The sequence below is a fragment of the Ostrea edulis genome, chromosome 4 (genome assembly GCF_947568905.1).
Source record: "Ostrea edulis chromosome 4, xbOstEdul1.1, whole genome shotgun sequence".
In the NCBI taxonomy this organism is placed as follows: Eukaryota; Metazoa; Mollusca; class Bivalvia; order Ostreida; family Ostreidae; genus Ostrea; species Ostrea edulis.
The window spans coordinates 6,588,319-6,824,531 of record NC_079167.1 but is presented as its reverse complement, the minus strand read 5'-3'; the positions used below and the strand labels follow the sequence as shown (position 1 = coordinate 6,824,531).

Below are 236,213 nucleotides of genomic sequence, written 5' to 3'. Positions count from 1 at the left end.
CGCAAAATGAGCTGTAGTGTCAGTTAGCGCTCCATGAAATATACTAGTATTTCGGTGTGAAGAGGTTTGAGTTATCTTTCAAATACTGAAAGGTATTCCTTATATTTGCGTTTTAGTCAATTTAATCACATGATAATAAACCTGTATTGTACTTTTAGTTCAAATGTGTTTATATGCGCAGTGATTATCTATTATATTGACCTTCAGGCTCAATTAGTAAGATTGTTCAGGGAAAGACGGAGATCAAAACATCCCACAAAGTTTTCACATAGGAGAAACCAGATGACCGCTATATATCAATTTTGTATATCTATCAGCCATCATCAAGCGGGCATCACAAGATTATCGAATGTACATCACAAGATATTAACATACATCACAAGATTATCGAATGTACATCACAAGATATCGAACATACATCACAAGATATTGAACATCCATCACAAGATATCGAACATACATCACAAGATATTGAACATACATCACAAGATATTGAACATACAACACAAGATATTGAACATCCATCACAAGATATTGAACATACATCACAAGATATCGAACATACATCACAAGATATTGAACATACATCACAAGATATCGAACATCCATCACAAGATATCGAACATACATCACAAGATATTGAACATACATCACAAGATATTGAACATACATCATAAGATATTGAATATATATCACAAGATATTGAACATACATCACAAGATATTGAACATACATCACAAGATATCGAACATCCATCACAAGATATCGAACATACATCACAAGATATTGAACATACATCACAAGATATTGAACATCCATCACAAGATATCGAACATACATCACAAGATATTGAACATACATCACAAGATATCAAACATACATCACAAGATATTGAATGTAAATCACAAGATATCGAACATACATCACAAGATATTGAATGTACATCACAAGATATCAAACATACATCACAAGATATTGAACATACATCACAAGATATTGAATATACATCACAAGATATTGAACATCCATCACAAGATATCAAACATACATCACAAGATATTGAACATACATCACAAGATTATCGAATATACATCACAAGATATTGAACATACATCACAAGATATTAAACATCCATCACAAGATATCAAACATACATCACAAGATATTGAACAACCATCACAAGATATCAAACATACATCACAAGATATTGAATGTACATCACAAAATATTGAACATACATCACAAGATATTGAATGTACATCACAAGATATCAAACATACATCACAAAATATTGCACATACATCACAAGATATTGAATATACATCACAAGATATTGAATATACATCACAAGATAATCGAAAATAGCAACGTTTTACACACCATGGCAGTGCGGAAACTAATAATTTGATCTGAATTTTAAAAAACCCTGTTAAAATCAGTCAATACAAGATAATTTTGACGTGAGCATCATAGCGGCCGTTAAAATTTGAAGGGGATACTCCACAGCTTCCTTTTAAACCATAAATGAAAATATACAAGTAAAAGCAATATTTGTCTTTTCCATTCGAATTTCATTGCCTATGCGTAATTGAGTAGCTCAGCGGGTTAGCACGTCGACTGCTGAACTGTACATCGCGGGTTTGAATCTGGCAGAGGTTTAAAAAAATTTCCAGATTACTTTTTACTAAAAGTGCATTTTTTTCACGATATAAAGTAAATTTGAAAGTTTTCAATTTCAAAATATTGTTGCACATATCCTCCATTTTTCATTCACATCAAATTTCTCTGGTGCAGCATTCCTCCTTAACGCACAGAAAATGTAATATGACATTTTTTGATTAAGAAACAATTTTATATACTCACTTGATAAGAAAGAATTGCTGTTTTCAACAATTTTAAATGTATGGAATTTGATTCAAACGTGGAAATACACTAATGCAATATGAAAATTTTATTTGCATTATGATAAACACGTTATTTGATTTTTTTTTTTTATCAAAATGAAACTTATAAATGCAGGTGTTTTATAAATTCAAGTGTGATTAATATATCTGCTCAATGAATGAAAAAGAAAGAAAGTAAAGTTTTAAACACAAAAAAATCAAAGTAACGAAAGTACTGAATTGTGTTGACAAACGGCACAATGTCACAAAGTAAATATATCAATGCTGTATACTGTATACATCTATTCTGTGTAATGCCTATGCTGCTAGGGGAGAATTGATGCCTTGAAGGTGAAAAAAGAAAACAAGAAGCAGATCAAAATTCAAGTTTGAAAATCCACATACATGTACTGTCAATAAAGCAGCATTACGATCTGGATTATAGCATTTAACTTCATTGTCACGTGTATGATGATCAAATTTCAAATCCATAGCAAATGTAGCAACTGAACTGCCCTGGCATGTAAAAATTGCACCAAGTCCTATTGATAGATTTGTAAAACTGATTTGAGGCAGAATGAAGATTCTGAAAACAGGTTTTGCTTTTGCGACTGAATTTTACATTACTTATCGAGGCTCTTCGGTGGAATTTTTAAAATTCCCATTTGTTTCCACACGTGGTAATCTAAAAGAATAACTACATGTAGTCAAAACAAATATTGCTAAAAATATTTCAAGAAAATGTATCATCTCTTTAAAATATTGCACTCTTGCAAACTACAGAATTGTCAACTCCTGAACTATTCATCTTTTAATTGCAAATCATAGGTTGTGTCAACTCTTGCACCAATTGTTCATCTCTTGAAAGTCATAGAATAATATATCAAGTCTTGAATTATTCAACTCCTGCAAATCAAGTTAATTCATGTTTCATCCCTTGAATTGTTCAGCTCTTGCAAATCATATTAATATTTCATCTCTTGAATTGTTTAACTCTTGCGAACGATGTGATATTTCATCCCTTTAATTCTGTGATGTTTTAAATCTACATTTCCCTAATAACCAGTACATATGTGCACCTCTTCATTTTCGTAAAAAATTATCCTGAGTGTGCATTTATGATGCTTACTTATCAGAAATACATAATATGTATAATATTGTACCGTCACTCTTTCACCTTCACATTTTCCCCATTACACTACAATTTCACAGCAGATACCTGTATACACACCACAAACAGAACACTTTTTTAAAACAATACTACTAAAATAGCGTAAAAAAGTGAATTCCACAGGACATTCAAATGTCAATCAAATAATAAAATTTCTTAAAAACTCTTCTTCCTAAAGGGCCAGTATTTTTTCCCAGTAAAGTTTTAAAGAATATTCTTTTTAAAGATTTGTTCTTACTTTCAAATTAAAAGCAACCTGAGCACAACATCGCTCTGAACAATGCAAGCAGTAGTAGGTAAAAAAAACTTTTAAATATGCAACTGAAATGGCTTAGATCAGTTGATATGAAAACTATACTGATGTGACCCATTTCAGATTGGTCATTTCAACATTTCACAGGTCATCAAATGGCCTCGATAGATACCCCGTCTACTAGTTTTTATTACTAAAAACTTACTAATGGGATAATTGAAAGGAAAGTTAAATATCTTCGATAAATGACGATACCTTTGAAAAGCTTCTCGAACTATTAGCGATTCATGATGTGGACTGTGGTTGTAAACTCTTCAACATGATGTGAAAGTATAGCGTTGTACCATGCAGTGTAGCTATGGTCCAAACTATCTCAGCAAATTTATCGTTCCATGCAAGGTGAAGATAACGAACAGTGATCAATCTCATAACTCCTACAAGCAATACAAAATAGATAGTCGGGCAAAGACGGACCCCTGGACACACCAGAGGTGGGATCAAGTGCCTAGGAGGAGTAAGCATCCCCTGTTGACCGGTCACACCCGCCGTGAGCCCCATATCCTGATCAGGTAAACGGAGTTATCCGCAGTCAAATCAGTGTGCCAAGAACGGCTTAACAATCGGTATGAAACACGTCAGACAGCATTTGACCCAATGCGAGGTTGTATTGACGAACTAGATCGTTATAACGACCATAGAATTTGCGAAATGCTGACTTCAATCTTCAATCCATAATTCGTCCCTTATACATGGTAGCTACTGAACTTCTAAATTGCTTGATTTAGAAATACTAATGTTGCACTTTTTCACCACAACGCACTTTATATTTAACTGATTATGATATTTTCTTGACAGAAGTTTCTTCCCAGAATCCTTTTTGGATCAATAATAAACTACAGTGTAATACACTTGTCGTTGAATACCTTCATTGCGTACTTAATGTAAATCATTTTCATTTTTGTACAGAATAATCTGTAGCTCTCTGAAAAATCATTGGGACATAGGTACGTCAGCAAACGAAATCATTTGAAACAGTGGGTTTTGGGGTCGTATGGGGCTTTAATGAATGTTTGAAGGTAAGGTTGGACACAAGTATAGTCGGAAAATATGTAAGATTTTTTTTATATTAGATTTTGCAAGAATACAACAATGTAAGGCCTAAACCATGCGCATTCTTTTTATGCGCCGTAAATCGAAGATTTTTTTTTTTACAAGGGGTGGATCTGTAGCTCTCTGACCTGTCTCAATATTTCCCCCAGAGAGCTACAGATCTGCATCTAAAAACAATGCTGATAAATTAAGTTTTGATTCGACCAGACTAAGGAAAGCCGTTTATCATTAGAATAATTATTATGAAACCCAACTGGGGGTGACTTATTATTTGAAATATTTAACTGAATATATTTGTGGGGATATTAGTTCACATCTAGACGTTTTTGTGTATGTATGGAAGTGAACCGGGATTCGAATTGACTGGGTACCTAACATGGCTACGTCAACGAACGAAACAATTAAAAACTGAGTTTTCGAGTCGTATGGGGCTTTAATGTATTTGGACACAAGTGTTGTTGGAAAATATGTTAGGATTTTTAGAGGGCGATGCAAAATTAATTTTTTTAAATTATAGCGATATAAGGCCTCAACAGTGCGCATTTTTTTGTACGCTGTAAATCGAAGGTTATTTAAGGGGTGGATCTGTAGCTCTCTGATCTGTCCCAATATTATTTTTTAGTGAACTACAGTTCTGCAGCTATTTCACTTACAGCTGTTGACATCTCAATATGAGTGAAAAATTCTGGACGGGACGTTAAACAACAATTAATCAATAGTTTTTAAAAAATCGTTTATTTAGAGTTTTTATACATGTTATTAATTAGGAATTATTCTACCGAAACAACAGAGAGTTCTCGTAATTTCTCATTTTCCCGTAGATCCGGGTTAGAATAGGTCCTCAGTACCCCTTGCTTGTCGTAAAAGGCGATTGAATGGGGCGGTCTTCGGATGAGACCACAAAAACCGAGGCCCCATGTCACAACAGGTGTGGCACGGTAAAGATTCCTCTCTGCTCAAAGGCCTTAAGCACTGACCATAGGTATAAATTTTGCAGCCCATCACCGGTAATGGTTACGTCTGCATATGAGTGAAAAATTCTCGAGTGGGACGTTATACAAGATACAACAAACCAACGAAGGAAGTCGTGCATAGATAAGATAGATCATTTAGTAAGATAAGAAGCCCAGATTGGGACGTTCGTTGACATGATGTGGCTAGTAGTTTTGGTTCTGATTGCGGCATTTTTGCCGACGAATGCTCGGATTTTGAGTGAGGACCAGGCTGAAGTCCTTCACACCACCCATAAGCGCAAGTAGTTTCCAGTATTTTGAAAATTGTGACAGTGACAATAGAGTTATATAGAACGTCTTTCAACAGTTAGAATTTCAAGTTGTACACTTAGTTGTTCCGTAACAGCAATGCTACTTTGTAGGTTCCAGTGTTTGCTATGACGACCTCGGTTGCTACAGTACCGGAAGTCCCTTCTGGAGTATCCACAGACCTATTAATTTCCTTCCTCAAAGGCCGGAGAAAATCAATACTAGATTCTTCCTGTACACCAGATCTAATAAGAATCACTACTCTCAGCTCATTGCCAACAGCTTCAACAGCATAAGAAATTCTCATTTTGACGGAGCCAAAAAGACTAAAATTGTGTCTCACGGGTTTTTGGAGAATGGCTTTGTAAATTGGATGGTGGTAAGTTTGCAATCAAAATACTTGCTTCTAAATCTGGTTATACTTTCGAAAAGTGCAAGCTCCTTTACTTTTCACAGAAAATGAAAGACGAGTTCCTGAAGGCAGACGATTTTAACGTTATTCTGGTTGACTGGGGCGGTGGTTCTTCATTCCCTTACACACAAGCAACAGCAAACACACGCCTTGTAGGGGCCGAAATAGCCAAGCTCATCTCCGTCTTACAGGTAATCGGTCAAAATTAAATATAATATGTAAAGTTTAATTTATATCAGATATATTCTACAAACTATTTTTAATTGATCGAATAAATGCAAAAAGATTACATTTATATTACATATCTCATGTTATTCAGAAAATTTCTAATGGTGACCCATCAAAAATGCATATAATTGGACACAGTCTGGGAGCTCACATCGCTGGATATGCAGGACAACAGACACCAAACCTCGGGAGAATTACAGGTGCGGTGTAGAACTTCTTAGGGAGATGGTGGCTTGTTATTGTTTGCTTGTTTGTTTGTTTTTCCAATGAATATGAAACCGTAAAACGCATTGTTTTCTTGGTTACAATTTTTTTGATATGATCAGGAAGACTTTTAGATTTTTTTCCCCAGGTCTTGACCCTGCCGGGCCTTATTTTGAGAATACTGACAAGGACGTTCGTTTAGATCCCACTGACGCCATCTTTGTAGATGCTCTCCATACAGACGCGGAGAGTTTGGTTCCAAATATTGGTAAATACAAAGCAGTCTTGTCAGATTAGAAAATCTTATGTTCCTTGTATCTCATCTTCATTCTTCATGGGTTTTTTTCATCTTCAGGTTTCGGAATGAGTCAGGCTGTTGGTCACGTGGACTTTTATCCGAATGGGGGCAGAGACCAACCCGGATGTAATGTTGATCCTCTGACTCACATACAAGTACAAGGAGGGCTATATGAGGGTAAGCCTCACATCTATTCAACCATTCGACAGGATAATTTCCAATAAGTTTTATCCCGTGGAGATCCAGGTTAAAATAGGTCCTTAGTATCCCTTGCTTGTCGTAAGAGGCGACTAAATGGGGCGGTCCTTCGGATGAGACCGCAAAAACCGAGGTCCCGTGTCACAGCAGCTGTGGCACGATAAAGATCTCTCTCTGCTCATAGGCCTTAAGCGATGAGCATAGGCCTAACTTTTGCAGCCCTTCACCAGCAATGATGACGTCCCCATATTCTCGAAAGGGACGTTAATCAATATACAATCAATCAATCAATCCAATATGGGTTTTTTCCCCTTTTTTATCAAGTTATATATTACAAACAGTATATTTGTATGTTCACAAAGTATTATGATATACTTAAAATAAAAAGGGACGGATGTTCAACCACGAACGTTTGACTACATAGATCATCATACATAGATTCAAAATATTGCACTTAATAGACGCTAGTAGATTACATTTAACAATGTCCAGTAATTATACAACTAAATGGATTACTTCTAATTCAGGAACTGCACAGTTCATTGCTTGTAACCATCTCAGATCTTACGAGTATTTTACGGAGTCCATCAACAGTGTCTGTCCATTTGAGGGCTACAGTTGTGATTCTTATGATCATTTTAAGGTATGACGTTTAAAACTTTAGCAGCAAGTGAAATAGAGCTATACTCTAGACGTTGTTATATTTAAAAAATATATATATGAACAGGATGGAACTTGCCACATGGACTGTTCTGTGCTCTAGACGTTGTTATATTAAAATATATATATATATGAACAGGATGGAACTTGCCACATGGACTGTTCTGTGCTCGGTAGCTGTGGTAAGATGGGTTTCCATGCTGACGAGTTGAAATCAATGAAAAACGCACACGGTAAAAAGTTCTTCATGGAAACAACATCACGGTCTCCCTACTGTGGTAAGTGTTATACCGCTGTGTTAAGTGTTATACCGCTGTGTTAAGTGTTATACCGCTGTGGTAAGTGTTATACCGCTGTGTTAAGTGTTATACCGCTGTGGTAAGCGTTATACCGCTGTGGTAAGTGTTATACCGCTGTGTTAAGTGTTATACCGCTGTGGTAAGCGTTATACCGCTGTGTTAAGTGTTATACCGCTGTGTTAAGTGTTATACCGCTGTGGTAAGCGTTATACCGCTGTGGTAAGTGTTATATCGCTGTGTTAAGTGTTATACCGCTGTGTTAAGTGTTATATCGCTGTGTTAAGTGTTATACCGCTGTGTTAAGTGTTATACCGCTGTGGTAAGTGTTATACCGCTGTGTTAAGTGTTATACCGCTGTGGTAAGTGTTATACCGCTGTTATACCGCTGTGGTAAGTGTTATACCGCTGTGGTAAGTGTTATACCGCTGTGGTAAGTGTTATACCGCTGTGGTAAGTGTTATACCGCTGTGGTAAGTGTTATACCGCTGTGGTAAGTGTTATACCGCTGTGTTAAGTGTTATACCGCTGTGGTAAGTGTTATACCGCTGTGTTAAGTGTTATACCGCTGTGTTAAGTGTTATACCGCTGTGGTAAGTGTTATACCGCTGTGTTAAGTGTTATACCGCTCTGGTAAGTGTTATATCGCTGTGGTAAGTGTTATACCGCTGTGTTAAGTGTTATACCGCTGTGTTAAGTGTTATACCGCTGTGGTAAGCGTTATACCGCTGTGTTAAGTGTTATACCGCTGTGTTAAGTGTTATACCGCTGTGTTAAGTGTTATACCGCTGTGTTAAGTGTTATATCGCTGTGGTAAGTGTTATACCGCTGTGGTAAGCGTTATACCGCTGTGGTAAGTGTTATATCGCTGTGGTAAGTGTTATACCGCTGTTATTAACAATGTTCTATACCATTAGTTTTTATACCTGGTGCAAAATGTGATGCTAGTATTAAACTTCAGTTTAGCATTGATGGAACACAGCGATTTTTCAGGTTTCGTTATGTTTAGTCTGCAAAAAACTTCTTCACTACAATCTAATACATGTATACAGAATACCATTACATTATCCGGTTTACCTTGGGTAATCCATCGGGATCTCATCAGTGGCGTGGAGAACTTAAAGCCAACATCCATGGCACTAACGGACAACTGGGCCAAAGACTTGTTACCGACGAGTATGTGCAAATTACAAGTATGATTAAAGCAGTTTATACAAAACATCCATCCAAGAATCCCAGCGATGCTCTATATTGATATCATGAGTGGTTTTCCTTTTCAAAATTTTTTCGATTTTCTCTTTTATCATCCATAATACATGGAATGGAACATTAGTTTTATGTTTTCATTTATTGAAGCTATGTCTATTTTGATCCGGGCCAAAGCTATTCTTACGTCATCGCAGTTCCCCACAACATTGGAACTATAAAAGACGTCACACTTCAGTGGGTTCACCGTGGAGTAAGCGTGAACCCGTTTCAGTGGAATCCATTCAACCTTAGGCATCCAAAACTATACTTCCAAAGGGTGGAGGTGATCTCAGGAGACACTAATCAAAAGTGAGTGCTTTGTTTTTAAAAACAATATTTCTATAGACATATAAGCAAACGTCTATATGATATTCTTAATATAAGAAATACAACGAAATATATAATGTTCAGAGCTCACAACCTCGTTTACATTTGAAGAATATATATGTACAAACAAATCAAATTTTAGGGTTAAATTATCTTTTTGACTTTTTTTTAACTTGCATTTTTAGAGCCGCATTCTGTAGCGTCTCTGGAACAGAAAGCCAAGTTCAAAGAACTCTTAACACCAAATGCTAAATGTATTTTAACCACAGTGTGATTTATCGCTTATCATTGAATAAAAATGTACAAGGTTTCTTTTTTCATACACCCACATCTTATCAAACTAAGGGTACGATCGGATCATCCGTTACTATTGTCACCACCCATTGGCAGATTTTGCCAGCTCCAAATCACAGGTACTTGTGGACAGGACTTCCGGTACCCCCCTTCTTGTATTTTTAAATGTTCAATTCCTTGTGTATTTCGGACGTATTTTTGATAAAATATGTAACTTCAGAGTTTATCTATTTCAATGGAATACACAAATCTCGCATAGAAACCGTTTTTAAAAATGTCATATCACCGAACATTATGATCGGTGATATGACATTTTTAAAAACGGTTTGTTCTGTCCACAAGCACCTGTGCCCAAAATATCGGATCATTTGCATTTTCAAATTAACAAGCTTTCAAACAACTAAAAGAACAGCATCAAAAACGTTCACGCTTGAAATGAATTGTCTGTCGACAGATGAACGGAAAGTGTTAAATCGCTACAGTCTTGTTAGCCTCATTTTGACAATTTTCTTTGGACAACATAGGAAACTTGAAATTTATAAAACGCATCGGTAAGTATTATTCCACGGAACAACCTATAGGAAAATTCATAAAAGGCATCGGTAAGTATTGTTCAACACAACGTACAGGTTTCCGCCATCACCGTGTCTACATTCTTTTACACGTTGTCGTGTGTTTGACGCACTTGAATTGTAAGCTGAGATTTCTTTAAAATTCAGTTTAATAAGGACCAAAATTCCTGCACTTGTCGTCACAGTTTTGTTATGCAACCGGAAGGCACTTGTAGTGTCATTAAATTGTTTGAGGAATCAAGCGGTTCAAAGGTGTATGGCATATTAGTATTAATCAAAAGGTATTATCGAGAAAAATATGAAACCAGAAGTGAAGTTTTTAGTACGACAAGATTTAACGTCTCCTCTCTCTCATATAAGCCAAGCATGATGCAGTTTATTTCACAGTGCGTTGCAAGTTTTGAAAATGTCGGCTTTCAGGGTTAGCAGTTTATCTACTGATAGTATTGACATGAATAAATAAGGAATGAATTCTTGGGTGTAACTCCCTTTTTATGCCTTCAAATATAAAGATACTAACATTGCAACATTTAATGGCAAATTCATAATAACAAAACAACATGGAATACTTAATATATTGTAAATGACATAGAGATGATAACAAACGATTCTTGACATAATTATAACACGTTTCTATTAAATGATAATTTGTCACAATCTGTTCTTAACACGTTTATCATTGAAAACGTAAAATATTATCGCTACTTGTCTGGTTAGAAATATTCGGCTTTTATCAATAGATACATGCTACAAACATAAATTTTCGATGCATGGGTAGATATACACCAAGTTTAATACATGTTAGATTTCACAAAAAGTCGATCTTCTTTTTAATAAGTCAGGGTTTTACTATTTATGCTATAAAACTTTCACTCCATCATCGTAGTCACAAGCAAACGAATGGGAACTTATTTCAACATTTTGAACTACAACGGAAATACTGTAACATTCTCAAAAGTTTTGAAATTTGGAGTACATTTTTATTTTAATCATATATGAGTATTCAGTCATTATTAAGTACATAGAAAACTAGCTTGCAGCATGTATTTTTATGCATAGCTGAAAATTCTGCAGTTGGTTAATCTGTACACATAATATACATGTACACTGTATGTATAATGTCGATGCCAAATGGTGCATTAATATCCGTTTTAACAACGGGCTCTGTGATTGGTCAAAATGACACAATATAAAAGACGTCACTGACGAACACAATACAGGAGACGGAAGCATAAGCATAACTACATTGTCTATCTGAAAGCCAAAGGCGACGTACATAACAAAACACCTTACATTCACACCCCAAAGCATTGAAGTGTGCCGATTGTGTGAAAGCCCGCCTCTTTTTCTTGTTCACCTGTATCATACCAAACAGATATTCGTCGTCAAAATTTGAATTTAGTGAACAAAAGCTTGCATCTTTTGCAGTATACGCAGTATGTAAAATGCTAAGGTTATTAAAAAAAAAAAATGAAAATGCGCGCCAAACGCTGTTGCAGCCGCTATTTCCTAAGCCACGCCCTGGCAATAAACACGCCCTATTGTATGCGCTCCCTGTTCCACAGGTTCATTTCCTACAAAGACAAAGAACACAAATAGAAGCAAACATAAAGGCAGAAAAAAAGTCTCATCTGTGATTCAGATATCACGTGAAATCATGCCACAATTATTACACACTTTCTGTCCTGAGAACATGAAAAAACCGACATGTGTGTAAAACGGTGTAATAAATGAGGCATGTTCAGTGGCATCTAGAAAATGTGGAATTTCCGGTTCCGATTGTCGATTTGACAGTTTCTTTTAACAATCAGCGTTAATCCAAGGTTCCATACGACAGCACTGGTCCAATTGAGACAAAGCCATCCTCAGATTCGCTACCTTTAGGAAATAAGGTTTATGTTATTAAAGACACTCCCGGAGCTATTTCTTCTCACCAATGCATATACTTCTATTGTAAATACTTCAGTGTGTTTTACATTTCTGCTGGAAACAAGATGTGGAAAAAAAACTATATTGCCGTCAAGAAATTACGGTATTCATAAATCAGTACTGATTTTAGATATGTTAACTATTTGACGAAATGCGCGACTGTTTAGTTTATCAAGAAAGCATAATTTTACGATCAATGTATTTTGAAAGAACGTATTTCAAATAACGATGGTATTACAAATAGTGGCGTGGGATTTTGTACATTAATGCATTTTCCAGTGAAAGTAAATCATTAAACACTATAGGAGTAAGGAAGGCTCACCTGTGTCGCCTGCGCGAAAAGCCAAGATTGGCAAGTCGTCCTTATGTGTTATGTACCCTTCGTCCGATCGCCATTCAAAGTCGTTGCTATCACAATTACACGGCAAAGACTTATTTGCACACGTTCCGGTTTCACCGCATGCACAATTTCCGGTACCTGGTCTTCCTCCGGCAAAGTATGAAGCTGGTGTTACGTAATTATTGAAATCGCTACTTCGATTTGTCCAAAAGGTTGTCCATGAATCCATTTGATGAGGATTATGAATAACAGCGCCCATGCATTCCCATTTCAGATATTGTTTACAGTTCTTGGATGCATCAATAATGGCAATCACATGATCAGTAGATATATTGTAATTCACAATAGCAACGTAACTTCCGGCTCCTTCATATCCAAATACTCTGGTCCGCTCTTCTCGGTCATGTTCTAGCCAAAGTGAGAATTTACAAATAAACGAGCCTTTACCACAAAGTATATTTTCTTCATCATTAATTATCAATATAATACCGGTACATGTTAGAGCATTTTTTGTTAAGCTCACTTTTCACCCCTTACTTATTATTGTGACGCCTACTCCGCCCTCTAATTCCATGTCGCAGTGCAGCCACACTGGTTCTAGTTCAGGTTTTAGGGACCACTTGTCTTTTCGTTCAGGTTTAAGTTGAACCATACCACTGTCTACCATTCCCCAGTCACGTAGCTGGCTGCATGTGGCGGCTGAAAATATGGACATGGCGTATTTTCATAACATTGTTCAAACGCTAACAATATCCGCGTGAATTAGATGTTATTTTTCATTTGTCACGGTCTTCCATCAAGACAATTACATCCGTTTATTACTACGCTTATTTACTATCTCTACCGGCATTCAAGGCTTCTTAAAGCAGAGACTATACGGTTGAATACATTTCTGAGGAGAAATTTTACTCAGAAATACCCTCTGTCGTGTGAACAAAATGAATGTAGTAATGGATTGATTGAATATTGTTAAAACGTCCCTCTCGAGAATATTTCACTCATATGGAGACGTCACCACTGCCGGTGAAGGGCTGCAAAATTTCGGTCTATGCTCGGCGCTTATGACCTTTGAGCAGGGAGGAATATTTATCGTGTCACACCGGTTTTTGCGGTCTCGTTCGAAGGACAGCCCCATTTAGTCGCCTTCTACGACAAGCAAGGGGTACTGAGGACCTATTCTAACCCGGATCCCCACGGGATATGTAGTAATGGAATATATGATACATGTTCAATGATTACCAAAAGGCCTGCACGGGAATGTGTTACAGTCCTCCGTGCCGTTGTTTGTTCCTTCGCATGGTGCCGTGAGATCTCCGTAGGAAGTCGTGTTACATTCTCGTGTTCGCCATCTTATTCCTGTTCCACAGGTGGTACTGCACAATGACCAGCCTGACCACGTCATCCAATCTCCAGGAACTGTGAAAAACCTTAATCTTTAAAATCTCCAGGAACTGTGAAAAACCTTAATCGTTATGGTATTCGATCTTAATATGCAAAGTACATATACTAAGTACCCCGGTAGATGTAAAATGTATTCGGATAAAAAATTATCTTTCATCACAAAAGAAACTCATATATCCATGAAACGTTAGGGAGAAAGGGGAGAAAAGCATATGAAAGGGTGATTGGAAATGCAGTGAAAGCACACAATATAAAACAGATAACACTTAATCCTAAATGAAGACTTAAATATGTCCTAAATGAAAACAAAACAAAACATGAAATTATACACAAGTCTTTATCCTCAAAATTTATTTTTCGCGATTTTTGAAATGAAGATTATTTTCGTTTCTTTGAACATCTTTAGTGCAAGATCGTAATATTTTGATTAAATTTAAATTTACTTGGGCAAGGATCCGTTCCACACTCTCTTTGTTGCTCGTCCACGCCTTCACAATCCGCACCTCCGTATCGTGGTCCATCGCATGTTCTGTTTCTATACTGAAGCCCTCCACCGCATGTAACGGAACAATCTCCCCATACGGACCATGTCACCCACACACCGTCCTCTGTTAAAAAAAAAATCAACAAATTTTACTGCTACAGCAAGGACAAAATTTCCGTTGTATTTTATCATTGACCATTACAACGAACATTGCTAAAGTTACATGTATATAGTATTTTCAACGAAAGAGAACAGTACAATACAATATCGTATCACTTCTTATTTGTAATAATGATAATGATAAAAATTAGTTTAAAAACTAGATTACATGGTCCTGAAAACATGTATGCAGACATAGCAGTATAGATACAATATAAATCAGTATATGAAGATATGTTACATACATACGTTATCTACATACATAAAACTGAAAACAAACAAAACAAATCTTTATGTTTTTAACTTTTAGGGTGAAAAAAATCCAAGATAAGCGAATATATATCACCCTTCACCATTCTAATAAGCCATTTTAAATACAACAAACCAGTGAATATATCATTCAACATTCCACCCTTTACAAATGTCTCTAAATATGTACACAAATACATGCAAGATATGTTTCCATCGTGCATCAGTTTCAAATGAAATACTCAGTATTTATTGAGATTCGATAAATCATGCTCAAGAATCCTTCACCTCAAGAACAAAATATCTCCTTCACCAATATCATGTGATACCTTGACGACCAATTATATGCTTTCTCACAGAGCTTGCTGCAGAACAAGGATTGGTATTACAACTTTGAATTGAATATTGTCCACCGACACAACCACTTCCGCCAAGACAAACCCTACTGCGCAGTCGCATACCTCCGCCACAGGGAACACTACACGCAAACCATGGATTCCATTCGCTCCAACCAGAAGTGTTTTCTATGGAAAAACTCTTTAAAATGGATTTTAACGGGATATTGGAAAAGCCAAGATACATATTTTATTACCAAAAACAAATAACCAACAACTTCAAAACATTATAGCTGGGAAAGCGTCACTCCTTTTTTAAAAAGTGGATACTGAACATGAAAGGTAAATATAACGAACAATGATCAATCTCACAACTCCTATAAGGAATACAAAATAAAGAGTTGGGTAAACACGGACCTCTGGACATACCAGAGGTGGGATCAGGTGCCTAGGAGGAGTAAGCATCCCCTCTCAACCGGTCACACCCGCCGTGAGCCCTATGTCTTGACCTGGTAAACGGAGTAATCCGTAGTCAAAATCAGTGTGCCAAGAACGGCCTAACAATCGGTATGAGACATATCAGACAGCATTTGACCCACTGATGGGGTGGCAAACTAGATCGTTATAACGACTACAGGTGATAATGGAATATTGCTACATAAATATGGGAAATTGACGACGGAGAAGCTGAAATCATCCCGTTTGTCGTAAAGTAGAGTTGTTAGTTTGCCGTTGATATTAATTTTCAATAAAATGTCTAAGTACGAAGCAGACGTGGAGGACTCTGTGGTGTCTTTTATCTTGGAGTTCACAGGGATATTGAATGAAAATTATTATTGTAAATAGATAAAACATCGTCGAGTTGAAGGCCACAGCAAGAGATTTTTTCTTCCCATGTAGAAGCTTTTGACTAAACTCTGCTTTATAAGAATATAAAAACATGACATCTAACAGAACATCCAAACCGTTTTCTAATGGAGCCCAATTTCTCTCAAAAAAGAGGTAAACGAAAGGTAAATAAATCGTGTTCACATGAAATGGTTGGTTATTACAGATATACAGTTAATGGAATATCTCACCTGGACAGTTTTGCGTGTTGCATTCCTGGGTCTCTTTCCAAGCTCCAGAACAGTTTTTACCTCCATGAAAAGGACCATCACATGTACGACTTCGCTGTTGAGACCCACCCCCACAGGTGACGTTACAATTTCCCCAAACTGACCATGCCTTAAACACGCCGTCCACTGTAACATTGTCAGCATTAAAGTAAAGCAGTTATCATCCAGTATAAGGCACATGTGGTTACCAGAAAATACAACTCATGATGATTAAAAGGACAGGTCTTATGGTTTCATAATCATTGTTAGAACTATAGTATCTTAAAAATCTTTAAAAACAAATGTATGATATTTACAAAAGTTTAAACTTGCTCTGATTGAATATATGTGATAAAATTTAAATTATTTCAAGTTAATTTCTAATAATTAAGATTTTCCTTGGAGTGCACAAAGCAGGGAACACACAGTGATTTGCGGTCCTGTAAACTCGCGTCACTTGACACGAATTTATAGGGATATGACGGGTTGTGAAAATCTATTTCTAACACACTCAGACATTTAGATGTAAAACAATTATATCAATGGCCTTGTCATCTGCAAAAGAAAAATATTTTCCCCTTCTTCGTTTCTGACCAGGGCATGGGTGTGTATTGCAATCTTGAATTTCTTCACTCGGTCCTGTGCAGTTCGCCCCACCATAAAATGGGCCGTGACAGTCTCTGAAGCGAGCCTGTTTCCCTCCACCACAAGACAAACTACACAATGCCCAGTCAGTCCAACTTTTCCAAACCCCATCAACTGAAATAATGAAATAAAATAATCAATCAATTTTTACTAAAAATGTTATCATTGCACGCATATCTACGAATAAGAATGATCACCTCCCGCGAAAAATTTCTCAATGAAAAAAAATCAATGTCATTTTTCGACATACCCGGGCATGGATTAGTATTGCATTCCTGGTAGTCGTCTTCTGGTCCTGTACAGTTTGCTCCTCCGTGATACGGTCCATCACATTCCCTTTCTCTCCGTTGTATTCCTCCGCCACAAGTGACATTGCACGATTCCCATTCACCCCATGACATCCACTTCCCGTCAACTGGAAAAAGAGTTTTGTGCAAGTCAAAGTTATAATGTATTTATGCCTTAATGCAACTCAATATATGAATAGAATTCATTTGAAAATGGCTACTTGGACAAGGATGCGTGTTACAGGTCGTCGATTCTTCGAAAGCTCCCGAGCAGTCTTCTCCACCGTAGAAGGGTCCAATGCAAGATCTGTTTTTCCACTGGATCCCTCCTCCACACGTTACACTACAGTCATACCACTGTGACCAGTTGCCGAACACTCCATCCACTAGAAAAACAACGTATTCAAACATCTGTCCACCAGAATAACATCATTGTTTAATGATAATGCGAATCTTCGATGGTAACTCCAGTTTGAATAAAGATGATAATAATACTATTTCATGGTAAAGACAGAAGACGCTGTAATGGCTCTCTCACCGGGACAGTGATGTGTATTGCAGTCTCTGGTTTGGGTATCATTACCGGAACAATTCAGTCCACCGTGAAAAGGACCGTCACAGGTACGATATCGAGACTGATTTCCCCCACCACAAATCTCGCTACAGTTATCCCACACTGACCAGAGATTCCAAACGCCATCGACTAAAATTATAGTTTTGAATCAATATCAAATGATAATCACACACGTCATCAAACACAAAGATAATTCAACACTAGGGACATACTAGGGCAGGGAAACTCGTTGCAACTGCTTGAATCTTGTTCATCACCCTCGCATGGTTTACCACCAAAGAAAGGTCCATCGCAGGTTCGGTTACGAAGGCGTGTTCCGCCTCCACATGTGGTATTACATGTGCCCCAAGCACCCCATGAAAGCCAGAGGCCATCCACTACAACAATCACGTAGTCGTTAATGATTCCAAATAAAACCTAAATTTGTGACGTTATATGTACACCAACACTCAACATGGTGCTTGCGCTACGATCTGGTACATATAGATATAAATATATACATTTAAAGCATCTACTTGTAGTCTAAGACACAGACAAAACAACAGTCATATGTAGTGTAGTAACATTCTACAGCGTGGCAGCATTAACTAAGCGACGCTGATGAACGATACCAACTTGTCGGAATTCCAGAAATTCAACCATGTCCAAATTGATCTGAAACAAATCGTGCTATGATGTTATGAAATGAATATATGACAGATGAGTACCATGGCGCGTGGGTATTTGTCATATTAACGTACCTGGACATGGAAATGTATTACATTCTTGTGTGTCACTCCCAGAAGCATTACAGGGAGCACCTCCGTGGAAAGGTCCTAAACATGTGCGCACACGTGACTGATTTCCGCCTCCACAACTTACGTCACATTCTTGCCAAGAGCCCCAAGGCTTCCATACTCCATCAACTGTAATAAGATTTTGACTAAGTACTGTTTGTGATATATTCACCCAGAAAGCCTTCAAGTCAACTATTAGAAAGGCGCATCATACCTGGGCAATTATGTTCATTACATGTCCTGTTCTCTTGGAAGTTTCCATTACAATTACGACCGCCATAGAAAGGTCCAGCACAAGATCTCGTTCTACTTTGTTCTCCTGAGCCACAAGATAGTGAACATTCTGTCCAATCAGACCACTCCATGAAAACACCGTCCACTGATTGTAAATATAGGCATTTATGAGTACTTGGATGAAATTATGAATATACAGTGTACTTGTATCGATGTGATGCCAAACATTGGTTTTGTAGTCATTTTATTGGGATATTTGGGTACCTGGACAGTTTTGTGTGTTACATTCTTGAGTTTCAGTGAGGTTTCCCATACAATCATCCCCACCGTGATACGGGCCATCACAGGAGCGGTTTCTAGTTTGTCCCCCCGTTCCACAAGACTTACTGCATTCTGTCCAGTTCGACCATGATGTGAAAACGCCGTCAACTGCAAATGAAAAATGAAATAACTCAGTTGCCTCTTTCCTGTCTATGTTCTGTAAATATACAATAGGAATGAGTAAGTTCGTTTTATTTTCAACATGTGTATGATGGTAATATAGTCAGATACATTACAACCATACATTATTTTATTTCATGGAAAGATGCCTTGATTCACATGAAATCCCAAATACTTGTATCTTCTACAGCTTGGAAAGTAAATATACATTTTCTTCTATCATCAAAGATGTGCATGGTTTTTTTTTTCAAGAAAAAGTTACTTTAAATTACAAGAAACTTTGAAGGTATCATGATACGAAGTTGTTCAGAATTCATTTAAATGAAAACTTCATAAACGGATATATCTGGTTCAACATAAAAAATCTTATAGCAATTATAACTGAGTCAAGTCTGATTGAATAGGATTATAACAGAGTTCCAAGCGCATGTACTTATACGAGTTTAAGATTGTCTTACTCGGACATGAAAAGTTGTTGCAATTCTTGTATTGTAAGGATTTCCCAGTACAATTTTTCCCACCAAACTTGTTGTCTGTGCAGTAGCGGTATCTCTGGGACTGCCCTGTCCCACATGACACTGTACATGTGCCCCAAGAGGACCATAAACTCCATTCGCCGTCAACTACAAATATTTTTTTAGAAATTGATTAGTGTCTTGAATTTCAATAACTTTCATGAAATTCATCATATACTAGTACTGGTGTCTTGAGAGCAAATTCAATAGCTTCAATGAAATTCATTAATTACTAATACTCTGGGCGTTTACCTGGGCATGGCATGCTGCCGCAAATCATAGTTTCATCACGCGGACCTTCACAGGCCTTGCCACCGAAGAAAGGACCAACACAACTTCGACTCCTGTTTCTCCAAGAACCACCACATGAAACGGGACAATTTGTCCACGTTGTCCACTCAGTAAATAGTCCATCCACTGAGAATTTACACGGTACATGTTAACACACAATCTATCACTAAGTTAAGAAGAATGACCAAGAAACTGTGATAAGATACTAGTACCTGGACATTCTTTAGGAAAGCATTCTTGACTTTCTTCGTCTTCTCCTGTGCAGTTCTTTCCGCCATTGTATGGTCCGTTACATGTACGGTTCCTATACTGTGTACCCAATCCGCAAGATACGTCACAATGCGACCATTCTTGCCAAGATTTCCATATACCATCCACTATAGAAAACACTTGCTACAACTACTGAGTCAAAGCCTCTACATTCCAATGTAGCACTTACGAGGATCCTTCTTCCATTGTACAAACTTATAATCAGTTATAGGAAGGAAGAAAGGGTAAAGCTCGTGTGCTACAGAGGGAAATACGGCAACAGAAGCAAGTGACTACAACAGTGACAAATAGACAAAGTTACTGTTCCCCAATTCAAGGCAAATTGAGATGAAAGAATAACCCAAATGCTGCATTATTATATGTATGTATATCTCAATGAAGCAATTATCAAAATACGTACCATAATGTTATTCAAACGTATTTACCATATAAAATAAGCCAGGTGCAAAAGTCTATACAAACTAGCATCTCTCAGAAAAATCTTTTGTAAACCAATTTGGAAAAAAAAATCGATAATGACCATTACCTTGAAATTAAAACGCTCTATGATTTATAAGTCTCAAATCAAAGTATAGATTTTACTCTTAATGCGAGGTTTAAACCGAAAACCATTCTGTCTTTGCTATATTGATCTTTGACCAATGTGACATCAATCTTACGCTTGCTCAATATATTTCACGGGTAAAATTTCTTTATTGGAGGAGGAGCTGTTGACTGGAAACCAAAGTGTGACAGAGAGACAGGCGAAAATACCAAATCAAATACCACTAACTTTTGCAATGTAGGGGAACAATAAAATACAATTCATACGCAGTGTGGCTTTATAGCGTGTAACGATAAGCCTTAAACAATGTCATTACTATTTACTATGGCCTTTATATGTCCTAATTTTATCGCAGTTTTGACATGAAAGTTTAAAATGAAATACAATTGTAGTCTAGCTATCCATGAAAGCTAACATCACAGCGAACAAAAGCAAACAATACTGACGTTTAGACATATTAACATACCAGGACAGTTGGACGGATTACATGACTTAGTTTCATTGGATGAACCAGCGCAGTTTGCGCCGCCATGTCTTGGTTCTTCACATATTCGTGTACGAACCATTGAACCTCGTCCACAAGATTGAGAACAGTCTGACCAATTCGACCAACTCTGCCAAAATCCGTCAACTTCAAAGCAAGAAAAGCAAAATTATTCAATATTAATTCTGTCGTGACGGTAAATACGTTACGAAATGTGGCTGAAATATATCCCTACCAGGACAAGGTAGTGTGTTGCAATCTCTAACTTGGTTCCAGTCACCAGTGCAGCTCTCTCCTCCGAAGTATGGACCCTCGCACGATCGATTTCTGTACTGCGTACCATTCCCACAAGTCAATGTGCAGTCCGACCAGTTGGACCAAGTATTAAACACGCCATCCACTGAAAGAAGGATTCACGACTTTTAATAAAACTTTGGATTGAAGTCTGGCGTACTCAGTGCAGTAATATTTCTTTTCAATCTGTATCTTACCTGGACAAGGGAAAGTGTTGCAATTTTGTACTTCTAAAGAGTCTCCAGTACAATTGTTGCCACCGAACAAGGGTTGTTCACAACGGCGTCTGCGCCAAATTGATCCACCTCCGCAAGAGACGTTACAGAATGTCCAATTCGACCATTCGTGCCAGAAACCATCGACTGTGAAACATCACACAGCAAATACACGACACAGCACAGCACACAAAGCACAGAGGAAAACATACAAAGTTTATGAATCATTTCAGAAATCCCCGTCCCCAAATATCATTTCGTGAAAAAATATTTTAATTTCATACACATGAAATGTTCCATTTCCCCCTTACAATTTGAATTTAAATGGTTTTTCTTCCAATATAGTTTTGTGATTATCTGAAATCGTCCATAAGATTTCAACAAGGTCAGTATAAGGAAAGAAGGCCACTGCACTGCACTGCAATTCGAAACACACAGTGTACAGCTTACCTAATAAGAATCAAACATGAAAGTCAAACGTTGTGCTGTTACCTGCACAAGAGTGTGTGTTGCATGTTTTTGTTTGATTCCAATCTCCCTGGCAGTTGGTTCCATTGTAGAAAGGGCCGACACAATTCCGTGTTCTGGTTTGTTCACCTCCGCCACACGAACGTGTACATTCTGTCCAATTACTCCAAGCCTCCCAAATGCCATCAACTGATAAGCAAGTACATCATTACAATGCAACCGCAAATCATGTTTTATACAACCGTTCTTTCAAACTTTCATAAATTTTATGAATTTTATAAATTTTATTTTCATAAATCATAAGTTTTATGATGCAAAACCAAACTTCTCACTTGGACAGTTAAAGGTATTGCATGATTGGCGTTCTTCTTTGGGGCCTTTACATGGATCACCATTAAAGTATGGACCTTCACACCCTCTTCGTCTAGCTTTTTCTCCTCCTCCACATGTTACATTGCACTGATCCCATTCAGACCAGGTTTTCCAAACACCATTGACTGAAAATACATTACCGTTTGTACATCAAAATCAAAAATAAGAAATGGGGGATCGAAATTCGAATCACAGAGGAAATAGTGTTATACCTGGACATGAAGCGGTGACGCATATTCTTTCTTCAATTTCTTCACCCGTGCAATTCATGCCACCGTATAAAGGACCCACACACGTTCTGTTTCGCCATTGTGTCCCATTTGCACATGTAACGGAGCAGATCGACCAATCCGCCCAGGCAGTCCACACACCATCCACTATAAACATTATTGTCGTGTTTTATTACAATATGTACTCCTACATTACTGATTATTGTTAACACATACATGTTGAATTCTTACCCGGACATGGATCTTCATTGCACGATCTTGATTCTTCGGAGGGCCCTGTGCATCCTGTTCCACCATGCAGTGGCGTATTACATTCTCGCGTGCGATTCTGTATTCCACCTCCACAACTTACTGAACAAGTATCCCACTCACTCCACATTTTCCACGAACCATCCACTAAATAACCATACCGGTATTACATGCACAATTAACTCTACACGATTCTACTACATTCCTTTTAAGTTGCTAATATATGAATTATTTTTGCTTGGTAATATTTACCTGGACAAGAGAATGCGTTACAGGCCTCCAATTCATCATCTGGTCCTTGACATTCCTTCCCATTGTAAAATGGACCCTCACAGGAACGCGAACGATTTCTCGTTCCGTAACCACACGTGACCGTACATTTGGTCCATTGCGCCCATTCTTTCCAAATCCCATCCACTAAATATTATCGGTATATGTTAAAACGAATTTATGTTTTGAATCAAAAGGCTTATATATATATATATATATATATATATATATATATATATATATATACTTAACATATAACTCACAAGATGTTCACGCACCTGGACACTCTTTTGGAAAGCAAGAAGTTGTGTCTATTGAGTCACCGGTACAGTTTTTCCCATCGTGGTATGGTCCAATGCAAGATCGTGTTCGATATTTGGTTCCATTTGCACAGGATACGGAGCAATCTGACCAAGTCGACCACTTCTCCCACACGCCATCCACTGTCACATTGAATTTTACATGCAGCTTATGAGTAAATGTTATGGGTGGCAGACAGATTAGCACATGTATAAGGTTCACACACCGTGGGTGGATCAATAGATATGAAGAACATGCTTTTCCGTGTTTGGACAAAGCAATAGCGAGGTTTTGATAGATAAAAGGTAGTGGTTGGGAATTTGCAGGAAAGACTAAAGCTGGAAATGGGGCATGAACATTAATTTTACCAGAACATGTGACGTTATTACAAATCTCGGCTTGATAAGCACTGCCTAAGCAGGACCCACGAGACGTATCACACCGTCTTTGGCGGGAAATTGTACCGCCATCACATGAAACGGAACAAGTGGACCATGCTTCCCATGTAAGCCAAACGCCATTCCCTACAGAAGTCAGGTCACGTAAGTCAATCTCTTACAAAACAGTAACGAATAACTAAGGACATTTCCGTTTTTATAAAATGCAGTATTCATAATGAAACGAAGAATTGAAGCACTCTGAAATTCTAATTACGATGTCATTACATCTTCGAAGCAGTTTGTGTGGATATGCGCTAATCACACAGGCAATGTGAAATTCGAAACAAATTGTGATAGACTATGGACAAACGTTTGATGTATAGTGTTCACTTTCTTTCTTTCATAGTGAAAGCGCAAATGTGAAAGAATGCCTGTGAAATCTGGGGGCGCAGAACTATGTCTGTAAGCGTGTTTAGCAAGATCAAGGATTTCAAAGTAAGTGTGTTCATTAATAGTTTATCAAAGATTACATATATTTGTGTAAAAGTGCTCGTTAGAATTTTTGTTTTAAAAATGTGAAAAGATGAAAAATATTGTTTTGTGAATTTGCCGCTGATTAAGATACACTGTACTTGTTTTTACAGAAGGGAAAGAAATTAAGATTGACAATGTGATTCACACATACCTGGGCACATCTTCATCGTGCAGGGTTTGTACTCTATGTCGTCACCGGGACAATGACGACCTCCAAAATTTGGGGGAGGATGGTTACACACACGTGTACGTGTACGAGTTCCGTTTTCACATGTAACAGAGCAGTCTCCCCAAGAGGACCACAAACTCCAAGCTCCACGTACTGACAAAAAAGGTGTTTTACTGAAGACAAAAATGTTTCAAAGGAGTTTTTGAACTTGTGTCATATGCCGATTATCAATTTACCCATGCACTGAACTCCAGCGATGACAGAGCACTGGTTGGTTTTCACTCGCTGACATTGATGGAGAAAAGATTCATTTCCAAAACACTTCAGTGTCACAACGTCCAAATCATCGGCCTTGTCGTATGTGCCATTAGTCAACGCTAAAAATAAGATCAAAACACTTCAGTGTCACAACGTCCAAATCATCGGCCTTGTCGTATGTGCCATTAGTCAACTTCAGTGTCACAACGTCCAAATCATCGGCCTTGTCGTATGTGCCATTAGTCAACGCTAAAAATAAGTAGATCGTGCATTTCTTTATTAGCTCGTAAGTATCAAAGATGTAAATTGTTGACCAACCTTTAACTTTCTTTTACTTCTCCTGAACTACTAAATCAATCATTCGTAGGAATAACAAGCTGAAGTTTATTCATATAAAGGGCATTGTCCCTTTCTAAAGTGAGGCAATGGAAAAATACGAAAGGATCATTTACATTCTCCAAAGCGATTGGCCCAGATATAGATAAGAAGCTTAGAATTTTGTGTCAGAGTTTTGTTACATATACCTCTTGTTACTATTTGAGTTCTTTGTGTTTTACATAGTTTTATTCTAACGCAATTTGTTCATCTTCAAACTAAAGGTTTAAACTTAACGATGAGTACTTTTCTCACCAGTGTGGGCTCCGAGAAAACCTCTTTGTTTGCACGCCGTGTCTGCTGCCAACTGATTCCAGTTTTCTCCACATGTTTGTAGCCATTTCTTGAAAAAACTGTCGAACATTTCTACACGACCCTCTCCAAACTTCACACCGTTCCTCAGACGTACCATTCCTTATGAACAGCAAAGAATGAAATATAGTCAAAGTGGTGCAGTCTTCAATTCAATGAAAGGTGAAGATAACGAACAGTGATCAATCTCATAACTCCTATAAAGGTGAAAATAACGAACAGTGATCAATCTCATAACTCCTACAAAGGTGAAGATAACGAACAGTGATCAATCTCATAACTCCTATAAAGGTGAAGATAACGAACAGTAATCAATCTCATAACTCCTATAAGCAATACAAAATAGATAGTTGGACAAACACGGATATGAATATTTACTATATTGGCGTCTATCTTTCAAACATTAAAATCGCTCACTTTACTATATCTCTCTAAGTCATCAAATGATTCTAGAATATAAGTTTATTCTGACGTTACCATTGCAAGGAATTCCATCACACGCCATTGTTTCGTTCACAGGCCCGAGACAATATCTATCAACGCCAGGTTTACCACCATTTCCACACGTGCGTGTGCGCGAACGAGAGCCTCTACCACAAGTACTAAGGGTGGAACACTCTCCCCATGCAGCCCAGTCATCCCACACTGTAAGATTTTATTCATTCTATTTTTAGGAATTTTTTTTCATGAAATGAATCTGAATCCTGATAATATGTCATTAACATAATGATCATTATTAAAGATTGATAATGTGTTCATAAAATCAAATGAAAGTGATATCACGGCACCAGGATAGCGAATATGCACAACCTTTGAAATACTAATGCTTTCATTTTGGTGCACAGAATTAAAAGTCAGACATTTACCGATATAACAAAAGTATCTGGTTAGCTTTCTCACAAGACTCCTATGAGCAAAGTGCTAAATTCAGATAGCTAAATGTGATCAGTAATGGAATAAGAAAAAATGCAAGGGGGGGGGGGGGGCATAGATACAAATAACTTCGTAAACCACGTTCTTACTTGGACACTTCCTGAATTGACATGCTTTGTATTCAGTCTCCCGTCCGTAACACTGAGATGAGGGAAGATCTTCCCCACTGTCCAGGTTTTTACATTTCCTCTGACGGATATGGTAACCATTTCCACAAGAAGTAGAGCACGGTGACCACTCAGCCCATAGCGCCCAGCCCAGACTGTCCTCTAAAATACAAAGGAACTCGAGCTGAAGAACAGTAAACTGGTAAGACGAATGCAGTCTCAGTAATGAAGCGCTTGAATCCATAATTAATCAAAAACTATACTCATATTCATATTTGGATAGATATAGAGTTCTAGACCTTTACTCTTCAATAGTAAATCCGAAACCAAGCGATGTAATTGCCCGTGGAATGTTCAGGGTATGTTGTAGAATGTTCAGGGTATGTTGTAGAATGTTCAGGATATGTTGTAGAATGTTCAGGGTATGTTGTAGAATGTTCAGGATATGTTGTAGAATGTTCAGGGCAACTAAAACGTTTGTGAATAGTTTTGTTGCTCTGTGTAGATATTATTAATAATTTGATATTTGTTGATGTTTTTTTTTTACTGGAAAGAACTGTGTAGGGAGAATATCTACGAGATTTGCAAGCATCCCTTCCCTTGAATATTCAAACCACGAATGCATTGTAAATATTGGTTTAATCAATCAGAAATACGTTTTGGACAACCAAAACAACATATCATCTTAGGTTATGGATAAAGAAATCAACCGCAACAGTCTCCTTTCAATAATTCCTGCGATACCCCAAAATAAATCTGAATAGTGAAATAACTGGATAGCAGACTTCGAATTCAGTTCCCAATACTATCAGAGGGCAAGTCAGTCAAAGTACTAAAAATTACATATTTCATCTTTTTTGTGAGAATAGCTTCAGTCTCAGAATTGATATCACCCTTTTTAAAATGTCTTAGATTTAGGAAATGTGTCTGAAAAGCACGAGCATCGACAGCTGATAGCAAAAAAGCTCACTACGAAACTCTTCAATGAGAAGTGTATAAACGTTTCTTTTTCGGATATATGTCACTAGTCGAGAACGGGATTCCCAAAGGTCATTCGTGAATGTTAACATCCACAACTGCTTTGTCAGTAATAAATATTTAGTGTTTTTATTGTTTTATTGTATTTTATTTTTTCGATAAAAGCACTATGACGCGCAAAGCAGTTTTCATCTTGACATAGACGGCTACTTAGGGAAAAATTGGATCACAAAATACAAATACAAAGGATAAATACACGTAAATAGTTTGCTTGTGATATGGAGACCAATGAAGACATCGACTATTTTTTGCACAATCGGCCAAATTAACCCACAATTCATTTATTTGTACACCCCTTAATGCAAATAAACCAAATATAAATGTTGGGTTTCAATATCTGACACAAAGTGTTCTCCAACATTTCATAGGGAACCAATGTGCTCAGTTCTAATTTACAATCTATCCAATGATATTTCTTCACATATTTTGTCACCAAAATGTGTTTTTCTACCTTTAATATCGCAAATATCTCCCCTCCAGCCATCCTGACACAAGCAGAAGAAGGTTCTATTTCCTGTCACGGAGGATATAGTGTCCAAGCAACGCCCACTGTTCTTACAAGGGTGGTTTCCACAAGGTCCGACAGCATCCTGGAATACATGTGCATTAAAGTGATATGACCGGCAATGTTCATTTCTTCTATTTATAATAAATAACCACAAGATCAGTACGTGTACACTCTCATGACAATATATACCAATACGTAAAATTCTTACTCCAATTTGTTATGTAAAAGACTTATATTTGATTGACACCTGTGACCTAGAGACTATTCTAGAAATTATATTTGTCAGTTCGATATAAAGATGACCTAACTCTTGTTTTGTTGTAACCCTGTTTATTTGAGTTGTAGAAACGAAAGCTCTGGAAAACTTCATTTTTGCATAAATACACTGTAAATTCTGTGGTATAAGGCACACGTAAGCAGTCGCTTGGATTCATTAAGCATTTTATAAGACTACAAAATTTACATCTTTGGATTGATTAGATTTAGCAGCCGATTTGTGACAGTTTATATTATTGTGTAGAAATTCAGCTCCACATTAAATCAGCATCGGACATTGTAAGTTAGTAAAAAAAAAAAAAATTATTGATATAATTTTTATTTCAATAATTGTAAATGAATTGTTAAATCTTTGAAATATATTTGTTATTATCTCTGCTGAGTTTATTTAGGGCCTATTCTGACCCATAGCAAATTAATTAATGAGCATACATTTCTTAAAAGCATATGAAAAAATAAAAGGCCTCAATCGTTGGTGTCCATAAACACAAACTTTGGACGAACTTGTTCCACACAAACTAGGGTTGTTTTTTTTCCCCAGCAAACTTTGAATTTGCTTGTTTGTTTTACGTCCCTATGAGAAATTTTAACTCATATTGATTTTTAACGAGGGTTTGAACTATAAATGGTTTACTATTTGTTTCAATGCAGACCAGAACTATTAGATAGAATTAATTAAACCACCCCCGATCTGCTTTGGTCGGTTTATAATGAAACAATACTGCAACGGTTATGTGCTTAATGTTGAAGATTTTGAAACATCAACATTCGTGAGTTTGAAGTGACTCACTCTTATATTATGTTTAATTGTTTATTCTACCACGGTTATTGCAAATATCAAAGAAATACCGCGGTCATTATTCTGCGATATACCTTCATGCGTAATAACTGATTATGAGAAAATTGATACACATCTCACTTGTGTTTCTTATTTTGCTAATACAACTTTAACGTCGATATTTTATAATCATAAAAATTAATCAATATAGGCATTCATAAAAATTAATCAATATATGTACAATGTATTCCGAGATCAATACACATATAAACAAACATGGCAAAGACAAGTTAACCCTCTTCCACGTATATGTATAGTTTTCTTGGACTGCCTATATAATCCGTCAACATCAAACTAAATACTTGAAATCTTTTTTTCAAAATAGATCTAGTATACCATCTCACCTTTTTCGTCAGCAAAATAATTGCCATGATGTCACGAAGTTACCTAATTCGTAGCTGTTTAGGTAAACGATCGGCTGTATATTTCTGAACAGTAATAGAATAGAAATAAAGTTCTTGTTTTCGTGGATGATATAGGATAGCTTCCTCGATCTCGAAATGCTGTTTGAAATACAAAAGCCTCGGCTTTTATATTTGAAAACAACATTTCTCGACCTTGGAGGTTATCCTGCAACATACACGAAAACGCGATCTTTATTTCTTAAACATATACAATTTGATATATTTGTCCTTAAAAAAAAATTAAAACCATATGCAACTGCATTAGTGTCATCTATTTTTGCCTTATTAAAAAAAAAACCAGGATGGGATCCTTTTAAAATTTGGACTAAGACAATACAGTGTTGAAAATTCATACAAATAAAATACTTGACTATTGTTTGTTTATATCCAACTGTAGGAGAAGTACATATGCTTAGTACTTACAGCATGAATAATCATCGAAACCCCTTGCCGTATTAAGTACTCCAACCAGACTGGCATCAAGCAGATACTATGAAAACTGTTCACATCAATTCTTAACAAAAGAGTAATGAAATGGAATATCAACGAAAATATTTAAACGGATTCACAATTTGGATTCCAAACAGGGCGCTCAACTACAGATGCAATATTTGCACTACAAAGCTTAATAGCGCAAAAGTTGAATAACAAACAAAGCATATGCTGCTGTTTGATTTTTAAAAAAGCGTTTGACCGGATTAAAAGACAAAAACTATGGTTTAAGCTATTGAAGATGGGAATCAGTGGAAAACTTTTCCGAACCATTGATCACTTTATATAGATTTACGCGCCTGTGTAAAGAGTGCTGGCAATATATCCGAGGAATTTCCCGTAAACACAGGGTTACTACAGGGGGAAGTACTATCACCTATAGTATCTAATATGTATATCAACGACTTGGAAAACCATCTCGTAATCTATTGAATTACAGGAGCTAAGTCTATTCGTTTTAATGTTTGCAGACGACACCGTAATATTCGCTAACTCACCCGAGGAGTTACAGAATACTCTTAACGCTTTACATGGATACGTATCTTCATGGAATTTGTCGGTTAACACTACTTAACCAAAATTCTAATATTCAGGAAAGGAGGATCTATCAATTATTCTTGGACCTATAACAACGAAATTTTAGAACAAGTTGACTCCTTCAACTATTTGGGATTGTGTTTGAATTATAACGGAAAATTTAACGTAACACAGAAGAAACTAGCAGACCAAAGGCGAAAATCTTTATTTGGTTTAATTAAATCGTAATATCCAAAAATTTGAATTCAACGCAGAGACCAAGTGCCAACTAATTGATATATATGTTGGAAGTGTTATTTCTTATGGAAGTGAAATCTGGGGTTTACATAAAGAACCCGAAATTGAACGATTACATTTGTTATTTTGTAAAAATACTCCAAGTGTTAAGCGCAGTGTGTGTAATTATATGGTTTATAGGGAACTAGGCCGATACCCGCTTATCATTCAAAGAAAAATCAAAATAATGAAATATTGGTGTAAATTACTAAATACTGGAAACTGCATTTTATGATAATCCTATGAATACCTACGATATGATGCAGAAAATGGATCAGGTTCTAGCATAAATTGGGCACGTGATATAAAACTTGAACTATTAGATTGGGTTTGGGAGAATATTGGATGAGCCAGGATATTATGAACACTGTCCAATTTATGCACACACACATATATATATATATATATATATATATATATATATATACACACAAAAATAGAAGTCTAGACATGTATTTACAAGACTGTGATGCATTCATAGAAAACTGTTCAAAATGTTGTTTTTTTATATAAACACTTTGTACATTATGACTTCTGTAGAATCCAACCATACTTAACAAAACAATTTTAAAAAAAATATATCTCTCTCATTAGACTTTCCTTGCACTGTTTAAATATTGAAACTGGAAGATACCAGAGTGAGAGCAGGCAGCATAGATTATGTGATGTTTGTGACACCCAACAAATTGAAGATGAATTTCATTTTATCCTTCAATGTCATAAATACTCCTTTCTAAGAGAAAAACACCTTAAAAATACTACTACAAATCGCCAAGTTCATATAAATTACTTCAGTTGTTGGGTTCATAACACACTCCTACCCTTACTGCTCTAGAAAAATATCTTCATTATGCTCTTGCCTCACGTAATGTTGAATTGTCGCCTTAATATATATATGCGTGTACATGATGCCTTTTGTATTATTGTTCAATATTGCTTGATATTACTTTCTAGGTACATTGAACTATGCTTAATATCATATATACACATATCTACAAGAAACTGGACGTGTGGAACTGTGGAACACTTGATCAGGGGTTTCATCTCCCTTTTTAGACTTCTTACGTGATAACTATGTATTTATTTTATTGTTACATTTAATACTGATGGACTGTACTGTCCAAAGTTGTATTACAATATGAAACATTGAACCATTTTATTTCACTAGAGAGCTTATAGTCCCAACCCCGGATAGTACAATATTTGGGGAAAAAAATGAACACAGACATATCTCAATCAATTCGTATTTCGAGATCACGAATTCTATTTCGTAAAGACAAACTGAAAACAAATAATCTCTAGAACATATCATATATACATGTTGCATGGCAACCGTAATACTTTGTTTTCCAAGAACTAGCAAAAAATTATTTAATATTCAGACATGAAATTTTCAACTTACCGAACTGATTGTTATGGCGTCTTTGAGGTAATACATAACCCCAGTCGTACTGGAATCATTAGCCAGGTCATCTGGAAAATCATCGTGTGTGGCATCATTTAGTTGACACTGACGAGTCTTTGACGCAAAGTTAAAAGACTGGCATCGAGGCGTTCTATGGCACTCCATCGCGCATTGAGTAGCGAAGAACTTTGTCGAGAAATTAGATATTTGGTGATTGCGAAATTCATGTCCAACGTATGAAAGATTTGAATTCACATTAAAAGCAAAAATTCTAGTGTCTCTTTGAATCTCTGTGATTTGACCACAAACATACGTGAAAAGTAGCAAAAATAAAGATATCCCTGCTTGTGCACTGTTCATGTTCAGGTGTTTTGTCCGGTCGCCTCGACAGTTAGTTCTCTGTTATACTAGAAGAAAAAGAGAAAAAAACCTTTCTATCTCTCTGATGACGTTTCATCTTTAATTATTTATTTAATTAGTAGCAAAGGAAGACATTAATGGTAGACTATAAACATCACCTGTGTTAATTAAATTTGACTCCATGGTTCCCAATCAGTACGATGACTACCTGAGCTGGTTTCGCATCTTCGCCAAGTTCATGTATTTTTAATGGGGTACCTTAATTCGGAGAAAAGGGAAGGATATATGCTGCAGAAAATGTTGTAGATTTTTTTCCTGTCTGCTTTAATTGAAATTCGATAATCAGTTTTATCGGAAAGCGATTGTTTTCGACTTTCTTGATCTACATGTACACGAAAAAAAAGAAGAAGAAATACGGTTCATTTCTAATAAAAACAAAAATGAAAATGTGAACATTGCACGACATGCTGCTTCGTCTTCTTGGTTCTCATTAACACTTAAATTCAAACATCCAACAATCATATTAAAGAATTTGACATTGCTTCTTCACGTTAAATTACTTCAGCTTATGGCATAATCAAGTGATTTTCCGTCCCTAAAACAAAATCCTATATTGTTTGATTATAAATACATTATTTACTTGATTATAAGTTAAAAGTTAGAGACACTGAACATAACCCCTGTACTAGTATCTGAAACACACAGGTAAAAATTGCTAGTCTCAGAAACCCACAGGTAAAATTCGCTATAGTATCTGAAGCCCACGGATAAAAATCGCTACAGTATAGATCTTAAAACCCACAGGTAAAAATCGCTACAGTCTCTGAAGCCCACCGGTTAAAAAAAATCGCTAGTCTCTGAAGCCCACAGGTAAAAATTACTAGATTTTCTGTAGTGATTTTTACCTGTGGGCTTCAGAGATTGTAGCGATTTTTACCCATGGGTTTCAGAGACTATGGCGATTTTTACCCATAGGCTTGATGGATTCGATCGATTTGTAGCTTTGGAATAGGGACTGTAAGCTCGCAAACGAGATGACGCGAGATTTAAGTATTTCCGGTGACAAACAAACCTTTACGGTTTGCATGAAATCATACAAGTTGGAAATATCCTGCAGTTTTTATCGTTGTTTTGGACGATGGAAAGAATTGGACGTCATGGGGAAAGTTTTGCAGGTCAGTATAAATGCATTCTAATACCGGTAGTAAACTTGATTTCCATTAGATAAATATAAATATCTTGGTTTTGTTTGTTACCACATCTAGGGCCTTCATACCGATCATCAGTCTTTAGTTACATATACGCTCAAGTAAATATAAATAGATTTATATGTATTTATTTACAATCCACAAATCAAAATGTATACAGTTATACGTCACATGCAGTCACGCTTGAAATTGTGTAAATGAAATGTTTATAGGGGGAGGGAGCATGATTTTACGATCTATAGAGAGAATTTTTACAAAAAACATTCCTAGACACAGCAGCTGTAGCACTACTAAATAGTACTCTTTCCATGACATATACAACAAAACTTCATCACTGATTTCTTATCAGCGTCGTGCGTGCATGACCTTGATTAGCTGCAATAATATATCCCTCTCCTTTAAAAAAAAAAAAGGGGGGGGGGTCAGATTAATAAACTCGGAGAGGGCTACATTACTGCAGCTAAACCTTGATAAATGTAATATTTACACAATTTTCAAAAAGAAGTGATAGTATTTAATATTATAAAACAATAAATTATTGTTTTTAGAAAGTGGATTCATTGAGATTCGGTTGGTACTTGTGGAAAAAGGGGGGAGGGTGTTATAATTTGATAACATTCATGTAATATGTTATGTTTTAAGGTTCGTACAACTGTATTCACTGTTTACTGGGAATATTATTATTAAACAAACTTTCTCCATCTGCATTGAATTTTTCTATCCTCTCTCCTAAACCAGTTTCAAATTGTATAAACACAGTTTTATGTATAGAAAAATATTAGTTTAAACTAAATTCAAGAATGTGGCATTGATTTAAGACTTACAATAATTTCCTTGAGATAAAGAGAAACGTATTGCATGAAAATGATTTCTATTTCATTTTTTTTTATTTAGGTTAGATGCCATTGAAACCAGTCTCTTGAAATATTCCCGGACACCTTGATACCCACGCCATGACATACAGTTCCTGTAAGTGTTGACTTACCGTCAAAGCAGTGACTTGTGTAACACCTAATGGTGCAATCACTTATTTTTCAACTTTGAATATTATACAGGATCAACATGTGCTCCACAGCAGAATTCCCGCAAAACCCACGACTGGAATTAAGCACTGTTTTTTTTTTTTAAATTTGATATAAATTTCTTCATTTATTATTTTTTGCAAATCCTTTATGAATAAAATAAAACGTGTGTGTCAAATAGTTTAGTATAAATAAAAATGCACTACTGATTGTTATTGTTTTATTAAATATATTTTATCATACATGTTGATTTTAAATCCATCCAGGAATGAAAATATTGAAAGCATAATTCTGTTAATGGTATGTGTCCATTCAGAGTCCTTTATGATCCCAGATAATTCTGCAGTCAGCTGTTCTCCAAATAATCAAGTTGTAGCAATAAAATTCTATCACTTTGCAATGTTCTTTGTCCACTAAGAGTCCTTCATGATCCGGAGAATTTGCTGCAGTCGGCTGTAGTCCAAACAATCGAAACACAATGCATATTGCACAAAAGCTAGTCCTGTATCAGGTGATAGTAAGGATGGCTAGACTTGAGGGAGAAAATACTCTTCCTGAATTCTAAATGTAAGAAAAAGTTTATATATAATGTACAATGAAGACTATAAAAAGAGAATCCACAATAAAGAGGCGTCAATTATTCTCGTACAGAAGATACACATTCTACAAATTCTCTACCACTGAAATTACTCTCTCCGGCATTTGCCTCCTTATATCTTTAGACAAGAAGTGCCCCCCCCCCCCCTTCCCCTGTAATTTCTTGCTAAATATTTACAAACATAATCAAGCCATAGATAATCAAGTTATCTTAATATTACTATTTTCTCCAAATTGCTTAAATAATAATAATAAAAACCAGTGAAGTAAAGGGCAATAATATAACCATAACCCCCCCCCCCCCCCCCTCAATTTTAGCCACATCATAAAATTATCTACTTGAGTTACATTGTACATTTGTATGTCTAATTATTAACGATAATAGGCCTAGTTGTTTGAATTAAAAGAGAAGAAGTCAGTTGAATTAAAAGTACAAATGAATTGCGTAATTATCGAATAATCATTCATGAAGGTGGAAATGAACGTATACTTGCAGTTACCTGGTTGTTCTCCATCGACACTTGAACCACTGCATTGACAATATACGTCAACTTGTTAAACAGGAACATAACAAATGGTTGTGGTACACAGTGTTCTCTGATTTACGCATAAGCGTTGGTTTTTCGGACGTGTAGTTGGCCCAATTCTATACTCGTATATACTGAATCGGATTTGTTTGTCACCGGAAACGCTTCACCGGAAGTGACGAGAAACGAGACTTACAGCCCCTATTAAGTGAGTGAAGCGATTCGTACCGGACTGAAGCGATTTACACCTCTAGGATTGATGGAATAAAGAAAAGTTCGCGATTTATATATTTTTCTTCGGGCATCCTAGCTCCCATTGGTTTTTCCCCCTGTGTTTTATTCTCGTTGTCTTCGACAGGTACAGAAAATTGTACAGTGTTTTCTACTCTACTGTAACCTAAATATTAAGAACTTCATCTATCACACACATCATGCTGACATTGTATAGACTGTACAATGTCAGCATGATGTGTGTGATCACTAGTAGTACGTACCTGACCAAACCAAAAATTATTGAGTACCTTGATTAATTTAATGATATATGATACCAAGTATGATACATGTAGAGGCAAAAAAATTATATATTTCACGTGTACGCTCTGCTTACATTGTTTGAATGCATCTTGTTTATCAATAAAAAGTACACGATACATTTAGATCTAGCGTAATTGAAATATACCTGCACATTATTCATGCAGAAATGTACCTATTTACATAACACACAAACAATGCACGGTGCAGTATAACACGCTCCTAACGATTTCACGCACGCTCCTAACGATTTCACGCTTATTGTGAGGTGAGGAAAATTTTTATTGGATATGATAAGGAATGGTTATAACAAACTGTTTCTCGCTAACCCTGAAGTGGATTCGCACGTGACCCAAGTATAATACATTATCCATAGTTATTTGAATTTGCAAATATATGCCTTGTCAAATATACTAGTACTACTAGAGTTTTTCCATGCAAGGTGAAGATAACGAACAGTGATCAATCTCATAACTCCTACAAGCAATACAAAATAGATAGCTGGGCAAACACGGACCCCTGGACACACCAGAGGTGGGATCAGGTGCCTAGGAGGAGTAAGCATCCCCTGTTGACCGGTCACACCCGCCGTGAGCCCCATATCCTGATCAGGTAAACGGAGTTATCCGCAGTCAAAATCAGTGTGCCAAGAACGGCTTAACAATCGGTATGAAACACGTCAGACAGCATTTGACCCAATGCGAGGTTGCATTGACGAACTAGATCGTTATAAAGACCATAGAATTTGCGAAATGCTGACTTCAATCGAGACTGTTGAAATCCCTGTACCATCAACTTGTTTGTCAGTAGCTTACCTCGATTTAAAAACTGACTATACCCAGAACAAGCTCTTGCATATCGAATCAGTTGAGATATATAAACACCATATGCAGGTGATAATGGAATATTGCTACATAAATGTGGGGAAGTTGACGATGGAGAAGCTGAAATCATCCCGTTTGTCATACAGTTGAGTTGTCAGTTTGCCGTTAATGTCATACTTCTTTATTTATTTACAAATGGAGAAGCGAAATGAAAGAAATCTCAGCGGTAACCCCCTATCACAAAATACAATGATAATGAAGTTTACAATATTATGCATGGAGTTTAAGTCCTCGTGTATTTTCCTTGTCTGTGAACGTTTTTACAGCACATCGATGCATGGGAAAAAACACCCAATCCTGAGTGTAATGACATGATACTTGATACCTTTTTTTTTTATTGCAGACCCATCATCGTGCTATACAGGTTGTATGCCTGAACTTCTGATGGCTATAAGTCTGTTGAGAGGACTCCATAACAGTAAATGAAAAATGCTTTCTAACGGATTTTAAAAATAGATGTATGAAAAATGGTAAGGATAATGAACAATGAACATCTTATAAAGAAATTGAGAACAGGGCGAACACGGATATAATCTGGTCCCCGCCCCCGCCACTTATTGATCGTTCCTATAATGGTCAATGAGCGCCGGAGGCGGGGACCAGACTAACAGGATATACAGAGAGAGAGAGAGAGAGAGAGAGAGAGAGAGAGAGAGAGAGAGAGAGATTTGATGAAGTGAAAAGCATGTAAATATAAGTTTGTAATATGCAATATAAAGTACTCCTAGTTTCATTCCTGTTTATCCACGTCGTCATTCTTCTCTTTTTTTCGGATATAAAACAGACAGTCGAAAATTAATCAAATGCCGATTTTCAAAATGGAAGGAGATCAATATATGATTGTATATATCAGTACTTTGATGCAATAAAAATACATGTATGTTCAAATCATATTATCATTAGGAGCACCAACAGTGTTGCTCAATAACGCGTATAATGTATAATTAGGAGCACCAACAGTGTTGCTCAATACCGCGTTCAGTATCAGATAAGGAATATGTGTGTTCGGATCTGATATACTAAGCAGTACAACTGACACAATGAGGTCACAGATAGCACTAGTGTTGACTTTCGCAGGTAAGCCACTTCCAACATTTATATGTGTTGAAGACATTCTGTTAGAAACAAAATTAGCTTTTGAACTGAAATTAATTTGAATCACACGTACAATATAACATCAACTTTGAGCTCAGAGCCTAAATTGATATGGACCTTTTCTCTCGGAACCATTACCCCCGCGGGCTCATCCAAACTTGTTCTCTCGGGACCATTACCCCCGCGGTCTCATCCAAACTTGTTCTCTCGGGACCATTACCCCCGCAGTCTTATCCAAACTTGTTCTCTCGGGACCATTACCCCCGCGGGCTCATCCAAACTTGTTCTCTCGGGACCATTACCCCCGCGGGCTCATCCAAACTTGTTCTCTCGGGACCATTACCCCCGCGGGCTCATCCAAACTTGTTCTCTCGGGACCATTACCCCCGCGGTCTCATCCAAACTTGTTCTCTCGGGACCATTACCCCCGCGGTCTCATCCAAACTTGTTCTCTCGGGACCATTACCCCCGCAGTCTTATCCAAACTTGTTCTCTCGGGACCATTACCCCCGCGGGCTCATCCAAACTTGTTCTCTCGGGACCATTACCCCCGCGGGCTCATCCAAACTTGTTCTCTCGGGACCATTACCCCCGCGGGCTCATCCAAACTTGTTCTCTCGGGACCATTACCCCCGCGGTCTCATCCAAACTTGTTCTCTCGGGACCATTACCCCCGCGGGCTCATCCAAACTTGTTCTCTCGGGACCATTACCCCCGCGGTCTCATCCAAACTTGTTCTCTCGGGACCATTACCCCCGCGGGCTTGTCCAAACTTGTTCTCTCGGGACCATTACCCCCGCAGTCCTATCCAAACTTGTTATCTCGGGGACCATTACCCACGCGGGCTCATCCAAACTTGTTCTCTCGGGATCATTACCCCCGCGGGCTCATCCAAACTTGTTCTCTTGGGACCATTACCCCCGCGGGCTCATCCAAACTTGTTCTCTCGGGACCATTACCCCCGCGGGCTCATCCAAACTTGTTCTCTCGGGACCATTACCCCCGCAGTCCTATCCAAACTTGTTCTCTCGGGGACCATTACCCACGCGGGCTTGTCCAAACTTGTTCTCTCGGGACCATTACCCCCGCGGGCTCATCCAAACTTGTTCCCTCGGGACCATTACCCACGCGGGCTTATCCAAACTTATCCTGTCGGGACCATTACCCACGCGGGCTTGTCCACACTTGTCCTGTCGGGACCATTACCCTCGCAGGCTCATCCAAACTTGTGTATATCCAAAACACAGCATGTTTGAAGAACACATATACACAAACTTTTACAATTCCTGCAATACATAGTTACGGCTCTGACTATAATTATAAATATCTGTGACTTTGATCAGTTGTAAATTATCTTGATTATGGAGGGTGAAGATACATAAAAATTACCTTGGTTCAGAATCAAGTCACAGCATCCGTTTTTAAGAAACGTCTGAACCAAGTATGAACTTCTATTATGACTTCCCATGTGGAGGACTCTGGTGTCTTTTATTTCGAGTTCACTGGGGTATATCGAATCGACATATGAAGGAAAATTATTATTGTTAATAGAAAATACATCGTCGATATATCTAAATGTCGAGTTGAAGACCACGGCAAGATATTATTTCTTTTCGTGTAAATTCTGTCTCATAAGAGAACACAAATAAGTCATCTAACAAAGCAGCACAATCCGTCCCCATGGGAATTCCAACAGACTGTTAGAATACCTGATCACCGAAGACTATGAAGATTTGTCAATGAGGAACTCCAGCACATTTTTAATTTCAACTTCAGAGTACTTGTGCGTGGAATCAGGTTGGTGTTTAACAAAGTGATTTTGGGATGACTGATCACTAGATATGGATATTCCTTTTTTCATTTTTGTTGAAGCAACTGCCTATGATGTCAAAAGGGTTAGGTTTTAATTTATCGTGAGGAATGGTCGTGTAAAGTATTGAATAGTCATACGTTTTGATGTTGTTGATTTGAGAAAAGTTTTGTGATTTCAAGTTTACCAAAATTTTTGTAGAAGGTTTTAGAATCCACATTTGATTTCCACCACTTCTTGCATATGTTGTGGTACAATGCGTTTGAAGTTTCTCCCTCACAGCTGTGAATAGTTTTGTGAGAAGCAAAGATAGGAACTTGGTAGAACATTTACTGGATCCAGCAATGTAAGGGTTTTTTGTGAAGTTTAGGAAACCAGTGTAGATTCGGTAACTCATATTCATCCATCCCATTGACTGGGACATTAAATGTGTATAAAACTGAAGCATGCATTTGAAGAATTTCATTTTTGAAAGGGTAGATGGAGTATAAATACGATTACCAAATGTGAAATCAACCTTTGTGACAAGTATGTGCTTCTAATGGCTCTCTATTGAATACGTTAGAAGCACATACTGGGTCTCTATTGAATACAGGGGCCTCCGTGGCCGAGGGGTTAGAGCATCGCGTTCAAAATCACACGACCTCTCACCTCTGGTCGGTACGGGTTCGAATCCCGCTCGAGCTGGTAAGTGAGAAAGTTTCCCTTTTACTTGCGGAAGGTCGGTGGTCTCTTCCTAGGTACATTGTATCTGGGTTCTCTCTTCCACCAATAAAAACTGGGCACCACCAGATAACTTAAAAATTGTTGAGTGTGGCGGAAAACAGCAATCAATCAATCAATCTATTGAATACGACAAGGACAAAAACATTACCAGTAACCTTAGCTATTGTCAAGGACACAACCTGTGATTACTTTAATGTCTCTCCGTCGCAAAATTAGGGCTTGAACAAATATCGGGACCAACATATAGATGGACAGCGTGATTCGTGTATAGTTTCTCAATATTGTTTGCAAGGGGTATGCTTAAAAGTGTTTTTCTTTTATAGCTACTATACAGGCAACAACAGTAAATCCACTAGCCAACAAAACTGTTTGTTATGACTACGTCGGTTGTTTCAACAACCTCCCTCCATTTGATAACGCTGCCTTTGACTTGCCGCAGTTTCCAGATGACATAGGGACGAAGTTCTTGTTGTTTACACGTAGAAATCCACACCTTCCAGATACTCTGGAATATGTCTCCCAAACATCGGTCGTCAATTCTCATTATCAAAGTGATCTGCCAACAAAGCTCATTATCCATGGATTTTCCAATAATGTTCAAACGGAATGGTTACACACAATGAAAGACGCTTTCTTGAAGCAGGTAGGCGCAGATGATGGATCATCTGATCCCATAAGATATTCAAATAATTCCATGAGTGAATCCTATGAATGAATCTCTAAGAATTAAGACATTTCATTTGATTTAAACAATATTCATCAAGAAAATAAATGAATGAGATTGGGCAGTGCCATATTACATTATGGCATAAGTTGAATTAATTTTCATGAAGACAGAAAAGCAATGAATCCACGGAGCGTCAAATTGACATAAACTCAAATTACTGAAGATTCAATTACATAATTATATCTTCAATTCATTAATTATATCTTCCATTTTCAATTCTGAATCATTGAGCGCATTGATTGAATTGTTGATAGCATTAATTATTCTACTGAATAGATGGGCGCTATAACTGAATTGTTGTTCTCTTATATTGAATTGATTATATCAACAGTTGAATTGATGCGCGCTACAATTCAATTGAAGAGAACAATAATTTTGCGCGCATCAATTCAATTACTGTGCGCAATAAATGAATTATTGCTCTATTCAATTGAATTGAAGTGCACATTAATTCAATTCATGTGCGCAATAATTGAATTATTGTTATCTTTATTTGAATTATCATTAATTCAATTGATGTACCGCCGCGGTGGTCTAGAGGTAGAGCGTTCGCCCCGCATGCTGAAGGTCGGGATTTGAATCCCAGCCATGACAGACCTAAGTCGTTAAAACAGCTAGTGACAGTTCCATCGCCAAACGCTCGGCATCAGGTGTGAATGTCATGGGTCCTCGGAGATGACCTTAAAAACAGATGTCCAGTGTCACAGTAGGTGTGACAAACGAAAGAACCCTCACTGCTCAATGGCCGTAAGCGCCGAGCATAGACCTAAATTTGAATCCCTTCATTGGTCTTGGTGAGGTCTCCATATGAGTGAAAAATTCTTGAGAGGGACGTTTAATAGGATATAATTAATCAATCAATACGCGCAATAATCCTTTATAGAGATATCAACTATATGATTAGAGATATCTTCAATTCAACATATCCACAATTGAATTAATGACCTCTTTAATTGAATTGTTGCTTTCATTGAAAGAACTGATGCCAGTATTAATTCCTCATACAAAAGCGTTGTAAATGATTTAAAGGGAAAGGCAACCCTAACCACATAGTTGCTTTTATAAATTAAGTATTACTTACATATATCGTAATTGACAGTCTTTAACAACAAAAATCCTTGCTTAACAATTAAATCAATATTAATCTATCATGTATTTGAAATTACCCGCCGCTTAATTTATGACGTCACACCGTCTAATCCGGTTTATTTCATCAGCAGCACTGTAAACATGACAAGTCACGAACAGTTAAGTTTGGAGCCGTATAGATTTGAGCCCATTCTTTCGCAAGAAGAAATTGAGAAAAGAAGACGTTCAGTCGAGTAGCAGACAAGGCAGACGGTAAACGTTCTTCATACAAATGCCTTGAACCTCAACTTGTCATTACGCAAATGATGGATCACAGTTTACGTAGTCTTTTCTTTTCAAATGACTTGGTTGAGTCGGGAATTTCAATTAAAACAAAAAACCAATCTTTTTTCACATCTCCCCTTCGCATTAGTGTAATTAACTGCTTGCCAGGAAGGCATCAACCTATTTATTCGCAAGATGCAAGGTGAAGATAACGAACAGTGATCAATCTCATAACTCCCACAAGCAATACAAAATAGATAGTTGGGCAAACACGGACCCCTGGACACCACATGCACATCTTTGATGATCTCACAGGTGCATGGGCTCAGGACCCCCCCCCCCCCTCTCCGAATAAGCTACATGAGTTGATTTAATTAATGCAAGACGTTGTTGACATGCATTAGAAATATTTCCAAGAAAAAAAAAATTAAATCAACTCATGTAACTTATTCGGAGGGGGGAGGGGGGGGGGGGGGGTCCTGAACCCAAGCACCTGTGGATGATCTTAGAATCTCATCAAAACCGGAACAGACGGTGTGACGTCAAAATTATTTATTTTTGTGGTCTTAAATACAAAAAAGTTACACATCATGGGAGCCTCTGTAGATCACGGGAATTTCAATTTTTGACGTTTTCAAATTAGTACTGAAGCTTAAATCTAGGCCATATATCAACAGAATTGTATGACAAATCTTTGTCATATGATTAACCCTATTATTTATCATGTAAAAATCTTTTGGGTTGCCTTTTCCTTTAAGATATCTTTAATTGAATGATAGAGATCATCAAATCATTTATACCGAGCCCCAAATCAAATTTTGCGAGCAATAATTCCACCACGTTGATGTGCACATCTATTGAATTACGCCAGTTTTGAGATAAGAGATCTTCTGTGTGGGAGGTGCATTTATATGTAGTGGAACCTTTAATGCTTAAGTGGGATAGAGTGGACCTACAGTCAGTGACGATCAAATATATTCAAAGCGACTTCTATCTAAATATGTAAATGCAGGAAATACAAAATACTATCATATTTACAAGTAACATCCTACATATGATGCGTACGAGCAACGAAATAATGCGATATGATAAGAATTCCATGAATCTAATTAGTCCCTGAATACGTATCAGTTACCTAGTTTGCGTATTGATCAGTCAAACTGCGTATGAGAAACTTGCTGAGCACATTCATTTATGCAGTGATGGGTATTTATTCCACTCCCGCATGTAAACAAATTGTTTCGCGCCTTACTGTGTACTAAGAGTTCTCTAAAGGGAAATAACTCGGCTATATCTCGAAACTTGCGTATTGAATTAATGAGAGCAATAATTGAATTGATGCAGATGCGCGCATCAAATCAATTATTACTCATCAATGGAATTAATGCGCGCACCAAATCAGTTATTGATCTCATAAATTGAATTAATGCACGCATCGATCAATTATTGCTCTCGTCAATTGAATTGATGAGCGTATTTACCCAATTATTACGTGTATCAATTCAGGTGATGAGAGCAATTACTGTTTTGAAGCGCGCATTAACTCAATTATTGCGCACAATAATGGAATTGATACTATCTTCAAACAATTAAAGATGTCTTCAATTATTTGAGTTGATGTTAATTTGGCGCTCCATATGAATCTCGTTCGAACACACTACACGTTATTTTTCATTACGATGCCTATATTGAGTCTGTTCAATCTGTAGAAGAAGCACGTAATCTTGCTGTAATTCGTATTGAACGGTGTATAATTAATATGCAAAGTACATGCGAGTTTATCTTGAAGGGGGATTACAATGTCATCATTGTGGCTTGGGGGAAGGGGGCTGTCGGGCCCGATTATAACCAGGCCGTCTCCAACACAAGACTGGTGGGAACTCAAACGCGGCTCATCATTCAGAAACTGGTTCAGGCGGGAGGTAGTCTAACAGATGTCCACATCATAGGTCACAGCCTAGGTGCCCACACTGCAGGCTTGGCAGGCAGACAACTACATGGCAAAGTCGCCAGAGTCACTGGTAAATGATGGAAGTGTTTACAACATTCCAAAAAGTGTTCCTTCTTGTTTACGAAAAACATTGAAGAAGTTAATAATGTTTACGTATAACAATACGATTTTCAGGCCTTGATCCAGCTAGGCCAAGGTTTGAAAATCATCCACCTGAGGTCAGAATAGACCCAACTGATGCTCTGTTTGTCGACGTCATTCACACAAACGGAGAACCTATAAACCAGGGAGGGGCGGGGCTAATGCAAGTGTCAGGTCACGTAGATTTTTACGTGAATGGAGGACAGTCACAACCAGGATGTCCAAACGTGGTGTCGGGAACCTTTGAACAGCTGTTTGATCGCAATCTGTCTGGTATTTGTGAGATTTGATATCGGTTTTCTGATCATCTTGTCATTTTGCACACGACAACTACCTTTTCATTAGTCTATTATTTTTGTCGTGTTGTAGGAGCTGTAATAGCAGCATCTTGTAGCCATGGAAGAGCTCACGAGTATTTCACGGAATCCATTCAGACGAACTGTCCATTTACAACATACCCATGTGACAGCTACGTAAGATCTTGTTTTCATTTTATTCCGATGTGCCACTTGAAATTTGCTCAGTATACATGTGGAAAAGAAATGTAAGAAAGGAACCTACGAATTGTTCTCTACAATATAGGAAAAGTTCAGTGCAGGGGGGTGTAAAACATGCGGCACACGTGGATGCTCTCAGCTTGGTCTAAACGCAGATAAAAATACAGGGCGCGGGAAAATGTTCCTCAACACGCAAATCAAAACCACCAAACCATTCTGTGGTAGGTTTCAATTTTCAAGGATAATGTTCTAAAAATGAATTGATTACACATAAAAGTAAAAGTTTATACCAAATGCGTTCATAGACTCAGCCCTAGCACTAACTATATAGCATCCACCACAGCACTACACTACAGCCTTTTTTGTTAAGGAGAGATAACATTTCTTTTAAATTCATTTTAGGCTACCATTACGTTGTCACAACTGTATTTGGATTAGAGGATTCTATCGGTCAATTGTTTCTAACAATTCATGACTCTGTTGGACAAGCACAGCAAATTGCCATTACTGAGTAAAGAATCCAAATTCATAGACACGAAGTTACTTCTTTTCAATTTCATTGTTATTGTATAAAGAAATATGTCTCATTTCTGATAATTTAAATTATGCAGTTGGACTTTATCAATGATATTCATTTTTTCTAAATGTAAGAAATATAAAATGATAGACATCCTTGTTGTACCCTTGCAGTTCAGAAGTACACTTGAGAGCTGGAATGAATCATACCCAGATTGTAGTTTTGGCCACCAGATTTCCAGACATTGCATCTATAGATCTTCTGTATAAAAAGAAGAACGGCTTTTTGTTCGGTTGGGGGGGAGGAAAGAACCAACTGACATTGACGTCAGTGTCCATAGAGGAAATTCGCACTGGGAATAAGTAAGTCAACGTTTGAAGTTTGAGACTTATGGTGATATGTACTTGAAACATATTGATATCTCTTCTTAATGTTCTGTGCAACGAAAAATTGATTTGTATCCATCAAAATAATATGATATTTTTGAAATAGATACAATTTCTATATGAGAGGAACCAGCCTTCCAGACGGGGTAACTGTCAGTACCACTCAAAGATCCGCCACTTCCAATGTTAACTAAGAATTCTCTTAATAAAGATTCACAGAAAACATTTGGCTTTACATTCGCCGTTCAATTTATCAATTCACAGTTTACCTTGACCGCCTTGATCAATCATGTAAGCGATATTTTATCGTGGCATCAATCTGCCTTGAATCAGATCCTGGTGTAGCGATCTACGTGAGCGGATCCTGGCATGGACATTTCATCGCTACTTTAGTAGTGGTTGTTGCCATCCATGAGACGTCCTTCATGAAAATGTTCTAAAATCCACAATACGTGTACTTCTTGCGTGATCCCAATGCAAGCTTATCTTTTTAACACAGTCTGGAAATCTTTGCTGTTGTTATTTTCTGTAACAAACAGTTATTCAATCTTGATGCAATGAAAGATAAAACTATGCATGTGTAAAAATATTCGGCTAATATTTGGATTCCAAATTTTCATATGGCACTATTTTAATGCAAAATATGACTAACAGAAGTCAGAATGTTTTTATGCTGGTATCAATATTTTCCTGAATACAGATTCTCCTGGGTACAATATCTCCCGAGACTGCACTCCCATAATTCCCTACCATGATATCTTTTACTGATTTCCGATGGAAGTACAGCCACTCGACGTTTTAAATATATATAATGATAAAAAATTGTATTCCTATAAACAAAATATTCACAAGGTATACCACGCGGCCATCTTGGTTTTCCTTTTCTGCAAGCTGCATCGCTTGCAATTTTCAACGAAAAGTTCTATATGATATGATAATTAGACCCCTACCGTTTAGAAGCAACTCTGTCAAGGTCCTACCTCTCTCATCGCCATAGTGAATTGGAAATACAGTCCATTTATCGGCTATAATCATCCGTCAAACATCGTCTACTGCTTCTCGAATGCGAAAAGTTTCGTGGGGATCCGTGTTAGAATAGGTCCTCAGTACCCCTTGCTTGTCGTAAGAGGCGACTAAATGGGGCGGTCCTTCGGATGAGACCGTAAAACCTGAGGCCCCGTGTCACAGCAGGTGTGACACGATGAAGACCCCTCCCTGCTCAAAGGCCGTAAGCTCCGAGGACAGGCCTAAATTTTGAAGCCCTTCACCGGCAATGGTGACGTCTCCATATGAGTGAAAAATTCCCGAGAGGGACGTTAAACAGTATACGATCAATCTATCAAATGCGAAAGGTCAGTGAAATAGGAGTTCAGGTATTTCCGAAGGACACAGAGTATTTGTTCAGATCATTGGAATTTATTTTTAAGCTGTGAAACAAATTGAAGCAAAATTCACGAACTTGAAAAAAAGAATTCATGCATATTTGTTCATTTTTCTTGATATTTTTAGAGTACTTACAATCAGAAGAGAAAGGAAAGATGCTGTTCTTTCCTCGAAACAAAATCAGTGACGACTTTATTCAAGTCAATAAAAAAGTCGCTATTTTATCAATTTTGATTTTCAATTCCTCTTATTATATAGAAAATACATTTATATTTTAGCTCACCTGAGCTGAAAGCTCAAGTAAGCTTTTCTGATCACCGGTTGTCCGTTATCCGTCCGACCGTCTGTCTGTAACTTTCACATTTTCGACTTTTTCTCCAGAACCACTGGGACAATTTCAACCAAACTTGGCAAAAAGCATCCTTGGGTGAAGGGAACTTAATTTTTTTTTCAAATGAAGGACCACGCCCTTCTCCAAGGGCAGATAATAGCAAAATAGTGAAAATACGTTAACAACTTTAAAAAATCTTCTTCTCCAGAACTAATGGGACAATTTCAACCAGACTTGGTACAAACATCCTTGGGTAAATGGCATTCAAGTTTGTTGAAATGAAGGGCCACGCCCCTTTCTAAGGGGAGATAATAGCAAAATATAGAAAATACGATAACAGCAATTGCAAATCTTCTCCAGAACCACTGGGCCAATTTCAACCAAACTTGGTACAAAACATCCTTGGGTAAGGGGGATTGAAGTTTGTTTAAATGAAGGTTCACGGCCTTTTCAACGGGGAGATAATAGCAAAATAGTGAAAATACACTAACAACTTTTTAAAATCTTCTCCTCCAGAACCACTAGGCCAGAAAAGCTGAAATTTACATGTTTGGTAAAACTATGACCCCTGGGGGTAGGTTGAGGCCACAATAGGGGATCAAAATGTTTCAGTGAAAATACATTGATGACATTTAAAAGTGATTCTTCTCCAGAACCACAGTGACAATTTCACCAAAACTTAAAACAAAGCATCCTTGGGTGAGGGGGATTCAAGTTTTTTTTTCAAATGAAGGGCCACGCCCCTTTCCAAGGGGAGATAATAACGAATTAGTGAAAATACATTGACGACATTTATAAGTCTTCTTCTCCAGAACCATGCCAATTTCAACCAAACTTGGCACAAATTTTCCTTGGGTGAAGGGGATTCAAGTTTGTTCAAATGAAGGGTCATGTCCGCTACAGAGGGAAGATAATCACAGAAATGCAAAAATAGGGTGGGGTCATTTAACCACTGGGCCAGAAGAACTGAAATTTACATGAAAGCTTCCTGACATAGTGCAGATTCAGGTTTGGTCAAACTATGACCCCTGGGGTAGGTTGGGGCCACATTAGGGGATCAAAGTTTTACATGCAAATATATAATGTAAAATCTTTGAAAACTTTCTTCTCAAGAGCCATTAGGCCAGAGACTTTTGCATTTACATGAAGGGTTCCTAACATAGTGCAGATTCTAGTTTGTAAAAACCATGGCCTCCGGAAATAGGTTGGGGCCACAATAGGGATCAAAGTTTTAGATGCGAATATCTAAGAAAAATCTTGAAATATGGGCCAAGGTAACTCAGGTGAGCGATGTAGCCCTTGGGCCTCTTGTTTAAATTGAATTATCTTTATTTGCATATTGATTTGGACGTTTGGGAGTACGAGAGTATGCTTAAATACGCCCTTGGGTCAGTCATTCAGGTATTTTCTACTGGAAAAAAATATTTTGACCGAAGATACATTGTCCTATTAACCTGTCACGGTCGCCGTGTTTAGAGCGTTCGCTTCTTGACCTAGAAGTTGTGGGTTTCATGACCGCTAGCACTTTCATGGCATCAAATCGAAAATGTTAAAATAAGTAGTGAGTGCTTCTTCGCCAAAAGTTCGGTATTTATAAGAGAGAGTTGTGGGTCTTTTGGATGACACCTTAAAATGCGAGGTCCCGTGTCACAGTAGGCGTTGGCAAGAACAGTGACTGCTATGACCCCGTGGTACATACAGCTGGTCGAGTAAAAGCCCTTGAAGGAACGTAATACATAAAATCAAAATAATTCTTTAACATTTACCAAAAACGTATGAGATATAGTCACATAGCATGTCTGGACAGGAGGCTTATTGGTTATGTATTGTCTCGTGAAATAGTTCCATGACCCCTGCAATAGTCACTGAAACTATATTTGGTCTAATATGCATGACGCGACTGGTCTGTGATTTTATCGAAAGGTAACCTCGTCTTTCTGAAAGTGATTTAGTGCGTTCCTTATCTCTGCTAGCGGCGTCAAACATGGCTATGTCATGGATAATTTTCCTTGCTGGGCTGTGTTTAGAGATTTGTGGTAGGTACCAAATATAACAAGGTAACTCTCAACACAACTTACCAATCTTTCCAAAAAACTAATTATTAAAAGAATTCTATGATTTTATGAATTCGTACTATCGGTGTATTCTTTATTAAGACTGGCACTCTCTAATTTTGCGCAAGATTGCCTATTTTTACTTACAGGTGGAGAAGATTCCGCTGTCACCACTCTTACCCCTGGGACTCCGACTCCTCCCACACCCGGAAACACAACCACCCCCAAGCCAAACCCATACGCCAATAAGACTATATGTTACGCATACGTCGGCTGCTTCGATAATTTTCCACCCTTCGATAATGCTAATCTTGATTTACCTCGGTCTCCAGAAGAAATTGGGACCGAATTTGTATTATATACCAGAAGGAACTGGAATAGCTCACACCATCTAAATTATACATCGCTAACTTCCATAAGAAATTCCTTCTACAAGAGCACCGCTAAAACGAAATTTATCATTCATGGATTTACCAACACGATCAAGTCCACATGGTTGCACAAAATGAAAGACGCTTTTCTGAAGAGGGTGGGCATTTTTCTCTTATTGTAACGAGGATTTTATTCGGCCCTGTGAGCTGCTGTATCTTAGTAGTGCTTACGCATTTCTAATCCGGTAAAAAGACAATTTGGCGTCAAATACAACACCCACCGTTGTAATGAAAAAGTATCCGCGATTTGGAACTTTTCCTCCCTGTTACATATTCTTGTATTTTTCTTGTATTTTCTTGCATTTGTATTGTATTGTTCTTGTATTGTAAAATATTCTACAAAAATATTTTCTGCGGAGGATAAGGAAATTTTTTTTATTGAATATCCATTACAACCTCCAGTACTTTTGAGATGTTGTATTTGCAAATTCATAATTATTTCTCTGACAGGGTGATTTTAATGTTGTCATTGTGGCATGGGGCAATGGCGCCACAGCACCTAACTACAACCAGGCTGTTTCTAATACCCGAATGGTTGGGACTCAGCTTCGTCTTATTATTGACATGTTAGTCAGAGCGGGGGGTAAAGTCAGCGACATGCATCTGATCGGTCACAGCCTTGGTGCTCACACTGCAGGTTACACAGGTCGACTTCTGCATGGCAGATTAAACAGAATCACAGGTAAGTGACCCAAGTCAAGTTGTTCTTTTTGACCACTACAGGCACTTTTACATGGTAGAAAAAAATCATTTTAATCCTATGAATAATCACTAGAGCTCACGTTTCAAGATTTCATACAAAAGGCATGGATCCAGCAGAGCCCGACTTCGAACATCTCTCCGCGGGAATTCGTTTGGATCCCGCCGATGCAGTCTTTGTTGACGTCATTCATACAAACGGTGCTCCATTTAGTAGTCTTGGTTATGGTCTCATGCAAGCTTCTGGTCACGTGGATTTCTATGTCAATGGAGGAGAAAAACAACCTGGATGTCCTAATCAAATAAGCGGGCTATTAGGAAGTCTTTTTACTTTTAATACCACAGGTACACAATTTCTTTTGAAATTTTTAACATTCTTAGAGTTTAGCAGACTCGCTGCAGTTTTGTATATCTCGATAATTGAAAGAAATTAACGTTCTGAATAACAATCATTTTAGTTTAACTAAGGATTTCAGTGTGGGATGTTCCTATCGAAAATGTACCAAATGAGGAAGTGCATGGTTTCTCTTTGGTTTTTCTTTAGCCATGGGAGAGGCGGTCGCTTGTAGCCACGGAAGAGCTCACGTGTATTTCACGGAGTCTATTCTAACGGATTGTCCATTTACAGCATATCCGTGTGATAACTTCGTAAGTTACTGCCGCTCTCCAAGATTTTTAAGGTTATTTTTCTTAGTTAGAATTTAACATTATGGCAACATATTTTAAGATAAAATCCGTTTGATATTCAGGAAAATTTTACTCGCGGGGAATGTATGACCTGTGGCACGAGAGGTTGCTCTCAAATGGGTTACTATGCCGACCAGTACTCAGCTAGAGGAAAAATGTACCTCAGCACTGTAGTGAGAGAGAGGGAACCGTTCTGTGGTAAGTTACAGGATCTCAATGGTATATAATTTAAACATGTTTGTTACTTTTAGTCTTAATGACACAATATCTAGATCTTTTTTAAAATCTGTTTGTATGGTTATTTTTTGTGCCATGTCGTCTTTTCGTTATTTTGATGTGAAAAGACGACAGAATGACAAGTTGCGTCTTTTCAAAACTAAATAGCGAAAAAACTACAAAATAAAAAGACGGCAAATTTTATAGACGAAAAGACAACAAATAAAAACCGCAAATTAGCAATTAAATTTCGTCCTCTTTTTGTCCTGCTGATATTGTGACATCATTATCCACCTTTTGGCCTAAAAATCAAAGTACACTTGACATAGTTGGAGGATTTCCTCGTCCTAACAACCACAAACGGTGTTTGTATTGTGCTGTTGGCACTGGATCCCATCAGGGGGATTCAACTACGGTTTTCGCACAATGATACAATTTCTAGTTTAGATGTTTAAAAGCACTGTTATTTAGTCTTGCAAAGTAAAATGATGGTCTAGTTGTCACCCAGTCGCCTAGAAAAAATGCGTGTATTTTCGCTCCAAATTAACTAAAAGACATCAATGACACTTTCTATCAAGATATCAATACTACGGTATTCTATTAATAATGGGGGGGGGGGGGGGGGGGCTTTCGAAATACGACCCATGTTTTGACACTCTTTCTTTCCGATATGACGGTCTTATTAGCATACCGCATGCTATTTCCCCGCCAGTTCTTGGGTCTGTGCTTATCTACTTGCCTCTCCGCAGAATGAAATAAATCTGATCGGTCCTTATTCCTATGTAAACAAAATATAAACTAAATGTTAAAACTTACCAAAGTCAATGTATTATTTCTGACCACGTGTGAATTATACAAATGTGACTGACAGGAGGCGTCTGAGAATTAACTTCAATCGACCTAGCCTCATTGGTTAATATCCGAGCGGAAGTATATGTTGCATATCAGTCGTTCTTTAGACATCCACGGACATGTTTTCTCCAGCAGGTTTTTTTTAACGGTCTTTCGGCCGTTCTCCGTATTTAGGAAAGGAAGTTTTAATTGACTTTATATAGCCTAGGTTGCTGAAAATTGGTGGTTCCTTTAGGACCTAGGTGGCCGATATTTTTTATCCCTTGTGGTTTCATAGTCTATTCTAGGTGGCTGAACTTTGGTGGTCCTTTTTAGGTCTAGGTGACCGATATTTTTTATACCTTGGTGGTATCGCATTTACGGCCGTTTGCCCTGGAAACGAAAAATGGATTGTCTTCAGTAAGGCGGCAAGGTATATGAGCATTTCCCAAGTGGGCCTAGCTTAAACCACCTCAAACACACTCAGATGAAGACAATATATACCAGCAATGATTTTCGGGTTTATTCACAGCAATTGGAACATTAAGTCATTATGGGCGACTGAGGTTCATACCAGGGTAAATATTCCAATGCTCTTTCTTACTCCCATGTATAACACTCCAACCAATCACATCCAACATCCATCGTTTGAAAACTGACACATACGCAGTATCCTTACAAGACCGACATGTTGCTACCACACTAACCCTCATGAAAGGCAGGGTTACTTGGGTATAGTTCAAATGTCACAATACGTCATATAAGAGCTGAAACTCTCTTCGTTCGATTGCAACTCGGGTAACCTGAGTTCGTACTTGGATATGAACCGAAGTCGCCCTACATAGTTCTTGGGGTAGTATTGACTTGATGGAGTTATTCTGCTTTCTCCGTTTGACGTCACATGTTTGTGTGCACATTTCTAAATTAGTACTTGGGATGGGTTCTTTTGTCTTTCAGCCCGAGGGACACTTATGTCCTAGGTAGTGATTTATTACGTGGGTTGTGGGGATTCTTCCTTTGGGTGTGATTGGTTGTATTGCAATGTTTATAAGATTATGATTGATGATCATAATTTTGCAGAATTGTGGAGTTTAATACAGTCGATATGTCTTAAATCAATGTCATAAAAGTTCCGACCTGGGACTTAAATTGTGGTTTCAATCCTATGAATGTAAATATTAGGAAACAGTCGGCATATACTGTAGAAGTACTTTTTCCGCGCGGTATTAATTTACGCTATGTACGCGGTCACAAATTTTCCGTGGAAATTTATCCCAGCATACTTACTGGGTAAAGTAAATGAAAGACATTAAGTGGCAATCTAAGAAATCCGCCCAATTTTCTACCCGCGGAATAAACAGAAATTGTGATTCCGTGGAAAAAAGTACTTCTTCAACAAAAATGGAAAACGGAAATATTCATATCCAGTGATAAGTCATCCAAAAATTATTTTGTTAAACACCATTCGGATTCCACGCACCAGTATTCTGAAGTTGAAATTAAAAATGTGCTGGAGTTCCTCATTGACAACATCTTCGTAGTCTTTGGTGATTAGGTCTTCCAACAGTCTGTTGGAATTCCCATAGGCACGAATTGTGCGCCTTTGTTAGCTGACCTGTTTTTGTTCTTTTGAAGCAGAAATTATTCAAATACTTCTACGAGAAGAAAAATTTCTTGCCGTGGCCTTCAATACGACATATAGATATATCGACGACGTTTGATCTATTAACAATGATAATTTTCATTCACATGTCGATTCGATAAATCCCCGTGAACTCGAGATAAAAGACACCACAGAGTCCTCCACATCTGCTTCATACTTAGATATTTTATTGAAAATACATATGTAGATATTAACGGCAAACCAACAACTCAACTTTATGATAAACGGTATGATTTCAGCTTCTCCTGGGCACCTGTTCCCACCTCTCCAGTGGTCTGTGTTTGCCCAACTCTCTTTTTTTTTGTATTGCTGATAGGAGTTATGAGATTGATCACTGTTCGTTATCTTCACATTTCATTCAGGTCATGTTAAGCTTTGGATATAAAAGACTCCACAGGTGGAAATCTGAATGTAGGACGATGCCAATAATTGCATCCCTAGTAAACAGTAGCTTATGATACCAGGATCTTCACAAATTATCATTATGCCGTATCAACGACTGACCTGTTTCTCGTGAACCAAAACATAAAAATCGTATAAATGCCGCGTGGGTGAGTGGGAAAACCCGCGATCATCATCATCCTCTTGATGCATGTTGTCTATAACCAAGCATGTATGTGTAAAGATTGACTAATATGTCACATGTACTTCCGCTCGGATATTAACAAATGAGGTTATTACCGTATCCTCAGTAATTAATAGTCTCTAGCATTCAGATCATGGTAAGTTTGAGGCATAAAAAACTCACGTGACCTGACACTTGCATTAGCCCCGCCCCTCCCTGGTTTATAGGTTCTCCGTTTGTGTGAATGACGTCGACAAACAGAGCATCAGTTGGGTCTATTCTGACCTCAGGTGGATGATTTTCAAACCTTGGCCTAGCTGGATCAAGGCCTGAAAATCGTATTGTTATACGTAAACATTATTAACTTCTTCAATGTTTTTCGTAAACAAGAAGGAACACTTTTTGAAATGTTGTAAACACTTCCATCATTTACCAGTGACTCTGGCGACTTTGCCATGTAGTTGTCTGCCTGCCAAGCCTGCAGTGTGGGCACCTAGGCTGTGACCTATGATGTGGACATCTGTTAGACTACCTCCCGCCTGAACCAGTTTCTGAATGATGAGCCGTGTTTGAGTTCCCACCAGTCTTGTGTTGGAAACGGCCTGGTTATAATCGGGCCCGACAGCCCCCTTCCCCCAAGCCACAATGATGACATTGTAATCCCCCTTCAAGATAAACTCGCATGTACTTTGCATATTAATTATACACCGTTCAATACGAATTACAGCAAGATTACGTGCTTCTTCTACAGATTGAACAGACTCGATAGAGCTGTGGCGTAGCTTCCATTGAGTTAACCGAGGCAGCTGCCTAGGTAAAAAAAACCCCACCTTTTACGTTGTTAAAATGTCGATAGCAGACCCCCTGCCTCGGTAATATTCGAACCCAAGCTACGCCTATGTAGAGGCATCGTAATGAAAAATAACTTGCAGCGTGTTCGAACGAGATTCATATGGAGCGCCAAATTAACATCAACTCAAATAATTGAAGACATCTTTAATTGTTTGAAGATAGTATCAATTCCATTATTGTGCGCAATAATTGAGTTAATGCGAGCTTCAAAACAGTAATTGCTCTCATCAACTGAATTGATACACGTAATAATTGGGTAAATACGCTCATCAATTCAATTGGACGAGAGCAATAATTGATCTATGCGTGCATTAATTCAATTGATGAGATCAATAACTGATTTGGTGCGCGCATTAATTCCATTGATGAGTAATATTTGATTTGTTGCGCGCATCTGCATCAATTCAATTATTGCTCTCATTAATTCAATACGCAAGTTTCGAGATATAGCCGAGTTATTTCCCTTTAGAGAACTCTTAGTACACAGTAAGGCGCGAAACAATTTGTTTACATGCGGGAGTGGAATAAATACCCATCACTGCATAAATGAATGTGCTCAGCAAGTTTCTCATACGCAGTTTGACTGATCAATACGCAAACTAGGTAACTGATACGTATTCAGGGACTAATTAGATTCATGGAATTCTTATCATATCGCATTATTTCGTTGCTCGTACGTATCATATGTAGGATGTTACTTGTAAATATGATAGTATTTTGTATTTCCTCCATTTACATATTTAGATAGAAGTCGCTTTGAATATATTTTATCGTCTTGATCACTGACTATAGGTCCACTCTATCCCACTAAGCATTAAAGGTTCCACTACATGTAAATGCACCTCCCACACAGAAGATCTCTTATCTCAAAACTGGCGTAATTCAATAGATGTGCACATCAACGTGGTGGAATTATTGCTCGCAAAATTTGATTTGGGGCTCGGTATAAATGATTTGATGATCCCTATCATTCAATTGAAGATATCTTAAAGGGAAAGGCAACCCAAAAGATTTTTACATTATAAATGATAGGATTAATCATATGACAAAGATTTGTCATACAATTATGTTGATATATGGCCTAGATAAGCTTCAGTACTAATTTGAAAACATCAAAAATTGAAATACCAAGCCTCTATCTTTGCTTCTCACGAAAATAGCAACAGCTGTGAAGGAGAAACTTCTAACGTACTGTGCCACTACATATGTTAGAAGTGGTGTAAATTAAATGTGGATTCTAAAAAATTCTAAAGAACTTTTAGTAAACTTGAAATCGCAAAACTTTTCTCAAATCAACAACATCAAAACGTATGACTTTTCAACATTTTACACGACCATTCCTCACAATAAATTAAAGACTAGACCTTTTGACATGCAGATCTTTATATCTTAGAAAAGACGGCTTCGCCTATGTTGCTGGAGGCTCGAAAAAATCGTCGCATCAAACGTGATGGTGTCTCCACAGACATTGATAACCTTATTTCGATGGCAATTTTATCATTTCTAGGTATAGATCACCCATGACTTATGCAAACATTTAACACCCTACTCTGAGGCCTTTTGCGTCCCTTGTGTTATTTCAGGTCATGGTTGCAACTGGAAGTTTCAAGGCTGTTTGGGATGTACATAGCATTTCCAGATCAAGTGTTTGCAAAATAATACCTGACTCGGTACCATCTTGATGTGGCCAAAACACATTATTATGTCCGTTGAGTCAAATGACTTGCCGAAAAAATAAAGATAAGGAAATTTAGCTCAATAGCCAATACGATAGCCTGTATTGATGGTACACACATAAGAATCGAGTCCCCAAATACTGATGAACGTCTTTATACATGTAATAATTTAAAAAATCATTTAATAAATGTCCAAGGGGTGTGTGATGCGAATTTAAAATTTCTAAACTTGGTCATCAGCATAATTTGGCGAAATGTACGGTGCTGTAATTTGGTCGAATTCAGCACTGGATTGTTCAAGAAAGGAGCGATAGCAGAAGTGTGGCTATTTGATTACAGTGGTTCTCCGCCTACATCAGATTCAGAAGAGGGTCAATAACACAACACATATCCACACTGGAAATACCATAGAATCTTACTATCACGCTTTCGTTGTCTGGATACTTATGGAGGAGGAACTCTTTCGTACTCCCTAGAGCTTGTGATATAACCAATGTCTGTGTTGTCCTACACAATATATGCATTACCAAAACTATACCCCTTCAGGATCCTCGAGTGTGCACCAGGGAAATATAACTGACGACGCCATTATCAGAGGTCGTCTTGTCGCAGGGTATTATTTTTTTTTTTTTTTTGTACGAGTAAAGTAATATACATCGCCAATGTGAAAAGATAATTTATTGTTTATTTGCATTTTATGTCATTTTTATCTAATCAAACATTTTATGTTTTGGTATATGATTGTCTTCATTAATCTGTCTCTCTCTAAATGTAACAAAACAAAAATAGGGACTTTTTGAAATTTATCTAATAACCAATCAAAACATAACCCCATGCTTTACCAAGAATATCTGTGTCGCTGTTTTTCAATGGTGAGTCTCTGTTACTTCAACTGCAACCGCTTCATAACTGAAAGTCTTTTTTATCATTTATCTAAATGCATATCATACACTTTATACATCGCAATGCATAAGGAAAATTCATTTCACACGTCAGAAAAATTCGTGCCATACATCCGAATATATACATAATTATAAACAATATTCCTAATATAGGTAACGATCAAATTCTGAATTAAAAGTACATTTTTAAGGTTGTGTAGGAGATGTTGCTCCTTCTGTTTTGTATTTATATATAGAAAAACTTACAAATGACGTAAGATTATTCAAAAAAGTTGCTTTTTCATTATAAAACCCCAGTATAATAGTTTTCCTTGTAATATTAAATTTCAGGAAGATGCTAATTTTATCCCAGACATGCTTGATAGTCACACAAAAGAGGGTTTGTGTCTGTATCTACAGTATGAGTTTCACATAATGGAGACTTATTTTTGTTCATATACTATTGTTTAAAATACCATTAAGTTGTTTATAGTTAAATTCTGATATATTTTTTAAAATACTTTTCTTTAATTTTTGTGATATACATGTATATATTTCCCAATTAAAATAACTGATACTGAAACATATTTTTTTCCATCTGTTTTCATACAATGGTTTTAGAAATTTCATATTGATAAAACTGCATAGAAAAACTTTTGATATTTTTAGCTCGTTTTACAACATTATTCTTAAACAAAAATTGAACATCAGGTTCCCTTTTACTTTTTCGTATTTTGAATAATTTGGTCAAATTTTTGTCAATAAGATTTAATAGCTTTTATAAGTATAATATATTCACAGTGAATATTATTCTTCTTTTTCAATTTGTTTGTAAAGCACATTGTATCATGCATTTTCCCATATTCATAAAAAATATCTTTAATATATAGAATTCCATTCTGTATCCATTTTTCAAAACATAGTGGTTTCAATCATATTGAGTGTGTTTGTTGTTCTACATGAAGTGACTAAAGAACTCGTCTCTCTTTAAGTTTTTGTATCAAGTTGCTTTTTGCATCTATTATAAGCTGAAATTATATAATCCCATAGAAATTGGGAGGTTTTAACAATTTGAAATTTTGTGCTCTAAGTAATATCGCAAGGGGTAAATGAAAGCGGCGGAAACTTGTCTTTTTATATAAGTGAGGTTAGTATGAATAATATTCACTCCACTTTTCATACTGTATACATCTTTTTTTGTTTATACTCTGTAATTGAATATATATTATGCTGATGAGCCGTAAGGCTTAAAGCCATTAAACAATACAATACAATGAATATTAATTACTCGATAGTCATTTAGTTGAAAAGTCGACGTACACCACGTGACTAAACAAACTCGCAATCATTCATACATACTATCATACACTCTCGTATTCGATTGGCTATGTCGGTCAATAGTATTTAGAAATAGAGCTCGCTGCAACACACTTATGGATGGACCGGCAGAAACCGTGATCTTCCGTACGCTCCGTAATCACGCCGGCAACAACCGGTATTTTTTCCGGAGAGGTACAGTTAGTTAGGTGCTTATCCGTTGACCGGTATTACAACGTCACAGAACCCGCCGGATTACTCCGGGTGACTAGAATTTTGCATCCGGCGTTTACCGGCTCCTGATCCGTGAATGTGTGAAAGGGGAACAAAAAGAAAAAAAACAAAACCAGACATCCACATAAAAGTGGTTATATTGCCAGACTAGTTAAAAATAGTTTTATTCATAATTATCATTGTCAATGGGTTGTTTACTTGAGCCTGTCCATTCTTTGAACAAAAGATGTAATGCTTTTTAAGTAGGATATAAGCCCCAAACTGTCCATACTGTGAGAGTCCTACAGGGCTCGATCAGTTCTTTCTCTCACAGAATTGACAGGTTTTTGGTTTTTATCCTTTACATAGAATTTAGTGTTTGCGGAAATCTGTGTGAAAGGTCTGTAATATCTGAAAATGTTGAAGTTATTTACAACTATTTGGTTTGTATTTCAATGATATTGGGTATATGATCGATAAGAAAAAATGGCGATAATTGATGTTCACCCTCGACAGACCCTCCCCAACAACAACCAACTGAACAGAAGAAAATAGTTGGCGATAAGAATGGTGGTACTCGACCGATATAAAGATATACTCATTTGTTAACAATATCTCAGAAAATCATATGAAAAATGTTAATCACTTTGATTTTCTTTTGTTCACATTAGGTTTTCACTATGTGATAAAATATGACCTGGGGACAACCGACAGTTATGGCACTCTGTTTTTCAACCTAAAAGGAGCGTTTGGAAACACACATCCGATTGCTGTGAATGAGTAAGAGTTAAAATCACCAAAAAATCTAACAACACCAAAATAAAGTCCAGTGTCTTAAAATGAAAGTGAAATTTGTATGACCCATATATCCCATTTCCTTCAATTTTGCAGAAAAGACACTCATCTAAAAACAAGTGGAGTGGTCACAAAAGTTGTAGCTGTTCCCACCGAGGTTGGAGAGGTCACGTCAGTAGATGTTCTATACAGGAAAAAGAAAGGCTTCTTATGGGGTTTTGGAGGGGGACAAGATAACATTGAGGTCATCTCGGTGTCCGTCACGTCAGGAGAATTAGGGGACAGGTAATGGAATGTGAATTGTGTGTCTATCGTATCGCATGCTGGCCAGTGACATGTGACCCTTTCCTGGTTCTCGCGGTGCTGTCAGTCATGGTATCTAAGAAAGTGCTGTAGGTACATTGTTATTTCGCCTTACCATGTTACACTGTCTACATCGAAAACTGAAGTCAACTTGAATGTTAAAATATGTTCGCGTATAAGTTCGAACTCAGAGTATATACTTTGTATTTTTCCTTCAATTTTTTTTTACCTCCATATATCTTACCTCTGACCTGTAAATTTCTTCTTTCTTTTTTTTTTTTTTTTTGACTGTTTGTTTAACTGTTCTTCATGTGAAGTGAATTACTTTAACTGCACTGCGAACAATACCACGTGGAATGGTATTAAACAAACTTGCAGTTATTGGCACTACCGGCAGTCTACGGAGATAGAGTTTAAAATCAACAAAGGAGTAAGTCAATTTCGTTAAAACGAGGGTTTTTTCCAATAATTATGAAAAACTGCATTCTTGAAACAAAATAAATTTTTAATTTTCTTGAAACTCTTTTTCATTAAAAAGAAATTGTCAATATTGAACAAACCACTCTTCGGCCGACATTATTACTAATATTACATAGAACGAATTTAAGGTGAAAATTGTATATGTGTGTGTGTGTGTGTGTGTGTGTGTGTGTGTGTGTGTGTGTGTGTGTGTGTGTCAATTACCTTTCCACAAACAAATTTCATGGTTTTGACATATATTTAGTCATCACTTTTTAATCATATGGAAAGTCTTTCAAATTATGAATTCATAATGCCTTCTTGTTAACTGCTATTTGGGATGTGCATGTCTTTACCTGTGTTTGTCAGTGTACATGTATATCTTTTCACAAATTTGCCGCGAACTCTGCAAGTTTTATAGAAACATATCTTTCCAGGTCAAAAGTTTGTGATCCTCTAAGTGAAAACTGTGGTGGATCATGAACTTGGGAACAGAAGTTTTACGTAAACATTCGATGGGCATTGATATTTCACTGTAAATGTTATTCTCTGTTCAAATGGTCATAATTCTGTTTACGAACAATCTAAGGAGGTATTTAAAAGTTACTCTGTTGTTTCATCGTGCAAGGACATTAATATTTTCATATATATTTAGAGTTGTGCTTATGGAGGACACACAAAGAATACAGATTTGAATATTTGATATCAGAAAATTATCATTTGATATAAGGATATTGATATGCGACACTAGAAATAGAGGATATTCAATGCTTTGTAGTTGGATATGGATTTATTTCACGAGTAAGACGGGATTTTTTTTCCTCCTCATATTTTCACGAGTGCGAAGTAAGACAGGATTTTTTTTTTTTTATATTTGCACGAGTGAAACTATAAAATAAAACTGTCTTACTCGTAAAATATATTCCATATCCAACTACAAAGTATTGAATTTTCTGTTTATTATATTTTATTTTTTGGTTCTAGAGCATTTTTATTTAAAATGTTAGATATATAGTAATACATGTACACAACATGACAGCACAGCCAGTTGTTATTGTAATATGTTATTTTCACAGTGTTAAAATATAATTTTTATTCAATGGAAAAATTATAGTATTTCACTGTTGAAAATGTAATAAAATCTTTTATCAAACTCGTTTAAGTTACGTAGTAATGGTTAGCTATATATTTAATCCAGTAATTTCATACTTTGGATACAACAGTTCCAAACTGAGGCTCAGCATTTAAAAGTAAGAATCACGGGTCTTTCGGAGATGACCGTGAAAACGGATGCCCCGTGTCGCAGCAGGCGTTGGCACGATAAAGAACTCTCACTGCAACGCCCCTGCGCACTAAGCATAAGTCTAAATGGTACTTCTCCTACAGCTGGTGACGTCTCAATATGAGTAAAATATTCTCGACGGGACGTAAAAATATCAACCAATCAATCAATGAACCAAACTGAGAAGAACACATTTGATGAAGTGCATTCTTTCCCCCCAGGTCTACTCGTATTTACATTGTGGAATGGCATTGGGAATGAAAGATAAATACCACATACATAAAATCTACAAATTTTGCAGGAAAAACATCTTTTCATTTTTGTTTTGCTCCTTGAAATTGGGAGGATCAAGGGGAGTGTGGGTCCAGGTGTCAGAGGTCTGTGTCCTTTGCATCATCGACATGCAGCACTTGTACTGTAACCTTATTAAAAGTTTCCGTGTGTGTTGCTCAGATGACTGTTAAGGCCCATGGGTCTCTATTTATATGAATGTTTTATCTTTTAGTCGTTCACTCTACATATTTTATTACACTTTACACATTAGAAAAATAAGGAAATAAAAATAAGTCTGCCTTGAACAATTTATATTCGAAATTCTTACGTGCAAAAATCTAGGACAGTATATTTTCGGAATTCGCACGTGCAAACAAGTAGGACAGAATGCTAATCAAATCTCGCACAAGTCTTGGTTATCATTGATTTCCCTTTCTTTAGATACAAGCTCTTAATTGAAATTTTGAATTTCTCTCCATTTACAGTTCCTCCTTTTGTTTACGTAAATCGGTGGATGATGGAGTCCGGGTGACAATTCCAAGACAACAAGGCACTGTGTGCTAACTGTACAGACTACATCCATCAAGTGTGTGTATGTGCAGCTACAGAAAATAAACCCGAAAGTTCACACGTGTTCAGTTCTTGTGGTAAATAAACTAGTAAATGACTTCATTGTATTAAACTCCCAATATTGTGTCTTCCTTTGTATAAAAGGTATTTCAACTAACATGAACGACAACTGTTAATGTGTCGTCTGCAAACAAATCTGACTTATTAGATGTCTGCTATTTGATGGAAACTTGTTGGATTTTACATTCTAAATATTTCTGTTATCGAAGTGATTTATGAGTGAACCTTTAGCTAGCGCTGTGATGACGGTAGATTTTGAAGTACTTGTTTATTAATAGTATAGACTATATTGAAGGACCTAGCTCTTTTAAACTTGTTGTGCTGCGTAATCTGTTTCCAATTATTCCTTATTACTATATACACTTTACGAGAAGCACACACCCTTGGTTATCATCAGATAACGAAGTGAAAGAGGAAGTCAAAACGTGTGGCTCCTGGAGAATCCGGTCTTTCCGAGGATTGCAAAAATGTGACTCCAAAAACCTGGCTATCACTGTGTCGTGGTTTTGATGAAATGGTGAGTAACACGGAAGTTAGTCAAGCTATCACTTTTCAATGTTGATCGTCGTTAATCTCTTATTTACATTCGGTGGTTAGTTGTAGTTGCAACATTTTGCAAATATCCGATACGCTTAATATCAGCTAATGTTATCTTAAAGCACTGGATCAAGTGAAAATCAAAGAGATTGGCAGGAGACATGAATATAATGTGTATTGATTGATTTAAGACGAGTTACTGCAGTCATGCCACTGTATATATTCAACGTGAATAGATGTATTGTTTGGTTTGTTGGTTCATGATATTAACTTAGTATCAACATTACGCGGGGCGTGTGTATATTGTACACTCAGGTTTAGAGCGACATTTACAGTTAGGGATCGACAGTTGTAAAGGGGTTGAAACTAGAGAACAGGAAGTCATCGCTTTAATAAACCACAACAATAATGCGAGGCATCGCCGCTGCATTTTTAAAAAATCTTTATTTCCTTAAAAATCAGTATTAGGGGTACGACTAACTATGCACTGTTTATTTCTAATCAAATAGGGCTGAAGGCTGTACGTTCACGGTAGCCATTTATTGTTTGGGCACCAGAATGTTATGATATTTGGACAAAATATGATGTTCTTTGGTCAGTGTACGAAATGAAAAAAAATTGCTGTAAATCGACTCAACCCAACACACCATATTATATTAGCTACTTCCTATGAATAGTAGTTATTAGGGACTTGGAGGAAGACTGTCAGAGCGAGCGTCAGATGGACATGTTGCATCCACTAATTACAATATAATATCTCTATTGAGAATGTGTGGACTAGGCGTCTCTCCTCGTTGATGACTAGAGACAACGAGCCAGCAAATTCTCAATAGAGAATAGCAAAACTATACGCGGTCCTCCTTGTTAAATGACAAAATCAGTTGTGATTTGTCTGATCGGCACCGCTGCCGTATGCTACTCGGATAATCTAAATTTCCTAGAAAAGGGATCAGGATAGAACTGACTTTGAACAACACTTGACAATATCATCTGCGCCGAATTTAGTCAATTGAATGAAGAGTTTAGAAATGCATGTCAAATTGTGATGGAGTCTAGAAATGCATGCCATTGACATGCATTAGACTCGGTCACCATTTTGAAACTGTAAGAATGGTATATTCCATTGAATTGACTAAATTCGCCGCAGATGTGAAGATAAGATCAAATTATGGTGTTACTCGTGGATGATCATCACCAGGAACTCCGAAGTCCTTTCTATCTATGCACAGTTGTTATCTCGTGATACCTTTTAACATTGGTAAACGGAAAAAAGTCACGATCTGGGTAGGAAAAGAAGTCATAATATTTATAAAGAGTGCCTATGACCACACCTAGGAAAAAAAGTCACAATTTGTTTTGTTCAAAAATTTTGATTGTTTTTGCCTATACCAAGGAAAAAAGTCACAATATTTATAAAGAGTGACTTTGACCATACATAGGGAAAAAAAGTCACAATTTGGTAGGGGAAAAAAGTCACAATATTTATAAAGAGTGGTTTTTTTGGTCACATCTTTTTTACTACCATACTTGACATTATATAAGCAACTTGGTGGGTCACTCATTCATATATTTGTGTTTGTGTCTGTTTATTCATATATAATTTTGTTGTTCAACAACTCTTATTGTTTTTTGGTGGTTCATTTCCATCATTTTCCCAATCTATATATCTACATAACCTTTGTGTTGGAACATGTAGTTTTCTTTCAAAATATATATACTGTGACTTTCTCCCCCTTTGTATATGTGACCCTTTTATATCAAAATATATACTATGAATTTTTCCCTATACATATAATATAATATATATTGTGACTTTTTTCCCTACATCTATGTGATTTTTATACAAAATATATCTTGTGACTTTTTTCCCTACATCTATGTGATTTTTATACAAAATGTATATTGTGACTTTTTTCCTGTGACTTTTTTTTCCTGTGACATATTTTCCTGTGACTTTTTATCCGTGACTTTTTTTCCTGTGACTTTTTTTCCTACATTCTTAACATTAAACGGGGACCAAGAACAGCGATCAGACCCATTGAACAGGGTACTAAGGTAATACGCAAATGAATACGAAATTATGTTGTTCGATGTGCTTGTCGGTAGTGACTATATATATATATATATATATATATATATATATATATATATATATATCATATTTTCTCCTTTTGTAAAATGATAAATGAAACCTCCGTGAACGGTGTACCGGGGGAAACTGTGGGACCGACCAATGAAACCAGTAAAAGCTTGTTTACCCTTGCGCCTTTTCCTAAAATGACAAGGACGTGAAGGGGCAGTCAAATATATTTACTCAGTGACATGCTGGTGTAGACATATGTTTCTAATTTATTGTGCGCTTTATTCCAGTTTTCCTATTTAGGTCAAAATTCTCCTTTAGAAATGAACGCAATTACACTACCTCTTCATAGGAAGAGAAGGATGTGGAGTTCTAGTGTGTTTCTTTCTAATTTACTGTTAGTGTTTTAAAACTTAATTTCATTAGTCAAACATCACCCTAGCTGTTGATACAATGTAGGTGTATTCTGAACCCTGCCTTTCTACTACTTGTATATAACCAATGAATTTATGGGAATATAATACTACAAGTAGTATATCTCAATGCATTGTACACCCCCCCCCCCCCATATTTTACACTTGCAAGCTGTCTTGGTTACTGGGAATACTAATAAGACCAACAGTCTGGTACAATAATTTATTACTCAGGGCCGTAAATTACATGGAGGCGGAGGAGGCAGCTGCCTCCTCCAACTTTTGAGCCAAAAAAAATTAAAATTTAAAGTTCATTAGAATTTATGTTGTTTCCAATAACTAAGAACATGATACCTCCCTTAAAAAGCATTCCAAATCTTTCTTTTAGAATGAGTTAGTCAAGTAACATCTTAGAAGGCCCTAGAATCAAGGATTTTGCACGAAACGTGTTCAGTGTGCACAAAATGTGCTCAGCGTCTGGGGGCTTGGGCGGCCCCCAGACCCCCGCCTAATTTCCTGCCTCCTCCAAATTGAAGGTTAATTTACGGCCCTGTTACTAGACTGTTAACAGGCATTGTCCCTTGGTGCCCCCTGTTATCAAGTCAACAATTCATGCTTTCATTAACTTTTTTTAAATTCATATAGCACAATTAATTTCATTTTAAATAATTATTCTAACCTGCCTGCTTTAGACATGAAACATTCAGAACAATTGCATCTTGCATCCTTAATTGGTGAATAAACGTATTATTATATACCTATAAAATATCCTCTGACTTTAGATGAATTTCAGTTGATTTGTGGTATTTTTATTATTTATTTTTTACTTTATTCTGTGATAGCATTTTTCAATAAAATCAAGTTTATCTATGTTCCTTGTTGATAAAAACTGTTAATTTCCTGCTTTAAAAATATTTTATTGAAAATGCATAGATTTGATATGAACTGACAAATTTACCTATAAGAAATCTACATTCATTAAGATTTAAGACATCCATGTATTCAGTCAAGTTTACTATCATCAAACCTTTAGAACATACATGTACATTATGATGTCATTGAGTAAATATATTTGATTCACATTGCCGCCCAGGTTAGATAAATTATGGATGTGATCCTTACTAAATAATGGGGTTTGTTGTGGCCTGAGTAACAGATTGATCGGCATTCAGTAAATTAATTCATATCTTAGTACACTTGACTTAAAAATCATTATTCAAAATCCACGGTGATCGGTGATCAACAACTTGATTCGAAAAGACAAATACTTCAATATCAAACCACTGATACTGTAGACGAATTCCCTTTCTTTCATGACGTGTATCTTTCGCCTAATGTGAAATAGATTCTTTAGTAGTGAAGTTAGACGTTTCTCGTGATTCGTTATACATGTATATCTGGTGAACACGTGTAAATAGTTCTGAAACATGCAATTGTTTTGAAAATAGCACCAGGGTAATGTGTTTTATTATCGATCCGTTGTGGTATATCCCTCTTTTGGTCAATATGAATTATTTTAGTATATTTGAAAAAATCTAATTTAACGGATGAACGAGGTGTATAATAAGCTCTACGTTTAAAATGAATGTTAAATATTTACCATATGTTATAGGACTTGCAACAATGAGTTGACTGAGATATCAAAACAAAATACATATCTCATTGATTTGATGTGTTATTTCTGATTTGATTTGATATCACCGGACCAAGTGACTATTTCACAGCGATCACACAACACAATACTAAAACTAAATAGATGAATGTTTAAATTTTCAAAAGCAAGTGTTAATGTGTCAAAATATTTTAAAATAATAGTTAAATGGATTAATAATATAACAAGTCTTTTTGATTTGGTTCAACAGGGTGTCGAGTCATGAAAGGTATATATGCTTTTCTCAGCTCGATAGACTATTGACTGAATATCGGGAAATATGCCCACTCAGTCTCTGCGCGGTAAAGATTATGAGGTCCGCACCCGCGCGCAGACTTAACCGATGTTCAGCCATTCTATATCTTGTGGTGATATTTAGAGAATGGAAACAAGGTGTAATTTATATGATCGGTGAAGCTGATTCTGCAGAAAATACCTCGTGCTTCCAATTTTTATAAACCCCTAATATATGCATACACTAAAATTTCACTCCTTATCAATTTTTCTAAGAGACGAATTTAATAGAAAGGTGTGTTCCTGGGTTATACCATTACTTGGCGCACAATTACGTTTTTTATAATCCACGAATCTGGACAAGTTATGTCATAATCCAATGACTTATTTTGCTGTAAAATTCATTCCTTAGGATTTAATTTATAAATATTCAAGAAAGTACAAGTTATTTAGCCAATTAAATTGCGGTTATCGAAGTTATTTTTCTCTGAACATGTATTCCCGTTCTCTCCGTAATTTCTGCTTCCCTTGTTCATAAGCCTTTTGATTTTACAAAATGCTATCTTCCTTTGAATATTACATAATACATTTTCCGTTCCGTTTTCCGTTCCCCGATTTAGCAATACCCCAAATATTTAGAGTTATCTCTAGGCTTACTGCATATCAATAATAATGTCTAATAACATTGTATTCGTATAATATGGTACTACCGTATATCATTTTTCCATAAATGAAAGTACTCGCACCTAAACAGTTAGAGATAAATTCAGATGATACACGTCTTCCTGCTTTCAATTTTTTCAAACACCAGCTTCTTCAAACAATGTTTTATTCTAACTGATGAACCACATACAATATCATGCAGTCAACCCGAAAGATCACGACAACGGGGAAGTGAATTTCACTTATAAGTGGCAACTTTCACAAGGGTGTGAGTAATCTCGGTTGAGATTCGGCTCGGCTGAATATTTGGACTGACGCCTTGACCGGCGTCAGTCCAAATATTCAGCCGAGTCGAATCTCAACCGAGATTAGGGTCTGAGATGACCGCCCATATGTTATCACTACTATGATTAAAGAGTTCGGTTATACAATGTTTTTGTTCTTTCTGTTTCGTTAAATTTCATTTCGTTTTGGTAAGTATCGTTTCGCATTTTACAGGTACCCTTCAAAAAAACAGATCTAGTATACCTTACCATCTCACTTACTTCGTCAGCAAAAAACATGTAGGTCTAGTCGGTTTCGAAAACTGCCGTGGCGTCACAGTAACCTAACACTTCGGTGCATACGCCAAGGTAAAAAAAATGGGTAAGCGATCGACTGTATATTTCTCTGCTGTAGTGCATGTAGTAGAATAAAAATAAAAGTTCTTGGGGGGGGGGGGGGGTGATGCAGGGTAACCTCCTCTGTCTCGAAGCCTCGGCTACTGCCTCAACAACATTTATGGACCTCACCAGTTATCCTGCAACATGTACACGATTGATGGATTGATTAAATATAGTTTAACGTCCCTCTCGAGAATATTTTACTCATATGGAGACGTCACCACTGCCGGTGAAGGGCTGCAAAATTTCGGCTTATGCTCGGCGCTTATGGTCATTGAGCAGGGAGGGATCTTTATCGTGCCACACCTGCTGTGACACGGGACCTCGGTTTTTGCGGTCTCATCCGAAGGACCACCCCGTTCAATCGTAACTACTCGGCTATTTCCGTAACCGGTTACGGAAAATGACGAGCGCGTGATCCGATTGCACCCCGTTTAGTCGCCTCATACGACAAGCAAGGGGTACTGAGGACCTATTCTAACCCGGATCCCCACGGGATACATGTACACGAAAACGCGATCTTTATTTCTTAGAAATAACGTTATTCTAACATATGAGGATGTGCTTATCTATAATTTACAATGAAACAGCAGAGTTTGAATACTAACAAAATAGTGGTAAATGTAAATTTCGAAGAAAACCCGAATGAGTTCGAGCCCCACTCCTGCTATGGCCGCGTCAAACCTAAGACGTTAAAATAGGTAGGCCTTGTGATTGCTCCTTTGCCAAACGCTCGGCATTTAGAAGTGAGAATCACGGGTTTTTGGGGTATGACCATAAAAACGAAGGTCCCGTGTCGCTGCAGGCGTTGGCACAATATAGAACTCTCACTGCTACGTACGGCCCTGAACGCTAAGCGTAGGTCTAAATTTGTGGTACTTCCCTTACAGCCTTTTTTTTTAAAATTAGCGTTGTCCCTTGTACAAATAGAAATTAAGTGCATCATAATATACTTTTGAATGTAAGTTGTACAATGGATATATAATCACTCAAACCAACCATTCATACTCCACTCATACATTTCAAAAATAGCTGAAGTTATACCAAAAAAAAAAAAATATTGAGGTTGTTATAATAGTATCAAAAATACAAATTTATATACAAAACATGCAGTAAAAATATATTATTCAATGGGTTCAAATATATTGTTCCACAAATTCCATTGTTTTTAAAAAAAATAATTGATTGGAATTGTAAATAAATGTACACCTCTCAATACTGTATTTTGTTTTCAAGTGGTTCAGAAGACCTAAAATATTAGTGTTTTACCTTGTAATGAGCTATTGAAAATATACTGTTTAGCATACAAAATAATAAAGTTAATATTTATGTTGTCTTTGGTAAGTGATAATTCTCCCAAAATGATATTTTTAAAATCAAAACCAATCCTTTTTTAAGTAGTCCTGTAAATATGCAAACTTAAAGCTTTCCAAAGAGCCAATACTTCCCTTACAGCTGGTGACGTCTCAATATGAGTGAAATATTCTCGACGGGACGTAAAATAATCAATCAATGAAGAAAAAAAAAAAAAAAAAAAAAAGACACCCCGATTTCTGTCTCCCCAAAACCAACAATACCGTCTTTTTGCCCGATCCCGATTTTAGACTAGACCCCATTCAGGCCTACTTTCCGGTGTAGTGAGCGAATGTGTCACACAAGGAAGTTATGGTTATCTTGTTTAAATTGTTACGATTTTCTTCATGAAGGAAGATACGATTGTTGCAACGCACCAAGAATGAATCCGTGGTAAGAAAAAAATATAAATATCTTTGATGTTTTGTTTGTCAAATGCTAATTGTATGTTTTAAATGTGACTGTAACATATATACAGTATATATGTATAAAATGTAATGGGTTGATGGGTAGGCCTACATTTTTCCTATAGGGGGCCGATGTAAACTTACGAGACTGTTGGACCAGTTAATTATATTTGAAATACACACTGTCATTTAGCAGTTGTTTCATCACAACTATGATGAGGGTCCTCAATTTACGCTCTGTATTCAACTAAAAGGGCACATACAGGGGCTTGTGCAGAAAAATCAATCAAGACACCCGCCTCTATGAAAAATATCTTCCTAGGGGATGTCTTGATTTTTCTACACAAGTCTGTGTTCAAGGGCAGGGCCAAGTTTCCTGACTCCTCTTAAATCGTGGGGAGAGAATTATACCATACTCCGAATCTCTTATATCGAGGGGAAAGAATTACCGTTCAGGATTCCAGACCCTCTTATTTTTAAGGAGAAGGGATTTAATCTGCCATCCAGACACCTCTAATGTTATGGAACCCAACCCATGTTATTTTGAGAAGAGGGAATTATAATATATACAGTTCAGGATTCCAGACTGGGTGTCTCATTTTGAGGGTAGAATTAATCATAATTAAAAAACAGCAACATCCAGATCAACCTCTGATAAAGGATCTATAGAGCTATCTTAAAACTGTTAGAATCTAAGTGTAGGGACTTCAAACAACAGAGCTTTAGTGTACTTACATATATATATATATATAAACTTATCTTATCTATGTGTGTGTGTGTGTGTATAATGTACATATACCCATTAGGGATGATCGACCCCTGAACCCTCACAATGATTTTTAAAAAGACATGGACTGAAAAATGATAAAATAAAAAACCTTTTCTCATTATAATCGCCAGTTTGAGACCAATATTACCCACATCATTAATCATGATGCCCTATATCTTATGTTACATGGTTGAGTAACTTAATTATTTTATATTTTGATGAAGCTTTTTAGGGACTGTCTTGGGTTTTGCTGTTTCGGTGTAAACGTTATTTTGTATGCTCTTTGTGGTTGTCTGTTAAGTTTTCACATTTAAATTTTTAAAAAATATTAGTGTAACAGAAAGGGAGAAAATGCAACAGACCAAACCAGAATTCGAACCCAGGCCCCCAGAATCTCTATTTACAAATAGAGCAATCTGGCACTGCCAATCAAACCCATCTGACAACTACAATCCTCCTTCCTTAAATGTCTTCACACTTTGAAGACATCAATCCAGGATCTTTATCTGTAGCTGGCATGCATTTTCGCCTGTCAGTTCCAGAGGCTGGTCTAGGGCACCAAATGTAACTGGAAGGGAGAAAATGCAACAGACAAGATTGGGATTCAAACATTGGCCCCCAGAATCTGTGGTCAGGTGCTTTACCAACTAAGCTATCTGGCACCAGCAATCAAACCCACATGACTGCCACATTAGAAAAACTCTTGTGGAATAGGGAATTTCCACCTCAGGAACAAGATTTGCTGTATGGGTCTTGGATTAAACTGTGAACTTTGTCCCCTCAGTGTTATTTCCCAATCCGATACACATTATGAAAAATTCTATTAATCTCCTTAAAATGTTAAAGATTTTGGCTTGAAAACTGTCTTCTGCTTTTGCTATCAAAAGAGAAATTTCTGGAGGCTGTGGGTGTGCCTCAAAGGTAGCCCCCAAAATATTACCTGTTAGACTTTATGGATTTGCCTTTGCTCATGATAAATGTTTACATACATCAGTGGTTAACACATTGATAATCTGGACACCAACAATGCTGCTGACAATGCAGGGAATTTTCTCCCTTACTGTTATATGTGTAACATGAAAAGAGAAAATGCAATGGACCAGACTGGGATTTGAGCCCAGGCCCTCTGAATCTCCAATCAGGTGCTCTACCAACTGATTGAACCAGCGATTGAACCCATCTGACCGCCACAGATGTAATACATAGATAAGAAAACACTCTGCGCAGAATTAGATTGATGCCTTGACTTTGACAATGCATGAAATTTCCACATCCAAAGACAAAACACTTGAAAAACACCTAGTGCAGGAATCCACAGTACTCTTCATCAGACCATGGCCAAATTCTGTTGTTTCTGTCTTGTAATAGTCTGAAAGTTTTGACGAAAGTGTATGTTGCAAATACAAAGACAAACTTACAGACCCAAAACAATATGCTTCCCCATCTTAAAAGTCTTAGAATCAGTACTTGATCAATGTTGATATAGGCAATTCCCCGTTAGTAACTATTTCAGTGCTAATCCAGCCATGTCATATATTTTCTGCAAGTTGGAAGCTAGCTAGTGTATGAGTAAGGATTTCAAATGGATTAAACATGAGAGGAATTAAGTGAGGAAGAATTTCCAAGTACAAAGGCATTGCTTACATTGCACAAAAAAGTATGTTGGGTGCCAAAATAGATTCAATAACACATCCGTTTAGTATTCTTTCTCCTGCTGAAAATCATTGTTTATACTAACACAATATCATGTCCCCACCACCACCCCATTAAGCATAAACTGTGATGAAGCTTTAGGTTTTCCTGCTGCTATAGCAGGAACTGTACATGCTCTACCAACTGGGATGTCTGTCAACATGCAATAAAACAAAAACATTGCAAGATTAGCATTAGCTGTAGACATCAGGCCAAAATAAAAGATATGTGTGTTTCTGGTTTCATGACTCTATCTACAATTTTTGCTGCGAACCCTAAATATTTTATTGATGATATTGATTGATTATAAATTAAATAAAAATACGGAATTTTCTAAACAGAATGTTTTTCATTTCGCGTTCCAGTTTCTCTGATTAACATTTTGAATACTATTGATCTTCATTATGTTTTAAAAGTATTTGTAATATAGACAGACCTGTATTTTTTAAAAGGTGTATCATAAACTAAGATTTCAAATAAAACGTTTTAATAAAAATACAATAAAATGTTTTACCTACCTACCGTACCTAATTTTTGGGGCGGTGAAATAGCAAACACAAATATATTTCATTTTGGCCTCATATTGCATCTGACCTTAATTGAATTATCATGGCTAGCTAGCTTCTAACTGCCCTGCGTCACTGTGTGCCAAGACTGCTTCTTGGTCAAGTGAAAGAAAAACTTTTATCCAGATCTTCCATTCTCTTTAAATAAGACAGACATAAATTCTATCATGCAATATTTTACCGCTATTCTACAAAATGCAGGAAAAATCTTCAAGATTAAGAAGTGTGTGAATGGATCTGTAACCGCTGAGCATTTCAATATCAATTCTACTTCCTAATGAAATGTAGATTCAAATTCATTCAAAACGGGGCACTTCGTACCATAGTTTTTACATTTCCACCCTTGATATCATTACCAATTGAACTGATAGCCATTTCCTCATGAATGTGAACATTGTGCATATATATCATGAATCTTGATAAATATAGTACAATTATTTTAACAACTGGGAGTATTCAGACAGAAATGAAAGTAAAATGTAATTATTAAACAATAATTTTCATTTCTGAAAATCCATGAGGGTATGAATAACAACACTTTACACTAGCATACTCTTCATGAATGCAGGTATAAAGTGTTGGCCTGGGTTCATCCCCACATGTATTTTACAAAAATGAAATCCATTTCTTAAATATATGCATGTAGGAAATATGTTTAATATCTTTTTCATCATGTCCTTTTGACAATAATGAAAATTGATATAACTCACCAAATACGTGTGGGGTTGCTGTCCAGAGCTCTCTGCTCCCGGCCCGCCAATATCAGAATCTCCTTTGCACCAAAGAGTTCCAATTCCTCTTCCTGCGGGTACAACTAATAACCAAAACGAACTTATATACAGCGATGAACCGCAACGGCCAATAATGTCAAATAGAAGGAACTTAATAAATAATATCATCATTTGTCAAATCAGTAAATCAATTCATGTATCCTCAAGTAGAGTAGAAATCATGGACATATGCATATCTTGGGCCTTTCCAACCATATGTATTGATACACCACAAAACAGTTCCCAAATTTAACAAAAAGTTACAATTTGTAAATTTTAGTTACAAGGGGATTCTTATTGTAGTAAATTGGGGTTAAATTTTTGTCCTTCATTTTGAATCACATGAAGGAGTTCATTGTACTGAAGTTTATATTTCTTTCATTTTCTCCACATTTTAAATTGTCAATAATATTCTACCTATGTCAAATTACAGTGTTCATACATGTGTATTGCGAGACAGGAAATATTTATTTAACTGAACAATAGCCTCCAGGATAGGTAAAATTTTACTTCCTGCTATTTGAAATGCAGATTAAAAGAGATCATGTATCTTATCATCTGAGAAAAGGGATCATTTAGGCACAAACCTAAATAACTAGAAAGTGGTGAAGATTTCATTCTATAAGGTTTTTATGCCCCAGACATGAAACAGTCAGGGCATATAGTGTTTTAACTCCTTTCTGTCTGTCAAAGTTTTTGGACTTTTTTTGCTGTGCTTTTCTTTATATTGATGACCTACAAATCAAGTTAAAATTTCATGTTGATTGTTATGATTGACCTATTTTCACCATTGTTATTGCCCTTAGACTTCAAAAGTTTCTAATTCACTGTTTTCCTGACTTTTTTTTGCTGAGCTTGTACCTCATTTTTATGTTTCATTTTATTGATGACTTACCATGCTTACAGTAATTAAATGCTTTATGATATGACTACGTGATTGTGTATGTGTGTATTATTTAAATGTTTGTTTTAACTCACCCAGAGGCTCGTGAGTTTATAGGCTTTTTTAATATCTTAGCAGATGGTATAAAATTTTACCGTAGTTTTTAACTTCCTCCCGAGAACAATAAACAAAGAAGTGGGGACAATTTCTACAATCATCTGGCCCAAAAAATGAATAATTTCAGTATAGGGGTCTCAAATGGGCACACCTTTTCCTATGCAATAATCTGGATGAAATTTAACAGTTATCAAGCTCTTTTGGGAAAAAAGCGGGAAAAGTCTTATTCATGACATAATGATGCTATCAAATAAGCAATAACTTTGATTTAAGTTGACATAGTATGCTTGGCATATGTTTAACTTACTTAAAACACAGATCAAGCTTAATTCAAAACACATTTAAAACAGAGAATTTGTTGGGCCCTTTTATGTACACAATCGTATATATGTACCTTGTTCTTTCAACAAAACTTGATATAAAACATAGGGTATTATTAAACAACAATAGCAAAAGTAAGGTGATATCATTTGAACAAGACCTGAAATAGCAGAACCTGTGTGGTGTTTCCTTATGTAGTGAATTTCAATTAACATTCAAACTGTGATCTCGTGGGTCAGAGCAAGGTGAATTCAACAGGGACCCTGAGTTTCATACTGGAAATTAGGATTTTAAATACTTCACAGTCTTTATTTGATATTCAGTTACCATTTAATGTAGTACATGTAAAAGTACTCAGCTTTATATAATGTATTTGAATTTTTGAAGACGTGCCAGCATTGTCTTAACAGTTATTCTTCCTTGTTGGTGTTTACCATGTACATTATGATTACACTGTACATATGTGAAAATAGATTACCAGTTTGTACATAATACACTGTATAACTTTGTGACAAAATTTAGAAGTTAGGCTATTTAATATTAGAAACTACAAGCACAATTGATTTACAAAATACCCCCTGATCTTGTTGAATTAATCATATCTTCTCTAAATCAACAGGATGTAAGTAAAGGGTCAAGAACTGGAAGTATCTCAAAGTCAAGAGCAACATTTCAGGAAGATAAAAAGCTAGGAAGATCACAACCAGGAAACGCTTTCAGTAGCAACCATGCTACAACATCCAACAGTACAAGTGAAAGAGACAATCCATCGGCGGGTAGCACAAGCAAAAGAAACAGTAAACTAAACATTCCAGCTGCATTTTTGGCAGACAAACAAGAACCAGCCATGAATAGACCATCAGTTCCAAAGAAAACTGTGACAAATCATGTAGAGGACACCAAACCTAGTTTTACTCCTAAACCGGCATTAAAACCTAAAATTCCAACGGACAAAGAGAGCAGTGTAGCTACAATTCTGAGGAGTATTAAAAATGCTGAAAACAACAAATTGTCAGAAAATGGTGATGTTTCAAACTCTGAAAATGCTGATAAAAGTGAAACAGCACAGCCGAAACGTTTGAACCCATTTTTAGCAAGAGATTTGGAAAATAAAAGTGATTTGGCACACAAGCCAGCCACTCCTGTTAAATCACCAAAACCCATTTCAGAAAAACCAGTTCCACCATGGAAAGTCGGAAAGTCTGCAGAATCTGAAAAACCTACTCCACCATGGAAGGCTCCAAAACCAGAATCAGACTCTGAAAAACCAGTGCCTCCTTGGAAGACTAAAACTCAAAACCAGAAGGATGAACAAAATGATAAAAAAATTGAGAATGTACCACCATGGAAAGTAAGACTGGAGAGTAAAAAGTCATCTGAGGAATCCAGTGGTGTGTCGGAGGAAAAACCTTTGCCTTTATGGAAGCAGAAGAATCTCCAAAATAAGCCAGAGCCATTGAGCAAACCAGAAGCAAATAAGATTGAACCTCATGCTCCCTCAAGGAAAGTAAAACCTGAACCAGTTCCAAAAGACGAGGACAAACCCCCTCCTGTGAGCAGACTTAAAAGTAGTCCTTTCTTGGCAAATCAGTCAGAATTATCTAAAGTAATAGGAGGATTGAAGAGAGCAAGCAGTAGTAGTGACGAACCGCCACCTGTGTTGAGGAACTTAAAACACAAAAAGTCGGTTGTTCGGAAATCTTTAACAAGGCACTTTGACCAGAAAAAGTTTTATGCTGTAGACATAAAAACTGTAGAGGTGAACGAAAAAGCACCTCCCAAACCAGCAAAATTGTTTGGTGCCATAAATATAGAAAGTATAGTAGAAAAATACAAAGCCAGCCTTACAACACAATCAGGTAAGACAGCATGTGATTATTGAAATTTTAAGAGAGGGGGAGAGAAAGAGTGAGAGCAATGATATAAGATCAACATTTGGGAAAGGGAGGGAATATATGCCTGCTGTAAATGATGTGAAATGTGTCATTACCTTTAGATCCAGCAGGGCATCTTCTGGGAACATGCATAGTCACAAAGTAATTGGGACATGTGTTCCACCTCAGGTGTTAGCTATCCCATTTCCATATATTTTGCCCGAGATTGCTAATTTTATAAACTTTGCTGAATAGTTCCTTACTGGGGAAACTGAAAGAGACTATAAGGTTCCTTTCCATCTACTGAACTGTGTGTTTGTCCATCCACATGTCTTTTTAAAACTTCTTTCCACACTATTTATGTCTGCTATGTAAATTTCTGTCTCCTGTCCATCATTTCTAAATAAACAATAGGAAATATCTTTATGCTCATATAGATACTGGTGGCATGACAACTATGCCTATGTTTTTACCTTGACCTTGCAACATGTTTTGACCTTGACCATGCATGTAATTTTGACCTCACATTTCTTTATGTTGCATTTAGCTGAATTCTGACAAACTCTTGGGGATGTCTTCATTAAACTTGTAAACAGATATATCTTGTGGGAACATGACAATTATGCACACATTTTTTAACCATGACCTTTCATATAACCTTGACCACACGTTCCTGGATACCACCATCAAACTGTCATGAACTAATGATCTAATAAATGAGCAACTGTAAATCAGGTTTGACTTTCATCATAGTAGACTCGCCCCTATTAGGAGTTAAGTCCCTTTGCAAACTTTAAAATTTCAATGCTTATTACTGTTTGGTTAGCTCATTTATCAATGCCAGAGTTAGAATTATTTCTATTCATTGGTGACCAGTGAATGGTCACTTGGACTACCAACTTAAATTTTTAATGGTCAAATGAGAATTTTTACTATTCTTTTTGACTAGTGGATATAAAAATAACTAGCCCAAATTCCATGATTGAATACTTATAATAAAACACTTTCATTTGTTACGGAAAAGGATCCAATTGGGGATTATGCAGTTTAAGACAATTTTTTATTAGGAATACTCCTACAATTCATTCTCAGAAACATTTTATGAATTTATTAACATTGTGTTACTTCATAATACAAATATAAAAAAGTGAATCAAAGAAAATATTTTGCACACGATTAAAACCTGGAAGCACATGAATAATTTACTACCTCAATCATTGAAGAATTTTGATACGTATTCAAAACTAGCCCCAAGGGCGCTTTACAAACCACTGGCTCAAATCCATATTTACAGTTGTACTAGCCCAAGACCATTGAGCTCTGTCTTTGGGTTTGAATTTTGTTGCGGTTTTTCTCATAAATCCTGACTGTGTATTACACTAAAGCTTATACTCTTTATGACACTACGTCACAAGATGGCAATTTAAATGTTTTGTGAAATTATTTATATCAATCGATTCATTTGTCTATCACCGTAGCTCAGTGGTTAAAGCATTTAGGCTGGTGAACCGCAGATCTTGAGTTCAAATCCGACAGAGGCTTTTGTTCATATGTGTTGAAATAATTTTTTTGAAAATCATGTTTTTATCCAAATTTGCATACTCTCTGCCTATTTGGCCTATATACTTATTATATATCATCATATCTTTTAAGATTAAATGAATTTGTACTGATTTGAGAAACTATTTCAGGGTGTAGTGAGCCACCTTAAGCCATTTAATCCACACCAGTAAAGCTTCAGTCTCTTTTTGGTTTTTATTATGCTTTGCTTATTTCTTACGTTTAGGTTTTCAATAAATTTATTGGCAAAGAAAGGATATTAGTTATTGAGTGAATATCTGGTATGGATTTATAAAAAAAAATCTCAAATTCAAGTTTGCGTTTTCTTTTATTTGAGCTTGCAGAATTTGAGGAAAATTTAAGTTTATTTTGAGAAATCCAGGCCTGGAAATATACCTGCCTGAGTTTGTTACATTGTAAGTCCGACTGACCTTGTGAGGTCCGCTTCTGTGCAATGACTGAAGCTAGGTGCATGGGCATATTTCCTGATATTTAGTCAATAACTTTTATTACATATTTTTAAAATTCTATGCATTTTTGATTCTTGAAGTTCACTTTCCTTTACATTTTTGTTAGCAGAAGAAATGTTTACCTTGATCGCTATTTGTAAAAAGCAGTGTTCGAAATTGGTTTAAAACTTGGTATAGACCACAGGTCTATGCCAAAACAAAGATGACAGAGACCTCATCAAATTGGCATAGACCGCAACATTGAAAAAGATAACACAAATGCAAAACATTGTTATTTTCTTCTAATGTACTTAAAAAACATATTTGCTTTCCATTTCCATAACAATGTACTCCTTTCCTCATGACGTTTATCAGACGTCAACTTTTTGGGATTATAAACTCTATTGCTTTAAACCTAGAAAAATGGCATAGACAATTTGGTCTATCTCAATTACAATTGGTATAGACTGGTGTCATTTGACACAGACTGGGTCTATGGTTCATTTTGAACACTGAAACAGATGTGACATCACAATTGAGTTAACATAGTCCCTGGGCATTTACAGGGCAGGTTTTTATGGGTCAGTAAAAGCCCAGAATCTATAAGAAAAAATATATGAATATGTTAGGACATATTTTTGACCGCAGATGATAATTTTCATTTTGGATAATTCACGTTTATCATATGTAGCAGTAAATTGTGACTAAAGCAGCCAGCTTCAACTATTACATCAGTTTTTGTTTTGTCATGTTTCACTCAGTTGTTTCAAAAGTGGATTTAAGTATTAACATGTTCATTTAGAAAGCACTTTAACATAATGATGAGATGGAGCTCAGTTTATCATGATACATGCACATTATTTATTCACGACTTGAATTTTATTTGGTTCAGGACTTCCCTGTTCTGGAGAAATATGAATATTATTTGATTTTCTATCTTTATTTAGTGTGTCCGAGTAATGATTCATAATCATGGTAGTTAATGTAACTCTTATTAAATCTAATCGTCAGGTGTATGACTGCTAATATTTGTGCAAAACATCTGTCAAAACAGAGCATGCAGTGCTGCAGTAGTAGAGAATAATGACTCTAGAGAAGTCAAAAAGCAGAATTGTTGTGGCATAAATTCAATATTTACATTGTCATGAATATGTTTACTTCATACATGACTACGTATAACTTGCATAACTAGATGGAATAAGATAGACAGGGGAAGATCATTAGTCCAATGGCATCATGTAAAATAAAGAACAACCCTATGTTTCATTCTTTCACAAAATATACACAGTAAACTCACTTACATAAAGTTATCTCAGGTCATACAGGTGTTATGTTGATATGAGATTATTTATAATGATAGGGACTTTACTAGCTAAATCATTGATTTCGTGTTGTAGAGGATAAAGCTGAGTCTTTACCAGACACAGACGTGATTGAGGAGCTTGAGCAAGATGAACTTTATGAGGAACTTCCTGAGGAGCCTGTATCAAGGAGGCCCAAATCTGCAGGACAGGGAAGTTCCAGGGCCTCGAAGACAGTCTCTCTGATGTATGTGTACTAACAGGGTGTTATTTCGAAATTCCTAAAACTTAAATTAATCAATACCCGTGAATAAAGCTGATGTCTACAGATTTCAGCTTAATGGGTAGTTACTTATTTTAACCACCTCTGACCTGAACAAAAAATACTCAAAGCATATTGGCGGAACTGTCATGGCTTTTTATTTGAAACAACATTCACCGTTAACATGCCACTCGCATGTTCATACCCTATGCGCCGATCTTGCCACCTGTAAGCTTTTGGCAGCATAGCATTCACAAATATTCAACAAACCATATCAGAGCTGGGGGACCTGGAGACAACAGTATCACTCAGCAAATGGTTTTCTGTCAAAATTGCGCCAACACGTTAGAAAGATTGACAAAGGCAAGTCTATAGATTTCTTCACCAGTCTCTAACAGCCATGACGATTTCTGCAATTGAAAGAAAACTCAAAGCAGAAAATGAGTTCATCAAATTATACAATAGAATTGGACCTTCAAACCAACCATAATATTTGAGGGAGGGATGGGAGGGAAATTCGTCTTCACTTGCCTGAGGACGAAAATGAAAAGGCCGAGAGCGCATGCTCGCATTAGGACTCTTTATGGACTAAGTATGGTGTCAAGAAAAGGACAGCAAAATTCCGGAAAAATTTAATTGCACTTCAAAATATTCAAGCATATCAAATTCATCATTCTCAATATTAAACTGAATTTATCTTAAAGGGATAAATTTGATTATTTCTGTATCTATACAGACAGGATAAATTATTTCTATCTATACGGACAAACTTCTGTTTCTGTAATAATATAGACAGGGTGTTATATTTCTGTATATTTGCAGGGTGGTTTTTTTCTGTATCAGTTAAAAGACAGGGATCTATTTCTGTATCTATATAGGCAGGGTGCTATAATTATATTTATACAGACATGGTGTTTTCCCCTGTATTACCACAAATTTGGAATCGGGGTGTATACAATGTTCTAGCTCACCGGAGCTTAAAGCTCAAGTTTCTTTCGTCTGTCCATCTTTCTTTCAACTTTTCACATTTTCATCTTCTTCTCCAAAACCATTAAATAGACCAATTTCAATCAAACTTGGTACAAATCATTCTTGGGTGAAGGGGATTCAAGTTTCTTCAAATGAAGATCCATGACCATTTGGTAGGGGGGATAATCAAGGAAAGGCAAAAATAGGGTGGGGTAATTTAAAAATCTTCTCAAGAACAACTGGGCCAGAAAAGTTCAAATTAACATGAAAGCATCCTGATACAGTGCAGATTCAAGTTTGTTCTAACCATTGCCTCCGAGGGTAGGTTGAGGGCCACAATATAGGATTAAAGTTTACATGCGGATATAAAGGGAAAATCTTCTCATGAACCACTAGGCCAGAAAAGTTGAAATTTACATGTATGCTTCCTTAGATAGAGTAGACTGAAGTTTGTTCAAATCATGGTCCCTGGGGTAGGTATGGGCCGCAATTGGAGATCAAAGTTTTGCATGTGGATATATAGGAAAAAATCTTCTGTAGAACCACTGGGCCAGTAAAATTGAAAGTTACATGAAAGGTTCCTGACATGACAAGACCTTTCAGTTTGTACCATGATCTGTGATCTTGATCTTTTCCAGAGCAGCAAGGTCAATTTAGTCATATTGGTGTTGAGGCATCCATATTTTGTGTGAATTCAAGTTCAGTTATGTTGTGACCCTTTGGGGCTAGGTCAGGGCCACAATAGTGGGTCAAAATTTTCATGAGAATAAAGATTAAGAAAAAAATCTTTAAAAAATCCCAACAGCTGGAAAAGAGCAGGGCTCTGGTGATAAGGTGAACGATGTGGCCCATGGGCCTCTTGTCTTAAAATATGGTCAGAAATCAAAACTTAAAATTTGGACAAAAGCTAATGAACTCTACATATAAAGATGAATATGACAGAGAAGTTGAAACTGTAAATAGATAAATCAAGATGTTTAGAAAAATCAAAATAAATACATGTGTGTTAAGGTACTTTGGAAATGCTAAATAATTGAAAATTAAATATTTTTTCTTGACAGACCAGATATGGCTTCTGATGAGGAGGAAGAAGAGTATGATGACACTGCCAATATGTTAGATCTCCCTCAGCTTCCTCCTCCCCCTCAGGTGAACCTCATGTCTCTTCCTCCTCCCCCTCAAGTGGGCCTCACATCTCTTCCTCCACCACCAGACATTCCATCCAGGGGAAGGCCACCACCTCCACAAATACCATCGATATCGGATGCTCACAGTAAACTTCTTCTTCCAACAGATTTGAAATGTATTTTCATTTTTTCGCTTGGGTATACTTTTAAATATATTTCTTGACGGTAGTGTCAGAGGACATGAATTCCAGAAGAAGAAGGGCAGTTTGAGTGTATTTGTAGTATAAATAGTATTGTCGCAAACCATACCTAATGTCCTATTGTCTCTGTTCAGACTATGTCATACTAGCCGTGGTTGTATGATTAAAAAAAAACCTGACTTTATGAATATTTATGTTCCCGATGTTCATTTATCAACCAATCAGGGAGCTCCCATAATTTGTAAACAAATGCTATACATTTATCTTGTGGGTGCAGCCATTAGAATATCGAAATCTATTATTGTGACTGTGATTGGTTAATAAATGGTTGTGTCATTTCATAAATATTAATGAAAATTTAGGGTTTTGCTGATCATACAGCCACGGTTTGAGATAGGGTAGGTACCCACAGACACGGTAAGCGCCATGGTTAGCGATGATGTCTCTATGATATATAATAAGTTGTGTAATCACAGTTTCCTTGGCTTTCCAAATTGAAGTTAGCAGAGAACATACCATCATTGTATGCATGTATGCATTACATGGATTGATTTTCCTTCAATTTGCAGATGACATTGAACAGGAGGAATACCAGGATGCAGAGGCAGGGGATATTGTAAGTTGTGTTGTGCTAAATTCTTTGTTTAAGGTCTGAAATTCTAGTTGGTTAGAGTTTTTCCAATCTACATATAGTTGAAATAAAATGTTATATATATGCTGCCTCTTTACAGACATCTTTGTGTTTGGTGAAGTAGTATGATTGATTGATTGTATCTTGCTTAACGTCTCACTCGAGAATTTTTTTACTCATATGGAGACGTCACCAAGACCGGTGAAGGGTTTCAAATTTAGGCCTATGCTCGGCGCTTACGGCCATTGATCAGGGAGGGGTCTTTATCGTGCCACACCTGCTGTGACACGGGACCTCGGTTTTTGCGGTCTCATCCAAAGGACCACCCCCATTTAGTCGCCTCTTACGACAAGCAAGGTGATACTGAGGATCTATTCTAACTCGGATCCTCACGGATCAAATGATCAAATATTGATTAATCTTGGGTCTACCTTCATGAATATGGTACAAAATGTGAGCATGTGCACTGTTTGTCAGTAAGTGCCTGCAACAGACTCTGAGTGAAAATGAAAATGTTTGCCCAGGCTGTACATGCAAATCGTCATTGTATATAGATCATACTTTATATTACACATTCAAGGAAAGATTGAATAGTTCTGAAGTAATATTTTGATATTTTTTTTATGAATGTGTATAAACTATTGATTTTGTCAAATACAGGGGTTTCTTGGTAGATTTTATCTGAATGAAAACAGATAGTTCCTGGTGATTTCAAAACCTTTAAAAAGTATTCATGATGGTCATTTCTTTAAAGATGAATTAAAGTGTTCCTCATGGTTTGAGTATAGAAACAGGAAGTTTATGTTAAAAGATGCCCTATAGAAATAATTCTGTCCATCAATCCAGTCATCAGCACTTTACCCTATAGAAATAATTCTGTCCATCAATCCAGCCATCAGCACTTTCTATGGGTCATGATAATTTAAGTTTCCTTGGAAAGTTTTCAAAGATTTTAAATATAGTACTTGGAGACCCCTTCCAAATCTTAGATTTATCAGCCTTGTCATTATGGGACTTTGAATTTTTAGTCCCCTACTGGCAGAGCCGAAGGGGACGACTAGTTTGCACTTTGTTTGTTAAAATCTAGTTTTTCAGACTTTTTTCATCCTGCTTTGAATTAGTAAGCTGAAATGTGGTATGTGCTTTACTTATGTTTAAAAATCAAGGTTAAGTTCAGTCACAGTTGAGTGATTTTTACGAGATTTATGGGACTCTACTGTAGCCTATAGGTGCCAGGGTTCATTTAACTGGCGGCCACCACTTATTATCTGGTGGCCACCACTTAATTTATCTGGCAGCCCGACACTTAATTTAGCTGCCAATTTCAAAAACAATTTACTTCCTACTGCTGAGTGATTTGTTTTGAAAGATTTAGAGTAGTATATAGACACATAGCATCATTTTTCAAAGTGTAGGGACAGACGGAGGAGAAATTGTTTTCTAAGATTGTTGACAAGCAAAAAAAGAACCTAAAAAAAAATTCTTTTGCCCAAACTTCATCCTCCTAAATTGGAGGGGTGGGGCTCTGTTTGTTCTTCAATTCATCAGTTCATTCATTATCACATTTTTGCCATTCATTACTACCACCAAAAGAGTGGGATGGGGGCCAATCAGCCAATATATCTTATTTTGCATGTGAAAATAAACTTAGTTTGCATTTAAAAATAATGGAAAATGAACGTTGCTTAAAAAAGTGGAGGGGCAGCCCCCTGGTTCTACGTGCCTGATATGTTGGTACATATGTATATTATTAAGTACACATTAAGATTTTCTCGTACGTAAATCTGTCGATATTTGATATCATGGACATTTATATAACTTTGTAAATTAACAGCAAAATCGACAAACAATAATGATCGTAATTGTATAACACATACATATTACTAATTATTGGGGAGGGAGATTACAGGGGTTGCATTCCTTTCATTTTAGAAGAGAGAGAGGGAGAGGGAGGTGAATAACTGGAACCCAGCTGCCACATAAATTAAGTGGTGGCCGCCAGTATATGGTGGCAACCACATATTTAATCAAGTGTTTTACAATAGATGATAATTTAAATATTTTCTGAACATATATTAAAAAAGACTCTGCCTGCTCATCCAAAAATGTTCGATTGTAGATTTTTCAACATTTCATTCAACCACATAGGAAATGTAGACACCATGTGGCAATTTAAATGCAGGTAGAAAGTTCAAAACATTGACAATGCTAAGAAGAAAGGAAAATGCAGATCCTTATATGCTTCATTGTTCAGAATACTGGAGATGAGGTTGTTCCTAACCAACCAATAGAGCTTTAGGCTGAGGATATAAATGAAGAGTTGTTTAATGTGACAATAAAGACATCTTCATTTGCAGATGGTTGTTGACATGTTTTGAATATCATTAAAATTAAAGAAAATGCATAAAGCATTACTATTGAAATTTCAAGATTGGACATGGTCCTTGCTAGTTGTAAGAAATTGTGTGGTTCCGGTTTCCTAGTCTAGTTTCTGGGAATTCCCTCAGACCAGAAAGTCACTTATACATTCTCGAGAGCAAGAGACTAGGAAAGCAAGATTACTGTTTTCCCAACCAACTCTATTTTTCAATATTCGAAAACTCGGGATTGGGATCTTATTATCATAATTAAATTATCAGCCATTGGTTAATTATCCCATAAATGTTGATGACAGATCATGATACTAGGAAATCTTAGACTTCAAAAAGTTCAGATGGGATAATGTAGTTTTGAGTGACATTTACACAATATATATTTCTCTATCTATCATCCATGTTTTTCATTTCATCAATCATCAAAAATCCACTGGAGTTACAGACCCTTTTAATACTTAATTGACCACAAAAAAAGTCGGATCTACCTACCCTGTTTCTCAAAAGCATTAATAGGAAACAAAAAAAATTTGGGGGCCCCAATATGTATAGCCGTATCAAATTCTATTTTCCAATTTTATTGTTATTATTTATTTTTATTATCCATAAACTGTTGGCATCAAGATTATTCACGCAGAATATTGCATCAGAATTTTAAGCAAACAACTCAACTTAGGACCAGCAGGAGACATGTACTGCTATGCAATACCTGCAGAATGCTTGTTTTAATCAATATTTATTAGTTACATGTAATAGCACTTTCTATGACATGCAATAACTTGACATTACTTTGAGAGAAGATTTTCATAGAATTTAAAGGTAATGCTCATATTAGGAAGAGGAAGACCCTTTTGATTTTCAGACTTATCGGTTTTGTCGTTACGGAGTTACTGGATCTAGAATTTTTTCTGTTTTAAAAATTTTCATTGACTTGTCAGTATTCTAGTTCAACAAATCTTTTTTTTTGTAGTTCATTTATTCTGTGCAAAGAATCAACTCCATATATGTTTTAGTAGTAAATGATAGCATTTTTTTTTTAATATGGCTCTTTTTAAAAATAATTGATAGTGAAAGATTTTTTAATGTATACATGCAGTCTCAACTTCATAAAATGACAAAAATTGGAATATGTTTCAAAACTTTTTCATGAAATTTGTTTAGATGATGTATAGCATTTGATGACTTTCAAGGTTATTCATGTTGAGGTCAAGGTTATATTATGCACATGAGAATTTTCAAGTTTATTCAACCAAACCCCATGAGGTCACAGGTAGTTGCTGTATGAGCAAGGTCGACCATTGTGATCCTTGAGTTTGTTAATCTATTTGTGATATATGGTTCACTTTCATGATAACCCACTGATAAGTTTTATGTCAACAGCATCAATAAAATCTGCATCAATTTGTAATACAGGAAGAAGAGGAATTGGAACAGGATGATGTGTATGAGCCTCTAGATGATATTCAGGAGTAAGTCCCAACACCTTATTACATGCATTAGCTTTCTCATAAACAGCTTCTCCTGATTAGCAATAACCTACAACAATTCAATTGGGAATTTGGAATATGAAGCAATTTATGGTATACATGTATAATGTTTTCATGCAAGACCCACTGTGAATTACATGTATTTTTAACATGAGGTGAATAGTAACATGGACATTTACTGTACCAGTACTTAGTATTACGGTTATTTATGGTACCCATACTTAAGTAGTGCCGTCAAATGTTCTGCCACAGTAGATGATAAACTATTAGGCACACAATTATGAATTAACGCTACCAGTTGGCAGTGGTACTGTATAATTTTGATAGTACAGTAGTTAAAGTGTGTGTTATTGTGTAATATTTACATTCCAGCATGATTTTGCTATGAAAAACATTGTCAAACATAGGATATTTATATAATCATGTTACATTTTGAGTATACAATGCCAAAATGGTAGTCAATAGGGTTTAGACAAATAAAGTCGACCAAAGTGGAGTGCTCTATTTGTCAAAACCCAGACTAGTATTTTGGCGTGTTATACAAAAAATGTAACATTATTATGATTATCATACTGACAATCGGTATTTTTTTCCTTCAAAATATTAGGATTTGTTATATTTACATTTCATTGGAACAAAGGCAAGGGCTCAGAATGTGCTTCTGGTGTTGATTGATGTGTATATCTTACACACAATATCGATTAGTTTTTATTTTATTTTATTGGAGTATAATTACCAAAAATGGATGATATCTAATCTTTTTTATGTTATGGTAATCAAATATTGAACAAGCTTTCTTTTTAACAGTTATATCAGTTAATGGTAAACTTTAAAATATATATACTTTATCGATAAGAAGTAAAGCAGTTCCATGGTCTAATGGATAGTGCTTTTACTTGGCAAGCATGTGGTCTAGGGTTGAAGCTCGCATATCAGCAAAGTTTTCTGAATTAGATGAGTTGTTTTATATTACTCATTATGAAAAATTTGAACTAGGCAAAATAGTAAAAACACACAAAAGAAATAATAATGTATGTATATAGATAACTGTGCATGATGCAGAAATTGTAGGGTACATATCAAATATATTGTAAGAAACTAACGGGAAGCAATTATCCAATATATTATATATTTTTTTAAATTCACATGTAAAGTACGTAAAAGAAATAGAAGCATTAAATGTTTATTTCTTTTATATCTATCATATAGGTAACAGGTGTGCAGAAAAATTTTCATAACATTTTTTATTCCATTGTCTTTACACTGCTGCATCTTATCGGCACAACAGTTGTCAAAATATGGACATTTAATGCTTAATTTAATGTTTTTATATCAGTAAACCTATATTCTATCATCCAGGGAGATGGACAAGAAAGAAGAAGAAGAAAAGAGAAGACTTCAAGAGGAGAAGAGGACTGAGAAAGAAAGAAAAGAAAAAGAAGAAAGAGAGAAAAAGGAAGAACAGGTATACACATAATCATCAGGATCCTAACATATACTACAGTTTTACTATAATATTACAGCAAAGTCTCAACTCACAAGATTGTTGCTTTCAGTCTAATTCTCTAGAATGTGAAATTTCATCAATAGCAAGTCTTAAACTAAAAGATATTTCAAAAGGAACTAGAGTCCATAATGAATTTGGGAATCTGTGTGTTTGCATTAACTTTAATGCTGTTGTGTTGTTTGCAAAGCAGAGCAACCCTCAGAAACCACAGTACATGTTTTCATCATCTATCTGTCCATTTATCACCCTATGACTTTTTATCTGCTATACTTTGACATTCAGCTTGTGTATGCTTCATGTTTTGTGATCTGATCAAAATCAACAAAGTTTTCAGACATTATTATCTTGTTACTTAAATTTGACCTTTGATCCTTATAACTTTTGACTTTTGAACCATGAGAAATTGCTCTCAGCTTATCAGAACTTATTTGGGTCTCTAATAAATGGAGCAAATAAAGTGAAATTTTTTACTGTATGTAATGGTCCCCATTACCATTAGCACTAGTTTTTGATTGTGCTTCTCCGTGAGATTTCTGGAGTTCATACTGAGAGTATCAAACGAAAACATAGAGGTATTTCATATATCTAGCTTCAAAATGATTTTTCAGTTTTTTACTGTGAAATCTTAAATATAAATGACCTTTGTCTAGTGCTTGAACTGCGATGATAAAAGTTGTGGGTTTTTTTTTATGCAAGTAGATGCATTCTTTCATGAAAAGGCGCATTATGCAAGCTTCACATGTCAGTGAGAATTGGATAGATGTACCCAGGTAGCACAACAACGTTATTAAAACGTTGTAAAAACATTGTGAAAATGTTATGAAAACATTTTCTAAAACGTTATTATAACGTGATTTGTATGGTTTTTTAAACGTTGGCATAACATATTTTGAAAACATTGTACTGCAATGTTTTGTAAACATTCCTAAGAAACGTTTTCATAACATTTAGAAGAAACATTTTGAGAACATTTCTAAGAAACCATTTGAGAACATTTAGAAGAAACGTTTTAAGAACATTTATAGAAACCATTTGAAAACATTTAGAAGAAACGTTTTAAGAACATTTATAGAAACCATTTGAGAGCATTTAAAATTCAATTTTACAAGATAATTCAATTTTACAAGATACATTCTTCCAACAATTTTGATAAATGTTTTCAAACCCTTTCACCAATGTTTTTATATACTGTGAATATGTTTAAAAACCTGAACCGTAATAAAATAAAATAAACAAAAGTCTTCTTTGCAAATAAAATTTGTATTTTTGGAAAAATCAGTCCATATAATATTAATTATTCCGAATCTGATGGAAATTCATCTATTTGTATCGACTTCTTTCCACCTTTTTTCTGAAAAAGAAAGATTTGAACATGAAACATAAATTTACAAAATTATTACTCATTTATGCGGACAACTGCATGTACTATGTGTATTCACACAGCTGATGAAGACAAGAAACAAGTGATATGCTACAGAGTTGTATAAACAGACCAGCATAAGGTTTAACAATGTTTTACTGTATTTTTCTGATGACAAACTTCATATATACCTTAGCATAATTTAGTTCCTCAATTAAGGAAGGTATGGGGCGAATCTGAGGACGTCTAAAACTTCTCGTTTGATTGTCGCAAACGAAACAGTTTTCTTTGATGCTTTGCGTGCAGCAGCTATAAAAATGTGAAATGGAATTCATTGTAAAAATTATATATTAAATCAATGCATGTGTTTAAAACAGTTGAATTACAACATCAATCAAAATGACATGTACTACATATACTGAAATGAAATCATGAGGACAAAAGTGATGTACTTATATGTTTTAGTTTATTATCATTTTTTATTTAATATACCAAATTTGTATTGTTTAAACTTACAAAGAATGATTTTGTACAGGGGTGTTCCAATAAAGGCTATTTTCCCTTTCTGTCCAGTGCCACTAAACTGGCTCATGCAGTTGTTAGTCATTACAGATCTCATCACATCTCTGCTAATCTTTCCTTCCACCCTGCAGAGAGGCCATGGCATTTATCTAAAACGAATGTCATGTTTTAATTATAGTACAATATGAATGTATAGTACATGTATATGGATTTTACGGATGAAAAGACGAATTATTAAATTAATCATACTTAAATCAATACCCTTTATAGATATACACATAAGCAATTTAATTCCTTATACCAGTTTCTTCTTTGCACTCTCATCTAAGGAGAAATTAATATTAACTACAAAATTATACTCACTTTAACCGACTGTTCACCAGCTCGCAGACTCTGTGTAACAAGAATGGCTTGGGTTTTCCAAAACTTTGACCTACACAGCATATCAAATCGCGAGAAAATTGCATAACTATAGGATCGGCTGTATGAGTCTTGGCCATAGTATCCCGCTGTGTCATTCCATTATAACTCTCCGTAAACACATTGAAAGGGGGAATTTAATTCCCAGAGCAGAGCATGCATGCCCACAAGCAAATGAAATGAATTCCATTGTTTAAAATATTGTTAAGTTAAAAATAGACCTTTACTCTTTTTTGTATCAAAGATGTTTTAAAACTGATGTACGTAAGATGACTTTCGGTAATTTAGAAGCATGAAATCATTGTCCTTAACTTACAAAATGATTATCATAATTCAATATACTGCAGTTGAATCTTGTTAAACATTTTTTTTTTTTAAAGTGTTATATCAATTAAATAAATCAAATTAAGTTGAAGTACGAATAGTTTTTTAAAGTTATATGTATTTCTGTAACGTTTTAAATATGTTTTATCAACATTGTAAGGCAACGTTATATTTGTGTTGGCTGGCAACATTTTAATATTATGTAATTTTTAAAAAAAAATCATTTTCAAAAGAATATATTTAAAACACTACTTTGATTTGGGTAACTTTTTGAAAAACATAGTATATTAAGTATGTTTTTAAAATCATTATTAAAACGTTTTGAAAACGTATTTTCAAATGTTTAAAAGAAAGATGATCCTAACATTTTCAATAATGTTTTTATAATGTTTTTAAAACGACGACAAAATGATTTTAAAACATTGGTCAAAAACGTTTGCTTATAGCGTTTTTACAACTGAAAAAAAAATGTTATTATAACATTATAAAAATGTTTTGTTAGTAATGTTTTCCGATAACATCCTTACAACAGGAATACAATGTTATGAAAACGTTTTGTGCTACCTGGGTAGCCATGTTGTTTACCTTTGATGCTCTTCTGGTCAAGTCAGAGTCAGGCATGTGTAAAGCCTAATCGAAACTTTTGTAAATTATTTAGGGCTGAATAAAATATTTAAATTATGTAAATACTTGCTATTTATAGCAATTAATGTAGTCTAATAACTCAGCATTGGTCATCAATATTGACTCTGATTTTCTTTTTATATTCTTTCTCTTTAATCCAGCCAATCTCAAGTTGACTGGAATATTTCATTGCTTTACTGTCTGAAATTCAAAGAGATAAACAGTGATTTTAAGAAACATACATGTAGTATTGATATAACATATTATACAATGTATTATATAAAATATTTCATCAGTATGGTTTTTTCAGGGGTATTTGTGTTTTAAGAACACATCTTATTTTATACTGCTGCTGAATATTAGTTTTTAGCTTAGATATACAGAACAGGAAAATTATTATAGATTTTGTTGCCCTTGGGGGCTAGTGATGCCTTTCACTAATACTCAGGTGACTAATAAGGCCTGTGGGCCTCTCATTGACAGTTTACCTGTTCAGTCACTCTGAACAGCTTCTATTAAATCCATGCATATATATCTAAGCTGTCCACTAATACACATTGAAGATCTCAAACATTTTGTATGGAGAATTTTTAATACAATTCAATTTATTTAGTGTAATATTGTTTGAATGAATTAAGTCAATGTTGCAGTGTTTTTGCATTGGGTACTGATCAATCTAGAAATTGAACTGTTAATAACATCCTTGTCCAGCTTTAACAAGCAATCACTTGATCATATCCTGTGTTTTTGAAATTTGTGCAGTACATAATTATGTATTACAATACACTCAATTGAGATATCATATGCCTCCAAACTTTACAGCATTGCATATTTCTTTTTATCACAGCAAATATGAAACACATATCAAGAAATACGCATAGAATTATTATAGAGTTCATTCAGAAATTTTCAAGAGTTTCTTTTTGAGTTTTCAAGGTATCATCGATCACTATAAAAATCTCTTCTAAGGTATGTTTTCATCAAATTCAGACACCCACCATTTGCTGCTGAAAAATCCATCTGCGAATGTTTGCACAATGAAATTTAACTTCCTATACAGTATAGTTAATGTAATAACTATTGTTGACAAGTGTTTATTGGATGTTCTGATTTAAACATAACAAATATTGAAATTGGGTACACTGTATTATAGAAAAGATTAAAGGAGGAAAAGAAAAGACAGGAAGAGGAAAAGAAACGACAAGAGAAAGAAATGAAAGCCCTAAAGAAAAAGTTCCGTGTAAGTGTAAACTTTTGTGTGTGCAACAGAGAAGAAGCCTTCCAGAGATAAATACTGTGGAATCATTCATGTGCGAGGGTCCAATGTTCGTGGGTAGCCAAATATTTACTAGTTCGTGCAGATGGAATTTCAAGGTTTAATGTCATTTTACAGCGAATTACAAAATACCGGTTGAGTTTTCAATTGCCTGCTGGATTGATCAACAGACTTTACAATTTGGTCAGCAAAGTATCACATTTGGTCTGAATTTAGGTCACAAAGTTACTCAGGTATGACAAAGAATTGACAACTTTTTTTTCTCAGTGTGAGTGACAACCCCATAAATAAGATAATTTAACACTTCAGTTTTACTGATTATTTCAGGAAAAAGAATTTCTCTAATTGTATAAGTTAATAATTTCTTTGTTAAAATATCTCTCCATCTTATTTTTTTCATGGTTATAAGCTGAATAGGTGTTGTAAAATTCCCAAAGGTGGATGTGCACTAACCAACCCTAAAAACTATAAATAGAATAGAAAGACTGAACTTGAATGGTTAGCTATAATAACAAGAATTCTATTGGTCAGAAACAGTAACAATAGAAGAGTTTTCTGGAAGTTTTCTTAGTGTGATATGAATGGAATGACCTCAAATATAGATTGACAAACAGACGAATGGTACATGTACATGTGGACACTTTGTGAGATGTCTAATGAATTTTTTTTAAAAGTGAGATTGATAAGAGTTTAGTAAAGTTCAATTTAATCAATAAAAAAAATTGTATTTGAGAGAGAGAGAGAGAGAATGCACCCTTTTCTTTACTTAAAGTAATCAAAAGTAATTTTGAAAGAATAATATAATCAAATTTGATTTTAAATTTATTGATTTAAAAACACTTGAAATAATATTTCAAATTAGAGAGAGAGAGAGAGAGAGAGAGAGAGAGAGAGAGAGAGAGAGCACTTTTAATTAAACATGTTAAAGTAATTAAATGAATACCTGAGAGAGAAATATATTAAATTTGATTTAATTGATGTTCACTTTGAAAAATAAAATCCTAGGGAAATAGCTGCAAAAGACTCTGAAATCAACTCAGATTTACCTGTAAAAGCAATCTACGCTTGAGTAACTTTGTGACCTAAATTCAGACCAAATGTGATTTTTGGCTGACCAAATTGTAAAGTCTATTGATCAATCCAGCAGGCAATTGAAAACTCAACCTCTTTTGTAATTCGCTGTAAAAATATAAATCATATTACTATAGAAGCTATTGCAAAGAATCACTGGTTCGTGGGGACGTGAATTCGTGGGTAAAATGTATCCACAAAATCTACGAACATTGAGCCCCCACGAACAATGATGATTCCACAGTATTTTGAAAAATATAACAGGAAAAAAATTCCGTTATTATATGTACAGCATAGTGAGATAGATAATAAAAAGCTATGCAGAATTAATATTGATAAACAAAGTAAATGTAAATGGCTCTCCAAGGAATGAAAACAAATAAAGCATCTTTTGCAAAATTTGATTTTAGATTCAGCCATCAGACCTTGAACATCCACAAGGTGAGGGTGACATCAAGGAAGACGACAAAGGAGGCAAAAACAGTCTGGAGGTCAGAAAGGGCACAAGAGTTCAGTTAATCCGTCTAACTGACAATCCAAAAGGAAAATGGCTTGTGAAATTGTCAGCCACAGAACAAGGTACATATGTAATTTAAAACCCACAGATTCCAAAAATATTTTCATGTGCTAGGAATACCGTGATGTATAACTTGATATGTAATGTTCTATTTATCTTGCTGCTTGCTATAATCAGCCATGGGAGTTCTTGTGTAAGTATTGTGGTAGTAGTTGGTTAGCTACCAGTATACGATGCTTTCATGCTACTTTTTATAATACCTTGCAAAAAAGTTTAGGGGGTTCTCCCATCCATTCATCTATCTGTCCGCATCTGTCCCATTATTTTTGTCTAACCATAACTTTGTAATATTATAAATTCATATTTGACAGAAAGATTGCAAGTCCAAATGGTAGGTCATGATCCTGACCCCAGCTTATTTGGCCTAGGACTATATATCAGAATCAGAATCTAATCCATAACTATGTAAAGTAGGATTGCAGAAATTTATATGCAGCATTCAAATACATTGTATGCTATATTTGGAATTAAGTGTCCTTCTTTGGATGACCTGGCCCCCACAGAGAGAATAAATCCCATTAGGTTAGTCAGGTTCTGAAGCTGACTTCATTTGTTTAAGAATACAATTGTACAATGTTAGAAGCAGGAAATATGCATGTAATCATGTTCTTCATATTTTAAAATAAATTCAGAGTATTGCTTCAGTTGGATCAATTGAAGTTGTTTATTAAGTTAAATACATAAAAGGCTCATACAAATTTGGTACTGATTATGCTTGCTCTAAATCCCTATCATCCTCACATGCTGCTTTTATTTGTTTGAATGCAATGTAATGATAACACACCAAGATCAGATCCAGAAAAGGACTGTCCCCTCTCTCCAGTGTCCAGAAAAGGACTGTCCCCTCTCTCCAGTGTCTAGAAAAGGACTGTCCCCTCTCCCCAGTGTCCAGAAAAGGACTGTCCCCTCTCCCCAGTGTATCTTTTTTAAATTTCAGTTGTAAAATGCTAATTGTTAGTCCCCTAGAGTTAGGCCCCCTTCAGAAAACATCTGGATATGTACAGCATGTATTGTACACTTATAGTGGTGAGTAGTTGTAACATCTCAGGATGGTGTTTGTGTCAAGACAAAGTGTATTGCTTTAAGCCCTTTCCTTGATTTTGGTTCAAAGTAAATGTGGTGAAGTTGATTAATTTTTCTGTTGTCTCACATTATTATAATTATACCTCTAAATAAGGCTCGTTGTTATATCTACCATGGTCCATTCTTGTATTTCTGTGTCTCTGTCCTTTCCTTCCATCACAAATCTTTACCAAGTTTCTCAGACACTACATGTTCAGACCACAGTTTTACTTGTTACTTGGCAGTGAGTGGATGTGGGATACTATTGAAAAACACTTTTTCATATTTCTTAATTGTGTGAGGTCCCATTTTGCAAAATGCATGTTATTTTATGTAAAATGCACATTGTGACAATTTTCTCAGCAACTTCAAATTACAGACATTATGGTAAGCAATTTTTTTTTTTTTTTTGCTTCTTTGCTAAACCATTGTTTATTTACTTCCTGTTTTGCCAAGTAAAAGTATGTCCCTTAAACGTGTGTCAGTCATAATGATAAAGTGTTTATCACGTTTTTGTTAGCTTCTCGGCTTTTTGATATTTTATACCAAACCATCACTGGATAAACTATACCAAGTGGCACACTTCTTATTCCAAGTACTTCTACCTCCTACACACAAGTACATTTATATAAAGGACACTTGAGATCCACAACAAATGGATGTTCTGGTTGATATGTTTATATTTAGTACATGAATAATGCCAAGTATTGGCCAAAGAGCAATATTTCAGAAATTAAGAACAAGGTACGATTGTATACATAAAAAGGCCCAAAAAGTTTCTCTCTGTAAAATGTGTCTGGAATTAACCTTTAATCAACATTTTAAGAAAGTAAAATATATGCCAGGTATACTATGTCAACAAAATCAGAATGATATTCCTAATTGGATAGCATTAAGATATCATGAATAAGACATTTCTCGCCTTTTTTTCAAAATAAGCCTGAAAACTGTCAAATGGCATACAGATTATTGCTCAGGAAAAGATGTGTGCATTTGTCGAGCAAAATGAAAATTATATATATTGTGTATTATTTTAAGATGAAAAACATACTTGAATATGAATTTGCTCAACGCATGCGCTATATGTTTACTGAAAGGAAAACCACCTGAATTTGAGGATATTTTCATTGAAAATGGCATTTTTGCAATTTTATGCCAACTTCTAGCTCTCGTCATATAACACAAATCATTTTGCTAATCAAACTGAGCGGATTTTGGGTTTGCTAATCTATTTCTTATTTGAATGCCAGGGTTTGAGCTCCAAGTGAAATCATCGATATTTTGGGCCAATTTATGGAAATTTATGTTATATGGTAAATCAAGTGTAACTAATTTGGTGTCTTTTTTGGACATTCATTGCACCAGTACTTGGTGTTGTCATGCACTATGATGTCATGATAATGACGTCAATCTGTGATAGTCATTGCACTTCAAATAATCCACTGAAGCTGTTTTTGTCTGGCATCATGCATTGGTCGTAAATTTTTGAACATTTTCAGCTTCTCTGGAATGGCTGAACCAATTTCAACCAAATTTGGTATTCAATATCTATGGGTCGGGGGGAACAAAAAGGATGAATTTCATGGACTCTATCTGTCTGGGGCCTGAAGGTGTGGCCAAAACCATAAAAATTAATGTAATCTTCAAGAATCTTCTTTACTTGGTAATTTTGCCATCATGATTTTATGTCGTTATGTTGTTTCATAACCTACACTGTAAATTCACTTGTTGTGTTTTGGATTTCTTTTATATACATGTATTTTAATATCATAAATCAATGATATTCATTTGGTGGAAATGTACACAAATTTTATGCCTGTTGTATTAGTAATTTAGAAAAATTGTCTCCTTTGTCCTAAGAGTTGTTTTTGTATATTTTCTTAAGAGAACAGATAACATTTTAATTTTTAAGTTTTACTCTTGTCCGTTACAGGAGTAGAGAATCTCTCTTTCAATGATTGATCAGCTGACTCGGTTTCACTATCTGTCATAAACCTGAAATGTATTGCATTGTTATCATTTCATAATACTGATTGAAGAAACAAATAAATTTTACACATTAAATGATAAAATTCCTCTTTAAGTCTTGCCTTACAATTTCAAAATCGGTGTTGTTATTTTTGAAGGAACAATGTTAAAGAGTACCCCTTAGGGGGCCCCACTTAAATACGGACCGTTTTAAATGCTGGGATTATTTCACGTTTCTGGTAGCGCATTGATTATTAATAAATAATTGAACCGTAACCCTACTATTTCCAATCTGAGAATCGATCAAACACTGAAACAGCGTTATACAAATCTTGTATATATAAAATAAAATATACAAATACTGTACTTACTTGTTGAGCAGCCTCTTCGCTAGTCCTGCGTGTGTTTCGCCAAGTTCCTCTTTCTTTCTTAACCAACGGTCATATTGGTCCCCCAGGTAAACCCTACTTCGTGTGTGAATTATACTTTGCTCTCTTTTCGCCCTTTTCCTAGCAGAGTCCGTTAAAATTCGGGGTCTTCCCAACGCACGTTTTCTCTCGATAGACGCCATTCTGATATGTTTACATTCGATGCAAGTTGTTTCGGCCTTTTTACAGTTCGGCCCTAGGTTTTTTCGGCCTCAAGTTTTTTCGGCCTTTTGTCGTTTCGGCCTCAGATACCAAGTCGTTTCGGCCCAAGTTTCGTAAGCTACAAAATACCGACAATGTGATGTTGTTTTTGTTAATATAGATGTGTATTGAATTTATGAGACTTTAATGAAGAGGAAATTTTGTATGATGAGGAAATAATTGTAGGCGTAGTGTTAGAAAAGATTATGAAATATATGCAAAATTGTTCGAACTTTCTTTTCCATTATGTTTGGCAAATTGTGATACCATGATCATTGAGAATAGTTTTTGAAATCATCAAGGCAAACTTTTAACCCCGAAATATAATGATTTCTCAACAAATTTGTGCTGTAAAATTTCAATTTAGCATTTGACATGTGATTTCGACGCAAAACCTATAGATATTAAAAATCACTTTGAAATCATGTGAAGACACTACAAACAATTGTGCATTTTTTTGTTAGTATATCTATAAAAAATTAGCTACAAGTAATACTACACTAACTTTATTCGAAAAGGTATTTTTTTAATGAAATATATTTAGTGAAAAAATAAACAATTATGACTCATGACCAGGTATTGTACACTGTAAACTGATATGTTGTTATTTGCGTAGTTAGTGTATGTTAGGTTCAGTTAGCAATTTACGGGTGAATACAATAATGTTGATAATAAAATCTACAGTAGAGACCACGAGTATTCCCCAACACACGGTGTAAAATGTCCGTGAACACGGTGTATGTGTATTTCGAATACACAAGAAGACTGCCTTGTCTAAAAAATTAGTCCCTGATACCCACTGTGAGATCAGTCGGCCTATCTTGTTTAGAAAAAATGTACTAAACGATTAAAAAAGTTAAGCGATGATTTCTTTCTTTCCCGGAGAAATAAATGGCAAAATCTTTTCTTGAATTACTTAATTATTACTTGAATTACTTTATTTGGAGAACTTTATTTTTTCCAAAAACTCTTAAAATTTAAGTAATTTTATTCATTTTACCTTATAAAAAATGATAGAAAACATTTTTCATCGACTTTCCCCGTGTACAATTATTTTTTTAACTGTCAGTAAACGATGCATTCAGCTACAAAGCTTTATCCCATCTTTCACCTGATGAACATAATTTTTTTTTTTCTATCAGAAATTCATATTATGAATTATTTTTTACTATAAATGTAACGTGTTCAACTTTGTATCCAAATAAAGAAGTCGATCAACAGAAACGCGAGTGATTAATTCCATACTGAAGTGTTGTAAAAACTTGATTGTAATACACGAGGTCCGCGTGCTTTAATGCTTGAAATTCGGTCACGGCCTCCCGGGAAGCTGAGTTCACACTTTTACGTATGTCCAGTTCTTCGGTTTTGTAAATTAGCTGTGCGTAGGATACCCAACAACATTAGCTGTAGAATTTTGTAATACTATTTGTAAGGGTTTAACATATTTAATGATAACCGATGTGAGATCTCTCTCTCTCTCTCTCTCTCTCGCCGACCAAACCTATTAAGTGAGGACGTCCTCACAATGTGTAGAAGATAATACACACATTAACTATTCCAAAGGCAAAAAAGTACTATGTTAGGTATAGCTATGGGGATACCTGTAAAAGTTTATCTAATGCTATCTCTCTCTCGCCCGCGCGCTCTCGCTCGGGATGTTTTAGATTCAGTTGTGCCTTCCTTATTTTAATGCATCCAAATTTAAAAAAAAAATTCAATATAGAAATTAGAAAAATGTTAATGATCGATAGCGTATATGAAACCATCATCGCAAACCACGGATTATTGTTTCATTCTATTTCACAAACGTTTGTGAAATAGAATGAAATAATAGCCCGTGGTTTGCGACGATGAGAGAGAGAGAGAGAGAGAAAGAGAGGAGAGTTCCCTCCCACTATTTTTGACGATATTAAAGATATATTGGGTCCCCCACCTATGTTGATAGTAGCAGTGATGGAATGTGAGAACAATGTACAATATAACATTTATGCTTGAAAGTTATTAATTCAATCCATGCAGTGACCCATGCACCCACTTCACAAATCATCAGGTTGGGGATGCAGTTTTAGTTACCCCCCACCCACCCATGTACACGATTTAGGGTTTTGAAGTTCGGACAAAAGCACAATTTTTTGTTGTTATTGTTTACTTTTGAATTTTGGATAAGTCAACATGCAACATGCCCCCTCTCATACTTTGAAAAAGATAAGTAATGTTAGCAGGAGGCTCTGAAAAGTTCAATCTGCAGTTTGACGATGTTTTGTCATTCAATAAAAAATTGTTTATCAGGACTGCTTGATTTAATTAAACAATATTTTATGTAGTTATATAATGTAAACAAGATAAAATATATAGAAAGAAGAGATTCAAAAACATATATACATATACTAATGAAAATAATCATGAAACAATAGAAGAAAAAATAGTTGGGAGTAGAAAAATAACCGGGAAAAAAAACAGGAAAAAAAATCCCACAAGCCTGTATGGATAGTACAATGATCTATGTATAACTTGTATATTCCATGCAAATTCAAAAGGTTTTTCGCTGGATAGAACAAGTGGTGGTCGCGGATATTTGATGTTTGACTTCTAACAAACTATGTGAAATATATTGGGTCGGCGCGGTAGCTATAGATATTGAAATATGATCCCCCATTTTCAGTAAATGTGTGCAATTCACAAATTTATTTGCTGAAAATTTTGAAAAAGAATTCCAAAAACTGTCTCTCTGTACATTTTCATATAGCGAGTTACACGTAATTGCAGAAAGGAGAATATGATTATCAATATGTCATGCGTTTTATTTTTACAATAAGTCCATCTAATCTATATAATATTCACGTTAAAACATAAGCCCCCAAATAAATTAACATTTGAAGTGAACGTTAGATTTTTGAAAGGTGATATTGCGTTAGTTTCTCTGTCAATCCGTATTTCTGAAAACGAAAATATGTTAATTGCCAGAATATTGAAAACATCAACGGAAACAAAGTCTTGGGGTATATTTCATGTTGATAAAAAACTTGCAGATGAGAATATGATCTTTGTCATTAAAATAGTTGTGCCTTAAAAATAACTGCATCATATGGTACCGGTTTATAATTTAATCAGCATCATGCTGTGTAATGTACTCTGTAAATGACATATCATTTTCTTTGATGGTGTGGACTTCCTTGTTTACACCAAAGACATATATAACAGTTTTCGAAACAAAGAAATATCAATTTTTATATATTAAGATGAGAAAAAAGACTTAATTTATTGGTACTACAAAGGTATTCAAAAGTTAGGCCGAAACGACTAGGGCCGAAACGACATTAGGCCGAAACTACTAACGGCCGAAAAAACTTGGGGCCGAACTGAAAAAAGGCCGAAACGACCAGAAATCGTTTACATTCTATGCGCATGCGTCTGAATACCAAGGCGGAGTCTGTCGGTATTTCTTTGTTTTTATTGTATAGGCCATCAAAAAGTATTAATTTTAGTCATAAAACGAGAATTTCTAACTTTATGAATATACTATTTTCGCAAAGTTTATACTTTCAACTATGCAACAAAATTATAAAAAGTTGTGGTAAAATTGTCATTATATGATTTTTGCGCAAAATGAGCTGTAGTGTCTCTTTAAATAATCTACATGTATGCAGTATATACCATGAAACATGATTTACTTTACTTTTCTCTATGCTGAAGAGTGGTACGTGCATTTCTATTTAGTCAAAACAGAGAGGGTGTATGATATTGAACGGAAGCTCTCGCTATATTTTGATTCATCTTATTTGTTCTGTTGACAGTTGGATATGTAGATTCCAGCAATGTAGAAGTGGATAACACCCTCATTAAATCGGTGAGTTGCCGCATTTCAAATAACATGGTGTAATGTGATTAGAATTAGATAAGGTGCAATGTGATTAGAAACATGAGAAACTGAATTTTTAACACATTCTGTATTATAACTATAAAGTTTATCAATTTCTGTTGCTAACTGAAATCCAGACGTAACTCCAAATTCAATTCATGATGTTGCTTAAAAAGTAAAAATTAATTGAGTTGAAGTTGAAGATGAGATTAAAAATATAAAACGATCAGAGGATATTCGCACAAATATACCTGTATTTGAATAGGGCATTAATTTGCACAAAAAAGGTGGGATTTTGTATTTTAAAATTCAAAGAACATTTGCAACAAAGCTAATGTTAAACGTGATATTAAATACTCATTCATAAGCTTGATTCAAATATGATGAATTAATTACTGAATTATACAAGTTCGACCTTGATCCCTGTAACTTTTTGTACGCTCACATGAGCTGAAAGCTAAGTGAGCTATTCTGATCACTTTTTGTCCAGTGTCAATCCATCCATCCGTCTATCCATAAACTTTTTCGACTTCTTCTCCAGAACCACAGGGCTAATTTCAACCAAACTTGCCACAAAGCATGCATGGGTAAAGAGGATTCAAGTTTGTTTGAATGCCATGCCCTTTTTGAAGTGAATTAGTATAAATTTTTTGGCATCTAATCTTTTAAAACTTCTCAAGAACCACAGGGCCAATTTCAATCAAACTTTGCAAAAATTATCCTTTAGTGAAGGGGATTCAAGTTTGTTCAGATAAAGGGCCATGCACCCTCCAAAGGGGAGATAATCAAGAAAAGGCGAAAATAGGGTGGGGTCATTTAAAAAAAGGTTGAAATTTATATGCATGATTTCTGACATAGTGTAAATTAAAGTTTGTTGAAATCATGGCCCCCAGGGGTAGGAAGGAGCCACAATAGAGGATCAAAATTTTCCATGATGATAGGATAAAACTTTAAAAATCTTCTTCTGAAGAACAACAGGGCCATGATTACTAGAATTAATATGGAAGCATTCCCAGGTAGTGCAAATTCAAATGTGTTCAAGTTGTGGTCCCTGGGGGTACGTTGAGACCACAGTAGGGGATCAAAGTTTTACATGAGAATATATAGGAAAAATCTTTTCGATAACAACAGGGCCATGAATACTCATATTTATATGCAAGCATCCCCAGGTAGTGCAGATATGTTTAAAAAAATCAAAACCATCAGGGGTAGGATGGGGCCACAATATGGGATCAAAGTTTTATATGGGAATATATAAGGAAACATCTTTGAAAATTTCATACCATGATTTTTTATCTTGTTACATTGTATCATGGTTATATTGTAACCCTATGGGGTTAGGTTGGGGCCACAACATGGGGTCAAAATTTCTCTTGGGAATAAAGATTGAAAAAAATCTTTTAAAATCACAATATCTGAACAACAGCAGGACCAAGGGGACTTGTGAGCGATGTGGCCCATGGGCCTCTTGTTTCAAGATTTATTTGATTCAAAACTCTCTACTGACTGATGAGCTATATCACTAACTATACAAATTTAAATCTAAAAGACATGAATATCGCTATCCTGCTCAAAATTCCCTAGATTACATTCACTTCTCATGTCAGGAAACAGACATCGCAAACAGTACACCTAAAGGAAGAGGTTTATATTCATATATTCATACTGTCAGGAAATAGACATCGCAAACAGTACACCTAAAGGAAGAGGTTTATAGTCATATATTCATACTGCAATGTTATGTGTGGTTTCTATGTGTACTAGCCCAAGGTAAGCAATATTGGTGCAAACACCTTTCATGTAAATGTCCACTCTTTAGCTCACCTGTTCTGAAAGCTCAAATGAGCTTTTCTGATCACTTTTTGTTTGTTGTCTGTCCATCTGTCTGTAAAGACATTTCTGTGTCATGTGAATCAGTTATGTTGTGAGGCTAGGTTGGGGCCACAATATGGGGTCAAAATTTTTCACAGGAATAAAGATTGATAAAAAATGTTTTTAAAATCACTATAGCTAAGGCCTTTTTTTTTTATTGAGTTGGTTTACGGATCCGCCGCACTGATTTTTTGGAATGTTGGGAAAAAAATAAAAAGGTTTTTCACTCCTTTTTATATCTCTGACGCTGTAATTTTTCCTTTTCACAAAAAAAGAAAAGAAAATAGATTCCGCTGGACTGGATATTTGGACAGACGCCTCCGTCGAAATCTCGGGACAGTCCATAATAGTCATGTGTGGAATATCAGTCAACTTCAGCCAGTGCTAACAATTATTCTGCACCTTAGTAACAATGCTTTTTGCTTCCAATAAGTTAATTATCTGTTTATGAAACTAACTTCTAATTAGCATTAGTTATGCATTGCATACCATTTAGATATGTAAATCCCAAAATAAAAACAAACACTTGTTTTCAGATGGCATCCATGACGTATGTTGGATTGCACTAATCACCTAAACAAGTATAACCCTACCTGACCTTACCATGCATACATTTTGCTGAGGATACACTTTTAAATTCTTATTAATGAATTTTAAAGAAATATTCTTCATAATTGATATGTGTAATTCTTCATATATTGAAGGAGGTTGAAAACATATTTAACATTATTAAATTCATTCATTGTTTAAAAATTTTTTGACTACCAACAATAAATTGATCTGACCTAGATCTATATAAAATTTAGAATTTTGGAATAAATGTTTATAGCTAGGTTCATGAATTTTATTCATAACTTTACATGACTTCATAAATAAGACTTTAAAACTTAAAAGTAAATTTTTAGACAAAATATATGCTTGGTAAAGTTAGTCAGGATTTTAGTACTTCAGGTGATTAGTGCGTCCCTATATATATATACGTCATGGATGCCATCTTTTGAATGGAAAAACGATGTGGTTCTTTTATTTTGGGATTTACATAACTAAACGGTAAACAATGGACATTTGATAATGATAGAAAGTTAATTTAATAAACAAATAACATTTTTGAAGGAAACAGCACTGTTGCCAAGGTGCACAATAGTCGCTATATACCACCATCTTAAGTTGACAGTGAAGAGAATATTAAAGTTGATAATAAAACATTGACCTCAAATCAAGTTAATTTTTATTACTTAACATTTTGTCATTTGAACTTTTTTTTCTTTTTTTTTTTACCTCCTCCGAATGGATTTGAAAATTTTGAAATCCGTAAACCAATTTAAAAAAAAAATTGGCCTAAATAACAGCAGGACTAAGGTGATGCAGGTGAGCAATGTGGCCCATGGGCCTCTTGTTCTTTATGGAATTGTTCTCCTCTCTTGGCACAAATGCCATCCTGTTTCATGCAAATGTCCTGAACAATCATTTACATATTGATCCAAATGAAATAAGATTTACAAGGATGCACCTGGAACTACAGAAGTTGTGAATGCTACTGAATATTTTGTTCAAGTGAAGTATGTTATTGTGTGTACAAGCATATAAAGTCAATATAGTGCAGGAGATTGAATGGTTACATTGTTCATTTTCAAACATTTGATTTCAGGAAGTCTTTGATCATAGTGTTGGACCTGAAATAAAATTTGTAAAAAATAAGTTATATGTTAGAGTGAGTATAAGGGAAATTTATTTAGAAAAAATATTACAAATCTGTATTATGTAAACAGTAATATTTGTACTGAAATTTTACATTTATTGTATTAGCAACTAGCAGAGCAGAGCGTTTCTACTCAAGATTATACCCCCTCCCTCCTAAATTCTTGAAATATTCTCAATACAAAATGTAACCTGTAAGAAATATTAATATACAATTATGGACTGGTTAGCAGGAAGACATCACAAATTATCAGGTCTGAGTAGGGTTATCACCCGAGGGCACCTGTGCGCCCAAGGGTGATAACCCTACTAAGACCTGATAATTTGTGATGTCTCCCTGCTAAACAGTCCATAATAGTTTTATTATCCTGAAGAATCTGAACGTTAAAAAAACTATCACACATTTATTGACTTGTACCATGTATCTTTCCTATTTAAAACGTCAACAAATTTGTAATAACTGTCTCTGCAGGATATTCTGATAACTTTTCAATAGTTTTCGAGGGGTGAAATCAATGTTACCCTCAACTACATACATTATTTTGTTTTACACTCAATGTCATATATATATTTATTAGATATGTATATGTTAACGAAAGAAAAATGTTGAGGTTTGAGAAAGTTAAACGAGAGAAAGCTTTCAATTGTGACGTCACAGTAGAATGACGCAAAAATATAACATCAAACGTAAATATTTCGTAACATATTTCAAGACAAAAACGTAAACATCAAGTGAAATGCAAAATTACATTAGAATGGAAATATTTTTAATCTCGATTGTTATTTGTGACCGTTTATGTTGACGCTGAAATTTTTGATTGAACGATCCCGCATATTTTCAATTATTTTTTAATAGAGCTTTTTCGCTTGTGCCATTAGAAGCTATCTTCTACAGGGAGACAACACAGTTGTCACCCTGCGCGTGAGGGAGACATCATGAATTGTCTCCCGTCACGTGACCAGCCCTCGACCAATGAAATTGACTGTATTATTCTGAAGGATAATAATTCTGTGTACATGTATATGACAATATTATAAAGATTACAAATTCTATATCCAACAACAAAACATTGAATTTTCTATTTATTACATTTTCTTCAGTTTTTCCTATACCCTTTTTTCTCTTTATTGATGCTCAAAACAATATCATGCAGTTGTTATCTCCACACTGTAAAGATCTCACTTTTGTTATTTTTACAGTGTGAAAATAACAACTGTGAAAATATCAATTTTTATTGAAGTGAATAAATTACAATATTTCACTGTTGAAAATGTAATAAACAGAATTATCTATGTTGTAAAAGTTACTAATGGCCTGTGCTCGACATACATAACCTGGAGACACGGTGCAAGTTATAATACATAATAATTAACATGTTGCCAAATAAAACATTGGCTGGCTGTTGAAAACTCCAACATTCATTCCTGCATGTATGCTAATTTTCCTTCAATTACTTTTTAACTCTGGCTTTGTGTCAGTAACAGTTGTTGGCAGCCAAAATTAATTCTATTTACCAGGAAAATTTTGTCCCTGTTTTATTTTTGCCCATATGCCCTCATTCTGAATGTGTAAATTACAAAATGGATAAATTTTAAATTTTAATCATTACTCAACAGTAGACTGTTTTGTTGGAATTTAAGACGGGACAGAATTGTTTTTTCAATGCATCTGAGCAAAAATAAGATAAAGCAATAAATTTCCAGGTATACATTACAAACGAAAAATAACTTTAAGCATTACAAATCAAACAAAACTTGTACAGTAACAGAAACATTTACCAGTTGCATGCGTAGCATTACGTGAGTGTTACGTCGGAAGTCTTAATATACATCCCATGTAAATATAATATGTCAACCTATTTTATCTGCATGTTCTCCGTGAATTGTAGAAGGTAAGACACATTGCATGCATTTTCTGTTTCGCTTCTTGTTGGGTAACCTCTGATTTAGTGTGCTTTTTGAATTAACCGATAAAGCAGTGCAAGTCTTCATATGACTGATAAATATATCATTGTGTATTTGTTTATCAGTCTCTACTTTTCAATATGTATCTCTCATAACAACACAGTGTTTGCAGTAATGTAGCTTTCCCTGAATTTAAACATTCTGACATTTTTTGGGGAGGGCAACAGTTCTATAAAATTTATAAATGTTTATTCGGTATATATATATACATACAGATATACATACATAAATACCAAGGATAACCCATGAAAGCTTGAAAGCTTATTTCCAATGGGGTCCTTTGATGCACAGATGTTGGTGCTAGGGGGTGGGAGGAAAGCAGAGTTCTCAGAGGAAACATGTCTGAGCGGGCAACCGCCATACCCTCCTCACATACAACCAATGCTGATCACGAGGATCTAACTCGGGTCGCAGCGGTGAGAAACGAGCACTACCTCTGCGCTACCTGGACACCCGTCTGAAAGGTCTTTTCTTTAGTATAGCTGTAGGTGTGATTCACTACTGCTGCATATTTGTTGTTACATACATAAAATTCTAGAATGTCAGAATGTTAAAGATTCGGGGGGGGGGGGGGGGGGGGGGGGGGGTGCTATATTATTGCTGCATAGCAACATAGTGCCATTTTACAGACACACTCTTTCTATGGATCTCAAAGGCCAATTATAGTCAGCTGTTAATCTTTCAATACGTGCACATAATTATGCTTTTTAAACAGCACAATATATCAATCTTTTGGGGAGATGGTGTTTATAGCCCCTAGTAGTAACATGGTAGAAATGATATGAATTATGTACATGTATCATAATTATAACTGGAATATTTAGCACATATGAGTTAAAGATTTGTGAGCTTTTCTGGTTGAAGTTAGTCTACTATCTGTCTTTCTGCATGTTGTCTGTAAACTTTTAACATTTTTCAATTTCTCAAGATCCATGGGACCATATTATTAAACCAATTTTGGGACTAATTATCCTTGGGAAATATTATTCAGATTGTTGATAAAAAAGAAAAAAAGGGGGGGGGATGTTCAATTCTAATGAGAAATAATTGAGAAATAGTGAAAATTTGGTTGGATCATTAAAATTACTGAATCAGAAATGATTGGTGTTGCATATGTATTTTCAAAAACCGTACATAGGATGTTTAGCATATATATAGAACAAAGCTGTAGAAGTCATCTTCTCAAGTACGGCAAAAAAATTTCAAAATGTCATAACAAGCATTCTTATGTTATATGGATTCCGGTATACCCAAATAATTACCCCTGGTGCCGTCATAGCTGCCTCTCCTCATTAGAGTTTCAGTTTTCCTCTTGGAAATTTTTAAAACTTTTTCCAAAATTTGTCCATTAATTTGCAAACATTTCAGATTTGTAGATTTGAAGCATGTTTGAATATCGGGCCTTGGCTTAGGAGGTCCTGATAGGTTGTTAAATATATTTATGAGATTCATACATTTATCACTACGACTCGATCAGGTTGTCAGCCCAAGGTCCTCTTGTTGATATATACTTGCCTGTAACCATTTTTGATTACTAGATGAATATATTCATATGGAGAATGTATATCTATATTTAAACTATGCATTGAATAGTTGGAGTGTATGAATTGTTATCAATTATTGTACATGTATAATATGATATAGTCTTTCAATTCCCTAATTATGATATCAAATGGGATTTACTAACAAAATAGAGCATTCTTGGAAGCATGCATTTATGTATGCTGGTGTTGCAGGGTGATGTTACATGGTGCTCTGGCTCTGTTCCAGGTAGTATATATAAGTGCCAACACCTGCTAACAGGGAAACACATTAATTAGTAATATATAATTAATCTAAGTTGAAGGTTCATGATTCATATTGTATAATATTTATTATGTAATTGAGATTGATTAAAATGTTTTGATCGAAGTGATCTCATGTGACTCTGCTGCACAAGTTAATGCAAGCTAGCAGAGAGAGAGAGAGAGAGAGAAACTTAATTCTATGTTTCACTTTCAGGTAATGGCAGGTGATTATATGAACAATCTACCTGCTCCTCCCCCTGAGTAAGTATCATTTTGTTCACATCAGGTACTGTAGAATCATTTAAATTCGAGGGGGCCAATTTTTGTGGATTGTTGAATTTTTACGGGTTCATGGGAACGTAATTTCGTGGATTTATATATTTGTAAGAAAGATAACTGTGGAATGTCTTTATTCGTTGAGGATGTAAATTCGTGGGTGAGGGGTATACCCACGAATTCCACGAAAATTGAGCCACCACGAATTCTAATGATTCCACAGTACTCTTTAGGAGTTTAGGGGAGAATTTTAAATCTCACATATGAAATTATATAATTTTTGTAATGTCATAACTATATAATGACATTGTAATAGAAATTTTTATAAGCCTGTCATAGATGGGCTGTATTATGGAGTGGTGCTGTGCATCTGCATGCTGGCAGTACCTTGTGGGTGAGATAAAAACAGTACTTATAAGGCTAGGATCATCAAACTTGGTACACATGTTCCCAATGATTAGAAGCCTATTGTTTTTAAAGGTCAAACGTACATAGGTATATTTGTAGACACAAAACAATATAGAAGCAGTATTAATAAGGCTAAACATAGTAGTTAGGGCGTTTGCTCCACAACCAAGAGGCCCAGGTTCGATTCCTGTGCCATGTCAATCTTAAGATATTGAAAATGGGTATAGTGACCATTCCTTCACCAGGTGCCAGGCGAAAGAAGTGAAAATCCATGGGTCTTTCAGATATGACCTTAAAAACAAAGGTCACGTGTGACAGTAAGCATTGGCACGATAAGGAACTGTCACTGCTATGGCCCTGAGTGCCATGATTAGGTCAAAATTTGTGGTACTTTATCTAAATTAAGCTGTTGGAGTCTCGATCTACATGACTGAAAAATTTTCCAAATGGGTCAAAGAACAATATACAAAGAAAGGAAGACTAAAGGATACATTTCTAACCATAGAAAGGTTGTATGTTGGTATAGTTCAGTGCATGCAGGCCTCTGCAAAAATTTGAAACTCATGACCACTGGATTAGTGAAAATACAAAAAAAAATTCAAATTCCTTCTCAAAACTCTGAACATCTAGCACACAAACTGAGTGCATAGTTAAAACGAGCATTAGAGGCCTCTACCAAACTTGTGAAATTCACAACTCCTGCATTTAGTAGGGGCTGTATGACTCATAACTGAAAATGCATTATACTCTTTACTACCAATATGTACCTCATACTTTCAACAAAGGTTGCATGTAACCAAACAATGGATCATGATCCTGAACCAAGATCAAGGTCACTATTTAAAAGCAAAGTTGTTTTGTTCCAAATCCTTTTCTGATTACTATTTGATAACACATTTTCTATGTGATACATATACTATAAAAAGAATTATTTGCCTGGGCTACAGTTTAGTAATGAAGAGGTATTAATGTTTCATATTAGACTCAACAATTGCTTTTGACCAAAATCAGAATTAAACGGGCTTTTTAGTCCACTTGAGCTGTAAGTTCAAATGAGCTTTTCTGATCACCTTTTGTCCAGCATTCGTCCATCTGTCTGTCTACCTATATAAACTTTACACATTTTTTACTTCTTTTCAAGAACCACAGCTAGAGCCAATTTCAATCAAACTTGCCATCTTCTGATAACTCTTTGTTTTCATGGACCATGGGGTTAGAGTGGGGCAAAAATTGGGGACCAAATTTAACATAATACATGAATATATGGGAAAGAAATCCTTAAAATCTTCACCAAAACAAGGCCATGTTAGTCATATTGATATTGAAGCATTCCCATGTTGTGCAGATTCAAGCTCAGTTAAGTCATGACCCCAAGGGGCTAGGTTGAGGTCACAATATGGGGTAAAAAAACTGTTGTGGGATTAAAGAAGGTAAAGATCTCTTTAAAATAGCAGGGCCCAGGTGACTTAGGTAGCATTGTGCCCCATGGGCCTCTTGTTTACTATAAAGACATCCAGTTCTTAGGAGTATAAAAGATACACTTTCATCATCTACATGCACACAATACTTCTGATACATGTTCTATTGTTTGATACTCGGGTGACTGTTAAGCTCATGGGTCTCATTTTGGAATTTTTTTGTAAACATTGTTGAGCTCACATAATTATCTTTAATATATGGGGTTTTTTTTCGATACAGTATATGTAATTTCAAATGCAAACTAATCTTTTTATGACACAGACTTCTACTGGATGATGGTGAGGAATATGCTGATGCAGATATTGGCCCTCCAGAAGCTGATGGTATATTACATGCCTTCTTTATTTTAATTTGTTGAGATTATCATTTTATTGCTTTTTCTCTTGGTAATTAAACAGTGAATTTTATTCAATTGTTTTGAAAAGCCTTTTGAAATTTGACAGGTCTATTGTACAATAATTGTAATATTTTTATAGAGCTGTATGAGGCAGTGTAGAGAGAGTCTGCTGGTTCCAACTTCAATAAATTCTCTACTTAAAAAATTGCTGACTTCTTTAGAAGAAACAGAGAGACATGCACACCATGGGAAAGGCGATATTACCCATTGAAGACTATTTTTGTCCAACCAAGTGATTATTCCACTGGTTTGGGAATAATTTGGACACTGGTCATGATAAGAGGCTTGCCTCTTTACCTTATTACATTCCACTTATCTTGTACCATTCACATTGTGTATCTACTGTCTTTGCATTGATGTATAACAACTACTCATTACATCTCCATATTGCCAGTACCACATATTTCCCAGGTTTAGCGCATCTTTAAACCTTTTTGGTTTTTCTTATTTATTTTTCGTAAAGTATGCATAATAATCTAAGTTTTGATGTGTTAAAGCTGTCAGGTTCAAATCTCTATTCGAATGGAATTTAGAAATGTCTCCGAATGGGGACTTAACAGTTACTAGTTTCTGTCTGGCAGTTCTTACAATACATGTAATGCAATTTGCACAAATCTAGTCATGCACCTTTTTTCTCTGTTTTTATAATAATTAAACAGTAAGCACATACATATATTTAATATAATAATAATCTGCATAATCATTCCTACGATTTATTCCACGTTATGTCTATATACATGCCACATGGAATGGAAAGTGATGGAAAATTGGAAGTCACCAAAAGTATTGCCATTCCTACTTGCTATTTTGTAGCTATTACCAAGATTCATGACCAGTCCTAGAAAAATTCTGTGGTATTTTGTCCTGCATAGTTCCCATACAAAGGCTTTTGTTTCTTGGTTGTATAAGTGAACCCAAAACATGCTCAACACAGCAACTGCTTTTGTCACCGCTGTGTCACTGTGATGTGTTTGTAGCTCAAATTTGTTACAACCTTTTATTTCCTTTTTATGTACATTTACATTTGTTACTTTTAATATTTGTACAAGAAACAACTGCTTAATAAGTACTGCATTGCAAAGTAATGTCATAAAACTTTCCCTCAATTCCATTTTCTTACCAGTTGAAATAAATTTCATTTTTAAAAATACATGAGGGTATGATTTGCAACACTTCACACCTGCATATATCTTCATGAAGTGTGTTGGTGCTTCATGAAAAGTATGCCAGCATTAAGTGTTGGCGATTCATAACCTCATGTATTTTTCTTATATTTACATTCTACTTTCATTTCTGTTGGAATTCCCAGTCGTTAAAAATAGACATACTATATTTATTCAGATTCATACGCACATTGTTCACAACTTCAACGCATTCATGTGAAAACGGCTATCATTACAATTTGTAAAGATGTAAATATTTTCAAATATTGACCTTTTCTTCGAATTACATTGGAATAATACACATGGTTGAAAAAGATTTACCGGGTAGTTGCTCATATATATTCTCTTTTTAAAAGGACAATCTTTGCTGATTTAGATAACTGTTCCATTACTAAATACTGCCTCCATTACTAAATACTGCCAACTTCCTTTGCTTTTATTCTATTTTATAATAGAGATTTTACTGCTTTATATGTTTAAAACTTGACTTTCATGTATGCTGGATTTCATTATGAAAAAGAAATAAAGCTAGATATGTATAACAAATAATAGTTTATTGTCCATTCTTAAAACGTCAACATACAATGTACAGTACCACTGAGATATCACAGTTTAATATGTAGATTACACGACATGAAATACACATTTATTCTGGGATCATTGGAGATGTTGATACTATTGATTTATTTGCATCCTTAGAATTTTATATTCATTATCATCTGAAAGGACTATATAAGAAAGGGCTCTATTTGCCCAACAAATTTAATATTTGTTTCAAAATCAAGTATATTTTGTGCAAGTATCCCGATGCAACCCAGTTATTCTCATTTTGATGAAAATAACAAAGAACTGGAATTATGACACAAAAATATTACATTTCACCACTATTTTTGATATTTGGAAATGAAATGGCTAGTTTCATGCAGTTTTTCTTCAAAACATTAAACACAAGCTTAAACAAACAATACATATTTATACAAAGATTTACCTTTCCAGGACACATGTAATGCTTATACAAAAATATTTTGTCCAAAGCTGTACTCTGAAAGAAAAAATGTTAACTTTTGACTAAAATTCAAAATTGCATCACTTTAGATACCCTGTACTCCAAATGACTGTAAATATTGGACTTATCTGAAACTAAAACATTAATTTGTTTTCCTTTAAAGCTTTCAAATCATGAGTTTTACTGGGGCCCAGGGAGACTGTTATCGTACATAGTCCTTTCATTGAAATTTTTCACATAATTGACTAACTTGCTGCTTGGATTGTGAAATTATGTTATCACTAATATTAGTCATAAAAACATGTACATATTATAATTTGTATGTTGAGGGTACTTGGAAAAAAACAGATCAACAACACAGCAACAAAAATTGAGGCCCATAGCTCACCTGTGCAGTTGCCAATGTAAAGCCCTGTCCTGGTCAGTCTGAACAAACTTGTATCTACACTACATGGGGATGCTCACCTATTTTAAAATTTAATAAGATGTACCTATTGGTTCTTGTGAAGAACATTTTAAAAGAGTTTTTGATTTTTGTATATGTAAAAATTAAAACCCCTACAGTGGCCCCACTCTGGCCACAGGTGTCACAATGAGGTACTTCAACGTTTCAGCAAACTTTATTTGTGGGGTTCTTGAAAAGATTTTACTCCCAAAAAATACTGTGATATATGCCCATGTAAAACTTGATAAACCTCCTTGTGGCCTCACCCTGGGACAGGGGATCATGGTTTGAACAAACATTAATCTTCAATATATAAGGAAACCTTTATGAAAAGATTTGATTTTTGAGAGGATTTTTTTTATCAACAAATTCTTGATTATCTCCTCTTGGACCTTCACCTTTCTAAACAAAGAAAACAAACACGCATAAAGATGCTAGAAAAGGGTTGCTCTGAAAACCCCACACCACAAGATTTTCTGTAAAAAACCCACATCACAAGATTTTCTGTAAAAAGTACAAATACAAGTCATATAGACTGCATGTAGCTATTTATTTTAAAAACTCCGACCACTGTTAAGTTAACATTTTCACATACCTAATCAAGTGAATTTGGAGATGATTTGGGTTCTCCGGGTGGAGATTGGAGTGAATTGGTCAGATTGTGAAGAGCTAATTACTGTTTAAACACTGCATCGCAGCTAAACCCGTCCGGCATTTCTTTAATCATACTTGAGTGATAATAAAATCACGGGAGTGCTGTTAATATTGCTGTGTAACTGCTTGCAATGTGTGTCTTGCCCTTTGTAACTGAACAAAAATTGTAAAAAGAGCTAGTTCTGCCGATGGTGACAATACAGAATGAACTTGTTACATCTGGTCTGAGAAATTATTTCTTCCTCTGATATCTCGGATGTGTTTCATCGTTTTCTTTATTTTTCTTGCTTATCAAAATAAAATTCATTTAGTGTTCTGATTAAACATTTTATAGTCTTTTTGTGGATATGAATAGAACTTACATGAGGAAATAAAACCAATCAATCTGCCACGAAAATCGGTACAGTATTTTGGTTAACCAGTCTGAACGAGTTGTGTCAACCAACTGTAATTCTGTATTCAATCGCCATCCCTACTTGATACAAAATATACCCTGCACCTGGTTGTACTTTGTACACAAGATTTAAGAAAGCATTTTGTCATACTGCAAGTTTGTTTTATAAATAACACACGCAAGGACGATCAGGTTCTAATTAACACATTGTTGTGAACTACTTATCATGCAACAACAGATGGTGAGCTTTTGTATGGAAATAGTTACAGCTTACAGCAGTTGTAATGATAAAAAAAGAGTAATCCTAAAACAATGGAGTCTCAAAAATTTAAAGGAGTAAGTTTCATGTGAAAATAATATCGTGGATATTATATCGTATTGAACTCCAGAATTGATGTACTTGGCGATTATATTATTCACAGTTCTGCAAAATACCTGAATTCTATTACATATAACAAACAAGAAAAGCAAATGTTAAATAAACAACATTGCCATGCATAAATGATTCATAAAGTGTCTTACAATTCATTAATTAACCCATTGCTAAAATAAGCCATATTTTAAAAAAACATCTTTTTCGTACTCTGGACAACATTTGTATGTGAGAGATATTCAAAAGATCACGTACAATGGACATTTCAGCTCCGAGGCTTTAATCCAGGAACCTACTGTTGAATCACCTCAAATTAAGCAGAGACGTCTCTAGGCTAAAACAATGCATTTAATAAATCTTGACAGCAAATATGGTGACTGCTGATGATGATGAGAGATTTACTGTCAGGCTGGCAACCACACTATTTTCACGTTTATCGTAATCCTGGTTTAGTGGTCGTGAAGTATGCGATTAAAGGCATTGTAAGCACTGTCCAAATCAAACAGAATCTGTCGAACTTGGTTATCATCTAGTTCCTCTGAGGCTGACATCTCATCAAATATATCTAACCTAGAATACAAATAAATGAAAAATCTGGGTCAACTTTATCTATGCAAGGGCCACACAAACTTGCATGAGTCACCTAGTTCATACATACCGGTAGATACCCATACTTCAAACCTCTACTGTAGATCCATCCTGATGTGAACATTATTGAATCTACACTAATTTTTTTTTAAATCCTATAAATGGCACACCAAATTCACAAAAATGAGCTAAACATAGTTTCACAGTTGATAAACTAGGTTTATCGACTGTAAACTATAGTTTACGGACCATAAACTATAGTTAACGACGTTAATCTATATTTCACATCTGTAAACCATAGTTAACAGATAATCTATGTTTCACAAGCGTGAACTATAATTAACAATGAAAACGATCATTAGCGATTGCAAAACATAGTTTATCTGATAAATACGGTTTCACGATTGTAAACTACGGTTTACAAGTCATAGTTTATCTAATAAATATAGTATCACAATTTGTGAAACTAGGATTAACAATTGTGAACTATAGTTAACGAATGTAAATTATAGTTTACAAATGTGAATCTGTATTTATCAGCAAAATCTATTGTTAACGTTTATTTAAAGACAGATAAACTTGGATTAGCATTTGTAAACTATAGTTTACAACCGTTAAATATAGTTTTACGGATGAAAACTATAGTTAACGAATCGTTAACTATAGTTTACAGTTCGTAAACTATAGTTTACAGTCGATAAACCTAGTTTATCAACTGTGAAACTATGTTTAGCTCATTTTTGTGAATTTGGCGTGCCATACCTATATATTCCTATGTAAATCTTAAAAATTTGATAAGAAATTTTTTAAAGATTTTCCCTATATATTCCCAATTAAAACTTAGAACTCCCACCCTAGCCTCAGGGGTCATAGTTTGAACTACCTTGATTCTACAACTACATGAGGATACTTGCTTTAATATCAATTTGATAAATTGTAGACTTGTTCTTACGAAAAGGAAATTCTTCAAGCCTTTTCCTACATACTTCTATGTACAACTTTGGCCCCAGACTTGAATCTTCATCATACAAGGAAATTTTATGCAAATTTTAACTTTTCTGGCAGAGAGGTTCTTGAGAAGAATTTTTTAACAACCCACTTTCATTTTACTTTTTCCTAATTGTCTCCCCTTGGAAGGGAGCATGACCTTTCATTTCAACAAATTTGAATCCCTTAAACTAAATGATCTTTTGTGCCAAGTTTAGTTAAAATTTACCATATGGTTCTGGAGAAGAAGTTGAAAATGTAACAATTAATAAGCTAAAAAGATTGTGACCAGTGGGTATAAAAATACCATTGCCTAAACTTGCATACACACTTACCATTTCTTCACTTTCTGAGTGCCCTCGAAGTCTTTGGGTAAAATGCTTAATCTGCTCATTGTTTCCATTAGTTCTTTAAGATCTGGTTGAATCTAAATTGAGAAAAATATTGTAAAGCTCTCTTTAAAACTGAAAACCTTTCAAACTTGTGCATGTATCCAATCTGTGTGGAGGAGCTTCTTAACCACTTTCTTTACAGTCAACAGTACCATAGAACAAAAGTAGAATCCTTACCTTGTCCATGGCCCTAATTTCTAATCGTAGAGTGTCCATTACTGTGATAAATAGCTGAAAAAAATAAATTTCATAAGAATGTGTGAAAATGACTTGCACACTTGAATATAGAAATATATATTTAGAAAGTTGATTCCTTTTCATTTCAACTGGAAATTCCGCATCTGAATATATGTAAATGTCGTGATGATTGAATCTTACCGACACAATGTCTGCAATAGCTTTGCTTGTGTTTCCTTGACTGATACCATCTTTGATTGTGATTGGTCGATCCTCCTTAATCCTCTCCAGAGCAGCAGAACAGTCCAACTATGAATACAAACTTTAGCTATAAATGCATCCATGTATCATCCGTTTCATGAAATTAGGTAAAAGCCCTTATCTTCAAATTGAGGTTGTTAATGTTGGTTTATAGGTTGTAAACTGAATTTAAGTGGTGATGTATTAGCGGAGTCAGTAAAACAGTTGTTTGCTACAGTTAATGACCTCACATCTGAAGACAAAGGCTAGTTACTTTCAGTCTAATGCAACAATCATATGATGCTGGGAATTTTCATGTTATGTAGCCGATTTCTTTAATATAAGTGAAATGTCCACATTAGATGTTGTGTTTGTGTGTCATTCATTTACAACATCATAATTGAAAGCTTATCCTCTCATCAATATGGAGCGCCAAATTAACATAAATTCAAATAATTGAAGATATCATCAATTTAATTATTGCTCTCTTTAATTGAATTAATGTGAACATTAAATCAATTATTGCTCTCATGAAATGAATTAACCCACACATCAATTCAATTATTGCTCTCATCAATTTATTGAAAGCACACATTATATCAATTATTGCTCTCTTCAATTGAATTGTAACGTGCATCAATTCAGTTGTTCATATCATTAATTCAATTGAAGAGATCATCAATTCAATTAAAGTGCGCATCAATTCAGCTGACGAATTAATGCTATCATCAATTCAATTAATGTGCGCAATAATTCAGAATTGAAGATATCATAAATTATTTGAAGAGATCTTTTATTAAATTGTTGAGCGCATCAAATGAATTGATGATATCTTCAAATAATTGAAGATATCTTCAATTATTTGAGTTTATGTTAATTTGGCACTCCATACATCAATGCTCATTTATCTCGGTGTATAGGCCAATCAAAATGCAGATTATATATCAGTTGAATCTAAAATTCATATTTGAATTCTCCACTCCACCTATAAATAAATCTTGCAAAACAAACTTGTTTGAACTACATATCTTTTACATAAAGATATCAATATACATGCACTGTTAGCGTAACTGAAAACTTTAAACATTACCCTGTAAAGATATCAATATACATGCACTGTTAGCGTAACTGAAAACTTTAAACATTACCCTGTAAAGATATCAATATACATGCACTGTTAGCGTAACTGAAAACTTTAAACATTACCCTGTAAAGATATCAATATACATGCACTGTTAGCGTAACTGAAAACTTTAAACATTACCCTGTAAAGATATCAATATACATGCACTGTTAGTGTAACTGAAAACTTTAAACATTACCCTGTAAAGATATCAATATACATGCACTGTTAGCGTAACTGAAAACTTTAAACATTACCCTGTAAAGATATCAATATACATGCACTGTTAGCGTAACTGAAAACTTTAAACATCACCCTGTAAAGATATCAATATACATGCACTGTTAGCGTAACTGAAAACTTTAAACATCACCCTGTATTTCTTCATGAACTGCTCTACAGTTGCGAAGTCCCCCTTTACAAGTTTGAATGCTGCTTTGTATTGTACGAGGAGTTTTGAGCAGGCAGCTGTGTACCTGAAATACACATGTACTGGTCAAGCAAAAATCAAGTTACTCGTCGACAAAGTAAAACCCCTCAGTCTTCGAGCTGTAGACTCACTCTTTAGGCTGAACAGCATCCTTTATGTAAGCTTTCTCCAAACTCTGTAGAGTGTTTATCACTGCATACAGTTCTGCCATGTTATCATATCTGAAATTTTAATGCATGGGTTATTTCAACATATGCATACTTACACTCATTCTAATTAAAATCAGATCTTCTCTAACTGTTACACCTTTCTTTCCCTTCCATCTGTTATCCTTTCCTCCATCCCTCTTCAATTTTCTAATATACAAACCTAACAAACCATTATTTCTTTCTACATGTATGTACTCGGTAAACTCACTTTTCTCTTTCTCTGGCAGACTTGGAAAGTTTCACTTCCTGTCAAAATGAGAAAAACTTCCTGAACAATTTATTATTTATATTTATGAATATTGAATGATTTAATTTAATGCAATTAGTTGGTTTTTTTCCCTTGTCAATATTCATCTAATGTATTTTAACATGATAACTGTTAATGGAATGCATTTACATATATACCTGCATATATATTGCACACTTGTATATATCAGGATCATTATGACATACATAGTAGCTTACGAAACTATTCTCAAATTCAGTATTTACTTATCAAATAAAAAATATGCAACAATCTTACCTCATATAGAACTGGATTATTGGAGTCTGAATGAAAAAAAATTTTTTAAATCATTTCATACAATGTACGGTTACCCCGAACAGTCTTGGATATTACCATCATAGGAAACCCACGGTCAGTCGCTCTAAGTTTACCTACTGTGGGACTCAAGGTCGGTATTTTTGCTGGAAGGTGAGTCTCGGCTTCTATATGCGACTGGTCGCTTTACCATTCCTTATTGCGATATTCAACCAATGAAAAATTAAGCCCCTTATTTCCAGTCCTCAGTAGCATAGAAAAATATGCTTTCGAAGCCAAGATTTTGACTATGTTTAAGTTGGACAAGTTACAAAACTTTCAGCGAGATGCTTTATCTGCATTATTGAATCGGAGGGTGTATTTGTGTCTATAAAGACAGGGGGGTAAAAAGCCTATGTTACCAAGCGTTTATTATCGTACTGCATACGACTCTATGTACAGGTCTACATGTTCAGCACGAGTTCGTAGTTCCATCATATGGGAGCAATGCGGGTTTTTTTGACAGATTTGGTATTTCATCGGTTTCTATAGGTATGTTAAACTTACTTGCATATTAATTAGTGCTGTAATTTGTTCCAGTTGTGTTGTCGGCACAATTTGAGCCAGTAATTTTGACTTTCGATCTTTACATACACCTCCCCGTAGTAAACACAATTGATGTCTCACCTACGCTAATTACAAAATGACATGTGAACAGGATTGTAAGACCATATCTTAATTCAAATTTGCATCTAATTTTTAAATTGTATCATGCATGACTGATTTTATTCACATGCCATGAAGCAGTGATGATAATAAACATACCAGAGGCAGATCCAGGATTTCCAAAGGGGGGACACATGTGAAAGTGAAGTATTAGTTAAAATAATCAGCCATTTTGGGAGCCAAATCTGGAGTTTTCATCTATATATCTTTGATAGTGGCACAACAAAACACACACACTTTCATGGGCGCCGCCATTACAGCTGACAGTTTGAGTACCAGGAATATTTACGGCGATTCCAATTGGTCCTTGATAGGTCACATAAGATCACGCATTTTAATGATTTATGCAAAATATTGGCGTTGTGTCCCAGGGGAGGTAAACGTAGAACGACCGACCGTGGGTTTCCGACGATGGGATATTACCAGCATTCAATGACATTGGTCAGTCTTGCGTATTTCCAAATTTATGTTGAAAATGATATAAACTTATTTGATTCACAGTGGCTAACCCTGATTTTTAACTACAGGTCAATGTAACTTGATACAAAGATGATTACATTGACCCATAGTTGTAAAATAAAATGTACTCGGCCCCTGTGATTTAACTAAATATCGATGAAAAGTGTATGAATACATGTATTATTGAGAATGTCACATAATTGATTATCTTAAAAATAACACTGTGACAAAATTATCTTATGATCTGATATGTATGATATATACTATGTTCACATAAAATAATTTCAGTAACTAAAAATGGAGCCCTTGGAGACTAAAACCCAAGTCTTTGGAGATTTTGTTGGGGAAAATGAAAAAAAAAAAAAAAAAAAAAAAATACAGAGTCCTTAGGGGTTGATTTTCCAACAATTTTGATAACGTTAGGCCTATCAATAAACAGGTTGGGAGCACTTCCCCTATAATGAGATATTCTCGCTAAAACGCGATTATCCCTCTTTAGCGAGAGAGTAAACATTACCATAAACAGGTGTTTTGGCGTCTTTATTGAAAATAATGGCAAATCCCATGCAACGCTGAACAAGTGCGACACATACTCAAAATGACGCAAATTGTAACTATAAAATTGACTACATAGTCAAGAAATCACATATCAAAATTGCTGTGTAAGAAGGAAGCAGTCTGAAATCCAATACACACCGTGAGCGTTTTTGTTTTGATCAATATATTTGCAAAAGTATCAGACATTTTAGCACTTTTTCTTCTTTTCACGTGAAACACAAGGAGATGTACTCCACGGGTGATTTTCTCGGTTGTACGGGATATATTTACTCTAGCTAGAGTAGAGTAATGATAAATATCCTGCCAGTACATCAATTAAATAATTTAAAAAAGTATTTATCTCATATTTACATTATTTTGCTATAATTATTTATAAACATAATATGAAAAGATTACATCATTCGATGATCATGAAAGACCCATCGATAGTCTATTCGGACTATACAATGTAGATCTACTACTAGGCCTAGTAAATGACTGAAATTGTCTTTACAATCAGTGGTCATCACTACGTTGAGGATGAAATGTATTGAAAGAAAACTCTTACATGATTTCGGATATTTGGAAAAACATACCCGTCATTAATTTACTTATAAGAAATTACCTGTTTGTCCCTGTGGAATCTGTGCAAACATTTTGTGTCTAGATATTAGTAGCTCTGACTAAACGTCAAGTTTGTTTCAAAATGCGTTCAGTTCCGTAAACTGCTATGAGATCATAATGTGAGTTTCGTATTTTTATTTTTTTTATTATTTAAATCTGCAATTTGTAAGCTAATGATTGTCAGTTTAGACTGAAATATATAATGTACTCAGATATATAATAAATTCAATGGTCTCAATGCGAGCATTTGCACATTTAAATCTTATATGAAAATTTACATCCGGATGTTTAACTTTAAGTAATCAAGTACATCTTTATTTTTTTTTTATCGGGTTCGAATTCCGCAATATACACAGATCGAGACAGGAAGCAAAATACATAACAAAGACATATCTCAATCTGACACAGTCACAGCTAGTGAACTTAAAGGAATTCTAAGATATATAGTATGGGAGGATCACAAAGTGTATTTACTGAACAAGAACTAAATGATTATCAGGTAATTAATCAATTCATCGTGTTCTATCTTAGTCAGATTTTATTGAGTGACATGTTTATGTTTTATTAAACTTCATAATTTGCATGACCTTAAGATACTATTTATAGATATTGAAATCTAAGCTATGTATTTAGTGATGAAAAAGAATTACTTAATATACAAGAACTAAATGATTATCAGGTAATTAATCAATTCATCGTGTTCTATCTTAGTCAGATTTTATTGAGTGACATGTTTATGTTTTATTAAACTTCATGATTTGCATGACCTTAAGATACTATTTATAGATTTTGAAATCTAAGCTATGTATTTAGTGATGAAAAAGAATTACTTAATATATGATTATATTTGTTGATACAGTAGTATAAAGTATATGCATGTATAACGATAAAGCATAATTTCACATTTATTGATTTAATCCTAAAGTTTGGCATGTGTCCATGGGCTATAAGAATATATTTTGCAATAAGACAGTCACTCCTAACTCTATGGTATTTAGGATTTTGAAACTTTAGATTGTCTAAATGGAAGTCATATTTACAACTCTACAATCAGACTAGTTTTATTATCCAAGCAAAACCCAACTTTTTTTGAAATGCAGGATCTTTAGTTTTTCTCTGTCACAAAAATAATGATAATCAAGAGGATGAAAAAGTTTGAAACATGAACACTGCATATTCATTGTACTTTTTCATCAAATAGATTGATGACAGTACCCTCATACACATATTAATTATATCATATTTGCACTTCCTGGTGTACCATCGCATACACACACAGGAGAAAATTGCATGTGCATGCAGACTCATATTTATGATTACAACACAAAACTGTATCAATTAGATATTCAGTGTTCGGGAACATATAAATTTAACATTATTTTATATTCTAGCTAAATCTAGTGCTCATCAAAATGGTTCTAAGCACTGAACAAAAAGTGTGATTTATGATTGGACTAAGGCATGAATGTGTAACATAGTGATAATTCATAATTATGCAGATAGTGTAACTGCATTGATTGTTCTAAATATAAATTTTGCTAAAGTAAATATGTATACTGTAATTATACACATGATTCTGTGATGTATTTTTGTCACTGTTTACAGGAGCTGACATACTTTACAAAGAAAGAGATATTGCAGTATGTAAAAATCATTAAAAATGACTTGATACTTTTATACTTTAGAAAAAAAAGGAAATGGAAAATAAAACCAGTTAATGACAAGTAATTCTTTTTACACATGGAACAAATTAAAAAATGAAGATATGCTAATGATATATTGCATGTACTTCAATTGTAGTGTGTTCAAGAGATTCCAGACACTAAATCCAGAGGCAGTCGGTGTAAATAAAAAAGCCAAGCTTCACAGGGAAACCATCTTAAGTCTTCCCGAATTACAAGTACAAAAAGCATTTATTCCAACAATATTTTTTATAATGAAACCAGCACAGTACATAACAAAAGATTGGGCAACAGGCATGGTCTATATTTGTGCTCTCCGTTGAAATAAAAATATGAAAAAGTTATTTTGTTTTTTAGACAGTAAAGTATTGATAATGATTACCAATGCTTACATTTTAAAATAAGTCTTTCTTTTTAAGATTGTGTCACATACAAATTACATGCAAGATCTATCCAGTATGTCCTTGGCAATACATGTAGAATACACAAGAACAAACAAAATTTTAAACAGTATAGTTGATCAGGGGTTTCACATGCCTTTGAAAGCAACAAATACTAAAATAAATTTCAAATACAAACTTCCTAAAAATGTAGAAATTATTTTTTTTTGGCATGAGGGTATCATGGTTTAATTACATTGTTACATATCCATAAAAGTCAAGTTTAATGACAAATTTTACTTGCAATGTCCTATGTGAATATTGTATACCTGTAGTGCTTAAGTTTTTACCATCTTCTTGTAGGTAAACCCATTTAATGACAGAATCACCACAGTCTTCTCATCAACAGGAGATGGCGCTATGACTTTCGAAGATTTCCTAGATATGATGTCGGTGTTCAGTGACAATGCACCAAAGAATGTCAAAGTGGAATATGCTTTCAGAATTTATGGCAAGTCTCTGAACATATTTTTGAAATTCAAATTTGAAATTCAAGAGCACAGAATATAGAAGAATAAACACAACTCCTTTGATTAATAGATTTTGATGAAGATGATGTCATAAGTGGTAAAGATCTGAAAGAGGTGATAAACAGATTAACAGGGGATCAGTCACTTAAAGATGAGGAAATGGAACAACTCATTCAGAATGCAAGTCACAGTTTTAATAACAACATTTTCTCTGCTTTAAATCTCATGTTCAGGTTATATCTATAATTTCTTATTTGGAGCAATGTTGACACGTTATATTATTTTTCAATGTTGACACTTTATATTATTTTTCAATGTTGACACTTTATATTATTTTTCAATGTTGACACTTTACATTATTTTTCTACTCTGGAGTGTCACGAATATTAATTTTCTTATTTCAGATTTTGGAGGAGGCTGATCTGGATGATGATGATTCCCTCTCGTTTGCAGAATTTGAACATGTCATTTCTAAGGCCCCAGACTTCATCAAGTAAGCATTGTCTGCTGGAAGATGTCGTGAATATCTGATTTTCCTCCATTGTCTGCTGGAAGATGTCGTGAATATCTGATTTTCCTAAATTCCAATGTGAACTTTACTATTGATGCAAATCATACATGCACATAAATTACATAACCATTCAGTACTCTTATGATCTACAGGTCTATATAATGCTTGGTATTTTAATTTCTTCTTTACAGTTCCTTCAGGATTCGGCTGTAGAGAATAGACAAAATCTTGGCTGCTGACTGTGATAAACAGACAAATCATCATCAGACCTTTTTAGTCCCTCATTGGTTGTGAACTTTGTTACATTTTCATTCTTCCTGTCGCTATGATTTTTATGATTTAGTCATTATGCTGACTACTTTGATAAATCCATCTTTAATGTTCCAAGTATTTAATATCCACTGTAAGATTTAAAGAAACATGCATGATTACCTATTTTCAAGTCTACATAAATGCATACCTTTGCTACGGATATTCATTCATCGAAGTGAAACATTTTCAGATGTACATTTTGATTTGCATTGTCACTATTTGTATTAGTGAAATATCAATGAAATATCTAGCAGAAATGCTGGAAATAAATTTTTTTATATATATATATATTCTCTCCTCTACACTAAAACATGTTAACATGTAATTTTTAACTTTGGATGGCTGGATTTAATCTTAGCAATTAATATTTTTTCCTTCATGTAAAATAATGTTGCATTTTGGTTGGGAAATGTACATGTTTCTTTAAATCTTTATTTGTGAGTAGTGCTCATTTCTCTCTTTCAGTGCAATGCATCATTGTATCGTGATTTGTATTTTAAGTACCAGAAAAAAGGGGGCACAGTGCATGATACATGTATACAACATTACATGTTTAGTTACAGTATTCCTTACAAGTGTATGTAGCACTGACTTATGTGGTGTTAACTTATTTTAATAATGCATGGATTACACATATATTTACAGAATAACGCTTCTTCTACTTAATAACTTTATTATAACCCATCTAACTCGGAGACTAAAAAAATATCTTTCAAGGGTATTTTATATTTTTATATATGATTAATGTTGGAGTTTCTGTTATAGAATTTCATTTCCTGTGTTCATCTTTTATTTTGATATTTTATTCCTTTACTTTTCTAATGATTTACTGTAATTTTTGGTGGTGCTGGGTTTGTCATATTACTCAGATAATATAAAAAATTAGACACTTTGAATTACATTTCTTCTCTAATACTTTGTTATTGTTTCAAATAAAGTTAATGCCAAGGTAGCGGACCATTGTTTTTATTATTATTATTTTTTTTACACTAAGACAGTAGTACAAAAAAGGAACTTTATACATGTATGCCATATGCATGCATTATCAATTGGGGGAAAATGGACTTGAGAATCTTTGATTCGTTGACCAGTTGCTTTGGTTAGTGGAAGTGGGGTATGTGTAATAGAATGAATATAGGGTAACAGATTCATTCATAAAATGCTCACAATGTATACCAGTTATACATCAATAAAAACAAAAGCTTAAAGTTTTGAAATATTTCTCTGCTTTTCAAGGAAATATCTATTGCTTAATTGGGACTTGGAATTTGATCAAAGTTGGGCCTGTGTCATCAGCATATTGGCGCATCACTGATTGCAACCATAGCCCTCTGGTCTGAGACAAATTAAAAAGAGATAGGGTAATTGTAGGAATCTGTTATCCATGACAAGACCATTAGTTAATCTATTAGTCTCATTAATTTCAGTCCTTGTTAATTGCATCTTGTTTGGAGCACAAGTGTCAAGTTGGATTTAAAAATATCTGCAAAAAAGTATATACATGCACCAAGGAATTCATGAGTGGTGGTCAATCAGATTTACCATGTCAGATAGCTTGGTTAGAGAGCACCTGACTAGAAATTCAGGGGACCCTGGTTCAAATCATGGTCTGGTCCATTTCATTTTTCCCCTTTATGCCTGACTGGTTCCTTTGACCAGCCCATTGAATGAAAAGGTGAAAATACCTGCTTAGTGATAAAGATCCAGGGTCATATGTCTTTGAGGTTAAAGATTCTTACGAAGGGAGGAATATGGTTGTCGGCCAGGTTTGATCACTGCCTAGTTGGTAAAGTGTTTGACTACAGTTTCAGGAGGTCCTGGTCTGGTCCATAGCATTTTTTTCTTTCCTGGTACCTATGATTGGTTTGGATAATCCCCAAGAATCTTTGCTTTGTATAAACACACAATATGAGTGATACAAGAGTCTTGGCAACAATTCTCTTTTAAAAGCTTAAGTCCTCCAGAACTCAAACTCGAGGCTGTTGTGGTCCCACAATGCCTTTAAAGACCATGTTTTATATAAATGTTATATAAACTGATTTTAGTTATTAATTTGAAAATTGAAACCTCTTGAAAAATTGTATCAATTTCCATTTATATGTAATATAGTTTAATTGATAACCAAAAAATGTATATCTTGCCGTTTTTTTAAAGATGTCAGAAGTGTATTTCGATCAACATCCGAAAACTACATTTTTGTTAAATAGTAAATAAAATTACATAAGAGGCCCATGGACAACAACACTCACCCGAGTCACCCTTGGCACTGCTGTTCAGAAGATTTTTTACTCTATTTAGATCCCATAACAAATTTTGACCCGAACCTATAGCCTTATAGTGTGAAGTTGAATCCACACAACATGGGGATGTCTCGATGTGGATATGACTATATAAAGATGCTCTTGATGTTCTGGAGAAAATGATTTTTATCTCCCCCCCCCCCCCCCCCCCCCCATATTCATGTATTATGTAAATGTTGATCCCAGATTTTAGCCTCACCCCAGAGTCATGTAAAGAAAACCATTAGTGTGGCATGCACTGTTATTCTTGTATTCTCACATAAAGCTTTGATTCCCTATTTAAGCCAACTCTAACGAAATCCTCGATCGAGAATTAATATTTCTTCTTCATTCAACCAATCTACTATTCCCTCATGTTGGATTTTAACATACTTGTCAAAATAGTTTGAACTTTTTTTTTATTTCATGTTGTGCAATCATCTAGGTTAATGACAAGAAACAAGATGGATGTGTGAAACACTGATGCCCAGGGATTACAACAAAGTGGAACTGTAATACATTGTTTTATTTTTTGGTGAAAATTTCCAAAAACTAGGTCAATGTCACAATTAAGGTCAACAAGTCTGGTATCATTGGAAAAGGTCTTCTCACAAGAAATGAACATGCTAAATACTCCTACGATTTGAGAGATATAGCTTATATTCGAATTTTCTAAGAGTATGTCAAAGGTCACCAAGTCAAAGATTATGGTATCAATTGAAAGGAATTTTGCCACAAGGAATGCACATCCAAAATATGAAAGGTCTAGGTACCTCTTATGACAAAGGTTTAAGTTTTTTGCCACAGAAAAAAAAAGACGGACAGGCCAAAAACTATATGCCCCCGAACCTTCGATTCCGGGATATGAATATAAAAATCTAACACCCCCCCCCCTTTTGAATATACGTTTTTCAAATATAAAGATATACAGAGAACAATTTCTGCAATAATATGTAGACTAGGTGTGTTCACAACCGTTTGTCCCTCCCCTTTCACGAGTAGTACAGCTAGTTATTCCATTGGGAGGCAGTTCCGTTGCAAGTTCAGTTATTTTAATAATTATCGAAAACACAGCAAATTTCATATTGAATTCCTAGACAATCAGATAGCAAAATAACGGGGAAATCTGTATTTTGTCGTTTTTCGTTATTTCGAGGCGAAAAGTCGCTGAATATCGTTTTGTCGACTTTTCGCCTCGAAAAGACGACAAAACGCCAAGCAAAAAGACGACAAGTTTGGTCGCTAATTTGCGGGTTTCGTTTGTCGACTTTTCGTTTTGTCGTCTCTTCGACTTTTCGTTATTTCGAGGCGAACAGACTGTTGGAAGACCCGATCACCGAAGACCACGAAGATATTGTCAATGAGGAACTCTAGCATATTTTTCATTTCAACTAAAGAATACTTGTGCGTGGAATCAGAGTGTGTTTATCGCAATTCACCTTTGAATTAGAACGCTTTGGCCGATATAGCATTGCGTTGTGTGACGACACAATTGAATCTGTTTGTAATACAATTGCGAAATGCAACAGAAACTCTCATTGGTTCATATGTATAAGTCCGCCCAAATTCCCTTATACGGGAGTAGTCAGCATTTGAAAACATGACGGCCAGATGCTAGATTGAAAAAAAAAAAAAAACTTCAAAGGAAGAAAGAGAAAAAGTTATATTCTTGTGTTGTTGTCTCATAAATTTAATATTAAAAAAAATCCTAACATATTTTCCTACTATACTTGTGTCCAAACATACCTTCAAATATTTATTAAAGCCCCATACGACCCAAAAACTCGGATCACAGTTTTTGATGATTTCGTTCGTAGACGTATGTTAGGTAGCCAGTCAATTCGAATCCCAGTTCATTTCCATATTGGCACAATAACGTCTAGATGTGTACTAATACCCCACACATATTTTAGCTAAATTGTTTAAATAATATACCACCCCAGTCCTATTAAATGATAATTATTGAAATAGCTAAACTCACGGCAGTGCGGCTTTCATTAGTCATGAGCGGCCGCGCCGGCCTGTCTCCATCTAATGTCCTTATGTAGCATTTTCGTTCATCTAGAGCTTATTTTACCTTTACAAAAACTGGTACAAAAATATTTTAATTTCTATTAATTATTCGTGTTGATAATAAATGAAGAGCGAATACATAACTTACAACCGATTTTATGAATAGATACACTGTACCAATAGCAAGAGTTCAAATTGACCAGCTACCTAACATGGCTACGTCAACAAACGAAATCATTTGAAGCTGTGAGTTTTCGGGTGGTGTGTGGTTTTAATGAATATTTGAAGGTATGTTTGGACGCAAGTATATAGTAGGAAAATATGTTAAGATTTTTTTATATTGAGTTTGTGAGACAGCAACACAAGAATACACCGATTTCAGGCCTCAACCGTCCGCAGCTTTTTGTGACCCGTAAATCGAAGGTTTTTATAAGAGGTGGATCTTTCCAGAGAGCTATGTACATCTGAATCCGCTCGAGAAAGTGGGCGGGCTGTAATTGGCCAATGAAAACTCTTGCTGTATTACATCAAACATGTCATTCAAATTGTTCAATCGTCTCATTCAATTGTGTCGTCACACAACGCAATACTATATCGGGTAAAGCGTTCTAATTCAAAGGTGAATTGCGATAACAAAGTAATTTTTTGATGACTGATCACTAGATATATGAATATTTTCGTTTTCCATTTTTGTTGACGACGCAACTGTCTATGATGTCAAAAAGTCTAGTATTTAATTTATCGTGAGGGATGTTGAAAAGTCTTTTTTTTAATGTTGTTGATATGAGAAAACTTTCACGATTTCAAGTTAACTAAAAGTTTTTTAGAATCTACATTTGATTTACACCACTTCTTATGGTGTCCGGATAGGGCCATTTGCAAAAGCGTGACTGCGCGTTAGTCACAACACGCCGTCACGCCAACAAGCAACGCGCCTTCGCGCAGACAAGCAACACGCCTTCGCGCTCTCACGACAACAATCAACGCGCCTTCGCGCTCTCACGCCAACAAGCATTACGCCTTCGCGCAGCGTTGCTTGTCTGCGCGAAGGCGCGTTGCTTGTTGTCGTGAGAGTGCGAAGTCGCGTTGCTTGTCTGCACGAAGGCGCGTTGCTTGTTAGCGTGAGAGCGCGAAGGCGCGTTGCTTGTTGTCGTGAGAGCGCGAAGGCGCGTTGCTTGTTGGCGTGACGGCGTGTTGTGACTAACGCGCAGTCACGCTTTCGCAAATGGCCCTATCCGGACACCATAACTTCTGGCATATGTAGTCGCACAAGAAGTTTGAAGTTTCTCCTTCACAGTTGTTAATATTTTTGTGAGGAGCAAAGATAGGGGCTTGGTAGAGCACTTACTGGATCCAGGGATGTATCTTTGTTTGAAAGGGTTTTTATGTAGTTTAAGAATCCAGTAGAGGAGCGGTAACTCATATTCATTCAACCCACCGATAGGGCCAATGTCCCTAAAACTGAAGCATGGTTTTGAAGAATTTCATCTTTTGAAAGGGCAGTCGGAGTATAGGTACGATTACCAAAAGTGGAGTTCATGCCAAGTTCGTTTAAAATACAGTTGTAATAATGAGCCTTACAAACAAAGACAATGCTGTCACAAGCTTTGTCAGCTGGAACCAAAACATATTTCTCATGTAACCTATCTAATTCTTTTATCACTTCTGGTTTACTAAACACAGAAGGGTAGATGGTACGTACTTTTGTTTTAATATATCTCTAATACGGGATTTTTTATATTCCTCTTATACTTTTAATCCATTCTGACACTGTATCAAGTTTTTCTTTTTCATATTTAGCCCATCGTCTGGCATAATCCTCGATAGATTTATAATAGAGATGAAGTTCTGTCGCCAATAGAAAGACCGAGGTTCTCTGTATTTAGGACCTTTAAGAATAAGTGATTTAAGGTCCTCATTTTCAACTATATCAACATCACCCGTAATGACATGTCCAGCTGGACTATATATCAACATCACCCGTAATGACATGTCCAGCTGGACTATATATCAACATCACCAGTAATGACATGTCCAGCTGGACTATATATCAACATCACCCGTAATGACATGTCCAGCTGGACTATATATCAACATCACCCGTAATGACATGTCCAGCTGGACTATATATCAACATCACCCGTAATGACATGTCCAGCTGGACTATATATCAACATCACCCGTAATGACATGTCCAGCTGGACTATATATCAACATCACCCGTAATGACATGTCCAGCTGGACTATATATCAACATCACCCGTAATGACATGTCCAGCTGGACTATATATCAACATCACCCGTAATGACATGTCCAGCTGGACTATATATCAACATCACCAGTAATGACATGTCCAGCTGGACTATATATCAACATCACCAGTAATGACATGTCCAGCTGGACTATATATCAACATCACCAGTAATGACATGTCCAGCTGGACTATATATCAACATCACCAGTAATGACATGTCCAGCTGGACTATATATCAACATCACCAGTAATGACATGTCCAGCTGGACTATATATCAACATCACCAGTAATGACATGTCCAGCTGGACTATATATCAACATCACCAGTAATGACATGTCCAGCTGGACTATAGTTGAAAGAAGATGAAGAACAAGATATATAGGTGGGTTAAGTATAAGATGGTCTATATCTAGGCACTGCAAAGTTTGTTTATAATTAAAAAGTGTGGATGCAATAGTAGAAGTATACTTATATAGGAGGCTATTGGTATTTTGCGGAACGGAACAGGACCTCGCCATATGCATAGGCTTCGAAACCAACACCCAGATCGATGCAGTGCTGTTAGATTTCTCGAAAGCATTTGACAAGGTCCCACATGAGATGCTGGCTCACCAAGCTAGACCATTATGGTGTACGAGGATGCCTGCTCGATTGGATCCGAAGTTTCTTGTCTGGCCGACTGCTACGAGTATTGGCAGGGGGTCATTTCTCATCAACTACACCTGTTACATCCGGAGTGTCCCAAGGAACTGTCATCGGCCCACTACTATTTTTGGCATACATCAATAATCTTTCTTTTAAAGTGAATTCGAAGGCCAGGTTATTTGCGAACGACTGCCTCCTGTACAGGACAATCAGTAAGAGGCCGACAACTCCAAAGGACTTTAGAAAATCTCCAAAAATGGGAAGCATACTGGCTAATGCCCTTCAACCCTAATAAGTGTGAGGTCATCCGTATCACCACCAAACGGAAACAACACATCACCCCACACTACATCCATAAGAAGGAGCTGACCACCAAGGACAAGTACCCAGGGGTCAAAATATCCAACAACCTATCGTGGAACCATCACATTGATCGTGTTTGTAAGAAAGCAAACAACACCTCTGCCTTCTTACGGAGAAATATCTCATCTTGTCCAACCAACATCATGGACAAATGTTACAAGACGCTGATAAGACCTCAGTTGGAATATGCATCCACTACTTGGGACCCTCACACTCATAAGAACATCGAGAAAATAGAGGCAGTGCAAAGGAGAGCAACTAGGTTCGTGTCAAACAATTACAACACCACCAGAAGTGTCGCAGCGATGGTTGACAGGCTATATAGTGGGAGAGCTTACACCAACGAAGAGTTCGAGCAAATGCCACCATGATATACCGAGTCGTCCATTCCCTTGTTGCCATGGAACTGCCTCCCCCAATTCAGCCAAACAGGAGCAGCCACAAAGGGACACCATCACCGATACAGGATCCCATTCTGCCGTACCACCATCTTCACCGATACAGGACCCCATTCTGTCGTACCACCATCTTCACCGATACCGGATCCCATTCTGCCGTACCACCATCTTCACCGATACAGGACCCCATTCTGCCGTACCACCATCTTCAATGAATAATTATCCCGTGGGGATCCGGGTTAGAATAGGACCTCAGTATCCCTTGCTTGTCGTAAGAGGCGACTAAATGGGACGGTCCTTCGGATGAGACCGCAAAAACCAAGGCCCCGTGTCACAGCAGGTGTGGCACGATAAAGGTCCCTCCCTGCTCAAAGGCCGTAAGCGCCGAGCATAGGCCTAAATTTTGCAGCCCTTCATCTCCACGAGTGAAAGATTCTCGAGAGGGACGTTAAACAATATTTAATCAATCAATGAATCATTCTATCCTACCACCATCCAGCGATTAGAAACACAATAAGTTGTGCTCAGTGCATGATTTTACCAGATTTTAGACTTGTAAGTTACTAAGCGCACATATATGGAGCGCCAAATTAACATAAACTCAAATAATTGAAGATACCTTCAATTATTTGAAGATATCATCAATTCAGTTATTGCTCTCTTTAATTGAATGAATGCGCTCATTAAATCAATTATTGCTCTCATCAAATGAATTAATGCGCGCTTCAATTCAATTATTGCTCTCATCAATTGAGTTAATGCGCGCATCAATTGAATTAATGAGAGCAATAATTGATTTGATGCGCGCATTAATTCAATTATTGTTCTCTTCAATTCAATTGATGAGAGCATCAAATTCGTTGAAATATTGCTCGCAATAATTGATTTAGAGCTCGGTATAAATAATTTGATGATCTCTTTAATTCAACTGAAGATATATTTAATTATTTACAATGCTTTTGTATAAGGGATTAATGCGCGCATCAATTCTTTTAAAGAGAGCAACAATTCAATTAAAGAGATCATTAATTCAATTGTGGATATGTTGAATTGAAGATATCTTTAAGTATATAGTTGCTCTCTCTAAAAGAATTATTGCTCTCTTCAAATGAATTAAAGATATCATTAATTCAATTAAAGAGAGCAATAATTGAATTAATGCGCGCATTAAATCCAGTTTTTGCTCTCATCAAATGAATTAATGCGCGCATCAATTCAATTATTGCTCTCATCAATTGATTTAATGCGCGCATTATATCAATTATTGCTCTCTTCAATTGAATTTGTAGCGCGCATCAATTCAATTGTTGATATCATTAATTCATCTGAAGAGATCATTAATTCAACTAAAGTGCGCATCAATTCAGCAGAAGAATTAATGCTATCATCAATTCAATTAATGCGCGCAATAATTCAGAATTGAAGATATCCTTAATTATTTGAAGAGATCTTTAATTCAATTGTTGCGCGCATCAAATGAATTGATGATATCTTCAAATAATTGAAGATATCTTCAATTATTTGAGTTTATGTTAATTTGGCGCTCCATACACATGCTTCTTAAACCAAGTGATACAATGCCGTAGTAGCGGCCCTTCTCTTCACAGGGAGAAGAAGCATAAATTTAAAAAATAAAAATATAGTTTTTATTGTATGATTAATTATATATGTACAGTCTGATTAAAATGAAATCTCTCACTTCCCTCGATATACGGACAATCACGCATCGACTGTCCGTATATCGAGCGAAGTGAGAGGTTTCATTTTAATCAGACTGATATATATGTAGTACATGATATGGTATCCATCTGTTAAACACTCGTATATCATGTCTCAACAAACAAAGCCACCTTTATTCCACCGAGAATTAATGCCCCGGGGCATTTAATTCTATATTTCTGGACGCTACTGATAAGCATATAAAAAAAATTTGGAAAAATTGATCCTGATTTCTTCAGTTTCGGTCTTCCGAATAAATATTTGAGCAAAATGTAGACATATTATATAGAATTAGAAAGGACTAACAAATATAAGACAGCTTATTTTTATGCTATAAATCCATAATTTCTTTTAAAATGTTATTAGGAATCATATTCCCCAAAACGTATATAGGTCGTTTGTCCGCATTCCCCACAAGTCGGTGAGAGACAGCATGTTCACTCGGTACATCTAGGTCGATGTTTGATGAAGATTGCCGTAATCGAGGTTACAGTCCAGTGAGAGCATGTTGTGCACAATTTTCGAATAAGCCCGCCCTTTGCATTAGGAAGTGCAAAAGAGTAACACTATTGCAAAGTTACCTGGTTACCTTTATATTCGTACGCGTTGAAATCTTCATTAAAATTAATCATAGATATGCTTTCCATGGATATCTAATTATTTCGTATATTTTGTAATTTTCAATGTTAGTGAGTAGATGGAGAAAAAAGACTTACAAGTCATTTTAAATCAACATTTACTTGAAACTATTTTTTATACGCAGTCACAATACCTGGTGCGTTCCAAGGCATGTAAACAATATCACACCGTTAAATATCCATCATGTCTCGGGCGTCAGGTACCTTAATTACAACAAACAATGCCACCTTTATTCCCCCGAGATTTATGCCCGGGTATGTATTCATCAATTATATGAAACAGTACTTTCATTCATTGAATTGGTTAATTTGATACATCAAGTGTTTCTTTATAGTTGAGGTTGTCAAAACATTGGGATGTGAATTGAATTTTGGAAAATGTTTAGATTTGAAAGCATATCTGTTGAAAAATCACGATTAAATTAAATCTTCATTAAAATTGTGAACACTTTGCTTGTCAAGGTAGTTACAGCAACTCATTTCCTTTTCATTGTTATAATCAAATAGGCTAGTGGTTTTTACAATTAAGGTCTTCCGTTTCCGTTATGTGAAAAGAGATGATGTATGCGAGATATCGCGGAAGAGGTAACCGATCAACATAAAACTTTTATGGATGATAAACTTTGAGCAGTAGGTGTGCACAATAGGGTTATAAGCATGACAGCTGTCTCTTAATTCCTGTCATCACTGCACTGGTGAAGTGCACCATAGCTAAGTTTATAAGATTTCTCAAAAATTTTCTTAAACTCTCCAGGTATAGAGGACATTGTCCCACAACAAAATATGACTATGGCGAGACATATGGAAACGCAACTGCCAAGTATTTCCAGGATTATCGTTCTGAGGTCCTCTCTGCCTCTGCTGATCCATACTGTAGGGGCGGGGATTTCCCTACATACTACACCCACAAACCAGAGACTGTGATCAGCAATAGGACGCGGACAAGAGACAGATGGCTGCATACACCAAAATATTCGCTAACAAACATTGACTTTGATAGGAAAGAAGAATTGAAGTCATTTGATAAGGTCTGTATGAATGCAAGTTTTTTAACACACATTTACTAATTTGAATATTTATTCAAATCTTGTGACTTGAAAGAATTATATCAGCTTATAATAATAATAAATGATTGTTTTGAAGCATGGTTAACGTTAGATGAACTTGGAACAAATTTTTTTGCATATCTTCATTTTCCTTAATTTAGGAAATTTTCAAAGGGGGAGAGGTGCAATCTTAGATGGGATTGCACTTTTTCCACCAAAAAATGGAGATTGCAGCCTCCAAAATGACATGTCAATAAAGTTCCACACAGTACAACTGGAAAATTTAACTTGTACAATACAGAATAATTTTGCTCTCTTTTTTGTAGCTTGCCCAGAAGCATAGAGATGTTTATGTAGATAAATCTGGAACATTAAAGAAAGTAAACTATTTCATGATCCCAACAAAAGCTGAGGATCAAATTAAGCGCAATGTGCCATTGTAAGTATGGGTGTACACTCCAAACCAATTAACCTATTAACTTCATACTCTTCATTTTGTGCAGTGCTTTAACTAAAGTTTTACTTTAAACAATTTATATGTATCTCAGCAGTAGTTTAATAGATATCTACATTTATGTGATATCATTTCATAAAATACTGTTTTAAACATGTTGAGGTAGAAATCATACTGCAAGCTGTTGTGTGCGCTTCATTTAAATGGAAAATCTTTATCATATATGATATCTAATAAATGTATTAACAAAAAATTATCACAAATGAATTAAATGGAAAAGTTAGCACAAAATATACAGTTTTCAGTATACATATAGTTGATCAACTTATGTGTTCTGATTGTAAATTATGCCATGAGTTTGTAGTTATTCCAAGATATTTTTAAATTAACAAATTTATAATTAAAGTTGTTTGTTTACCTTTCTCTATCCAAAATTTAATGGCATAGTTGCTGAGCAAATATTGAAAACAGTTTATGTGCTACCTTGAGAATATTAGATTTTCTTTGATTGCATGTTTGGCACTAATTTGAATGCACAGCTGCTAAATCAATACTATTAATGGTGCTGCCTGGTGTCTGGTAATTAATGCACCCCCTGTAATACACGACAAATACATTTCATTGTTGTAATCTTTTACTATCACCAATTAAAGCTTTCAAATCCCATATCTACTGCACCTTTATTTATAGCTCTCATAAGCATATAATAGAATGGAGTTTAGTTATAACTTATCCTCACAGAAATTACTTTGCGATCACATACCCGTAGTGTACAACTTGACTATACCCTATAGATATTAAACAGCTAAATCTTAGTGAATGTATAGTTACCCCAATGTAACTGCATGCTTACATAATTATCAAATCATTAACTAAAGCATATAGTGTTCAACCATGAGTTGTCACCCATATATATCCTTTCTGTATGTAGTTAAAATTTATAAAACTGAGCATGTTTAGAAATTGTACACCCATACTTGAAAGATGAGAAGTTGACCCTTAAAAATGTGAGGGAACATACCACAGCTCTAGATAAAGCATCAGATCTGGCAAAAGCTCCCATAATGCACTTGATGTGGCTGTTCTGTCAGGTGTGGCTTGTTGTGTGACAGTGTGAGATCTGTGCTGTGGCACTGTGTGCTCTCTGTACTATGTGTGTGACACAATGTGGAGGTATGTAATCAACACACTTTCTATACGCACTTCAGTCTTTCTTCCTCCTCTGTCTCTCATTTCTTTCTCACATAAAATGGCATCTCACACACACAATCACTATATATTGAGAAGGGGTGCATGATGGACAGTTGATGTTTTAGTATTTTTATCTGAACTGCACAACTGAAAAAGCATTGCTTCTACACAATGATCAAAACACTATGCAATATTGGCATGCACCAATCTTTGACAAATATGAAAGCTACTGATAAGGAGTCAATTACATACAGGACTTGGATTGCAAGCATTTCCAAAATTATCAAAGTAAATCCATCGGAGGTATTATCTTGGATGTTTCCAAAACTTTACAAAGTCCAGGAATTACCTCAGAAATGCTACAGATTTAAAGTGCCTAGATATCTTTGTTTCCATATATAGCTTCATTCACTTGCAATTGAGGCTTAAATAAAAATCTCTTGTACTGTATATTTGTTACTTGTACAGCATGATCCTCTCAACACGTCACACAGATGACATCAATTTGCCACATCTGGACCATGTTGCACGACGGCCTCCTCTTATACGGCACTTTACCACCCTCTCATCCCAGAGAGACAGAGAGATGCGAGATGTGTATTTTGAGAAGAGATGAACAATTGTGAGGTGTTCTTTTGTGGTCCACAGCCTTTCAGTTCCATCAATATGTAACAGAACTTTGTCAGATTTGTCAGTATATACTGCATGTATAATCTTAAATGTCATATTTGAATGCCTACAAGGTGGTTTGATTTTGTGCACTACAAACTTTGAAATTCATTTTACCAGACTATTATGTATTGTACATTATATTGGGGAAATAAGGTTTACATTTCAGAGAGAGACACTTGACCTCTGAACTAGCATACTTTTCTCACGTGTCTAATGAGTAGAACATTTTAGTAAGCTTATTGAGCACTATGTTGGCCTGTTTTATTGGAAACCTTTGTTTAAAATTGTTCATTTAAATTTGTTGAAAATAAATTTAAGTATTCTCTTAAATATTTTGTCACAATTTTCAAATGAAATATTTTATACTAAACTGAAAAACATACATTGTTGTTTTGTGGACACTTTAAGAAAGGGAGACATGTCAAATGGAAAAAAAAAATCTGAAACCTTGTTTGTGTAAGGGTAACAAGGATTTTGGAGGTAATTTTTGAGAAGTATGCATCGATCTTGATTTCAGTACACCAAAAGTGATTTATAATGCTTTGAATTGTTTACAATTTTGATAAGACCAGAAATAAATGAAATTCTCAATGATTACCACTCCATGCTATCTCTTATAGCTTTGAATTGTTCACATGATACAACATCGTCATATACCCACAGCTGATCTCGTCTTCTACTCATCACTGATGAATATCTTCTACTTATCAGTGATGAGTAGACATCAGCCGTGATGATGATACAGTTGACTAACTATAGCTAACTGTAACGGAATATTTTACAGATGTTCCTCAGATGTCTCCCATGTACTACCTACTGCTGGCTTTTTGTTTGATAGACAAATACACTTTTAAACAGTATGAATTTTGTTCTATCCTCCCTATTATATGAAAGCTACAGATCAAAATATAGTGCAGGTGCATGTGTGTGCTGTTCCTCAATTTTGACTATGCCAATCAGTTGCAATACCATTACAGTAAAACTCGGTTGTAACGAACCTCAAGGACCAGCTAAAAAGTTCATAATAACCAAACTTCATATATCTTATAATTTTTTGTCATTTTCCTCAAATACAGGACTAAATATTTCTTCGCAATAAGCATGAATTTGTTTATAAGTGTATTTTACTGTATACAGGTATATTACAATATAGAAATCAGGACATTTCAGACCAACAAATAATCAGGAGGATCGATGAATTTAAAACATACGTAGTCTGGCTGTTGTGCTGGTAAAAAAATCAAGCCTTCACCCATGATAAGACTAGGTTAAAAAGTAAAATTCCAAAAGATTTGAATGAAAAACAAGTTTGAGTGAATCCAAAAAAAGGTAAGTTCAAAATGTAATGCATGCACATGCTATTAAATGTGTTTCAGCACTTTTAATCACATTACTTTAAAGGTACTTATAGTATACATGATGTGAATATTAATCAATTTTCCCCGTTTATAAGATTGATTGTATATTGTTTAACATCCCTCTCGAGAATCTTTCACTCATATTGAGACGTCACCATTGCCAGTGAAGGGCTGCAATATTTGGGCCTATGTTCGGCGCTTATAGCCATTGAGCAGGGAGGGATCTTTATCGTGCCACACTTGCTGTGACACGGGGCCTTGGTTTTTCTAGGTCTCATCCGAATGACCACACCATTTAGTCACCTCTTAATATGACAAGCTAGGGGTATGGAGGACCTAGTCTAACCCAGATCCCCATGGGAAAGTAATAGGTATTTAATAAGGAGCTTAAATAACTGAAGATATAATTCATGACTTGAAGATATCATTGATTCAATTATTGCATGCAATAATTCAATTACTGCACACATCAAATCAATTATCAGTATTGCTCTCCTCAATTGAATTGTTGCACACATCAATTCAATTATTGCTCTCGTCAACTGAATATTGATGTGTGCATGGATTGAATTGATGATAGCAATAATTCATTTAACGCGTGTATGAATTTAATTATTGCATGCAATAATTCAACTGATGTTCAAATGAAATCAATTATTGCTCCCATCGATGACCCGTGACAAAACCTTAAAACAAGAAATCGGTTCTTTGCAGCACGTACATGCTTAATGTAATCGGCTACTTTTTACGACTAGGCCTAATATAATTCCTTAATAATCGTCTCAATGTAAAATCACATAAAATGGACAGAAAAGACCATTGAGGAAAGAGCGAGAGCCGTCGGGATGTTGGTGTCTGCATTACGGCAGGTTGTAATCACTTTATTTCGCTATTTATCTCGTCCTTGTAATTTCTCTATAATTTCTTTGGCAATTTGCATCAAAGGTTATTCTTTTTCTGTTAGAGGTAGCATGTAACTTTCATTAACATCTTACAACAATTCGAAAGCTCTGGTCAAAACACAATCAAACAGGAAGTGTTCCGGATATCCGCCGAAGGCCCAAGTCACGTGTCATAACCAGAGTTCGGGATTGCTTCATCGTTTAAGAGACAGATTGAAATCAGCTACGTCAACGGTATGATAAACAAATGGTGTTCATGACCATCCAATATCTTCTCAAACAGTAAGCAACCGCCTTAAAGAGGTACAACTAATGAACTATGTGCCAAACGTCCAATGGGAGCTGTGGTGCTGACCCAGAATGAGATACATTGAACATTACGCCTGGCATGGGTACAAAGACACTAAAGATCTACCAGAGCTGATTGAGCAATTTTGTTTCTTTGTAAATGAAACAAAATCAAGTTATGGAGCTCTGATGGTAGGAAGAGGGTTTATTGGCGACGAAGAAAACGCCAGAGCACTGTTTCTGTCGAGGAGGTGGACGTGGTACTATTACCATAATGATTATGGTCTGGGCAGGAGTATCAATGCACGTGAGAACTCCGATTATTCGTGTTATCGGTGGTCTCACAGCAAGGAGATATCAAAATGACATTCTTAGACCACCGCATATCACAGCTAATAGAGGCAGAGGCTCTATGGAGCGCCAAATTAACATAAACTCAAATAATTGAAGAATCTTCAATTAAGATATCAATTCAATTATTGCTTTTTGAATTAATGCGCGCATTAAATCAATTACTGCTCCCATCAAATGAATTAATGTGCGCTTCGATTTAATTATTGCTCTTATCAATTGAATTAATGCATGCATCAATTGAATTAATGAGAGCAATAATTGATTTAATGCGCGCATTAATTCAATTATTGCTTTCTTCAATTCAATTATCAATTATACACACTATGTTAGCAACAGTACTAGACGCATCACATAGGCCTGTGTATACACACACCACACACATCTAGACGAGCGGTTCATCATGCTCGCTATGAGGCAGAAAAGGAGATATACAAAAACGTAGATACCAGGTCTTCAGATGTGTACCGCCTTGCAAACCAGATGCGAAGGGAGAATGTTGATGTTGTGGGCGACAAACCAGTAAAGAATGATGCAGGTGAGATGTCATAGAACCAAGAAGCAAAGGAGAAAGCTTGGCTAGAGCACTACGAAAGGCTCCTAAATGTGGAATTTGAATGGGACCCTGAACACCTCACCGATGAATCACCAGTGGAAGGGCCACCTGTCCCAATCTCAATTGATATGGTGAAAAAGGCCATCTCCAAGATGAAGTTGGGTAAAGTGGCAGGACCATCGGGAATAGTAGTGGAGATGGTCAGAGCCGCAGGTGACACAGGTGTATCGATGATCCGTGACCTTGCATCCTCAATTGTCCGTGATGACAAGGTCCCCACTGACTGGGAGCAGAGTTTCATTGTCTGCCTCTACAAGGGCAAGGGTGATGCTCTGGACAGGGGCAACTACCGGGGACTCAAACTGACGGAACAAGTCATGAAAGTCCTGGAGAGGATTGTGGACAGCCTTATTAGGCAGTTGGTGACAATCGATGACTCCCAGTTTGGCTTCGTCCCTGGCAGAGGTACAACTGATGCAATATTTGTTGTTCAGCAACTGCAGGAAAAATATCTCGCAGTAAAAAACGGCTCTATATAGCGTTCGTGGACCTCGAAAAGGCATTTGACCGTGTCCCTCGGAAGGTGATCTGGTGGGCACTGCGAAAACTTGGTGTGGAAGAGTGGATTGTGCGTCTGGTACAGGGGATGTATGCAAATGCCCGTAGCTGTGTCCGCGTTGGTGATGGCTACAGTGAGGAGTTTGCTGTGAGGGTCGGAGTCCATCAGGGGTCAGTACTTAGCCCTCTGCTTTTCATCATCGTACTCGAGGCTCTTTCACGCGAATTTCGCACCGGTGTTCCCTGGGAGGATCTGTATGCAGATGACCTGGCTATCATTACTGACTCGTTGAAAGACTGTGTCAAGAGGCTTCTGACTTGTAAAGAAGCTATGGAAAGGAAAGGACTGAGAGTGAATGCAGGCAAAACCAAGATCATTATCTGCGGTGTGGGTCTTGACCTACTTCAGGACTCGGGCAGCTTCCCATGTGCTGTCTGTCGTACAGGTGTAGGCAGCAATAGTATTTTCTGCAATGGCTGCAAGCACTGGGTGCACAAGAAATGCAGTGGGCTCGTGCGCCTGTCTGTGGACCCTGACTTCAGATGTTCAAGATGCAGAGGAACTGCTCGCCCTCTTGACGGCAGGCCGCAGAGTGATATCCAAGTTGGTCTGGACAAGTTGGAGGTTGTAGGCTCCTTCTGCTACCTTGGAGACATGCTTTCCGCAGCTGGTGGCTGTGACCTTGCAGCCACTACGCGTGTGAAGACTGCTTGGAAGAAGTTCAGGGAGCTGCTACCAGTCCTGACATCACGCCACCTGTCGTATAAGACCCGTGGTTGAGTGTATAACACCTGTGTATGGAGCGCTATGCTCCATGCCAGTGAGACCTGGGCACTGACCAAGCCAAATCTTCATCGCCTACTATGCAATGACAGGGCCATGATAAGACAGATCTGTAACATCAAGCCTGAAGATATGACCACTGTAAGTTCAACTGAATTGCTGGGGCGGCTTGGCATTGACGACCTCAACCTCATCTTAAGGGAAAGGAGACTCTGCTGGTATGGCCACATTGTCAGATCCAGCAGTGCAGTCATGTGTGCTCTAAATATACAAGTTCCTGGGAGACGTAGAGTTGGTCGGCCAATGCTATCTTGGAGAGAGCTGACAGAGAAAGATCATAGAGAATGGAAGCTCTCTACTGCTGACACTTAAGACCTGAAAGAATGGAGATCTGAGGTGAGATCTGCCATGCATGCAGCCAGCCAGATACCTGGAAGGGGGCCCACTAGTGTGAACACTACCCGTGATACTGCACGGAAATAAAAAGGAACCGACAACAATTGATGTGCGCATTAATTCAATTAATGAGAGCAATAATAGATTTAATGTGCACATTAATTCAATTATTGCTCTCTTCAATTCATTTGATGAGAGCATCAATTTAGTAGAAATATTGCTCGCAATAATCAATTTAGTATGGAGCGCCAGATTAACATAAACTCAAATAATTGAAGATATCATCAATTCATTTGATGCGCGCAACAATTTAATTAAAGATCTCTTCAAATAATTAATGATATCTTCAATTCTGAATTATTGCGTGCATTAATTGAATTGATGATAGCATTAATTCTTCTGCTGAAGTGATGCACGCTTTAATTGAATTAATGATCTCTTCAAATGAATTAATGATATCAACAATTGAATTGATGCGCACTACAATTCAATTGAAGAGAGCAATAATTGATATAATGCGCGCATTAAATGAATTGATGAGAGCAATAATTGAATTGATGCGCACATTAATTCATTTGATGAGAGCAATAATTGATTTAATGCACGCATTAATTCAATTATTGCTCTCTTCAATTGAATTAATGATATCTTTAATTCATTTGAAGAGAGCAATAATTCTTTTAGAGAGAGCAACTATATAATTAAAGATATCTTCAATTCAACATATCCACAATTGAATTAATGATATCTTTAATTAAATTGTTGCTCTCTTTAAAAGAATTGATGTGCACATTAATTCATTATACAAAAGCATTGTAAATAATTAAAGATATCTTCAATTGAATTAATTAATTATACTAAGCTCTAAATTATGGAGTGCCAAATTAACATAAACTCAAATAATTGAAGATATCTTCAATTATTTGAAGATATCATCAATTCAATTATTGCTCTCTTTAATTGAATTAATGTGCGCATTATTGAAGATATCATTATTTGAAGAGATCTTTAATTAAAATGTTGCGCGCATCGAATGAATTGATGATATCTTCAAATAATTGAAGGTGATGTGTATATCGATAGGGCCTGTGGAGATACTTGAAGTACGTATTTAGCATTTACATTTACGTTTAATGACCAATTAATACATGTATCAGTATTCCATGTCAATAATTCCCTTATCTGCCATCTTACAGTGAATTTCAATACAATGACTTATTATATTCCTTATCACAATGGCTATACTGTTTAACTTTTGTTTTTAATTTAATAGTTTTGAAAATGTTTATTCCTATGTTAAAGAGGCCCACAGGCTTCATCTGTTATCCGAGTATTTAATAGTTAAAACCATCATTAGTCCCAAGGACTATGAAATATTGAGAAAAAAGATTTGTGTTCTGAATATCTACGTTAAATTTATAGCGAGCATAACACAAGACTAGTTAATGCCCTTGTACCTACATGTATATTGATGAAAGGCTTTACATAATATATATAACATTAACACAATATAAAGTTAAAAATGTTAACGTACAATGGACATCTCACGACAGATGCAGATTGATTCCAATTACAAGGTTTCTTGAGTTTACTCAGATTAGTTAAAAATTATTAATGGATGAATAAACAGAAATTGACACTATAAACAAAGTGCTCACTTGAGCTAAAACCGAAATAACTACCTATCTTGTATTTTAATGAGCAAAGGAAACGAGGGTTGGGCAGTTAAAACCAGTGGTTTTAACTGTCCCAGTCAATAACACCCAAGTGGTTAATTATACTGGTCAATTGTGATTTAAACTGTCCATTTTCCTATTTTAGTACATTTCTTGCAGAGATAAAGATAAATTTTAAAAGTCTTTTCATTATATGGATCAATTGTTGATTAATATTTTTCATTACATTCATGAGCTTAATACATATGATTTGCTGAAACTGTGAACAAAATATCTTCAGTACTATACTAGAGGGTCACAGATAGTATACCTTGACTGACCTGTTTATACATGTACTTGGACAGATTAAAAATTAAAATTTTAATCAAAATATAATTTAAAATCAAAATTAATTAAATTAATCAATTTTTACCTAGATATCGCCAACTTTCGGAGGCATTAACAACCTTTAAGGTTCAATTAATTACTAAATAAATTAAATAAATAAATTAAGTAAATTTAATCAATGGTTAATTAAAAATCTTTTTTTTGGTTCTATATTTCATAGTCCTTTGGACTAATGATTTATTTAATGGTTAATTAATTTAATAATTTAAATTAGATTAAAAAAAAACAACAACAGGTAGGCCCTAGCTGGACATTACTGGAGTACAGGAAGCAGAGTAAGACAGGTGTTAATTAGCATAATGACCAGTGTGCATGTTATTGTTATGAAAACATAATTAACAATCCAACCCCTCAAATGTTTATTTAACAGTTAAAATGAAGATTTGAAACATTAGGTAGTTCTTGTAAAACTAAGGAATTTGAACAGAAACCTTTCTACATCTTCTCCAATACCCCGGTTTTGAGATTAGAGCTCTCCTGTGTAGGAGGTGCATTTAGTGGAAAGAATGCTTAGGTTGGGCAGAGTGGTACTACAGTCAGTGAGAAAGACGATAAAATTCTTTTTAAATACTTGATGTAGGAAATGTAAATTAATTACTATCGATAGAAATGTTTTCCAAAAGTTTAAACGCCATATTTCAGGTGATAGGTAGGAGCAACGAAATAATGTGATATAATAAGAATTCTAAGTATTTAATTGCTTTTTGAATACTTATCATTTACTTAGTTTGTGTATCAGTCGAAACTGGGTGATGAAACTGCGTATGATAAACTTACTGAGCAGATTCACTTATCTGTCCCACTCCCGCGTGTAAACAAGTTGTTTTGCACCTTACTAAGTACGAGAGTTCTCCAATGGGAAATAACTCGGACGTATCTCGAAACCAGCAACAAAGTCATTTACATTATTAATTTAATATTAGGGGGGGGGGCACTTTATGAGGCAGGGGGTCTGGGGCGCCTTGAGGCCCCCAGTGGGTCCAGGGCTTTGGTGGGGGCCCGGGGAGTGGGGTTGGCGAAGCCCTCGCAAGCTCATGGATTTTACATAACTTGAAATATGTCTCCTATTTAAGTCATTAATTTATTTATTTAGGTGTAATAACGCAAATGAAATGCGTACTAATGCGAAATGGGCATAATAATGCAAACCAAAGGCTTAATAACGAGATTTATAAGGCATAAAAAGGAGTTATAACACGAAAGAAAGCTAGGCACAATAACACAAATGAAAGACATAATAATGCAAAACAAAGGTGTATTAACGCAAAAGAAAAGCGTAAAAACACAAAGGAGCAATATCACACCTTCCTCCCGCGCTATAATTGTGTTATTATTGCATTACTAGTAATACTCTCGCGCTATAATTGTGTTATTATTGCATTACTAGTAATACTCCCGCGCTATAATTGTGTTATTATTGCATTACTAGCAATACTCCCGCGCTATAATTGTGTTATTATTGCATTACTAGTAATACTCCCGCGCTATAATTGTGTTATTATTGCATTACTAGTAATACTCCCGCGCTATAATTGTGTTATTATTGCATTACTAGTAATACTCCCGCGCTATAATTGTGTTATTATTGCATTACTAGTAATACTCCCGCGCTATAATTGTGTTATTATTGCATTACTAGCAATACTCTCGCGCTATAATAGTGTTATTATTGCATTACTAGCAATACTCTCGCGCTATAATTGTGTTATTATTGCATTACTAGCAATACTCCCGCGCTATAATTGTGTTATTATTGCATTACTAGCAATACTCTCGCGCTATAATTGTGTTATTATTGCATTACTAGCAATACTCCCGCGCTATAATTGTGTTATTATTGCATTACTAGCAATACTCTCGCGCTATAATTATGTTATTATTGCATTACTAGTAATACTCCCGCGCTATAATTGTGTTATTATTGCATTACTAGTAATACTCCCGCGCTATAATTGTGTTATTATTGCATTACTAGTAATACTCTCGCGCTATAATTGTGTTATTATTGCATTACTAGTAATACTCTCGCGCTATAATTATGTTATTATTGCATTACTAGTAATACTCCCGCGCTATAATTGTGTTATTATTGCATTACTAGTAATACTCCCGCGCTATAATTGTGTTATTATTGCATTACTAGCAATACTCTCGCGCTATAATTGTGTTATTATTGCATTACTAGTAATACACCTTTCATTTTCATTATCACGCCTTTCTCGTTATTACACCTTTAATTTGCATTATTATGCCTTTCTTTCGTGTTATTACGCAATTCATTCACATTAATACGCCTTTGTTTTGCTTTATTACGCCATTCATTTGTGTTACAATGCCTTTGGTATGCATTATTATACCCCTTTTAAATCCGCATTTGTTTTGTGTCATTACGCTTTTCATTTGCGTTATAACGCCTTTGCTTCACATCACTTTGCGTTTGATTCGCATTATTATGCCTTCAGAAATATTTTTTGTTAAATGATCCTAATTAGCTTTCGTAAAAATCTCTTTAATTCAATTGAAGATATCTTAAAGCGCATATCAATTCTTTTAAAGAGAGCAGCAATTCAATAAAAGAGATCCTTACTGTGGATATGTTGAATTGGGGGGGGGGGGGGAGGTTAAATGCCTCATTTCAATCCACCACAATGAATCATTGATCACCCTCATATTAAACCAAATAACAAATATATTATATTATACAGGATTACTATAACTTTTATTCAAAGCAAAATTATAATTTTGTCATTTTGATACAAATAGAGTATATTGTCAGCACAATTATTAAGAAGTCACCACTCATTTATTCAATCTGAGATCAACAATACTTAAAACCATCTATAAATACCAATTTCAAAAGACACATTTACATTCGCTACTGTTCAGTTTATTCACTCAAACCATAAATATCATGATAAATGAGGAACATTTTAAAAAATTGACAAAAAATAAAGCTTGACCAGGTCAGAGATAATATATGGTCCGTAAAGAAAATGAGATAAATAATGAAAGAAAGAAACAACTGTGTAAACTCAAAGATCAAGTGATTCATGGAGGACGAACAATTAGTATTTCGTGTATCTTAAAAGCAGGTTTACTTAAATTAAAAATTTACCATGCCTCCAATATCTACAGTACCCTTTACTGGGTTCATTGTAAATTCATTTTTTAGTTGAGAAATGTATTTTTAAAAAAAGAGGATACCTTAACCAGTCTGGATTATATCTATGTCATTTATATCTGAAGAGTCTGTTGAATGTCCTTTATCTAGATATTGCAGGTCATTTGGACTGTCTGGTAAAAATGTTGCCGATGACTTTATTTTTTCAATCAATTTTGCACGATCCTTTGGTTTTGTGGAGAAGTATATCATTTGTTCCTGTGAATATCTCTTTCTGACAGGAATGAGGTCCCTAAATGTCCAGTCCTGCCAGTGAAAGTTGAACTTGTTCAGGAGCTCTACCCTCATCTCTAGACTAGGTATCACATCCTGTGGCTCCGACTGCTGCAGATGGGGACACTGAATCTCCTTGAAAATAAGAACTCCCCTTAGGCCAAACCATCCACCATAGGCTGGGTGATAACAAACGCCACAGATTTTCTGAATAAAGCAAATTTGCTCTTTTAGAGATACAATACCATATTTTAAAAGCAATCTAATTAATATCTACAAACTCTATTCATATTAGAACTGGACACACTTTCAAACTATTGTATTTAGTTCTTAAAAATAATCTTTCTTTCTGCACAACATGTATATATGTATGTATAGGTACTTGCACAGGCAACTACCGGTATATCACTTGGGTTTGAATTTACTATTAATAAAGAGTAAAGGTAGAGAACTCTAAAATATAGAGTACTAAAGTTTGCTGATAAAAAGACAATAAACCAAATTGTAAAAAATTATACTCTATATTCTAATATATTCATACATAATCAATCTGCATTACTACCAAAATTCTTCCTGAATTTCATTCTATTTTTTATTGGTTTTTCATCGGCGAACTTGGGGTACCCTTTATTTAGAGTTCTATACCTTTACTCTTTAATAGTAAATTCGAACCCCAGCAATATAATTGCCTTTAGGTACATGGTATACTTAATGGACCTTGGTAAAATTTAAAAAGCACTGTACAATGAATATTCATTTAATTCACACAAATAATTCCAACACTGCATTCACCTTTTCCGGTGGCCAGGGTTGTTTTATGACATCAGACTTCTGGTAGTAATACACCGCCCCTGAGACATGTCCCACTGTTTGAACCAAAATCTTTGGCTTTCTGCTGTGGTGCATCTCAAAGTCATGGATGGATTCAATATCACAATCTGGAAAAACCTAAAATTGAAGAAGCATATAATACATCATTTTGACAGTTGGAATCTTCCTCAATTAAAAATGTAATTCTAAACATGACGATGTAACATATATTCATATACAAGGGCTGTTCAAAAACTTTGTGAAAAACTTCCGTTGAGATTGTATTATACGCCCAAAACCAATAAAATTTTGCATACTTAAACTTTAGGTACACTGTAGATTCTAATGAATATGTACATATTTGATGTTTTCTGATGAATTTTAAAATATATAGCTTAAATAAATATTTGAAAAGTAGTTTGTGGAGCATGTTTTTCTCACAAATTTTCTTAAAGGGTATTGTATGTTTTGATTCATCAATTTTTTCAGGGCACAAAATTTGATATGATATCAGAATAGTAATTAAACACCTTTTAGTGAAAGTTTGAATAATATAAGGAATGTTGCCACTTTATAATCATTCATTATAAATGGTAACAAGGTACATCATACGGCCGTCAGAAAATGATGACAAAATTTCAGTGCAATATCTGTATCAATAATGATAAATTTTGAAAAGTCCAGAAAACTATTTGACCTACTTTTAGCCCTAAAGTAGGTCATGGTGCACCAATTAAACTGAAATGCAAACTGAATCTGAGAGAAAGGTTGTGACTACATTTCAGGGCAATGTATCCATAACACACAAAAAATCTGGAAAACTGTTTGATCTACTTTAAGCCCTAAGTAGGTCACTGTGCACAAATCCAGCTGAAATGCAATCTAAACTTGTATTCCTCCGTGAGGAAGCTTGTGACTAAATTTAAGGTCAATATCTGTATCTGTAAAAAAAAAAAAGTCTGGAAAACTGTTTGCCCTCCTTTTAGCCCTAAAGTAGGTCACAGTGCACCAATCTAGCTGAAATGCAAAATCACTCTTACAACCAAATTTCAACACTGTACATGTATCCGTAGCTTAAAAAGGTCCGGACCGGACAGACGGATGTGAGGATAGTGCCACAACATAATACATTTCGTCTAACGATGGGCAAGAGGCACGTAGATCACTTTGCTCACCTGAGTCACTTTGGCCCTGCTATTGTTCAGCTATTGTGATTTTTTGCAGTCTTTATTCCCATGAGAAATTTTAACCACATCTTGTGACCCCAACCTAGCCCCATATGGTCAAGACATAAACATGATACATGGTCACAAGGTTAAAAAATCATAGTATGAAATGTAATTTTTTGATATAAGGAATCTATATACAAAATATGATAGTCCTAAAAGTTGGTCAAAAGTCAAGGTTACAAGGTCAAAAACTTGGGTACCAAAAGAAAGGTCTTGTGGATGTATAACTCACCTTTCAAAAGCCATGAGAAAGGTTAAAGTTTCTGTTCGAGTTTTGAAAAATTTAAGCCAAACCCCAAGGCCAAACATGGCATCAAATGAAATTTCTTGCCATAAAGAATCTAAATACAAAATATGAAAGTCCTACCTCATACAGTTCAGGAGATACCACCTTAGTTAGGTTTTCTTAAAAGTATGTCAAAGGTCAAGATCACAAGGTCAAAAACTTTGGTAAAAAAAAGAAATGACTTGTCACAAGGACTACACATATGAAATATGAGAGCCCCATCACTCACCATTCAAAAGTTATGAACATGGTTTAAGTTTCAGACAAACAGGACAAAATATTTATAATATGCACCCCCCCCCCTCCCTGACTTTATAGTGACAGGGGCATAAAAAAATTGAATCCATGCACAAACATCGGAACATTTGCATTTAGTGTGGCCCTGTTAATCTTGAAAAGAGTGTTTTAATTAATTTCCTCCATATACCCATATCAAACTTTGATTTCCAATTATGGCCCCACCCTACCTCAGAGGCTCTTGACTGAACAATTTGAATTTGACTACCTGAAGATACTTCATACAGTGTTTGAAATTAACCATAGACCGAGTCTATGTCAAATGACACCGGTCTACGCCAATTGTAATTGGGATAGACCAAATTGTCTATGCCGATTTTCTAGATTTAAAGCAAAAGAGTTATCCTAAAAGTTGACGTCTGATAAACGTTATAAGGAAAGGAGGACATTGTTATGGAAATGGAGAGAAAATATGCTTTCTAAGTATACATTAGAAGTAAATAATAATAATATATCCCCATGTAAAACTTTAATCCCCTATTGTGGCCCAATCAGCAAATGAGACAAAAATGTGTTTGGATGCTGCTGGAGGTGGACTACATGTCTTAGAGCCATGATATATTATCTGGCGTTGTCATTTTTAAGGATGTCCAGAAGGACTGATATTTTTGCAGGTTCTGATATCCGTCCTGGATTTTCCCTTATTTCCCCGTGTGAAATCTGCTCTGCGTGGTCAGTGATTCTCAGATCTAACTGAGCTAAAATACACAACAAAAAAATAATGAAAAACACAGACAAGTCATTTTATAGAGGTACATTTTACAAGTGGGTGAAACGAAATTTAAAGTGCGTGAAATTGAGTGATGTGCATTGTGAAAATCTTGAAAAGATGTTTGATGTCAGGTAACATTGAAAGAAATTGTTATGTTTTAAAAATGCTCCATGAACTCTCAACCTGCTGTGTAAAAGTCATTGTATCTTTTCTATATATTGCAATAGAATTCATTTTTTGAATACTTTGTAATTTACAGTGTTTGCAAAGTTTTTAAACTGCCCTCAAACATACAAGAATGCTGTCACATATGAAATATCTCGAGTTCTTTTAAAATATTCAAATTTGATACCTGTTTAACCTTGTTGAAGTAATGAACCACACATTGGTCTATAGGATCTCTGATTTCATTGCACTCTTCGTTCTTCAGGAAGGGTATGAATGCCCTCTCAAACATATCAGGAGTGCTAATGACCAGGAGGCCTAATGTGTCTGCAGGGTAAGAAAGCCTGAACACATCCTTTACTTGTTCATTATACCAACCAATCTGCAAAGTTGAATGGTTCTTAGTGACAAATACTAAACAATAACTTATAAAGTCATATATTAAAGCGAAAACAGAACTCAAGTCTATTCAGTCTATACATCAAATGTAAACTATCTCGCTGTTATAAAGTTGATATCAGGATGGCATGCATAATGGCCCTTTTACCCTGAATACATGAAATCCATATGTACCTGTTTATAATATTATAGTATTGTAGATGACAAGCAGGAGTAAAATTCAAATTAGTATAATGTGGGCTGGCCCGTGGATCAATATCACACACACACACAAAAAAGATGTGCCATTATGTGGACCAATCAATTTTGAAAATTAAGGAGCCCAAATGGCCCCTATAAAGTTCTAAATGTTAACCATGAAGATTGTACATTGTAAAATATGTGACGTCATCACCATTTACGAATCTCTGACTCAATCATCTTCGCAAGTCAAGTGTACGACTCGCTTACTCTCATCACGAGCTGCACACTTGGCTTGCGAAGATGTGACCCCCTGTGTTGCAGTGCAGTGTGATAAACTGGCAGATCCTGCCACACCTTCTCATACACTTATTCAAGATTTTTCTGACTCTTACATTTGCAATCAGATCAAAATATCAAAGCGGGTATAAGAGCAAGAGGAATCTTTTAAAATTACTCGCACGTACACTATTACATCACTGATTATTTTATGGATCGTGGCAGGCAGAACCAGTACCAGTGTAATATCGAATATATATTTGTGGCAAGTCTCTTTAACTTGAATGAAGTTGAAGCCATTCTACAAAAACGTCATTAGAACAGTAAAATGGTTGTAACTTGTAATTGTAGTACATGTGTCATGTATGTAAAAGACACGAAGCTTGCCTTAAATGGATGTACTTCAAATCCAAACGAGTCTAACGACTCCTGTGCCCTCTTGATAATTGTATGTTGCTTTTCTCTAGTTAAATCCATAGTTTGATATCATGACATGTCGCCCGTCAACAAACAACAACGAGTGTGTGAAGATTGAAATAGGAGGAAATTCTGACCAACAGTTTTTCTTTTTTTAGCACGCCGAACCCGATGATAAATTAATAGTAATTTTTTTTATATCGGTAAATGCACATCAGAGAAGCTTGGTTAAGCTCTTTATCTGATTATGTAGCACGCATGAAACATATATACAACAAACACCAGAAATTAAAACATACTTATGAGGTGCATTTTGGTAATAAAATTAGATCCTATGATCCGCTCATCTTACATCTGAGCGGATCATAGGATCTAATTTTAATTAGATTGGATAATATGTTGGACTAGAATGATATTTCACCCTTCTAGAATTATAGGTTCAATCTTATAATTGATTGTTGATTCTTTAGATAAAAATAATAAAATAAATATGTTGCGGTATCAATGATTTTTTTATCATTTAGCACACATATATACATGTACCTGTTATCGATCAACGTCAGAAAATTGCAATTTTCCTTAAACAGCATTATCAAATTTTCACAAAAACTGGTTAAAATGATATAAAAGTATTCATAACAATTTCATGAAACTGTTTCTTTAAAAAAATTATACACAAAATGTTTATGAAAAATAAAGGAAATCTATCGCATAATGGACTTGATAAGTGATTTAATGAAAACAGAGTTATTACCCTTGGATTCTATATTTTGAAACGTATAATTGATTATTCATATATAACTTAGACCTTTTAAATATTTTATGGTTAACAAGATTATTTAAACTAACTTTTGAAAAAGACTCCAACAAAATTTATGTTCCTGTCATGCATAAATCTTATTAAATCGTTGACTTTGCGAAATTTTATGACGTCACAAGAGGGTGGAACTACGTTAATGAAAGGTGAAAATAGCGAACAGTGAACAATCACAACTCCTTTAAGCAATACAAAATAGAGAGTTGGGAAAACATGGACTCCTGGATACACTAGAGGTGGGATCAGGTGCATAGAAGGAGTAAGCATCCCCTGTTGACCGGTCACACCCGCCGTGAGCCCTCTATCTTGATAAGGTTAACTGAGTTATCAGTCAAAATCCGTGTGCCAAGAACGGCCTAACAGTCGGTATGAAACACGTCAGACAGCATTTGACCCAATGATTAAGTTGTACTGGCAAACTAAATCATTACAACGACCAAAGAGTTTGAGAAATGCGGACTTTAAACGAGACGGTTGAAACCCCTGCAGTGGCCTGCACCATCAACTTGTTTGTCAGTAGCCTGCCTCGTTGAACAAGCTCTTGCGTATCGAATCAGTTGAGAGATTTAATACATATTTTTACGCAATCTTTTGTCTTTTTAAGCTTTGAAATAGAAGAAAGTCCATTTGTAGTTAAAAGGTTACCTGTAGGTGTCCAATAAGTTGACCATTTCTGTCCATTATTTTTAATAAAGGACAGATACTGTCCGTTCTTAAAAATAATGGACAGTAATTGTCAACTTATTGGACACCTACAGGTAAACCTAATAGCTTATTAGACGTCTACAGGTAGGCTGAAAATAAGAGAAAGAAAATACATTTGTCAAAGAGATACAAATTTAATTTTAAATTCCCTACAAGTAATAATCAACAGATATCGGAAAAATCACTGAAACACTTTAAAAACGATATTTCCCCTCTGCTCCAACTTTTCAAGATTCACAATTCTTTTTAATTCCATTGGCCATGGTTACATCGCATCAAAACTTAAATTTGAAAGACATATTCCCATGCTGTATTTGAATTTCGCTGGATCCAGAGGCACGTTCCGAAACTTCGCCGCAACGCTTTTTTATGATTTCTTTATTAGCATATCCTAAGTCTGAATTATTATGCTCCCATTCAAAGCAGAGGGGCATATTGCTTTGCAACTGTCGGTCGGTAGGTAGACCACATGTTGTCCGCTCAATATCTTGAGAACCATTCACTTGATCGCAATGATATTTCATATGTGCCAGGGGTTGGTTGTGAGTAGAAGAGGATCCCTATTGTTTTTCAGGTAAAAAGGTCAAAGGTCAATCTACTCTGGAATAGGAATATACTGTCCTCTCAATATCTTGAGAACCCTTTGCTTAACAGACACCACACTTGGTACACAGGTACATCTTCGGGAGAAGATGACCTCTATTGATTTGGGGCCACGTGGTCAAAGCTTAAGGGTCAAACTGGACTTGGGGATATACTGTCCGCTCAATATCTTGAGAACCCTTTGCTTGACAGACATCAAACTTGGTACACTGGTACAGCATAAGGAGTAGATGATCCCTATTGATTTTAGGTCACATGGTCAATCCACTCTTGAAATAAGAAGATATTGTCTGCTCAATGTTTTGAATAGGTGATACTACTATCAATTAAATGAAGCATTTGTATAACCCTTTTCTATTTTGCACCATGGGAGTATATATATGGCACGCCAAATTCACAAAAATGAGCTAAACATAGTTTCACAGTTGATAAACTAGGTTTATCGACTGTAAACTATAGTTTACGGACTGTAAACTATAGTTAACGACGTTAATCTATATTTCACATCTGTAAACCATAGTTAACAGATAATCTATGTTTCACAAGCGTACACTATAATTAACAATGAAAACAATCATTAGCGATTGCAAAACATGATTTATCTGATAAATACGGTTTCACGATTGTACACTACGGTTTACAAGTCTGATAAATATAGTATCACAATTTGTGAAACTAGGATTAACAATTGTGAACTATAGTTAACGAATGTAAATTATAGTTACAAATGTAAATCTGTATTTATCAGCAAAATCTATTGTTAACGTTTATTTAAAGACAGATAAACTTGGATTAGCATTTGTAAACTATAGTTTACAACCGTTAAATATAGTTTTACGGATGAAAACTATAGTTAACGAATCGTTAATTATAGTTTACAGTTCGTAAACTATAGTTTACAGTCGATAAACCTAGTTTATCAACTGTGAAACTATGTTTAGCTAATTTTTGTGAATTTGGCGTGCCATATTTATATGTTTTACAAACATCTCTTGCTATTCTCGCTTTCATGAATAATTTCATTTCATTTCATGAGATGGATGTATTAAGTTCTTTTGGCTGGCGTTAATTATTTCCTCATCCAATATATTCGAAAACAATGCTTTTCGGATCAAAATTTGGCTCAGTAGCTATCTCGCTCTCCACATCCAGAATATAACACTCATCAAGATAACATTCGCAGTACTTTCATTAAAATCCTCAAATTTTGATTGCAATGAAAATGCTCTTCCCATCAGAGGAGGACATTTTCATATTGCTCAGTACTATAGAGTGAGTGAATATAAAACCTCCAGTACATGTCACCTTTGATTACTTACTTGACACTGTCCAATAAGCGAACAAAAGAAACATACTTCTACGCAAGACTGGTTATATTGTCAGACTATTCAAAAATAGCTTTATAATTATCATTGTCAATGGGTTTACCTGAGCCTGTCCATCCTATGGGGCTTCGATCAGTTCTTTCTCTCGCAGAATGGACAGGTTTTTTTTACTTATATCCTTTACATAAACACCATATGCAGGTGATAATGGAATATTGCTACATAAATATGGGAAATTAACGATGGAGAAGCTGAAACCATCCTGTTTGCCATAAAGTTGAGTTGTTAGTTTGCCTTTAATATCTATTTTCAATAAAATATCTAAGTATGACGCAGATGTGGAGGACTCTGCGTTGTCTTTTATTTCGATTTCACATGGATAGAGATCTACCCATCGTCGGAAACCCACGGCTGATTACGCTTCGTTCCTCTCTCCATCACCCGTGGGTCCATTCATTCCTACTCACTCGTTCTGATGAATAATTAATGAGGCAATTTGATTGGGCGCTCATTAAAGGGCTGTTTTGCGGCGACGTTGAGGTTCTTAGGAACCTCGCAAAAATTTCTTGCACGCGAATAAAGTTTGTTTTACAGTAATTCCTTTAGAGAGAGCAACTATATAACTAGCGATATCTTCAATTCAACATATCCACAACTGAATTAATGATCTCTGTAATTGAATTGTTGCTCTCTTTAAAAAAAACGATGCGTGTATCAATTCCTTATAAAAGTGTTGTAAATAATTAAAATATATTTTCAATTGAATTAAAAAGGTCATCAAATTATTTACACCAAGCTCCAAATGCATTTTGTAAGCAACAATTCCATCACATGGATGTGTGCATCAATTTAATTGATGAGAGCAATAATTGAATTTTCATGAGCAGTTGCATCAACTCAATTATTGCTCTCATAGATTGAATTAATGCACACATCAAATCAATTATTGTTCTTATCCATTGAATTAAAGAGAGCAGTAATTGATTTGATGCGCACATCAATTCAATCATTGCGCCCAATAATTGAATATGATGAGATCTTCAATTATTTGAGTTTATGTTTGCGGAAGCCGATAGGTGCCAGGATATAGAATTAATATTCTTTTACTTGCAAGCCACTAATCTCAGCGAGATTAGGCGGCCGCCACTTAATTTATTTAGCGGCCATATAAATTAACTGGCGACCACCAGTTATTCAACTCCCCCTCTTTCTTTCCTCTCTCTCAAAATTGAAATTGTCAATTCTGCTGTAAAATTATAAAGTTATATAATGTTCATAATATCAAATGTCGACAGATTCATGCACGAGAAAATCTTCATGTGTACTTTATATACCAAACGTATCAGGCACGTAGAATCAGGGGGCTGACCCTCCACCTTTTTAACAACGTTCATTTTCTGTTATTTTCACATACAAATGTAAAATAAGATTAGTTGGCAGATTGCCCCCACCCACTCATTTGGTGGTACATGTAGTTATGAATAGTAAAAAGGTAATAATTATGAATGAACGGATGAATTGAAGGACGAACGGAGCCCCCTCCCTCCAATTTAGGAGCATGAAGTTTGGGCAAAAGAGAAATTTTTAGGTTCCTTTTCTGCTTGTCAACAATTGTAGAAGAGAATTTCTCCGACGACTGTCCCCACACTTTGAAAAACGATATGCTACATGTAGAAACCTCCGTACTATTCTAAATCTATCAAAAATAATCACTCAGCAGTATGAATCCAGTATATTGTGTTTAAAATTGGCAGCCGCCATGTATAACTTAAGTGGCGGCCCCCAGTTGTCACTGGTACACCGGTCACCACATAAATCAAGTTGCGACCGCCAGTTAATTTACATGGTGGCCACCACATAAATTAAGTGGTGGACCCCGGTTAAATGACTATTAATTCTATATCCTGACACCTATTGTTAATTTGGTGCTCCATAATACTTGGTTGGTGTCGACACAATATAAGCTCCAATAGATCATTTCAAGTGTGGTAATCAGACGGGTTTGATAGCACCTGACAAAAAATTCAGGAGGCCCAAGTTTGAATCCCGGTCTGGTCCATTGCATTTTCTTCCTTCCTGTTACACTTAGTACTAGCTGTAAACAAGATGCCGGCCTGCGGGGGATAAAGATCTTGGGTTGATGTCTTCATGGTGTGAAAACATTTAAGGAGGGAGGAATGTCGCAGTCAGATGGGTTCGATCACCGGTGGCCAGATAGCTCAGTTGGTAGAGCACCTGACTATATAGATTCAGGGGGCCCATACAGTTGGAATGCCGGTCTGATCTGTTGCATTTTCTCCCTTCCTGCTGCATTTGGTGCTATAGACTAGCTCCTAGCTGGAACCGATAGCTGTGAAAATGCCTGCCAGGGAATAGAGATCCTGGGATTATGTCTTGAAGGTGTGAATTAAGACATAAATATTCAGGGAGAGAGGAATGTGGCAATCAAATGACTTTGATCACCATTGCCCAGATAGCACAGTTAGTAGAGCACCTGACTAGAGATTCAGGGGGCCCCATGTTCGAATTCCAGTCTGGTTCGTTGCATTTTCTCCCTTCCTATTACACATGTATTGATTCCAGCTGACAAAGCTTCATGTAAGCAACAATTAACATAGTTTTGTTTGTAAGGTTTATTATTTCTAACCAGTCATGATAGCTCAGTGGTAGAGCATTCGCTTCGTAACCGGGAGGTCGAGAGTTCGAACCCCGCTTGTGCCATAGCAATGTCAAACCTAGGTAGCGATTGCTTCTTCAACAAATGCTCGGCATTTAGACCTTGAATACGGAGGTCCCATGTCATGGCAAGCATTGGCATGTTAAAGGACCTTCACTGCTATGGCCCTGAGCGCTAAGCATAGGTCTAAATTTGTGGTACTTCAACTGCAGCTGGCGACGTCTCAATGTGTGTGAAATTTTTTCGATCAGACGTAAAACAAACAATCAATCATCATTATTACAACTGTATTTTAAACCAACTTGGCTTTAATCCACGACATTTGGTATAATCCAATTGATACTAAAAGTTCCCTTTCATAAGTTGAAATTATTCAAGATTACACTCCAGTTTTAAACACATTTAATATCCCAGTCAATGGAACAAATGAATAAGAGTTATACCCACCACCTATACTGGATTCCAAAGCTTTACAAATGAATACCCTAACAGGATCCAGTGAATGTTACACCTCATGAAAATATTAAATGCTCTGAAGGAGAAATTGCAGATGTATCAATTGTATCACAATGTCGTGTAAATCAATTTCATGTCTTGATAATATCTTGGATGAAACAGTAAAGGTAAATCCATGCAGATTTATAGCCTTTTGATCAAATAATCCTTCCATTTAATGTGGTGCATCCTTTCCAAACCTTTCTTACTTAATCATATTTTGGTCAACACAATAAAATATTGAATTAGTGCCTGCATAGCATCTTGCATGGTTGTGTTCGAAAGCTAAGGAGCTTATTTCTTTAAAATGTATTGATGACATCACATTTTAATAGGCGATATAACTTAATAGTAATTAATACCCAAACAGCACCTTGTTAAAAAGCTTAAAATTAATAGTGTACATTGTATGTAGCAGTCAAACAAAGGTTAAAATAGATAAAAATAAAAGCGAGTTGTACAATTACTTGCAAAATGCATCCAATTAACACATAAATGACTGACGACACTGTCACAAACAGTCATTTAAAGACTAAATTTACCTCACAAAATAAAAATAATGGGAGATTCCATCTGGATTACATTTGATCTGCAACAGCATGTTGAAATATATTGTTGGAAAACTTAATGAATGCGGAATTTTTTTCTAAATTCTTTTAATTGGAAGAGCTGTCCAAACACATAACCGTTATAACACGTAACCGTTATAACGTGTAACCGTTATAACCCGTAACCGTTATAACCCATAACCGTTATAACATGTAACTGTTATAACATGTAACCGTTATAACACGTAACCGTTATAACACATAGCCGTTATAACACGTGACCGTTATAACATGTGACCGTTATAACACGTAACCGTTATAATTTCCTCTCTCCTATCCAAAGTTTTGTATTACTTTGTTGTTCTTGGTATTTCTGCAGTTAACATCCAAAATCAAATGATTTAAAAAAAAAAGAAGAGTTCTTGCAGTAAAACTACACTTTTGTTGTAGATTATTTAAAGGTACATGTATATCCAAATTGATACATTTCAACATATTGATCAGTATAACACTTCATCATAAATCATATGCTTTATTGATTCAATTATAATTCATCAGGTTCAACTCCTTGCCTCCCATTGTTGAACATTTAACCATTGCAGATATTTTTCTATTTATCCCAATGTTTAATTGTTTCATCATTATAATATGTAAATCATGTCTGGATCACAACTCTTTTTTAAAGAAATGATGATCATAAGAAGCACACAGAATGCTTATGAGCTCAATAATGATCAGAGTCAAAGGCAATTTGAAAACAGTTCAAGAAGAAAACTCTATACTTAATTCAAGAACTGCCCACAATCACTGTGTGTATTGTGATTCTGGACTAATTTCTATTGTAAAAGGTCAAGGTTACTACTTGGGGTTTGGGTCATAGCCAAGATCACTTCAAGGAAAACTTGTAACTCTTACCTAGGCTATATCAAAATGTAACAATAAACTGAATATTCTGCATGCTCCTATCGAACACTCAAGTGATAACCCTTAACCTAGGCGATACGGAGGGCAAGAAATTGTCTGGTCCATCATCCCTTTGTATTGTAGATATCCAACAACATATGTACACATATGTACATGGCATTTTAGCAAAATTTCAAACTCTGCAACACACAATTCATTTTCACAATACTTTATCAAAAAATGTGCAGTTAATGTTCAGTAAATAGTTTATGCACAGTACTATACTTAAAAATAAGAAAATGCAAGTAATTTTAGCATTTAGTTTATTGCAACAAATGTAAAAGGGAGGGAGAAAATGCGATGAACCCGAGTCCTTTTAATATCCAGCAAGGTGCTCTTCTAATTGAGCTATCTGGCCATTGGTTTCAAAATCCAACTGGCTGACACTCCTCCCTCCAGGATCTGATTCGCCATGACAGGCCTCTTACTCATCAGTTCCAGGGGCTGGTTTATGGCACCATATATAAATGGAAAGGAGAAAAATGCAATGGACCACACCAGCATTTGAATTCCTGAATCTCTACCCACTGAGCTATCCAACACTAGAAATCGAAACAATCTGACCACAATATTCATCCCTTCATAAACTTTGTCATACTTTGGTGAAATAAGCTCGGATCTTTTCTCTGTTTCATATACACACCTATATCTTAACAAATTACTGTAAATCAATTTTTATTCACAACACATGTAATTTTTTGGATATAAAAATTGAAATTGTAAAAATAATGTCTCATTAATAAATCCAACAAGAGATCAATGGATCGAGGGGGAAAATCTATCAAAACACTGGTTTTTTCAATATTCTTGAGCATCAAATTTTGTGGATATGTCAAAAAAAGAAAGATAGAAATTCAATGATGTATAACTTCAAGGAGAGGAATTCCAAGTCCTTCCCTTGATTCAAAATTGAGTTTCAGTTGATTTTGTAACATGAAAATTAATATTCAATGAAAAATGATGAATATGCAGTGGTTTACAGTATCATTAGCTAGCATTTCTGACATAAATCTACGACTACAACTGTTACTGAATACCTTGCCACACATAAACATACGTCTACATCTAGTTTTATGTCTATGAACTTTCATAAATATGTGTTCTGACTCTTTTAGGATTCATGTTGGGGAGGACATCCACTAAATGCACAACTGTATGATACTAGATATATAAACTAGAGCAGAGCAACACTTGTGTAAAGGTTACCTGTATACTTTAAAGGGACATTTGCTGCCAAAGTCATGTTTGCCGATTGTTACCAAAATGGCTGATATATTAAAATTTAAACATCTTGCAATCTTGTTGTAATTTTAGCATTAAAATCTCGTTTCTTTATATACAGAAACAATGATTGAAACTTATTTGTATGGAGGTAAATAATTCATTGTAGAGGAATTTTATATAAATTTCTTAAAACTCAATTGGAGTTAATTTTTTTTTACTTCCTTCATTTTTTAAACATTCCAGCAATAACGATTCAGAATCAAAAAGTATTTACATCCTCGTTGACAGCTGATGTGCCTTTAAAAAAAACAACCCACACACCCAACAACGTTTTCGGAGTTTTATTAAACTTTGTCAGAACCAAGGAAGATAATACATTTCCTCAAAAGGATTTTTGTAAGATGAATTTAGTTCCGTAAGTGATGTGAACTTCTAGTTACTTCTTTAGATGTATACTATTGCACTAATTTTTCATATGCAGTCAGTATTTCCTTAAACTTCTGAATTACAAAGTCCACTATTATATTATTGGAATAAACAATACATTGCCTCAAGCACTATCTTATCTATAGTTGGAACCTAATGTTTTCAAATTGATCTCGGTCAGCCTTTTCTTCATTCAGTTTTAAGGCACTGTCTAAAATCCTTGGTCATCCTCTCTTTATTTGCAGTCTTGCAATGAGATGACATTGCATTATGTACATTGAGACTCTAAGGTCAGTATTTCCTTTACCATCTCGGTAGGGAGTAAATGAAAACAATGTAAATTTTAACATAATTCTGGATGTTCAAAAAGTAAATAAGCACTTCCTTTTGGCTTCCAAATGAAAAATTTACAACATGTACAAAAGGATGTCTCAGAATCTGTCAACAGGACAACATGATTCGTTATTGGTGGGGTGGCTGTTGTCGGAGGAATTCTTCATATGCTGCTTCTATCTCTTCATCCATGTAATTTTCACTGTATGGCCCTCTGAAAACATGACACAGCATTAGACAGTAATCATCAATCACAGAACTTACATTTTCAGCATAACAGACTTCTATTTACAGATGTCACTAAATTAAACAATTTAGGAAATCCTTGACTGTGTAAGAACATCAATGAAAATTGCCATTACCATTTCTACATTGATACACTGTAAGCTGATAATTTCCATGAGCAATTTCAACGAGAGCCTCATGGGCCTTAACAGTTTCCTAAATATCACCTAACAAGAAGCTAAACCCTATAGAATCCATTTTAGACTACATGTATACTCTTTGAGACCTTTCAAGTGGTATATCACAAGACCACCTCTAAGACTGATTTTTTGCACTTGATGAACTTTAGCAAATCTCACCCGGAAGACAATTTTCCTCTAAATACTATTCTAATGACATTTCATTTGAAAACTTGTCTCAGAACTCTCTGTACTCTGTAGAGATTTCTGGGATCTAATGCATTTTCAGTACGTGATCCATATGGTTCTTCTCCTAAAAGCCAGAACCAAGGGCAATAACTTTAACAATTTGGGTAGATGCTTCTCCTCTATGCTCATTATAAATTTGTACCCAGTTTGATTATTAAGGTTTTCAAATGATTTTGCTATACAGCCAATTTAGAAATAGGTCCCAGATCTGGAAACCATGAATTTCACAAGTTTGGTAGAGTCCTCCATGCTTATTATACATTTCTGTTTTTTGATAATGTACCTGGTAATGAAAAATTCCTGGTCCAGAATCAAGAACATAATTATGTACCTAGTTTGTCAATAGATACTCAGGAGTAATATTTTTTTCTGGAAAATCTTATCTCTAACAGTATATTTGCCCCATGGCTTGAACCCTGGCTAAGGTGGCCATGCATTTCATGATTTTGGTTAAGGGCTCCTCAATTATCATAATCATGCATAATTATGCACTCACTTTGTTTGGTAGATGTTGAGTAGTAGAGAACTCCCAAGACGTTTTTATTTATTTATTTTTTTTTTATTTTTTGTGCACAAACTGGTACATCAGATATACATTAATATCATATCCAGAGAAAAAACAAAACAAAAAAAGAAACAAAGCATAAGCTGAAGGTATGTGGGATTTGAGAGAGAAAGAGAGAGAAGTTAAGAAAACAGAAGGTTTCATTGATTCCATTGGGCATCAAACTTTTTCTATTTACCATTTTTATACGAAATAAATTTCTGAGTTTCATAAAAAAATTTCACTTGTGAAATTGCAGCACGCACACTCAAGGACTTCTCAGTGCATCTTGCTGTGTACACAAAGTTTTATTTAAGCTATAAGACAATAGTGTTTTGTATCATACTATTATTTTCAATAAAACCAAGAATAAAAGATTTTTTTGTAATAGCTATCAGTAAATCAGTCTTATCTTCCAGAAAATGCTCAAATTCTGCTAGGAATAATTGTAAACAAGAGGTACTGTGAGCAATGCTCACTAAGAATACCCCCCGCTTACCCCAATCTCCCAAAAGGTGTTGGTAATAGGTATAAACTACCTCTTTTCTGAGTGTAAAAAACAAATGGCATGACAAACCGAACCATATTGCTACTTCGATGTCCAGTGCGCTTGACCTTTGACCTTTTGACCCCAAAATCGATAGGGAACATTTTCATCCCATGGGTAGTCCATATGTATGATATGGTGACTGTAGGTGGAAAGGATAACGCTTTAGAGCCTGGAAACCATATTGCTACTTTGATGTCCAGTGCGTGTGACCTTTGACCTTTTGACCCCAAAATCGATAGGGAATATTTTCATCCCATGGGTAGTCCATATGTATGATATGGTGACTGTAGGTGGAAAGGATAACGCTTTAGAGCCTAGAAACCATATTGCTACTTCGATGTCCAGTGTGCTTGACCTTTGACCTTTTGACCCCAAAATCAATAGGGAACATCTTCATCCCATGGGTAGTCCATATGTATGATATGGTGACTGTAGGTGGAAAGGATAACGCTTTAGAGCCTAGAAACCATATTGCTACTTCGATGTCCAGTGCGCTTGACCTTTGACCTTTTGACCCCAAAATCAATAGGGAACATCTTCATCCCATGGGTAGTCCATATGTATGATATGGTGACTGTAGGTGGAAAGGATAATGCTTTAGAGCCCGGAAACCATATTGCTACTTCGATGTCCAGTGCGCTTGACCTTTGACCTTTTGACCCCAAAATCGATAGGGAACATCTTTATTCCATGGGTAGTCCATATGTATGATATGGTGACTGTAGGTGGAAAGGATAACGCTTTAGAGCCCGGAAACCATATTGCTACTTCGATGTCCAGTGCGCTTGACCTTTGACCTTTTGACCCCAAAATCGATAGGGAACATCTTCATCCCATGGGTAGTCCATATATATGATATGGTGACGGTAGGTGGAAAGGATAATGCTTTAGAGTCCGGAAACCATTGCGTCTACAGACGGACGGACGGACGGACAGACAGACGGACAACCCGATTCCAGTATACCCCCCCCCACAACTTGTTGCGGGGAGTATAAAAATCACATTCCCACAGAATACGTTCTAATGTTTCCTCTTCAGAATGACAATGATTGCAGTACTTCGAGTCAATTTTTGGGATTTTGAATAAAAGAGTTTGTAGCTAAGATTCGGTTTATAATTCTGTATTCAAACCATTGGATTTTGCCATCTTTTGTCACTCTGAAGGGTATTTTAAGACGTTTTTAAAGATGACATTATTCTTTTGAAATCTGGCCCCAGCCCAAAGGGAGAGGGACCTTTAAAAAAAATTTCCATTACACTATATACATTACAGAACAAAATTGGTGAAAATTAATTTAGTAGTTTCAGAATTCACTAAACGTTCAGGTTTACAGAGTTACTCAAGTGACCTGATAAACCTGAAAATTAACTTCTGATATAACCACTTTGCCTTCATTTCAAATGGCCTCTAAAATCTTACTTATATGCCCCTGTAATCGGAAATTTGTGGGCAAATAGTTTTTAGTCGTAATGTCTGCAAAAACTTTAATCTTGGCCATAATGTTTGAATGCTTCATGCTAAGTCTTTTTTAAATTATTTCACATGTGTATTTCCTTTCTTTTGGTACCAGAATTACTTTACTTCCATATAGGGGCATCAGTGTTTTACAAACACATCTTGTTTAAATAGTATATTCAGTCTCCAAGTTCAAATGGCTATATAGATTTTTAATCAATCTTACGTCTGATAATATCCATCATTGTACTCCAACTGGTTGGGGTCGGAAGACCAGGCTTGGTAGTCCCCTCCTTCCACCCACCGTCTTCCATCCTCCAGTTCTCCAGCCTCCCAGCGAGCATATTCCTCCTCCTCCTCCTGCAAGTAGGCATTGTAAGCTTGGTCTAAATAGCCCGCCTCCTCAGCTGTGATTGGTTGGCCATGCTGGTTGTAGAACACAGGGTCATTCTGAAAGATAAACATTATTGATAACTAGCCTGGAGATGCACCATGAATAATACAATACGGGATATCAGAGCTAGAAAATTTTGGAAATCTTCACAAAAAGAAGTTACGAAAATTATGTGTCACTTGGGCAACTCTTGTATACAAATTAGTGATAGCTAAAGATGACTCATTTCTGATACAGAAATATCTGCCTGGTTTGTAGATTATTTTTCAGAATGTTGCAAGTGCCAAAACATGAGTTATTGGATTAAATTCTGATGTTTGGTAGTGGAGATAAAACAAAAGAAAAAGTTTATTTCCTCACCATATGCATGTATGTGATTATTTACTTAATGAGATTTTCTCAAGTAATTAAAACAACCGACTGGTATGAAATGATATAAATAATCACAATTTATGTATTGATCTCCAGATACATACATGCAGCAACATGTATAGCTCCCCCCACCACCACATACACACGTACTTCTTGATGTCGCATTAAATCATCACACACACACTTCTTGACGTCGTGTTAAATTATCACATACACGCGTACTTCTCGACATCGCATTAAATCATCACACACACACTTCTTGACGTCGTGTTAAATTATCACATACACGCGTACTTCTCGACATCGCATTAAATCATCACACACACACACACTTCTTGATGTCGCGTTAAATCATCACATTCACACACACTTCTTGATGTCGCGTTAAATCATCACACACAACAGTTGTTATTAGTATACAGGTGACTCTCGAAAACTCAAAGTTTAAGGGACCTTGATAAAACTTCGAGAGATCGAGAGTTTGAAATTCGGAAATTGTAGGTCCACCGGTATGGTTCAGATTTTACAGTAACCGGAAATGTATACCAACAAGATCATATGATATCGTTTTGACATGTTTTCCTTCATATTCGTCAGGTACTTTGATATCAAAATAAAAAACCTTATTTTGCATTAATAAAAACATTTCGAAGTTTATGTATTTATTTGTTCTTTAATCATGCTTAGATAGGCATACAAAACCAAGTTCTGAAGACGCTTTACTATGGCAAACTAAACAGAGCACAATGTTATGTCGCTTTACCCAAAACAAACGATGTTTTAGAGTAACTTTACACAAAGAACAAACTCGAGAAATTTAACAGTCTGTAGTTCTTTAAATTATGTATAAAACTTACTCTCTCGTTGTCGCGTCAAAACAAATTCTAGATTTCATTCATAGTCGGATTATATATACTTTTAATCATCACCACTCAAAACCCCAGTGCAAGGTGTAAACTGACCAATTAGCCAATTATATACTCAAGTGTGTCACCTCCACAAAGAAGCACCAGCAATGTTTCAACTATGTAAACACCTAATTACACCTCCAGCGTTCCACAAAATCCAGGTAAGACCCAAGCGGAAATTATTACACGCTTGTATAACGGTGGGTATACGCTACCACCACTTCGAGAGATCGAGAGTGAAAAACAATGAAATGTGTTTTACGGGACCCAACTTCACTTCGAGAGATGAAACGTTCGAGAGATCGATAGTAAATTTGCTTTGTCATATAGAGAAAAAAATCGGGACCATGATTTCACTTCGAGAGATCGAAGTTCGAGCCATCGAGAGTCACCTGTATGTACAAGCAAAGATCGATTCATTAGCTGGTCACTTGGTATAGTAGTGGTGAATAGTAGTGGAAAAGCAAGGTTAAATCAAAACTGAAGGATACCCCATCCCAATTTACGATTTAGGGCTATGGGCAGAACTGCTTTTCTTGCTAAGATTTTTCATATAAATATAACAGCACCTTTTCTCTCCGTTTGTTCCCCACCCCTCAACTTTAAAAAACGACACTAAATGAGCCTGAACTCACTATATCTGATTGTAAGTAAGTAACATGTGCTTGTTTACTGAAAAGTTGTCCAAGTTAATGCAGAAAACGGGATCTCATTGGACATATTAAATATTAAAATCGGTACGGAATCAGAGACAAAATAATGGTTCCAATATTCCGTATTGAAGCTTTATGTTTGATGATAAAAATACATCATGATTGCTGTTCCTAACCAGTGTGACTGAAGATAAGGATGAATGTACAAAGCAGCATAGCAAACAAACTTACAAGAAACAATAACTGACACACAATACATACATCAAAACAAGAATATCAGTAAAACTGATGGATGCTCCTTCAACTGCATTTAACCAATTAACTATTTCATATGACAAATGACTCACACAATGATCAATAACTATTGAAATATCGTTGAAATGAAGGGATTTTCTTCATATATAAGGTATCTGTTCTGAGTGAACTTGACCTTTACAAAATGACCTTGAGTGACCTTTGCCTGAAAGTCATTTGCCCATTACTTATTTGTGTGATATATGATTAATACCTGTTTAAAAACTGTTGAAATAAGGAAAATTTTCCTTATATATAAGATCTTTGTCTGAAAGTCATTCGCACAATACACAATTGTGTGATATATGATCAATAACTGTTGAAATATTATTGAAATGAGTTTTTCTCTCCATATATGAGGTATATGTTCTTAGTGACCTTGACCTTTACAAAATGATCTTGAGTGACTTTCACCTGAAAGCCATTTACCTATTACTTATTTGTGGGATATATGATCATTACCTATTCAAAAACTGTTGAAATAAGGAACTTTAAAAGGTTCTGAGTGACCTTCACATTTCCAAAATGACCTTAAGATACCCTGATCTAAAAGTCTTTGTCTCAAGGAACATATGAAATCAATTCTGATCAATTTCTGATGAAAGGTTTAGGAGATCCGAAATTGTTTGGGAAGCATAATTAATGCACATATGATTACCAACATCATATTTTGTAGTTTGGAATGCAGTTCAAAGCTCAAGGTTATAAGATCAGTATTCTTGAAAAAGTCTTATGGGAAGAAGTCTGTCTTTTAAATATCAATGCAATCACTTATTACTAATACATGTACAATGTACTTAATCTTAATACAGAAGATTTTGAAATGTACATGTAGTTCAAAAGTCACAGTCAAGGCCATGGGATCAACCATGTCAGAGTTTATGATGAGGCCTTTATGCAAACAATATTTCATTTTGCAAGACAATTAAAGATAAAAATGAAAGCCTTCTTTACCTATCTCCTTCTCTTAGCCAAAAAGAAATTTCAAATACTAAAGTTTTAAAATCTATGTCATATACCACAAGGTCAGTAGATATGGGTATCTAAATAAGGGGGTTTTAAAACAAGAACTAAATGTTCTAAATATCAAATCACTACCTCTAAAAATTCTAACGATTAAATAGTTATTAAGTGTGACAGACATATGATGGACAAACTGATGATAAGGTGTCACTTTTCAGAGAAAGATAACCTCTCTGAAGATTTACCTGTGTGAATTCTGCTGCCTGTTGAAAGTTTTGTTGGTAAGATTCCTCAGGAGTTGCTGGATTGGATGATCGTGATCTTCCCCAATTATTATCTTTTAAATTTAACACTGATTTTATTAAACACTTGCTAGTTCTGAAAAAAAAAAATATCAAAATTATGTGCTTTTGCTATAATTACCATATAATATATCATCTAATCATAACACTGGTACTTTGCTAAATGCAGCAGATACTTTCTATGCTTTGTACATTTGTAATATGAAATTTAAAGAAATGTAATGAAAGAAAAATAATGCACAAGAATGTGTTGAATTTTATTATAGCTTGTGTAAATATAATCACTTGAGCCCTTAGTAAGATGGCACTGCTGTTTAAAAGTACATGAATAACAGTGCCTCATCTAAATAAACTGCATGTTGGTATAACAAAATGAGTTTGTGAAACACCGTGTCCTCCCACCATGCCCAAATTCTATGGTAGAAAATGTGACCTTGCAATATGACCTTCACTTTCAACTGCAAAAAAGCTTTGACTTTATACCTTTCAACTTAACCAAACATGACGTCTATAGCTTGTACAGTGAAGAAATTATGACTAATATTTGAAAGACAAACAAGAGGCACATGAGCCACAACATTCACCAGAGCCACCTTGCTCATTTACATATACCTATTCTTTAAACTCCAATTGTAGTCCCATCTTAGGTCAAGGTCATGGTATAAAAAAAATCTCGGCTTTGTTCTTTTAAGAAGAATAATTAAAAAAAAAATGGTTTACTATATATCACAGTGTGTTAAACTTTAAACCCCACAGCCAATCAAATTGTCACTGGCAAAATCGTTGGCAGTAGGATTAAGTGACAATGAATCCCAAAATGTTCCGGATATTGACTTCCGAAGGAACCGTAAATGCTGAATTCAACATGTAAGAATAGGTTTGATTAGTTCTTGTAGAAGCATTTGATTCGATGACCTTAGATCACCAAAGTGCATGCTGATGTGACCCTATATGGGATGCCTTCAATTCTTTGTATTAGCAACATCAGAATACACGAGTGGATCAAAGATCTGGTTTTAATCAGATTGCTTGGAAGGGAGTAAGGCCCTTCATTTGAAAAGACTGGAATTCCTTCAGGCATTGATAGTATATGTCAAGTTTGGTTGAAATTGACCAAATGATTTTGGAAAAGAAGATAAAACATGAAAAGTTAATGATAATAATGCCAAATGTATCCCCCCCCCCCCCGAGTCTTTGATCTCTGGGATTATTTGAAGATAAGGCCAACAGGCAAAATGGCAAACAAAAAAGCAAACAATAATATCAATATACATTTGATCTTCAATCTTTTCGACATCCTTTAAAGAATTATATCAAAATATCTTTGTTTACTTGTTAAGGTGTGGGTAGGTATCTAACTGTCGAATCTGTAAGAATACTTCGTCATAAGAGCCCTCCGGAGATGGATTTAAATAAGCTGTATCCTCGATTGTAGAACCAGTCAGCTTTAAAAAAAACAATTACTGGTCAAAACAAGGTACCTGGATGCCATCATTAGTTTAATATGGAACTGCAATTTAATACTTCTCAAGAAATGAGTTTCTTTTACCTTCAGTAACTGTGTGGCACATTTCACAGTGAAATCTGTGGGATGTGATAACAGAATCAACAAAAGATCCTTCAGGACGGGGCTCCTCAGTATTTCTATCTTACGTACTTCACCATTCGCCGATTCAACCTACAAGACATCAAATTATTCCTTATCCATTCAAATCACGACATGCTCATCATAATCACTTATTTTCATGAGGTGAATTGTTCATGATTTGAGGTGCATGTTCCTGGGGTGTTCATTTCATTAGATATCAATCATCAGGTGTTAATTTCCCCTCTGTATGGATGATTTGAATTTGAGGGTTTTCTGAAAGCTGGAAATCAATGATACCCAGAAAAATTAATGAATTTACAGTACATGTATTATAAAACAAGTAAATCTGTTGTTTAGTGAACTTTCATTCAAAAGATATATATAGAATATTGAACAGCAGATGGTGATGCTCATAAACAAAAGAACCCCCCCCCCCCCCCCCCCCCCCACCACATTACATATGAAGTTATACGCCATACCTCTAGGTTGAGGAAGAGTTCCCCTATAAACATTGTGAACCCACAGAGACGATCCAATGTATTCGGATTTGCTATAAGCTCTTCTTTCTTCAAGTATTCTTCTTTACATCTAGAACAAAGCAACAATATTCATGTTCAATATTACAACTTGACTGCTCGTAAGAAACATTATACAATGACTGTTCATCACAATATCTTACTATTACACAATGACTGTTTATCACAATATCTTACTTGTACAATATTACACAATGACTGTTTATCACAATATCTTACTATTACACAATGACTGTTTATCACAATATCTTACTTGTACAATATTACACAATGACTGTTTATCACAATATCTTACTTGTACAATATTACACAATGACTGTTCATCACAATATCTTACTATTACACAATGACTGTTTATCACAATATCTTACTATTACACAATGACTGTTCATCACAATATCTTACTTGTACAATATTACACAATGACTGTTCATCACAATATCTTACTTGTACAATATTACACAATGACTGTTCATCACAATATCTTACTATTACACAATGACTGTTTATCACAATATCTTACTATTACACAATGACTGTTTATCACAATATCTTACTATTACACAATGACTGTTTATCACAATATCTTACTATTACACAATGACTGTTCATCACAATATCTTACTATTACACAATGACTGTTTATCACAATATCTTACTATTACACAATGACTGTTTATCACAATATCTTACTTGTACAATATTACACAATGACTGTTTATCACAATATCTTACTATTACACAATGACTGTTTATCACAATATCTTACTATTACACAATGACTGTTCATCACAATATCTTACTTGTACAATATTACACAATGACTGTTCATCACAATATCTTACTTGTACAATATTACACAATGACTGTTCATCACAATATCTTACTATTACACAATGACTGTTTATCACAATATCTTACTATTACACAATGACTGTTTATCACAATATCTTACTATTACACAATGACTGTTCATCACAATATCTTACTTGTACAATATTACACAATGACTGTTCATCATAATATCTTACTTGTACAATATTACACAATGACTGTTCATCACAATATCTTACTTGTACAATATTACACAATGACTGTTTATCACAATATCTTACTATTACACAATGACTGTTTATCACAATACACAACTTGTACAATATTACACAATGACTGTTTATCACAATACACAACTTGTACAATATTACACAATGACTGTTCATCACAATACACAACTTGTACAATATTACACAATGACTGTTTATCACAATATCTTACTTGTACAATATTACACAATGACTGTTCATCACAATATCTTACTTGTACAATATTACACAATGACTGTTCATCACAATATCTTACTTGTACAATATTACACAATGACTGTTCATCACAATATCTTACTATTACACAACGACTGTTTATCACAATATCTTACTTGTACAATATTACACAATGACTGTTTATCACAATATCTTACTTGTACAATATTACACAATGACTGTTCATCACAATATCTTACTATTACACAACGACTGTTTATCACAATATCTTACTTGTACAATATTACACAATGACTGTTTATCACAATATCTTACTTGTACAATATTACACAATGACTGTTCATCACAATATCTTACTATTACACAACGACTGTTTATCACAATATCTTACTTGTACAATATTACACAATGACTGTTTATCACAATATCTTACTATTACACAATGACTGTTTATCACAATATTTTACTATTACACAATGACTGTTTATCACAATATTTTACTATTACACAATGACTGTTTTTATTACAATACACAACTTGTACAATATTACACAATGACTGTTCATCACAATACACAACTTGTACAATATTACACAATGACTGTTCATCACAATATCTTACTTGTACAATATTACACAATGACTGTTCATCACAATATCTTACTTGTACAATATTACACAATGACTGTTCATCACAATATCTTACTATTACACAATGACTGTTTATCACAATATCTAACTTGTACATTACACAATGACTGTTCATCACAATATCTAAATCAGCTGATTTGCGGAATTCAATCAAACATCCCTACTGATGTATGTGTAAGTCAGCTTCCCTACTATGTACATATATTTGTAAATCTGAACTAAGGAAGATACAGTAGATTCCTTATTTTACGCTAGTACTTAGTACTTTTAAAATATCGCGAAATGACTCATAAACGTCACATCATGAATTTGCGAGTGCTCTGTTGATCAAGAGTTTTAACAAGTATTCTAGTAATATAGAAATAAAAGTGAGTAATTTTATTTTGCGAGCAATGCTTCTCGCGATATTACGCGATGATAAATTCCTTGTGCATATTTAGGAATGATCGAATCTACAGTAAATGATTTACATGAAGAATTACTTTCACACATAAGTCTTCGTAAATCTTAGAAAATAACTTCTCTACCAGCTGATAAATAAATATTAATCGTACCTTGTAAGAAATGCTGTTCTAAAATTTTTAAACATGGGATGACGCTTCAATTCTTTACATAACAGTCTACATAACCGTGCACCTGTGTATCGAAAGTTGGGCTCTCTGACACACTGCAAACAGAAATAGAAATACAGGGTAATGATATTACATTTCTTATGTACAAGACACATAAGGGAGAAGCAAGAATTACCAATAGGAACTATCCCCATGATTTGAATAAAATGAAAGAAATCTGCACAAACTAAAAAGGATGCATAATCATGGCCCTGCTGGTCATGAGAAGAAGATTTTTAAAGATATTTTACCAATCAATTCCCTTATAAAACCTCAAGGAGTCACAAATTGAACAAACTCGAATCCACATTTTCTGAGGATGTTTGCAAATTAAGATGACTAAGAAGCCTTGATGTTCTTGAGAAAAAGATTAAAAGATTTTTTCCTATATATCCTCTTGTAAAAGTCCAGGTACTCTCTGTAGAATCTATGGGAAAAATATCTAAATATGTAATAAAGTATTGATTTAATCCAAATATTTAGAAAACAAGATGGTATTTTATTTTACCTCGCTGTGAAAATCTAATTGGAATTACACATTACACTGATATCATCCCAATACTTAATTTCCTTATAAATAAAATCTTACAAAACCAACTACCCCAGATAAACCGGACACCAGCAACTTTTAAAAAATATAAGGTAACAAACAAGCCTAATATCTGCCACTTTTTATTGGTCAGATCAGCTGTGTGTGAATTTAACGACAGGCCAGGTGTTTATTGCCCACTGGAGACGTGAAAAATGCAAGTGGCCTCAAAGACTTCTACTGTTTCCCTGTGATTCCATGTATATAGTCACCTGGCCAGTCAAAGTGAATTAATGGTCCCTGTGCATTATATGTGGTACGAAGAAGAAATATCTTGAGATAATTAAGATAAAATATCACAAAATGTCAAGTTTCTAGTATACTGGCAACCCTTCTAATCAGACTGTTTCATTCAGTACAACCTGTCGGTTTAGAGAAGTTTCACTGTATTTCAAATAAAATAATTACAATTTTTAAGCATTTTCCAATTTTTTTTTTTTTTTTTTTTTTTACACATTTTTAATTTGGCAATACAATACCTGTTCAAACAGCATATCTACTACTGTGTCCAAAATGGATTGTTGTGACTCTGGAAGCTGGAACATTAGGTCAATGACACCCCTCATCAGTTCCTCCATGTTACCCGGCTGCCTAATCAGCGAGGTCAGCGTAGCCTTGAAATTTCTCAGAACCTCATCAGCAGTCACTTGGTGGTAGCCCCCGATCTGCAAATTCTCGAAGTTTTCAAACAAATTCTGTAAAAAACAATCAGGTATTCCAATTTAATTGTTAATACAGTACTAATTTCTCCACCAAATATCTTGTTTCATACACAAACAGATATTTTTCTCCTACTTTTTCCAATTTGTCTGAATAATAATTTTTTTACTGTTTTAAAATACATTACTTTGAATGACTACACATACACCTTTACAAAATTGATATGATGTAAGTCACACAGACGAGTTCTGGATTTGAAATCTAGTTCCTGTTAGTGTTGCATGATGCATTAGAAGACACAGCCATGCAGAAAACAAAACGTAGACTGTAAAGAACTAAGACAGATTAGTAATTATACAAATGATACATGGTCACGTCACCGACATTTTGTAATTATGACACAGAGTTGCATGTATATATGACAAACAGTCCATTAACATTTAACTTTTTTACTAGTAACTATTTCAGCAAAATTACATTAACTTCATTACAAAGGACCAACAGTACCCATAAAAAGAACATTCTTCTTGTCTTCAAGATTAGTGTGCAGTGTCCTTTAACAACAGATTCAGTTGTGTATGCCAATCTTTGTTCATAAATGATCATTTATATTTAGCAGTGAATGTACATATTCATATAATTAGGTTTTATCATGAAGGAAGAAAAGTTTTGTGGCTTATTACAGTGTACATGTATTCTGATCACTTAATGCTGATGACTGTTAATCAACCGTGCATGTTCAACTGGAATCATAAATTGTTCAGAATGTTGTAAAGAGTTAGCATGCTAAAAGTTCTTGGATCATTCGTTTGATTAATTCTAGAGTTTTAAACTAAAACATACTAGTGATACGATGCTAGTAAATTTTGAAGGAATACATGACAATATAAAATGTACAAATCTATTAGAAGTCAAATTTGCACGTCTTTTTGACAAGACCTTAAATACCAAGTTACTGGGTTACATATAAAGGAACAGTGACTATGTCAGCAGGTGATATTTACAAAGAAAAAGACGTGATTTTGTACACAGCATACACATTATTTGCATCTACCGACATCATACGGCCTATGGGCAGATATCAAAGTTTTACTATACAATACAGGAGCATAGAAATCTATACAGAAATTGACCACACTGACAGGCCTCCCTACACAGGACATACACATACTTCATACACCAGTTATACCTGTGAATACTGGGGGTATGGCTGCTGTCTGGGAACAAACTCGGCAGCTGTTACAGAAAATGTGGTCTGCAAAAGCAATTAACCAAACAATTAAAGCTGTCGTGTAAAAGCCAAAAGGGGCTTCATGGTACACAGATTTCATTAAAAATTTCCAAAGATGATTTTTCAGTGAAAGAAAGCACTTTAAACATAATCTTTCTAAGGCAGATAATTAAATTGTGAATCTTTCTTGGCCAGATGTTTGAAATAGCACAAAAACATATGCTAACCTTACAGACCTTAACTATCATGGTGCAAACATACATGTTGCTGTAATACTGGAGCACTTTATGCTCCTTTCCACATAGTGTGGCATTTGATGACATTTTTTAAACTGATCATGAATGATCTACCACAGCAGCAACCAGCTAAATGATATGCTTTCATTCTTGCATATCAGGGTCTAAATCTACCTTTACTCTCTGCCGAACCTCTGAATCAGCCAAATCATGGCTCCAGCATTACCACACAAAGCATGGTATGATTAAACTTTAGTCTACACTACATATAAAGGGATCTTGCATATCAATCTGTTATCTTGTACCCTTGTGGTTCTTGAGCAAAGGATTTTCAAAGAATTTCGCCATATATTCCCAATATGTAAAATGTTGAATCCTACTGCTGTGGCCCTACGCGGCCCTATGCTCCGCATGGAGCAAACAGGAATAAGTCAAGTCAAGTCACTGTGGCCCTGCCCTAAACCAAGGGGCCATAGTATGAACCTGAATCTATATGAAAATGCTTGTATATCATATTAACTATACTGTATCCTTGCAGTTCTTTAGAAGATTTTTAAAGAATTTTCAACATCAACCTACATAGAATTTAAAATTCTCTTGTGGCCCTTCCAAGATCACAGGTGTGACAGTGAACAAACTTGGATTTACATTACATCTGGATGCTTGCATATCAATTTGACATATATATTGAATCCTTACAGTTTTTGAGAAGATTTTAAAGAAATTTTTAAATACATTCCTATGCAAAATATTGAACCTGTTTAATGGCCCACCAAGACCCCAGGGGTCATGATAAGATTCCATCTTAATCTACATTACATGAGAATGCTTACATATTGATTTGTCATATTGCACTCTTGTCCTTCTTAAGATTTTTTAAATTTTATTTATATTCATGTCTAACTCTGAACCCCTCCTGTGGTCCTGCTAAGAACAGACACGGATCTAAACAATATGAGGAAGCTTGAATATTAATTAGATATAATGTACCCTTGTAGTTCTTCAGCAATTTTCGAAAAGAAAAAAAATTCCCAATATATTCCTGTGTAAAACTTTAAAACTCCTTTGTGGCCCCATACTGGTTTCAGAAATAACAAGCAATTTAAAAGTATTGCATGCAATCCATGTCCCCTACCGACCCAAGTGAAGCCATATGTAATATCTGCGAGAATAATCATACGTCAACAGTTTGTGCAAAAGAATGACCAGGTCCCATAAAATGAAAGCCATCTATGACAGATTCAAATTCCATATCCTTATGTCCAAGGGCCATAACTCAACAAAAAAAAATCAATGAACTGGAACAAACAATGAACTTGATCTGTAACTTGTCATGGTAAAGCAAAGTGCTAAATATCAAATAAATATCTGCAAGCATGACGAAAAAAAAAAACCCTGAATATTTGAGTAAAATTTCTAAGTCCAAGGGCCATAACTCAGCAGAAAATTTACAGATTGAAATAAAATTAAAACTCAGTCTGTAATTTGTTGTGATAAAGCAATGTATTAAATATCAAATGAACTTCTGCAATCATGACTGAGTATTTGAGTTAATTTTCTAAGTCCAAGGGCCATAACTCAGCAAAAAAACCAATGGACTGGAATGAAATTCAAACTTGATCTCTAACTTGTCATGGTAAAGTAATGTACCAAATATTAAAAAAAATATCTGCGAGCATGACGAAAGAAGTGAAGAAAACTGATTTGCCGGATTGGCAGTCAGACAGAATGCAAACCTAAAGTCCTCTTCAGCTTCACTGGTAGGGAACTAAAAATTTGAAAAAACTTAAGTCTTCATTATATAAAGGAGTTCTATGCAAGTTATGGCTTTTCTGGTGCAGTGGTTCTTGAGAAGATTTTTAAACACACTATCCTATTTATATTATTATCTAATTACCTCCCTTTAGAAGGGGGCATGCTCTTTGATTTTCACAAAACTGAATTCCCTTCACCCAAAGAAGCTTTAAGCTAAGTTTAGTTGTAATTGGCCTTGTCATTCTTCAGAAGAAGTAAATAATTTGAGAAGTTCACAAATGATGGATGACGTACAAATTTTGAATCAGAAAAGCTCACTTAAAATTAGTCAAATTATGCAAGAATCACATGAGTAAAAGAATTATAAATTCTACATCTTGTTATGGTTCAAAAGTGATGGACATATAGATGAACAGACAGATCACAAATCTGATTGAAATAAAATCTTTAATCTGTTCCAAATAGAGACAAATCAGATTCAGGAGCAGAACAAAGATCTAGGACGGACCAAAAACATTAAGTTCCCTTTCTTCAATTTCCATGATGTAAAATAATTCCCTGTGCACAAATTCTGCTATTCAAGGTACTTATGAGTTATGACACTCTATTGATGTACAGTGTATCAGTTACACAGACACAGAGCTGCATTATCATAGAATTATTAATAGTATTCAAGACACAAATGTTGCTTTCAAATGGACATCATATATCTTGAAGTTGTCTTCAATATTTTACCAAGGAAAGTCATAATAAATGAATGTCTATTCAAAAATTACACTCAGTGTTATTCAGACACTCTTGAATCAAATATGACAATGGCAAAAATGAACATCTGGATATTGAGACAAAATAACCTCAAAAATTCTGTCCTGAAAAATCTGAAATGTTGGAATCTGGAATATGATGCCATTGTATTGGATCACTCTAATTCTATTTATTATATACCCATCAATGTATCGTTCTTTGATACTGTGAATTTCACAGTGTGTGATCTGATTTTCCGGATTACACACTGTAGTTTTCTGATTCCGTATCAGTATCCTCTGAAACTGATGCCGTCACAATGCATCAACGCAACGTTATTTGTGGAAAATATTGACCGCGTCACAAACAAAACTGTACAAAAAACATAATTTTATGGTATGTCTGTGTTTTTGATAATTTGGATTACATTTATTATCTTATAAATGTGGATTTAAAATGCATAAGGGGGTATATAATAAATTTATCATTACTACAGTAACTTGATTCGAAGAGTTGGATGACGTCTCGTTGACAGGTGCGGATCATCAGATCAAACTCGACACTTCACGTCTCGTGTGATCTGATGATCCGCTCCTGCCAACTTGACGTGATCCGACTCTTTGGATCAAGTTACTGTAGTAATAATATACATATATTCATGTCCTGCAGCTTGGATTTGATCAAAATCTTTATTTAAAAAATTGGTTTGTTGACTGACAAGAGCTGATTAATTTTTGGGAGGGATCTTTGCCCCAAAGGACTTGCACACAAATAGTAACTGGGAAGCTTGATGGAAGTTTACAATCTCTGAATGATCTTGTTCTACTGTGTTCAAAAGCTGAATAGTTTACCTGGTGTTTGAATCAAAATGACAATTTACAAAATTACACAAATTGTTTTATACAAACCTTTCTGGGTACAAATTCTGGTGCATTCACTGAGAGATTGCTCTGGAGCATTTTACTTGAATCTGAAGAAGAAAAAAACCCACATTATGTACGTGATTCAACAGTAATAATATGTACCAATGTGAATAAGCATTTCAAATGTCAAAATGTCAAAATATGCACTATTATAGATGCATTACCCCATTTCAACTGTCACAATATGTACGACTGTGTAAACATTTCAACAGTCATGGTTCATTAATGATTACAGGAAACTACTATATGTACCAGCATTATATGCAATGACCATTCCACCGACATTAATATACTGTCGCCTCCATTGTGAGCAATTTACTTTTGTGTAATTTTGCAAGATGCACATATATTTGCCAATCACTTGAATTTTGGTATTAACTTATATCAATATAAAATCACTTTGAACAACAGCAAACCCCCTCAATTTTCTATTCTTGCAATGTGACACATGGAGACAATTTCAAGGAAACAGAAGGAATTTACCCAGTAGGCAAACTCAGAATGCTGTTTCAATATCAGATTCATGATGGTTCTCACAGATATTAAGTTAAATTTATGTGTTTTATTCTTCATTTCCTGAAATAATGACCATGTGTCAGGTCTCAGTTGTTAAGAATAAGTTATTGTTAAGAATTTAGTATTTTAGAACTATCAGCTGTGCTAACTAAGTTCAGGCTAAAATAAAAAATTCAAATTCTTTTATTGCTGTTTTTTGGCTTTTTTTCTCCCTGGAATTTTTTATTTGTCTGCGCTGTCACCGTATTCAATTTTAATATGAAGTAAGAACTTCACACTTGCACTTCAAAGAAACCCGCAAAAGTCTTGGGAGAAAGCTCCCCAAGGACACAGTTTATAATTTTATCTCAATATACTCAGGATGATGTCATACTATGAAAACGTTAAACATAGTAAACATGTGAAGATGGCAGACAGATTTTTCATGTTGTCTTTGTCTGTTGTGATCGAAATTGACAACAAAGTAAAGCCAATTGTGTCAAACAGACTATATCAGTTCAACAATAAGAAAACATGGACTATACATATATACACTCTGTATACCGTATTTTGCTGAATATAATACGGACTTCTTTTTAAGAATTCTTGGGTGTGAGAGAGGGGTGCGTATTATAAATCACAATATAGGTTTTAGACCATTTTTTTCAGGTGGAACTCCACGGTTAAGTATATGTAATGATTTACTTGGAGACATAGTCTTCATAGATACTGAATGTTTTATCACGCTGTTCGTCTATTAAGAAGCGAAAAATCTATCTTAAGAAAATAAGATTTTACTATAAAAACATAAAATTGTAGAAAATGTGACTGTGACACTTACAATATGTAAGAAATCAAATCATTATGAAACAGCTAAATTAAAATTCATTGGATATGAATATTCTCCACCTCGTATGCCACCATTCTAGCATGTGTACACAATGCCTTGTCGTGTGCTAAAATAAACGAAGTTATGAACTGTAGTCATGTTGTTTTTAAATCATAGAAAAATATTTCAGTTTAGCTATGGCTTTGCCATGAAAGAGGTTTCTGTTGAATTTCAAAGAAAATAAGCAAATTATTTACATGCCATGGAAATCATCCGAAATGTACACAACAGGAAATCACCAATTATGTTAACTGTTTTATGGGAAAAGTCCATAAAAAGGAGGACAATGGATGATATTTTGGTTGCAAAAGATGAAATTTTTGTCGACCCTTGCCCAGATAATGACAGCTCATCTGCCAGGAAACGGCCATACAGTACTGCGCTACATACCGACACTGGACAAGGTTTTTAAATAATTTGGAACATACTGTGTATATGCATCTTGTACGTGAATTGTTTTTAAAAATTAGAATGAAGCTTTAATATGGATAAAACTATTTTAATCATGTTAGAAAATGTGAAAATAAAAAATTACAAGATATTTCTACATTATTGTCATTACAAAAGTATTTTAAGTAAAGGAAAGATAACTCTTACATACACAAGAATAGTAAATCTTCCTCCTTAAGCTTACGGAAATTCAATTCATTGCCAAATTCGCTATAAAGTCATAAATTCAAAAGAACAAAAGGTGGCGGTTTATTGAGAGTTGACTATATCGGCCTGGATAACTCAAAGGTTAGAGCACCTGACAAGTAATGCAGGGGTCCCGGGTTTGATTTCCAGGTCCAGTCATACATTTTCTCCTCTGTTACATATATAAAGCTACTAATCAGATGGTTTAGATTTTGTGTGACATTTGTATATATTGATGTGTGATGCTATATTTCTGTGTTCCAGATAAAAGCTGCGGCCATGACACATTTATCAACCGTAGAATGTATCCAGTCATCAGATAAAAGCTGCGGCCATGACACATTTATCAACCGTAGAATGTATCCAGTCATCTTAGCGCATACCATGACTTAAATAAAACAGTTCTACATGTGCTTAAATGCACAAGTGCAGAACATACCATTATCTGACAAATTCTTAAGAACTAAAGCAAAACAGTTCAAGAACTAAATCATGGCAAATGCCTGTATATACATGTGTTTTAAATGAAATAAAATGAAAATAATTAAATTTACTTAGTTTATTTTACCACATTACTTTTCAATTGATGAACTAAAATCATTAAACTCTTTAAAACACCACCCTTGATATAATGCTAAAATAGGCTGGGACAAAAGCTGGCAATGTAAAAAGATGATAATGTATATATACCCATCAGAGTTTAGGACCAACACATTGTTCATTGCCAACATCAGTCAAGGTGGATTTTTAATGGAAAAATCCTACACTTTTCTAGAGCTTTGCTGCTCTTTGAATTAATCACTATATGTTTGACTGCACGTTTAGTTGTCTATCACTCAGGTGATTCACATTTATGAACTTAAAGTTTTCTACGTTTTAGAAAAATATATAAAATATTGTGTTAACAGCTGGCAGATAAAAAGTTCTTCATTTAGGTATAATAAACAATAAATAATATATATTGAATAAATGCACTATAATAAATTTTAAAATGCGACCATATAATAGATGTGCAGCAACTTATTTCAAAATTACGCCAGCAGTAAACATGTGCAAACGACAGAGTAAATTCGAAACACAGAATCCATACCAAGTCCATTTTGGAGTTTTTCCTGTGTCGATTGAAACGGTTTTCTGAGACCAGATTGTTGTTTTAATTGTGATTCGTTTACCCCTGAACCATCATCTCTCCCAGTTGCTTCAGAAGACATCTCAAAAAACTTGAGACAATCTTCGCGAAAAATCTAAAAATAAACAACACATGTAATATTAGCTCGTACCAAACAGATTCTAATTATTCAACATACGAAGTTTCATATCATTAACAAAAGAAAACACACAAACGCCACAATTCATTTCGTAATTTTTTGTTTGTGAAAATATGGTTAAATTATTTAATGAAAAGATATTTCATTATTTATTTTACAACGAGTAATACCGTGATATCAGTTCCGCAGAAACACATCTTGATCAACACATTGCAGCAATGGTGAAGAGAAAGCACGAACAGAATCAAGCTGGAAAGAAGAAACAGAAAGTTAGAGAGGACATAGTTTTAAAATCTACAATATCTTCGGAGGAAGTTCCAAAAAAACAGGTTTGGGGCGTCGGATTTTACATTTGTAATGCTATTGAGGAAATTCGGAAGGGTATCTTGGGTTTGCCGGGGGTTAGACCTCTTTGGTCTTTGTTTCATTTAATTGATGACAATTACTTTGACCTACCACCTGTTAATTCAGACCAGACCAATTGGGCATTCATCCTCTCCAACAAGGCGCCCATCATGTATGGGTAGCATATTCTGTTTAGTAGACAATGCAAGATATTTCATTTCAGTATGAATGGGCCCTGGGAGGCATACCTTGACATTATATACGAGAGAGCATAATAGTAATAAGTTTTTTAAAAGAAAAACATTGAGCACTGTATGTGCAATGGTTCTGGGAATGATTGAACGCTAAATTTGTGTTCATAATACATGACAAATAAAACATTTAAATAAACCAAGATGGATCCACACAAATTAAATTACTTCGGGCTAGAGTTTAAAAATTCCATGAATAATCATACATTCCAGATTCAAACAAACAATTCATGCAATATATTATGCTTTCTAGTCATTTACTTAGGGAACAGGGTGGAGGCTATCAGTGTACACAATATAGACATGTGACTCTCGAGGATTAAGATCGAAGTTCTCAATTTCTTGAAGTAATCTCCTGGTCCCAATGTAAATAAGTAAAACTCTTGTTCATTTTAACCCTCGATCTTTTGAAACTCTCTTCTCTCGAAGTAAAATTTGAGTCCTATTATATATAACCCTTCAAAATTTACTCTCAATACCTTGAAGTGCTAATTGTTTACACAAGCTGTGGGTCGATCATGATCTAATTAATCAATCTTATCCCTGAGAAGGCTGACCATTAAGAAAACATAGAATTGTGGTTGAGAAGTACTTGCTGCTACGAAACTGTAAATATGATGAATATGAAACTCACTGGCAGAGAATATGTGAAAATCTATGTTAGTAATTAGGTCTATTTGTACTTTTTCATCAAATAGGTTTGTGCTTCTTTTTTGTGTTTGATCAATAGATATATCATATCTAGATCTATTATACTTATCAAAATTTGTTACCAAGAAAATAATACCTTATGTACCTCTCTCTCTCTCTCTCTCTCTCTCTCTCTCTCTCTCTCTCTCTCTCTCCTGAAAAAGATTTTTACATCATGCATATACTTACATAAAGAATAAGGTAAATATGAAATGTAGACAGTATTAGAGTTAATATTATTGAGTTCGTATTTTAAAATGAATTTAATATGTTGTGAAAATATCCATGTAACCTATCTCCCACATGTATGCAACAGTGTATGAAGTGAAAATTTTGTAAATAAAAAAATTATAAAAAAAGAAAAGAAAACATAGTTAGACGACTTCACCAACAACAACAAAATTATTTATTCTCAAATAAATACAACATGTGTATTGTAATTCGTAATATGTAATACAATATTGTACATAGCATGCGGTTAACATGGAGGACATGCCCTCTCCCTTATAACCATTAAAAATATGCATAATCTTTTAAATACAATAACATTTTTACAATTAAGAAGCTGTTTAAATTTATATCTATCTGGTCTATTTGTATAATATCTAAGTTTTCCAATCTTGATTTTTTTATATTTTCATCAGTACATTTAAATAAATAATGGAACTCATCAGCCAAATCATTATTATTACATAAAGTGCATACTCTCTCATTTCTTGGAATGTTTAACCATCGTCCTGTCTCTACAGGTGATCTAAAATTTGATTCTCTAAATCTACATTAGTATTTCACCAGATATCCCAACCTGGGGATTAATTGGTCTGTTTAATGATCAATCCTAATTATTAATTAGACTCATTAAATTTTGAAAGGTGAATAATGATTATGAAATGTGAAACTAATTATTTTTTGTTGCAACAAATGAAGAATAAATAAATATGTTCGTTTATTGACCAAAGGTAAATATAAATCATACAAAATGCAAAAAGAAAAAAAAAATAGTTTCTGTATTCATTGTCTGATAAAATAAAGTTTTTTTTCAAAAAAATTTGATTTGAATTCATCACCTGGAAAAACTGAAATTATAAATTTACCACCCTCACATTATATTTAAGTAGTGTAAAAGTTCAAACCAGATGATCAAAATGTTGATTTTCAGACTTTTAGAAAATCAAACTCTTAATCTCTTGAAGTTATATTGTGGTCCCATGGACTTAAAAATTTTAGCAATCACCCGCATACACATAATACAACAATCAAGCTGTGTATGTAAAACTATAGTTACATTACAATATACCCTTGTTACTTTGTTTCTAAGTATACTCCATACAACAAGTTATTGTTGATAGGCTCTAAGATAAGTGAAAGCAAGTGATGTAATGATCGTATATAGCCAGTGTGCATTTTTAGAGCACATCAGCAAAGCTATTGGAGTTTATGATGCTAATGTTCCCTAAAACATTGTTTATTTCTTGAATATCTGTACGAACTTGTTCTGAAGCTATTGCATTGAATTCTTCTTTGCAGTCTCGTACTTCCTATAAAACTGGTTTGTGGGGATAGAAAAATGACCATTGGCTGCTATGCTTGGTCAAGCACATACATAATGGACACAGAGAAATATGATTGTCTATATATTTCTAGGTCAAAAGGTCATAATCATAGTAATGCATCCTTACAATACAGAATTGGGATGCTCCACTTTGCAGAGTTACATAACTGTAGCTTATTAGTCTGATGGTATCTATTAATTTTCTTGGTGTGAGACACACACACAGTGTCACCTCGGTTTATCGCCAGCTTTTGTCCCAGACTATTTGGGCGTTATATCGAGGGTGGCATTATAAAGAGTTTGACTATTTTGGCATGATATCGAGGGTGGCATTATAAAGAGTTTGACTATTTTGGCGTTATATCGAGGGTGACATAAAGAGTTTGACTATTTTGGTGTTATATCGAGGGTGGCATTAAAAAGAGTTTGACTATTTTGGCATGATATCGAGGGTGGCATTATAAAGAGTTTGACTATTTTGGCGTTATATCGAGGGTGGCATTATAAAGAGTTTGACTATTTTGGCGTTATATCGAGGGTGGCATTAAGAGTTTGATCATTGTAGTTTATCAATATGAAAAATAAAATGTGGTGGATCAATCAATTATTGTTGTTTTATTGTCGTCAACATATAACAAGATATGTAAATACATGAAATTGTTTTGCTCTAATTCCTAAAACTTTGTTAAATAATGGGATGTTCTGCTCTTGTGCTTTTGTAAAACACATAAATATATGTACAACTATTTCATTTGTTGTCATGGTAGGTTCTACGATGACTGAATACGTTGAACAGTTAACAGGCTGCAACTTTTTTCTGGAACACAGAAATATGATGTCACACACATCAATACACACAAAGGTCACATGGTACACAACATTTATTGCAGCAGCTGATAGTAGTTTCGTTTCTGTGTTGTTTTTTACGTGTGGACAATTCTACTGGACATTTTTAAATGATTATGTTCAAGCGATTATCACAATTACCTACCCTTGACCGTTTTCATGACATGTGCTAAATTTAGATTTGTTACGATTCAACGGACAGACCAGTTATGTATGATTATGGCTTCTGATCCCTTCTTGTTAGTCGCTGATAGTAGTTTTGTTTCTCTGTTGTTTATGCATGGGCAATTCTACTGGACAATGTCAAAGACAATTTTTACAGGTTTATATTAAAGCTATAGACTTTCCTGTTTTCATGACACTCGCTAAATTTAGATTCATTATCATTCACCGGACAGACCAATTATGTATACTATAATTATGACATCTGGTTCCTAGTTTTTGGCATTGTTATAATGACAATGATTTATTTGCACAAGCACAATAACAATTATTGGCAAATGCACATATTATAGGTTACACCATAGAGTCACAATGATATTCAAAATACAATCAGTGATTTGAATGCATGAATATGGCACCAGACAAAATCATATTATGATATATTACACTGCATATAAGGTGTACCTGAGATAAAGAGACCATGATAGGTATATAGGAATAGTCATAATACATATATATATATTTATTTATAGGAATAGTCATAATACATATATATTTATTTATTTATAGGAATAGTCATGGGACTTTCTCATGATAAATTATGTAGTCATATAAGAAATTTCTTTTATTTGACAAATCTTCAATAAATTTATAATAATAATTTAATATATAATCAGTGGATGTATAAAAGTGATGTGACCTTTTGAACCCCAAAACAGGTGGTAGATGGTGATAGGCAAGTTTGGCGTTTGGTGATCAGGCTTTTTAGCGTGTACAAAAATCCATTCTACATATTTCGATGGTAGTATACAGGAGTGGCGATATACCGAGGTTTTAAAACTGGTTTGTGGGATATACATAGTTTGATATTGTTTCCATGCAAGAGATATTAATATATTTAATAGGCAAAATGGACAAACAAGGAGAGGGTGCTGGTGTTTTCATCTCGAGGGGTATCATACCGAGGTCGACACTTAATGAATGACTTGAGGACCCTAATGCCTCACTCAAAAGCAGGTTAGTATTTTGCTTGTTGAGATGTACTTTTCAAAAAAATATCATACCTTCTAAATCTTTTGACAAGTATGATCTGCTAATGTTTTGATAGAAATTTTATTGGAAATATTTAAATTTTTTAGGTCACTTGGTCACCCAGTTGACCTATTGCTATTGGTCTGTGTCTGTCCTGCATTAACAATGGAACATTTTCAACTTCTTCTTGATAACTACCCTTCCAATACGCCAGTTTTGAGATTAGAGCTCTCCTGTGAAGGAAGTGCATTTAGTGGAACTTTGAATGCTTAAGTGGGACAGAGTGGATCTTACAGTCAGTGAGAAAATTGATAAAATGTATTAAAACTGACTTCTCTTTTAATATTTAATGTAGGAAACACTATCAAAAGAAATGTTTTACTAAAGTGAGAACATAAATACAATGCCATATTTGCAAGTAAAATCCTAGATATGATAGGTAGGCACAACGAAATAACATGATATAAGAAGAATTCCAGATATTTAATTACTTCTTGAAGACTTATCATTTACTTAGTTTGTGTGTCAAGTCGGATGATGAAACTGCGTATGATAAACTTACTGAGCACATTCACTTATATAATGATGAGTATTTGTCCCACTCCTGCGTGTAAACAAGTTTTGTGCCTTATTATGTATGAGAGTTCTCCAAAGGGAAATAACTCGGACGTACAAATGTATCTCGAAACTGGCGTATTCTTTTCAAATTTGGTACAGTATAGAGTCTTGAAAAGAGGTGTATATCTGAAGTGGAATGGCTTCATTTGATTACTGTAACTATAGTTATATTGTAAATTTCAGTAAATCAAATCAACTATTAAGGAGGAATAATACGTTATCATAATGACTGACTTCCTTTTTAAAAATATAAGTCAGCATTACATGTATATTCCTTTTGAATCGGATTGCCTAGCTGGGTAGCTCAGCAGTAGCTAGGTCTATGTGTTGATGACTGATTTGTAGTTTGTGTGTTTGAGTCCAGTAGGGGTTTTAATTTTTTCAGACTATTTCCTAATAAAACTGCATTTTCTAACTATGGTAAATAAGGTAAATTTGAAACTTTTCAATTTCCAAATAGTATTGTACATATCCTCCACTCTACATCCATATTAGATTTCTCTGGTGGTGTTTTTCCTCCTTTTTCTTCCTTTCTCAGTTGAAATGATAATCCAAACTGGTATCATCTGGATTACGTGTTTGCTTTTAGCATATAGAATACATCACTTATTCATTTACAGAATCAAAAATGGATAGGAAAGATCAGCTGTTTGTCATCAATGAGGTAGGTATCTGAGGAGTCCCACTTACAAGTTTACTTCTAATGACCTAAATGTAAATTGTGTTCTTGAAAGATGTATATTTTATAAGAACATATGAATATCTGATTGCAATGAAGTAATAACAGAGTTATGATTGAATACTAATATGAGTACATATATAACACCATGGTTACATTTATATGAAAATAGTAATTATGCCCCCCTTCAAAGAAGAGGAGCATATTGCTTTGCACCTGTTGGTATGTCGGTCAGTCGGTAGACCACATGTTGTCCGCTCAATATCTTGAGAACCATTCACTTGATTGTAATGATATTTCATATATGGGTTGGTTACGAGTAGAAGAGGACCCCTATTGTTTTTCAGGTCAAAAGGTCAAGGGTCAATCAACTATGGACATAGGATGACACTGTCCGCTCAATATCTTGAGACCGTTTTGCTTGACAGACATCAAACTCGGTACACTGGTACATCTTCAGAAAAAGATTAACCCTATTGGTTTTGAGGTCAAACGTCAAGGGTCAAACCGGACATAGGAATATACTGACCACTCATTGTCTAAAGAACCCTTTGCTTGACAGACATCAAACTTGGTCCATTGGTACATCTTCAGGAGAAAATGACCCCTCTTGATTTTGAGGTCACATGGTCAATGGTCAAACTGGATATAGGAATATACTGTCCACTCAATATCTTGAGAACCCTTTGCTTGACAGACATCAAACTTGGTACATTGGTATCTTTAGGAGAAGATGAACCCTATTGATTTTGAGGCCACCTGGTCAAAGATCAAGGGTCAAACTGGACATAGGAATATACTGTCCTCTCAATATCTTGAGGACCCTTTGCTTGACAGGCATCAAACTTGGTACACTAGTACATCTTCAGAAGAAGATGAACCCTATTGATTTTAAGGTCACATGGTCAATCAACTCCTGACATAGGAAGATATTGTCTGCTTAGTATTTGGAATTGGTGATACATGTATTACTATCAATTAAATGTTGCATTTGTATAATCCTTTTCAATTTTGTGGAGGGGGCATATACCGTATATCAGGTTTTTTCCACGAATCAGAACCAAAAACAGTATATTAAATTTACACGAATCAAATTTTCACTATTTCAAAGCCATGGCAAAGATATAATTCGCAGTTATTTAAACTTCTGAAGGAATTGGGAACAAAACAGCATTTATACTAATGGCTCTTATTTTTTATGCAAAAATTCAGTCAGTGAAATGATTTACAGGATTTCTAAGTTACTGTCGCAATTATAATCAAATCTCAATTTGGATGATATTCCTGCTTCTCTGAATCCATCTCTGACGATTTCGGGTTTTGTTCGCATGTAATGGTAGAGCTTTGTCAGCCATTTTGCTCCAAGTTGCTTCATCAGGGTGAAAGATAAATCGAACTTCACCTCGTCGATTTCGGAAGATGCGTTCAGCTGATCACACGCCTGTGCTGTGAACTAGTTTTCAAAAACAATTTTGCACTTTTGTTTACACTCAAGTATATTGTAAATGTGTACAGTTTGGCGGTATAGTAACGTAAATCACCGTTCGTTAGCTATAATGGTACTAATACAAAATATTTATCGATATTTTTTTTCAGTTTAAAACGGCCATCAACCATGTCTTGTTACATGCATGAGTAGCTCAGGTATAATTATACATTGATTGACACAAGAAACGTGACCCATTTAATTACCTTGTTCTTTATTAGATAAACACCGAGGCTTACAAACTGTTACCTGGCGCTTGTCGGACATAGGGGGAAACAAAACACATTGAACACAGAACTTTCACCATTCTATTACCTGTATGCTATAGTACTCTATTACAAAAACAAGACTTTGTATCAAATTTTTGCGGATTTATTTTCCGCGATTCGGAAATCATCGTGAACAAAGCGGAAATTAGATACATGTGGAAAAAACCTGATATACAGTATGTTTTACAAACATCTCTTGTTTCACTATAAGTGTGCATTCACGCATACCAGAGTCTCGTTATACTCTTAACCACCCACCCCCACCAAATGAAACGCTGTTATGCAAGAATGACAAGTATAGTATATAGTTAAATGAGACTGTTGTATTTATAGATGTGTGAAATGAGAAACTGTTCAAAATGTGTCTACCTGGAAGCAAAGAAGAAACAAGATCTTTACATGTGGTAATTGTGTATTTTACAGTACATGTGGTAATTGTGTATTTTACAGTAGTCATGGTTTAATTCACAGTTACATCTGAGTTATATACATCATGTTGGGATTCCCCTCATGCACGTGAGGTCATTTATAGATGCCTAAGCAGACTTAATGAGTAGCATATCTATTTATGGGTTCCAACTATATTTACCTTTTAAATTATCTTCTTACTGTTTTCTTTTACATGCAGATGTTTTCAAGCATGTAATTAAGGGAAACTTAATAACTTTGATAAAAACTAATTCATCTGCTTTAAAGTAATTCTGTACAAAAAATAATAGATGAACATCAGACAATACAGGTTAAAAAAAGATAACTGTTGGGAAAAAATTGTCCACTTTTTCATGGTTGAATTTTCTCATTTTACAGGTTATCAAATGTACCAAGAGGCCCATCTGCCAAATTCCTAATAGAAAACTGTAAGATGATATATTAAGTAGTTTTTATACGTTCGTCTTTAGATGCTATATTTTTTATGGTACAGTGATTTCTGTTCTCCTGCTGTCCGTCCATCCATTTAGGGTTTTTCATTTTTATACGCCCATTAAAGACGATTCACATTATGGTATAGCATCAGCCTTTTGATTTTCTTCAGTTTTTGAGAAAATTGCAAGTTGCTGGACTTAGTCAGTTTTGAGGAAATATTACATATAGAAGATATTATTTGTCCACCTAACTCCAATCACAGTTTTCAAGATATGAACATTTAAAAGACCAGGCAATATTATACATTTATTGCATGATAGTGAGGGAGATATGAATATCTATTCACCCAAGGAAAATCATATTCTCCGAGGACAATGCCCAAGCATTCATGCAATAAATTTTTTATCATACCAAAACAAAGCAAGACTACAGAAATGCATTTGAAATTGGGATCTGCTCATTTATATGTAGTTGAAATTGCCTTAACAGTAGCAGTGTACCATCAACATATCAGAATGTACAAGCAACACAATAAAGTGATGTGATAACGATTTCTTAGGTTTCCTTGAATGCTGATTACTTACATGGTCTATGTGTCAACCGAAATCAGGTGCTTTAACTGTGTATCAGGAACCCGCGTATATTCCTTTTGTGCCTTACGAATATGAAAGTTCTCTCACACGAAATGGCTCAGATGTTTTGTGAGGTCACAATAAACTACATTTACCTTCATGTAGAGTTTATGGAAATTGTACAAGACTTCTGAAGGAGTGAAATATGATGAGAAAATATGATGTTTGAGGGGAATTTGAAGTTTTATTCTCCCTTGCACATGACTGTGTAGACCAATTATTCATACATTGCAAAAGAATGTCACAGCTTGATGATGGCTGATACTACCTTAAGTAAATTTTTCAATTCGTGGCTTTTTTGCTGTTTGCTAATCAATGTCAGAGAAAACAAACCCCTTCATAAAAAACACCCTAAATAAGCTTGTGATGGGTGTATTATGTCCTCAATAAAAACACCCTACATAAGCTTGTGGCGGGTGTATTATATCCTCAATAAAAACACCCTACATAAGCTTGTGGCGGGTGTATTATATCCTCAATAAAAACACCCGACATAAGCTTGTGATGGGTGTATTATGTCCTCAATAAAAACACCCGACATAAGCTTGTGATGGGTGTATTATATCCTCAATAAAAACACCCTACATAAGCTTGTGGCGGGTGTATTATATCCTCAATAAAAACACCCTACATAAGCTTGTGATGGGTGTATTATGTCCTCAATAAAAACACCCGACATAAGCTTGTGGCAGGTGTATTATGCACCATTTCTGGTACTCTTGTTATTCATTCAACTGAAATCAGACAGTGTATAATCAAAAGTGATGTAATTTCCTGTTTGAACAGTACACACCATGTCAGAGCTGAAAATGACAGGGAATTGTCTAAAGGGATCCAGGCCTTTACTCTCATTTGATCAGGTAAATGTGACATTTTGATTTTTACTGTAAAAGTGAAGAGGAATGACTGGTGAGTATGGACATTTCTTACTGATGGTACTGAAGTTGACAGGAAAATGCATTGCAATACCTTGAAAATACAATGTATTACAGGAATTTGACAAAGAGCCACACTGGAGTCTCCTTAAGGAACTTTTAATACAGGTTTGTTTTATATAAAAATATACTAATTAATCAAACTGAATTTTAGTTGCCACATGAAATAAAGTGATATTGACACTGTGTAAATGATCTGATTCATATTTTTATTTTAGACATTCAGCAGCCCAAACCATCATCCCAAGAGCCAGCCATTCATTGATCATGTATACACATTCTCCATCGCCGACAACCGAATATGGTTCAGGAATTACCAAATATTGGAGGAGGATGGTTCTCTGGCAGAAATTGGTCAGAATCCAATATACTAAGTTCTTGTTGGTTAGATCCATTAATTGATTAAATTTTAGAATTGATGGAGTGGATTGGAAAACTTTGTTTTGGTTATCTGAATATTGATTGTGATTGATTTTTCTCATTGTTGACCATAGCCATCCAGCATACAGGTTCAAGGTGTATGCAACTCGTGAACAATCTTATTTTTGAATCACAGACCAGTTATTTCTTGTTTTAATTGGGTTTCATTTCTTTTTCTTAGGACCCAGATTTGTGTTAAATCCTATCAGAGTATTTGAGGGCAGCTTTGGGGGATCTACCCTTTACCAGAATCCAAACTACGTATCTCCTAATGATGTAAGTGACGTTGTTGATAAAACATAAAAACCTTAACCCTTTATCTACCGGTACTTTTTAGAGGTTTTTAAAGACAAGATGACAGTGTCTTTTAAATCGATTTAAATCAATATGTGCCTTCATTTGATGTAGGCATATGACATAAAATTTTGTTCACAATTGGACGGAGAACGATTTTCTAAAAATGTTGTCAGGATATTCCATGACCTTAAAGAGGTCTACAGGGTCAAAGGTCAAATAAGTGCAGATTACCTTGCGACAAAGCGTTGCGTCATATTTAGACAAAGCCATCTTTCACTTTAAATGCTTTTATTGATTTAATGGCTTTATTTACTTAATTAAAATTTACATAGTTAAAAAATAGAGAAAATTTCCAAAAATATGATATATAGATCATATATCTTATGGACGTAGTTTCAAAGATTTAGAGGCATTTGACCGGTACGGTAGAGAAGGGGTTAATCTTATATTTAGTAGGACAGTGTATTAAATAAAATGGTGTTTTAAAGGGAATGATTCACGATTTCCCCCAAAATTTTGTTTTTCACTTATAATGATCAAAATCCACTGTCTAATGTGTTTTAAAGATTTCACATAAAAAATTAAGGTTATACATTATCACAGAAGCTCATTTTAGAGAGTTTATTATTTATTTTGTAAACAAAGATTGCAGTGTGTTATTGTTTACGAAATTTTCAAAAGAAATGGATATCGATCTAAGTTTATTATATCTTTCACATTTCAAGCATTCTTTGGGTAAAATGTGTCATCTAAAAGATAAAATTTGTGACCATGCAAAATTAAGATGCTTTATATTACGAAATTAATATTTCATTGGTTTGTTTATATACATTAAAAGACCCGAGTCTTTGTTTACATAACACAGATTTAAGGCTAAAATATTGCTTTTATTCTTGCATTCAGAAGGTCAAAATTTTGTTAAATGAGATATATTTTTAATGTTGAACATCAAAAATGAAAAATAATTTTTTCAAAAATCGTGAACCAGTCCCTTTAAGGGAGTGACACATGTAGAGTGGATGAAGTTCTGGTAATGATGATACAATAGAACATGTAGTTTTTTAGCCGAGTTGCGTAGCAAATCTCAGCTTTTAAATTGGCGAAGGATTGGCGTCCAGTTGGGCGGGTGGGTGGCGTCCACAATTAGCTTGTCCGGTCTCTAACTTTCATGTGTTTTGGTGCATCTTTGTGAGACTTACATAACATGATCACATCCAAAAGAGGAAGGTTCCCATTTATTTTGAGGTCAAAAGGTCAATGTCACTTTGTCACAAAATGCCATAGATTTGAGCTTGTCTGGTCTCTAACTTTCATACTACTAGGGACATCTTTGTGAAACTTACATAACATGATCACATCCAAAAGAGGAAGGTTCCTATTTATTTTGAGGTGAAAAGGTCAAGGTCACTTTGTCACTAAATGCCATAGATTTGAGCTTGTCTGGTCTCTAACTTTCATACTACCTGGTGCATCTTTGTCAGACTTCCATATTTTGATTTCATCTAAAAGAGGAAGGTTCCTATTTATTTTGAGGTCAAAAGTCAAGGTCTCTTTTTCACTATATACTGTAGATTTGAGCTTGCCTCTAACTTTTATACATGTACTTGCTGGTGCATGTTTATCAGACTTCAAATCCTGATGACATTCAAGATTCATGATGCTTTTGAAATCCAAAGGCCAAAGGTCAAGGTCATTATCACACTAAATACCTATTGCGGCCATTCAAAGCTTTATATTTATAAACTATATTAAATACGTGCATGTTTTTACTTCGTGAATGCAAGCATGCATAATTTTCCAAACTGCAACTCGGCCATACACATCTTTGATGCGTTTTAGCGATTTTTTATACATGTACTGTAAATTGTACTTCAGGAGACTTTAAATCCAAAATCTTGCCCCATCAGATTTTTATCAGCAAGACATAATTTTGTAAAATATCGATTTGGTTTTCATCACCCACTATGCAATATAGAGTATACAAAATTGTTCACCAGAGCCTTCTTTTCTCATCGAAGTAATCTCACAAATTTATGCAAAAATAATATTTCCATGAATAAAGTGATTTCCAGTATGGATATTGGGTATGGGACTCATTGGTTAATTGTGTACTTGGTGTAGCATCTATATCATGGATATTTTACTTGTCAACTTAGATTTCTAATCTTTGTTTTATTTGACTTTATAGTATATGTATTTCCTTAAACAGCTGAGGCATGTGATGAGGAAGAGAGGTGCTCAGAAATATATGTCCAGAATCCAGGCCAAGAAATCGCTGGAGACCAGACGTGGCCAGCCATCTTATGAAACAGACCCAACAGATGAAGTGTTTGTAACGATAGGACCAGAAGATGCTGAAAATAATTCTTGATAAATGAGCCTGAAAACTTTCTGTGTTGTTTTTCATTCTTTGGAATCTCGCTCTTTTTAAAGACAAGAGGTCCATGGGTCACAACACTCACCTGAGTCACCTTGTCCCTGCTCTTCTTCAGATTTATTCCCATGACATATTTTGACCCCATCCTAACCCTATAGGGTTGTGATTTAACTGAACTTGAATTCTTACAACATAGGGATGTCTTAATTATATCAATATGATCAACATGGCCTTGCTGTTCTGGAGAACTTTTTTGAAAGATTTTCCCCCAATATTCACGTATTACCGGGTATGTAAAATTTGATCCCTGAATTTAGCCTTACCTTAACCAAAGGGTCCTTTGTCTGTCTGTGCATAAACTTTTCACATTTTCATCTTCTTCTACAGAACCACTGGGCCAATTTTAATCAAACATGGTACAAATCATCCATGGGTGAATGGGATTCAAGTTTGTTTAAATGAAGAGTCATGCCCCCTTCAAAGGGGGGATAATAATGGAAAGGCAAAATATGGTGGGGTTATTTAAAAATCTCGAGAACTACTGGAAAAGTTGAAATTTACACGAAAGCTGCCTGACATTGCAGATTAAAGTTTGTCAAAATCATGGCTCCCTAGGGTAGGGTGAGACCACAATAGGAGATCAAAGTTTTACATGCAAATATATCTGGTAAATCTTTTGAAAATATTCTTCTCAAGAACCACAAGGTCAGATAAGTTCAAAATTTACGACAAAGCTTCCTGATATAGTACAAACTCAAATTTGATAACATCATGGCCCCCAGGGGTAGGGTGGGCTCACAATATGGATCAAAGTTTTACATGTGAATATATAGGGAAAATCTTCTCAAGAACCACTGTGCCAGAAATGTTCAAATTTACATGAAAGCTTCCGGACATAGTGCAAATTCAAGTGTGTTAAAATCATGGCCCCCAAGGAGTATGGTGGGGCCACAATAGGAGATCAAAGTTTTACATACAAAATATATAGGGAAAATCTTCTCAAGAACCACTAAGCCAGAAAAGCTGAGATTTACATGAAAGTTTCCTGACAGAACAGATCCAAGTTTGTGCAAATCATGGTCCCCGGGGGTAGGGTGGGGCCACAATAGGGGATCAAAGTTTTATATGCTGATGTATAGGAAAATCTTCAGAAAGTGCTTGTATGATTTACTAATTCTATGCAGATATTTTTCTCTTAAGAAAACGTATGTAAAGTTGTGTATTGTACCAGGAAGTCAAAATACACCATGCACAGAGCTGCCAACATTATGAAATGGAAAATAGTAAGGCGGAGTCAGGGGGCCACCTAGGCCCCCTGCCGCTGGAGAACTTTTATGAATAAATATGTAACCTGAGCAATTTTAGGCATATTTCAAATCCAAATTTAATGAATTTAGACATACTAATTGTCAAGCATTAAATGATTTTACACCTGCAGAAAGTCAAATCTTACACATCTTTTATTAGCTCTTCTGAGCCGAAGGCTCAAAGAGCTAATGCTATGGCCATTTGTGCGGTGTGCGTAAACTTTTTAGAAAAAGGGCTATAACTCAAGAACCCCTTGGCCAATTTTTTTCAAATTTGTTACAGGGTATCATTGGCCCAAGGGCTTTCATACATACTAAATAGAGGGATGTGACCCTTTAACAAGGGGAGATAATCAGGAAAATACAAACAAAAGTAGTGGTTGCTAAAAAATCTTCTCAAGAACCACTGGGCAGATTATCACCAAACTTACACATAAGGATGAGGATATGTTGTAGATTAAAAATTGTTCAAGGCATTACCCTGGGGCAAAGGGCGTGGTCTCAAGGTCACTTCAAAGTTGACCTAAATTTATATTTCCTTAAATCTTTGATATTTTAGTCATTATAAGGACTAGGATCATCAAATTTTGACAGTTGATGCATCTTAGGACCTTGTGTCAAGTTGTCTCAAAAGTAGGTCACAGTGACCTACTTTTTGAATTTTGCAGGTATTTATTTTAAAATTAATTTTGATGCATATCTTGGACACTTTGAAGCCTATGATCATCTAAACTTGTCAGTTGGTGGATCATGGGACCTTGAAATGCGTCAACTGAAAAATAGGTCACCGTGACCTACTTTCTGAATTTTATAGATTATCATTTATAGATATATTTTAAGTTGTTATTTCAAATACTGAGAGGTTTAGAATCATCAAATCTTGTAAGTTGATGCATCTTAAGGCCTTGAAACATATTTATAAAAAAGTAGGTCACAGTGACCTACTTTTTGAATTTTGCAGATATTCAAATTTCACATTTTCAATTTTAGATGCATATTTTGGGCACTGTAAAACCTAGGATCATCAAACTTTGTCAGTTGATACGTCTTCAGTCTTCGGTTTGTGTCGACCAAAAAGTAGGTCACCGTGACCTACTTTTGGTATTTGACAGCTAAATTACTATATTTCAGACACTATTTGACCTACAATCATCAAACTTTGTCAGTTGTTGGGTCTTGCATGTTCGAAGGGTTTCAACCAAAAAGTAGGTCAACTTGACCTACTTTTGGAATTGGACGGCTATATTTATATATTTCAGATACTATTTGACCTACAGTCATCAAACTTTGTCAGTTGATGGGTCTTGCATGTTTGGAGTTCGCTGATCAAAAAGTAGGTCACCATGACCTACGATTGGAATTTGACAGCAATATTTCAATATTCAGATACTAATTGGCTTAAAATCATCAAACTTTGTCAGTTGATATTTCTTGGGTTCTCAAAATGTGTAAACCAAAAAGTAGGTCACATTGACCTATTTTTTTTTAATTCTTAGGATTTAACTAAAGATTTAAAATACTAAGAGGCTAAGAATAGAAATGGTGGGGTTGTACAATTTATCAGAAGAGCGATTCTAGGCCCTTGGGCCTCTTGTTAATTTTACCTTCTAAAACTTGTGTACAAAATCTTACTACATTAGTACAAATCATAATTTTACAGTTACTGTGTCAGTTATTCTGGCAAATTATTTTATGTTATTTTCCCCGCCGTGAAAAATGTCAAACAGATTGTACACTTAGCATACAACTCCCACTTTCTGACTTTGAAACGAATAGATGTTTACTTGCATATTGTTCTTTGAATATCTGGCTTCATTTGGTTTTCTTCTTTGGGGGATTATTGTTGTTATTTCCATCTATGCATGCCTTACGTTTAGTAGCAGCTGCCATATTGTTTATTTCAAAGCATTAAAATGATCGAGGTTTTGTATATATATAGACTGTGCAAATAAATGTAGTAATGACTATAGCTTGTTTATTATAAAAGTAAAAACCAATGATGGACAGCTCTAAAACTTTTGAAATGTCAACTAAGCGAAAATCGGAAGATATATAGTGAAATCGTAAGGCGTATTTTCGGCCCTAAAATCGTAAGCCTTGCGCCAAAATAATGAGGGTTGGCAGCTCTGCATGCAAGATAAGCTTTACCACTCCCCTTGCAACAATCTTTTTAATTTTGTCCAAACTCTACAGCATGGACATTTTGCGTCCCAAGATTTTGGATCAGAGACCATATATTTAGTTCATGTTCATCTGCTTCAGAGTACACCTGCAACTTTGACCTTAGTTATAACTTTTAAACTACACAAGTTTCAGACTTTAAGTACATGTATTTGGTGAATTGAATGGTCCAGGTAAAAACTAAATAATAGTAGTTGGCCGTGATAGAAAGGAGACACAGAATTTCACAAAGTTTTAACACATTTTGAATACATTTTATTTTAAAAAGTTAAATATGTCCCCATCAATTCTGAAAAAATTACACAAGATGGATGCATTCATGGCATTGCCTGATCTTTTGCATCAGACCTAATCATACTACCTAAATAACCTGTAGGTCAGGTAATCTCCCCAATAGAATTAAAACAAGTAGAAGATAAGCAACAATTACTACTACACTTTATTTACAAAATCATTGCACTGTTTCAACAAAATATGTCTCTACACACATGACATTTGATATAACTAAACACACTTTACATGAAATATAATTTTTTATGAAGAAATGTTTGTAGTCCAATCAATTCAGTATCACAAAGCACCTGGCCGTTCTTTATCTTCATGTTGATAGCCATTCTCTAGCTAATTACTCGTAGTCCTATAATGAAAAAAAGATTACATGAACCATTAGACTGTTCTGCAGATTTCATCTCTCATCTGTCATACATATACGTTATGTATTTCCTCAAGAATCTTTCAAATGATATGCACGATGTAAACGCATTATTAGTAAATCTTTTGAATTGGACAGCATCTCACCTCATCTGTTTCCTCGTCTTCATCACTGATAACTGGCTTTGCTTTGGAACGAGACTTTCTCTTTTTGGAATCTGATTTTTCTTTTTTCTGCCATTAAAATCAATAAAATTAAATATGATGATATTTACCTATGTGTAGTCAGTAATAAACCTACGCTGTTTCCATGGAATTTATTTTATTTTTTAAAAAAAAGAACAAACTTTTTAACTTGACATAGACACCTATATACATGTACTGAAAAATATAAATATAAGGAATAAATGTCTAGGCATTTATTCCTAAATAACAGATATTAAACAGAAATATTTTTGAAGACATGGTACCTTTTTAGATTTATCTCTTTTGTGCTTCTTGCTTGAAGAATGTCCTGCAAAACAATTTTCCCAGTCTATACATTATACACAAATAAAGTATGTCAATCGAAAATTATTCGACATACCAATGTATACCGCTATGAAAATGTTTGCAACCACAGTCTTTTAAAAAATCATTTAATGATAATGATGACTTTAAATGTAACCCAGATTAAATACATGTCTTGTTTCTTTCGAGAAAACTAAAACCAGTAGTGTGAAAACAAATCCATGCTGCAGTTCACAAAAATAACAATTCCCTTACCTTCCTCCTCATCCTCTTCCTCTTCCTCCTCTTCTCCCTTCCCTTCATCCTCCTCGCCTTCATCCTCCTCGTTACTACTGCTGTTCTCATCTGAGTAGGACACTCCCTCTTTTTCTAATCTTTCTCTTGCACTTGTAAACACTGACTTCAAAACTATGGAGTCTTCATAAATCTGCAAAAGATAATCAAATTCATAGGTTTCAAAGATTCTTTTTCATCATCAATTCATTATGTTTGGTTCAGATGCTAAATTCTGCATTATCCTCAAATCCCAAATCAGTTTTTGCTAGAAATGGTAATAATTTTACCCGAATCTGCACTACCTGGGAATGCTTGCAAACTGAATATGTTTACTCATGGCCCTGTTGTTCCTGAGAAGATTTTTTAAATATTTATCCTATATACATGTATATCGCCATGGAAAACTTTGATCCCCTATTGTGGCCCCACCCTACCCCCGGGAACCATGATTTGAATAAACTTAAATCTACACATCTCAGAAAGCATATATATCAACTTTTCTGGCCTAGTGGTTCTAATGAAGATTTTTAAATGACCCCACCCCATTTCTGCCTTTTTCTAAATTATCTCCCCTTTGGAGGGAGAATTGGCAGGGATTTTTTTATCCCTTGAATCCAGGGGCCAGGGCTGTCAAGTTTGGGAAAAACAACAATATTTGATTGAAATTGGAAAAGTTGTTTCATACAAATAAATAAGAAAAACAAGAGGTACTGTGAGCAATGCTCACTAAGAATAAGCTTACCCCAATCTCCCAAAGGGTGTTGGTAATAGGTATAAACTACCTCTTTTCTGAGTGTAAAAAACAAATGGCATGACAAACCGAACCTTATTGCTACTTCGCTATCCAGTGCACGTGACCTTTGACCTTTTGACCCCAAAATCAATAGGGAACATCTTCATCCCATGGGTAGTCCATATGTATGATATGGTGACTGTAGGTGGAAAGGATAACACTTTAGAGCCCGGAAACCATATTGCTACTTCGATGTCCAGTGTGCTTGACCTTTCACCCCAAAATCGATAGGGAACATCTTCATCCCATGGGTAGTCCATATGTATGATATGGTGACTGTAGGTGGAAAGGATAACGCTTTAGAGCCCGGAAACCATATTGCTACTTCGATGTCCAGTGCGCTTGACCTTTGACCTTTTGACCCCAAAATCGATAGGGAACATCTTCATCCCATGGGTAGTCCATATATATGATATGGTGACAATAGGTGGAAAGGATAATGCTTTAGAGCCCGGAAACCATTGCGTCTAAAGACGGACGGACGGACAGACAGACGGACAACCCGATTCCAGTATACCCCCCCCCCCCCCCCACAACTTGTTGCGGGGGGTATAACAAGCAAAAAGTTAACCATTTGATATTTCATTATCAATGTCGCTTAAACAAGTTTTAATTTCCGGTCTTTGGCAGAGAAAAAACTGTCAAAATGTTTTGCAACAGAGTGGCACCAAGTTGGATGGCGCCTCATGGCATATTCTCATCAAAGCATCCATCATTTGGGAATTCTAAGGCATCATTTTTGGGAAAAACACCTGCTCTTTAGCATTGGAAACGGGGCCGAATTTCGGCCCTCTACAGACCCTAAAAAAATCCCTGACTGGCCCTTCATTTTAACAAACCTGAATCCCCTTCACCCAAGGATGATTTGTGCCAAGTTTGATTGAAATTGGCTCAGTGGTTCTTGAGAAGAAGATTTTTCAAAGATGCCACAAAATTTTACTAATTCTTGATTATGAGCGTGTTTTTTTTTAACAAACTTAAATCTTCTTTACCCAAGCATGTGGCAAGTTTGCCTGAAATTAGCCCTGTGGTTCTCGAGAAGTAGAAAATGTTAAATGTTTACGAACAGACATACAAAAAGTGATCAGAAAAGCTCACTTGGGTTTTCAGTTCGCGAGCTAAAAATCAAGAATGGGTATTAAGATGTTGCAGGTTGAAAGACAAACCATTCTCTCATATCTACGTATGTAAGATACAGATATTCTATGAAAGAAAGGTATGTAAGATATTTCTATCTTTCATATCACGTGACGTTTATCTTACATATCCCGTGACGTCATAATCAATACACAACTAGCTTGCAACTTACCTCGCCTCGATTGACGAACACTAGCGTCTGCAAAGCTCTTGTACAAAAAATGACAGATTGTAATGTCCCTGATAATCTCCAGGTGTATGTGACCGGACACAAAAATACACATTCCTTGAACAATTACTGCACACTCAACAACAGTCACAAATTCCTCATACACCTATGTCATCCGGTGCATTATGCCCGTTCACAGAAACCCAGCCCACACGGTCTATTACGTCTAGGCCTACCTCCACATTCACTCTGTCAACGTCTACTGTCCGTGTCTCAGGTGAAATAAGTGCGTTCAATGTCCATGAAACTCGAGTCCTTGCACGCGTGAAAAACGAAAGTCTAGCCATGCCCATATTCACCAACAAAAACCACTTGGAATTCCTCTTCACACACTCGTCATTAAATAACTGCTCAATTAATATCAATATCAATGCTCCTCTAAGAAAAAGAAAAAAAAAACGTGCAGTTGTGAATGCATATTCTGATTAGGTCTGTCAAAATGTTTCGCGCTGATGACTGTCGAGTTACGTCACGCACCCTGATTATTGATTTATTCAAAGAGGAATAACTCTAATACAATTCACTTATACACTCGTCGGCCGATTCTTTGTCAGCAACATAGTTGCCAAAATGAAGGTCGTAGAATTCGATTCTGATGTTATTTTTAATGTAGAGCGAAAAATTAATTGATTGAAAAATTCTCAAAATGGCGTCGCTAGGCACAAGGAAAACGGAAAACTCTAGAAATATGAGAGAAAAATACTCTCTTATGAGTTGCCATGAAATATTAAGGTGATTCCACCCTCGGGGTTGCAAAAAAGCGGTAAAACCCTCGGCAAAGCCTCGGGTTTCACAGCTTTTTTGCAACCCTCGGGTGGAATCACCTTATATTTCATGGCTACTCATAAGAGAGTCTTATATGCATATTGCAAAAGTATTTTCATTTGAAAATCTATCCATTGTTTATCACAAATATCTTATTAATATATGTAATGTATATAAAGGTCCCAATAGGACTTGATTTCAAAAAAGAATGTAAAATTTACTAACCAGAGAACCCTCAATGTTGTAGGATTGTGCATTCTCACAAAGAAGCATAACATCAGTCTCCAGATCATCTAAACTAAGGTACCTATGATCTCTTATTCTTTGCTGTAACAAAAAAACAAACTTTTTAAAAATAAAAATACATTGATTTCAGAAAAAACAACAGCAGAAACAGTTTTTAAAATAAAGAAATCAATGCAAAAATGTGCACTTGTGTTATGTCAATGTTTAGTATATGTTATAAGAGATACAAAGTTATACCTCCCACTTAATCTACCCAATAATCCTGACCTTTTTGACAAGAAACTGACTGAAGTTCATCATACACCTTTGGTTTGATATTTTTTACACTGATTAATTGTATATATGTTTATGTACTTCATTATAACTGGTCACTATAAAAACTCCAGTCAATTAAGGTAGCTCACTACACTAAAGCTGTGTGTTGGTGTCTCACCACAGGGTAGTGAAATGTGTCTAGTGTGGCGGGGATCAAAATTGTAGATCTACTGCTGCCGCTGGCTAGCCTACTTGTACATGTAGGTGAAATGGTGAGTCGAGTGTGTAAATCTTGCCTTGCCAGTACAAAGCCTCTACACTACCAAGACTCCTTTCAATGCCTCCCCGTGACAATGCATGTCAACTGAAATCTAGTATCTCAGGCTAAATCGAAAGGGGATCTCGGAGCAGCAAGGGCCCCAGAGATGATGTGTGTAGGCCCACCAGCATGTGGATATGCCCTAGCACTTATCAGCCTTGACCCAGCTATGGGTCAAATAGCTCTGCTGCCTTGTGGATACCCATTTATGAGAAAGGCTAAGGGAGAGGTAACCCTAACAGAAACCCTAAGTGCTGAAGTCGGAGGTGATTGGGCCATAACTGGCGCACTTTAACAGACCACAACACCACGCATTTACAGCCATTATGACACTACACTAAAGTTTATACTCTTTAAGACACTACGTCACAAGATGGCAATTTAAATGTTTTGTGATATTATTTGTATCGATCGATTTGTTTGTCTATCATCATAGCTCAGTGGTTAAAGCATTGTGGGCTGGTGAACCTCAGATCTCGAGTTCAAATCCGCCAGAGTCTTTTGTTCATATGTGTTGAAATAATTTTTTTGAAAATCAAATTCTTATTCAAATTTGAATATTTTCTGTCTTTTTGGCATTTATACTTATTATATATCATCATATCTTTTATGAATAAATGAATTCGTACTGATTTGAGAAACTATTTTAGGGTGTAGTGAGCCACCTTAACCTTGATGAAATGATTGACCTTAGAGGGGCATGGACACAATTTGAGCTGAAAAATTTCAAATTTTACTTTTCCATTTTTATTGTCTACAATGCTTATCTAAAGTATTTCTAATGGTCAACCAAAATTTGAATATCAGTTGTTGAGTTATAAGCAAAATACAGCACTCGCAACTCTATGTAAACAAGGCTCATGCCATGCTTTTGTTTACATATATATGGCTTCATAGAAAATAGTATGTTTAAAAGAAAATGAGATGTGCCAAACACTAGAAACTATTTGATTGTATTCAGAATTAACCTGTGAATTGAAAAAATCTGCTTTAAATGAACTTTTACATGTACATTTAACCTATATAAACAAAAACATGACACAAGCCTTGTTTACATAACAAGGAATTATGAGATCTGTATCTCTCATGTACCTTGACAACTGATATTCAAATTTTTGCTAACCATTAGAAATACCTTAGTTAAGCATTCTAAACATTAAAAATGGAAAAATAAAATTTGAATATTTTCGGCTCAAATCGTGTCCATGTCCCTTTAAGATCAGTACATACCTTTACACGAATGTCCCGTGACCTTGATTACATGACACATATACAGCCTTCACAAAAAACCACTAGCCCAATAACTTTGGTTACCAGATTTTTTGTTGACCTTGTGAAATTGCTTTAAATATGGGGTAGTGCTTTTAGTCATATTTACTTAAATAGATTATTTGAAAATTCTCTGATATCTCAAACCCATTATTTTAAATACTCCAGTTATCTCAACTATTTTATACTTGGTTTATGTCAAAGTCAGGTCGATTTCTGGTCCTCTAAACATAACTGTTCACCAGGTTGTCGCTTTCTATGCCAGATTTACACAGTGTATTTTCAACTAGGTGAAATTAACACCTTTTCAGACATACACCATTGTCTGCTGATGGTTCCATGCAAGTATTGAATAAACAACATGCTGCTTTGTTAATTAGCACCACACAAATCTGAACATTGATGACACATAAAAGTGACAGATTGGGTATATTCAATGATTAGCCTGTACAGTCTATGCAGTCAAACTTCATTTGCAGCAGTAATATCATAACTGCATATTGTAATTGCATGCACTTCATGTTAAAAACATTAATCAAAATGATAAGTGATACTGGAATTCAACTTCAAGTAATTTGAAACACCAGATCTCGAAAGTTTTTAAAAGTCCAATCGACTTTGACTTCCTGAGGTTCTGCTTTACTGAAGTTTGAAGCCATTCCATTTGAGGGGAACATGATCTTGAGATAGACAGATGGACATTTGTGCTGAGGTCAATGTCTCCATCCCTTTAGGGAGAGACATAATTGCTGTCAGTCAGTTAGTGGGAAGAAGAACCTTTAATATCTCTAGTACAATTAAATGAAACTGACAGACAGCATGAAAGATCAACTATTAACCTTAATTTCCTTGAAATCCACAGGCTTTGCAATGATCTCATAGTACTCTGGCAAGTCTTTCTTTGATGGCAACTGGAAAAACGCTTCACTTAAAACTCGGTCATCTCTGAAAACGGAAATAAGTGATTCATGAAATCAGTTTCAATACACATTTCATAGATGAAGTTTACTTTGCAAAATGCAACTAGAATTTCACATTTTCAGAAATCTACTTTACATTTATTTATTTTAAACTAAACAATAAACATACTGTTGGATATGCTCCGAAAATGATATTTCTATAAAGACTAAAACCCACCTATCTTTGTAGTTCAATACAACATCCAGTACTTTTTTCATTACAGAAGTCAGTTTGCGTGGGTTGGGAGGTAATTTCTCCACTGGAGGACAACCTCGCCTCTTCTTTGGCTTTGTTTCCTCTTCCTTTTCAGCCTTCCTCTTTCTAGGTTTCTTAGTTTTCTGTTTCACTTGTTCTACCTTGTACAAATTACCTTCTTCAATGGCCTGCAAAGTACAGATACCAATTTAATTCAAGAATTTTAAGATAGTGGTAAATATCAAATTTTGTTAGTTTTACTTGACAAAGGCATAAACATGATAAGAAATGCATTCATGTGTATCATAGTTGAAAGTTCTAACCTCTTTCTCATCCTTCAAAATCCAAGTTGGGAGCTCATCTTCCTCCATCAGATGGGGCTTCCGATTTGGATTTCTGGCCTCCTCTCTTCTCTCAATGTCCATTTTCTATGTGGAAATGAAAATTCATGCATTCCGTTACCTCCAAATGTAGAAGACGCTATGTACATGTATATATCTAGTGTAGTGAAGCTAACATTACCTGATAGATATCAAACTCATCCTCAGTTCTAGCTAACATCTGATTGATCGTTTCATCATCAGGAACCTCATCTTCTTCCTAAAACATCACAGAAAATGAACCCATTGAAGCTTATTTTACATATATGTAAATAACAGTCTTCACAAAATATATTTATTTAGCTGTATTGGAAACATATCCAATCCAAAACTGACCCCCACTTCTTCTTTTTCCTGTTCTAGAATGGACTGTAGGAGCTGCCGACGTTCGCTCCTGAACATTTTATCCCTGTTTAGATTGAAGTGAGCAGTATTAGCCTGGATCTTTTCCTCCACCGAGTTCACTGTCATCAGACGTAGCACTCGGACTTCATTTTTCTGTTCAGTTCTTTGAGCTCTGTAACAAGCTTGCAGATCCTATCAAAAAAGATTTTTAAAATGCTTTAAATTCACTTAGAATCCAATACTATTTACCATTTTCCGTACCATTTCAATTTAATATGGAGCTATAAAACCATTTCTGAGCCTTGGCTACATTGCTTTACATCAAATTCTCTATTGAATTTAGAAAAATCAAACATGTAGGTATTCAACAATGTACATGTACAAGAAATTTCCCTGGAATTTACCCAATTGGGATCCCAGTCAGATTCATAAATTATGACAGTGTCTGGAGCCTGGAGATTCAAACGTAAGCTTACAGCCCTGGTACTCATTAAAAACAAAAAGTAGGGGGAGTCCTTCTTATTAAACAGTTCCAACAGCTGTCCACGATCCTCATACTTTGTGGTTCCATCCAAACGCAGGTATCTATATCCTATACAATATAATAATGTTATTAAGGATTGCAGTGAAAATTTATTCTATATGTATATTGAATTATAACTCCCTTTTGATTTAGAATAAGATTTCACCTCATTATTCACTTACCTCTGTACAGGAAGTAATCCTCCAAGATACTCATCAGTGATACCATCGGAGTTAAGAGCAGGACTCGGTGATTTAGAGACTTCAGTTTTGGCAGAACACGGTCCAAGAACTCGAGCTTTCCAGACGTTCGATACAAATCTGGTCTATAAAAGTAATTGTTCAGATTATTCACACAGCTGAGACTGATGCAAAACAGAATTTACAATGATTTTATGAAGCATCGTGTGCAAAACATGAACAAGCAATAAATCACACTCACCCACTAATAGAGGCACCTGTGCCTCCCTGATGTTCTGCAATGGCTTCTTTCAAATGTGGGAAAATGAACGGATGATTACAAATCTTCCTCAACTGCATGATAGTGTTCATCATAGCTTTAGATCCACCACGACCCTACAATAAAACATATCAAAACTTATACTGCAATGAACAATCAGTGACTCTTAACTATGTACTTGTACTCATTCATACCCTCATATAAATATAGGTACAGTACAGTGTATATTAATTATAAACTGAAATATGTATACTTTTTGAATAGGTTTGGTACCTTCTTATCTTTTTCTGATCCATCAGTTAGAAGAATTCCCTTTGCCTGCATGTGTCTGTAAACACACCGCTGGAGACAAGACATCTCACATTTGATGACATACTCAATCTGCAATTAAACAGCAGTGGAATAGCAAGCAATGGAAGAATTTTTTTTGACAAAACTCAAATGACAGATGTTATTTGCTAGTTCTTTCAATCAGACAGATACTATTTGGTAGTTCTTTTATTCAGACCGATGCTATTTGCTAGTTCTTTTAATCAGACCGATACTATTTGCTAGATCTTTTAATCAGAGATACTATTTGCTAGATCTTTTAATCAGAGAGATACTATTTGCTAGTTTTTTAATCGTTCAGATCCTACTTGCTAATTATTTTAATCAAACTGATTTAATTTACCTTGTCAGGAAGCTGTGACTCAACCTCTTTCTTCAGACGACGGAGCAAGAAAGGTCTCAGAACCTTGTGTAAACGCCTAATAATCAGCAGGGTTTCTTCCTGATTCAGCTCTACCTGGGAAATTTACAAGTACCAAGAATATGAATAACATGAATATACAGTGTCAATCTAATTGAAATTAGATGTTAGATCCGCTTTCATACTCGCTACACAAACATCTAACAACATTCCGTAGAGGGTCACGTCAGAGGTCAAATTCGATTGACCAATGAAATCACCGCTGGTAAAATCATTGAATGTTTGTTGAAGCCGATAAGTCTAGAGTGATACCGAATTTGACCTCTGACGTGACCCTCTATGGGATGTTTTTAGATGTTTGTGTTGCGAGTATGCGAGTGGATCCAACATCTAATTTTAATTAGATTGATACAGTGTAATCTCTTGAGCGGGCACTGTCATCAGATACCACCTGTCTTTAAAAGACCACTTCCTGATTTCATCAACCATTTTTACTATATTACAACACAGTCATCTGTAACCACCTGTCAAACGTAACCAGCGACCATATTTTCATAGCAATAACCCCTAAAACTAGAGGAACAAGGGCCATATTCCTCATCTGAGCAGTTGCGTTTTCCTATGTAGAACATTAAATCCTTATTATGACTCTACCTGGCCACTTAAAACATGGAGTAAATAACCTACAATCATGGCAAGCCCTTTTACTATTTATTCGTAAAATAAGATATCTCTTTAAATAAGAAAGATATCTCTATTGGTAAAGAGATATCTCTGTAAGTTAGAGAGATATCTTTTTACACTATGGAGATATCTCTTTAACCAAGAGATATCTCTTTATGCTTGGGAGATATCTCTTTCTCTTTTGAGAGATATCTCTTAAAGCTAGAGAGATATCTCACAAAGAGAAAGAGATATCTCTCTAGTGTAAAGGGATATCTCTCTATCAATATAAAAAGATATATCTCTTAAATTTTCAAAAAGAGATATCTCTTTAACTTAAAGAGATATCTGTAGATTTTCCCCCGGTGATCATAATGACTTTTCCTTGTTGCATTGTCATTCAAATGATGTAACCCTATTTTTTGACCAATCAAAATACTTCTAGTGTACAAATGGCGGAAAAGGTTGAAGAGGTGGTTGGGGTAATATTATCAAGTTGCAGAGAGGCTAAATCTAGTCTAGCTTGCATATTTCATCAATTTATTGTCTTTGATTTTTGTTACCTCTATACACTTCACATGCGGTAAAAGCAAAATCTTCGCCCGGGATTGTAGCCATTATAGTAAGATTTGCTTTGGCGGGCTTCCGGTTTTAGGGAGAATTCCTTAAGTATTCAAACTAATAAAACATATTGGAAAGAGATATCTCTTTCTCTTTGAGAGATATCTCTTTTTCAACAATTAAAGAGATATCTCTTATACTTTGAGAGATATCTCTCTAGGAATTCTTAAAGAGATATCTCTTTAAGTGAAGGAGATCTCTCTCAAAGTGAAAGATATCTCTTTTTTAGAGATATATATATCAAAATTAAAGAGATATCTCTCATTTTAAAGAAATATCTCTTTAAAATAAGAGATATCTCTTTAATTAGAGATATCTTAATTATTTTTTGAATAAATAGTAAAAGGGCTTTCCATATACAATGGCCCCATCCTGGATCTTTAAACCCCTGTTGTGGCCCAACCTGACCTAAGGGACCATTGTGTGAACTTGAATCTACACTATACAGGAATACAGCCGTACTTGCATATTTACATGTATCTGACAATCTATACTCTGGTGGTTCTTAAAAAGTATACATGTATGTATATGCAAATCTAAAATTTTAAATCCTCATTAAGACCCTGCCCATTGTCACAAACCACGGCCAATATATATGATCCTCTCCTATCTGGAGAGAGCTATATGCGGACTTCGGCTTGAGACAATGGGCCCTGCCCTGATTATGGGATTACTCGTATGGTATTAAGAAATCTTAATTATCTTTCATTAGAACAAAGTTGAATACCATTCTTCAAAGGATGTTTAATGCCAAATTTAACAATCTGACTAAAGTACAGACCTATATTGTAACAAGAAATGTTTGTAAAACATAAATGCCCCCCTTGGTGCAAAATTGAAAAGGGTTATACATATGCATCCTTTAATTGATAGACTGCCAAAACAATTCAAGATATTGAGCAGATAATATCTTCCTATGTCCAGGGTAGATTGACCCTTGGCCTTTAACCATGTGACCTAAAAATCAATAGGGATCATTTACTTCTTAGGATGTACCAGTGTACTAAGTTTGATGTCTGTCAAGCAAAGGATTCTCAAGATATTGAGAAGAGAGTATATTCCTATGCCCAGTTTGACCCTTGACCATGTAACCTCAAAATCAATAGGGGTCATCTACTTTTTAAGGTGTACCAGTGTACCAAGTTTAATGTCTGTCAAGGAAAGTGTTCTCAAGATATTGAGCGGAAAATATATTCCTATGTCCAGAGTGGATTGACCCTTGACCTTTGGACCTTAAAATCAATAGGGGTCCTCTTCTACTCAATCAATCTACATATGAAATATCATTACAATCAAGTGAATGGTTCTCAAGATATTGAGCGGACAACATGTGGTCTACCGACAGACTGAATGACCGACAGGTGCAAAGCAATATGCCCCTCTTCTTTGAAGGGGGCATAAATATATAGGTATTCATCATCTAGGTCTGTACTTTAGTCAGATTGCCAAATTTCATTGAAATTGATCTTGTGAACGTTATGGTTCTTGAGAAGAAGTTGAAAAGTGAAAACTTTATAGACAGAAAAAAAGGTGACAGAGACAGACAATAAATTTTTATTTGAATAGGTAACTCAAGCCTTCAGCTCAGCTGGTGACATTAACTTGTCTCTACACTTCATTGCTTTAAAAGTACAAGGCTTGGATTTTTATGCTATCAGATGAATAGTGTATTTGAGAATTTAAAAGATGCCAAAATTCCTAATGGAATAAAAAATAGACAGCTCGTCAAAGGAAAATTTAAACTTTGAACTCTTATACTCTGTAATTTTTCCTATTCCATTGGACTACACAGAATTTACATCAGTCTTCATGAAAAACCATATGTTCAATTTCCATGGCAACCAGATTTTTACCAGACTAGAAATTGCTATATACGGGCTTATTCTGAAACCACCAGTCTGTCAGTATTTTTACTAGATTCAGACTATATCAAACTTGCATTACAAGGTATGTGGGATCACTGTCACTGTATAAAATGTGAAGGTCTGATATATTTTCCAGTACATATTGCACACAATGTGAAGAACAAATATATAAGTTTGCAAACCATAAAAATATTGGATCTATCTTAAAGTACATTTTCATGGAATATTCCTTCAAGGTATTTCAGGTTTGCATAAATTTCAAAGTAATATACATGCCAAATTAACATAAAGCCATTATTTATAATTGATATAAAGATACCAATTTTCACATTTTGCTAATCATAATTAGGAGAAGGCTACCTTTGATCTTCATCTTGAACCCAAATGACAGCGACATCAGCCTAGTTTGAAACTAACATTTGTTCTACATATATGTAATTCTGAGTGAGCATGTTGTTTTTGGGATTAAATCTGAATCATTATGTGATATCTTTTAAAATACGGATAACAATACAACACAAATCTGTAATTCTCTTGTCCTGTCAGATTATTCCACTATCAACACTATAAACCATGATAAGCTGATTCCATATAAAAACTATCAACACTATAAACCATGATAAGCTGATTCCATATAAAAACTATCAACACTATAAACCATGATAAGCTGATTCAATATAAAAAATATCAACACTATAAACCATGATAAGCTGATTCCATATAAAAAATATCAACTCTATAAACCATGATAAGCTGATTCCATATAAAAAATATCAACTCGCATGAGAGAACAATCTCTAAGTCACAGAAATGAAAGTTTATATTGTTTTAAGAATGGAGAAAGAGCCAGAGAAATAAAAAGAATTGATATGAGGGAAAGCTCAAATCCAGACTCGTTATGCAGTGGACATGAGCCCTACATACATATTATTAACATACTTAATTACACACTACCCATATTTCTGCCACCCCCCAGTGAGTAGGGATAACAAAGTCTGGCAAATGGAAGTGGTCACTCATATCAAACCAAAAGCTGTCACTGGCCAACCTGTCATCAAGGACCATTTTGACTTGCAGCTGAAGTTTTCTTACTTAATAGGTTTCACTGCATCATTATGCTTTCCCATCTAAAATTTCTTCACTTTAAACTGTTAAAAGTAAATAATTCTACCTTTTCACCAGTCATGGCAAATGGTGCATTGAACCATTGCTCAAATGTGGAACAGGACTTGAAAATGCTTGGCAGCAGAAAATTCAACAAGGCCCACAATTCTGGAAGTTTGTTCTGTTTAAAGAATACAAATGAGGTGTTCTAATTTGTGATGATAAAACAAACATTTATATCAACCAGATTTATGTTTGCATATAACACACATGGATATGTTAGCAAGATGCATGTATACCTGAAGAGGTGTCCCGGTCAGGAGGAGACGGTGGGGAGCACAGTAATGGGTGTTTAACACCTGAGTCAGCTTGCAGTGATGATTCTTCATACGATGTCCCTCATCAATGATCATGTATCTCCATCTCAACTGTAAAAGTTACAATAGTACATACAGCAAAGCATTAACTAGACTACAGACTGTTGAATACTTTTTAAAGTACTATTCATAACTTATGTAAAGAAGAAATATGATTCAAAGTTACCTTAGACAAAGCAGCCTTGTCTTTGATTATATATTCATATGTTGTCAATAGCACATTAAACTTTGCAGCTTTCAGTTGTGGTGACAATAAGCGTCTGGTTGTAGGAGATCCTTTGTAAGCAATCTTAATCACCGAAGGAGCCCATTTCTCGAACTCCAACACCCAATTTAATAATGTTCTACAACAAAATTCAAAATACAGCTAGAGTACACTAACTTGGTAAACATCTAAATATTCATATAATTTGAATGCTTTTCACAATTCAACTCACGATAATGGCACAATGATCAGGAAAGGTCCATTGACTTTTTTCTTTTCCATAAGATAGGTAATCAGACCAATTGTCTGAATGGTCTTTCCAAGACCCATTTCATCAGCCAATATTCCATTCAAATGGTTGTTATACAAAGAAACCAACCATTCCAGTCCTTTAATCTGCAAAATCCCATTTTGTATTTTTATATCTTACCAATAATTGCATTTTCTGAAAAAATATCTTTTACTGCTATTATTTATCAGATGCAAATTACATACCAACTTACTGTAACCTAAAATATCATTTTGATATGCTTGCCAGATCATAAATCATAGGCAAACAATTCAGGTTTCATTGGATATACCTGATATTCTTTCAGTTTGCCATTGACCATGATGGTTGCTTGTTCTGAGACTGGTTCATGGACAGTGTGAGCCACTCCATAGTAGCTCTTTTCCTCTGCCTTTGCACTGCGGTGGTACTCGTCATCCACTTCACGAGAGGCTTGGCTGTAAATAATCAAAGTACATTACATAACAGAATTACTCAACAAGTAAACTTTATACAAAACTTTTGATCATTAGAACCTTATACATGTATATAAGTATGGAATACATAAATTGACATGGTTTCTTTATACAATTAATAATTTAATGCAAGCTCTTACTGTATGACTTCTTGGGCTAGATTTTCATCAATATCATCAGGGCTCTTGAGCTGTAATGAAACACATATATGCATGCTAGATCTCTAATTTCCTACTTCAATATCCTGACATTTAAGATAAACTTTTACAGTCTGAACTCATCTCAAGTCAAGCCGTGATCTCAAATTGTTTATTATCATTTACCTTTTATGCAGTATCGGCAGTCAGAATATAGACTTCTTTTAATTAAATAATACAGAAAATAATCACTATATCGACCCAATCCTGGCACCAAAATCCCTACCCTTGGGATCATGAAATGTACAATTTTGGTACAGGGCTACCTGTTCCTTCTAAATATCCATTGAATTTCAATAGCATTAAAGAATTCAAGATGTTATTTAAATGATTTACACATAAACACTATATGCCAAGTCTGGCCCCACTCTGGAGTCAGAACCTTTACTCTAGGGATCATGAAATCTAAAAAAAAAAATTCTGGTAGAGGCCTTCCTGCTCTACATCACTATGCACTTCATTTTTCTTACAATTGTGCTGTAGAGAAGAGGATTTTTTAAAAAAAATTCATTATTGGAAGTTTTTGCCCCATCCCAAGGCCCCAAGGGTACAGGAGTCCTGAAATTTATGCCCCCCCCCCCTTGAATTTGAAAAGAATTGGAAGGCTACTTATGAAGAAGTTAGAAATGTTCATTTGTAAATGCACACTGACCATTTTGGCCTTACCTTGGTACCAAAAACCCTTCCCCTGGGATCATGAAATTCACAAATATGGTAAAGGATGATCTACTCCTTTTAAACATCCATTTAGTTTCAATTTAGTATCAATAGCATTATAAAGAATATGTTATTTATATGTTTTACACAAAAGCTATATGCCAAGTTTGGCACCGTCCTTGAGTTAGAACCTCTATTCTGATGATCATGAATTTACAAATTTTGTAGAGGCCTTCCTGCTCTACATGACTATGAAATTTATAATTTATGTCCCCCTTGTCCCAATGATGCTTAATATCAAATTTGAAAAGAATTGGAATAGTAGTTATCAAGAAGTTCCAAATATTCAATTGTTAAAAAACCCACGACGATGGACACAGACCAATAGGAATAGGTCACCCACGACGATGGACACAGACCAATAGGAATAGGTCACCCACGACGATGGACACAGACCAATAGCAATAGGTCATTCTGGTGACCTAAAAAGCTCATTTGAAAATGCATTATTGTTTTTATGTATCTGTTCTTTAAATTTATAACTCACCTCTTCCTCCTCCTCATCTCCTGATCCAGATTCCTCTCCATCATCACGAGGTGCAACCTCATACCTGTAGAATATAAGCCATAAACATTTTGTACAGTAAATATGCCAATCACCTGAATTATATCCTCATGTTAAAAATGTATAGAATAAAGTTTGTATCGTTTACCCTGGATTAAGTTCCAACCAGGCTTCTAGCTGACTTGACAATGGGGCATCATCACCAGTGAGCACTTTTCCTGTGGTGGTGTCAATAACAGACACTCTCAACTCACTCATATTAGAATCCCCATCCTGGAAATGCCGACAAAAATTTCACTTCTCCAAATTAATACAAACATGAATATGATTTTCTAAGCTATAAAAATTGTCACCAAAGATATAAGACATGTGTAATAAAGTTGTGGTATTGGAAATGTTAAATTTTGCCTTGTGTAGCAAAGAACTGATGGATGCTCCCTGGACTGCATCTAACCAATGAACTACTTCATATGGCGAATGACACAATGATCAATAACTGTTGAAATGAAGGGTTTATAAAATATAAGTGAAACCGGAAGGGATAAAATGCAATGGACCAGACCGGGACTCGAACACGGGCCCCCTGAATTCTCTAGTCAGGTGATCTACCAACTGAGTTATCTGGCCACCGGTGATCGAACCCGGCTGACCGCTACATTCCTCCCTCCTTGAATGTCTTAATTCACACTTGAAGACATCAACCCAGGATTTTAATTGCCTGGCAGGCATTTTCACCTGTCAGTTTCAGATGCTGGTCTATGGTGCCAAATGTAACAGGAAGGGAGAAAATGCAACGGACCAGACCGAAATTCAAACCCAGGCACCCTGAATCTTTAGTCAGGTGCTCTACCAACTTAGGTAACTGGCCACCGGTGATCAAACCTATCTGACCGCTACCAAATGTATATGTCGAGTGACCTTGACCTATACAAAATGACCTCAATTGACTTTATCTGAAACTCAATTGCCTATTACTTATTTGTATGATATATGATCAATACCTGTTCTACATCTACTGAAATAAGGAACTTTTTCCTTATATAAGGTATATGTTCTGAATGACCGTGACCTTTCAAAAATGACCTTCGTCCAAAAGCCCCATCCCAAGTAATAGTTGTGATCAGTTAGATCAATTTCTGATGACAGGTTTAAGAGATGGAAACATTTATATAGAAAACTATTGAAATAGGGAACTTTTCTGTTCTCAGTGGCCTCGACCTTTCCAAAATGACCTTGCGATACCTTGGTCCACAAATCTTTTTTTCAAGGAACATTCGTGATCAACTACATCAATTTCTGATGAAAGGTTTTGGAGATAAGAACTCAGACGGACGAAAGACAAACATGATAGCGAGTATATGCTCTCCCAAAATTTCTCGAGGAGCGTAAAAACAGCAAGTTTGTGTAAAATCATAATGAAAAACTAAAAAACTGATTGACACGGTCAGCAAGGGCCCCGCTGAGGGTTATTAGAGGAAAGTGACATCTGTATTTGATAAAGCAATGTTTGGGGCTGGTATATATGTTAGAATTAATAATATATAAAGATACATATTGGAATGCCAATTTGTGAAAAAGGAATCATGAAGCATATTTATGAGAGACTGATGCAAATTTAAATTACTTCTGTTTGACACACACTCATCCACAACAGAGTTTAACTAAATCCCACTGTAATAGGGAATTCAAAACGGATAACTGGTACAAAATGTGGTATATACTATTCGAAAAAGATTTTTGACATATTGATGTCTAGGAAAGGAAATTCTGACATTGGGGGTTTAAGTGTTTTCATACATATTTGATAGAAGTGTTCTACATTTTTAAAAATAGAAATCAATAGAATATGTCTTTACATACATAGGTGAGACAGTTTCCATTATTCCTAGCAGAGACATACCATGTATGCGCTAAAATAATTCATAAGCAAATATCAAAATATCAAAATACTTGCGTAGAAAATGTGGATCTTACCGTCAACAAGTGCAGTGAAACACGCCTTTTCGAGATTTTCACCGACGAAAGTTCGGTTACAGTAATGAATAAGGTACACTCATTTTGTATCTATTTTGTGACTTTCTTTAATAAAAGGAACAGTTCTCGAAGGTGTAACGAGCAATTAGTACATAATTCAATGAAGCAGTTTTACTTTGCAACTGGATATAAGAAATTTTATTTCATATTCCGATCCCGATCGAGAGGTGTTGACTGGGAATAACGTGTTAATTCAATATACATGAAACATCAAGCATTTTTTATATCACATTTAAAAAAAAAACCACCAAAAATATACACATGCACAATGTTATAGAGTTATTTTTTGTAAATTTTCTATATCAATACAATACATATCATAATTCAAATTGAATTATCTCCCTTAGACAGTGGTAAATAGATAGTCATAATAAGAAAGATGATGACATACAAACAGACAGACAAAGTGACATGACTCCAAAATCTATAGGCGTCTTCCTCTTATTCTAAAGTATTTCTGCACAAAATTTGAAAACTGTACAATGAAAACTGTTTGAGTTATTGTGTCACAAAGAAAGTGTTCATAATAACAAAGATGGTGACATACAGACAAAGTCACATAACCCCAAAATATATAGGCTTCTTTCTCTTATTGTAAATTATTTCTGTACAAAATTTGAAAACTTTGTACAATAAAAACTGTTTGAGTTATCGTACGTGTCACAAAGAAAGTGTTGACGGACGGACAATGTGATTACAGTAGGGCTTTCCGCATTTCATGCAGGGCCCTAATTAAAAAACCCTGTGGACACAGGATCTAAAGATTGCCAGCTTAATACCTTAATATAAAGAGCTAACCAGAGAGGTGATGCATTTCAAAGACAAAGAGTATATTAATGATTTAGATAATTTTTTAACTAAGCAAATACATATGGAGCGCCAAATTAACATAAACTCAAATAATTGAAGATATCTTCAATTATTTGAAGATATCATCAATTCAATTATTGCTCTCTTTAATTGAAATAATGCGCGCATTAAATCAATTATTGTTCTCATCAAATGAATTAATGCGCGCTTCAATTCAATTATTGCTCTCATCAATTGAATTAATGCGCGCATCAATTGAATTAATGAGAGCAATAATTGATTTAATGCGCACATTAATTCAATTATTGCTCTCTTCAATTCAATTGATGAGAGCATCAATTGAATTAATGAGAGCATTAAGAGATTTGATGCGCGCATTAATTCAAATATTGCTCTCTTCAATTCAATTGATGAGAGCATTAATTTCGTAGAAATATTGCTCGCAATAATTGATTTAGAGCTCGGTATAAATAATTTGATGATCTCTTTAATTCAATTGAAGATATCTTTAATTATTTACAATGCTTTTGTATAAGGAATTAATGCGCGCATCAATTCTTTTAAAGAGAGCAACAATTCAATTAAAGAGATCATTAATTCAATTGTGGATATGTTGAATTGAAGATATCTTTAATTATTTAGTTGCTCTCTCTAAAAGAATTATTGCTCTCTTCAAATGAATTAAAGATATCATTAATTCAATTGAAGAGAGCAATAATTGAATTAATGCGCGCATTAAATCCATTATTGCTCTCATCAAATGAATTAATGCGCGCATCAATTCAATTATTGCTCTCACCAATTGATTTAATGCGCGCATTATATCAATTATTGCTCTCTTCAATTGAATTGTAGCACACATCAATTCAATTGTTGATATCATTAATTCATTTGAAGAGATCATTAATTCAATTAAAGCGCGCATTAATTCAGCAGAAGAATTAATGCTATCATCAATTCATTTAATGCGTGCAATAATTCAGAATTGAAGATATCATTAATTATTTGAAGATATCTTTAATTAAATTGTTGCGTGCATCAAATGAATTGATGATATCTTCAAATAATTGAAGATATCTTCAATTATTTGAGTTTATGTTAATTTGGCGCTCCATAAATACATGCACATATGATGCACATCACCTCATTCATCTAAATGATGATAAGAATCCAACTTTAATGTAACATTTGAGCTAAATTCTTTTGAAATAATAATTAGCTCTGATCAAAAAATAAATAAATAAAAAAAAAATCAAAAATCAAATATGTAACAAAACGAATCTTTAAAAAAAAATCCATATGTATAACAAAAGGGAAGAAGAAATCCATTCCTGCATTTAAAGTAAAAAGTAAAAATTTTTACAATGTATTCATTTTTGCTTGAGGCACTACTTTTCTATACCCCTATTGTGGCCCCACCATATGGACCATGATTTGCACAAACTTGGACCTACTATCTACTATATGCCAGAAAGCTTTCATGTATATTTCAACTTATTTGCACATAAAAATCCCCTATTTTGCCCCCCCCCCCCCCCCCCCCCCCCCGGAAAGGTTTTAACAAACAACAAACATGAATCTGCTCTATGCCAGGAAGCTTTCATGTAAATTTGAACTTTTCTGGTCCAGTGGTTGAGAAGACTTTTAAAGATTTTCGCTATATATTTGCATGTAAATCTTTGATCCTCTGTTGTGGCCCCACCCTACACTCAGCGGCCATGGTTTGAACAAACATCAATCTGCACTAATTTATCGGGAAGCTTTCATGTAAATTGGAACTTTTCTGGCCAAGTGGTTCTTGAGAATAATAATGATCAAACCCTATTTTTGTGATTATCTCCCCTTTGATGGGGGGTAATGCCCTTCATTTAAAAAAAACTTGGTCCCCATCACCCATGGATGATTTGTACCAAGTTTGATTAAAACTGGCTCAGTGGTTCTGGAGAAGATGAAAATGCACAGACAGACGGACAAGATGGCAGACAAAAGGTGATCAGAATAGCTCACTTGAGCTTTCAGTTCCATTCAGTTTCGGTGAACTAAAAAAGGAGGAAGAAATCCATTGCTGCATACAAAGAAATCTTAGATTTTTACATTGTAATCATTTTTGCTCATGGAGCACTACTTTTCCATACTAAATTGAAATACTGAAGCCAAAGTAAGAAATGAAACTTGTATCAATAATAAAACAAAAGTTAATAAGTACCTGCAAATTTTCTGTTATGGAAACGATAAATTTTAAACCATACACTACATTGAATATTTGGAAGGATATAATACTATCCTTTGTAATCTGCTTCTCAGAGTGATATAAAATTCATTATTATTAAATAGTAGAAAGAATACAGATACAGTGTGAATTGGGTGTACATATGTAAATAATAGTAATTCCAAAGATCCTGAGGAAATTGCTGTAACTGGGTTTTACTGTATTATAATTTTTTTTCTAATTCAGAAACAGAATGCATCATCAAATAATGTGTATGCATACCTCTGTCTTGTCGTCCCTCTTCTTTCGACGCCTTTTCTGTTTCTTCTTCTTCAAATCCTCTTTGTGCTGAGCCACCAGTGTCATCAAATTAGAAATCCACTCGTCTGTCTGAGCCAGCAGATAGGCAAGACGCTCGTCTTTCTTCTGGTCAATCAACTTCCTATAACCTTCTTCATCTTCGGCCTGAAGGGAAAAAGTTCAATCATTAGTGAACACCACACTCTGTGTAAATAATTTAGACTTCTATATTAATATAGGACTGACTCAAGTGACAGGTGTGTCTACTAAAAATATGTGACGTAAATACTTGTAATCTAAAAGCCTTGGGAATTATTGTTACAGTCAAATACTTACCATAAGTCTTCTCATATGTTCTTTCTCCAGTCTCTTTGGTTCTTTCTTCTGTTCTTGTTCTGTGTTAGCATGATGATCCATCATGGCTTTATTAAGTTTTCCTCTCTTTGCCAAAAAGAAATTTCAAATATCAAAGTTTTAAAATCACAAGGTCAGTAGACATGGATATTTAAAAAAAGAGGGTTTTAAACAAGAACTAACTGTTCTGAATATCAAATTACAACCTCTAATAGTTCTAACAATTAAAAAGTCATTAAGAGTGTGACAGACATATGATGGACAAACTGATGACAAGGTGTCACTTTTCAGAGAAAGATACCCTTTCTGAAGTTTTACCTGTGTGAATTCTGCTGCCTGTTGAAAAATTTGTTGGTAAGATTCCTAAGGAGTTGCTGGATTGGATGAATGTGATCTTCCCAAATTATCATCTTTAAATCTAACACTGATTTTATTAAACACTTGCTAGTTCTGGAAAAAAAGGATCAAAATTATGTACTTTTGCTATAATTACCACATAATACGAGGGCGAGTCAATAAGTAACCAGCCTAACTTATTTCCAGTTGAGATCCACATCTTCTTTTTCAATGTAATTGCCCTCTAGTGTGATGCACTTGGACCAAAAGTGTTCAAGTGCCATCAGCCCAGAACTGAATAAAGTGCACCGCCACAGCATATGATACGCCCGTCACATATTGTTAACAGTATAGATTGTACCCATTAAAACATTTTTTTTTATATCACCTTAATTAAATGTCACAGTGACCTTAAAGTAGGATGCTACACACCTTCTACCTAAGATGCATTAGTTGACCAATTTTGGTGATTCTAGGTCTAATACTTTTCAAGTTATGAGCCGGACAAGTTTTTGGCATATATGGCCATATCTTCTTATTGAAAAGTCACAGTGACCTGGTTTTAATGTGCGACACACCTTCTACCCAAGATGTATCTACAGACAAAGTTTGATGATTCTAGGCCTTGTAGTATTTAAGTTACGGGTCGGACACGAAAAAGCTAACAGACGGACAAGTTTTTGCCATATATGGCCATATCTTCTTAATGAAAAGTCACAGTGACCTGGTTTTAATGTGCGACACACCTTCTACCCAAGATGTATCTACAGACAAAGTTTGATGATTCTAGGCCTTGTAGTATTTAAGTTACGGGTCGGACACGAAAAAGCTAACAGACGGACGGACAGACGGACGGACATGAAGGCCATACCATAATACGTCCCGTCCTAAGACGGGCGTATAAAAAGTCAGGGTCCTTTCCATTGACCCACTCCTCAACTGTTGTCATGACTTCTTCGTCAGACCGAAAATGACGTCCACGGATATCCTTTTTCAAGTTTGGAAATAGGAAGAAGTCACTAGGAGCTAGGTCAAGCAAATAGGCAGGATGTGGTATTAATTCATACCCGTTTCGCTCTACAGCATCCATTGCAACTTTGCAAGTGTGGACTTTCGCGTTGTCCTGTTGCAGCATGCAAAACACCTTTAGAGAGTTTACCTTGGCATTTTTCACGGATGGCGGTTCTCAGCTGGTCTAGGAAGTTTGCATAGTACACTCCAGTTATTGTACTTCCCTTGGGTAAAAAGTCCAACATAATAACGCTTTTGCATCCCAAAATACTGTGGCCATTACCTTGCCAGCAGATGGTTGCGTCTTGAACTTCTTTGGCCTCGGGGACCCAGGCCCTACCCACTGACGACCCTAGCTTTATTCTCTGGCTCATCTACAGTCCCCAGATGCAAAAGAAAATCATCTTTTGGCCTAAAACGCTTCAACAAGGTGCTGCATACTGATGCTCTGGTTGCCATTTGCTCATTGCTGAGGGATTTGGGGACCCAACGGGTTGTTAGCTTGCGCATACCTACACGATCACGTAAGATTGTTGAAACGCTACCCTTGTGAAATGTCTAATGCCTGCACTATTTCTTCCACCTGAATTCTCCTACCAGAGTATACCTGATCCCAAACTTTCTTACACATTTCTTTGTCTGTGGCATCCAGTGGGTGTCCAGACCTGGATTCATCTTCTAAAAACGTTCTACCGCATTTGAATTCCCCTACCCAGAATTTAACCTGAGCATAAGATGGTGAAGACCCATAAACATCGGCTAACTTTCCGTGTATTTCCTTGCCTGTTTCACCTTTTAAATACATTAAGTACTGAATTTTAGCATGGTACTCAACTTTAGATGAAAAGCATGCCTTTGCATCACTAGCCATGTTTGACATTCAATATCTTATTAAAGAATGACTCGATATGCGTACAATTTTGTACTCAGGTATATAACATGCATTGAAACGAGGCATGAAAATTGTGACCATCTCGGTCAATCAGAAATGAAATAGGATGGTTACTTATTGACTCGCCCTCGTATACATCTAATCATAACACTGACACTTTGCTAATTGCAGTAGATAATTTCTATGCTTTGTACGTTTGTAATATGAAAGTTAGAGAAATGTAATAAAAGAAAAATAATGCACAAGAATGTGTTGAATTTTATTATAGCTTGTGTAAATATAATCACTTAGTAAGGTGGCACTGCTATAAATTTGTTTGAAAGTACATGAATAACAGTGCCTCATCTAAATAAACTGCATGTTGGTATAACAAAATGAGTTTATGAAACACTGTGTCCTCCCACCATGCCCAAGTTCTATGGTAGAAAATGTGACCTTGCAATATGCATGACCTTCACTTTCAACTGCAAAAAAGCTTTGACTTTATCCTTTCAACTTAACCAAACATGACGTCTATAGCTTGTACAGTGAAGAAATTATGACTAATATTTGAAAGACAAACAAGAGGCACATGAGCCACAACATTCACCAGAGCCACCTTGCTCATTCACATATACCTATTCTTTAAACGCCAATTGTAGCCCCATCTTAGCAGCAGGGTCATTGTGGAGACAAAACTAAATGTGTCAGTATGACACGAATGCCTCCGCCTAAAGTAAAGTCAACTGTAGGAAATCCATCGAAGTATAGCATTGAATGTGGTATTCAGATTGTATGTTACACACATTTAGTACAATGAAAAACTCAATAACAATAAAATAAATAAAACTATCAAAAATCAACAAACTGAAACAGAACTCAAACTTGATCTGTAACTCATCAATATACATCTGCATAAAAAAAATCAGTTCAATATTTCAAAGCGTTTAGAAAAAAGGTCCGGAAAACTGGTCCTAACATTAATTTTTCTACATGAAAGGGGCACAACACCATCAAAAATCAATCTGGAACAAAACAAACTCGATCTGTAACCCATCTGCAAACAAAAAATCTGTTCAATATATCTCAAGGCGTTTAGAAACAAGAGACCCACAGGCCTTATCGGCCACCTGAATACTAGTGAAAAAGTATCACTACTTCCATGGGCTATGAAATCTAGAAAAAATTTCCTGTTCTGAATATCTAAGCTAAATTCTAATGTTCAGCAACAGTATAAAACAAGATGTGTTCTTAAAACTTCACTGCCTTCAAAAGTGCATACCGATACACTGTTGAACGGCTTTAAATAATAGGTGTATTAACACTAAAAAATCAAAACATATGACTACTTTGGACTCATCCTTAAGCCAATAACCCTGGGTTTTGATTGAAATTGACCATTTTTTGTACATCCTAATTTCTGCTATTCCTAAGTATGCATGCATTTAGATTTTAAACAGTATCAGTAAACTTACACATAAATACTATATACAAAGTGTTGTACCACCCTGAGGTCAGAACCCTTACTCCGGGGATCATAAAATTTACAATTTTGGTAAAAGACTACCTGCTCTATCCATTTACTTTCAATTTAGTATCAACAGCACTAAAGAAGATGTTATTTTAATAATAGTAAGTGTTTTACACATAAACACTATAGTTTGGCCCTGCCCTGGGGTCAGAACCCCTACCCTGGGGATCATGAAATTAACAATTTTGGTAGAGGCCTTCCTGCTCTCCATCACCATGCATTTAGTTTTTCTTACATGTGTACGGTTCTGGAGAAGAAGATTTTTGAAAATTGGTCAATTTTGGGCAGTTTTTGCCCGCCCCTAAGGCCCCAGGGGTGCAGGAATCCTGAAATTTACAATTTATGTCCTCCTTGTTCCAAAGATGCTTCATACCAAATATGAAAAAAAATGGAATGATAGTTTATCAAGAAGTTAAAAATGTCTATTGTTCACACATTTAATAACTGACCATTTTGGCCCCACCCTGATACCAAAACCCCTACCCCTGGGATCATCAAATTTACAATTTTGGTAAAGGACTACCTGCTCTTTCTAAATATCTACCGTACTTTATATACCATTCAAACCAAACCCTAACAACTAACACCGATACAATTCAGACCCCTTTATGCGCCACCATCAAGTCTTATAAATCTATCATTATATATATTCTATAAATCATGATATTTTCTGGTAAAAAACTTAAATCTGATTGACCAAGAAATATTTGCAAAACACGTTTTCATAGCACCCTCAAGAGTGACTATTATCTAGCATTCATAAAGAATTATTTTAAGTATTTGAAATAGATGTGGTCTGCTGTTCTACAATATGATATATTGAATGAAAGTGACCGATTTACAAAAACGATCAGCGGCAATCTGACAAAAGTGAAACACATTCTGTGTAGAAATCATGCAATGTTCTGAATTTGGGCCCCACCTATTATTCTCCAGTCCCTACATGAGGTCAGACCTATAAAGTTTGTTACCTAAATGCTCAACATCAAATAAATTGAATATGTTAATACTTAATTTACAGAAAGGAAATGTTAAAAATATTGAAAATTATGTGGACAGCTGACATCGCCATCGCATATAATACATGCAATTTTTAGCTAGGTGTACGCATAGAAATAGGGCACCGCTAAACTGGTACATGATACGCCCGCATCCATTATTGATCGATCTCGACCCAGGAATTTGAACAAGCAAATCCATATCCAAGGATAGTAATTTGGATCAATATTAAATGTTCTATGAGTTGCACAATCAAGGTATTTGCCAAGACAAATTAATCTAAGCCCATGGACTATAACTTCTTCATACACATTGGATGGTTTAATTTTTCCCCCACAGATAAACAGACAGACCAAAAACTATATAATCCCAAATGTTTGAATCTGTAGGCATAAAAAATAACAAGTATTTAAACAATAAAATATATGATGAGTTGCATTTTCATTCACATTGACAACTATATACATGTAAGTTATATTCACAACTGGGGGTAATTACCTTCAAGATTGGGTAAACAATTGTCTCCTTCTAATTCAATCTTCAAAAGGACTAAAATTTCAGATACCGCAGCAAAAGATAATTGACGAGTAAACATTTTTTTGTACCAAGTTTCATCAAAATTCCCCAAAGGGTTTAGGAGGAGTTGCAAAGACAAAGTATTTTGAATAAAACCAAGTCCAAGGGCCACAACTCCTTTAAAAAACATTAGACAGCATTCCCCTTGCAATATGCAGTTTCACATGTTATCTTTCTTTGTACCAAGTCTCATCAAAATCCCCCAAAGGGTTTAGGAGGAGTTGCGAAGACAAAGTTAAAGGGACAGACGACAGACAGCCATATAGCATATATGCCCGCATAAAAAATACTGTTATTTGTAAATGCATGTTCATATTTATCACTTAGAATTTTTTCATGTTTTAAGTTTAACAGTATAGTCTTCAGCATCTGTTGTTTGGTCTGGTTTTGTGACATCTAAAAATTAAAAACGCAACTAAACTCAACTGTCACCTTAGAATTTCGCTACCCCCCCCCCCCCCCCCTCCTAATCGAAATGAACTCAGCTAATGCCATCAGTTTTCATGTACAAAAGGTTAAATTACCTTTAAACATCCCCCGATAACTAGGATCAGAAGCTATATAATTATACACAAACAGGATCATAACAAACTGTTGTCAATGTAAACAAACCTCAAACTCTGTCGAATACGATTCTGGTATTGAACTCTGGTAGCAAGTGAATTTTAAGTAAAAATACAATTACGATTTCAGACATTTAGTAGCATAGAAATGATATTTACAATTAAAACTGTGACAAAAATGTGGTAAAAACGAAAGTGAAAATGAAACTAACAATTATGGTTTATAAACAAGTCGCGATTCCTTGCATCTTCGCTAGTCAAGGAGCTAAGCGGATCGTAAAAGCTTGGCTTGCTAAATGATCTCCCTAGGATTGAGAACGATTTATATATGGATAGCTTATCGACAGGTAAAATGCATCCGTAGAGGATCTTTCTAGGGAGCTGGAGCAAACACAAGACAAGTCGTCGCACGTGCGACAAGCAACGAAAGGGTAGGTCTTTTTACCCCAAAACACCCCCATTGAACCCAAAATTTAAAAACTAACCAAACACTAACCATAATTTACATAAAAGTTGATAATTCTGCATTTTTAAAAATAACAACCAGTGTATTTATATTACATGTATCCTCTCGATGTCAAATTTTAAGGTATTCAAATTACAAATACCACATACTAAACAACTATCATAATATACACATATAAAGTCCAACCCCCACCCACACAATCTTTACTTACCCAAATTCATTACAATACCCCAAACTTAATAAAATTTTGCCATGAAATGTAATTTTACAATAAATTCAATACATCTGGACGTCCCCCTTTCGTCTGTAACTCACGGGGATCCCTTGTCCAAGTCCT

General features: G+C 35.2%; 11 protein-coding genes and 3 long non-coding RNA genes across 25 annotated transcripts; 7 read left to right on the top strand and 7 right to left on the bottom strand.

The window, feature by feature from the left end:
• The first annotated feature begins 5,474 nt into the window (after window positions 1-5,474).
• On the top strand, window positions 5,475-9,860 carry LOC125672035 (pancreatic lipase-related protein 2-like). The gene is made up of 11 exons (XM_048908093.2): window positions 5,475-5,668; window positions 5,793-6,058; window positions 6,136-6,282; window positions 6,411-6,519; window positions 6,672-6,791; window positions 6,879-6,998; window positions 7,547-7,662; window positions 7,819-7,957; window positions 9,028-9,151; window positions 9,332-9,532; window positions 9,736-9,860. Exons 1-11 carry the CDS (start codon window positions 5,566-5,568, stop codon window positions 9,800-9,802), a joined length of 1,512 nt encoding a protein of 503 aa, XP_048764050.1. The 5' UTR covers window positions 5,475-5,565; the 3' UTR covers window positions 9,803-9,860.
• A 2,065-nt stretch (window positions 9,861-11,925) lies between these two features.
• On the bottom strand, window positions 11,926-33,071 carry LOC125672093 (SCO-spondin-like). The gene is made up of 33 exons (XM_048908203.2): window positions 32,709-33,071; window positions 28,427-28,565; window positions 26,920-27,099; window positions 26,375-26,542; window positions 25,841-25,999; window positions 25,189-25,329; window positions 24,935-25,105; window positions 23,848-24,012; window positions 23,552-23,716; window positions 23,282-23,446; window positions 23,033-23,197; window positions 22,781-22,945; window positions 22,473-22,637; window positions 21,963-22,127; window positions 21,707-21,871; window positions 21,454-21,618; window positions 20,386-20,550; window positions 20,135-20,299; window positions 19,826-19,990; window positions 19,191-19,355; window positions 18,907-19,071; window positions 18,657-18,821; window positions 18,129-18,293; window positions 17,881-18,045; window positions 17,564-17,728; window positions 17,306-17,470; window positions 17,005-17,169; window positions 16,393-16,557; window positions 14,530-14,694; window positions 13,925-14,101; window positions 13,223-13,384; window positions 12,668-13,093; window positions 11,926-11,990 (listed from the first exon to the last, which is right to left on the bottom strand). The coding sequence occupies exons 1-33, from the start codon at window positions 33,069-33,071 to the stop codon at window positions 11,926-11,928; spliced, it is 5,781 nt and encodes a 1,926-aa protein (XP_048764160.2).
• Window positions 33,072-34,144: 1,073 nt separating this feature from the next.
• On the top strand, window positions 34,145-35,511 carry LOC125654060 (uncharacterized). The gene is made up of 2 exons (XR_008802188.1): window positions 34,145-34,246; window positions 35,174-35,511. It is a non-coding gene; the product is annotated as an uncharacterized LOC125654060 (long non-coding RNA).
• Window positions 35,505-36,622, bottom strand: LOC130053957 (uncharacterized). The gene is made up of 2 exons (XR_008802189.1): window positions 36,399-36,622; window positions 35,505-35,862 (listed from the first exon to the last, which is right to left on the bottom strand). It is a non-coding gene; the product is annotated as an uncharacterized LOC130053957 (long non-coding RNA).
• Window positions 36,623-38,829: 2,207 nt separating this feature from the next.
• Window positions 38,830-64,582, top strand: LOC125668860 (uncharacterized). The gene is made up of 18 exons (XM_056161120.1): window positions 38,830-38,917; window positions 41,795-42,114; window positions 45,341-45,572; window positions 45,677-45,916; window positions 46,013-46,116; window positions 46,226-46,361; window positions 46,543-46,651; window positions 46,831-47,019; window positions 47,150-47,236; window positions 50,702-50,793; window positions 50,961-51,340; window positions 51,693-51,924; window positions 52,047-52,286; window positions 52,486-52,589; window positions 52,691-52,826; window positions 61,514-61,622; window positions 61,734-61,922; window positions 64,440-64,582. Exons 1-18 carry the CDS (start codon window positions 38,881-38,883, stop codon window positions 64,516-64,518), a joined length of 3,015 nt encoding a protein of 1,004 aa, XP_056017095.1. The 5' UTR covers window positions 38,830-38,880; the 3' UTR covers window positions 64,519-64,582.
• A 4-nt stretch (window positions 64,583-64,586) lies between these two features.
• LOC125671692 (FYN-binding protein 1-like) lies at window positions 64,587-116,724 on the top strand. 10 transcript variants are annotated; one of them, XR_007368718.2, is made up of 14 exons: window positions 64,587-65,101; window positions 78,322-79,561; window positions 82,983-83,133; window positions 85,179-85,390; window positions 86,014-86,060; window positions 89,861-89,916; window positions 91,294-91,399; window positions 95,845-95,931; window positions 97,449-97,617; window positions 97,733-97,748; window positions 99,041-99,064; window positions 105,069-105,121; window positions 112,670-112,716; window positions 114,880-114,941. XR_007368718.2 is itself a non-coding variant. In XM_048907545.2 (14 exons), the coding sequence occupies exons 1-14, from the start codon at window positions 65,099-65,101 to the stop codon at window positions 115,112-115,114; spliced, it is 2,277 nt and encodes a 758-aa protein (XP_048763502.2). In that variant the 5' UTR covers window positions 64,587-65,098; the 3' UTR covers window positions 115,115-116,724. The 10 variants fall into 10 exon arrangements, 9 of the variants coding, with proteins under 9 accessions (XP_048763502.2, XP_048763504.2, XP_056017745.1 ...); XM_048907545.2 differs by lacking the exon at window positions 97,733-97,748 and adding an exon at window positions 115,095-116,724; XM_048907547.2 differs by lacking the exons at window positions 97,733-97,748; window positions 99,041-99,064 and adding an exon at window positions 115,095-116,724.
• LOC125671696 (uncharacterized) lies at window positions 92,993-94,656 on the bottom strand. The gene is made up of 3 exons (XR_008802187.1): window positions 93,687-94,656; window positions 93,318-93,472; window positions 92,993-93,110 (listed from the first exon to the last, which is right to left on the bottom strand). It is a non-coding gene; the product is annotated as an uncharacterized LOC125671696 (long non-coding RNA).
• Window positions 116,712-126,412, bottom strand: LOC125671693 (vacuolar protein sorting-associated protein 28 homolog). 2 transcript variants are annotated; one of them, XM_048907554.2, is made up of 9 exons: window positions 126,064-126,412; window positions 123,720-123,745; window positions 123,405-123,442; window positions 123,119-123,208; window positions 122,931-123,033; window positions 121,396-121,503; window positions 121,195-121,248; window positions 120,961-121,052; window positions 116,712-119,620 (listed from the first exon to the last, which is right to left on the bottom strand). In XM_048907554.2, exons 1-9 carry the CDS (start codon window positions 126,092-126,094, stop codon window positions 119,500-119,502), a joined length of 663 nt encoding a protein of 220 aa, XP_048763511.1. In that variant the 5' UTR covers window positions 126,095-126,412; the 3' UTR covers window positions 116,712-119,499. The 2 variants fall into 2 exon arrangements, with proteins under 2 accessions (XP_048763511.1, XP_048763512.1); XM_048907555.2 differs by lacking the exons at window positions 123,720-123,745; window positions 126,064-126,412 and having other exon boundaries at window positions 123,294-123,442.
• Window positions 126,390-130,429, top strand: LOC125671694 (calcium and integrin-binding protein 1-like). The gene is made up of 7 exons (XM_048907556.2): window positions 126,390-126,561; window positions 127,668-127,702; window positions 127,863-127,962; window positions 128,488-128,635; window positions 128,725-128,834; window positions 129,059-129,147; window positions 129,357-130,429. The coding sequence occupies exons 1-7, from the start codon at window positions 126,511-126,513 to the stop codon at window positions 129,376-129,378; spliced, it is 555 nt and encodes a 184-aa protein (XP_048763513.2). The 5' UTR covers window positions 126,390-126,510; the 3' UTR covers window positions 129,379-130,429.
• A 9,469-nt stretch (window positions 130,430-139,898) lies between these two features.
• LOC125671446 (protein FAM166C A-like) lies at window positions 139,899-143,482 on the top strand. Its single transcript, XM_048907194.2, has 4 exons — window positions 139,899-140,044; window positions 140,544-140,817; window positions 141,162-141,274; window positions 142,949-143,482. The coding sequence occupies exons 1-4, from the start codon at window positions 139,974-139,976 to the stop codon at window positions 143,094-143,096; spliced, it is 606 nt and encodes a 201-aa protein (XP_048763151.1). The 5' UTR covers window positions 139,899-139,973; the 3' UTR covers window positions 143,097-143,482.
• A 9,628-nt stretch (window positions 143,483-153,110) lies between these two features.
• LOC125669960 (cyanocobalamin reductase / alkylcobalamin dealkylase-like) lies at window positions 153,111-158,737 on the bottom strand. The gene is made up of 4 exons (XM_048904839.2): window positions 158,547-158,737; window positions 157,489-157,683; window positions 154,595-154,750; window positions 153,111-154,009 (listed from the first exon to the last, which is right to left on the bottom strand). Exons 1-4 carry the CDS (start codon window positions 158,634-158,636, stop codon window positions 153,614-153,616), a joined length of 837 nt encoding a protein of 278 aa, XP_048760796.1. The 5' UTR covers window positions 158,637-158,737; the 3' UTR covers window positions 153,111-153,613.
• Window positions 158,738-168,259: 9,522 nt separating this feature from the next.
• LOC125669400 (polyadenylate-binding protein-interacting protein 1-like) lies at window positions 168,260-189,902 on the bottom strand. Of its 2 annotated transcripts, XM_048903864.2 has the most exons (11): window positions 189,695-189,902; window positions 186,570-186,631; window positions 182,885-182,950; window positions 181,515-181,730; window positions 180,390-180,502; window positions 177,849-177,957; window positions 177,331-177,459; window positions 177,114-177,226; window positions 175,725-175,857; window positions 172,122-172,345; window positions 168,260-168,906 (listed from the first exon to the last, which is right to left on the bottom strand). In XM_048903864.2, exons 1-11 carry the CDS (start codon window positions 189,813-189,815, stop codon window positions 168,822-168,824), a joined length of 1,371 nt encoding a protein of 456 aa, XP_048759821.2. In that variant the 5' UTR covers window positions 189,816-189,902; the 3' UTR covers window positions 168,260-168,821. The 2 variants fall into 2 exon arrangements, with proteins under 2 accessions (XP_048759821.2, XP_048759822.2); XM_048903865.2 differs by lacking the exon at window positions 182,885-182,950.
• A 126-nt stretch (window positions 189,903-190,028) lies between these two features.
• On the top strand, window positions 190,029-203,340 carry LOC125669401 (ribosome biogenesis protein BRX1 homolog). The gene is made up of 10 exons (XM_048903867.2): window positions 190,029-190,201; window positions 194,624-194,735; window positions 195,989-196,032; window positions 198,136-198,206; window positions 198,610-198,659; window positions 200,085-200,158; window positions 200,291-200,341; window positions 200,452-200,587; window positions 200,835-200,929; window positions 203,160-203,340. Exons 1-10 carry the CDS (start codon window positions 190,091-190,093, stop codon window positions 203,319-203,321), a joined length of 906 nt encoding a protein of 301 aa, XP_048759824.1. The 5' UTR covers window positions 190,029-190,090; the 3' UTR covers window positions 203,322-203,340.
• A 3,896-nt stretch (window positions 203,341-207,236) lies between these two features.
• LOC125669609 (transcription activator BRG1-like) lies at window positions 207,237-235,807 on the bottom strand. The gene is made up of 27 exons (XM_056161769.1): window positions 235,460-235,807; window positions 229,842-229,973; window positions 229,506-229,610; window positions 229,152-229,334; window positions 223,965-224,089; window positions 223,799-223,862; window positions 222,538-222,587; window positions 222,235-222,379; window positions 221,886-222,049; window positions 221,615-221,792; window positions 221,371-221,499; window positions 221,139-221,252; window positions 216,801-216,914; window positions 216,401-216,508; window positions 216,110-216,243; window positions 215,851-215,993; window positions 215,550-215,737; window positions 215,137-215,337; window positions 214,943-215,020; window positions 214,744-214,848; window positions 214,403-214,608; window positions 214,105-214,210; window positions 211,402-211,503; window positions 208,232-208,403; window positions 207,937-207,980; window positions 207,614-207,700; window positions 207,237-207,452 (listed from the first exon to the last, which is right to left on the bottom strand). The coding sequence occupies exons 3-27, from the start codon at window positions 229,587-229,589 to the stop codon at window positions 207,441-207,443; spliced, it is 3,036 nt and encodes a 1,011-aa protein (XP_056017744.1). The 5' UTR covers window positions 229,590-229,610; window positions 229,842-229,973; window positions 235,460-235,807; the 3' UTR covers window positions 207,237-207,440.
• Window positions 235,808-236,213: the final 406 nt, after the last annotated feature.

Bases quoted from the DNA above. Each gene is read 5' to 3' on its own strand.
- LOC125672035 (XM_048908093.2), top strand. From the start codon at position 5,566: ATGATGTGGCTAGTAGTTTTGGTTCTGATTGCGGCATTTTTGCCGACG. The intron at 6,283-6,410 runs GTAATCGGTCAA...CATGTTATTCAG, and splicing joins AGCTCATCTCCGTCTTACAG to AAAATTTCTAATGGTGACCC. The intron at 9,152-9,331 runs GTATGTGCAAAT...CATTTATTGAAG, and splicing joins CAAAGACTTGTTACCGACGA to CTATGTCTATTTTGATCCGG.
- LOC125672093 (XM_048908203.2), bottom strand. From the start codon at position 33,071: ATGAACAGTGCACAAGCAGGGATATCTTTATTTTTGCTACTTTTCACG. The intron at 16,558-17,004 runs GTCAGAAACGAA...ACAATGTTACAG, and splicing joins CAATACACACCCATGCCCTG to TGGACGGCGTGTTTAAGGCA. The intron at 11,991-12,667 runs GTGAGCCTTCCT...TTGTCTTTGTAG, and splicing joins TTTTCGCGCAGGCGACACAG to GAAATGAACCTGTGGAACAG.
- LOC125668860 (XM_056161120.1), top strand. From the start codon at position 38,881: ATGAGGTCACAGATAGCACTAGTGTTGACTTTCGCAG. The intron at 47,237-50,701 runs AGAATTCTCTTA...TCTTTCTGAAAG, and splicing joins GCCACTTCCAATGTTAACTA to TGATTTAGTGCGTTCCTTAT. The intron at 61,923-64,439 runs GTAATGGAATGT...CTCCATTTACAG, and splicing joins TCAGGAGAATTAGGGGACAG to TTCCTCCTTTTGTTTACGTA.
- LOC125671692 (XM_056161770.1), top strand. The intron at 86,061-89,860 runs GTAAGTTGTGTT...TTTGTAATACAG, and splicing joins ATGCAGAGGCAGGGGATATT to GAAGAAGAGGAATTGGAACA. The intron at 112,717-114,879 runs GTAAGTATCATT...TTTATGACACAG, and splicing joins CTACCTGCTCCTCCCCCTGA to ACTTCTACTGGATGATGGTG.
- LOC125671693 (XM_048907554.2), bottom strand. From the start codon at position 126,094: ATGTTTGCACAGATTCCACAGGGACAAACAG. The intron at 123,443-123,719 runs GTAAGATTGTTG...TCATTTTGACAG, and splicing joins ATAATCCAGTTCTATATGAG to GAAGTGAAACTTTCCAAGTC. The intron at 119,621-120,960 runs GTAAGTGTGTAT...TTTGTATTCTAG, and splicing joins ACTCAGAAAGTGAAGAAATG to GTTAGATATATTTGATGAGA.
- LOC125671694 (XM_048907556.2), top strand. From the start codon at position 126,511: ATGGGAGGATCACAAAGTGTATTTACTGAACAAGAACTAAATGATTAT. The intron at 127,703-127,862 runs GTATGTAAAAAT...CTTCAATTGTAG, and splicing joins ACAAAGAAAGAGATATTGCA to TGTGTTCAAGAGATTCCAGA. The intron at 128,636-128,724 runs GCAAGTCTCTGA...TTTGATTAATAG, and splicing joins ATATGCTTTCAGAATTTATG to ATTTTGATGAAGATGATGTC.
- LOC125671446 (XM_048907194.2), top strand. From the start codon at position 139,974: ATGTCTCGGGCGTCAGGTACCTTAATTACAACAAACAATGCCACCTTT. The intron at 140,045-140,543 runs GTATGTATTCAT...TAAACTCTCCAG, and splicing joins CCCCCGAGATTTATGCCCGG to GTATAGAGGACATTGTCCCA. The intron at 141,275-142,948 runs GTAAGTATGGGT...TTACTTGTACAG, and splicing joins ATTAAGCGCAATGTGCCATT to CATGATCCTCTCAACACGTC.
- LOC125669960 (XM_048904839.2), bottom strand. From the start codon at position 158,636: ATGGATTTAACTAGAGAAAAGCAACATACAATTATCAAGAGGGCACAG. The intron at 157,684-158,546 runs GCAAGCTTCGTG...TCAACTTTGCAG, and splicing joins TTGAAGTACATCCATTTAAG to ATTGGTTGGTATAATGAACA. The intron at 154,010-154,594 runs GTGAATGCAGTG...TGCTTTATTCAG, and splicing joins AACCCTGGCCACCGGAAAAG to AAAATCTGTGGCGTTTGTTA.
- LOC125669400 (XM_048903864.2), bottom strand. From the start codon at position 189,815: ATGTCTTCTGAAGCAACTGGGAGAGATGATGGTTCAGGGGTAAACGAA. The intron at 177,958-180,389 runs GTACGATTAATA...GCTTTGTTCTAG, and splicing joins AGAACAGCATTTCTTACAAG to ATGTAAAGAAGAATACTTGA. The intron at 172,346-175,724 runs GTAAATCTTCAG...TTTATCTTTCAG, and splicing joins AGGCAGCAGAATTCACACAG to AATGACCCTGTGTTCTACAA.
- LOC125669401 (XM_048903867.2), top strand. From the start codon at position 190,091: ATGGTGAAGAGAAAGCACGAACAGAATCAAGCTGGAAAGAAGAAACAG. The intron at 196,033-198,135 runs GTAGGTATCTGA...TTGTATTTATAG, and splicing joins AGCTGTTTGTCATCAATGAG to ATGTGTGAAATGAGAAACTG. The intron at 200,159-200,290 runs GTAAATGTGACA...AATGTATTACAG, and splicing joins CTTTACTCTCATTTGATCAG to GAATTTGACAAAGAGCCACA.
- LOC125669609 (XM_056161769.1), bottom strand. From the start codon at position 229,589: ATGATGGATCATCATGCTAACACAGAACAAGAACAGAAGAAAGAACCA. The intron at 223,863-223,964 runs GTAAACGATACA...TATATTCTACAG, and splicing joins TGGTTGGAACTTAATCCAGG to GTATGAGGTTGCACCTCGTG. The intron at 216,244-216,400 runs GTACCAAACCTA...GTTTTATTGTAG, and splicing joins GATCAGAAAAAGATAAGAAG to GGTCGTGGTGGATCTAAAGC.